The sequence below is a fragment of the Dipodomys merriami genome, unplaced genomic scaffold (assembly GCF_024711535.1).
Source record: "Dipodomys merriami isolate MVZ:Mamm:240054 unplaced genomic scaffold, mDipMer1.0.p SCAF_21, whole genome shotgun sequence".
In the NCBI taxonomy this organism is placed as follows: domain Eukaryota; kingdom Metazoa; phylum Chordata; class Mammalia; order Rodentia; family Heteromyidae; genus Dipodomys; species Dipodomys merriami.
This window is the reverse complement of record NW_027203493.1, coordinates 1,321,748-1,536,594: the sequence shown is the minus strand read 5'-3', so window position 1 is coordinate 1,536,594 and position 214,847 is coordinate 1,321,748. Positions and strand designations below refer to the sequence as shown.

At 48.2% G+C, this 214,847-nt stretch overlaps 10 protein-coding genes across 35 annotated transcripts; 6 read left to right on the top strand and 4 right to left on the bottom strand.

Moving 5' to 3' along the window:
- Nucleotides 1–10,200: 10,200 nt before the first annotated feature.
- On the top strand, nucleotides 10,201–18,091 carry LOC138833522 (pepsin F-like). The gene is made up of 9 exons (XM_070031791.1): nucleotides 10,201–10,253; nucleotides 11,399–11,567; nucleotides 12,330–12,447; nucleotides 12,548–12,666; nucleotides 13,434–13,633; nucleotides 15,861–15,977; nucleotides 17,283–17,424; nucleotides 17,510–17,608; nucleotides 17,911–18,091. The coding sequence occupies exons 1-9, from the start codon at nucleotides 10,201–10,203 to the stop codon at nucleotides 18,061–18,063; spliced, it is 1,170 nt and encodes a 389-aa protein (XP_069887892.1). The 3' UTR covers nucleotides 18,064–18,091.
- Nucleotides 18,092–36,817: 18,726 nt separating this feature from the next.
- Vwce (von Willebrand factor C and EGF domains) lies at nucleotides 36,818–63,709 on the bottom strand. Of its 3 annotated transcripts, XM_070031790.1 has the most exons (21): nucleotides 63,524–63,709; nucleotides 60,826–60,920; nucleotides 60,651–60,740; nucleotides 59,932–60,060; nucleotides 57,961–58,077; nucleotides 56,340–56,456; nucleotides 55,388–55,516; nucleotides 54,009–54,427; nucleotides 53,839–53,932; nucleotides 52,567–52,649; nucleotides 50,127–50,214; nucleotides 48,308–48,393; nucleotides 46,678–46,795; nucleotides 46,017–46,102; nucleotides 44,605–44,701; nucleotides 43,072–43,154; nucleotides 41,007–41,097; nucleotides 40,845–40,927; nucleotides 40,071–40,161; nucleotides 37,541–37,773; nucleotides 36,818–37,253 (listed from the first exon to the last, which is right to left on the bottom strand). In XM_070031790.1, exons 1-21 carry the CDS (start codon nucleotides 63,631–63,633, stop codon nucleotides 37,170–37,172), a joined length of 2,523 nt encoding a protein of 840 aa, XP_069887891.1. In that variant the 5' UTR covers nucleotides 63,634–63,709; the 3' UTR covers nucleotides 36,818–37,169. The 3 variants fall into 3 exon arrangements, with proteins under 3 accessions (XP_069887891.1, XP_069887889.1, XP_069887890.1); XM_070031788.1 differs by having other exon boundaries at nucleotides 36,818–37,773; XM_070031789.1 differs by having other exon boundaries at nucleotides 36,818–37,773; nucleotides 44,605–44,697; nucleotides 46,037–46,102.
- Nucleotides 63,710–67,772: 4,063 nt separating this feature from the next.
- Nucleotides 67,773–100,608, bottom strand: Ddb1 (damage specific DNA binding protein 1). The gene is made up of 27 exons (XM_070032209.1): nucleotides 100,405–100,608; nucleotides 98,981–99,129; nucleotides 97,458–97,574; nucleotides 96,924–97,145; nucleotides 94,891–95,005; nucleotides 93,006–93,103; nucleotides 91,480–91,638; nucleotides 90,694–90,777; nucleotides 90,036–90,152; nucleotides 89,428–89,530; nucleotides 85,139–85,214; nucleotides 84,934–85,042; nucleotides 82,351–82,529; nucleotides 82,071–82,234; nucleotides 81,886–81,993; nucleotides 81,524–81,731; nucleotides 80,006–80,101; nucleotides 79,802–79,913; nucleotides 78,870–78,993; nucleotides 78,401–78,565; nucleotides 75,614–75,708; nucleotides 71,928–72,098; nucleotides 71,479–71,588; nucleotides 71,133–71,302; nucleotides 70,823–70,925; nucleotides 69,076–69,199; nucleotides 67,773–68,678 (listed from the first exon to the last, which is right to left on the bottom strand). Exons 1-27 carry the CDS (start codon nucleotides 100,463–100,465, stop codon nucleotides 68,595–68,597), a joined length of 3,423 nt encoding a protein of 1,140 aa, XP_069888310.1. The 5' UTR covers nucleotides 100,466–100,608; the 3' UTR covers nucleotides 67,773–68,594.
- A 132-nt stretch (nucleotides 100,609–100,740) lies between these two features.
- Tkfc (triokinase and FMN cyclase) lies at nucleotides 100,741–113,976 on the top strand. Of its 5 annotated transcripts, XM_070032199.1 has the most exons (20): nucleotides 100,748–100,815; nucleotides 101,072–101,306; nucleotides 102,527–102,642; nucleotides 105,576–105,765; nucleotides 106,113–106,223; nucleotides 106,323–106,504; nucleotides 108,702–108,780; nucleotides 109,079–109,168; nucleotides 109,986–110,020; nucleotides 110,095–110,179; nucleotides 110,261–110,350; nucleotides 111,030–111,146; nucleotides 111,470–111,589; nucleotides 111,780–111,917; nucleotides 112,399–112,505; nucleotides 112,618–112,721; nucleotides 112,837–112,870; nucleotides 112,983–113,072; nucleotides 113,433–113,636; nucleotides 113,814–113,976. In XM_070032199.1, exons 3-19 carry the CDS (start codon nucleotides 102,640–102,642, stop codon nucleotides 113,592–113,594), a joined length of 1,737 nt encoding a protein of 578 aa, XP_069888300.1. In that variant the 5' UTR covers nucleotides 100,748–100,815; nucleotides 101,072–101,306; nucleotides 102,527–102,639; the 3' UTR covers nucleotides 113,595–113,636; nucleotides 113,814–113,976. The 5 variants fall into 5 exon arrangements, with proteins under 5 accessions (XP_069888298.1, XP_069888299.1, XP_069888300.1 ...); XM_070032197.1 differs by having other exon boundaries at nucleotides 100,741–100,815; nucleotides 101,150–101,306; nucleotides 113,433–113,976; XM_070032195.1 differs by having other exon boundaries at nucleotides 113,433–113,976.
- A 1,626-nt stretch (nucleotides 113,977–115,602) lies between these two features.
- On the bottom strand, nucleotides 115,603–125,383 carry Cyb561a3 (cytochrome b561 family member A3). Of its 6 annotated transcripts, XM_070032203.1 has the most exons (8): nucleotides 124,707–124,966; nucleotides 124,497–124,611; nucleotides 122,587–122,667; nucleotides 121,213–121,410; nucleotides 119,397–119,605; nucleotides 118,105–118,259; nucleotides 117,484–117,640; nucleotides 115,603–116,336 (listed from the first exon to the last, which is right to left on the bottom strand). In XM_070032203.1, exons 4-8 carry the CDS (start codon nucleotides 121,394–121,396, stop codon nucleotides 116,259–116,261), a joined length of 783 nt encoding a protein of 260 aa, XP_069888304.1. In that variant the 5' UTR covers nucleotides 121,397–121,410; nucleotides 122,587–122,667; nucleotides 124,497–124,611; nucleotides 124,707–124,966; the 3' UTR covers nucleotides 115,603–116,258. The 6 variants fall into 6 exon arrangements, with proteins under 6 accessions (XP_069888304.1, XP_069888305.1, XP_069888303.1 ...); XM_070032204.1 differs by lacking the exons at nucleotides 124,497–124,611; nucleotides 124,707–124,966 and adding an exon at nucleotides 125,314–125,383; XM_070032202.1 differs by lacking the exons at nucleotides 124,497–124,611; nucleotides 124,707–124,966 and adding an exon at nucleotides 124,975–125,139.
- Nucleotides 125,384–125,437: 54 nt separating this feature from the next.
- Tmem138 (transmembrane protein 138) lies at nucleotides 125,438–133,045 on the top strand. Of its 2 annotated transcripts, none has more exons than XM_070032207.1 (5): nucleotides 125,438–125,707; nucleotides 127,782–128,049; nucleotides 128,721–128,892; nucleotides 131,128–131,203; nucleotides 131,446–133,045. In XM_070032207.1, exons 2-5 carry the CDS (start codon nucleotides 127,922–127,924, stop codon nucleotides 131,556–131,558), a joined length of 489 nt encoding a protein of 162 aa, XP_069888308.1. In that variant the 5' UTR covers nucleotides 125,438–125,707; nucleotides 127,782–127,921; the 3' UTR covers nucleotides 131,559–133,045. The 2 variants fall into 2 exon arrangements, with proteins under 2 accessions (XP_069888308.1, XP_069888309.1); XM_070032208.1 differs by lacking the exon at nucleotides 125,438–125,707 and adding an exon at nucleotides 125,859–125,924.
- Nucleotides 133,046–138,796: 5,751 nt separating this feature from the next.
- Nucleotides 138,797–142,939, top strand: Tmem216 (transmembrane protein 216). Of its 3 annotated transcripts, none has more exons than XM_070032192.1 (5): nucleotides 138,797–138,859; nucleotides 139,419–139,520; nucleotides 140,210–140,302; nucleotides 141,969–142,170; nucleotides 142,424–142,939. In XM_070032192.1, exons 1-5 carry the CDS (start codon nucleotides 138,847–138,849, stop codon nucleotides 142,437–142,439), a joined length of 426 nt encoding a protein of 141 aa, XP_069888293.1. In that variant the 5' UTR covers nucleotides 138,797–138,846; the 3' UTR covers nucleotides 142,440–142,939. The 3 variants fall into 3 exon arrangements, with proteins under 3 accessions (XP_069888293.1, XP_069888294.1, XP_069888295.1); XM_070032193.1 differs by having other exon boundaries at nucleotides 138,836–138,873; XM_070032194.1 differs by lacking the exon at nucleotides 138,797–138,859 and adding an exon at nucleotides 138,880–139,114.
- Nucleotides 142,940–148,136: 5,197 nt separating this feature from the next.
- Cpsf7 (cleavage and polyadenylation specific factor 7) lies at nucleotides 148,137–173,488 on the bottom strand. 4 transcript variants are annotated; one of them, XM_070032184.1, is made up of 11 exons: nucleotides 173,414–173,488; nucleotides 172,653–172,762; nucleotides 166,395–166,613; nucleotides 165,494–165,597; nucleotides 164,952–165,124; nucleotides 161,908–162,322; nucleotides 161,321–161,439; nucleotides 159,351–159,519; nucleotides 157,553–157,720; nucleotides 152,456–152,496; nucleotides 148,137–150,161 (listed from the first exon to the last, which is right to left on the bottom strand). In XM_070032184.1, the coding sequence occupies exons 2-9, from the start codon at nucleotides 172,704–172,706 to the stop codon at nucleotides 157,558–157,560; spliced, it is 1,416 nt and encodes a 471-aa protein (XP_069888285.1). In that variant the 5' UTR covers nucleotides 172,707–172,762; nucleotides 173,414–173,488; the 3' UTR covers nucleotides 148,137–150,161; nucleotides 152,456–152,496; nucleotides 157,553–157,557. The 4 variants fall into 4 exon arrangements, with proteins under 4 accessions (XP_069888285.1, XP_069888283.1, XP_069888286.1 ...); XM_070032182.1 differs by lacking the exon at nucleotides 152,456–152,496; XM_070032185.1 differs by lacking the exon at nucleotides 152,456–152,496 and having other exon boundaries at nucleotides 164,979–165,124.
- A 46-nt stretch (nucleotides 173,489–173,534) lies between these two features.
- Nucleotides 173,535–193,059, top strand: Sdhaf2 (succinate dehydrogenase complex assembly factor 2). Of its 5 annotated transcripts, XM_070032187.1 has the most exons (5): nucleotides 173,535–173,680; nucleotides 179,072–179,289; nucleotides 179,367–179,476; nucleotides 187,754–187,916; nucleotides 189,381–193,059. In XM_070032187.1, exons 1-4 carry the CDS (start codon nucleotides 173,645–173,647, stop codon nucleotides 187,882–187,884), a joined length of 495 nt encoding a protein of 164 aa, XP_069888288.1. In that variant the 5' UTR covers nucleotides 173,535–173,644; the 3' UTR covers nucleotides 187,885–187,916; nucleotides 189,381–193,059. The 5 variants fall into 5 exon arrangements, with proteins under 5 accessions (XP_069888288.1, XP_069888287.1, XP_069888292.1 ...); XM_070032186.1 differs by having other exon boundaries at nucleotides 187,754–193,059; XM_070032191.1 differs by lacking the exon at nucleotides 173,535–173,680 and adding an exon at nucleotides 173,699–173,798 and having other exon boundaries at nucleotides 187,754–193,059.
- A 9,610-nt stretch (nucleotides 193,060–202,669) lies between these two features.
- Saxo4 (stabilizer of axonemal microtubules 4) lies at nucleotides 202,670–211,624 on the top strand. 5 transcript variants are annotated; one of them, XM_070031786.1, is made up of 14 exons: nucleotides 202,670–202,749; nucleotides 203,194–203,333; nucleotides 203,917–204,034; nucleotides 204,261–204,417; nucleotides 206,606–206,734; nucleotides 206,968–207,031; nucleotides 207,310–207,422; nucleotides 208,364–208,423; nucleotides 208,542–208,628; nucleotides 209,498–209,611; nucleotides 209,709–209,803; nucleotides 210,358–210,510; nucleotides 211,310–211,396; nucleotides 211,527–211,624. In XM_070031786.1, the coding sequence occupies exons 2-13, from the start codon at nucleotides 203,225–203,227 to the stop codon at nucleotides 211,377–211,379; spliced, it is 1,269 nt and encodes a 422-aa protein (XP_069887887.1). In that variant the 5' UTR covers nucleotides 202,670–202,749; nucleotides 203,194–203,224; the 3' UTR covers nucleotides 211,380–211,396; nucleotides 211,527–211,624. The 5 variants fall into 5 exon arrangements, with proteins under 5 accessions (XP_069887887.1, XP_069887884.1, XP_069887883.1 ...); XM_070031783.1 differs by lacking the exon at nucleotides 202,670–202,749 and adding an exon at nucleotides 202,812–203,018 and having other exon boundaries at nucleotides 206,633–206,734; XM_070031782.1 differs by lacking the exon at nucleotides 202,670–202,749 and adding an exon at nucleotides 202,813–203,018.
- Nucleotides 211,625–214,847: the final 3,223 nt, after the last annotated feature.

Below are 214,847 nucleotides of genomic sequence, written 5' to 3'. Positions count from 1 at the left end.
GCCACAGATGGAGTGTGTCCGCTGGCAAACAGAACCGATGCTCGGGACCCGACCAGGGGGCTCCTCAAACAGCTCTAGGTCGTTCCCCCGACGGTAACCCGTTCCCCAAAACCTTAGGTCGGACCTGGAGTCCACTCTATGTAGAAAGAGATGTATAACCCAAAGCCAGCCTACCTGTCGAGGGTGCGGCAGCGCTCAGGGGCTGATGCTGAGCCCTCTTCCCCATGCAGACATAACCAGGCCACTCGCTTTGGTCTCTCTGGGCGGTATCCTGTTATAATGAGGCCCCCAGGAGGTGAGCCTAAGGAAACCACCGCTACCTAACAGTAAAGCCTTGTGATAGGTTAAGACCATCATTGCCAGCTTCTGCAAAAGGTGAGTTACTGGGTCACACACAGGGACGACCAGGGGCAAACATGGCACCAGGGACCGCAGCATCCAAGGCCTCCCGTTAATTCCACTCTCAGTCCTTTCTCTTTGGTGTCGGCACACTTTCAGGAAATTCACATTTTTCATTTCAGATTCTACCACGAATAATTCTGATTGGCTAAAATAATCATGCTTGCCCTAATTGGGCCGGACTTCCTCGTCCTTGCCACCTCATTGGCTACCAGGAGACCTATGGATTCATGTCCTTCTCCAATGAGATGCCTCATGACTCTATAAAGATACCACGTTGCTGTTTTGGCAAAACATTTCACTTTGAACTTAATGTCAAAGTGACTACCCTTGACAACACTTACAGAAAGTTCTTTTGAAATTGTGTGTTGGGTATAGTAAGGGGCAGGGCAAATGACCTTAACTTTCAGTCATAATCCCTTGTGGCATGAGATTTTTAACTTTGCTTGTGTATCATTTTTGAGAGGAAAAAAAAAATAGAAAACACCACTGATGGATTAGCTTGTATTTATATCCGATCACCCTTTGACTTGTTGGTATCATAATAAAAGGTGGAACCTGAACTTGATGGCTGAAGCTAGAGCAATCACTTTGAACTATGGGGCAGCATAGAAAGCAAGGCTACAACTGGTGACATAATAAAAGGAGCCTGGATATTGACAGCACAGAGTATACAGAGCACATGACATTATTGGCCACTTGCATGAGAGAAAAATGGAGGGCCTGTGTGCAACACGCTGCTGTTTCCTGTTCTGTCGTTCCTGCCTTTCAGCTCTTAGACTCCACTTCTACAGAGTCCCTCTTGTACCCCCAAGGTTGGTAAGTGTCCCCTTGTATGTTACTCACACATCCCTACCTCCTCTCTTTCTTTGCATGAGCTATGCTTTTCTGTATCTAACCATCCATTGCCCTAGATTGCAACTCCTCTAACAACAGGCAAGGACTGCTCCTACATATTTTTCTTGATGCAGATGCTAGAAAACACTCACACTGAAACAGTCACAATCAGCCCCTGTGTGTGTGACAAACAGCATTAAGTGCTGAAGGGTGCATCCCAGATTATGGCCAAGTCAGGAGGTGGGAGGATGGGGTGGTGCATAACTAAACTTAAGAGAAATAGGGCAAAGGAGGGAGGGAGAGAAAGCGGCAGGAAATGGGTCAGGTAGCCCTGGGAAAGGCTTGCTCTTTCTATTTCCCTTCTGGCAGACCTCCACATTTGGGCCCTTTCTGGGATTTGAGAAGAAATGAGGAGGTTCCTCTATCTGGAGCTGTCCCCGTCCTTCAGTTGACCTGGACAGGATCTAAAGAGGTTCAAGTGGAAGTATTCATTATGCTCTCCCTCCCCTCATTCTACAACAAGTTCCCTTCATTGCTTTCCTTGTGCATTGAGCTGCTGGACACTGGACCTTGAGAGCAAGCAGGAATGTACGCAGGGTGGGGACATGAGACAGGAATGGGGATATCAGACAGGAACATTTTGGGGGCTGAGGAGATGTGGGGACTGAGCAGGAAGATGCCATTGTAAAAGCATGTTGCAATGTAATATATATATATATATATATATATATATGTGTGTGTGTGTGTGTGTGTGTGTGTGTGAATATATATATGTGTGTGAATATATATATATATGCAGCCCAATTTGATCTATCTTCACTGAAGGCTGTTTTTTAGTTGTCTAGCAGAAATGGGATTTGAACTCATAGCCTTGTGCTTGGCGGGCAGGTGCTCTACTACTGAACCATACATTCAGCCATTTTTGTGTTTTTTCCAGTGTTTGTGCTCTTGGGGCTTGAACTGAGGGCCTGGGCACTGTCCCTGAGCTTTTCAGCTCAAGGCTAGCACTCTACCACTTTTTGTTGGTGGTGGTAGATATGGAGCTTGAACTGTGGGCCTGGGTGCTGTCCCTGAGCTCTTCAGCTCAAGGCGAGCACTCTACTACTTGAGCCACAGCACACTTCTGGTTTTCTGGTGGTTAATTAGAGATAAGAGTCTCATAAATTTTCTTGCCCATACTGGCTTTGAACAAAGATTCTCACATCTCAGCCTCCTGAGTAGCTAAGATTATAGGTGTGAGCCACCAACGCCGAGCCTATGTTGATTTTTTTTGGGGGGGGGAGTCTGGTCGTGGGGCCTGAACTCTAGGCCTGGTGCTGTCCCTCAGCTCTTCAGCTCAAGGCTAGCAATCTCCCACTTGAGCCACAGCGCCACTTCCGGCTTTTTTTTTCCTTTTTGCTTATGTGGTGCTGAGGAATCGAACCCAGGGCCTCATGCATGCAAGGCAAGCACTCTACCACTGAGCCACCTTCCCAGCCCCCCTATGGTGATTATTTTTAAGATAAATTATTTTTCAGATGAAGTCTCCATTTTTTTGTCCAGGTGTGCCACTGGACCTTGATCTTCCTGTTTTTTGTTTCCTACCATAGCTGGGATGAGGTGCATGTACCACTACATCCACCTATTAGTTGAGATGGAGTCTTCTGAACTTTTTACCCAGAGCTAGCGTGGTTCCTACATTCTGCACAACAGATGGGCCCAGACAATCCAGAAAATCCACAGAACTGAACGGCACAGGATAGCAGCTGACTACAACTACCCACCCTCCATCTTCCCTTAAAAACAGAGTATAGCCGGGCACCAGTGGTTCACGCCTGTAATCCTAGCTACTCAGGAGGCTGAGATCTGAGGGTCATGGTTCAAAGCCAGCCCGAGCAGGAAAGTCTGTGAGACTCTTATCTCCAATTAACCACCAGAAAACCAGACATAGTGCTGTAGCTCAAATGGTAGAATGCTTTTCTTGAGCTGAAGAGCTCAGGGACAGCACCCAAGTCCAGAGTTCAAGCCCCACGACTGACCAAAAAAAAAAAAAAGAAAGGAGTATATTTTATTTTGGAATAGTTTTGTGCCCTATCAGCTAAAACATCACATTACATGTCCCAGCCTCCTTTGCTGTTATTTTGACCGGATGAGCTTGTGACATAAGCGGAAGTGTTGAGAGGAATTTCTTGGAAGGCCACTTTAGAGGAAAGCTAAGAGGTGATTCCATTTGTCTTCGGCTACCTTATTGACTGATGTCTAGGTTTCAGCTGTGGGAGCTGGAGCTCCTGCAGTTGTATTAGACTTTGAGATCAGCTTGAAAATGGAAACCAGCTTTGTCTAGCCATTTAGGAAGGTTCTAGAAACTTTAGGAGTTAACTGGAGGAAACCGGTCACTAAAGGTGTATACCTTGGGGAGTTGTCTCTTGTCCTGGATCTCTCTCTCTCTTGTTCACTCTGCTTCCTGGCCACCATGAGGTTGAACAGCTCTGTCCTTCCATGGCCTTCCGCCGTGAGGCTCTGCCCCACCGCAGACTCACGCCAGTGAAGTCAAGTGACCATGAACTGAAGCCTCTGAAAAGCCAAGGTAAACGTCTTCTCCTTTTAACCCATCTCCCTCAGGTTTTTCTCACAGTGACAAAAGCCACTCTCTCTGACCCAATGGCCGAGAAGATGTTCATCCCACGGTGGCCAGGAAGCACAGAGAAGTCACAGGAAAGAGTCACAGAGAAGAAATACCCCAGGGACCCACTTCCTCCGAGTAGACCCTGCCTCAGGTAGTTCCACACTCCTTATTCTCTAATCAAATTGTTTAATCTGTCTGTGGATGAAACCACTGAGTGGGTCGGAGCCCTTATGAGTTCATTGTCTCTGGAAAGCCCAGGCAGACACACCCAGAGCTAGGCTTTACTACACTTCTCAGAGTCTCTCAATCCAATCCTGTAGACAGTTGAGGTGAACGCAACTTTCTTTTGTAGTTTTAAGTTTATGCATAAAGCCACAAGATACATTATCTTGGGGAAATGCTAAGTTGTAATGGTTGCCATGATTATACTTGGAGATTGGATTTTCCTACTGCTTGACTCTACTGCTTGCTAATACCTAGAGTTTGTCTTCTCACATACACCCTTTCCAGCCACAGCAGCTAACCCGTTGTGAGGAAGAGCAACGTAGAAACCCATCCATGAAGGCCAAGACCATTGAGGCTGTCTTAAATTCTCTGTAGCAGGGCTGCTTCCTGGCCCCCCAACATTCTATTCTAGAGTTGGGCTTTGAACTCAGGGGGTCTTACTTGCTAATACAAGTACTCTACCACTTGAGCCATAGCCCCAAGCCCTTTTGTTGAATATGTATGCCCAGGCCAGCCTGGACTGTGATCCTCCCATTTATGTTTTCCACATCGTTTTCCACTACTCCCATCTTTCTAAGATGGAATTTGAGGCCTTTTTGTCCCAGCTGTTACTGAACCTTAAGCCTACTGATTTCTACCTCCTGAGAAACTATAATTACAGGCATGAGCAACCACAGCTGAGGGTTGCCTACCAATGTCTTCTGTCTCTGGGAAGGTCCACAGGAGTACCACCTCCGAGGACAGTTCTGGGGTCTCCTGCCAACCCCTCCCAGACTCTTCAGTTGGATCCTGACATCACCTCCCTATGACCAGCAGGTCTGCCCCTACCTGCAGTCCCAGCCATGCGTAGAACCTTCACTCCTCTATCCTTCCTCCTGCTTTCTCTCCTGGTACTACCTCTCTACCCACTTCCCCCACCTATGTGCATCTTCTTGTAGTATCATCTCCAAACCCTGGAAATGACAGTGTGGGTGACAGTCTCCTTCCCTGCTGTCCCCAAACACAACAAAGCGATGATCTGCCTCCCACCTCCTACCCGGAAAGTCCAGCCCTGGCCTGCAGCACCACCTCATTTCCCTCCTCTCCAACAGCAGTGAGAACAGGAACAAAACGCACATTGCAGAAGATCTCACACACACCCTGTTTGAACAAGGTGCTTGGCAGATCGTTCAAAAGCAATAACAGAAGTTGTTATCAAATTCATGCTAAATCTGTTTCTCTCTCCACCATTTCTAACCTTTGTTCTGATCCTAACCCGACAACTCTCCCAACAGCCTTTCTAGTTCCTTAATTGGGCGAGGAGGGAAATATATCAGTACTAGGGCTTGAACTCGGGGCTTTGCACTCTCCCCTAACTTTTTCATTCAAGATTGGTGATCCACCACTTGAGCCACACCTCTACCCTGGCTTTTTGCTGATTACTTAGAGATGAGAGTCTCACAGACTTTCCTGCTTGGGCTGGCTTCAAATCGTGATCCTCAGTGATCAGCCTCTTGGGTAGCTGGGATTACAGGCATGAGCCACCGGCGTCCAACTTTCAATATGAGTTTTGCTGGAGACGAATCACATTCAAACCATTTCAGGAAGAGCAGTCTAGAAAGGGAGATTGGCTGTGACAAAGTCCCCAGAAAGCCAAGTGCAAGATAGCCAAGCTCAGGAAGTGCCTACTCATCCATTACTCATCCATTTCTAGTCTTCCCTCCACATGTAGACATGTCGTTGCCAACTGGGAGATATGACAGCCACCAGTCACCGCCCCCCCCCGTCCCCCGGGACCTCATTGTATTTCTGATTCCAAGCCAGCGACTAGCAGTGACTTCTGCCTGAATGGCAGGTGCAGGGGTTGCGTGTGACCTGAGGCAGGAAAACCCAGGGCTGTCTGCAGAGCCAAGCTGACTGCCTCAGCCTCATGGATAAGCTGGTTATCACTAGCATACCAGCAGTTTAGGGACATGGTAGGTGTGGCTGCCTCTAACGATGGCCCTGGGCCTCTTGGGCGGCCTGCCCTCCTGGATCGAACCCACACACCCTAGTCAGGCCAGGAAGAAAGTAAACACACGTGTCTAATCTCCCACAGGGTGACCCGAGATGGCTTCCTCCATTCCCCCTGTGACATCAGCACTGGCACCCGGGCCCTGGGACACGCTGGTGTCCAGCTTGCTCAGCCATCTGCGTGGCCTGCCCTCCCCGCCCCACCTCACACACACACACCTCAGGGCCCCCTGAGCATGAATGGTTTCACCTCCCTAGGGCCCTTCAAAGGGCCAAGGTCTTTCCTGAGCCTCAGAAAGGCAAACTGCGGACTGGGGAGGTGGCTCAGTGGTAGAGTGCCTGCCTTGCATGCATCAGGCCCTGGGTTCGATTCTTCAGCACCATATAAGCAGAAAAAGCCAGAAGTGACGCTGTGGCTCAAGTGGTAGAGCGCTAGCCTTGAGCTGAAGAGCTGAGGGACAGCGCCCAGGCCCAGAGTTCAGGTCCCACGACTGTCAAAAAAAAAAAAAAAAAGGCAAAATGCCCTTGAACTTGACCCTGACTCCCAAGCCATCCCAGCATTCCCTGAAGAAATAAGACATTGGGTTTCCATTGGCGAAGTCCAGCCAGAAAGTGCCTGGTTCCTCAAACACAGGCCAGCACCACAGCCGCTTATGAGGGTCAGTGTCATGTGGACAGGGAGAAGGTGTGGGGCAGCCAAACTGGACGTCAACCACACACTGTTACCTCTGCTTCCTGCTGCCAGTCAGGCTGCAGCTGCTCCTACCATCTTCAGTACATGGGACAGCCAGCTCCCAACGTCCCTCTCCTGCTGGTACAAGATACTGGGTGTGGGAATGGATGAGACACTGGACTAGAGAAGGAAGGAGAAAGGAAGCCCAGCTTCAGGCACCTGAAACTCTGTGAGGACTGCATTGCACATGCTCTATCTTCCTTATCTCAAAACTCCTTCAGCCTCTTCCCTGTGGGAAGTGGGTGCACCCCCACACCTCACACTGACCCGACCTTACCCTGAAAATCGTGGGGAGCGGCACACCCTGCCCTCCGTTTCCCACCTCCACATTGAGGAGATTGGACTTGAGAACAGCAGCAGCTTTAGACCAAGTGCCAACACTGACACCTGCATTCTGCAGCCCCATTCATCCATCAGGGCTGGGATCGACTGGTGATGCCTGCTGAGCACGTGGCATGGAGGCAGAAGACCAGGCCACATGTACCTGGGACCAGGAACACCCCACTGCTATTCTGTGCATTGTGACTGGGCAGTGACAGGAGTTAGCAACGGGGAAACTGTGGGCTCTCCAGCAGAAGCCATAGTGAAGATGACGTGTGTCCTCTCCTTGAGGAACAGGGAACCAGAGAGAATTCTGGGACAGACATGCCAGGAAGAGTCAGGTGAGTTGGACAGTGTTTTAAGTCCAGAGATGTGCTCAGTGCCCTGCTTGTTTGCTGCTTGGCTTGAGATGACCCCAACAGCCAGAATCATCCAAGACCATGGGACGTCCCTGTCCCCCACCAACATGACCCAGCATGAGTGACCATCCAACATGGCGGCCAAGTCAAGAGCGGTTTTCCAGCAGAAAGGATGAAGCCTCCAGTATCAGTTAACCAGGAGGCCCACACAGGCCCACAGGGCCTGGACCCCTGGCAGGTTCTGCAGAGGCCCTAGCCCTCCTCCCAAAGCCAGCCATTCCCTGACTAAAATGGTCGTTGGCTCACAGCACATATTCGGTTGCCACAGGAGACACTTTCCTCTCCTTCCCCTCTGCAAACCGGGGTCTCTCCCATCCTGGCCTCTCTTGGGTCCGGCCCCAGATCTCTTCCTCTTGATATTTCACTGTGAGTCTTTCCTCCTTTCCCTTCAAAACATCCCATGGCTTCCACCCTTTCTTCCTGGTCACTCCAGGCCCCCAGCCCTTACCTGAAATGACCCAGTTGTGAAGCCTAAATTTCGCTTCACCTCCTGGCGTCTAGGCCGTGTCATGGCTTCTCAAAGTGTCAGGCTGGTCATACAATGACTTCAAGAGGCTCTGTGGGGAGTAAAAGAGGGGGGGACCACGGGGGGGGGGCCTGGGGGAGGTTGGGGTGGGAGCTCTGGGAACAACGCAGCCAGGGCTGGCTGATATCTATGAGTTCTCAGGATATCTCAAAACACACAGAGACTGCGAAATGGAAATGATTTCAACTTGTTACCCACTGATTCAGTGGATAAGTCAGAGACGGTTACCTACTAATTCATTGTATAGGTCAAAGACGAGTCATGAACCCAACATTTTGTGATTGGGCATCAGAAACTAGGTTAGGAGTTATGCAAACGATTTGCTTTATCTATACCCTCATTGTTAATGCTTTTTTTTTTTGGGGGGGGGGTCCGGTCATGGGGCCTGAACTCTGGGCCTGGGCGCTGTCCCTCAGCTCTTCAGCTCAAGGCTAGCGCTCTACCACTTGAGCCACAGCGCTCAAGTGGTATTTGAACCCAGGGCCTCAGGCATGCAAGGCAAACACTCTACACTGAGCCACCTTCCCAGCCCCAATGCAGTTTTCTTGATGGCAGGCGCCATATTTAGTGCACAAGACAATCCTTTGAGGTAGGCATTTAACAATCACTATTTTATTCATGAGGATAGAATATGGAGGTAATTAATTTACACAGCTAGTAAGAGACCAGCTGAGTGCCAGTGAGGATCTTGGTTCAAAGCCAGCCCAGGTAGACAAATCTGTGAGATTCTTATCTCCAATGAACCAGCAAAAACCCAGAAGTGAAGCTGTGGCTCAAGTGGTAGAGCACCAGCCTTGAGAGAAGGAAATCAAGCAAGAAAGGAAAACCTTAAACTCAAGTCCTAGTACTGGCATGCACACGCCTGCATGCACGCTCATGCACGTGCGCACGCACACACACACACACACACACACACACACACACACACACACACACACACACACACAATGTGATCACTCTGAAGATAGAAGCTCTCAGAACAGGAAACTGCAGGGGTCATGGGTGAAAAGATGCCCAGGGTGAATGTGGCAGAGGAGGCCTGGAGATTCTGTGCCTCCCTGTGTGCCCCTCTGGGACCTGCACCTGCACATTGGCCCAGAAGCTTCCCAAGGGCTGCCCTTTGCGTTTTGTGGAGACTGTTTTACATGGGTTTGCTTGAAGCATCAATGGTCAAAATGTGATTTGACAAGTATGAGCTGGTGTGCTCACAGATTGGGTGGGAAATCCAGCAAGACCCAGCCATTCAAATTCTGTGGGACCTCTCTGGCCCCAGTCTTCCCTCCAGGGTCTGTGGAGGGGTTTATGACCTGCTATTGGACAGGAACACCATCAGAACACTGTCAGCAGAGGAGAGGAGACAAATAGTTGAAGGGAAAATGGACATCCACTGATAAGTGCGCCAGGCTGTGGTGGCTCACGCCTATCATCCTAGCTATTCAGGAGGCTGAGATCTGAGGATCATGGTTTGAAGCCAGCCCAGGCAGAAAAGTCCCCAGAAGACTCATCTCCAGTTAACCACCAGAAAACCAGAAGTGGGGCTCTGGCTCAAAGTGGTAGAGAGCTAGCCTTGGGCCAAAGAGCTCAGAGACAGCACCCAGAGCCTGAGTTCAAACCGCACAACAGACAAAAATTAAAATGAAATCGTGCAACCCAGTGCTAGCCTGGGTCTTCGGAGCAGACCCCTCCAGCCCACTTGTGCCCTGTGCAATTGGGCCTCACTGCCTCCGCTTAATGAGGACAGAGGTCCACACCCCATGGGCTGCTGGGAACTGCAAGAAACTGGGAAAGTCAGACCTGGCACCTGGCACATGATCCACAATGCTTTTATCTCCGAGATAGCAAGGGTATCTCACTACTTTGTTAGATCAGGTGGTTTCATTATATTTTACTTTTAGCCAAGCCCAAGAAAGTAATTACTAGAAATCTCTACATTCTGAGAATTTTGAGGTCCCTTGCTCATGAACCCTTTGGGGGGGGATGTGGTGAGGCTCTTATCAGCAAGGTTTGTATCTCTTATCAGTTCCTTTGAGGCCTCCTGGGCTGTGGGACGCAGGTCACTGGGTATTTAACACACAGCTATTAGCCCCTCTGTATACCCAGAACTTATTTTCTTGGCTGAGTGTATTAAGCCCAGGAAGGAAGCATGAAATGGTTTGGGGTCCTGGGGCTGGTGGTCCTCTCCGACTGCTTGGTCACGTAAGTATGGGACAAGTGGTGACAACTCTCTTTTTCTGGACTCTTTTAAATCACCCTCCTCTTCTCCTGCCATCCCAGGTGTAAAGAAGAAAATGCAACTTCAGCCTTCATGAAGTTCAAGTCTCCATGGACGGATGAAGAACTTGCCATGTGGACTGGTGCAGGGAGAAGGGGTTGGGGGATTCCAGAGGTGCAAATGTCAAAGGGCCCAATTCACAATCATAGGCCTGGAATTGCTCAGTGCACAACCTGTGCAGCTGTACAGATTGGTCCCATCTAGGAGCCATGTATCTTCCATGTTTCTTTGTAGGTCTTTGGGTGTCTCTGTGTAGGCAAGGACTCTGTTTCTCTCTGCTTTGATTCTCTCTTCAATTTCCTGATTACCACATCCACCCACCCCATACCCCAGCAGTCCAGCTTCCTTCCCCTTAAGTAAAGGTCTCCCAGGCTGGGAATGTGGCTAAGTGGCAGAGTGTTTGCCTAGCATGCATGAGGTCCTGGGTTCGATTCCACAAAAACTACAACAACAACAACAAAGAACTTTAAATATATATATTTATTTATTTAAAATATAATATATGTCAGGCGCCAGTGGCTCACGCTTGTAATCCTAGCTACCCAGGAGGCTGAGATCTGAGGATCATGGTTCAAAGCCAGCCCAGGCAGGAAAGTTTGTGAGACTTCTCACCAATGAACCACCAGAAACAAGAAGTGGCACTGTGGCTCAAGTGGTAGAGAGTTTGCCTTGAGCTGAAGAGCTGAGGGACAGCGCCCAGGCCCAGAGTTCAAGCCCCATGACTGACCAAAAACAAGAAAAAGAAAAGGCCTTCCTCCCTCCTGGGGCAGCTGTGGGAAAGACACCATGCGCTTGTACGGCTGTGGTCATGGCTACTGGGTGGTAGGTGTATGGAATCCATCAGGTCAGTGACAGCCTCCACAAAATCCTCATCCCAGAACAGGAAAACAGAGGCTCAGAAAGGTCGTGCAGTTTACCTGAGCTTGCACAACAGAATCTGGATCTTTCCATCAGGTGGAGGGAGGGGGGTGGGGACTGTCCTCATAACACAATGCTTGAAAAACCCACGGTGCAGCAGTCCTGGTTGACCTACTGCAGGCAGCTGACTGCAGTCTCTGATCCTTTCCAGAATCCCTCTGATGAAGATCAAATCCATGCGGGAGAACCTACGGGAAGACAACAGGCTGAAGGAGTACCTGGACAAGTACCCATACAGGACACTCCTGGCCCACAGCCTTCTGGACCAGCATCTGTCCTACCCAGGAGTAGCCTATGAGCCCATGAGAAACTACCTGGATGTAAGTGTGGTGGAGGTAGAGCGCCAGTGCGCCCCCTAGTGTTCATGCCCGGCCCAGATGGTGAGGCAGAAAGATGGGAGGGAGAGTTTAGACATCTGTCCGCCCAAGGAGGAAGCAATCCTACCCCAGCTAGGGACTTTGGTGAATGGACCTCGCAGTGACCAGGTTGCCAGGCAAACGTCCTATTCTGTGCCAACAACATGTGACAGGCACCTGGGATCCACAGCGATTGGGTCGTTGTTGCTTCTAAACTAGGTGGATCCCATCTACTGCACTGTCTAACCTGGTGACAGCAAAGCCAATTGCAAGTCCAGGAAGTCCCACCCTCCAGCCCCAAAGCTTCCACCACTAAGAGCCCAGCGAACTACGCTGGATGCGAAGCAGACTGGATGTTTTTGCTACTACTAACCTAAGGCCTGTGCCTCTTGTGGCCCAGCCAGAGAAAAGAACAAAGAATAAACATTTAACACCTAAAAGGGCCCACTGCTTGGTACTGGTAGAAGTTTAACTTTAGAGAAAGGAAAGAGCCCAGGACCCTGGCGCAACCTAGGAGGGCTGCCTGGAGGAGGCATGCAAGCAAGGCCTTGAAGAGTTGAAAAGGGCTTGAGAGTTGAGGAAAGATGCAAATTGGGGAGGCTGTGGGGGTGGGGACGGTTGGGAAGAGGCTTCCTTGAGGACACCCCAGGGAAGACAGACACTCTGGCAGTTAGGGAACTGGCCAAAGAGCCAGGCCAATCCAAACCATGCCGTTTCCCCTGGCAGCTGAGCTACCTGGGCGTCATCGGCATCGGCTCCCCCCCTCAGGAGTTCAAGGTCGTCTTGGATACAGGTTCGGCAGCACTATGGGTGCCAAGCATCTACTGCTCCAGCCAGGCGTGCGGTGAGCCCCCTGCCCCGTTCCTACCCTGTGCCCTCCACCGGCCATTCTGGAAGGCCACCAGCTGCTCACTCCCTTTGTTCCCCCTCCCCCCCCCCCTCAGCTAAACACAAAGTCTTCAATCCACTGCTCTCCTCCACCTTCCTGGTCTCTGGCCGGCCCATTAACATCGCCTATGGTTCAGGGAAGATGTCGGGATTTCTGGCCTATGACACGGTTAAGGTAATGTGGAAACCAAAGGCTGAAGCAGGACCAGAGGCAGGGTCTCGCCCCCAGGGGGCGCTGTGTCCCTCCCACCCTCTCAACAGCGGGGGGGGAGGGGGGGGGCAAGGATCATCTACTGCTTGCACTCCATTCCTCAGGATGCTCACAAGGCTGGAGCTACCAGAAGCAGAGAAGGATGTGGGGCAAAAAAATCTCTTTTTTCATGCCAGGTTGTGCCAGGCTCCATGCCAGGCACAGTTTTCACTCACCTGAGGGCGCTGGATTTCCTAGATGAGGGAATAGAGACAGTGTGTGCTTTGCCCAAGGTCACACAGCTGGGGAGGCCCAGCAGGGCTGGGGATGAGTCTGGGGCCTCTGAGGGAAACAGGTTCTGGGCCTTGTGGTGGGTGAAAACTGGGTGCAGTTTGGGAAGAATCCTGCCCAAAAAGTGGGCTCTTGGGGGAAGTTGGAGGTCTTGAAGGATCATGTCTGATTCTTTTTTATTTTCCCCTGTGGTTGGGTATGGAGCTTGAACTTGGGGCCTGGGCGCTGTCCCTGAGCCTCTTTGTGCTCAAGGCTAGTGCTCTACCACTTGAGCCAAACAGCGCCACTTCCCCTTGAAGAATCCGAGACTTGTGGGGCGCCTCCCACGAGGTGCCTGAGCACCCACACAGAAACTGCATACCTGCCTCCACTTGGGATACGCAGCTGGGGCCCAACCAGGCCTCAATTTCCCCACCCTGTCCTGTGCCAGCCCAGCCCCACTGTCAGACCCTCTCCCACAGATCGGGGGCCTGGTGGATGTAGCCCAGGCCTTCGGCCTGAGCCTGGAGGAGCCTGGCAAGTTCATGGAGTATGCGGTCTTCGACGGCATCCTGGGGCTGAGCTACCCCAGCCTTGGCCTTCAGGCAACCACACCAGTCTTTGACAGCCTGTGGGAACAAGGCCTGCTCTCTCAGAACCTCTTTGCTTTCTACTTGAGCAGGTGAGTCTTAAGCTAGACAAGCCCTTGTACCAATTTGGCTGTAAGACACAATCGCATTTTTAAAAAAATGTAGCTCCTCTGATCCAGAAGATTCCTTAGGGGTAGTATAGAGCTGGCAAACTATGGCCTGAGGGGAGGCCAACTCTGGCCCACCAGTTGTTTTTTTAAATAAAGTTTTATTGGAACACAACCTTGATCGTTCGGTTACATACTGCCTGTGGCTTGCACTAGCCTTAAAATGGTGGCAGTGAGTGCTACAGAGATCCAGCAGCATGCAAGGCCTAGCATGCAAAGTACTAGTGGGTTTGCTGACACCTAGAGCCCATGCCCTTTGCCTGAGCAAGAAAGGAAAGCACAGAAAAGATACCTGGTCTGATACTGATAGAGGTAAGATATGAATTCAGCCCTCAGGACTCTGCCCTGTGGTGGTGGTCAGTCTGTGAAGGCTACAGCCCCTGGGCACAGTGAAGAAAAGCTGGAGTCTCCGTGTGAGCCAAGAGTCTAGTAGCAGATGGGGAAGAAGGAGACACAAAGGCCAGAGGAACCCCGGATGACAGATCATGTGTTTACCACCAAAGATAATGGTGGAACCCGCAGGAGAAAGGATTGTGTGGCAGGCAAGGGGGAGCCTGAGCCCCCCACCTTCAGCAAAATACCAGCTCTACAGTGGGACCGTAGGCAAGCTTTTCAACCTCCCCAGGCCTCAGGAACACAGAACACACGCACCTACTTAGAGGACATGAGTCATTCAAGAAATATTTACTGAGCACTCACCATGTGCTGTATCACACACCTGGTGACTGATCCTGTGAAAGCCGTAAATCAGGCAGAAGGAACAACAGAGGGAAGGGGGAGGGAGAGAAGGAGGATGGGTTTCTGAGCTGAGACCTCATTATGGAAAAGAGCCAGGATTGACCAGCAACGTTCCTGGTGGGGGGAAGAGGAGGGCAAAGGCTTCTGGGAAAAAGGGGTGTGTTGTTTCCAAGCACCATCGAGGGGGCGTGGCACATTCCAGGACCAGTGGCACCTTCTTCTACTTCTAGGACAGCTTGGGATGGGAGCAGCTAAAACTTGGAGCTTAGCTGAATTTGTTCTCATTGAATCGAGGATCGAGGGACTGGGTGGGGGACTCTCTGAGAGAGGGTGAAGCAAAGAAGAGACACGATCTGATTTATGTGTTTGTTTTGCCTGTTCTTAGTTTTACTTTTACTTGGCATGGGAATGGTACCCGTGTATGGGGTCCAGTGTGAAGGTCTGATACAGGAACGGGTTTTGTGCCTGATGATTAAATCTGAGAAGTTAGCACTCGATCTGCATTTTTGAAAGTTCACTCACTCTGGTTGAACACAGAGAGAATGAATGAAAGGAAGGGAGGCAGGGAGGCCAAGAGAGAGGCTGCCGCAGCCTCTTCAGGGGAGAGAGGAGGTGGCTTGGGGGAGGAAGAGGCTGATGGGTGGGATGAGACCCTTGCCATGAGCAAGGGTCTGGCCTGGTAATTTACAAACCAATCATGTGGGCCCTTGTTTCAGAAGTCTTAAGGAATCTAAGACAGCAGTAGTAGTGATACAAGACATTTCTGTGCTGGGGGAGGGAGAGAGAGGTTGTGACTACACAACCTACCCATCCTGTGCTCTCCTGTGCCTCAGTTTCCTGAAAAATGACAGGCTCTACAGGGAAGGTCATGTACCTGTGGACATTGATCGTCTAATGAAGCCTGAACGCCTGGGATTGCTGGAGAGCCTGTGTCCAGAGCAGACTCATCCCATTCAAACCCCAGCTTTGCCTCTTAAGAACCACATAGCTCATTGTCCTAGCTACTCAGAAGGCTGAGATGTAAGGATCACAGTATGAAGCCAGCTTGGGCAGGAAAATACATGGGACACATTTCCAATCAGCCATCAAAACACTGGCAGTGGACCTGTGGCTTAAGCAGTAGAGTACCACCCTTGAGCAGAAAAGCTCGGGGGACAGCACCCAGGCCCAGAGTTCAAGTCCCAGGACCAGCACACAAGAAAATAAAAAGGGGGGGGGATCCATAAACAACCTCAGGTGGGTGCTGCAGCCCTCTGTGACTCAACTTCTCTCTCCATCAAATGAAGCTCACATTAGGACCATGGAGCTGTGGGGTTGTGTGTTCCCGCACACCAATAAGCAGCCTCTAGCCAGGGATGGATGTATGCTGAGCAATGAATCTTCCTCTTCTTCTTCTTCTTCCTCCTCCCTCCAGCAAGGAAGAGAAGGACAGTGTGCTGATGCTGGGCGGGGTGGACCCCTCCTACTACTATGGAGACCTGAACTGGGTACCTGTGTCCAAGCCCAAGTACTGGCAGGTAGCCATGGACAGGTAAGCATCTGCCCAATTGCTACGGGAAGCGATGTACCCCGCCACGGCGCATGCGCATAGTCACACAGGCCCATGCACAGACATGCGCAGTAACCCAATAGCCGCATCCAGCCGCCAGCAGGGCAGTCATGACCCTCCGGGCCTTACCCAGAAAAGATGCATCAGGATGAATTCTTGGGCATTAAAAGGAGACGGGAATGGGGGGAGGGGAAGACAAGTCGGGTGCCAAGTCAGATGCCAGTGGCTCATGCCTGTATTCCTAACTACTCAGAAGGCTGAGTTCTGAGGATTGGGGTTCAAAGCCAAGCTGGCAGGAAAAATCCTTGAGACTTATCTCCAAAAGGAGAAGTGTGACTCAAGTGGTAGAGCACTGGGCCCGAGTGAAAAAGCTCAGAGATGGTGCTCAGACCCTGAATTCAATCCCCAGACCCAGCATACACACACACACACACACACACACACACACACACACACACACAAGCATGCTGAACATCTGTGTGGGGGCATTTGGGGGAGGCACTTACAGTGCTCACCAATTAGTAGGGAAGATATACAAAAGTCAATGAATTGCACAAATAAATAATGGCCACCCCACAACCTAAGGATCAGATGGTGGAAGAGACCAAGAGCAGGGTCTGAGGTAGTGTGCAGGTAGGCCCCCCTGAGAGGTGACTATCTGAAAGCTGGAGGATAAGGAACATCTAGCCAGACAAAGGGGGTGACACAGCTCCAGTAAGGAAGCATTGCACATGCAAAGAACCTGAGGCAAGAAAGAGCTTGGTGAATTCAAGAACTGAAAGTTGGGCATGGTGTCCTGCACCTGTAGTCCCAGCTACTCAAAAGGCTAAGGCAGAAGGACTGGTTGAATCCTATGAGATCAAGGTCAGCCAGGGAAATGTAGTGAGACGGGTTCTAAATAAATAAAAAGAGCTAAAAAGAAGTCCAAGAAGAGAGGTGTAGCCAGGCACCGATGGCACATAACCTGCAATCCTCAGTACTCAGGAGGCTGAGATCTGAGGATCAAATTTTCAAGCCAGCCCAGGCAGACAAACTGGAGAGACTGATCTCCAATTAACCAGCAAAAACCTAGCCGTGAAGCTGTGGCTCCAGTGGTAGAGCACCAGCCTTAATCAAAAAAGCCAATTAAGAGAGTACAAGGCCTAAGTTCAAGCCCCAACACCAAAACAGAAGGTATGACCAGGCATAGGGAAACACACAGGGAGCCTGAGCTGAAGGCCTGTCCTGGACATGGCGGCGAACAGGACTGCACAGGGTCCTTGTGTCTGCTTTGTCCCTGCCTCTCAGTATCTCCATGAACGGGGAGGCTGTTGCCTGTGCCAGTGGCTGCCAAGGCATTCTCGACACGGGCACCTCGTTGCTGACTGGCCCACGTGACTCTCTCCTCAACATCCACAAGATCATCAATGCCAAGCCCTACAGTGGGGAGGTAAAGCGTCCTGCCAGAGGGTCACTCTGTGCTGTCCACCCCCCTGAGGCCAGCCGTTGGCCAACCTGCCCCCTTTCTCTGACAGTATATCCTTGACTGTGATACCATCAACACCCTGCCTGACATTGTCTTCACCATCAACGGTATCAACTACCCAGTGCCAGCCAGCGCCTACATAAAGAAGGTGAGAGGCTTGGGACTTGCAGGAATCCTTGGGCTGCAGCTGGAAGGGAGCACCCCCTGGTGGTTAAACTATGTCATTACACAGTGGCACAAGGCTTAGGGACGAAGATGGGGGGGACACTGAGGCCGCCAGAGAGCTTCAGTTTAGTCAGGACATTGCAGTGGGTCAGCTGGGAAGGTCCGCTAGCTCCAAAACTGTCCTGGTTCGGATGATAGACTATATGGCCACCGGGCCTAAGCCCTACTTTGGAGGACAGGGTGCTCTTCCAAACAAGCACCCACCCGTGTTTCTGTCCTCTGTAGGCTCAGGAACACATCTGCTTCAGCAACTTTGAACAAGGCGTAAACAACCTGTCCGACACTGAGATCTGGGTCCTGGGAGACGTTTTCCTGAGACTGTATTTCTCCGTGTTCGATCGGGAGAACAACAGGGTTGGCCTGGCTCCTGCTGTCTAAGTGCTGAGGCTGGAGGCCTCCTCAAACGCAGACCCACACCGCATCAGGGCATTCATGTCCAGGGTTGCTGGCCCTGGGCCGTTTGGTGCTCTGGAAAGCCTTTTCTTCTTGGTGGAGAATAAAAGCTTTCATTTGCAGTGGTGCTGATGTTCATGGTGGCTTCTGTCTGGGTGGGAAGGTGTGCTGGAATGAAGGTGCTGATGTTCATGGTGGCTTCTGTCTGGGTGGGGAGGTGTGCTGGAATGAAGCAAGACTCCAAGATCTAGTGCCTATCGCAGTGAAAGAAGCTCCAACTGGCTAGAATGAAGAAAGACTGGAGGCAGGACCCTAGGGTGGGTGTAGAACCAAACAGGTCCAAAGAGCTCAGTGACTTGACCCAAGAACTCAAAAGATGCCCAGCTCCCTCTTTTCCTCCCTCCTTCTCTTCTCTCATCTTTAATCCTCCACCCTCTCAGGCATCTACTTAAGGTCAGAGACTTCTTTTCCCTTGCCTTCTCTAAGGTTGTCCATCCTTTAAGGATCTGAACAGGTAGAAAACAACTCAGAAAATACCAGGATACCAGAGAGCACTCTTATTGGTTCACTTTGAGTCATGTGTTTGGTCCTGGACCAACCACCACCATGGCCAGACAGTGTGGGATACTATGACTGGCTCTTCTTAGTCATATGGGGTTTGCCTGGGACCTGAAGGTTCTTGACAGTTTCCTCTAGACTCACATAACTGAACCCTGCCAAAGAAGTCCCCAAAAGAAGGCAGTCCATGAGACTCTTATCTCCTATTACTAGTAAAAAAAGCTGAAAGTGGAGCTGTGGTTCAAGTGATAGAGCACCAGCCCTAAGTAAAAAAAAAACTAAGGGACAGTGCCAAGGCCCTGAGTTCAAGCCCTAATGCACACACACACACACACACACACACACACACACACACACACAGAATTCTAAGTAGGGTGTACTGGTGCACCTGCCATCCCTGTGCTCAGCAGACTGAGGCAGGAAGATCTCCAGACCAGCCTGGAGCTCCGTAGTGAATTTGAGGCACTCCTGAACAACAAAACATTACACAATAGATTCTATTCTTCCCCACTTCAAAGTGGCCTTGTGCTCAGAGGGAGCGGTACTGAGGCCCTTTAAACCTGAATGTCCCCAGCCCCCTCAGCTCCTGTGATGGGGAGAGGTGGGGGAGATAAAGCAGTAAAGCACATCACCACCAGTGTTCTGCCACCCACATCTGCAGCAGGTCATGTGGGTACCAAGCCCTTCCCACCCCACGAATTCCCAGCATAGCCCTTCTGTGGGGCTGAGATCTGGAAGATTATGGTTCAAAGCCAGCGTGGACAGAACAATCTGAGAGACTCCATCTTCAGTCTTGAATCCAATACTGGATCAGAAATAAGCAATCTCAAAAAAGCGGGGGAGGGGATACTTTGGGGGCAGAGGAGAAAAGATACTTGGAGGCAGCCTGAGAAAGTTGAATATGTGCTGTATGTAACATAATGATATCGGCTAGGGGTGGTCACTCATGCCTGTAATCCTGGCTACCGAGGAAGCAGAGATAAGGAGGATTATGGCTCCAAGCAAAAAATTATTGAGATTCCATCTCAATGAATAAGTGGTAGAATACATCTGTGACATCAGTTCCACAAGATGAATAGGAGAGCAGTCCAAGGCACTGGAAAAAATGAGAGAATACTTGAAAAATAACTAAAGCAAAAAATAGCTGGAAGGGGGCATAACTCAAGTAAGAGAGCACCTGCCTGGCAAGTGCCAAGTCCTAAGTTCAACCTCCAGTGTTTCTACGAATGTTCAATTCTCTGAGTTCGTTCTCCGGAGACACAAAAATTCAGAAGGGTCATGACACAGAACTGAAGGGACGAAGGTGAACAAGTACAGCAGTGGTAACCACTAGATGCTATATTGAAAATGAACTATACAATTTGTGGGTAGAGACGGGAGGGAAAAACGGAGAGAGCGAGGGAAGAAGTGGTATTGTCCTAAAGAAATGTACTCTTTCACCCCTCTGTAGATCACCTTTAAAATAACAATAAAGAACAAAAGGAAGAAAAAGAAAAAAAAGAAGGGTCATGGTGCCTGCAACTGATTCTATCATTCACTCAAAACATTCATAATATGTATGCGCCAGGCACTGGTGGCTCACGCCTGTAATTCTAGCTACTTAGGAGGCTGAGCTCTGAAGACTATGGTTCAAAGCCAGCCTGGGCAGGAAAATCTGTGAAACTCTTACCTCCAATAAACCCCAGAAAACTGGAAGTGGCGCTGTGGCTCAAGTGGTAGAGCGCTAGCCTTGAAGAGGCTCAGGGACAGTGCTCAGGCCCAGAGTTCAAGCCCCATGACCAACAAAAAAAAAAAAGTGCGTATGTGTGCTGGGGTGTGATTTCAATCCCACGCTGCCATCATCATTGTAGAGTAATAAGTGTGTGTGTGTGTGTGTGTGTGTGTGTGTGTGTGTGTGTGTGTGTGTGTGTGTGTAGAGAGAAACCTCTCCCAGTCAGTTATAAATAATAAATGAATCTCAGGATGTAAACATGAAATTTGTTGTTTCATTCTTAGGATTTGCTTTCTATAGAACTTTAATATTTTCAAAATACAAAAACTTAAACTTAGCCAGGCACCAGTGGCTCACACCTGTTATCCTGGCTACTCAGGAGGCTGAGATCTGAGGATCAGGGTTCAAAGCCAGTCAGGCAGGTAACTGGTGAGACTCTTATCTCCAATAAGCCACCAGAAAACCAGAAGTGGCACTGTGGCTCAAGTGGTAGAGCGCTAGCCTTGAGCTGAAGAGCTCAGGGGCAGCGCCCAGGCCCAGAGTTCAGGCCCCATAACCAACAACAACAAAAAAAGTTAAACCTCAGTTAAGCCAGGTGCTCATGACAGTAATCCTAGGTATTCCAGAGGCTGAGTTCTTAGGATGGAAATTCAAAGACAGTCAGGGGCAGGGAAGTTCATGAGACTCTTATCTCCAATTAACTACCCCCCCCAAAAAAAAGCTAGAAGTGGAGCCTGTGGTTGAAAGTAGTAGAGTGCTTGCCTTGATCAAAAGAACTCAGGGACAGCATCCAGGTCCTGAGTTCAAGCCCCACTACTTACCAAAAAAAAAATAAAAAATAAAAAAATAACTTTAGTTAAGTGGCTTCATGCTAAGACAAATGAAAGGGACGTTTTTTTTTTTTTGTTTTTTTTTGTTTTTTTTTTTTTGTCGGTCATGGGGCTTGAACTCTGGGCTTGGGCGCTGTCCCTCAGCTCTTCAGCTCAAGGCGAGCGCTCTACCACTTGAGCTACAGCGCCACTTCCGGTTTTCTAGTGGTTTATTGGAGATAGGAGTCTCACGGTCTTTCCTGCCCGGGCTGGCTTTGAACCGCGATTCTCAGATCTCAGCCTCCTGAGTAGCTAGGATTACAGGCGTGAGCCACCGGCGCCCGGCTGAAAGGGACGTTTTAAAAGAAAGTGAAAACAGGGGTTATACCATTTTCACCGTATTGATGTTGGTATAATTTGGGGAGGGGAAGGGGAAAAAACAAATTGTTTAAACAGGGATACAGGTGGACCCATTGCAACAATGAGATGTACAAGATGCTATGTCGAAAAACGAACTTTACAACTGTGGCGGTGGGGGAGGGGGGAATGGGAGGGCAGGGATGGGAAAGGGAAACAAAGGAGGAGGCAATGATGCTTGATAAGAAATGTACTCTAACCCCATGCTGCTGATCACATGTATATGTGTACACTGTTATATGTTATAGACCGTGATAGACAATTTGCTCCACGAAAGTTAGAATGAGCTTGTGACTTTAAATGAGCATCATTATCCCACAATACTGTGAAATTTGGGAAATTATGTAATCACTTAATCACAATAAAAAAAACACACCAGAAAACTAGAAGTGGCGCTATGGCTCAAGTGGTAGAGTATGAGCCTTGAGCTGAATTGTTCAGGGACAGCTCCCAGGCCTAGAGCTCAAGCCCCACGACTGACAAAAAAGAGAGAGAGAGAGACAGAGAGAGAGAGATCTTTCATGCGATGTTTTCTAACATATTTATAAGAGTATGTCTTTGTTGCCTTGTATGTCCCTCCCCCATGGTACAACCCCTGCTTCACTATATATGATGTTGGTATAAGTGGAGGGGAAGGGAAAAAACAAATTGTTAAAACAGGGATACAGGAGGACCCATTGCAATAACGAGATGTTCAAGTTGTTATGTCGAAAAAACGAACTTTACAACTTTGGTGGGGGGGGGGGCAACGGGAGCGGGTGTGGGAGGATACAAAGGGATGGGAAGGGGAAACAAAGGAGGAGGCTACAATGCTTGATAAGAAATGTGCTCATTATCTTGCCCATGTAATTGTAATCCCTCTGTGCGGTATTTTCACAATAAAAATATATATATATATTAAAAAAAAGAAATGTACTCATTACCTTGCTCAGGTAATTGTAACCCCTCTGTACGGTATTTTCACAATAAAAAAAATCAACTCCAGTAAATAAAAATAAATAAATAAAAGTGAGGTTAGAAAGGAGACATTCTGAGCGACTCATTTCTCATCGCATGTTGCGGAGTTTTGACATGGAACCAGGTCAGCTCCTTTTCCTTCCCCAGTCAAAGCAAGCTGAGCTCATACCTGCAACTGGAGGTATGGTCCAAGGGATAGCGTGCCGACTATGAGCAAAAATGTGAGGCCCTGAGTTCAAGCCCTAGGGCTGGTGAAGGGAAAGAAAGAGAGAGGGAGGGAGGGGCAAGAGGAAAGGAGAAGAAAGAGAAGAGATCTGAGCAGAGAAGAGGAGAGGTCTAGAAGGCTCTTCAAAGTCACCCACTGTGGAGCAGGATTTGAACACAGCCCTGACTCCTGGTCATCTCTCTCCCAGTTGTTTTCACTCATGCTTTTTTCTGTGCCCAGAGGGAGGCTCAGGCAGGTGCCGTGGATAAGGCTGTGACCTGGGGCTCACCGTGTGCTGCACGTGCTCAGGTACTGGCTTAGGGGACAAGTAAGTCACAGGACACAGGGCAGGGCAGGGGAGCTGGCCCTGAAGGCTGGCAGGTGCCTCCTCCTTCCTCTCCCATCCAGAGTCCTTCTGTGGGGACCTGCCCTGCCTTGAGCCCTCTGTTCCTGTGCCCTGTGCCCTGTGCCCTGTGTCTACAGTCTGGACTCCTGCCCGATTCCGCCATGGTGTCCCCTCCCCTTGTCCCTCTAGGCTTCCTGCCCCGCTGACTCAATGTTCCCTCTGGGTCCTGCACCCCAGCCCATCCTTCCTTGCCCAGGCCCTGCACTGAGGCCTTCTGTCCAACCTAAGAGAGAAGCCCAGTAAGGGGGGCCCTGCACCCCAAAACAAGAGAGGGCTGCCCCACCAGACACTTCAAATGGCCAGGACAGCACGCTGCTCTACCCAGCTCGGCTGATGGCATTGAAGTCGGAATGGACCCCCTCCCTCTGTGACCGAGTCCACCCTCACGGGGCCCGCGGCAGGCCCCACCCCATCCCAGGGCTGAGGGGTGACAGGGCAGGCTGGGGGTCCCAGGCTCCTGCTGAGGCAGAGCAGCTCCCCCAGGCCCAGACACCTCCTCTGCCTGTCCTCAGATCAAAACCCTATTCAGGGTGGAAGTCAGTGCAGCCCGCGTTTCGCATGGTGAAGGACCCGGGTTCCATTCCTGGCCCCCAAACACAAACAAGTGAGAAAACCTCTCCCCCCCCCAGGTGTGAGGGGTGAACTATGGTTAACTACCCACTCCGAGTTGGCGCCATCCTAAGATCAGATGCTTATGAGAGGGAGTCTGGAAGGAACGAATCTGAGCCCAGGCAGGAACACGGTCCTGGGGTCATTGCACCTTCCAGGTATGGCCAAGGCAGCTCAGATGCCCGCTCCTCCTCCAGGATGGCCTCCCAGATGTCCTCCGAACACGAGCTCAAGTTGACCCCATCTCCCTCCATTTTCTGAGCTATGACACGAAGCCACAGAGTAAGTAACTTATCAATCACAGCCGTTGGTTCGGCTCTCCCCTCTGGAGTGTGGGAAGTCCAAGATTGAGGAGATGCGTCTAGAGAGACAGGCCAGACCATGCCAGAGCAGAAAAGGGGGCATGCACAAGACAGAGCGCAGGAAAGGAAGAGCCAAATCCATCCCTTTTATCAGAACCCACTCTCTAAGTAACTAACCCACTCCCCTGAGGGCAACATTAGTCCTTTCATCAGGATGAAGCTCTCTCACAGTCTGATCAGCACGCCAGTCTAAACACTTAAGATAAAATTAGTTGCATCATGACATTTAACCTGTCTCCTCTGTGTGAGTGTGTGTGTGTGGCATGCACATGCACACGTGTACACACACACACACACACACACACACACACACACACACACACACACACACACACCAGTAGTAAGGTTTAAATTCAAGGCCTGGGCGCTGTCCTTATCTTCTTCCCTCAAGGCTGGCACTCTACCACTTAAACCACATCTCTTTTTCCACTTTTTGCTGGTTAGATGGAGATCAGAACCTTAAGGACTTTTCTGCCTGGGCTGGCTTTGAACCACAATCCTCAGGTCTCAGCCTCCCGAGTAGCTGGGATTACAGGTGTGAGCCACTGGGACTCAACTCATCATGCTTTGTTCCTTGCTGTCCTTCGCAGCCGTTACTATCTTGCTCTGCTTTCCAGTGTGGGGCTGGGGCTGCCTCCATCCTCTCTCCCTTCTCCCGCCCACTCCCAACCTGACTTCTGTTGCTTCTACTACAGCTCCACTCTGTCTAGGACCACGGCCTGCCAGTGCCTCTCCAGCAGTGAGGGAGGTTGGCGTATCTGGGGTATTCACGTGCACATCTGAGGGAAGAGGGGAAGGCACACAATCATGGGACACGGGTGGAACAGTGCAGCAACGGAGCCACAGGCTGCCCTGGACATTGATGAAAGTGAACGGAGATGGGAGGGAGGGAATGGGAGAGAAGGAGGGAACAGATGATACTTAGCACAAGGAAAGAAATGTACTTGGGGTTGAGAAGGTGGATCAGTGGTAGAATGCTTGCCTCGCATGCATCAGGCCCTGAGTTCAATTCCTCAGCACCACATAAACAGAAAAAGCTGGAAGTGGCACTATGGCTCAAGTAGTAGAGCGCTTGCCTTGAGCTGAAGAGCTGAGGGACAGCACCCAGGCCCAGAGTTCAAGCCCCATGACCGGCAAAAAGAAAAAAGAAAGAAAGATATGTATGGAAAGGTAGCCCCACTGTAAATCACCTCTAAAAGAACAAAAAAGTAATTTAACATAAACCGTATAGATGGCAAGTCATTTAACCTGTTCTAGATTTTCATGTAAACAGTACCAGCGAGTATCTACTCTTATTTAACTCAGCGTGATTGTTTCTTGAGACTAATTTATGTCATGGATATGAGTAGTTGAGTCTTTTCTTTTAGTTGTGGGGCTTGAACTCTGGGCCTGGGCGCTGTCCCTGAGCTCTGCAGCTCAAGGCAAGGGCTCTACCAACGTGAGCCACAGTGTCACTTCCAGTTTTCTGGTGGTTAATTGGAGATAAGAGTCTCACAGACTTTCCTGCCTGGGCTGGCTTTGAACTGCGATCCTCAGATCTCAGCCTCCTGAGTAGCTAGGATTATAGGCATGAGCCACCACCACCTGGCTAGTTCAGTCTTTTCTTGCCAAACGTTATTCTTTGTGTGAAAATTCCAGTTGTTCCACGTTTTTACCATCATGTGGAATTACTATTATTAGTAGTAGTAGTATTTTACTTTATGCATCTGAATGCATATATAGTGGGTGACTTACAGGGGTTTTAATAGGCATTTCCTCATTTATTAAGGATCTGACCACTTTTCCATGTTATCCTTTGTCAAGTAGATATCCGAGCATTTTGCCCATATCTTATTATGTCATTTACTGTTTATAATAAAACAGTTTTATACATTAAAAAAATTAGGGAGGCTGGAGTCCAGGACACTGGTCACAGCTCACCACGTTGGGTCTTTGCATAAGCACATTCTTGTCCTCAGGACCCTCAGCCTTGGGGCCCCCCAACTGTCCCCAGAGGGCTGGGCCACTATCCCCAGCCTCCCTTCTCAAGTGCCTCCAGATTCAGCATTATCAGGGATTCAGCAGGCTTTTTGGGGAGGTGTGGGGGAGAGGTCTGGGTTTTCCAATTATTTTATCATGGTAAAACACATTGAACAGGGCTGGGAAGGTGGCTCAGTGGTAGAGCGCTTGCCTTGCATGCCTGAGGCCCTGGGTTCAATTCCTCAGCACCACATAAGCAAAAAGAAAAAAGCCAGAAGTGGCGCTGTGGCTCAAGTGGTAGAGCGCTAGCTTTGAGCTGAAGAGCTGAGGGACAGCGCCCAGACCCAGAGTTCAGGCCCCACAACCGGACCCCCCCCCAAAAAAAAAAACACACATTGAACATGCAATTGATTCATTGTAAGAGTACGACTCCAGGGGATGGAGGCTGCTGAGACACGAGGCCTTGCGATATGGGGATCAGAAACAATCTCTGGATTAAAAAGCACAATTCAAGAAGCTGAATGGAGCCTGGCACCGGTGGCTCATGCCTGTAGTCCTAGCTACTTAGGAGGCTGAGAGCTGAAAATGGCGGTTCAAAGCCAGCCCAGATAGAAAAGTCTGTGAGACTTTTCTCCAATGAACCAGCAAGAGAAAAGAAAAGAAAAGGCCAGATGTGGAGCTGTGGCTCAAGTAGTAGAGCCTTGAGTGAAAAAGCCAAAGGGCAGTGCCTTGGCCCTGAGCCCAAGCCCCAGTTCCAGCACAAAAACAAACAATAAAAACAAAAGGATCCTGATAGACTTTTTCTCCTCCCATCCCACATTCTAACATATACTGGGTAAACAACCCCCAGACTTAATCCAGACCATGGATATATTCTGAGAACTGAATAAAGATCTTTCTTTCTTTCTTTCTTTCTTTCTTTCTTTCTTTCTTTCTTTCTTTCTTTCTTTCTTTCTTTCTTTCTTTCTTTCTTTCTTTCTTTTTCTTTCCAAAACACTCTTTATTAGAAAACCCATCTGATCTAGTCCCCTCCCTTGGTATTCAAAAAAAAAACTCATTAAAAGTGACACAAAACAGAACTTATATTGCCAGGACCTTCCATACAAACACCTCCAGGCTGGATGGATAACATCTGGGTAACAGCACGATGGAGCAGGTGCAAGACCAAGCACAGCACCTGCTCATCTAACACCTTGTCCTACTTTCTCAGGCATAAATACTGGGATGGAAAAGCCACTTGCTGTGTCCTGCTCAGGCAGCCGCGGCTCACCTGAGACGTGTGTCTGCTCTTTTGCGCTGACCGACACTCAGTGAGTGCCTTACCTCACCTCGTGTCTCCACCTGACGTGTTTGGTGGCATCCGCCAACACGGTCTTGCAGGGTCTCGAGTTCAGGCCCGCTCCCTTTGGGGATTTCTCAGACCACCACCTGTGCCCGGACCACGATCTCAGCTTTGGATGATAAATGTGGATCTTGAGCTGATCTTTCTTCTCTCCCGAGGAAGATTTAAGGTAAGGGCCCACATATTGCTCCATCCCTATAGCTTACTGCTTTAACCTTCGTCTTCTGTGCATGCTACTCTGCTCGCACCTCATCTATCCATGTCTGCTTTGTTGTCTGAGTGTTTTCTCCTTTCTGAGATCAAAAGCCAAAACTGTTCTACCCCTTGGATACAAGTGTTTAAGGTTCATGAGAGGCTGAGTGTGGTAGCACATAGCTGTAAGTCCTAGCCACTTGTGAGACAGAAATAAGGAAGACTATATTTTGAGGCCAGCTTAGGCAAAAGGTTAGCAAGACTTCATCTCAAAAAAACAAGCTAAGCCAGGCACCAGTAGCTCACGCCTATAATCCTAGTTACTCAGGAGGCTGAGATCTGAGGATTGCGGTTTAAAGCCAGCCTGGGCAGGAAAGTCCATGAGACTCTTATCTCTAATTAACCACTAGAAAACCAGAAATGGTGCTGTGGCTCAAGTGATAGGGCATTGGCCTTAAGCTGCAGAGCTGAGGGACAGCACCCAGGCCCAGAGTTCAAGCCCCACAACTGACTCAAAAAAAAAAAAAAAAGCTAAGTGTGTGTACACCTCACCTACACAACAGGTATAAGTAAGAGGATCATGGTCCAAGGCTGACATGAGAAAAACAAACTATCTGATAATGACTAAAACAAAAAGAGTTAGAGAAATGGCTCAAGTGGTAAAGTGTTTGCTTAGCAAATGCAAGGCCCTGCGTTCAAACCTCTAGTACTTATCTCCAAATAATCAGAGAGATCTTGAATATATCACCAAATGATGTACCTCAAGGTCGTAGAAAAACAAGAACAAGCCAGTCAAGAAATTCATAGATAAAAGAAATAATAAAGGTAATAAAGACTGGAGTTAAAATTAATGAAACAAAAACTAAGAGAATAATACAACGGATCAATAAAACTAAGAGTTGGTTCTTTGACAGAATAGGCAAGAATGACAAGCTCTTAAATAACCAAATGAAAAAGTGGAAAGACTCAAATTATGCCAGGCACCAGTGGCTCACACCTGTAATCCTAGCTATTCAGGAGGCTGAGATCTGAGGATCAGAGTTCAGAGCCAGCTGGGGGAAGGAAAGTCTGTGAGCCTCTTCAATTAACCACCAAAGAGCTCTAAGTGGGGCTGTGGATCAAGTGGCAGAGCACTGTCCTTGAGCATCAAAATCTCAGGGACAGTGCCCAGGCCCTGTGTGTAAGCATCAGTATCAGCACAGAAACAAACACCTCCCAACAAAGAAAAGCCTAGGACCAAATGGATTAATGCCTGAGTCCTATAGGTCTTTAAAACAGGACTTCCACCAACATTCCTCAAAGTATTCCATAAAATACAAAGAGATGAAATGCTTCTAAACTGGATAAGGATACAGGAGGAAAGGGAAGCTACAGATCGACTTCCTTGACAAATATGGATGCAAATGTCCTCAACAAAATGCTTGCTAACTCAAGCTGGACATGGTGGCTCACACCTGTAATCCTAGCTTCTAAGGAGGCTGCAATCTGAAAATCTGTTTGGAGGCAGCACAGATAGACAAATCTATTAAACTCTTCTTCTCAATCAACTAGCAAAGAAGGCAGATGAAGGAGTCACTAAAATGATTTCAAGCTGTAATACGAGCACAAAACCCAAAAAGCAAACAACTTTGCAAAGCCCTGTTCATCCACTTGAGCCACGTCCCTAGTCCTTTAGCTATTTCTCTGTTTTTTGGATAGGGTCTCACACTAACTTCGCTCAGGCTGGCCTCAAACTTTGATCCTCCTCCTACCACTTCCCAAATAGCTGGGATTACAGGTGTGCACCACCACACCCAGCCCAAGGCCACGGTTTTTAGTATCCCACCAGAGGGCTCCTCAGGTTGTTACTGAGGTTGATGGAAAAAGGCCAATTTTACCAGTCCTCTAGCCTCATTCTGGGCTCTATTGCCCCCAAGTTGTCTATCTCTACCCTTACTTGTCATTCTACTCCCAGCTTCTCCTCCAGCTACTCAATCCCTTAACTCTTGTAAGGGAAAGAGTTAAGTCCCACTGCTGTGGCAACTCTCGGCACAGCCATCTACCATCCAAGCTCTAGTAATAACACATGCCTTTATGGGAAACAGCTGCAGCAGAGACAAACAATAAGTGTTGATCTGCCTGTCTCTCTGACAGACTTGGTATGAAGCAAAGCTAAACGAAGATGCTTCCGGGGATCCTGAAAACTTCATAGGTGAGTTTCAGTCTTTCACTCCTTCTTTGGCTCTAGCCAGAGCAGATTTACACGCTGTACTGTTATGCTAGGTAGGAGGTTGGTTGGTGGTGGTGGTGGTGACTCAAGCCTGTGGGCGGTGAGTGAAATCTATTGGACTGTTGCAGTACTAACTGTTGACCCCAGGTGGTGGTGTCAGCCTGAAACTACTCACTTGAGACTGAAGAAATAATATATATGTTGTATGAAGGGAATAAAAAATTAATGAGCAAGCTTGTCAGTTATGACAAGATTAATCATTCAGTCTAAAGATGATACCCCCATATGTGTTTTGGAACAGATTAACGGAGAACCTGAGGAAATAATATTAACTCCAGGGCCTTAACAAATATGCCTGGGAACTGCATTTATTAGCCAATCCACCACAAATATCCATCATGAGTTATGACCATAAATTCCAATTGATCTGTTACTCAATTTGGCCTTTGGGGTCTTCAACAATTGAGTCACAATGAAAGAATGACTAAGAGTTGGGAGACAGCAATTACTGGCCGAAGGGGAAGTCTGTCTCTTGACTTTAGGAGGAAAATTCCCTCCTAAAGAAATGCTCCTCATTGGACACCAGTGGCTCATGCCTGTAATCCCAGCTACTCAGGAAGCTGAGCTCTGAGGATCGTGGTTGGAAGCCAATCTGGGCAGGAAAGTCTGTGAGACTCTCCTCTCCAATTAAGCATCAGAAAACCGGAAGTGGAGCTGTGGCTCAAAGTAGTAGAGTGCTAGCCTTGAGAAAAAGAGCTCAGGGGCAGCGCCCTAAGTTCAAGCCCCACAAATGACAAAAAATAAAAAAAAAAGAGAGAAAAAGACAAGAAATACTCCTCAAGGAAAATTCTAAGAACACAGAGATTAAATGAAATGATTCTAAAGCACAGAAGGGAAATGTTATGACTGTAGCTAGCCAAACCACTGGAGTGCTGACTGCTCCACAAAGGGGTGGAAGAGACCAGGGTTATACCTCTCTGTAAAGAGAGAAGCCAACAGAGGAAGGCACCGCCTTCATTTTTCAGAGAGGAAAGTTCTCCTAATTAAGCCCCTACTAGTCAACTACCGAGAACATAGGAGGCACTTCAGGTAGTTCCCAAGCTAGCAGGTAAATTGGTAACTTTCCTTTAGATATTGGGGTTCACTGCTCTGCCCTGACTGAGTTCTCCAGATAACATGTGTGTGACGCGCATGTGCACATATGCGTATGTGAGTGTGCACACCAGTACTGGAGCTTGAACTTGGCTTTGAACCCTCACTTACCTTTTTTGCTTATGGCTTGAGCCATCCATGCCCCCAGTCTGTATTTTTGCTGGTTCGTTGGAGATGAGTCTGGTGGATTTGTGCTTCATGCCCCAGTGGCCATTTGGAAATAATGACGGTAACTGACAAGTAGTAGTTCTCTGGTAAAACGTGGGCCCAAAGTTGTATCTTTATTGTAAGTTGTCTGGATGCTTTGTAAGGGTGACCAAACATCAGGTTCCTAGCCAGACGCCAGGACTCATGTCTGAAATTCTAGATACTCAGGAGACTGGGATCTAAGGATGGATGATCAAAGCTAGCCCTGAGCAGACAAACCCAAGAAACTCTTATCTCCAACTAACTAGCAAAAAGCTGGAAGTGGAGGTATGGTTCAAGTGGTAGAGACCAGCCTTGAGTGAAAAGCCAAACAAGAGAGAGTGTAAGGTCCTAAGTTCAAGCCCCAGAACCAGCACACAGAAAGAAAGAAAATGACTGTTTAAAAAAAAAAAACAGTGAAAACAATGGAGGGGGTAACAATGTTCAAGAGGAAGTGTACTCATTACCCCACTCATGTAACTGTAACCCTCTGTATAGTATCTTTACAATAAAAAAATTAAAAAAATAAAATAAAATAAAAACAGTGTAAAAAAGACTCAAGTGGAAGAGCACCTGCTTAGTAATCATAGGAGTCATGAGTTCAAACCTCAGGACTACCAAAAAATAAAATAGGCACAACCAACAGATGAACTTTTATCTGGATGGAAAGGATAATATACAGTCCTTAGCACCCCTACACCTGTAAGTGTACCCAGCACATCCTCTTAGGTTCATACATCCAGAATCAAACCTTTGTCTCTCCACTTTCAATCTCAGCTTTCAGATTCACCCATACCTGAGAGATTCGGTAATTCAACACTTAACTAAACCTCTGGGAGATTTCTCAAGAGACAGAAGACAACATAACAAGATCACCCCGGTAGTTCGACAACAACTCTGGCCTTCTTGACACTTCTTACACTCATCATTTTCCTTGGGCGTTGACAAACTCAGCTGTGGGTTCGCCCATTCCCTTGACAGCTGTGTGCCATTTCCTGCTCACTGAGGTAGACGTGGCATTCTTAGTCTCATTCTGGTCACTTCCGTCAGGTCTGAACCCTCCCCTCAGCCCCAAGATGTCTAAACTGCTGGTTTGCCTCCTCTTACTCTTTATTCCTTCTGTCCATACGACATCCAATTCCTTTTTGGAATGGGCACAGAATTATGCAAGCCAGGTCAATAAGAGTAACTGCTGGATTTGTGGCATGTTACCCATTTCCAGCACATCTGGTTTGCCCTGGTGGGTATCCCCACTCCAGGGGTCTGACTGGGTCCGCCTGCAAGAGTTCATAGATCAGGCCAGAGTCAATAACAGTTTTCTCAATGGTGTAACTAGATACAATGTCTCAGAATGGCCCATTGCAGGAACTATGCACCAACCAGGGCACAACAAATCATTTGACTTATTAACCACCATTAAGGAAAGTTTAGAGTATATGCCTTCCCAGATGTCGGGAAGTCAAGAATCAGGACAAATACAGTCCAGAAATAAAGAAGAATCACTACAACCACCAGCCCCAAATGAAAAACATCATCGGTTCTATGAGGGGTTTTACCAGATTTGGGATCAGTATATGTGGGTGACTCCCATTATCGGCCAGTTAAATCAAAAGGCTCCACTGTGCTGGGAACAGCGCAATCACACGCTTGATAACTGGGAGAACGCCACTAGGAAAATGGGGTGGATCCCCGAGTCAGACTGTGAAAGAATAATTGTCCTCCAGGCCACTGACTGGTTCGCTTCCAACTGGATCGAACCATATAACACCTCTTTGGCGGTCCGTTGGGGGGCCCCTAATGGTACGAAATGGTTATGTGGGAACAATATGTGGCCATGGCTGCCCCCAGGCTGGATAGGCCGGTGCACCATTGGCTTTCCTTGGGTACAAGGACGATGGATACCAACTTTAGAAAAGCCTGCTAATTTGATGATCTTAAAACAGAGGTGGACTCGAGCTGTCTTTAAGTGGTACGACCATGTGGCAAGCATTATTCCCACTGTAGGGTTGGAGAATGTCATGTGGCATATAGAATCTTTGACCAAATTTACTCAAAAAGCCTTGAATGACACCGCCCACGGGATCTCTTTGCTCAACTCGGAAATGAAACTGATGAGGCAAGCGGTCCTCCAAAACCGAATGGCCTTGGACATTCTCACCGCCGCTGAGGGAGGTACCTGCGCCATCATCAAATCCGAATGTTGCGTCTACATCCCAGACTACTCAGCCAACGTCTCCGAAATCCTTCACGACCTTTCTTCCCAAATCAACTCGATGTCCGATTCCTCCCTGAGTCTTAACGATCTTCTGAAATCATGGGGTTTTGATGGTTCATGGTGGAAGAAGTTGCTGTTCGGTCTCGCAGTATTTGTATGTGGAGGAATAGTACTTTTCTGTGCATTCAACTGTGTCTGTGGGCTCTGTTCTTCTCTAATGTCTCAAATGGCTTCTTGTCCAATGAGGTGGCAAGGGACCTACTGGGTGTCACCTGATCGTGGTAAGGCACAAGCTGAGCACCCCAACTCATCCCTTAATCTGCCAGTATACAATTTACAGACATTTAGGCAAGACCAACGCCCAATGTCAGCTTGAAGAAGCTATAAGAAAACGGACCTGCGTCCCTCAGCATCCCTGCAGGTGAGAGATGAAAATAATTTGGAGAGAAAATAAGGCAGATTAGAGACTAAGGAACTTGAAGCATGGGAATGAGAAGCCTGTAATTAAAAAATAAATAAATAAACATTAGGTTATGGGACAGCGGGATTGGGAGCTCCTTTTTTCTGCCCCCCAGTCTCACTCCCCTATAATAGGTGCAACCTACCCTTGAAAATAATTCTACTGGCTTAATCCAGATTATTGTATTTTGTGATCTGAATAAATACATCATTTTTTAAATTAAAAAATGCTTGTCTTTAGAAAACTACCTTGTACAGTCTCTTCTTTTGGTACAAGAAATACACATTAAGTGAACTATGCAACTTTGTGGACAAGGATGGGAGGTGTAAACTGAGGGAAAGTGAAGGAAGGAATGACATTGGCCAAAAAGAAATGTACTCATGCCGGGCACATGGCTCATGCCTGTAATCCTAGCTACTCAGAAGACCGAGATCTGAGGATTGAGGTTCAAAGCCAGCCTGGGTAGGAAAGTCTGTGAGACTCTTATCTGCAATTAACTACCAGAGCTGTGGCTCAGATTGATAGAGTGCTAGCCTTGAGCAGAAAAGCTTAGGGACAGCGCCTAGGCCCTTCAAGCTCCACAACCAACAAAAAAAAAAAAAAAGAAAGAAAGAAAAAAGAACAGAAAAAGAAACAGAGAGACAGAGAGAAATGTACTCATTACCTTATTTATGAAATAGCAACCTCTCTTTACCACAATAGTGATAACAAAAATAATAACAATTTTTTAAAAATAGCTGGACAAACTGGTTGCTGTGGCTCACGCCTGTAATCCTAGCTACTCAGGAGGCTGAGATCTGAGGATCGAGGTTCAAAGCCAGCCCAGGTAGGAAAGTCCCCATCAGACTCTTATCTCCAATTAACCACCAGAAAACCAGAAGTGGCACTGTGGCTCAAGTGGCAGAGTGCTTGCCTTGAGCTGAAGAACATACCAACAGTGCCCAAGCCCAGAGTTCAAGCCCCATGACCAACAACAACAACAAAAATAACCCTGCTGGAAAAGTCACTTCGTGTGTCCTGCTCCTATACATGCATGCCTCAGCAATCTGGTGCATCTTTGGTCTTTCACTTTGCTAAATTAAACACTGTCAGTCTCTTACTCCATGTCTCAACCTGACATTCTTTTCTGTGTCACCTCAGGACTTGCAGGCCCATTCCCTCCGGGGACCTTCTCAGACCCACCTGGACTAGACCACAATGACAGGATTCATAATTTCCTACAACCATCTCCATTCATTGTATTTTGTAACACTGACTTTCCATTCCCTGTGCATACTTTTTCCCTTTACTCATTCCTGAATCAGGGTGTTTGCCCTTTAGTTGTTGTTGAGTTTTGGACATTATATATTCTGGGTATTGCTCCCTTATCAGATACATAATTTGGATGTGTGTGTGTGTGAGCACATGCCAGTACTGGGGCTTGAACTCAAGGCCTGAGCTTCATTGCTCAAGGCTAGAGCTCTACCACTTGAACCACAGCTCCACTTCCAGCTTTCAGTAGTTATTGGAAATAAAACTCTCATGGACTTTCCTGTCCTCATTGGCTTTGCGCCCTGATCCTCAGCTCTCAGCCTCCAGAGTAGCTGTGATGACAGGCGTGAGCTACTGGCACCCAGTCATTCTTTGGATACTGTTTGTGTATGTGTGGGCATGGTTTTTCAAAAATTTTCACCAAGTACAATTTATACTCATTTTTTTCCATTTGTCACCTGTGCTCTGCCCCTCCCCCAAGAAATCAATGTCAGGTTCCCCATGGAACAACAATGGGGACAATGGGAAGGAAGACTGGCCCCGGGGCTATGGTAAGAGCCATGCCCCAGATGCCAGGGCATCCCCACTCAGCCAGGAATGCAGGTGGAGGGGATAACACAGCAACCACATGTTGCTGTGACAATGACATATGGTCGCTTCTAGAAGTCCGAGTTTGTACTTGTGACCCTGGCCCCTAGCTCAGCACCTAGCAGGCATCTCCTGTCTTCCTTCTTACAGTGGGGCTGGAGCTCACTGGCTGGACACACCACCCTTGGGAATGGCTTGTGATGGGAGTAACTTTATATCCACATTATCCTGCATGTGAAGTTTTCAGAAAAATTCCCAGAAACAACTCGGTGCCAGTGTCTCCCACCTGTTATCCTAGCTACTCAAGAGGCTGAGATCTGAGGATACAGGTTTGAATCTAGCTTGGGCAAAGTCTGTGAGACTCTGTGTGTGTGTGTGTGTGTGTGTGTGTGTGTGTGTGTGTGTGTGTGTGTGTGTGTGTGTGTGACTGGCTGGACACACCACCCTTGGGAATGGCTTGTGATGGGAGTAACTTTATATCCACATTATCCTGCATGTGAAGTTTTCAGAAAAATTCCCAGAAACAACTCGGTGCCAGTGTCTCCCACCTGTTATCCTAGCTACTCAAGAGGCTGAGATCTGAGGATACAGGTTTGAATCTAGCTTGGGCAAAGTCTGTGAGACTCTGTGTGTGTGTGTGTGTGTGTGTGTGTGTGTGTGTGTGTGTGTGTGTGTGTGTGTGTGTGTGTGTGTGTGTGTGTGTGTGTGTGTGTGTGTGTGTGTGTGTGTGTGTGTGTGTGTGTGTGTGTGTGTGTGTGTGTGTGTGTGTGTGCGCGCGCGCGCGCGCACGTGCATGTGTACACCAGTTTGGGACTTGAACTCAGGGCCTGGACTTTTTCACTCAAGGCTAACTCTCTACCACTTGAGCCACTGCACTACTTTTGGCTCTTTGGTGGTTTATTGGAGATAGGAGTCAGATCATTCCCTAGGCAACTGTCCATCTATGTCTGCCGTATCCCAGTGTCACAGGTGATTGCCCAAGACATCTCCAAATCCAGTGCCAGTGTGGTGCAGGCTCCTTTCTCCAGAGGGTACTAAGGGAGGGAGGGGTCCTTTACCACCACCTGTCCGCCTGACCAATGTGTTCCCATCATTCTCTGGGGGCAACATGCAAATGAGCAGGGTGGAGATGCAAATGAGCAGGGCAAAGATGAAGGAAAACTGAGCCAACCTTTAATCAGGACACTTCAGGGAAGGATTCATGATGACTGGTGGAACAATTTAGTGGGATACCAGCCCCTAGTGGGTCTCCTCCAGGAGAGGCCGAGGCTCAGCAGCCCCAAACTTCTCGAAGGATGAGCCAGCCTGAGGTTCAGGGAGGACCCTGGTAGTCCCTCAGTTCTCAGCCCATTCCAAAAGCTTCCCAGGAACAAGGCCATATCGAGCCCAGGGGCTTCATTCCTATCAGAAGCCCCCCACCCCATCCAGCCCTGCACACCACCCACCCAAGTGTTTTCTTTCCCCATGCCCAGGTACCAGGAGCTGTTTCAGATGGTAGATTCTTCATCTTCTCTTGAGATCCCGGTGGTAGGCTGCTGGGGACCAAGATGGGTGGTGGCCACAAGGGCCACAGAGAGTCTGGAAGGCCTGAGGGAGATCGTGGGGGTTTCTGAGGAGCCATGGTCTATCATGGATTGTCCCAAAGTTTCAGTCAAGAGGTTGGCACGCAGAGGCCACCTGGATACCGTCTGGGACCCAGAGGCAGAGAAGGAGCTCTCTGGAGTGACAGGTGGCCCAAGAGTCCCTAGAGAGGTTGGAGGTAGAGTGGAAGGTCTTGCAGGGACAGAAGACCCTGAGGTGGACCAAGGGGGCCGGGAGGCCCCAGACTCCCCTGGAAAAGTGGCCCTTGGCCCCGGAGGGGAAGAAGCTGAGACCTGGGCTTCAGGAGGCCCCGTGGGTAACGTCTGTGCATTGGACAGATTTGTTCTCAAGAGCAGCTGGAGGAAGTGGAGTGCTGGCCTTGAAGGTGATGTTGGTGGGGGGCCCGGGCAGGAACTACAGTTGACAAGGACCTCAGTGTCTCCATGAAGGCTCTGAACAGCTTTGCTGTGCCCCAGGTCTCCCTGAGGGGAGAGCTCCTGCCTTTCTTCTGGAGGAAACAGGGCATCTAGAGGGAGGTGGGAAACAGAGGCACAAGGGTTCTCACAGGTGGCTGACAGGCTTTAGGACAGACCTCACACTCAGCTCCTGCCACCAGAGACAGATAACCAAGAAAGAACTATGAATAGAGAGAGGCATTCACAGTGTGATTTCTCCAAGGTACAGAATTCCTTCCATATTCTCATCAGCAAAAGGAGTATCACAGTATCACTGACTGACAACTGAAGGGAAGAGGCCTGAACTCCCACATCAAACTATGGGTTTTGCATGTTAATGGTGCATGAAAGAAAGGTAAAAATTTGGGGTTTCTTTCTTTTCCAAAAGGATGGGGCTTGAACTCAAGGCCTCACATTCCTGACTTGCTTATTCTGGTGCTCTACCACTTGAACCATGTCTTCAGTTCTAGTTTTTCATTGGTTATTTGGAGATAAGAGTCTCACTGATAGGGGCTGGGAAGGTGGCTCAGTGATAGAGTGCTTGCCTTGCATGCCTGAGGCCCTGGGCTCGATTCCTCAGCTCCACATATGCAAAAAGAAAAAAGCCGGAAGTGGCGCTGTGGCTCAAGTGGTAGAGCGCTAGCCTTGAGCTGAAGAACTGAGGGACAGTGCCCAGGCCCAGAGTTCAGGCCCCACAACCGGACCCCCCCCCCAAAAAAAAGTCTTACTGATTTGCCTATCTGGGTGTTATTTCTTACCTCGATCCTCAAGTCTCAGCCTTCTGAGTAACTAGGATTCCAGGCATGATCACTGGGGTCCAATGCAAGGTAATGATTAAAGTACAACTTTTAAGCAAATGGAAAGGCATTAAGTCTCTCTCTCTCTCTCTCTCTCTCTCTCTCTCTCTCTCTCTCTCTCTCTCTCTCTCTCTCTCTCTTTCTCTCTCATTGCTGTTGTTGGTCGTGGGGCCTGAGTTCTGGGCCTGGGTGCTGTCCCTCAGCTCTTCAGCTCAAGACTAGCACTTGAGCCAGTGTCACTTCTGGCTTTTTCTGCTTATGTGGTGCTGAGGAATCAAACCCAGGGTCTCATGCATGCAAGGTAAGCACTCTACCATTGAGCCCCCTTCTAGCCCCTGGCATTAAGTCTTAAGCAGAAGTATGATGACCACATTAGGGCCGGGGGGGGGGGGGGGAGGAGGAGCGGGGAGGTACAGTGCTGAGTGCTAGGCACCTGAGCATTTGCAGTGGTCCCTCAATGGCAGTTTGTAGAACCATCAGCCCATGGCTACCACGGGTCTAATGTACATGGCAACTCTACTTCAGACTCAATTTTGCTATGAATCTAAACTTACTTAAAAAAAAAATTCTATCCAGGGGCTGGAATGGTGGCTCAGTGATAGAGCGCTTGCCTTGCATGCCTGAGGCTGGAAGTGGTGCTGTGGCTCAAGTGGTAGAGCACTAACCTTGAGCTGAAGAGCTGAGGGACAGCGCCCAGGCCCAGAGTTCAGGCCCCACGACTGGACCCCAAAAAAAAAAAATTCTATCCAATGTCAGGTCTTGCCACCTTAAGCAAGTAAATAAATAAATTCTATTTTTTAAAACTTTTTTTTTGGACTTGGGGTGTAAGCCTGTAGTGGAGAGTTTTTCTAACAAGTGTAAAACCCTGAGTTCCACCCCCAGCACCACAAAAAATATAAATAAAATAAAAGTCTTAGCCTAGAGCTTAGCAGGAGAACATAAGAACTCAATACATGGGAGAAAAACAAGGGCAGGAAGAGGCAAAGCAAAAAAAGACAAAAAAGACAGGCTGAGGAAAAGCATGCTGTATCCCATGAAGCACACTTGTAAAAATGGAAGCGATTGTGTTTTTAAGATCATCCAGAAGATGGCTACACAACTCTGTGAATATGTAAACAGTATGTTCACTTTCTTCCCTCCCGCCCAGTACTAGGATTTGAACTCAGGTCTCACTCACACTTCTGGCCAGGGGTTGGCCTCTAGACTGAGACCTTTCTGGGATTACAGGCAGGCACCAGCCCACTCAGCTTGTACTATGAGGTGGGCTTTGTCTAACTTCTTTTTCTTCCTAGGCCATGCCTCCAGCCGTGATCCTCCCATTGTGACCTTCCCATCTCTGCCTCCCCAAGTAGCTGCTGGAATTTCAGGCAGGAGAACAACCAGAATCTAGGAGATCAAGGCCAGTTTGGCAACATAAAGGACAAGGGTCATTAACTGCCAACTATGAATGTGTGGTCTTGAATGAGCCATTCTCCCTCTCTGAGCCCAGATTTCTCCCCAAGTCCTGTGTCTCTGAGAGGAGCAAAGGAGAAAACAGAGATGATGAAATGCCAGGACACAGGGCCGCTTACCTGGGCAGGAGGAGCAGCAGTCCTCCGGGGGCAGGGTAGGGTCCATGCAGGCAGGGTGGCAGGGGACCTTCTCACAGCTCACCTCTCCCAGCTGGGGAAATCAGACACTTGTGAGGAAGGCAGAGCATCCCACCCACCCCAAAGCAGCAGCCCAACCCATAGGAAGTTGCCAGGGAAAGGGCAATGCCAACCATGGTTGGGTTCACTTCATCTGGACCTCCACAGAGACAGGAGAAATGTCCAGATGCAAAGGTGCTGTGGCAATTCATTAAAGATGAACAGAGGGCTGGGAAGGTTGCTCAGTGGTAGAGTGCTTGCCTAGCATGCATGAAGCCTTAGTAACACATAAACAGGAAAGGCTGGAAGTGGTGTTGTGGCTCAGGTGGTAGAGCACTAGCCTTGAGCACAGAAAGGCTGAGATCTGAGGATCGTGCTTCAAAGACAGTCCAGGCAGGAAAGTTCATGATACTCTTATCTCCAATTAACCACCCAAAAGCCAGAAGGAAGACTGTGGCTCAAGTGGTAGAGCAACAGCTTTGAGTCAAAAAGCCAAGCAAGAATGTAAGGCCCTGAGTTCAAGCCTCAGTACTGGCACACACACACACACACACACACACACACACACACACACACACACACACACACACACACACACACACACACACACACACACACACACACACACACACTGACATACAAAAGGTGAACTTAGGTCACCTCAGAGGGTGCTGTGTGTAGCAAGCAACAGTCCCCCAGGGCCTCGGGCCTGCTCACCTGACACGTGCACTGAGTACAGGGCTCATCATCCAAGGTGAACAGCTGGCCATTCATCACTTTCCTCCCCTCATAGTTGCAGTCTGCAGAGGCAGAGGAGACAGGCCATAAGAGCTGGGCTTGCCCGGGAGCCTCAGGTTCAGGGTGGCAGGGCCCACTCACCATGGCACACGGGGCAGCACTCGCCATCAGGATGGAAAGGGTAGGTGCAGGCAATGGGGCAGTCCACAGGTGAGCAGGCCACTGAACCCAGCTGCAGGACACAAAATGGACAAAGCCCTTTGCTGAACGCTGCCAGTGCAACCCTGGGGTGTTGGTACCAAGGCCTATTCTGAGCTGGCAATGTCACATCATGGGAGATGGCCCAGGTAGAATAGGACGCAGGGTGGTACAGGGGAGGGGAGCAGGGACTTGGGGGTGGCCATGGTGACACAGAATCAGTTAGACTCCTTCCTTCTTAGAAGATACCTCACAAGGCCTGGCTTTAACCACGAGTTCATCTGTCAACAAGTACCTGTTGAGTAAGCATATAAACTGTCTAGGAAGGTTAAGCCTCAAAACCCCGAGAGGACTGGGCTGTGGTTCAGTGGTCCAGTACTTGCTGAGCACAGGAGAGGACCTGGGTTCCATTCCAGGCACAATGAAAATACAAACAGAAACTAGGCAGGAAGAAAGAGCCTGTACTGGGCACTGGTGGCTTATACCTGTAATCCTAACTACTCAGGAGGCTGAGCTCTGAGGGTTGAAGCCAGCCCAGGTAGGAAAGTCCATGATACTCTTATCTCCCAATTAACCACCAAAAAGGTGAAAGTGGAAATGTGACTCAAAGTGGTACAGTGCTAGCCTTGAGCAAAAAACTCAAGGATAGTCCCCAGGCCCTGACTTCAAGCCCCAAGACCGGCACACCCAAAAAGGAGCCTGATTTGGGCCTCAGTGGCTCATGCTTGTAATCCTAGCTACTCAGGAGGCTGAGAACTGAAGACTGCAGTTCAAAGCCAGCCCAGGTAGGAAAGTACATGAGACTCATATCTCCAATTAACCACCAAGAAGCTGGAAGTAGAACTGTGGCTCAAGTGGTAGAGTGCCAGCCTGGAGCAAAAATGTTAAGGGACAGTGCCCAGGTCCTGAGTTCAAGCCCCAGGACTAGCACACATGTGAGCATGCACAACAGCAGCAGCAGCCTGAAACAAAGCTCCCTGAGTTACAGGGCTGTGAACTCACAGTAGCACTCAGAGGCCACAGCCATGTTCATGGTTTCTTAATCTTTCTGTAGACCGTGTCCTTTTGTGTGCATGTACACAGTGAAGGCAGACTGACAACCAGAGATGTGCCACCACCGCCAGCAGAGCAGTCCCATCTGACAATAAGTTTCAGCATGACAAGCAGTGGGACTTTCCAATTTCATTTTTCCAAATACTCAATCACACCTAACAGGATTTCTCACACTGAGACAGGATGGTTAAAGGGTACATGTGCAAATCCTGCAGTGAACCTGAAATGCCAGGGCTCAGTTCCAGGTACTGTGATTAATTTGTCTCTGCACCCTGGTTCTCTAACTTAGAAAGAATTTTCCAATGGATTCTCTAAGGGACTTAAAACAGGGGCTGGCACAGAGCAACATCTCAAGTACAGGCATTTTGGGTGGTTTTTCTCTATGTGTCAGTACTGGGGCTTGAACTCAGAACCTACATGCTGTCCTTTGGCTTTTGGTTCAAGGCTAGCACTCTACCAGTTGAGCCATACCTCCACTTCTGGCTTTTTGGTGGTTATTTGGAGATAAGAATCTCATGGACTTTCCTATCCAGCTGGCTTTGAACTTTGATCCTGAGATCTCAGCCTCCTGAGTAGCTAGAATTACAGGCATGACACCCCCCCCCCCAAGTCTGAGTGTGCTAAAATAAAAATAAAGGCCCAACCTAGAGCCATGGGTTTGCGCTCTTACCCTCCATCCTTAGCAAGAGTCCTAGAGGGCACATTTCATGCTAGAGGTCAGTCCCCTGATCACCCACAAACAGATGGCATCTGTCAGCCAGGATTTAAAATAAAATGGCTCACTGGCTCTGGAAAAGATTAACCCTGGGCAGGTTGGAGGGAGTTGACTTTCCCCAGGATGCAGCAGCCAGGCTTCTCTGGGGCTCTAGCTTTGTCCTCTGGCAGGGGGAGAGGGGGAGTTCACATAGGAGTTGGGGCGCTTCAAGGGCTGAGGTGAGATAGGAGCAGTACCTACCAGGCAGATGCAGCTTAAACATGGATCCAGCACGGACAGGAAGGTTTCATTGTTGTAGAAGATTCTGCCTGTGTAGGTGCAGCCTGCCAGACAGAACATGTAGTAAGCAGCTGCCAGTGGCCCTCAGGCTGATGACCAGAGCAAAGGTCAGAGCTTATCTGCTCAGGCCATGCCCTTCCCCCAAGAAGTTACCTGGAACTGTGATTGCTGTTTCTATACTGGAATCAGCCAGGGGATCCCAGTGACTTTTTTTTTTTTTCTTTCAATACAGGGGTTTAAACTTGGCTTCACACTTGCTAGGTAGGTGGCCTATCACTTAAGCCACACTCCTAGCCTTCTTTTGTTTTTACATATTTTTAGATAGGGTCTTGCATGTTTACCCAGGCCAGCCTTGATCCCCCCTACTTATGCTGTCCATGTAGCTGGGATCACAGATGTGCACCGTGCCCAGCTTGAGATGAGGGTCTTGCTAACTTTTTTCCCCCAGCCTAGACTCTTAACTGTAGTCCTCCCAATTTCCATTTCTCAAGTAGGTGGGATTACAGGTATGTACTTTCACATTGGGCTCCACAGAGTTTTGATCACCAGTGGCCTTGCCCCAAAGATGGGGAGAGGGATGTGGGGGAGTCAGGCAGAGGGACTGGGAGACACAGGGGGTGCTGCAGACACATGAGAGCTGCCCTTCTCCTCTCAGCCAACCTTATATTCTACCTTCCAGAATATTCCCCCACATCCTTCACATTCCTGATATCCCCAGAGGCTGGATCTGAACAAGGCCACTTTGCTATGATAAATCATCCATGGTTAAGTATAAAAGCAGATTAGTCGGGCACGGTGGTTCATGCCTATAAAACCTAGGTCCTCAGGGCTGAGATTTGGAAGATTCAAGGCCCATGTTTTCAATCAATTAAAAAAAAAAAAGCCAGTACCAGTGGCTCACACCTGTAATTCTAGCTACTTAGGAGGCTGAGATCTGAGGATCGTGGTTCAAAGTGAGCCCAGGCAAGAAAGTCCATAAGACTCCTATCTCCAATTAACCACCAGAAAAAAAAAAAAATGGAAGTGGCACTGTGGCTCAAGTGGTAGATGCTAGCCTTGAGCTGAAGAGCTCAGGGACAGCACCTAGGCCCAGAGTTCAAGCTCCACGACCAATTAAAAAAACATCAAAAAAAAAAAAGAAGCTGGGTATGGTGGCACATACCTATCATCTCAGCTTTGCCAAAAGTGTCAAAAGGAGGCTAATAGTATAGGCCAGTGACAGCAAAAACTGAGACCCAACTGGAAAAGTACTCAAAACTAGAATAGCTGGAGGCATGGCTCAAGTGGCATAGGGCCTGCCTAACAAGGCTAGACGCCCTGAGTTCAAACCCCAGTCGTGCCAAAAAATAAAGAGCAGGTGAAACAGTAGGAAATTTTATTTGACATTGTATTCTGAGCTACACTTAATCACGGCACCCGTCACTTGTCTCTGGACAGTGACTGCCATCAGCCAGCATCAGTTCTTAGAGGAGGGCCCTTGGTGGGGCCTGTTACCTGCTGAGCAGTCTGGGCAGCACTGTCCCGGGATCCGGATGGGGTGAGGACAGGAGTCCACACAGTCTGTCCTCTTGCAGCTCACGGAGCCATCTGCCTGAAGGAAGAAAACAAATTCACCAAGACCCCACCTGGGACACCAGTGCCTGCCTCCCCTCGGGAAAGAAAGGGCACTTGATGCTGCACATGGGCCGTGGCTTATCCTTTAGGATGCCTTGATGGAGCCGGAGGGGTGGCGGGTCTCACACCACCAGGACCAGCTGCTTGGGAAAGGCCTCCCCCGTGGATTTGTATCTTGGGGGAGGGAGATAGAGCAGGGATTCTGGTCTCCCCAGCTTCCTGTTCTTTTGCTGCAGCCGCCAAGGCTGCGCCATCGCCCCCTCCACATTCTTCTCTCATTTCCCTGGAACCCTAGCTCACCCCAAACCTATAGAGAACAATAAAATCCTATTTTTATAGAAAACTATTCTGCCGGAAATGCCTATTTCAGAAGACCAAAATGCCATACAAGGTTTCTTCTTTTTTTTTTTTTTTCTTTTCAGACTCAGGATGTTTATGGCTCTTTTATTCTTGTAAAATGAGAGCCTGAAATCAGCCCCAAAGGGGAGAAACAGGAGAAAATGGCTTCTTCTCCCACCTCAACTTCCAATGACCCATGCTTGGCTTTGTGGGACCCAAGGTATAAGGAAAGGCCATGAGAGGCGCCTGAGGGCGTTGCTTCTCACATCCTCAAGTGTACGACATGGCCTGAAGGTTAAAATGCAAGCTCTGAAGAAAAAACAAAAGCAAAAAACAGATGCCAGTGCCTCATGCCTATAGTTCCAGCTCCTTAAGAGTCTAAAATCTGAGGATCACAGTTCAAAGCCAGCCTGGACAGGAAAGTCTGTGAGACTCTTATCACCAATTAACTAGCAAAAAGCCAAAAGTGGAACTGAAGCTCAAATGCCAGCATTGAGCAGAAAAAGCTAAGGGACAGTATCCAGGCCATGAGTTCAAGCCCAGTGCCAACACAAAAATGAAAAGAAAAATTCAGGCTCTGAACCCCAAGATATGGGCCGGGCCTGAAAGACAGTATGAATGACTAACAAGGGCTCCCCAAAATGCTCCCCACTGTGGGTGCAAGAGCCTCATTCTGAGAACTAAACCTCCAGCTCCTCTACTTCGCCCCACATCCCCCTTTATGGCAGCCACCCCCTGTACAAGCCTAAACATGTGTGGCTCCCAATGCAGATCACCAGGCTCTGCTGTCCTCCACCAACTAGCAAGGACAGGAGACCATGAGCCCTAACCCTGTCTGAGAAAGAGACTAGCCCAGGCCAGAGATGGCCAGGCCTCCAGAGGCAGGGGTCCCCTGGGGCAAGCAGGTGGGGCAGCCGGGGAAAGCAGCTGAAGGCGAGCAGGCTGTCATTCACCTGGCAGATGCATAACTCACAGGGATCACCAGGCGACCAGATCTGTCCAATCGGAAACTCAACCCCATTGTCATCCAGAGAGCAGCCTGGCCAGGGGACAGTGAGGACAAGACAGTGGTCAGAGGACTGAGAGTGTGACCCCCAGGGTACAGTGCTGGCCTAGCATGCTTGAGGCCTTGGGTTCAAATCCCAGCACTAAATAAATAAAGCAGTGAAGCTGGGCACTGGTGACTCACACCTGTAATCCTAAGCTACTCAAGAGTTTGAGATCTGAGGATCACAGTTCAAAGCCAGCCAGCACAGGAAAGTCTGTGAGACTCTTACCTCCAATGAGTAGAAGTAGAGCTGTGGCTCATGTGGTAGAGGACCAGTCTTGAGCAAAAAAGCTCTGGGAGAGTACCCAGGCCCTGAGTTGGAGCCCCAATACCAGCACACACACACAAAAAAAGGCAGCAGCAGAATTGTCTGTCAGATATACAGCACAATGCCACCCCACGACACCTTGTGCTCAGACACTGGAGACACACAGACACACACACATACCACCACGCAAGCACATGCTAACACAAATGAGCATGCGCACTTACATAGATGCATGCTCACTAACATTGCCCAGCCTCCCCCCGGAGCCCGGCTCTGGTGCCTCCTGGCAAGGCCTCACCTGTAGCAGGTGTGGGCTTCTGGCAGGAGAAGCAGCACTGTCCAGGGCCCAGCCACCACTCCTCCCGGGGGCAGTTCAGCTCTGGACATGGTGTGAAGGAGCATTCTACCTCCCCGTTCTGCAAAAGAGCCAAGGGTGAGTTCAGTGAGGGCCGGAAGGGTCTGAAGAGGAGGCTGGAGGGCTGCCACCCTCCTCCCCTCTGCCTCAAGTCAACAGTGACAAAGAACTCTCCAGGGGAGTCTGGAGGCTGTTGCTCACGCTTATAATCCTAGCTACTGAGGAGGCTGTGCGATCTGAGGATCGCAGTTTGAAGCCATCCTAGGCAAACAAACCCAAAAGACTCTTATCTCCAGTTAACTAGCAAAAAGCTAGAAGTAGAGGTATGGCTCAAGTGGTAGAGCTTTGAGTAAACAAGCTAAGCAAGAGTGTGAGAAAAGTCAGGTGCTGGTGGCTCAGGCCTATGATCCTAGCCACTCAAGGAGGCTGAGATCTGAGAATTGTGGTTCAAAGCCAGCCAGGGCAGGAAAGCCCCTTGAGACTCTCTATCTCCAACTAACTCCTTAAGAACTGGAAGTAGAGCTGTAGCTTAAAGTGGGCAGAGTGCTACCCATGAGCTCAAAAGCTCAGTGACAATGCCCAGGCCCTGCATTCAAGCCCCACCACTGACAAAAACAAAAAAACAAGTGTGAAGAAAAAAAATCTCCAGGGAAAAGAGGAAGGAGAAGAGAAGGAGCAGTCCTTCTTGGGCTGGGAAGGGGTTGTGAGAACACTAGGAATACCCACTCCTGCCTGGGCCTCCATCTCTTGCTCTTCCTCATCTGAACATATCCATCAGCTCTTGCCTCCTGTCCTCCAGTCTGTGTCTGTGTCTGTATCTGTGTCTGTGTGTGCACACACACACACACACATACATGTACACACATGTACACATACCTGTGCTGGAGCTTGAACTCAAGGCCTCATACTCTTGCTTGACTTTTTGGTTCAAGGCAGGTGCTGCTCTACCACTTGAGCCACATCTCTACTTCCAGCCTTTTGCTGGTTAACTAGAGATAAGAATTTCACAGATTTGTCTGCCGTGGCTGGCTCTGAACTGCGATCCCTCTATCTCAGTCTCCTTATTGGCTAGTATTACAGGAATGAGCCACCAGCACCCTCCCTCACTCTGGTCCTTCCCAGGCATCAATTGGACCACATCACCCCCTTTTGTGGCAGCATCCCCAAATCCAGAGCCAAGGGCTGTCAACTCCAGCAGGAGCCCTCCCCTAAGAACTTGCCCCTGGCTGACTGCAGCCATCTTCCAGAGTTAACAGTGGGGAGGGGTCCTTTACCCCCATGTGCATAGAAATGCCTGAGGCAGCCCAGCCAGCCTCGTGACCCCATTCCTACTGTGGAGCTGCTCATGGGATGGGCCTGAGGCTGAGGCCGTCCTGTGCTGAGCTGTGCCTCCAGCAGGCACTCTATCAATAGCAAAACTTCAAGGCAGCTGCAGTGGTTTGGCAGTGAGTCTACCTCAATCTCCCTTTTGCTGTGTGACAGGCTGTCTTCTATCAGACAAGGAATCCTGGGTAAATTCCTGTGTTGCCCACCCCCTCCCCAGCACAAGCACCAGGACCTCAGCTCCCCCTACCTGGCAGATACATGTGGTACACTCATCACCACCCCGGCTGAAGACAGCCCCATCTGAGTACCATCGGCCGTGGAAATAGCATCTCACTGCAGAGGAGAAAGGGAGAAGGGGGCTCAGGGATTTGGGGCTGAGGCACCAAGAGGCCACGGTGACAAGTGGGTATAGGGGGTGAGGGGAGTGGCTCCCACACACCCAGAGCTCTCCTCCCCTCCAAACCCCAGGCACAAAACAAGTTACTGCTTAAAACTTAGGATGAGCCGGCACCAGGGACTCGCGCCTGTAATCCTCGCTACTCAGGAAGCTGAGATCTGAGGATTGCAATTCAAAGTTAGCCTAGGCAGGAAAGTCCATGACACCTTGTCTCCAATTAACTACCAGAAGAGCAGAAAGTGGAGCTATGGCTCAAGTGGTAGAGTGCTAGTCTTGAGCACAAAAGCTCAGGGACAGTACCCAGGCCTTGAGTCAAGCTTCAGAACCAGAACACACATTACCCACCCCCACCCCCCCACCCCCCACACAACCAGATCAAGTTCTGCTCTACTATTAACTGCTGTTTGTCTCTAAGCAATGACCTGACTTCTCTGGGCCAGTTTTCTTATCTATACAAGGGAGCAATGAACAGATCTCTCTCTCCCTGTGGCAATATAGTGCTGGCAGGTGCCACACGCAAAAAGGGGCATGGGACTGACAGGGAATTTCCATCATGGTGATAAGACATCTCAGAAAAGAGAACCACGCATTTATGTCATCAGTGGGTTAAGAAAGCTCCTTCTGGGCTGGGAAGGTGGCTCAGTGGTAGAGCGCTTGCCTTGCATGCATGAGGCCCTGGGTTCAATTCCTCAGCACCACATAAGCAGAAAAAGCCGGAAGTGACACTGTGGCTCAAGTGGTAGAGCACTAGCCTTGAGCTGAAGAGCTGAGGGACAGTGCCCAGGCCCAGAATTCAGGCCCACGACTGACAAAAAAAAAAAAAGAAAAAGAAAAGAAAGCTCCTTCTCCATCTAAAGACAGCAATTGCACAGGTGAACTCAAACCCAGTCCCGCCCATGTTCAAGGAGCATCCTGAGGTCAGGGGCAGGAGAGGCTCTAAGCAGTCTGGCATTCAAACCACATACGTGCTCAACAGAACAAGCACTCTCGCTGTCACTGGATCACAGAAGTCAAACTCACTCTCCCTACCCCATCAGGGAAAAGACACCTGACCCCTGGACACATGACAATCAAAATTCCCAGCCTAGTGTCAGTGGCTTGCATCTGTAATTCTAGCTACTTAGGAGGATGAGATCTGGAGGATCTAGATTCAAGGATAGCCCAGCCCCCTTCCCCCACCCCCACCCCAGAAAAGCTCACTAGATTCCATCTCCAAAAAAAAACAGAAAAAAAGATGGACTGGAGATGTGGCTCAAGTAGTAGAGCATCAGCCTAGCAAAGCAAACTGAGTAAGCTTGAAGCTGAGTTCAAACCCCAGAAATGGAAGGAAGGAAGGAAGGAAGGAAGGAAGGAAGGAAGGAAGGAAGGAAGGAAGGAAGGGAGGGAGGGAGGGAGGGAGGGTAGAGGGAGGGAGGGTAGAGGGAGATGGAGAGAGAGAAAAGAGAGGAGAAGGGACGAGAGGAGAGGAGAGTGGAGGAGAGGGGAGGGGAGGAGAGAAGAGGGAAGGGGAAGGGAGGAGAGGGGAGGGGAGGAGAAGGGAGGGGAGGAGAGAAGAAAGGAGAGAGGAAGGGAGGGGAGGAGAGAGGAGGGGAGGGGAAGGGAGGAGATGGGAGGGGAAGGAGGAGAGGAGAGGAGAGGACCAAATTCCCCAGTACAGTCAGTCACTTACCAGGGACACAAGCACAGCAATCTGACTGCAGGTGCGTGTCACAGGGGCCAGGAGGGCACTCAGGAGAGATACAGGACACATTTCCAGCCTTCAGAGACAAAAGAGGGTGGTGGGACAAGGGTAGGACAGCGTTCTTCTGACCTGCAAGGACACTGGCCCACCAGCGCATCACTTATTTTACACCAGGCCTTTCCAGAAGCACAGCTGCCTCAAGGACTTTATAGAACACTTGAAATGCCACGTGGTCACTGGAAACACTTCCCTGGTATTTAGTATGGTGAGGCTAGAGGACCACCACTTCTTTCCAAGATACACGGTTTCCTGGGCAAGATCAGACCACCATCCTTACACAAAAAGACATGTTGCAAAGCCAGGTGACTTCTGATAAAAAGGCTCCAGTACCCATTCATGAGCATCCAGGTCTTGACCCAAGTGGCTCTTATTCGGTAGTCAATGAACCAATTACACAAGTAAACTTTAATGCCAGAAGTGGTGCCTCATGTCTGTAGTCCTAGCTACTGAGGACGCTGAGATCTGGAGAATGAATCAGAATTCAAAAGCCAGCCTGGACAAAAAGTGCCTGGACAGAAAGTTCAAGAGACCCTCATCTCAGTCATTAAAAAACTAGCTATGGTGGTATACAACTGTCATCCCAGCGATACAGCTGTAGGAGGAAGTATAAATAGGAGGATCGCAATCCAGGGAGAGACTCTACCTGAAAAATAACTAAAGCCAAAAAGGGCTGAGGTGTGACTCTAGTGGTAAAGTCCTGCCTAGTAAGCACCAGGCCCTGAGTTCAAACTCTAGTACCCAAAATATAAAACAAGTAAATGTTACATTAATTTTTATTTTTTTAATTTTTTTGTCAGTCTTGAGGCTTAAACTTCAGGCCTAGACCTGAGTTCTTTTTGCTCAAGGCTAGCACTCTACCACTTTGAGCCACACCACCACTTCCAATTTTTTGGTGATTAATTGGTGGCTGGCTTTAAACCATGATCCTCAGATCTCAGCTTCCTGAGTAGCTAGGATTATAGGCATGAGCCACCAGTGCCCAGCTATGTTAAAATTTTGAAGTTAGGGGGGGAAAAAGCCAAAAACCTCTAACTTTGGAATCAGCAAGACCTGAGTTCTAATGTCCACTCCTCCCCTCATAAGAGCTTAGGCAAAAGGCTTTGCATCTCTGAGCCTCAGTATCTCCACTGGTGATGGATGCAAGGTACGAGGCTTGCTGGCTATATACCAGACATGCAGGAAGAGCTCTGGTAAAGGGTGTCAGCAGCTGCCTACATGCCCAGTCTTTTGCCATGTGTCTACCCTCATGCAGACCAGGAGTCAACTTTTAAAATGGTCAGATAAACAATGGAAAGGGTGACAGTGATCAAATGCACTGTACTCATTACCTGACTTCTGTAATCGAAACCCCTTCGTACAGCTACGTGATAATAAAAATTAAAAACATAAAAATAAAATGGTCAGAGGATGACTGTGAGATCTCAGCTCATTCCCAGCCCTGCCACCTCCCAGCCTCAGTCTTTGCAGTGTAAAACAGGGATAGTAATGCTGAGTCTGAGGCACTGCCTGGGCCTTGGGCACCAGCCTGTGCCTAGCATACAGCAGGTGTCCAGAATCAAATCCACATAGCAGCCTCGGGCACACAGTAGGTGCTTACGGTTTCTGGAAAAGTGCACTTCCCTAAAGCAAAACACTCTTGTTGGTTCTTTAGCAGTACTGAAGTGCTGAACTCAGGGCCTCATGCTTGCTTCTTAAGTGTTCTTCTACTTGCACCAGCCTTTTTTTTTTTGGCATTTATATGTGTCCCACAGGGTCTTCAACTTTTGCCTCAACTGGCCTATGATTATGATTTTTCCTTCCTTCACCTCCCATGTGGCTGGGATTATAGACATATACCATCACACCAAGCTTGTTCTTTAAGATAGGATCTCCCTAACTTTTTGCCTGAGTTGGCCTCAAACCTCAGTCCTATCTCTGCCTCCCAACAGCTCAGATTACAGGTGTGTGTGCCACCACACCCAGACTATACAGTATTCTTAATAAACCAAGTGTGTTAATTGACCTTCTCCCACCCAGATGTGGATACCTTTAGTGTGCTAGCAAATAGTTTGCTGGAGAAACAGGGGAGGGGGGTGGGGAGGGAACAGGGGGAGTTTCTAAAGGAGTTTCATCCATTCCCTTCCCAAACAGATGAACCCTGTTTGCCTTTGACTCTTTTCTGCAGACCAGAAGCCTTGCTGAGCCCACCAACCAACAGCTTTTCCTCCCTTCGAAATCCAACAAGTTCTGACTAAGCTCCACAACCTGAGAACCCTTCCTTTTATTCAAGACTACTCACCTTTAACATCCAGTCTCTTTCTTCCTTCTCTCAAACCCCCAAAGGTTAAGAAAACACCCATGAGGCTCTGGGGACTCTTAGGAAGCTTACCAGACAGACACAGACGGTGCAGTTCTCGTTGGGAGGTGAAAACACGGCCCCCTCAGCTCGAATGGCGCCACTGTGAAAGCAGCCTTTGAAAGACAAACCAGAGGCAGAGGCCTCAACCTCTTCAAAGAAGAGGAAACTCCAGGTCGCCTGACTTTTCCAGGCATAAAGTCCCTGGAGCTGCTTTTGCTGCCCTGGGTGTCCCCACAGTGGCGGATGCTGGCTGCCTGAACTGGGTGGTCCTAGGGAACCGCCCAGGAGACAACTTCAGGAGCCCACCCACAGGGGCCCCAGGGGGGGTCCCTGATGTCACATTAGAGCCACAACTGTCTTGAAAGGGTGCGTTACTCCCATCCCGTGGGACAGGCAGCCAGACAGCCTTGTGTTCAAAACCAGGCCTTGGAAAGAGTTCAAATACTCAGTACTTTCCATCTAAGGCTACAATACACAGTGAGAACACAATAAAAGATCACCATTCCCGTTAAGAAAAATCACAACGTACATGTCTGTAGGAAGTGCCTTGTTTTGTCTTTGCAGTGCTGGGATAGAACCTGGGACCTCTCTAATGTTAGGTTAGCACTCTACCAATCAAGCCCTACCTCCAACCCGTGGGAGGAAGATGAAATGGCTCCTCCAGCCACAGGGGAATTGGGGGCAGGGACAGGGGATGGCAGAGTGGATTAGGAGCACCTCACTGAATGAATGAAGCTCAGGAAGGAAGCACAAAGATGAGAGGGAGGTTCCCTATGAGGGCCTTGCAGAGTTGGGGATGGAACTCAGTGATAGAGAGTCTTTACCCAGCATGCACAAGGCCCTGGATTCTACCTCAGCACTTCATGAAACCAAAACAAGAGTATGGAAATGGTGAGGATCGCAGTTTGAGGCCAGTATCAGCAAACGCTAGCACAACCCTATCTCAAAAACTAGCTGAGTGTGGTAGTACATGTGTGACATCCCAGCAGTGAGGGAGGCAATGGCAGGAAGCTGGCTAAAGTTGACCTGGGCAAGAATTTAAAAAAAAACCTCTATCTGAAAACAAACTACAAGCAAAAATGGGCTGGGGATATGGCTCAAGTGAGTACAGTGCTTGTCTAGGTTTGGCCATGTGAGCAGCAGCACCAGGGAGCAGATTGGGAATGTATTCCCAGGCCCCGCCCCACACTTGACCAATCAGAATCTCCGGGGGAGAGGGGAGCTGGAGTGTAAGGTTTATTCAGTTAGCCAAGAGATTCCCAGAATGTGTGGGACAGTTCGGGCTGCAGAGAGGTGGTTCACCTGTGCAGGAGGGACAGCACTCTTGGTCTCCGGCGGGAATGGGGTGGGAACAGGTAGCGTCACACCTCAGCTTTTCACAGGTCATCTCCCCATCCTGGAAGCACAAAGATTTGCAGCCACCACCAGACCGGAGGCTACAAGCAGGGCAGCCCCTGGCCCCTCACACCCACCTCGCACCAGCACTGGGAACAGCCAGGCTGGGGCCAGTGACTCCCGGACGCATACGCGGTTCCCAGGTGCCAGCAAGGAGCTGGGCTTGTTTCTGGCCTTGGGTTCTCAGGACCCCTGGGTGAGGAAGGGGTCCCCACTGCCTCCCCCTGGAGGAATGAAGGAGGCCCCAGGGTCCCTAGCAGGGATGCACTGGGTACTGGGGTGAACAGCAGCCAGGTAGGGGAGGTGGTGGGTGGTACAGGGGTTGGGTTTGGTGGGTGGGTAGTCTTGATTCCTGCAGGGGGCTCTGAGACCCCTGGAGGAGCTCCATGTCCTGGTGATAGAGCAGGCCGGCCAGCCTCGGGGAGCAACAGAGACATCTTGGGGTGCTGTCGGGGCTGCAAGATGGCAGACGGGGCCAATATTGCCTTGGGGGAAGCTGAAAAGGAATCACAGGGTCTCCTGAGGGAGGCAGCAGAGCAGACAGGGGTGCTAGGGGGTCCTGGGCTCTGCTCCACCCCAGTAACTCACTGACTGTCTGGGCAGTTAGTGACTACATGGGAAGATGGCTGGGAAAGCCCCAATCCAGGGAGGGGTAACCAGCTAGAGATGTGGAGGTCTAGTGGCTTCAGACACTACCCAGCCAGTTCACCTGCTTTCCTCTCCTCCCTACCACAAAGGGGGTACACGTTCTTCTGAGCCCCATAGGCCTCTAATCCTCCAGGGGTGCATCCTGGGAATATCTGTCCTCAAGGCCTGTGTTACTCAGCTGTGGCTTCCCTAGTGGGACCTGAAGCTCTGAAGAGACATCCATAAAGGATGAGCCCCATTCTATGAGGAGGCTCCTGCCCCCCACCCCAACACACTCAGCAAGCACACTTGGGACTAGGAAGAGCTTTTTCCCTACAGATAGACACTAACTGTCCAGAGATCAGAAAGATGAGGAGGGGAGATAGAGGAAGAGGTTCAAGATCGAGGCAGATAGGAAAGAAAGCAAGGTGGAGAAAGAGGGGGAGAGAGACAGGCCAGCTCAATCATCAGAGCTGTGCTGCCCACAGCCAGCCACGGACTGAGTCAGTAGCTCTCTCCACGCTGAGATGGACTCACAGTGGAATGGAGTCCGTCTATGAGATGTGACAACTATCACAGGGTGAAAAAAGAGGAAAAAGGGATAAAGAAGGAAAGGAGAAGAAAGTGGGATGTTGGATTAACTGGGGGGAAAAAAATGAAGGGGATTTGGGAAGACAGCCAGGCCTTAGAGGGCTGAGTCTGGCCTTGAAGGGCCAAAGCTGGGCTGAAGGAGTGGGGCCAGCATCGAGAGGGTGGGGCCAGGGCCTGGAGGGCGGGGCCAGGGCCTCCTGAAAGGAACTGAGTGTAGAGGGCGGGGCCTGTAACTCACCTTCACAGGACACACGATCTGCTCGAAGCCTGAAGCCAGGTCTGCAGGTACACAGGAAGCTGCCCACAGTGTTATGGCAGGAATGGTGGCAGACTCGTCTCTCCTGGGGCCTCCGACACTCGTTGATATCTATGGAAAAGCCTCACTGCCTTGTTGGGTCTATGGAGGTCTTCTTCCTCCCATCCCTTAGTTTGTGGGAGTTCCTTGCCATGTTCTCAGAAGTTTGTCCCTGCTCCAGGATGCAGGGAGTGACGCATGTGGCTGGAAATGGGGCTGGAATCTAGTGACAGTCACCTTGGAAGGTTATACAGTCAGTTGTCATTCAGTGGGTGTCTCAGCCAGCAATGATTACATGCTGGTGGGTGCAACTAAGCCCTGCTTGAATCTCATCTAAACCTGCTATTAGCCTGGTGTTGCTTTCTAAAAAGCATCCCCAAACATCTCACGTTCCCCCCGCAAAAAACCACGGTGCAACTATATTGAGTTCCAGGTCGAATACCTAACTCAACTTGAACACGGTGTTTTTCAAGCTCCTGGGACCCCACCTTTTATCCATGAGCCAAGCATACTAATCCCTTTCTGGAAATTTCTGCTAATGGGCTGAGAAAACAGGGGTCCCCTTCTACACCAGAGGAACCAGGACATGAAGTGTTCTATTTACCCAGGGGAACTAAGGCAGCCAAGAAAATAGGTGAACAGAGAGGAAAGCTGGGGGAGGACCAGAAGAAAAAATGAACAGGATGAAAGCAACACAGTGGCCAGGGAATGAGCAGCCTGGAGTCTCCCATGCCGAGGCCATGACAACCAAAGGGTGGATGGTGGCAACGGCTCAAGCCCCTTCAGATTTCAGCAGATAGAACATGCAAATGATGGACTTCCTGGGTTCCAGTGTGGAACCTGTCCATCATCCTGATTGGCCGCCTAAGTATATAGAGTAAGGTCTCTGCCTTACCCACACAGGAGTGTCGGTTGCCATGGAGGTGGAAGCCACTGTGGCAGGAACACTTGTAGCTGCCGAAGCTGTTCTTACATCTCTGCTGACAGGGAGTTCCTAGGCATTCGTCGGTGTCTGCCAGGGGAAAGGACAAGGCTGGCACTCTTCCCCGTTTTAGAATTCTCTCGGGACTGTGAACCAGTGGCTCATGCCTATCATCCTAGCTACTCAAGAGGCTGAGATATAAGAATCCAGTTCAAAGCCACCTTAGGCAGAAAAGTCTGAATGTGAGACTATCTCCAATTAACCAGCATAAAACAGGAAGCAGAGCTGTGGTTCAAGAAGTAGAGCACAGCTGGGAGCTGGTGGCTCATGCCTGTAATACTAGCTACTCAAGAGGCTGAGTTCTGAAGATCATGGTTCAAAGCCAGCCTGGGCAGGAAACTCCATGAGACTCTTATCTCCAATAAACCACTAGAAAACCAGAAGTGGTGCTGTGGTTAAAGCGATAGAGTACTTGCCTTGAGCTGAAGAGTGCAGGGACAGCACCCTAGTTCAGAGTTCAAGACCCACGACAGAAGGAGGAGGAGGAGGAGGAGGAGGAGGAGGAGGAGGAGGAAGGAGGAGGAGGAGGAGGAGGAGGAAGGAGGAGGAGGTGGAGGAGGAAGAGGAGGAGGAGGAAGAGGAGGAGGAGGAGGAGGAGGAGGAGGAACACTAGCCAGGCACTGGTGGCTCACATGTGTAATCCTAGCTACTCAGTAGGCTGAGATCTGAGGATCATGGTTCAGAGCCAGCCTGGAAAGGAAAATTCATGAGACTCTTATCTCTAATTAAATGCCAGAAAACCTGGAGTGGCTCAAAGTGGTAGAGCACTAGCCCTGAGAAAAGTCAAAAGACAACACCCAATGTTGAGTTTGACCCCCAATACCAGCGCGCGCATGCGCGCGCGCGCACGCGCGCACACACACACACACACACACACGAAAGACAAGCAGAAAAATGATCAGCTGTAATAGGACTAATTGAATTATTCTCAAAAAAAGTAGAGACAAGCAGTAAAATTTCATAGGATAATTTTAAGGATGCAATAAGAATATTCACATAAAATCACTTAGTCTGATATCCATAACATGAGAGTAGGGCAAACTGAATACTTCCATCCCAATGCAAAGGCAGACAGGTAGACATCCCAATGCAACAGGAAGACAGGGTAAACTTACCAGGCTAATAACTAAGTACCTGTGCTCCCTCCCGTTCTGCCCTCACTAAAGTTCAGCATTCCTCCCAGTGTGATAGTATTTTGGAGGGAGGTAGGGCCTTTGGGGGATTATTAGGGCTAAAGGAAGTCATGAGGGTAGAGTTTTCATGATGGACTGAAGAGACACCAGATGTACCTCTCTTTCCATCCCTCTAACGGGAGTCTAGAGTCTTCTGGTTAACAGCAATGGCCCCAGATCTCACTCTACCACTTACTAAAGGCAGATCCCTGGGCCAGCCTGAGTTTCCCCATCTGTACACTAGGGATGATACAGTATGTCTGTCAGCATTGTGACATAGAAAAGACATGGTGTGGAGCCAGAAGGGCTGTGTATTCCATGTGGCATCCTCCCATGTGGCCGTCCTTCCTCTGTCTCCTTACCTTGACAGCTGTGGCGATCGGCAGACAGCTGCATGCCTGGCCCACACTCACACACAAAGCCACCTTCTGTGTTCACACACTGACCCTCACAGGAGGAGCTTAGACATTCATCAATATCTGGGAAGAAAACACCAATGTAAAGCCCCCTCTGAGAGTGGTGATGACTCCGAGTGGGAGACAACACCACCCAAACCCCAGAAAGAGCAGGCACCAGGAAAGTTCTCAGCCAGGAAAAGAGTCAGCAGAGGGTGGAAGTGGACAGGACCCACATTAACTCCCCACAGAGCAGGTGGGGAGAGGAGGCTGAATGTGCCTGAATGTGCCAGAGTAATCTCAAGGCTTTTAGCCAGAGACAGAGGACAGGAGGTATGGTTAAATTATCAACAGTTGTTGGATGCTAGGGGCTCATGCTTGCCTGGAGGATGGTAGATATCCAGCCTGGGCAGAAAAAGTTGTAAAACTCCATCTCTAAAATGAACCAGCAAATAGCCAAAGATTGAAAATATGATTCCAGTGGTGTCATTGGAGCAAGTGAGTGAAGAGAGCGTGAGGTCCTAAGTTCATATCCCAGTATGAACTATACAACTTGTGGGTGAGATGGAAGGAAAAAAAAACGGAGAGAGCGAGAGGAAGGGTGACATCGTCCAGAAAGAAATGTACTCTTTGCCTGACTTATGTGACTGTAACCCTTCTGTTTAATGAAGTTTTTGTTTGTTTTTTGTCGGTTGTAGGGCTTGAACTCTAGGCCTGAACACTGTCCCTGAGCTCTTCAGCTCAAGGAGAGGGCTCTACCACTTGAGCCACAGCACCACTTCCAGTTTTCTGATGATTTATTGGAGATAAGAGTCTCATGAACTTTCCTGCCCAGGCTGGCTTTGAACCACAATCCTGAGATCTCAGCCTCCTCAGTAGCTAGGATTATAGGTGTGAGCCACCAACACCTGTCATGAAGATTTTTTAAAATTAATCCCAGTATCATCCCCCAAAATGATCAATAATGTCATTCCTTAGATGTTGTTCATTGAGCACTAGTTATGGGTGGCAGATCCAGAGAGCAGTTTCTGAGGATACAAAAGTAACTCAAACAGAGCATGGATTCTCCAGACGTTTCTGACAACAGAGGGCAAGACACAGAGCCACATGAGGCTGGTGCACAGTGTGTGTGTGTGTGTGTGTGTGTGTGTGTGTGTGTGTGTGTGTGTGTGTGTGTGTGTGTGTGCGTGTGTGTGTGTGTGTGTGTGTGTGTGACTCATGCCCTTGGGAAGAACGGTCCCCACAACAGTTGGGCTCTAGTAGAGCTAAGCCAGATATCAGGAGGAGATGCAGGTTAAGGAACTGGGGATCCTGTTAAGGCAGGAAATAAGACTACAGAGGTGGCTTAAGAAAGACCAGCCAGGTGATGGTGGCTCATGCCTGTAATTCTAGCTGCTCAGGAGACTGAGATCTAAGGATTATGGTTTGAAGCAAGCCTGGGTAGGAAAGTTCAGAGATGTTTATCTCCAATTAATCATCAAAAAAGCCGGAAGCGGAGTGTTAGCCTTGAGCTAAGAAGCTCAGGGACAGCTCTTAGGCCCTAAATTCAAGCCCCATGATCACCAAAAAAGAAAAGAAAGACCAGGCTGTGGGGTGCAAAGGAGTTCTGTTCAAGAGGGGTTGGCTACTTGGGCAGTGCCTTAGGAAAGTTAGTTAACAAGACACCTCATGGCTCTGAAGCCTTCGGGAACCTGAGGCTCCACACTGTCTGACTCCCATTCCTCCTATTTATCTATTTACTCTCCTTCAGGCAAGTTATCAAGACTGTGCCCAAGCCATCTAGGCCCATTTGGACTCATCCCCTTCAGGTGTATATGTGGGGGTGTAGGGGTTTCGGGGTGTGTTGCTGTCCCAGCTTGTCCTAGTACAGCCTGGTTCCCAGCTCCCAGAAGAGAAGGAATCCCCATTCTGCCCTCCCCTATTCTCCCAGCCTCTCACCTGCACACCTGATGCCAACAGCTGTCTCTGTCATTGAGAAGCCCACAGGGCACACTCGGGCCACCTCCTGACAGCCGCCATGGTTACAGGCAAGGTCACAACCATATTCCCCACAGGATACGTGCGATTCTAAAACAGGCATTGCACAGGTGAACACAAAGTCAACACCACAGTGTACCAGGTAGCCTCGGCCTACCCCTGGCCCAGGCCATGTTGCTGCACCAAGGGTTTCTCCAGAATCTGTTGAGGGATGATTCTAGAAGCAAACAGGCCTGACTTGCAACCCAGCTCTTCCACTTACTGGTTAGGTAACCAAGGACAAGATCGTAACTTCCATGTCACATCTTCTCTTCTATAAAATGGACATGAGTAATCTGGTGTTGGTGGCCTATAATCTTAGCTAATCAGGAGGCTAAGATCTCAGGATCAATGTTCAAAGCCAGATCAGGCAGAAAAGTCTTTGAGGTGCCATCTCCAATTAGCCAGCAAAATGGTGGACTGGAGGCATGGCTCAAGTGCTAGAGTGCCAGCCATCAGTGAAAAAGTCAAATGAGAGCTCATGGCCCTGAGTTCGAAGCCACTCCTACCCCCCCTAAAAAAATGGGTATGAAAATGCCAACCTAACATGCCTAGCTAGAACACTTCTTGACTGTCCAGTGCCTGGCACAGATTCTCAATACTATTTCAATTGTTCCCATTAGCCATGGCCCATACGTTACCTGGGCAGGTGGCCCCATGCTCTCCACCCTGGCAGGAACAGACATTGGGAGCAATGCAGATGCCACTCCCACAGCCAAAGGAACAGAGAGCTGAAAGGAGAACTGCAAGTGAGGGCCTGGGACCAGTTAGTTCTCCACCTCCTTCCCAGCCCCAGGTGCAGGGATGGGAACTTACGCAGGGTGCAGTGCCCACTGCCAATGGAAGGGGCCCAGCCAGGGCAGCAGCCACTCCCAAAGCCTGAAAGGCAGACGTGGGGGCCTAGTCGGCGTCTGCAAGAGAGAAGAATGTTCTCCATACTGTATCAGGAGAGGATCCAGCAACAGGAAAGCCCCCCGTCTGGCTGTGAGTTAGTACATTTTTCCAAAGCGTCCTGGGAAGAACTAGAAGGTTCCAAAGAAAAATGACCCAGACAGTTCTGTCCTGGAGGTGGGACAAAGACAAAAGAGTGGGAGAACAAATACCAGCCTCCTATAGATCTGTCCTGTGATCACAGAACAAAGGGCAGCCAGGACAGAGGCTCAGTGCTAAGGGAAGACAACAGTGGATGGAGGGAGGAGAGGAGGGCTACTTCAGGACCTTTCATTTGCTATACCTTGTATTGAGAAGGTTCTTCCTGGTAGGGTATAGTAGTAAACATCTGTAATCCTAACCCTCACGACACTAAGATAGAAAGATGATGAGTTCAAGGACAGCCTAAGCTACATAGTGAAACCCTGTCTCTAAAACAAACAAATAAGGTTCTTGCCAGAAGTTTGTGGTTCACAGCTATAATCCTAGCTACTCAGGAAGCTGAGATCTGAGGATTACAGTTCAATGCCAGCCTGGTCAGATAAATCTGACTCTTGTCTCCAATCAACTAGCAAAAAGCCAGAAGTGGAGGTACAGCTCACGTGGTAGAGTTAGACTTGAACAAGAAAGCTAAATGAGAGCATGAGGCTCTGAGTTCAAATTCTAGCAGGCTCTCTTCACTGAGGCTTCTTTTTTTTTTTTTTTTCAGTCGTGGGGCTTGAACTCAGGCCTGGGCACTGTCCCTGAGCTTCTTTTTTCTCAAGGCTAGCGCTCTACCACTTGAGCCACACAGTCCCACTTCCAGCTTTTTCTGTTTATGTGGTAATGAGGAATCAAACGAGGGCTTCATGTATGCTAGGTGAGCACTCTACCACTAAGCCACCTTCCCAGCCCCCGCTGAGGCTTCTCTAGTGAGAATCTCCCCACAGAGACTTTCTTGCCCCACTCATACCTTGCTTTATGCTTCACATTAATGATTTATTAATTTGACAATTTGTTCCTTGTCTCCCTTGCAACTTCTTGAACACTATGACTTATTTGTTCATTGTAATAAATGGCTCTTGGGGAAAAAGGCTGAGAAGGGGGACCAGCAGAAGACACAGAGCGAGGGGCACCTGAGAGTATGACTAGCCAGGAACACTCTTTGGGGCTGGATGGGACAGGAGCTCAGGAGAAAGGACAGAAAGCCAGACAAAGCAGAAGACTGTGCTGGATGCTTCGACTAAAGCCAGCAATATGCCACTGTCCTCACCTCCAAGGGATGCTGGACAGACAGGAACCAGGTGACAAGAACACAGTGTGACAATGCCATGGGGAAGGGTCAAGGCAGTAGGTAAGCTGAGGAGGAAGGGGGAAATGGCACAGTCATAAATACAAGCCCAGAGAGGACAGAGATGGTGCGTAGATCCATTTCCTTCAAGGGCTGGACAGACGGCCATGAATCCTGGGGGTTTTGAACTGGAAAGCCCAGCACAAGAAAACTAGCAGGTGAGAGTGTCCTTCTGCCAGTTGGGCATGTTATAGAGAACACCTGGCCTGCACCAGTGGTGGGAACATGCCATCCAGATTTACCCTCTTCTTGAAGGACAATAATCTATGTCAAATGCCATGTACACTAGAAAGGGGAGTGGGTGGCAGACTGGGGCAGTAAAACCCAGGGCCCAAGGAGCCCCTTTCTTTCTGAGGGAAGCACGCTAGTAGGAGGGCTCAGCTTTTTAAACAGCTCAACAGCTGAGCCCCAGAAGGCTCCAAGAAGGACCAGCGGTGCCACCAAAGCAGCAGATGGCAGGGTACCTGGGGGAAAAATTACTGGTGGAGTGGCATCTTCAGGTGAGTGAGATCTGCGCGCCCACCAGAGTGGTCCCCAACAGCCAGGGAGCCAGGGCTGGTGGTGACAGGGAAAACAGGCGGCAGGTGGCTAGGGCCCCACAGAGCTGATTCTGAGCAGGAACTGGTGGCAGGGAGCTCGCAGAGGTGGTGGGAGCCCGGAGGGGCTGCCCCCGCCATGCGCTCCCTGAGGACCTGGCCCAGAGCCAGGACCGTGTTCCCTCTCTGGGAGATGAGCACAGAGTCACGCACACAGCCCGCCCCCCCCACCCCCACCCCGGGGCGCCCGGGGGAAGGAAACACGTGGGGAGGGCGGCCAGGGTCCGAAAGGGCAGCAAAGGGGTGCATTCCGCGCCCCCTCCCCGCGCACACAGAGAATCCACTACCCCAGGGCGGGGGGCGGGGGGCGCAGGGCAGTCACTGGCACGTTCCGGGAACGGAAGCCAATCAGCCGAGACCAGATGGCACGTCCCGGGGTCCCCGTGCAGGGGTCTGCGTCTCCCGGTGCACTCGGGCTCCCCCAGCGTCTGGATCTCCGTGTCCCTTAGGTCCTAGCCACGACAGTCGCAGACTGGGACGCAAAGCTGCCACCCACCCAGAGGCACAAGTTACTGTGTCTTTGTCTTGACCCCGTGGACAGCGCCCCGGAGGATGCCCCGACCTGCCCCCGACCCTCCGGCTCCGGGGGCTCCGGGGCGCGCCTCCCACTCCACGAGGGGTGTGCCCCCTGCGGGGCCGGGGAACCCGGGGCTCTCACCTCTCTGCCAGGAAGTGTCCGGATGACTTTCTCGCGGTGTAGCCTCGGGCCGGGGCTCCGGGCAGCAGGAGCGCAGTGCAGGCGGCCCAGAGGAACAGTCCGGCCCACATGACCAGCGGTGGTGGGTCCCCGGTCCCCCGCTGGGCTCGGGGCGCCGCGCACCGGGAGGGAGCCGCCGGCCCTCGCCCCTCCTCCTGGCGCGGAGGGGAGCAAACTAGCAGGCACCCGGAGCGGAGCGAGCCAGGGGGCTGAGGCCGCCGAGAGGAGGGGCCCGGGCCTCGGCAGGCAGACAGCTGGGGCGGGACTGGGGGTCCCCAGCACCCCCCCCCACAGCGGAACACACAAAAGGCAGCACCGCAGGCCCGCCGGCTCCTCTCCCCGCAGGCCAGGAACCTGGGGCGGGGGGCAAAGATCAGGGACCCCTGGGGGCGGGGCTTCACCCTCCAGCCCACACCCCCTGCACACTTTGGGAGTCGGCTTCCTGCGAAGAGCTGAGGGAGGCAGACTGACGCCCTGATTGGAAAGACATTTCGGGAACAAGGCCAGGGCTGAACGCTGCGCGCCCCGCACGCCGAGCCACTGCCAGCCCCGTGGATGGAGCCTGGAGCCCGAGGCACCCACCCGGATGTCACCAGGTGAGAATATCCCTGTCTACCATGGCTGAACGCATGGATAGGTGGGGTCCCTCCATCTCAGGCCAGGGGGCACTAGCTGGCCTAGAACTTGCAGGCCACTTAGGCACCATGGGCAGTCTCCTGCTTCCCCTGAGATGAGGAAACCGCTGGGTAGCTGGAGCAACTGGGCAGTGGAGCCACGGGGGCAGAACGGGAAGGCTCCCCACTGCCCCCTTTTATAAAGGGCTGCAGAAGGATTGAAGCAGGAGAGTGATGGATCCAGAATTTAGTTATCCTGCTGAGAAAAAGCTAAGGGGCAGGGGGTCAATTTTACCTTAGATGGGGAACAAGAATCTTTTCCCTACCTATCCAGACCCAGTTAGTCAAGTTTTTGTGTAAATAGTGCCCAGAAATAAATGCCTCATTACTTGTTAACAAGTCTCCAACATGGAAAGGCTCATCTTTCCTCCTCCACTGCCATTCACACACCTGTGTTCCTCCTTCCTTGCCCTAGAAGTTATCCAAATCTTACTTCACACAGGACATTTCCTTCACCTGGATGTCATGGTTCATGCCATTTATCAGCCTCCAACACACATGGGCTAATGTCCCCACCTTCATCCAGTAGAATTCACTCTGGTTTGTTCCATATCACCCCCACCCCTTCCCTGCCCCCGATGGCAGGTGGCAGGAGACGCAACTTGCACTTAAAATCCTCACCCAGTGGCCCAGTCTGTAATCCTAGCTACTAAGGGGACTGAGCTATAATTATAGAATCACTGTTGGAAGCTAGCTCAAGCTGGGTGCTGGTGGCTCATGCCTGTAATCCTAGCTACTCAGAAGGCTGAGATCTGAGGACCGTGGTTCAAAGCCAGCCTAGGCAGGAAAAGTTTGAGACTCTCTCCAATTAACCACCAGAAAACTGGAAGTGGTGCTGTGGTAGAGCACTAGCCTTGAGCTGAAGGGCTCAGGGACAGTGCCTAGGCCGAGTTTAAGCCCCACGACCAAAAAAGAAAAAAACAAAAATCAGAAGCCAGCCCAGGCAATAGTCTGTGAGACTCTTATCTCCAATTAGCCAGCAAAAAGCCAAAAAGGCTCCCAAAAAGGAGAAGGGGTAGGGGTGGGGTCCAAGGTTTTCAGCCCTCCTAAGGCACATTCTGGAGACAGACGAGGTAGGAAATTCCTGATGGGAATTTTGCACTGCTCTTGGCATTTCCTTCACTTTCCCTGTTTCCCAAACTTCTTGGAACCCACCTGGCCATTAACAGTTGGCTCCTTTGATTCCATTTTTGCTTTTTTTCCTTGCCTTCTTGTTTGGCCTGGGGATTTAGTTTGACTCTTGAGAATCTCTAGCTTAACCCTACTTCATCTTCAAGGACTAGTTTAGGGATATCCCTTACTGAAGTTGCTGTGTCCTCCTCTTGTCTCTGGTTTGTGGCTTCTTAGTGACAAAAGGACCCTCCACTGAGAGCAAAGGATCCAAGTTATTGTTGGCTGCAGGATGCTGGCCTCTGGCTTGAGATCCTTCCAAATGGCCGTGTGATGAGTCAGTGTTTCTATTCTCCCCAAGGTCCATTCATGCTGAGGCCTGGAGTGAGACTAGCTCATCAGCGCTTTCCTGTAGCACTGGCCAGCTGGCTGGAGCAAGGCTCCAAAGACCTTTTACCCCTAGGAGGTGATTAATGCTTTTCAGAAGGGATGTGGGAATGACAGAGGAATGTCAGCTTCTAAAGGGTTGCCAGAACTCAGCCCCCAGTCAATGTGCCCCAGATTACAGGAAACAACAACAAAACACTGCAAAACACTGCAAGGACTCTACAGCTTTAAGTAACAATATAGTAGGCCTCAGTAGCCAGAGGGTTTTACCACTGCAGAGCCCCTGAATGGCTGGACTTTGTGGTCTACACCTATAATGCAGCACTTCGAAGGCTGAAGCTGGGTCTTGAGCTCAAAGCCAACCTAGGCTAGTGAGATCCTGTCTCACTAGTTAAACAAAACACCATAATCATCACCCCTACCACATTCCTTTTGGTCTTGCTTGGCACCTTATAGTCAATACACTCTACTAGGATTACATTTTTTTTTTTTTTGGTCGGCCATGGGGCTTGAACTCTGGGCCTGGGTATTGTCCTCAGCTCTTCAGCTCAAGGCTAGCGTCTACCACTTCTTGAACCACAGCACCACTTTCTGGTTTTCTGGTGGTTTACTGGAGATGTCTCATGGTCTTTCCTGCCCCGGCTGGCTTTCAACCTCAATCCTCAGATCTCAATCTCCTGAGTAGCTAGGATTATAGGCTTAAGCCACCGATGCCTGGTTTACGATTATATTTTTTAAAGAATCATAAGCTGAGAGATGTTGCCTGCCTGCCTGCCTCATTAAGGCTGGTCTCTGGGGGCCAACCTCTTTCAAATCCAAGCCCTGACTCTTAAGAATTCAAATCAGGGGCTGGGAGGTGGCTCAGTGCTAGAGTGCTTGCCTTGCATGCACAAGGCCCTGGGTTCGATTCCTCACCACCACATAAGCAGAAAATTTAAAAAAAAAGCCAGAAGTGGTGCTATGGTTCAAGTGGTAAAGCGCTAGCCTTGAGCTGAAGAGCTGAGGGACAGCACCCAGGCCTAGAGTTCAGGCCCCACGATCGGACCCAAAAAAAAAAAAAAAAAAGAATTCAAATCAGTGTTGAGTTTCATATTTGAATGGTAGCTTTTCAATGTATTGATTTTTTTTCTCTGAAGATCCTTATCTGACACCCTTAGAAATCCAAAAACAGTAAAGGAGAAAAGGGCAATAATTCACAAATGTCTCTGAGGAAGTAAACTTACTTAGACCCATCAAAAAAGATGATTGATTCCTTGAGCTTTCCTTTACTTTAAGCTATAGTCTCTCACAACCTAACATCATAATTTTCCTGACACCCTATCAAAGGCTGGTCTTAAAGGAACCAACAAATATGCCCAGGATCAACCCTGCTGGGACAAAGCAGCCTTTATTCCTAATGTGCCCACCCTGCCCTGCTGACAGATGACATGCTTTGTTTGCTGGTCCAAATGGTGAGCCTCACAGAGGCCACTGGAGCCGGGCAGCAGTGGCTCACGCCTGTAATCCTAGCTACTCAGGAGGCTGAGAGCGGAGGATCACAGTTCAAAGCCAGTCCAGGCAGGAAAGTCCGTGAGAGTCTTAGCTCCAATAAATCAATAAAAAACAGGAAGTGGCGCCGTGGCTCAAGTGGTAGAGTGCTCGCCTTGAGCTACAGAGTACAGGTATAGCACCCAAGCCCCAGGACCAAAAAAAAAAAAAAAAAAAAAAAAGGCCACTTGACTTCACTTGAGCTTACCAAGGGAAATGAGATGCAAATGAATGTGGCAAAAGGAAGTAGTGAGGTACTGCTTAGTGGAGCTGCTTAGTGGTCCAGGAGCAATGCTGGCTGCAAATGGGGACAGAAAAGGCAGCTCACCAAGCCCCAGGACCAGTAGGTTACTAGCAGATGCTTTCAAAGAACCACTAGGAATATCACAAAAAATGACCTGGGCTGGAGGTGTGGCCCCTTGAAGCAGAGGACACCTGCTTTGTGCATGTGAGCACGGAACCCAGGATGCTGGAGAACTAGGCAGAGAACAGAAAGGCAGAACAAATGGGTCTTTCTTCTTAGATTCTACTTTATTTGGTAAAACTCAGAAACTACCAACCAATTCACAGCCCCCATCTTCTCTGTGAAGAAGGGAGTTCCCCGAGACAAAAGGGCTGTGGCTTGGGGATCATCCACCATCCCAGGTTCCCACTCAGGCAGCCCATGACCTGACAGGCATCCAGGCTGATGTTCTCAGAGGCAAGAGAAGAAAGCAAAAGGAAGCTCATTTCATGACAATGAAACCCTCCTGACACTTCCCTGTGCCTTCACCTCCCCACACCCACAACCTAAATAAAAAGAGGACAAAGCATGAGTGTGAGACACACATACGCTCAGACACACACACACACACGCTCAGACACACACACACGCTCAGACACACACACACGCTCAGACACACACACACACACACACACACACACACACACACACACACACACACACACACACACACACACACACACACACACACACACACACACACACAGCGCTTCCTTTCAGCCCAAGGGCTGCAGAATCCCTCCCCAGAAGGAGGACAACTGGCACACCAATCAAGACTTGGTGGTCCAAGGTGATGGCTGGAATCATATAAGACTGGTAAAAATCCAGGGAGAAAATACCCCACCTTCAGCCCATTCCCAAGTCTCCAGTGAACTGGTTTTAGTTCTAAGAAAGCCCCATTTCCACAAAGGTGAGCTGTGGCTTTCAGGGCAGCGGGCTTAAGGAAAAGCCTCCCATGGCCAAGAAGACAACGGTGGGAGAGGAGAGGGAGGGTGGAGGGCAGAACAGCAGAGCCTTCAGGGAGAGCAGGAAAGGAGCTCCCTGCCCTGGGCTAATGGATCCGAGTGAGCTCCTCCACAACCTTGATGAGGTCGTCAGCTGTGGCCTCTCGCTTCATACCACTGCCATCATCATACTGCAATGACAGGAAGGGAGGCCATGAGGGCAAGGGGGCACACGCCTTCGGTGGGATACAGAGATGCTCACTGCCCAGTACTACCAGAGAGAAAGGACTCACCAGAAACCCACTCTTGCCCCTTGGTACATATCCCTCCCCACGGAGCAATATCCCAACCTCCAGAACCACCCTACTTCCCACTTTTAGGTTTTACCAGAGATCTCTGAGATGTGCCTTTAGGGTAGAGTTCTGAGCACTATGCCTGAGACTTGGTACTGTGAGCCTAATGACACTGCCTTGCCTGTGCAGTAAGCACTGTGCAGGGCTGATGATGACTCAGATCCAAGGAGAGGTACTGGGACCAGGCAGGCTCTGACCTTTGACCCCATCGGAGTGGCCTAGCCCCTCTGCTCACCTGTAAGTTTGCCACGACCTCTTGCATCTTGGGACGGCTAATATCCAAGAAACTCTCAATCAGGTCACCATCAATGAAGCCCGTAGCTGGCTCTGTCTTTCGCTCAGTGTGAAAGGATCTCCAGGTGGGCAGATGAGTTAAGGAAGGTGGCCTATCTGGAAACACCCTTATTCTCAATCATCCCCACCCTGAGCAGGACCCTGGTCTGTGGGGACTATCAAGATGGGAGAAGGAGGGCTGGGAAGGTGGCTCAGTGGTAGAGCGCTTGCCTTGCATGCCTGAGGCCCTGGGTTCGATTCCTCAGCACCACATAAGCAAGAAGAAAAAAGCCGGAAGTGGCGCTGTGGCTCAAGTGTTAGAGCGCTAGCCTTGAGCTGAAGAGCTGAGGGACAGCGCCCAGGCCCAGAGTTCAGGCCCCACGACCGGACACCGCCCCCCCCCCCCAAAAAAAAGATGGGAGGAGGAAATGACAGCTTCTTGAAGCCACTATTACTTTTGTCATTTGGGGAATTAAAAAAAAATGTATTGACAACCCAATGGTTCTGAGCTAGGGTGATCTTTAAAATGTTTTTAAAATACAGGTCAAATTATCTATGTAAAGCTCAGATGGATAGAAACTTTTTTTTTTTTTGGTCGGTTGTAGGTCTTGAACTCAAGAGCCTGGGTGCTGTCCCTGAGCTTTTTCATTCAAGGATAACATTCTACCACTTATAGCCATAGTACCACTCCCAGTTTTTTGGTGGTTAATTGGAGTCTCACCCGCCAGGGCTGGCTCTGAATTGCAATCCTCAGGTCTCAGTCTCCTGAGTAACTAGGATTATAGGCACAAATCACTGGCACCCCGCAGATATAAACTTTTTTTTCGGTTGGTTGTGAGGCTTGAATTCTGGGCCTGGACATTGACCCTGAGCTTTTCAGCTCAAGGTGAGGGCTCTACCACTTGAGCCACAGAGCCACTTCCCATTTTCTGTTTTTTGTTTGTTTGTTTGTTTTTGGTCCGGTCATGGGGCCTGAACTCTGGGCCTGGGCGCTATCCCTCAGCTCGTCAGCTTAAGGCTATCGCTCTACCACTTGAGCCACAGCACCACTTCTGGCTTTTCTGCTTATGTGGTGCTGAGGAATCGAACCCAGGGCCTCATGCATGCAAGGCAAGCGTTCTACCACTGAGCCACCTTCCCAGCCCTTAAGTAGCTAATATTACAGGCATAAGCCACCAGTGCCCAGCTATAAACATTTTTTAAAAAGCACTTTTAGGTGAACCTGAAGAGAATCAGTCATCTAAGTCTTGCCCAAAAGATTCCTGGATGAGGACTTTCCAGCAGGACTTGGGACTCTTGTGTCCCTGGACAGCTGACCCTTAAGCTTCTGGAGTTGTACCTTCTACACAGTGCTCTCCCCTGTTGTGCCCTAGCAAGACCCAAGAAGCTGATCTCCCTCCTATACTGTAACCTGAGTTCCTGTCCAACATGCACCCAAGAAGCCAGAGGCAGAGCCAGCTCAGAAGTGGAAGGTATCCCAGGACAGACCAGCTGCCTGTATGGTCTACCAGTTGGGTACTAAGTATGTGAGCATTTATTCTCATCTCCCTCAACCATTGTGTATGTTTTAAAATCTTCCAAACAGAAAAATTTTAAAGGAAAAAAACAAACAAACCTGTTCTGTCCACAAATCTAATCAAGCATTTCTGAAGACGCTGTGCAGGTTTGGGGATGCTTCCCAGCAGGGAGGCTCTGGGCGGGAAGGATATAAGGAGTGTTCGATCTTGCCCACACTTTTGATGACTTTATTGAGTCGGTTCTGCATGTCCAACAGGAGGTTGTACCAACTCTCTGAGAGTGAGGTCACCAGCCCTGAAGAAGGAAGGGTGCAATGAGCTGCTGAATGCAGAGTGCTCCAGAGCTGCAGCAAGTCCACCAGGTAAGCACCACAAGGAGACAAGCTTGCTGCAGCCTGTGGCAAAGTCCTAGGTGTCTATCTCTTCTCCTTCCCCAACCCTCCAAATGGAAGTCTCAGAAAGAAGGCCTGTGTGGGAGCATGCTCTGCAGGTGTATCCTTACCAATCATGCCATTGACTGTGCCAAAGAGCACTGAGCCCTGTGTAGGGGTAGAAGTCTCGCCCAGATTCTGCATAACCAGAGAGCCGTGGCAGAAGACGTTGACAAATTCGCCCAGATGGAAGAGCCCAACCTCTTGTAGGTGCTGCCGTTCCTCATCAGTAGTAGCAGCACTGAAAGGTGGACACACAGCACAGATGTGAATAGCATGTGTGCTGGGCATCCTGGAGAGCCTGCCTATGGGCTTTTTGATTCTCATGAAAGAAATGCTACTAGTCAAAAAGCAACTGAGCTCCAGTCCTACACAACACAGGTCTGCCTCACCACTGTTCCTGTGGTGGTCACTCACCTGTCCTTCTGACAGACAAACAAGTTGAAGGCATTTTCAGCCCCCAGGAAATTGTCATCATCCAAGATTTCCACTGCACTCATCCAGTTGGGATTAAAATCTCGGGCAATCTTAAAAAGAGACAAGGTGTGGTTAAAAAAAACAAGTGAGCAGTTTGCATGAAATACAATTCTGGGACCTGTCTTTCTTTTATTAGAAGCCAAGTCCTATTCTGTCATTCTGTTAAACACAGGGTGACATCTAGAGATTCCTCCCTCCCAAATCTGACCAATGTAGGCCATCTGATTCCAATTTTCAGGACAAGATCTAATTGAGCTCAGGTTGAGGGTTCTTTAAAAAATACTTTACACAGAATGTGTCCCAAGGAAACATTTCTGCTCCCACTGGCCTTGATTATTCTTCCAATGAAATGCCTACAGGGTATTTAATCAGAAGCCTGTGTCCCCTACCTCTTCAAAGTTTCCCTCCATGGGCTTGTAGGCAAGCAGCAGCACTGAGCGCATGAGGTCACCTACAAGGATGAAGTCACCCTTGGTCTTCAGGTAGAGGGCCATGATGTTGTTGTAATGATTGCACTCGGTGCGGAGCTCCTTCTCTGTGGTCCACTCATACAGCCGTACCTGGAAGATGGGTTAAAGTCAGCAGAGGTCCCAGTCCTCCAAGAACGACTAGCCCACTCAATTCTCCACCAAAGCACTGTTACCCACAGGGTCTGATGGACGGGGTTATAAGTGGTCTATGTAGTACTGGGAGGGACATTCTTTTTCTCAGTATTAAATACTGATGATATAAGAAAACAGTAAGCACTAAATTGAGAATACAAAGTTCTCCTTTATATAAAAAAGGAGTCCAGGGCTAGGAAGGTAGCTCAGTGGTAAGAGTGCTTGCCTCACATGCATGAGGCCTTGGGTTTGATTTCTCAGCACCACATAAACAGAAAAAGCCAGAAGTGGCGCTGTGGCTCAAGTTGGTAGAGTACTAGCCTTGAGCTGAAGAGCTGAGGGACAGTGCCTAGGCCCAGAGTTTAAGACCCATGACCAAACAAAAAAAAAAGGAGTCCAGCCTATTGTCAGTGGTTCGTGCTTGTTATCCTAGCTACTCAGGAGGCTAAGATCTGTGGATCTGAGAATTGTAGTTGGAAGCTAGCCCTGGCTGACAAATCCCAAGAGACTATTATCTCCAATAAACTAGCAAAATGCCAGAAGTAGAGATAGAGCTCAAGCACCAAATCACCAGCTTTGAGCGAACAAGCTAAGGGAGAGCATAAGGCCAAAGAAATAATAATACAGGTATAAAACTTGTATTAGTATTGTAAGTATAATACATTGCAAGAGTCTTTTTTAAACTTACATTTGGTAAAAGACCTACAGAAAAATCTCTAGAAAGAGAAGATCCATCTCCAATTCCCTGGTCAGAAAGGAACAGATGAACTCCTAACAAACTGCCTTTTCTCAACCTTTCCCAAAACATGCACATCCCTGGAACTTTTTTATATGAACCTAGCAAGTAAACAACAGGAAAGTAACAGAAACGTTGCTGGGAACTAAAGGAATCTAAAGAACTAGCTTCTGTGGACACCCCACTGCCCTCAAGAGGATAAAAGAAACACTATCCCCCTTTTACTGCAATTCTTCTTGAATCAACCACATCTCTAAAAGAACAAAGAGGCCTTCCAACCAGTGGACAGGTGGAAGTATTCGGCACTGCCCACTGCTCAGGAAGACACACAATATGTATGACTAGACAGGCTGTCCAGGCCCAGGTCATTCAGCCATGGCCACTGCATATCTAAACTTGGAAGGCACAATGCAGTAAGCCAAGATTTCTCAAAGATATATTCAAGGAACGCCAGCTCCACACATTATTCACCAAGAGGGACTAATAATAATGTTTATAATCCTAGCTACTCAGCTACTCAGGAGTCTGAGACTTGAGTTTTAAAGCCAACCTGCACATGAAAGTTCATTTAGACCCGTATCTCTAATAAAATATCCAAAAAGCCAGAAGTGGAACTGTGGCTCAAGTGGTAGAGCATCAAACTTGGGCAAAGCAGTTCACGGGCAACACCCAGGCCCTGAGTTCAAGCCCCAGTACTGTCACCCCCCCCACACACACACACACAAAAGAATTAAGAATTAGGTCCACCACACCTCCATCAGCAGAGTTCCTTTTGAGCATCTGATCTTCAACCTTATCCCTTCTGTGCCTCTACTCCTCCAATGACTGGAGTAAAGAAACTACCTCAGCCATATGCTCCTGCCAACACCATCTCCCTCTCTATACTCTGTGTCCCATTCACCATCACCATGGAGACAGTCAAGATCAAGCTCACTATCACTAAATGTCCAACTCTCATTCTTTCCCATAAAGACTCCAGATCTAATTATTGCCACATGTGGCTACAAAACACCTGAAATGTGGCTACTCCAGGTTGAGAAGTGCTATGAGTGTAAAAATCACAGATTTTAATCTTAAGAAAAAAGTCTCATTAATAGTGTTTAAACTGATTGCACGGCTGGGTGCTGATGGCTCACAACCTGCAATCTAGCTGCTCAGGAGGTTGAGATCTGAGGATCATGGTTCAAAGCCAGACCAGATAAGAAAGTCCATGAAATTTTTATCTCCAGTTAACCACCAGAAAAGGTTCTATAGCTCAAAGTGGTAGAGTATCATCCTTGAGCAAAAGAACTCAGGAACAGCACCCAGGCCCTGAGTTCAAGCCACATGACTAAAAAAAATGTTTTTAAATTTCATGTTGAAATAATGTTTTAAATATCTCATGTTACGGGCTGGGAAGGTGGCTCAGTGGTAGAGCGCTTGCCTTGCATGCTTGAGGCCCTGGATTCGATTCCTCAGCACCACATAAGCAAAAAGAAAAAAAGCCGGAAGTGGTGCTGTGGCTCAAGTGGTAGAGCGCTAGCCCTGAGCTGAAGAGCTGAGAGATAACGCCCAGGCCCAGAGTTCAGGCTTCACAACCGGACCCCCCCCCCCCAATAACTAAATAAATAAATAAATATCTCATGTTAAAATGCATTATTAGGCTGGGAATGTGGCTTAGCTGGCAGAGTGCTTGCCTAGCATGCATGGAGCCCTGGGTTTGATTCCTCAGTACCACATAAGCAGAAAAGGCTGGAAGTGGCACTGTAGCTCAAGTGGTAGAGCGCTAGCCTTGAGCTAAAGAAGCTCAGGGACAGTGCTCAGACCCTGAGTTCAACCAGGACACACACACATACTCTCTCTCTCTTAAAATCAGGGACAGTGCTCAGACCGAGTTCAACCAGGACACACACACACACACACACACACACACACACACACACACACACACACACACACACACACACACACACACACACACACACACACACACACACACACACACACACACACACACACACACACACACACGGACAGTGCTCAGACCGAGTTCAACCAGGACACACACACACACACACACACACACACACACACACACACACACACACTCTCTCTCTCTCTCTCTCTCTCTCTCTCTCTCTCTCAATTTTATTTGTTTGGATTTGGGTGGTACTAAGATTTTAACTTGGGGTCTTGCACTTACCAGACAGGAGCCACACCTGAACTGGTTATTTTTGAGATAGGGGCTCCTATTCTGCATAGGTGAATGCCTGGCCCACAATTCACCTGGAAGGCAGGGATGCACCAGCACCTCGGGTTGAGAGGGAATCTCTTGGACTTTTGTCTGGTTGGCCTATAACTTTATCTTACCTCCTTACATAGCTGGGATATGTGTGCACTAAAAACACCCAAAAAGAAGTTGAGAAGGGGATTTGAAGACTTTTCTGCATCAACTGGCCTCAAACTTCAAACCTCCCTGGTAGTCTGGATTATAGATGAGCCACTAGTTAGGTCCACCTGCTTTTTAACATTAATGGGTGGCTACTGGGGGGAGGACAGAGAGTCAAACTATTATATTTAAGTATATATAGTCAAACTGGGGATTCAATCAAGGGTAGAGTGCTTCCCTAGAATAGAATATGCAAGGTTCTGGGCTTGATTCCCAACACTGAACACACACAGCTCCAGGAAACAAGAGAAATGCTCTGCAGACAGTGGTGTGCCACCTGAAGTACAATCCCACAAGGTGTGGCCTCACCGTGCTGTTGATGCTGGCAAGGAGCTTCCCGTTAAACTCCACCATAGAATACACAGCGCCTTTCACTTCCTTTTCAGCCACAGTCTGTAGTTTTCCTAGGAGAAGAGGAAGAGGGAAGAGATATTTTTCAGTTTTTTTCTATGAGCCCACATTTTATCTAGTCAAGAGTCCCCTGGTTGCCCTTATGGCTTTAATTCATGCCTCTGGAACTCTCATTTGAAAATCAAGAAATAGTCAGTATACACTGAGGTGAAGCACCACTCAGGGCTGGGGATGTCCAGCCCATGAGCTATTCAAGGCCCAAGAAATCATTTGGTACATGACAGGACAGATACGCATGTTTGTTTTGTACGCAGTCATGGGGCTTGAAATCAGGGCCTAGGGGCTGTCCTTTTGTACTTTTTTTCCCTTTGTGTTTATTTTCCATTCTCCCCCCCCCCCTCCTTTTGTACTTTTGCTCAAGGCTAGCACTGTACCACTTTGAGACACAGCTCCATTTCCAGTTTTTGAGTGGTTAATTAGAAGCAAGAGTCTCAGAGGGACTTTTCAACCCAGGCTGGCTTTGAACTGTGATCCTTTGATCTCAGCCTCCTAAGGTAGCTAGACGTGATCTACCAGTGCCTGGTGCCATACATGTTTTGGTTTTTTGTTTTTTGCCAGTCCTGGGGCTTGAATTCAGGGCCTGGGCACTGTCCCTGAGCTTCTTTTGCTCAAGGCTAGCGCTCTACCACTTGAGCCACAGCACCACTTGTGGCTTTTTCTGTGTATGTTATACTAAAGAATCGAACCCAGGGCTTCATGCATGCTAGGCAAGCATTCTACCACTAGCCACATTCCCAGCCTCAACCACACATATTTTTTGTATACTTCTTGCCAGGTGCCTGTAGTGGATACCTATACTAATTTTGTGTGTGTGCCAGACTTGGGGCTTTAACTTAGGGCCTGGGCACTGTCTCTGAGCTTCTTTTGTACAAAGCTAGCATTCTACCACCTGAGCCACAGTTCTACTCCTAGAGATAAGAGTCTCATAGACTTCCCTACCAGGGCTGGCTTTAAACCACAATCCTCAGATCTCAGCCTCCTAAGTAGCTAGTATTATAGGTGTGAGCCACCGGAGCCTGACTGGTACTAATTTTTTATGGTCCTTGGGAGTTATAAATATCCAAATGGCCCTTGGCAGTAAAAGGTTCCTCATCCCTGATACTAAAACATGAACCACAAACTATAAGACAATGTGAGGTGATTCCAGGAGGTAGCAAAACCTGTCTTTCCCCGGTCAGCTTCAGATCTATTCTTTTTTTTTTTTTTGTCGGTCGTGGGGCTTGAACTCTGGGCCTGGGCGCTGTCCCTCAGCTCTTCAGCTCAAGGCGAGGGCTCTACCACTTGAGCTACAGCGCCACTTCCGGTTTTCTGGTGGTTTATTGGAGATAGGAGTCTCACGGTCTCTCCTGCCCGGGCTGGCTTTGAACCGCGATCCTCAGATCTCAGCCTCCTGAGTAGCTAGGATTACAGGCGTGAGCCACCAGCGCCCGGCTTCAGATCTATTCTTTAAGGAGGACACCAAATCCCTTCTAAGACCTCTGATATGAGACCAGTGGATGACAACTAGTCTTTAGATCAGATCTTTTCTTGGGTGAGAAGAGAAAGAGTTCTAAGTGCTAAAGCTGTAAAAAGCCCAATGCCTGAGCAGTCCAGTAGAAACAAATGGAGAACTCATTTTGTTTTGGAGTACTGAGTTTGTTTTTTTGGTGGGTCATGGGGCTTGAACTCTGGGCCTGGGTGCTGTCCCTCAGTTCTTCAGTTCAAGGCTAGCAGTCTACCACTTGAGCCACAGTGCCAGTTCCGGTTTTCTGGTGGTTTATTGGAGATAAGAGTCTCACAGACTTTCCTGCCCCAGCCAGCTTTGAACTGTGATTCTCAGATCTCAGCCTCCTAAGTAACTAGGACTACAGGTGTGAGCCACCTGCGCCCAGCAGGAATACCAGGCTTTAACTCAGGGTCTCAAGCTTGCAGATGTTCTACCACTTGAGCCATACCCCCAACTCCTTTTTGCTTATTTTTTACGTATAGTCATTAATATTTTACATGAGGACAGCACTGCACTATGATCTTTCTACCTCTGCCTCCCACATAGCTGGAATGACAGGCATATAACACAGTTGGCTGGATTGCTGAGATGGGGGGGGTGTCTCAATTTTGGAGGTCCTCAAACCACAATCCTCTTCATCTGTGTCTCTCAATGGAGTGGTTTACAGGAATATGCCCCAAATACAAATCACAACCATATTCTGACTACTAGATTCTTTCACCCATTGTTCAACACTCTTTTCTTCTGCCTTTCAAAGAGAAAACAAAACAGCAACAACAACAAAAAAACCTGCTCATCTACTCCAAAACTCAACTAACAGATTAAAGGGAAGTATAGAATATCTTTTTTTTTTTTTTTTTTGGGGGGGGGGTCCGGTCGTGGGGCCTGAACTCTGGGCCTGGGTGCTGTCCCTCAGCTCTTCAGCTCAAGGCTAACACTCTACCACTTGAGCCACGGCGCCACTTCTGGCTTTTTTTTCTTTTTGCTTATGTGGTGCTGAGGAATCGAACCCAGGGCCTCATGCATGCAAGGCAAGCGCTCTACCACTGAGCCACCTTCCCAGCCCCAGAATATCTCTTTACAGCAATGAATTCAAGTTCTTCTATGCGGAATTAAGGCTGAGACTTCCCCCTTCTCCCTAGTGCGTTGCCTTTTCATCACTGTGTGTCCAGTGTCAGAAGTGAAGACTACTGACTTACCATCCGAATACTGGAAGACCACAATGCGACCCTGTTTGGGCTCTGCCTCTTCAGGATACACCATAGCTGTACCCACAATGAAGTAGGTATTGGGGTCTTTGCCCAACTTGCAAGAGACCAGGCTGAGAGCATATTCGTTCTGTAGAAACTGGTGTGCATGAAGCACTAGAAGGGGAGAAGACAACTAGTTACTTATGCCTTGCTCCTGGATCCACCCCATCCCTTCAGCCCACACATCCCATGCTGTGGTGAGGCCTATGGGTGAGGCAGTGAAAGGATAAAAGCTGTCCACTTCCGCTGCCTCTTCTGACTGCCCATCCACCCATCAGCCTATGCAAGGAAGAGAGTACACAACACTCCAGGCTCCCTGCAATTCATAGGTGTCCCCCCCACCCTTCTCTGTCAAGCTCTAGAACATTCCAGAGTTCAGAACAGCCCCATTCAAAAAGGACAGAAAGATCTTGAGCACCTTCAAAGGTATGCTGGTCAATGATGAGGAGGTTGTGCACCTCCACCTCTTCTCCAAAGGAGGTCTCATGAGGAGCGGTGCTGCTGGAGAACAGCTTGCTGGAACTGACACTACTGGACAGAGCCTGCAGACAGACAAGACAGTAAGTACATCACTCTAACCAAAGCCGAACAGGTGCTGGTATGAGGAGAGTTTGGCCAGAAGGCTGGTGGCTGGCAGAGCAACAGAGCCTGAAAAACAGAGTGTCTCAGAGAAGACACTAGAACCAAAGTAAGGAGCCAGGTTCCGAGTGCATTGACATGCTGGTCCAGTCTAATCCTCATCAAAGATAATGCAAACAGTGATGCTGTCAGTCAAGCAAGGCTAAAGAGAAACTCAAGCAATGTAATCCAGTGATGGACTCTACCATCAACATGAAGACCTTTTTTTTTTTGCCCTGGATTCAGGGAGAAGCTTCTATATTAGATGAAATTAGGAACAAGAAATACATAAGTTAGAAGCAAGAAAATAAACAGCTCATGTCTCCACTGAGCTTAAACTATCATATTAGAATCTCAAGTTACAAACAAAAAAACTCAAAGCTAGGCTTGCCCAACTAAGGTCACAGCACTAGGAATAAACCTCAAAATCAGCTGTCAGACGCTAATCCCATGTTCCTGTCTATTATATGCACAGTGACCAATTACAAATGTCCCATAGCATACTCAAACTGATCATGAGAGAAAAGGAATTGGTGACCTCACAAGGTCACCAAGTGGCAATTGCTTCCTATAAATAAAGCTTTACTGGAATCCAGCTATACCCACCTATTGTCTCTGGGGCAAAGATGGGTAGTCAGAACTAAGTCCAAATGGCTGCAAAGTAGGGACTCTTTCCTATCTAAGTAAGCTCACCAGCCCCCACTGCCACCATTCTTTGTCCACTGTCCTCACCTGGGTACTGGCGCTGGGCCTCAGAGCAGTTGTGCCTCCACTCGTGTCTTGGACTTCAATGCGGCTGGAGAGGACCCCGAAGCACTGGGACACCTCCTGATAACAGATCTTCCTGCAGAACAAGTTTGGGCCGACAGCATTGCTCACAATAAGTCACAGGCACCCTCTACCAGCTGCCCCTGGGCTCTCTGGCCTGGCACTCACCTCGGAGACTCATACAGGGGAACTGTTCGAATGTGCAGCTTCTGAATCTCATCAATGGTGCCAATGGTGAGGGTGCTATTGTTGGCCAGTGCCAGGCTGGAAAAAAGGTCTCAGCTTAGAGTGAGTTGACTGAGGAAAGGACTGGATTCTCAGAGGCACTCCACAGGGGAGAAGAAACCCAACAGGCAGAATTACCACCTTTTACTCCAGGGCAGGGTCTTCACACTGACTGCTAAAAATAATTTAGGGAGACCTATTTGAGATACATGGCTCTTCCCCCCACAAAATATTCTTATGGTCTGGCTAGGCCTAGGCGGGTGTGTGTGTGCGTGTGTGTGTGTGTGTGTGTGCGTGTGTGTGTGGTGTGTGTGTGGTGTGTGTGTGTGTGGTGTGTGTGTGTGTCCTGGTTGAACTCGGTCTGAGCAGTGTGTGTGTGTGTGTGTGTGCGTGTGTGTGCGTGTGTGTGTGCGCACGCGCGCGCGCTCAGGATCTGGGCTCTGTTCCTGAGTTTTTTTGCTTAAGGCTAGTACTCTACCTCTTATGTCAACAGCCCCACTTTCCTTTGTTGGTTAACTGGAGATATGAATGTAGTTAGTGGACTTTCCTGCCTGGGCAGCTTTGAATTGATGCTCAGATCTCAGCCTCCTAATTAGCTAAGATTACAGTTGTGAGCCACTGCTTATGCTGAAATTTTTAACAGCTTCACAAACTCATGTGCAATGACATTGAAAATCAAAGGTCTGGTCCTCTAAGCAGGATTGTGATTCTTGTTCCAGGTACTTCAGAGTCAGCGAGAATCATTGGCTGGGCACTGGCCCCACGCCCCTGCAGTGCTGGAGCTGCTGGCTGGAGCCACATTTTGAGAACCTCATTTCAGGGGAGCACATAACAACTAAGTCTGGGATTCTAAAGCTCAACTAATAATCCAAATCAGCTGAAGAGTTTTTAGAAATATGCATTTTACAGTCTAACCTCAGAGCTACAGAATTGGAATCTGAGGACTCAAAAAAAAAAAAAAAAAAAAAAAACCTTGTTGGTCGACAATCTGTTGATGCTACTGAGCTACACCTCCTACCCCAGATACTGGGTTTTTTTGTGTTTTTTTTTTTAACAGCTTCCAATATTCCTAATAGGCAGTCAGGTTTGAGAGTCTCTGCCCTACATTCTCATTGCTGCTAATTACTGATTTTGACACTGGGATAAGCAGGGGGAAGGTTTGAAAACCATGATACCCTCCATCAATGACTCTTGCTGAAAATGAAAATGAGCCAGGTACCAGTGGCTCATGCCTATAATCCTAGCTACTCAGGAGGCTGAGAACTGAGGATCACTGTTCACAGCCAGCCTGGGCAAGACTCTTATCTCCAATTAACCACCAGAAAACCAGAAGTGGTGCTGTGGCTCCAAGTAGTAGAGCACTAGCCTTGAGTGAAAAAGTTCAGAGACAGTACCCAGGCCCTGAGTTCAAGCCCCACGACTGTCAAAAAAAGAAAAGAAAAAAAAGAAAAGGAGGCTCACCTGTCAGGATAGCCATCTGAGTTGAGAGGACACATGTAGTTCACCTCCTTGAGGTTGACATTGGAGAAGACCAACTTGTGGTTGCTGCTATAGATGACAGTGGGGCGGTCAGAGCAAGCAAACACGTTGGTGGTAGAGAGAGAACGGAAAGTCCTCAATACTGTGGGCTGCGTGCCCAAAGTCACCTTCTTACGATCACTCAACAAGCCTACACAAAGAATGGTGTCAGGAGAAAGAAGGAAAAAAAAAAAAAAAAAACAGACCAACAGCTGGGTTATGAAGCAGCATACTGAGACTGAGAACTCACCTCAACTCAATACTATTTCAAAGAGTACTGCTTCTTACTTAAACGCTTTCCTCACCTGTGTCAATATTGAGCCCAAAGTAGAATAGGGCACCATCTCCCAAGGCACAAAGTAAGTAGTGGCTACTTTCAAAAGTGGTCATCAGGATGGAACGAGGAATGATCTCTGTGGGCAAGAGAGACATTAAGTTTGTGTTCTATGTTCAGACTCTGATCCTACCGCAGATGCCATATGATACATACCTCCACCCAGCATCTCCTTGTGCAGCAGTTCAAAAGATGGCAGCTTTAAGATACGGGCTGAGATGTCTGTCCAGAGGCCAATGGCACAAAGTGGGGATAAACCATTGCTATCTCCTAATGGAGTGATGTCTAGGCAGGCCACTTCATGTTCCATCTCTGTGTGGCTGAATTAGGAGGAAGAATATGGCAGAGGAAGAAGTCCAATCAAAATCCAATCCAATCCAATCAAAAAAGTCCCAGAGCAGGAAAGGACAACAAGTAGGCAGATAAGCACACACACCTGATCTGCCGTAGCTCCTGGGGATGGATCTGCAGGTAGTAGAGGGCTCTTCCTACAGCAACCACCACCTGACTGCTGTTGCAGGAGGCTACGCTAATGTTCTTGCCCTGGGGTTCTTTCCACTCACTGACCAGAGCTTTGGGCTCTTGAGAGACCAGCCTCACAGATGCTGATGTGATCTAGAGGAAGAGCAGATATTACCAAGCACCTCAAGAATCTATCTAGGAAGGGAAAGGTGCCCTCCTGGAGCCCTAATAAGCCATGTAAGTCCTCTTCTGCCAATACAGTCAGCACCCACCAGCTATAGGCAACTGGCTCCAGGATCCTCAAAGACCAAAATCCATGGATGCTCAAGCCCTCATATATAACAGTATATATTTACATATATAATCTACCCATATAAGTCTTCTCTTTACTACTTATAATACCTAAAACAATGTAAATGTTATGTAGGTATTTGTTATACTATTAACAGAAAAGAATGACAAGAAAAAGAGCTGTACATGTACAAAGCAGACAGATTTTTCCCCCAAAATATCTTCAATCAAACTTGAATTCACGAATGAGGAATCCATGTATATAAGGAGTCAACTACATACTTTTACCATGATTGTTAAAATAAGCATCATTTTTAACTGATGAAGATTACTGAAGCTTACTGCTTCCATACCTTTGTGAGTGGAGAAGGACTGTACAGAATTCTTATTTCCTTCTAATTGAGGCTGAGTGGGGCAATTCAAACTGTATCTTATGGAACCTATCAATAAGAGTATTAAGACCACCAATCCACCATGTTTTCTGAACCCCAAAAACACATCTCTTAAATAGATCTATGTTCTTTGCTATAAGCCATTAAGTTAAGTACTTACTAAAAGTGGCAAAACTGTGATGTTTTATTTTGGTGCTGAGGTTGGACCTTAGGGACTCATGCATGCTAAGCACACATAACCACTGAGTTACATCCGTACTTCCTGAAATATGTGCTAAAAGTTTATCACTAAAATAAAACAAAAAATTAGTTCATATCACTGCTACTGATTCACCTTACTCATCAGGACTGAGTTATGAAAGCTTTTTAATGACTGTGAGGTGACCTGGTGCCGCTGCTCAGAACAATGTTCAGATAACACTGACAAAGCAAGAACTCAGCATCTGGGCTCATCCCACAAACAGGACTTATCCTCTGGCTTTTTACCAATCTACCACTGTCAGGTGGTGGCTAAGAGATGGCCAGTGGATAAAAAAGATAGAAAAGCCCATTAATCCTGGTACCTGGCCCACCATTGGGAAGACTTTGGCTCTGGCCTCAGAGCAAAGAATAGCAGAGGAGGAAAGGAATGCAGAAAAACTGCAGGGCATCAGGTACTCCAACTTAGAAAGATCTATGGAGTGAAGAGAAGAGGACACATAGAAATCAAACTCTGTGGATCATAAAAGCCAAAGACTGCTCACACACCACAGAAAGATATCAAGTAAGGATTGTCACAGAGTAAGAGCTCTGATTATAGCTGCCAATACTCACAGCCTTATGACTAATTTTTTGTGCTCTTTAGTACTTTCAAATTTTTACAGATGGACATATATCAATGTTATACTGAGGAGGAAAACTTCAGAAGATTATAATTAGTGTGAAAATAAGACCAAAAACTGTTGGCTCATGCCTATAATTCTTAACTACTCAGGAGGCTGAGATCTAGGATCACCATTCAAAGCTAGCCCAAGCAGAAAAGCCTGTAAGACTCTTATCTCCAATTAACCACCAGAACAAGAAGTGGTGCCTTGGCTCCAAGTGGTAGAGTGCTAGCCTTGAGCAAAAGAGCCCAGGGACAGTATCCAGTCCCTGAGTTTAAACCCCACAACTGACCAATAAGGAGAAAAAAAAAAAGAAATTAAGATCCAAATTTTATATATATAATACCAGGTGTTGGTGACTCATGTCTGCAATCCTAGCTACTCAGGAGGCTGAGATCTGAGGATTGTGGTTCAAAGCTAGCCTGGGCAGGAAAGTCCGTGAAACTCTCATCTCCAATTAACTACCAGAAAACTGGAAGTAGCACTGTGGCTCCAGTGGTACAGTGTGTTGGCCTTGGGCTGAAGAGGTGAGGGAGAGCACCCAGGCCCAGAGTTCAAACTCCATGACTGACCAAAAAATAAACAAATTTTTTAAAACATATATGTAATATATGTAATTTATATTATGTAATACAGTATATATTTACATATAACAGTCCTAGTTATAAAAGAAAATGTGAATAAATATATTTGTATATTTATAGAGAAAAAGTAAAGTTAAAGGATCAACTGCAAAGTTATGAGTTGTTACCTATAAGAGGGTATCAGGTAATTTAATTTGTTTCCCTGGAGTGAAAGCCTGTCTCCAGTGGTACACCACATGCCTAGCAAGCACAAAGCCCTGAGCTCAAACCTCAGTTATGGCCTCTATGAATGAATTTTTTTTCACCCTAGAATTTCTAATCTCAGTGGCATAAAAACTGACTGGTTTAAAAATCCAGTAGCACTGTCTACTACATTCTAGGTCAAATTCAAGTAAATGGTCAAGTGTGCCTGGTTCTCATCCATTACCTGTATAAGTTGCTGATGAGCCACATTTCCACAGAAGAAAGTCTGCTGATCATCAACAAAACCCATCAGTTCAGTTTCCTCCACCTCCTCTCCATTTAGCATGAGGACTCTGAAGCAAGAGGAAGGCCTAAGTTAGCCTGGGGCCAGTTTCTCTACCCCTTCTCCTTCACCCCACACTTACAGCTGACACCTAATCCATTTTTACCTGGTCTGGCCCACAAAAGAGAGCACCAAAGTGTCATCCGTCTCACGGCTGGGGTCAGATCGCAGTGGCCATAAGCCTGGAACAAGGGACATTGATGAAGAGGCATCTGAGACACCAACACTAAGCATGTGCAGCCCAGGCCATTGAAAAACAAGAACTTTGGAGTTCAAGTCCTGAGCTAAATCCCTCCCTATCCCTTCCTGGCTTTAAAACTCTGAAGAAGCTAGAGATTTTAAGAATGCTTTAAACCTAATATTCTACACTGTTATTTTGATTTTCAATATACTTCCATGACTCAAACGTTAATTCTATTGGATGGGAGATGTAGCAGAGAACTTGACTAGAATATGGAAGGCTCTCGGTTCAATCTTATTTTTAAAAAGTACACAGGGGGGGCTGGGAAGTTGGCTCAGTGGTGGAGCACTTGCCTTGCATGCCTGAGGCCCTGGGTTTGATTCCTCAGCACCACATAAGCAAAAAGAAAAAAGCCGGAAGTGGTGCTGTGGCTCAAGACCCCTAATCTTAAGCTGAAGAGCTGAGAGACAGCGCTCAGGTCTAGAGTTCAGGCCCCACGACCGGACCCAAAAAAAAAAAAAAAGTACACGGGGGGGCTGGGAAGGTGGCTCAGTGGTACAGTGCTTGCCTTGCATGCATGAGGTCCTGGGTTCGATTCCTCAGCACCACATAAGCAAAAAGAAAAAAAGCCAGAAGTGGCACTGTGGCTCAAGTGGTAGAGCACTAGCCTTGAGCTGAAGAGCTGAGGGACAGCGCCCAGGCCCAGAGTTCAGGCCCCATGACCGACCCAAAATAAATAAATAAATAAATAAATAAATAGTTCGCAGAGAAGGAAGGTTAACATTGTCCAAAGAGCAATGTACTCATTACCTAAAACTCATTATGAAACAGTAACAACTCTATATAATCACCCTTACAATAACACTTTAAAAATTAAAAAGGCTGGGAAAGTGGCTTAATGGTAGAGTGCTTGCTTAGCATGCATGAAACCCTGGGTTCAATTCCTCAGCACCACACAAACAGAAAAAGCCAGAAGTGGCCCTGTGGCTCACGTGGTAGAGTTCTAGTGTTGACCAAAAAGAAGCTCATGAACAGGGCTCAGGCCCAGAGTTCGGGCTCATGACCGACCAAAACAAAAAAGGACAGAAAGGCCAGAGGTCGGTAGCTCATGTTGTAATCCTAGCTACTCAGGAGGCTGAGATCTTAGAATTATAGTACAAAGCCAGCCCAGGAAAGAAAATCCACGAGACTCTTATCTCTACTTAACTAACAAAAATCTGAAAATGGAGCTATGCTCAAGTGGTAGAGCACTTGTCTTGAAAACAAAAGCTCAGGGACAGTGCTCAGGCCCTGAATTCAAGCCCCAGGAATGACACACACACACACACACTACACACATGAGGCAAGTACCAGCAGCTCACATATGTAATCCTAGCTACTCAGGAGGCTGGAATCTAAGGATCACAGTTTTAAGTTAACCCAAACAGAAAAGTCCATGAGACTCTTATCTCCACTTAACCACTAAAAAGCCAGATGTGGAGCTGTGGCTCAAGTGAAAGAGTGCTAAATCGGGAGCAAAAAAGCTCAGGGGCTGTGCTTAAGCACTAATATCAAGCCCGATGATAGGTACCCCACCCCCCACCCCCCACCCCCCACCACACACACACACACACACACACACACACACACACACACACACACACACACACACACACACACACACACACACACACACACACACACACACACACACACACACACACACACACACACACACACTACACACAGAAATCTCAAGCCCCAACACTTCTACCTCCAACCCATCATCTAAATAATTAGTAAGTATTTTGTTCCACCATTTTGGGTTTTGTTTTGGGGGAGTAATTTAAGGAACTAAATATTGTATTACAAGCAAATAGCTAACAAACATCTATTATAATGACTGTTCTACACCTTACTTTTTCACTCAACAACTCATGTTGGACCCCTTATCAGAATATGACATTTCCTTGTCTGTACTTCATAGTACAATTATGCAGACTTATTAGGAAGCATCCTCCATCAATTTTTTACTATTTTTCTGTACACCCAATACTGGCAGGGATAAGCTTGTACTTCTATCTCTATCCATATGAAGGTCAAAGATGGAATAGACACCATGTAAGGCTGCTGGCCTTACATGGAAAGCAACATTTGATGTTGCCAAATTCCCTTCAACGAAGAGAGGGTACTTGTTAGCTCTCAACTTTGGGATCTGGATCAGCTAGTGAAGAATGGTATTTTTGCAAGTAAAGAATGGTATTACTGGGCTGGGAAGGTGGCTCAGTGGTAGAGCGCTTGCCTTGCATGCATGAGGCCCTAGATTCGATTCCTCAGCACCACATAAGCAAAAAGAAAAAAGCCAGAAGTGGCACTGTGGCTTAAGTGGTAGAGAGCTAGCCTTGAGCTGAAGAGCTGAGGGACAGCGCCCAGGCCCAGAGTTCAGGGCCCATGACCGGAACCCCCCCCCCCAAAAAAAAAGAATGGTATTACTAGCTGGGCACTGGTGGCTCACACCTGTAATCCTAGCTACTCAGGAGACAGATCTGAGGATCTCCATTCAAAGGCAGCCCAGGCAGAAAAAGTCCGTAAGATGCTTATCTCCAATTAACCACCAGAGTTCAAGCCCCATAACAACAACAACAAAAAAAGGTATTATTGCCAGCTGAGGATCATAGTTTGAAGCCATCCCAAGCAAGAAAGTCCTCAAGATTCTTATCTCCAACTAAATACCTAAAAATCAGAACTGGAGCTATGGCTCAAAGTGGTAGAGCACTAGCCTTGAGCAGTAGAGCTCAGTCATGTCCAGGCCCTAAGTTCAAGCCCCATGACTGACACCACTCCCCCCGCAAAAAAAAGGAATAGTATTATTATTTTTATTTTTTTTTGCCAGTCCTGATGCTTGAACTCAGGGCCTGGGCACTGTCCCTCACCTCTTTAATTTAAAGCTAGCGCTATACCACTTGAGCCACAGGACTACTTCTGGCTCTTTCTGTTTATGTGGTATGGAATAAAACCCAGGGCTTCATGTGTGTTATGCAAGCACTCTACCACTAAGCCACATTCTCAGTCTCAGTTTTTTTTTTTTGGGGGGGGGGTTCGGTTGTGGGGCCTGAACTCTGGGCCTGGGCGCTGTCCCTCAGCTCTTCAGCTCAAGGCTAGCACTCTACCACTTGAGCCACAGCGCCACTTCCGGCTTTTTTCTTTTTGCTTATGTGGTGCTGAGGAATCAAACCCAGGGCCTCAGGCATGCAAGGTAAGCGCTCTACCACTGAGCCATCTTCCCAGCCCAGTCCCAGTATTTTTTGATTTATACCTTTTTTTTATTATATGTGAGCACTGTTCCCTGCCTAGTCATATCCTTTGCCAATTTGGGAACCAAAATTTGGTGCTCTTCTAGATGTTTTATAAATTAAAAAATGAGTGCTTGGGCTGGATGCTGGTGGCTTACACCTATAATCCTAGCTACTCAGGAGGCTGAGATCTGAGGATTGTGGTTTGAAGCCAGCCCAGGCAGAAAAGCCTGACACTTATCTTCAATAAACTACTCAGAAAAAAGCAAGTGGAGGTGTGGCTCAAGTGGTAGAGCACCTGGCCAGGCCCAAGGTTCAAGTCCCAGGATTGGCCAAAAAAAAGGGTGCTTGGTATACCCATGTAAAAGTTCTGGGCTTTTGTCTGTAAGATGAATTGCAACTAGTTTATTCAGTCCATCATGTCTTCTGAATTGACTAACAGTGTTCCCTTATATAAACATTAAGCTTCTCCCACAATACTCAGGTGGTGGGGGATTGTTTTTTTTTTTTGGTCGGTTGGGGGCCTAGGCACTGTCCCTCAGCTCTTCAGCCCAAGGTGAGCATTCTACCACTTGAACCACAGCGCCACTTCCAGTTTTCTGGTTGTTAATTGGAGATAAGTTTCACAGCCTTTCCTGCCTTGGCTACCTTTGAATCGCAATCCTCAGATTTCAGTCTCCTGAGTAGTTAGGATTACAGGTGTGAGCCACCTTGCTCAGCTTCCAATATTCAGGTTTTATCAACAGTATTTTTTATGTTTTCTTTTGTACTATTTTAAAATATGCTTAAGTTTCTACATATAACCTATCATTATGAGTTATCCTGTTCTTCATTTATCTGTTTTCTACTAGCTCCTATCAACATGCCTTTACAACACGTAACAAAGTCAAAGGCCAAAGTCACAAAAGTGAAATCTGCATCTTTTGTCTACCAAAAGGCTACCTTTGATGCCTGGTAAGTCAATGCTGGCATGCTCATGGATTCCAATTCCATTCCGGATGATCCTCAAGGAACCTTCCTTGAAGGCCCCAGAACAAGTGACCAGCTGCAAGTAGAAAAAAGGTTTCTCAATACCCTGTTCAGGAAATTTAGGCAGCCCTAATTCCCCGTACCCTCACTGGAACTAAATTTGAGGATGCAGACGCAGCAGAGGTTGATTTCCAAAGGCCTTTGGCTTTACCAAGCAGATAGGATGTTCTAGTCAAGAAACAAAATCTCCTATCAGTGTTCCTAGTAAACTTACTTAGATACTGGAACCTCGTTTACTAGAAAAAACACAGGATCTGGCTATTTATTAGATTACTATGGGCAAATGACTTTAGTTCCCAGTTGGATAGTCAAGAATCATTCTAACAGTACTTGTGGGATTACAGATTGCGTGACTGTGATTGTGTGTATGTGTGTGTATGTCACAGTTCTCCTATATCACTAGGATTGGGGAACAAGGGTCTTAAAAGTACATTCAGTGTGTATTCCCCATTCTAGATAAGCCAGACAAGGCAGACAATTTGAACAGGTATCAATCAGGCATTTCCACATGACCCTCTTACCTGCCCCTGCCCCTGTCTCTCCAGATCCACCACACACATATCCACAATGGGTCCTAAATTGGTAAAGGTTTCCATGGCCACAACATAGGAGCCTTGCTCATTGCTATCAACATTGAGCTAAAAAGAAAGAACAATGTTAGTCCCACAATGCTCCTAAAAGACTAACCCTAAAGAGATGTATATCATTCTCAAGCAAATTTCCATCCTGCTAGCTCTGTCCCCTTCTTATGCTTCAAGATGCTTCTAAAAGGGAACTATTGACTAAGGAACATGATTATTCCACAATGGACCTACTAACCAGTCAGCCAAGTTCTAACCTAGAGTCCCATGCATGGGTTCAGAGAAACAGTAGCTTCTTAAAACCTAGTGTAAAATGTGTTTTTCTATACATAAAGTCCAGAGTTTTCATATTCTAAAGGGGAAAGTTCCATCACTTTAGACTATGATCTACCTGAGGGTGGAAGCTGGGTATTATTCATCATTAAATTCACAGCACCTCTCACCTTACCTTGCCTGGCACATTTGCTGAAGAACCATTAAGACAAAGAGCTGGTCAGGGATAAGATGCAAATAAACTGGAGATTATGAGGCATAAAACACAGAAGCAATCTGTGAAGAAACATGAGGAAAAGAAGCCAGAAACAAGATGTCTCCTCACCTTCACAAGCTGGGAGTCACCAAGGCGAGACCCAACAAAAACTACCCCATTATCCAGGTACGTCAGGCACTCGGCAATGGAGGTCTGGAAAAAAATTGGCACATAAGAGAAATCAAACTGGACCCTACATGGACTTTGACACACAGGGCAGACTCCAGAGGTGTACCACTAAGTGTCCATTTCCAGATGACCCCTTTCCTACCCCTGCCCTGCTTCTGCCACCTGCTGACAATCCTCTGCAGCCATTTTAAATCCTCAGGTCACACTAAGCAACTGTCCCTGAAGTTCATGATTCTCTGTGAACCATATTCCTTCAGTCAGAAAAATCTAAGACTTACCTTGCATGTGCCTCCTACAAACAACAACTTTAATCTCAATGTCAATACTTCCAGGCTACACAAAAATAATTAGAAATTTCTAAAGGTAACTGCATAAGTATTATTTGTTAGAAACAAACTTCAATTCCAAATTGTATTATTGTTTTCCTACCTCTCCTGCCTTTTCTTGGGTTCTTGAGTATCACACTATACAGCACAGGTTGACCTTAAGTTCCCTGGACTCAGCTCCCAAGTGCTGACATAACTGGCATACACCACCATTCCTAGCTGTTTCCCTTACTTTATATCCCCACAACCTATGGATTCTTACATCTAAGCCATTGAAAATTCAACCTCCATAAAATGATCAACAGCCAAACAACATAATTCCCAGAGTAGTAGTGTGGAACTACACACCTAAGATCACTAGACAGCTCAAATGAGGCACAGGAGCAGGGACAAGCCCTACCTCTCCGAGGAGTTCTACACGGAGATCCTTGAGTGTGACAGTGCCATCCATTTGCTCCTCCTTCTCCAACAGCAGCATGAAAAGCCGTCCTTCCATGTCTCCCAGCAGGTATCTGGAACCATTAGGGTCCACACGATTGTGGCACACAATTGTGCTTTGCTGCCAAGCATGAGGGCACAGTAATTATGGTCAGCATCTTCCAAATCAGAAAGTAAACCCTGGCAGCCATGCTCTTCACCAAACCCAGCTAATTCACAGGCAATGAATTCAATCATGTATGGACACGAGAGACAGTGGGCAGACTTTACTATGAAAGCAATTTTCAAAACAGCCTTAAAAAGAAAGCAATTTTCAAAATGCCTTAAGCATTATCTCACACATTATTCTATGGAAAACAAAAAACACGTAGAAATCTGGCAGCTGGGGAGAGAGCTCAGTGTCAGTTGCCTAGCAAGCACAAGGTCCTAGATGACGTATATACACCTATGTACACGCACGAGCACGCACACACATGCGTGCACACGCACGCACGCACGCGCACACGCACACACACACACACACACACACACACACACACACACACACACACACACACACACACACACAAGCAGGTACATGTACATGGGAGATGGGAAAAGAAGCACTTATAACTGTTCCATTAGAAATAGGTTTGCCAGTGGCTCAGGTCTATAATCTCATAATCAGGAGGCTGAGATCTGAGGACAGCAGTTTGATGCCAACCCAGGAAGGAAAGCCCATGAGGTTCTCATCTCCAATCAGCCAGCAAAAAGCAGGAAGTAGCGCTCAAGTAGTAGAGTGCTAGCTAAAGGACAACACCTAGGCCCTGAGTTCAAGCCCCAGGATTGATGTGTGTGTATATGTGTATACATATACACATGTGTGCACACACACAGCTACAACAAGCATCCACTAGACCATGAATGCCAGCACAGGTTTTGTTACTTATCCACACTATGACTCCTCATTTCCTACCACTAATGCTACCAGTTTTCCTCTTTATTCTCAATAAATACAAGTAAAATGAAGCTTTGGAGGCTTTTCATGACCCAAATTGAAGCTTGAAATTTTCATGACTAATTTTTAAATGTCTTTATAAAAGCTACATAATTTATCGCTATATTAGCTGTCTTGAGAGCATGAGAGAGTGCTAAAAACTATGTTTAATAAACTTTCCTCCTTTTTTGGTGCTGGGGACCAAACCTAGAGCCTCATGAATGCTAGGCAAAGTACTCTTACCATCAAGCTATATTCACACCCCAAATCTCCCCTTCGTTAAGTTGTCCCTAACAACGTTTCAAAAGGATCAATCTACTTTGACTGCAAGCAAGACATTGTACAGAAAACCAGGCTGATCTATGTGCCCCATAAAAAAGCAGTGTTTTTTGCACAATGTCTATATAGTGTGACAGACATCTGTGATTCTCCTAACAATTGGAGAGAAAGAGTGAAGTAAGATAAGATTAAGGAAAGAAAAGATAAATTAAAACATAAAGACTATTGCTCACCTTGATGATAGGAGGTGCAATCGCCAGGTATTTGTCACCATTATGATAGGTGATGGACTCCTGTCCAATAATGATGGCCCCTCCAAAGGGTTCTGGGACTGCAAGGGAGAGACAGCAACATTAGAAGGCTCAGCACTTTGGACATACCAAAACAGAGGCAGCAAGGACACTGATCCAATTAAGTTGGAGGCAAACTTTAAGGTAATCATTATTTTATAAAGGCTATCAAAGCCCAAGAGACTGATCTTAGAAATTTTAGAGTAGTTGAGGTGGGAAGGTGGCTCAGTGGTACAGTGCTTGCCTTGCATGCATGAGGCCCTGGGTTCGATTCCTCAGTACCATATAAGCAAAAAGAAAAAAGCCAGGGCACTGTGGCTCAAGTGGTAGAGTGCTAGCCTTGAGCTGAAGAGCTGAGGGACAGCGCCCAGGCCCAGAGTTCAGGCCCCACAACCAGACCCCCCCCAAAAAAAAGAAAAAACATTTTGACTATTAACTAATCCAGTAGATAGGTGTTTTGTTATTTTTTGTTTAATGGTACTAGAGATGAAAAGCAAGATCTTGTGAATGCTAAACAAGTACTCTACCAGTGATCTACAACCCTGACCCAACTAACTGGTCTTGCTATATTGTTGAGGCTGGTCTCAAACTAAACTCCAGCGATCCCCCTGCCTCAGCTTCCTAATTGCTGGACTACAGACACCTGGTAATTTTTTTTTTTTAACTCTCACTCTTTTGGTATACTGGCATTCACACAATGGGGAAGTATTTCATGTGCATTCTCCCCATTTTCTCTCCTAAACTGGCTTTTTCTAATGAAAGCTTTTATGCTTTTTTCTTTTTTGTGCAGGTACTGGGACTTGAACTCAGGGTCTCATACTCTCACTTAGCTTTCTCATGTAATGATGATCATCTGCTACTTGAGCCGTACCTCTACTTCTGAATTTTTGTTGGTTAACTGGAGGTTAAGAATCTCACAGACTTTCTTGCCCAGGCTGGCCTTGAAACATGATTCTCAGATCTCAGCCTCCTAAGTAGCTAGGATTACAGGAGTGAGCTATCAATGCCCAGCAGCTTTTATTTATTTGTATGTTGGATTTTTATTTTTATTTTTTGGTGGTAGGTACTCTCTACTGCTGAGCCACAAGCTTTTACTTTTTTCTCCATGTCTCAACTCTTTTTCTGTAACTTAATTTTCCCCATTATTAATAATATTACTTAAAAGAATCAATTTTCTCTTAGGAGCTTTAGAACTTCTCAACTGGGTAAGGGAGGTAGCATAGTATAGGGGAAATAGTATAAGAAAAGGACCAATGAGACCTTGAAGCTAGCCCAGGTTTTGCTATTTACAGGTAGGCATGGGCAAGTCCTACTGGCCTGTTTCCTCATCTGTGAAAGTCATCAGATGAGGTAAGCTATAATGAGCCCCTTCAGTTTTTGGGTTTTTTTTAATTGTGAAAATACCGACAGAGGGGTTACAATTACATGGGCAAGATAATGAGTACATTTCTTATCAAGCATTGTTGCCTCCTCCTTTGTTTCCCCTTCCCATCTCCCCCTGCCCCCCTTCAGTTTTTTTAAATGTTATACCTAATAATAAAATGACACTCATCTCCATATACCCCTTTACAAATCCATGTCAATGTCTTACAGTTGATCCTGGCACCTCAAGTAAAAGCAATATTATGCTTTTGGGAAAAGTAGCAAAAACAGAAATCCTAAGGCAAAAATGGAAAAGGCAAAAGCAAGCCATTTCTAGAGAGACAGAAAGAAAAATTGCACAAGCCTGACATTACCAAGCTCTGGGCACTGAAATGAAAGGCAGAGATGGTAAGAAAGGAAACTGGCTCAGACCTGAGGGAGGCAAATTCCCTAAAATCCAACTAACCTGCAATCACCATGGAAGCCTCAGCTTCTACATTTTCCTGTTTCCAAGGGCCTTTATTGAATTCCTTTTCTCGAAGAGACACCTCATAGGTTTTTACATGCCGCCCCTGAGGGTCCTGGAAGGAAAAAGTGGGATGGTTAGCCCTTAAGATGACTTAGGCTAAAGGAATCAGGAAAGGGACAAGCCACACCTCCCAGGATGACAGTCCTGTCAAGTCAATCTTTCTGCTCCTTATCTATCAGGATACTGACAGTCACCTGCTGAGCAAGGGATTAATTTCTAAGTAGACTGCCATCATCTGAGATCTACTGCCTCTAAGAATTCAACCAACCAGAAAGGTTTAAATAGAAAAATAAATCTGTCACACTGCACTACCCACTATAAGAAACACAGTGTGCATATGTGTTTGTTCCTCACCCTCAAGGAACTTTGAAAATAGCTAGAGAGAAAAACACACTGAGAAGTTAAATCTTAGAGATTTTTAAAAATTGTTGGACACAATTCTTAAAAGCATTCTGAAGGGGTAAAGGTAGGGAGAAGAGAACTTATCGCTCCTGTTACAGTAGTCAAAACCCTTCAGTCCTGCCACTGACACCACCATCTTCCTCTCCTTTTTCTGAATCGTGACTCTTCCCCTCCTTTTTTGGAACCATGACTCACGTCAGTCCTGGGGCTGCCAAAGTCACCTTTTAGAGGCTAAAGAACAGGCACAGGGAGAAGACTACATTCAGCGAATGGAAGATGGCTTCAACAAAGCCCAGATCAGAATCTACATAATGATGGAAGGAATTCAACAATGTGTTTCAGGGCAGTGACCACATCTCAATCACTGTGACAGCTCCTGATGCACTTAGCTTGAGTACCTTTCACATGGGAGGTAACTAAATGTTCATCTTATTGAAAGACAGTCACTTCACTTAAAGCTGATAAAAAGATATCACCACCAATGAGGAAAGACCCATCTTCACAAAAAGTTCAAGTGAAGGTAGATTTGGGCCTCCATTATACACTCACAGAAATGAAGAATGTTCATAACTAGCAGCCCTAAGCTGGGAACAGACAGTGCCTGCCTAGCCATTAGCAGTGTTTTCATGATCTAATAGTTAAACTGAAAAAAGGAGAGAAATCCAAAGTTTTTTTTCGGCTCTGATAGCTAACAAGATCTAATCTCCTAAATTAATTACAATTTCATTCAAATGACCCTTATTCCAACCAGCCTCAGGACTACAGCACTTGCGGTAACATGGAGAAACATACAAAGATTTCCAAAACCTTACACAGCGTGTAGAAGTGTTTATATGCCCACACGTTCTACCACTCTACAGAGAACCGGACCATTATTTCCTTCCATCATTTATTCAACCATGTGCAAGGGAGATGACTTCACGCTGCCCAACCTTTTGTTAGGATTTTACCAATTGTACAACTACTTAAAATTAAATTTTTAAAAAAAAGAAGATTCTACCAAGGTAGTGGCATGTCCTCAGCTCCATAGCCCCACCCCACACCCTTAGCAGATTTGGACCAGAGAACAGCTGCCCAGGATCAGCAATGCTAAAACTTCAGGCACAGACTAAAATAGAAGTCAAGAGCCAGCAAGTCACCAGAAAGTGAGTGCTAGACAAATTGCAAGCCTCACTTCTTTTTAGGAGAAACAAACAGAGCATTGCCAAGACATTTTCTCTTTGCTTGTAAAGGCAAGTTCTAGATCGTTTCTCTACAGCTAAGTGTTTATAATCCCAGAGCATGCTAGTGAGAGACTTAGACAAAGTATAAACTGGGTCACCTATATAAAATCTCCAGGGCCTGCAATCAGAGTGTAATCTCAGGATTAAAACCCGCTACAAATCCAAGCAAGCTTGTTGTCTCCACAATAACCACTACTGCGCTTGAGAGCAGCCAAAATCTGACCCAGATTAATTGTTGTTCAAAATGTTTTAGGACACACACATTCCTACTACCACACCATCAAATGAAAAAACCCACTCCCCCCATCCCAAATCATTCTTTCTCCTCTCCTCCAGATCCAGTACCTGGTAGACAAAGCATATGGTAGGTGCTTGACAACCATACAAGAACTTGACATCGATGACATGCAATTCCTCCAGGCGGATGTTAAATGCCTTAAGCTCTTTATTGTCACGGTCCAGTGGAATAACTTTGAAAAGACCATCATAGAGTCGCAGGCCAATCATCCGGCACTCAGGGTCAATGATGCCAATAATGCCAGTTTCTGAGGGGCGGCCAATACGATCCTAAGAAACAAAACTCAAATTAGGGAAGAACCTCAATCTCAACCAAGTAACAGAGGACAAGTGGCACCACTTTCTCAGGCCAATTCTGTAAGTAGTAAAACCTATAACCTCTACATGACAAGCCAGGAAACCCACTTGTCAGTACATTCTTTTTTTTTTGCTCTAACGATGGAATCGTAAGTATATCGCTTGCCTCTTGGACTATCTGAATGGCTCAGACCCTTAGTGTCAGACCCTGGCCCTTCAATATTCTTGGTTGAACCACAATAGTCCTACCTGGAAAACTCTGATCAGCCTGAAGTAACACCTCACCTGGACATTGCCATGGGCTCGTGTAATGATATCAATGCTCTCTCCACTCTGCTTATACTCCAAGATGCAGGCATTATACTTAGCTGTCAAGATAAACAGCAGGTCCTTGCTCTCCCCCTGAAATCAAAAGAGGTTCTTTCAAAAACAGGAACAACCTGTCCAGCCTTTAAACATCATTCTTTAAGCATGCAAAGCTCTTTAAGACTTTCCAAATTTCTCCCTAAAGAGAAATACATGGTTGCGTGTACTAGGTATATACCCTAAGGGTATGTACAAAAGGCCAGAACTGCAGCTGGAAAACATCTAGTCCTCATTATCATGATTCTCCATCTCTCTGCTGGATTTACTTTGTCTTCATCTGTGTTGATCCCAGGCTAATCTCAATCATTCCATTCAAATTCTGAAAAATGAATGCAATGTACCCACTAATCTCCAAGTACTTGAAAGAAAAAAAATATGGTAATTACAATGAAAGCTAAAATGAACCTGCAATTTCTCAACACTGACCTCAAAAACATGAGTGTTTTGGTCAAAGCATTGAACCCACTGTTTTCTGGTAAGATTCAGTTAAGATATAATGGAGCAATGTGGTGGATAAAAACAATTACAAAAAGGACTGAAATTTCACTCATATTAACACTTCTTGTTAATGTGCTAGCCCCTGTGTAGTTGAATCATTTCATCTTCTAGGTTATGCAGAGGATTGGTTTTTATTAGTTATTCCTACTCACAAACAGGAAATATTAGCCAGGCACCAATGGTTCATGCTTGTAATCCTAGCTACTCAGGAATCTGAGATCTGAGAATCACAATTTGAAGCCCTCTCTGGCTGGAAAGTCCAAGCCTCTTATCTCCAATTAACTACCAAAAAAGCCAGAAGATGTGGCTCAAGTGGTAGCACCCCAGCCTTGAGCTAAAAAGCTAAAGAACAGGGGCTGGGAAGGTGGCTCAGTGGTAGAATGCTTGCCTTGAATGCATGAGGCCCTGGGTTCAATCCCTTAGCACCACATAAGGAAAAAGAAAAAAGCCGGAAGTGGCGCTGTGGCTCAAGTGGTAGAGTGCTAGCCTTGAGCTGAAGAGCTGAGGGCAGCGCCCAGGCCCAGAGTTCAGGCCCCACGACCGGACCCAAAAAAAAGAAAGCTAAAGAACAGCACCGAGCCTTAAGCTTAAGCCCCAACACCAAAAAAAAAAAAAAAAACAAACAAACAAAAGCAAAAAACAAATGGGGAAGGGGAAATCAACAATTACAGTAACCCCTAAAGTGAGAATTAATAATGAAGCTAGGCTCACTCCACTTTACAGCCTACTCTCAATCATTAAGCAATAGACCCATATTACAAACTGCTTTAACTTCTCCTTTCCTAAAGAAACCAAACTTGATAAACTTTTCCCAATGAATCTGTCCTAGTTCTATGAAGCTTGTTTAATTAGCATGTGCACTGAAATTTGACATTTATAATATATGAAAACAGTTTACAACTCACACAGATCTTTCACTGCTTGTCTCCACTGGGAACACTTACCTTGGGCCTGAAAAGCTCCATGACTGCAATCTTCCCATACATGCCCACCTCTTTGACTGGCCGAAGCCCCTCTGCAGTGACCACATAGATCTCTAATCTTGTGTTTTTGGCAATCAACAGATTCAAGTCTTCTGCTGAAGTAAAATGTCCTGAAAGAGCAGATCCTCTAACTGTTGAAGCAGCAGAAAAGGCCTCCCAAGTCCTTCTCAATAATCTCATCACTGACTACCAAAATTCTCACTTATTTCACATATTTGACTAACCTCACTCCACCTTCTTGTCAAACCCAGCATCTCTAAGAATCCCACTTCACACATTCAACAAAACTGCTTTCCTCTGCAGAATGAGAAAACTGGGCCATACATGTAAGAAGAGTGTGTCCTTTGAAGGGATAGTGATTTCTTTTAGCCCTCCGGATGACTATTAAATTTTACTTTCCTATCAGGGTGGCAGACTAATTGAGGCTGCTGGAGTTCTCATCTAAAACCCTCACAAAACTTTCACGGAGGAGAATAGGTAAGATGAAGAAAATTCCCAACGCTTTCTGCATTTTTGCCACACCCCTTGTCCTTCCCAAGCAATCTATCAAAACCACTCGTAGCTCCTCTGGCAGCTCTCAGAACTTGTATTCTGGAATTAAAGTTATCTTTTATTATAAACATCCAACTATGAGATCTGCGTGTATAAATCTACACGTTCGAGAGTTCAAGATGAATATTCTCCAACTGGAGACCCTGATATCCTTGAGGATTGTTGCACACACAATAAACAAATCCAGCAGAGGGTAGAGTCAACCAATTCCCCTCCAACACTCTCTCTCTCTCTCTCTCTCTCTCTCTCTCTCTCTCTCTCTCTCTCTCTCTCTCTCTCTCAGCGCCCTCCAAGTAAACAACAGAGCCCCAGGCAAAAGGGTGGGTCTGAACAGTGCTCCACTTCCCTCCTTTTGGCGAGTGAGGAAAGGGCTCACAATATAACCAATACAACATCTCCCGAGCCCCCTAGATTCCCCACGGGAAATTTTTAACCTCAAAGTCGCCATCACTGCCGCCCTTCCCCCTGCTCCACCCCCGCCCCCCGCCTGACCACACGAGGACAGTCTAGAGACACAAACAACTCCAGACTTCGCTGTCCGTCCCCGTGGGCCCAGCCTCATCCTCGAAGACCAAGTGACCTCGGAGGACGAAAGGGGGCTCAGACCCTCAACAGCAGTTTCTTAGGCCCAAAGGGCGCGTGTTGAGTGAAACAGCAACTCGGAGGTCCGGAGAGGCCGAGAGAAGTTCCGCGGCCGCCAGCGCCTTCCATTCCCGGGGCCCGGTCCTGCCCGCTCACCCCCACCCTTAGCCCGGGGCCGCGGGCCTCCCTAGGCCTCGGTTCCCACAGGCTCCCTCCTCCAACAGGGTCGCCTCAGGCCCTGGCAGCCTCACCGGTCACGCAGCCGTTCACGGCGGTGGGTTTCTGTGCCGTTACCACATAGTTGTACGACATGTTGAGGTTTGGGGCGGCCCGTCAGGAGCGGAGCAGAGAGCGACAACAGAGACCGACACAAGCTGAGAGACGGCGAGCCCCCCACCCGCACGCAGCCAACTCCACTGCCGCTGCCTCCGCCCCAGAGACAGACACGTTGCAGGCCAGAGCGGCCGCGGTGCAGGGCATGATGGGACGCTCACTCTCCGCCTCTTGGAGGACTCACGGTGGCAGAGACAGCCAATCAAAGGAAGGATCCTCCCCCTGAGGTCCCGCCTCTGTATTTTACCGCCGGAACCTGGAATACCCGGATGAGGGCGAGCCGTTGGAGGGCTTCGTGCGAAGCCGCGAGTGTGGCGGAGTTGGCCGAGGTGTCTGAGGCGGGAAGGCGGGATGGTGACACCGACGTGCGCTACGCGCTCTCAGAGCTTTGGCCGGTGGCCCCCAAACCCTTCCTAACACCCAGTCCCCTTCCATTGTTCCTGTCGCCTTTGAGTCAGTTCCCTTTAGCGGGGCCGGGGTTGGGGGGGGGATGCCTGCAGAGGCCTACAGCGGGGTGGCCGGCCTCGGCGCCCCAGCCAGGCTGGAACCGCGCCCCCCTCCCCTCCCCTCTTCTTCCACATCCAGCCGGTGCCCTCACCTGGCGTTAGCATAAGCACCTCGCCTCACCTGCGGGCCGGGATGCCCACCTGCTTTATTCTGCAGATGTGGAGGGGCCCAGGAAATCGCTTGCCCGGCATTATCTATGCTCGCCTTGCCGGACAAATCCTGAACTTCAACAAAGCCGGAACTCTGCAGCAAGAACCTTAATGACCCAGGAAGGCATGGCCGTCAGATGTGCCACCTAGGCTGCTTCAGACAGGTTATCCCGGGGAGCAGGAGAGTGGCGGGGACTAGCCCAGATGAGAACTGAGTTTTACAGGAGAAATTGTTTATCTAAGACTCCCTCCAGTAAGTTGAGGTAGAGCTAAATACAAAGCCAGGGGGATTGGTGAGTGTGAGTATGAGTGTGCCATGCACATTCACACAGTGACCCCCAACACTCATTTGGTAGAACAGAGCAGTTTGACTTAAACCTCCGATTTCCCACTTTAGAGTCTCTGCTTACCTGGCTTTAGAGCTCTGAATTGCCATCGGTAGAAAGGATACAGGTGTTTTGCAGAGAGACTAGACATATTTTTTGCTGGGGCTGGGAAGGTGGTTCAGTGGTAGAGCGCTTGCCTTGCGTGCTTGAGGCCTTGGGTTCGATTCCTCAGCACCACATAAGCAGAAAAAAAAAGCCAAAGTGGTGCTGTGGCTCAAGTGGTAGAATGCTAGCCTTGAGCTGAAGAGCTGAGGGACGACGCCCAGGCCCCATGACCGGAACACCCCCCCTACAAAAAAAGACATTTTTTTGCTTTGTAGTGTGTGTGTGTGCTGGTACTGGGGCTTGAACTCAGCTCATGAACATAATCCTTCAGGGTTTTTTTTTGCTTTGTTTTGTTTTTCTCAGTGCTGGCCCTCTACCATTTGAGCCATAGCTCCACTTCTGACTGGCTTCAAACTGTAATCCTTAGATCTCAGCCTCCCGAGTAGCTAGGATTACAGGCCTGAGCCACTGACACCCAGTCATTGGTTTGGTTCCTGACATGGCATCCAGACAGGGGTTTAAGTCCTGACTTTGGACAAGTCACTAGACCTCTCTTTCCTACAAGTAAAATGAAGTCATAAATAGTTAACTCAATTCTGGTGAGGTGCCAAGGCCAACGGGAGAGGATATATAAAGATCTTTGCAAGTTTTCCACCCTAAAAGCTGATGTTACTTGCGTAACTTTGTTCCTTGATTATGAGGTGGGTGCTGCTCCTTGGCATAAAGACAGCTCTATGCCCACATGGATCGATCTATCATGTCGCAACCAAGTGTGAGGATGAACCTTGATCAGCCCCATGCTGGTCTCCATCCTAAACCCATGTACTAGAGTTTGGACTTGGATCAAAGTCTGAGGCAGCTCCTTAATGACTAAGGCACTGAAGGCATGATTGTGCCAGTTGGCTGTGGGTGTCAGTTGGCATTAGTAGTTCCTGTCTTTACTACCCCTGCAGGTGCTGCCACTATCTCCTCTGTGCTCACACCCTGGTAGCACCCCCAGGATTGTGCACCCTACAGCAGCTCAGTGCAGAAGTGTGAACTTGGCCTGCTTCAGAGGTTCCTCACCATGGTGAGTCCTAAGAGAACAGGAAAGAGGGAGGACTGTGGTCTTGAAGCGGTGGGGATCCCAGCCCTGGACACACTGGGCTTTCTTATGCCCTGACTGGGGAAATGCTGCCACCTCCTGAGGTTTAAAGACATCCTCTCTCAGGGACTGATCCCTGCTTCCCTCCCTTTCCTATAGGCCACAGATCCCACTCAGCATCCCTCTAAAACCCCTTTGCCTGGGTCTTGGTTATCCATTGAGATTAGAATATTCATAGTTATTTGCTTTTAAAGCCACTGTACCAGTTACAGAAGGAACCAGGAAGAACAATCTGTTCTTGAGACTGGGGCATGTGTGTGGTCTGAGACCACAGTAGAGCTGAGACCTACAGTAGGAGCTCACCATGTCCCTATGGCTTTGCTCCAAAACTGCTCTAAAACTGATCTGAACAAAAGCAAGCCTTGAACAGATCTAGATTCAGATTTCAGTGTGATATTCACCATCTATGTGGCCTTTTCAAGGAAGCATGACCTCTCTGAGCCTCTTTTCCTTCATCTGCAATGTGGTAGATGAAGGCGTATACCAAGTGTTTGTGAAGTGTTAGAACAGAATCCTAAGGCCCTCCCATAGTGCCTGATTTCCTTTCCTTTTCCATACCCTTAGGTTACTGGTTTCCAGGAATGGCATTAGTCCTCAAGCAAAGCCATCTCTGGCTCTGGTGGCTGAGAATCTTAGGCAAGACAGAATCTTAGAGGGTGGTAGTACTGGTGGATGGGCTTGGAGTTAACATAACTTGCAACCTCATTGTATGAGCCACCATGGTAGACTCTTAAGATCCACATTCTATGAATGCCCTGCTTAGATCAGTACTCTGCCATCCTGCAGCTCTCTTCAACTACTCAGAACATGAGGAGACTAGAACAGAATCAGGCAGACTCATACACTTGCTGGCTATGTGACTATGGGAACAGTCACTTAACTGTGCCTCCCTCTGCTCCTGGGACTAATATTTCTTCCATAGAGTTGTTGGAAAGTGAATTGAGACATACTTAAGAGTACTTAGAGGGGCTGGGAAGGTGGCTCAGTGGTAGAGCGCTTGCCTTGCATGCAAGAGGCCCTGGATTCGATTCCTCAGCACCACATAAGCAAAAAGAAAAAAGCCGGAAGTGGCGCTGTGGCTCAAGTGTTAGAGCGCTAGCCTTGAGCTGAAGAGCTGAGGGACAGCGCCCAGGCCTAGAGTTCAGACCCCAAAACCGGACCCCCAAAAAAAAAAAAAGCGTACTTAGAAACAGATCCAGCTCTGTGTGTCTGCCTGGCAAATGCAGCCAGTTTTCTTACTCTGCAAGATCTGGGATACTCTCCTTATCCGTAAGCAGATGTGTCCCTGTCCCCTACTGGGCAGAAGAAAGATTGTCAGAGAGACATCAGGGCTGCATTTTTCACAAAGGAGTCAAATTCACCTGCTCAGGAAAGCACTGAGGCAGACAGAAACTTGCTAGGACCTGGCTCAACTGCAGGCCACTAGGTGGCGCATGCCAAGACTTGGCTCAGCTGCAGGCCACTAGGTGGCGCTGGACCTCTTAATCAACAGATCTCACTGTCTCCTAGGACAAAGACAGGCTACATTCTTAGCCTTAGCACCCATGTTTATCTGGCTTCAACTTTCCAAAGCCTGTTTAAAAATGTAGGCTTTGTTTTTTTTAATGGAGTGGCTTTTATATTATAGGTACAAGCTCTACTGTTAAAATTCCCTGTTTTACAAAGCAAGAATTGACCTCAGAGCAGTAGTGTATCTTCAGTGAGTATCTTCAGCTTATGAGAGGCAGGAGTGGGTCTTGAACTCAAGTCAATGATTTATAGAGCTGAGCTCTCAACCACTCTAGCTTCTGTGCAGCTCCTCTCTACCTGCATCTCTGTATCATGTCTGAATGTAACAGGACTGCTCTAGTTCTCTGGCAGTCTGCTCTACTCTCTGTTCCATATTTCCTCCTGTAGCTAGTGAGGCCCTAGTTGACCTGCCAGCCCCTGGTTGCTCAGGTCATACTCACTTGTCCTCTAAACCCACCTTACTGCTTCAACCTCCAGTGGCTTAGGTTCCCTTCTGCCTAGAATGTCCTTATCCTGCTCCATAATCTGCTTGCTTAGCACCTACTCATACTTCACAAAAACTTTTAGGGTTCCTTCAGGAAGAAGAAATCACCTCCTCTGTACCTCCAAGGCACATATATGCTTCTCTCATGTAGTCCATGGAAATGATCTTTGTGTTTTCAGAGGGGGCAGGAATAGCATTCCTGTTTGTGTGTACACTAGGCCTGGCCATCAGGACCTTGTATTGGAGGCCCAGCTGCAGCATGGTGGGGGAGGGGGGGAGCAGGGCGGGGAAGGCCCTTTGCCTGGCTCAAGAACCTCAGCTGAGACACAGGTCCCAATTCCATTAGTATTTATACTGAGTACTCTAACTTCCCCCATGTTCTTTGTATTGAAACTATTTTGAGGGTTACACTAAAACCATGGGGTAAAAGGTTTATAAATTAAGCATTGAATTTAAAAAGTAACAAACTAAGTTCGGTGCTGGTGGCTCATACCTGGAATCTTATATACTCAGGAGGCTAAAATCCATGTTCAAAGCCAATCTGGGCAGACAAATCCAGCAGACTTATCTCCAATTTAACCTGCAAAAAGCTGGAAGTGGAGGTGTGGCTCAAGTGGTAAAGTGCCAGCCTTGAGCAATAAAACTAAGGGATGCCTTCTTGACTTTGAGATTAAGCCATAATCCTGGAACACACACAAAAAAGTAAAGTAGAAACATTCACAGGTAAATGTAGCCCAATGCAAGGCACTGCTTGTCTCTGAGGTTGCTGGGTGACTATGTAAAGGGACATTTACATTCACAGGCAGGACAGAATGTTTCTGCTGACTGACCACACTAAGACCTTTCTCTCTGTTCCTCCCCATAGACCTCCAAGAAGCTGGTGAACTCAGTGGTAGACTGTGCTGACGATGCCCTTGCTGGCCTGGTGGCCTGCAACCCCCACCTGCAGCTCCTACAGGGCCACCGGGTGGCTCTCCGCTCTGATCTGGACAGCCTCAAGGGACGGGTGGCACTGCTGTCAGGTGGAGGTTCTGGCCATGAGCCTGCCCATGCTGGTGAGTGCCCTTGGGTGGGGGTGCGGGGTAAAAGGTACTGAATGAAAAGACTGGGGCTCCTGAAGACTCTCAACACTACCTGGAGGTGCCAGCCAGCCAAAGTGTAGGCTAGAGTTAGGAATAGACTTGGTTCTCCCCCTGCTATAATCTGGGACTCAATATAGCCACTGAGTCTCTGGATCTTGGTTTATATGGCTCTAGAGGTAGAAGTGGGACCAGAGGAGTTGCCCACATGAAGATCTGGGGGACTTCAGCATAAGTACATACACAGGAGGACTAAGCCAGTCATAAACCCCATGCACACAGCCCCCAACCAGCATCATCACCTCTCCCTTCCTCATCTCCAGGTTTCATCGGGAAAGGCATGCTGACAGGGGTTGTTGCTGGAGCCGTGTTTGCCTCCCCAGCTGTGGGCAGTATCCTGGCAGCTATCAGAGCTGTGGCCCAGGCAGGCACAGGTCAGGCCAGCATGTGGGACGGGAGCTGGAGGGAGGGAGGCCACACTGGGAGTGGTTGAAGGCAAGCACTGACAGGGCTCTACTGGCGACTCCCCACAGCGGGGACCCTCCTCATCGTTAAGAACTACACTGGGGACCGCCTCAACTTCGGTTTGGCTCGAGAGCAGGCCCAGGCTGAGGGCATCCCTGTGGAGATGGTGGTCATTGGAGATGACAGTGCCTTCACTGTCCTGAAGAAGACAGGCCGGCGGGGCCTCTGCGGCACAGTGCTTATCCACAAAGTGAGCCTCCCTTGCTGCCCCAGACACTGAGGCTGGTTCAGATTCTCCCTAGGAGAACCCAGTAGTGAGCTTTCCAGCGGCTCCTTCACCCAGACCCAGCAAGGGCCCACCATCCCCTCAAGCCCCAAGTACAGCATTCTCCCAGACTCACCTCCTTCCCTTCCCTCTCCCAAGCCCATGCCCAGTCAGTTGCCCTGTGCAGGCATGTATCCCTCCATAACCGGATCCTCCTCGCATGCTGCCTTCTTGCCTTGCCATGGGGCAAGGCCCATCTGTAGCAGCCACCCACCACTGAGCTCCCCTCTCTGCCAGATGCCCTCCTGTCTGGCCAGTGTGCTCTTCCTGTCATGATACTGCTACTGCTTTTATTTTATTTTATTTTATATTTTGGAGGGGGGGTCCGGTCGTGGGCCTGAACTCTGGGCCTGGGCGCTGTCCCTCAGCTCTTCAGTTCAAGGCTAGCGCTCTACCACTTGAGCCACAGTGCCACTTCTGGCTTTTTTCTTTTTGCTTATGTGGTGCTGGGGAATCGAACCCAGGGCCTCATGCATACAAGGCAAGCACTCTTACCACTGAGCCACCTTCCCAGCCCTGCTGCTGCTTTTAAAAGTACACATCTACCTATACTGAAGAGGCTAAGGCAGGAGGATCATGAGTTCAAGGCTAATTTGATCCTGTCCCAAAAATTAAAAAACATATGTGTGGGAGGGTGTGTTTATAGAGAAGGCACACTGGAGTGGGTTGTACATACCCCTGCCTTGTGAAGTTAGGTTGGGCCAGGTGCCCACCATACTTATATTTTTTTGTCGGTCGTGGGGCTTGAACTCTGGGCCTGGGCACTATCCCTGGGCTCTTCAGCTCAAGGCTCTACCACTTGAGCCACAGTGCCACTTCCGGTTTTCTGGCAGTTACCTTGAGATAAGAGTCTCATGGACTTTCCTTTCCCAGGCTGGCTTTGAACTTTGATCCTCAGATCTCAGCCTCCTGAGTAGCTAGGATTACAGGTGTGAACCACCAGTGCCCAGTTCAACCACATTCTTGATCCACCTAGCTTCACCTCCCATGAATCCCAACTTTCTCTTCTGTTCCATTAACACCAGTCCCTGTGCCCACTGGGCCAGGGCTTTTCTCTTCAGCTTTGCTTATGTCCTGTATATTGCCTAGAAAATCTTTCCCTTGGCCAGCTACTTGTGGCCTGGCTAACTCCTGCCATTCTGTAGAAGCCCTACTCTGATGTCTCCCAGTGAGGCTCTTCCTGATTGCCCCAAGGCCCCAAGCTGGCTGGAATTCTCCCAGTGTTCCCTCAGGTTCCTGCTGTGGCCTCTGTGCTACTAGTACTTACCATGACATTCATTTTCAATGTGGTCTATCTGTTTTCCCTCCCAAATTGTTGAGTTCCTTGAAGGCAGGGCCATGGCTCAGCCATCTTTTTTTCTTTTAGCACATACTAGGTACTGTATCAAAGTTGAATGGGCTGGTAAGTGGGTGGATGAATGGATAGATGAACAGTAAAGTGAACCAGTGTATGTATGTATGTATGTATGTATGTATGTATGTATGTATGTATGTATGTATGTATGTGTGTGTGTATATATTCTAGGAAGAATTCTAGACAGAATTCAGGAAACTTAGCCGGGGCCAGCCCAGGCAAGAAAGTCCTTGAGACTCTTTATCTCCAATAAACCACCAGAAAACCAGAAGTGGTGCTATGGCTCAAGCGGTAGAGCGCTCGCCTTGAGCTGAAGAGTGCAGGGACAGTGCCCAAGCCCAGAGTTCAAGCCCCATGACCGACAAAAAAAAAGAAAGAAAGAAATCAGGAAAGTGCCCACCAACATTTTGTGTGACATTGGACAAGTCACATCTAGGATAGTTTCCCTATTGTAAAGTCCCTTCCAATTCCAATACATTAGAATCAGGTGGTGAAGTAGTTAGGACATTGAATCTAGGACCTTAAGTATGATAGGCAAACGCTCTACCACTAAGCCACATTTCCAGTTCCAGACTGGAATTCTTGAAGATTGCTAGTAAGTACATTGTGAATAAGAAGAGTACACCTTTCTGTCCTGACTGTGATGAGCCAGGTTGAGTGGTGATCCTGAAATTCTCCCTTCCCAACAAGAAATTCCTTGGCCCGCCTTCCTTGACCCTCAGTGGTTCAATGACTCCTTCCCTTGGGGACTTCTCTGTGTGGCTGCAGGTGGCAGGTGCCCTTGCTGAGGCAGGTATGGGACTGGAAGAGATCACAAAGCGGGTGAGCGTGGTGGCGAAGGCCATGGGTGAGTGACAGTCAATGGATGGGGGCTAGGACAAACCCAGGGGCTAGCAGCAGAGTCCTGTCTACTGTATGGGGGAAGTGGGAAGGGCTTCCCTAGGGGCTTGGGGAAGGTATCCTTGGGGGGATGGCCCAGGACCTAGTGACTAGTTTCCAGAACCTGGTTTTTCCTCTCCTAACTGAGATGAAGAGTCTAGCACATTTGCTCAGAGAAGAGGATGCCTGAGACCAGGGCTTCTGAGACTCATCCTGATGCCGGATACTAAGAACAAAGAAGCCATCCCATTTCTTACTTGTCCTAGGTACCCTGGGGGTGAGCTTATCCTCCTGCAGCGTCCCAGGCTCCAAACCCACCTTTGAGCTCGCAGCGGATGAGGTGGAGCTGGGCTTAGGTAAGTCTGTGGGCACTCTGGTCCCAGCATCGTGCTCCTCTGCTTTGGGTATTGCCAACCTCTAGTTTCTGGAGCCATCTACCCATACATCCTCTCTGCTGGTCTGGAGTTGTTCTGTAGGTGGTCTGAAGCCCCTAAGTAGGCATTTGAGGCAAGGATGGCCCTGATTGATTTTTACCTGCTTTGCTGTCCACATCCAGGGCTCTGGCTACATGGATCTCTGTGCACCACCCACTTCACCTTTACTCATACCATTCCAGGTCCTACAACATGTGCCCAGATGTAGCTGTTTTGGCAAAGGCCACCCATGCTGTAACTTCAAGGCTTTCCCTCTTCCTTTCACCCCCCCCCCCTTCTTTCTTGTCAGTACTAGGGCTTGAATTCAGGTTCTAAGCACTGTCCCTGACATTTTTCACTCAAGGCTAGCGCTCAACCACCTCTACTTTCAGCTTTTTGCTGGTTAATTGGAGCTAAAAGTCTCATGGACTTTACTACCTGGTCTGGCTTCAAACCACAATCTTCAGATCTCAGCCTTCTGAGTAGCTAGAATTGCAGGTGTGAGCTACCAAGTTTCTAAAATCATGCCCATTAGCCTCCCAGGCCTTGCTGTGACTGCCTCTAGTTAAAGCTACTTCAGTTCCTGGCAATCTTCACCACCATGCTATGAACTCCCAGAGAACAGAGACTATGTTATTCATTATTCTGTCCCTCATCACCCATATTCACAGTGCCTGGCTTAGTGCCAAGCACCTGGTAGGCCCATGACAGAAAAGCTCCAGACCCTGAGCTGGTAAGCAGTGACTGCATCTCTCCACAGGAATCCATGGGGAAGCTGGTGTGCGCCGGATAAAGGTAGGTGGACTCTGCCCAGCCTGGCCCAAGGCCAAGGCCTCCCAACGCAGCTCACCCCTGACTCACTTTGACAGATGGCACCTGCTGATGAGATTGTCACACTCATACTCAACCACATGACAGATACCTCCAGTGCATCCCATGTGTCAGTGCCACCAGGTGAGTAGCCACTATCCCCCTCGCTCAGCCTGTTGTATCCCTCTGGATAGAGAGCACCCAACATCTCCCATCTATCTACAGGATCCTCTGTGGTGCTAATGGTTAACAACCTGGGTGGCCTGTCTTTCCTGGAGCTGGGCATCATAGCTGATGCTGCTGTGCGTGCTCTGGGTGAGTCCATCCTGGGAGGGGACCCTCCAGCCCTTTACAACTGGACATAAGAAAGGCAGCTAAGGGGGTAGGGAAGGTGGCTCCGTGGTCGAGTGCTTGTCTTGCATGCATGAGGCCCTGGGTTCGATTCCTCAGCACCACATAAACAGAAAAAGCCAGAAGTGGCTCAAGTGGTAGAGTGCTAGCCTTGAGCTGAAGAGCTGAGGGACAGCGCCCAGGCCCAGAGTTCAAGCCCCACGACTGACCAAAAAAAAAAAAAAAAAAAGGCAGCTAAGGTGGGGTCTCATGATGGATCAGAACATGTGCTGTGTACTCACGCAGGCTTGAGTTAAATCACTGCTTTTGCCACTTAATTGCTGTTTTGTTGTCTATATTGGGAGTAATTATAGTACCTACTTTATCAGGTGGTTGGGATTCAATGAGATTAAATATACACAAGACATCTGAGACCTATAATTACTTACCTGTCCCTCAAGAGGGGACCGCTCCAGGGAATGTGGTGATTTGAGCTAGCACTGAAGGATATACTAAAGGAATCAGACCATCTCCCTACTGACCTCAGCCTCAGCCTCCAGGGCCCTTGTGCTTCTATTATTCTGTTTGCATGGGATGCTCTGGGATAGGGGTTGGGGAAGAGTACCCATCCCTCTTCCACAGACTCCCGTGCTTGACATTACAGAGGGCCGTGGGGTAAAGGTAGCCCGGGCCCTGGTGGGCACCTTCATGTCAGCACTGGAGATGCCTGGTGTTTCTCTCACACTCCTGCTGGTGGATGAGCCCCTCCTGAAACTGATAGGTGAGACGTGAGTCATCCACACCACAAGGCTCCTTGTCACAGGCCCCATCAGGCCTGACCATGACAACCAGGTTCTTGACCTGAGATGATGCCCCTTCTGGCTTCCTTAGCCCATCTCCAGCCTTCTCTTGACTGAAGGACCCTTCTTACATCTTCCAGATCCTTCCCTGGGGACTCCCCACAATCCCTTTCATGCAGTAGATAATCGGGTCCTACTTGTTGAGGTGAACTCCCTTCCCAGGGTCAGGTGGGGAGCCCAGGCTCTTCTTGGTCCCTGGCTAGCCAGCCATGTCTGAGAGAGTATCTGTGACACCTATGTCTAGATGCCGAAACCAATGCAGCAGCCTGGCCTAATATGGCCAAGATCTCCGTGACGGGGCGGAAGAGGAGCCGGGCAGCCCCCATTGAGCCCCAGGAGGCCCCTGATTCCACTGGGGCAAGAGGTACCAGGCCCTGATATTGCGGGAGGGGCAGGAAATCCTCAGTGGATTAGAGCTTTGGCTTGACCTCCATTGGGTATGGAGGTGAGCCATGGAGTATCTGGGAGCTTTGGCATCCATACACCTATCACAACAGTCGAGTGCAGCTGTGAGAAGGGCCAGGAAGACCCCTGCCCACATCCTGCTTTTCTAGGTGTAGCCTCAAAGCAGATGGAGCTTGTGTTGGAGCGAGTATGTACCACCCTCCTGGGCCTGGAGGAACACCTGAATGCCCTGGACCGGGCTGCCGGTGATGGGGACTGTGGCACCACCCACAGTCGAGCTGCCAAAGGTTGGTGTCTGGACCCCTGGAGTTCCAGGAGGGGCTAGGATGAAACACAGTTTTAGATTTGGGAATTTCATGGAATAATTTCCACAATACTTAGGGTGTTGCTATAGGGTCATCCCCTCTTCCTTTGCTAAGTGAGATCAATCACAGAACCCTTTCACCAGCTTAGCTAAAAGACATGTGCTTTTCACACTACATGTGAGAGAGATCTGAGAAGAAAATAGAACCTTCCACAGTGGACTACAATTTATGATCAGTCATCATTTTTCTCAGCTGGCCCATCCCAATGAAAAGCTCTTAATTGTCCAGAGCTGTTCATTCAAGACAAATGTATTTACTGACCATCTAAGCCAGACATTCGTCTCTGTGGTTACAGAGTGAGCAAAACAAGTGGGAATCACTGCCTTAGTGAATATGATTGATCAGTAAACCACATAGATGAAGCAGAATACCTTTGATGTCTGCTATTGTTCTCTACCTATAGCTATCCAGGGATGGCTAAAGGAGTGCCCTCCTCCTGCCAGCCCTGCCCAGCTCCTCTCCAAGTTGTCTGTTCTGCTGCTAGAGAAGATGGGAGGCTCGTCGGGGGCGGTAAGTGCCAACAGCCTCCAGGGAGGAAGGGCTGACAGGGAGACTGTCAGTTTGGCTGAAGCCCAGGCCAGCTCCTTGTACAAGTGCAGTTTTCTGGCCCTCTGCCTCTCAGCTCTATGGCCTGTTCCTGACCGCAGCTGCTCAGCCCCTCAAGACCAAGACTGACCTCCCAGCTTGGTCAGCTGCCATGGATGCCGGCCTGGAGGCCATGCAGAAGTAAGCCAGAGCCCTGAGCCTTAGATGGGGGTGTGCTGAGAGAGGTGGCTGGTGGATCTCATCTGTTCCCACATGTAGAGTCACCCCTTACACTGAGCCTGTCTTCCTTTGCCAGGTATGGAAAGGCTGCACCAGGGGACAGAACTATGGTGTGTATTCAGGCTGTGGCTGTCCCTTTCTCCTTTTGAGCCTGCAATCACTTGAAGGCCACTCTCAGAGGCAGGGCCTCTTCTCAACCACTCTTTCCCTCACCCTGTCTAGCTGGATTCTCTATGGGCAGCAGGACAGGAGCTCCAAGCTTGGAAGAGCCCAGGGGCTGATCTCCTCCCAGTTCTGACCAAAGCAGTCAAGGTGAGTAGGGATAGCCTGGCCACCCAGGCAGATAGCTTAGAGCCAGCAGGCTCCCATCTCCATGTAACCATGAGCAAGTTAATGGTCTTCCTACACCTCCCTTTTGTCTATAAAATAGATGTAAGTGCTTGTCTCAGCAGTGGTCATGCAGCTCAGGAGACACCTTGAGCCCAGCAGCGTGCTGAGACATAGCAGCAGCTCAGTAAATGTCTTTCCCTGCTGCAAGCAGCTGAGAGGTGATTTTCCACTCAGTGATGGTACAAAGGGATGCTTGCAGGGTGAGAAAAGGGGGTTCAGGTTCAGACCACGTGGCATGCAGCCTGGTGGCCTGTCTTTGAGACTTTACCTACATTACCTCAGAGTGCAGAAGCAGCAGCGGAGGCTACTAAGAACATGGAAGCTGGAGCTGGGAGAGCCAGTTACATCAGCTCGGCAAAGCTGGACCAGCCAGACCCTGGGGCAGTGGCTGCCGCTTCTATTCTCCGAGCCATCTTGGAGGTCTTACAGAATCGGGCAGCATGACTGCCTCCCTCAGTCTCAGCCCTCTCTCAGTGATGTGCAAAGGTATTTGTTATCACCTCTGCCTCTCAATGGTCACCTTCCCCCTCTCTCCCTCTCTTGTCCCTGGGCCTATCCTCTGAGTCCAGCAGGAAATCCTCAAAAGTTCAGAACTGGTTCCCACAGGCAGCACTGGACTGGCCTGGGCCACTTGCCTCCCAGCACTGTCTTCTCTTTCCTCAGGGAGGATGGAGTTCTAGGTCCCACCCAGCCCCAGCCAGCACTGGGCATTAGTGATAAGACATTTCCCCTGAAGACTCCAACCCTCCCTCTCTGCAAGGCCTTCTGTACTTCAACCCAAGTAAGCGTGGAAGGAAAGCTAATAAAATGTATTGAAGCCATAAAATTGCTGCTGCTCTGCGGGAACCTTTGCCCTGGCTCTGGGGATCAAGACCCAATCCTACCAGGTAGCTCCTCACCTGGGTCCGAGGCAGGCTCTGCTCAGCGAGGTTGGTTCACTGAACCCCTGTTCTTATCTTTCCAGACTTACACACTATCAGGTACATATGGGAATGCTAGAAAAGCTGCTCAGCACCAGAAGGAAAAGAAATCCCCACCTTCCAAGACAGCTTAGATCAGAACTAGCCACATAAGCCCCCCCCCCCCCCCCCCCCGTCTCTTTCTAGAAATCACTGACAGCCCTGGGCAAACAGGAGGGGCTACCTAGTAGAAACACCCAGCACACACCTGTCATGTCCTCAGCACAGAAATAGTTCAAGGCACTGGCCATCACTTGGAATCTGGTGTTTCTTTAAACCAGCTACAAGAGTTCAGGCCCCTATGTAGCCTCCTGAGATCTGTCAGTCAGCTTGATAACCATCTCTCAGGCATAGGAAAGGATTCAGATAAGCTGATGAAGGTAAGGACCAGTGGTCAGATTGCTCATCACTGGTGTCAGCATCTTTTCCCCTTGTGGGTGACCACCACCACATGAATCATAGCTGGTCACATTTGGAAAGTTACCCTCGCCACCTCTTTTGTCCAAATTTGGCTGTGGGCTCTGTGGGCTTCTCTGCCTAGGATTTATTGTTACTCTTTTACTTTTTAGTGCCCATACTGAGGCTTGAACTCAGAAGGAACCTGGATGCTGTCCCTTGCTTTTTTACTCAAGGCTGGTGCTCTACGACTTGAGCCACAGCTCCATTCCTTGCTTTTTTGCTGTTTAACTAGTAATACAAATCTCATAGACTTTTCCTGCCTAGGCTGACTTCAAAGTGTTATCTTCAGATCTCAGTCTCCTGAGTAGCTAGGATTATGGGCATGAGACAGTGGCACCAGGCTCTTCCCACAGTTTCTTGTCCATCAACTTCACCACAGGTCTCTGATGACAAACATAGTTGTCACTGTGCTCAGGGATATGTGTCCAAAACTGGGAAGCAGACTGGCTTCAGAGTGGCCAGAGATCCAAACTGGCTGGGTGACCTAAAGCCAGTCACTTGTCCTTTTTGAATCTTGTCTAGATTATAAAACATTTCTTTCCCCATGAGATGAACAAATGCCCCCAAAGTCAATAACCATTAAGGACACCCCCCCATACATGAATCACCTGCAGTTCCATGAAGACAATTGTGCATTCTTACAGTGCCCTCTACTTTGCTTTTACAAGTGGCCCCAAGCACTCTTTTAACCACTGTCATTTCATCCCAGGCTTTTGTTCTGCTTTGTGTCCTACTAAAATTTTGTGCTGAAATCCCCAACCCCAATATTGATGGTATTAGAAGGTGCGGCCTTTGGGAGATGCTGGGATAAGAGGGATTAGCACTGACACATGAAACCAGTAGCCTCATTTAGGAAAGGCCCAAGTGTGTGCCTGGTACTCTGCACCATGGGAGGTGACAGGAGACAGTCTGAGGAAGCTGTCCTCATCAGACACATCTGCTCATACCTGGATCCTAGACTTGGAGGCTCTAGAGCTATGGGAAATAAAGGTTTATGGTTGAAGCCATCTAACCCAAACAGACCAAGTCAACTCTGATTCTTAAAAACACGTTTAATGAAAATCAAGTGAAATGCCCACTCACATGTTAACAAGGGGCACTGGTCACAGACATGTCAGTCATTCAACTGAATGAATCAGGAAGTCTGGCCCAGTCCTCTTGCTACGCTCTTGCAGCTGGAGCTGGTGCAGTTAGCTGGGTCACTATCTGCCAGGGAGTGCTCATCTCTAAACCCTAGGTTATGTCCCAGCTATCTGCTAAGCACAGAAGCCTGGAATCAGGGACCTGGCAGTGCTTATTTGGAGAAGGCAGGAAGAGTCACAAGGCAGCACTTAGGAAAGAATCAAGAAGCAAGAAGTTTCTCCCTGGGAGAAGAGCAAAGCTGGTGTTCTGCAACAGCCGGGGAAGCAGGGTTTGGCCAGCCAAGCAGCTGTCATAGTGCAGGCAAAGCAGCCTACTTCTCAGCAAGAAAAGTCTCTGAAGGTGGTAGCAACTCCCAGGACTGCTGGGAACAATGCTTTGCGACAATGACCTTGGCTTTCATGGTAGACTGGAGAGGGAAGATAGGTTGGACCTGGCCAGGGGCTGGCAGGAAGACCCACACACAGCAAGAGATAAGAAAGGAAGGCCTCAGAAACCACTGCTACTCATCTCTTGGGACTCAAGGGACAGATTATTCTTGGAGAGCAAGTTACCATGGCTGCCTGACAGCAACAGGCATGTAAGTCACAGGGAGAGGGCAGGATCCAGGCCGCAGCTGAAGCAGCAGCTAGAAGAGGTAGAGCCACACAGTCACACACATACCATCTCAGAACACTTGGCCCTCGGCTTCTCTGCTCCACTGCCAACAATGTCCTTCCCCTTCAGTGAGTTACCTCTTGAGTCCTCTGCCCACCTGCACACCTAGGCAAGAGGCAGGCAGAGGGACAGAGCAGAGGAAATGCAATGCGCTCCTCCAAGGGGAAAGTTGTCTCCCTCTTACCACATGTTAAAGCATGGACTGCACTCAAGGGAGCTTTTCTGAGCTGTCAGGATTTTTCTCCCATGTCCCCACTAAGACTCTTAGGGGAGATTAGCCCAACCCCTGCAGACCAAGCAGACCCCACATGAGTGACCAGGGCAAGGAAGATCCTCAACAAATACAGGATCCGATAAGTCAATGCGGAGAAGCCAAAGCCACCAGGAACTGCAGGTGGGCAGGAAGTGGCTGGAGAGAGCAGGCTGCCACCGAGGTAAGGAGAAGTTGAGGCCAGGAGGAGCCCAAGTACAGCCGTTTCTGGGGAGGACAGACTGCACCGCTGACTTCCCGTAGCCCCTTCCTGCTTCACTCCCCATTATGCAACAGGGGCTGAAAGAAGGCAGACGCATAGAGGTTAAGACATGATGTCAAAATGCCTCCTGACCTGCAGGAGTCACACCAGGCCTGAGCTGCTCAGATAGATCCCCATCCTGCAGGTGATCTCCTGCCAAGCCACCAACCAGATTGGTCAAGGAAGCCCCAAAGTCCCAGAGCCTGGCACACACTCCATCTCCTTACATCTGAGAGATGTCTAAGTGGCTAAGGACAGGCACAACCTGCTCTTAAGTAGTCACCAAGCACTAGTCCCACACCAAAGCTGCAGTGCAGAAGTACCACACCCCTCACTCTGCTCAAGTCCTTTCTTGGCGAAGGGGAGGCTTCGTGTTCTCTCATGAAAATTGGGAAGGAAAGTTCAGGGAGCCCTATTTGCTCCATTTTCTGGGATGAGTCACTCATACCAGTGTCTCTGCAGGCCCCCCCTAATTTCACCATCAAGCTGTTTGCTTTCCCATCAGACTACATGATCAGTCTTCTTGGCAAGGCTCAAGTCTTTCTTGGGTAGTCTTCCTCTAGATCTGGCCTGCCCCACGCTGGAATGGGTGACACTCAGCCATACCTGTCTGTCAGTCAGGATCCCCGGCTCGGGACGTTTCCATGATGAAGCCAGAAGAACATAGAGAACCAGAAGCCCAAAGGCCACCACCAGCAGCCCGGTGGTGTTAGCGAAGACAGCCTCACTGGGCAGGCTGGAATATGGCCGAGTGACGTTCTTCCTGAACATGACAGAACAACAATGTGGGCCTTTGAGAAGCTTTTCACCTGTTTCTGTCCAGTGGGAGACTCAATGCCACTAAGAACAGCTGCATACCATCCACTCCCCACCCTCTTCCATTAGATAAAACCCTGAATTCCCATAGCTCCCACACAGTCCTTATCCAAGTGCCCACCTTGCCCACTCAAAGTATACTTTTGCTCTGCTAATCACTTCTTACTATCTTAAAAAGGAGAAAAAACATCTTCCTGGAACCATTGGGCACCTGGAATCTTAGAATACTTCCCAAGCCTCTGCTGCAGTAACAGGCTGGGGCTGCCCTGATACTTTTTACTCACAAGGAAACAGAAGCTGTAATTTTAACTTGTGCCAAATGGCACAACAAAGATCCATAGGCTGCACCTTCTGAAGAACATACTGCAGCACCCCCACCTGCCTCAGAATTAGAGATGACAGTGCACTCACAAACTGAAGAAAAGCTTCTCGTTAATGCCGGAAATGACAGATGCTATGGACAGAGAGAGGATGGAGGCTCCAAAGAAGACATGGATGGGTTTCAGGAAGCTGCGCAGCCACAACGATGCCCAGGGCAGGAGGAAGACAGCAAAGCCCAGGAACCACTGTGGACGTAAGAGAGGAAGCCCTGGACGGTGACCAAAGGTAGGCCAGGTCACTGGCCCACCAGTACCTCCTGTCTCATGCTGGCCCTTCTGTCCCAACTGCAGCACTCCCACCAGAGGTTGCCCCACTGCAGCTCACCCTCACTGTGGTCTGTCCATTGCTATTACACAAGAAATGAGAACAGTACATGAAGGTCTTAGCTATAATCCCACCTTCCAACAACCCAGCCATCCACTTGTCTCTTGCTTCCCGTCCTCACTCAGAATCTCTCTAGTACAGGACTAATGTGAGAAACCATTTGTAGAATTCTTTTTTTTTTTTTTTGTCGGTTGTGGGGCCTGAACTCTGGGCCTGGGCGCTATCCCCCAGCTCTTCAGCTGTAGACCAGCACTCTACCACTTGAGCCTCAGCCCCACTTCCAGCTTTTTCTGCTTATGTGGTGCTGAGGAATCGAACCCAGGGCCTCATGCATGCAAGGCAAGCGCTCTACCACTGAGCCACCTTCCCAGAGCCTAGAATTCTCCTATTTCATAGAAAGGAGTTAATGGGGAAAGTGGAAACAAGGTGGCAGGTCAGAGTAGCATGGTACAGGCTATGAGAAAGTCTTCCAGGGCTCTGGGTGACAGCTGGGCAGTATGATGGTATAAGAAATGGGGCAATGCCATGCGCCGGTGGCTCACGCCTGTATTCCTAGCTACTGAGGAGGCTGAGATCTGAGGATCACGGTTCAAAACCGGACCAGGCAGAAAAGTCTGTGAGACTCTTATCTCCAATAAACCACTAGAAAGCTGGAAGTGGCACTGTAGCTCAAGTGGTAGAGTGCTGGCCTTGAGCTGAAGAGAGCAGGGATAGCGCCCAAGCCCAGAGTTCAGGCTACACAACCGACCAAAAAAAAAAAAAAAGAAAGAAAGAAAGAAAGAAAGAAATGGGGCAAATGTGGTACTCCAACCTCCAATGGCTATGTCAGTGACTGAATCTATAGGACATGTGTGCAAGGCCCTTGACAAGCAATGGGCCTGTAATAAATGGGCTTTCAAATACAATGAATATTTGGAGCTGAAGCAATGTAACCCTGTCTACAGCTTGGGGTGCTAGATCTGGCAGCAGGAATCCAGAAGAGGGCAGAGGACACCCACCTGGCAGGCGAAGAGGACAACAGTGGTGATGCCCAGCCAGCTGTGCAGGGAGTAGAGATGGGCGATTTTTGAATGGCTGTGAAACTGGAAGACAGCAACCAGCCCCACCACAGTGAGGATGAAGGCCATCAGGTGCAGGGCTGCATGGAGGAGCTTCCAGGGCAGCTTGGGCCCCACCCAGGATGCAGGTAGGCGGTACACCAGTGATGCTGTAGGGGAGGGTAGTTTTGAGGCTCAGCCACATCCCCTCTTGCCCACCCCATCCCCAAATCAGAACACCCTGATGTGACCCCACACAGCATTCCAATGAAGGGAGAAGGAAATGCTAAGACGGAACCAACTTCTTGGCATCTTCCACCCTACTATTTGTGAGGGACCAGTCAGGAGAGAAGGGCAAACTATAGGGAGAGGAGACATGTCTTGAGCCTGTCCTATTGTCATTGCAATCATAAGTGCTATGTGAAGACAGGAAGCATTGTCTCACCCAAAGTTCCATCAAACTGAGTTCTCATAGCCAAGGTTGCCAAGAATTTGGGCACAGCCAGGTGCTGGTGTCTCATGCCTATAGTCCTACCTACTCAGGAGGCTTAGATTTGAGGATCATGGTTTGAAGTCAGCCTGGGCAGGAAAATCTATGAGACTTTTATCTCCAAAACCAGAAATGGAGCTGTGGCTCAAAGTGGTAGAATGCTAACCTTGAGCAAAAAGACTCAGGGACAATGCCCAGGCCCCAAGTTCAAGCCCCACAAATGATCCCTCCCCCCCCCAAAATGGTACAAAGGCCTAGAGATACAACTCAGGGGGAGAGTACTTTCTCAGCATACCCCAGCACCACACACCACACATACAAATGAAGGGTGCACATGGTAAGCTATCACCAATGTTATTATTATTCCCATTTTACTGGAGGAGAAAATGAGACTCACTGCCCTTTCACAGGGCAGAGTTCAATGCCTGGGGCAAAGGTGGATCCTGGAAGAACAAGAAAGCCCCTCTCTTGCGGGGAATTGACTATGTCATAACAGGCTCTTCTTCGCTATAACTCCCAAGCCAAATCCAGCCCACCACCTATTTTCATAAACAAGGTTTTATTGGAATAAATACAGCCACATTCATGTTTTGATGTATTTTCTGTGGCTGCTCTCAAGTACAATGGCAGCCAGGCACCAGTGGCTCACACCTGTAATCCTAGTTACTCAGGAGGCTGAGATCTGAGGATTGCGATTCAAAGCCAGCCCAGGCAGGAAATTCCCCATGAGACTCTTTTTTTTTTTTTTTTGTCGGTCATGGGTCTTGAACTCTGGCCTGTACGTTGTCCCTCAGCTCTTCAGCTCAAGGCAAGTACTCTACCACTTGAGCCACAGCGCCACTTTCAGTTTCCTGAGTGATTTATTGGAGGTAAGAGTCTCACGACTTTCCTGCCCGAGATCCTCAGATCTCAGCCTCCTGCGTAGGATTACAGGTGTGAGCCACTGGCACCCAGCCTCATGAGACTCTTCAACTATTCACCAGAAAATTGTAAGTGGCACTGTGGCTCAAGTGGTAGAGCGCTTGGCTTGAGCTAAAGAGTTCAAGGACAGTGCCCTCACAGAAAGTTTGCTGACCTTTCCCCCAGAGCATCTGTGAAGTTGCCCTTCTGAGATCAATACAGATCTGAGATCTCTACTCTTCCCATTTCATCCCCAATGACAGCTGAGCTTCGGGCCATCCCAACTCTCCCAACCCCATTAGCCCTAAACCCAACACTGGCAAAGGAGAGGGCAAGTGCTGCCCGCCAGACCCAGGCCCTGCCACGCCCTGCACACTTCTTACTCACCAGCTCCGTAGAGCACCACCAGGCCAGACACCATGAGCACAGGGTGCCAGTTGAACATGTGCAAGCTGCCATCCCAGGCAAAGCCACCACGCCAGTACTGCATCCAATAGGTGGTGAAGAGGATGCACATGGAGCCCAGGGAGCCCAGCACCAGGCAGGACAGGTAAAAGCATCCCGAAGCCATTCTGATCAGAATTCCTACAAGAGTCAGAAGTCATAGGTCACCACTAGCTGGGGGTGCAAGCTATGATGGCTAAAGGAAGTAGTGCTGATCTCCCTCTTGGCCCCTGAGATAGAATCTTCTTGTTTGTTTCCTGCCAGCAGCCTATACACCACTCCCAAGAGGCCTCAGTGGCACATGGGGGGGCGGGGTTTGAAATGAGTAAGGCCCCAGCCCAGCAACTGGCAGTGAGTAGCAAGGGTGGGGCTGTAACTGGATGACAAGGCCCAAGCCTGGAACACTGGGATTCATTTCCCTGCACAGAACCAGAAGGTTAAAAAAAACTCCCCTAACCCTGATCCAAGAAAGAAAAGAACAAAAATGTAGGCTACATCATAAACATCCAGGTCCCTGGGTTCTAGCACAAGAATGGCAAAACCACCATCAGAAAGGAGTAAGCAGGCAGAATTGTCCCAAAGAATTGGGGAATGTAGAAGATTTGTATCCTGTAGGTTTTGAGCATCCTGCTAGTAATTGATAAGTTTCAAATTTCAGAGCATGAGATTGTTGGTTAGGGATGCTCTATCTGCATTGTCAGACTCTCTGGGAAGAAGTCCTATGGGACACCATCTCTACAGTCAAGTCTTTTTCCTCCAAGAGGATGAATGCCATTGGGCCAAAGCCCATTAGCAGAAGCCACACACTCAACTCCTTGAAGGGAGTGACACAGCTCAGCGGTCTCCAAGCCTGAGACTTCTGCTTCTTTTCTCTGAGGGGAAAGTCCAGAAGAGAAAAGAGGAAGCAAGAACTCAAGATCTAGAGAGTAAGAGGTTTATTTTGAGATTTCCATGAGAAACCCAGAAACCAATTCTGGTTTCAGGCCTAGTGATCGCTTACACACTCAAGCCAGGCCTGTGGGGTGGGGAGTGAAGCTTGGTAATAGGCAGCTTTCTTCCTATGTGCAGGTCATGGGTTAAGATTCAAAGAGCAGGTGGCGAGGGTGGCAGGCGGGTGGGTAGGGGGAGGCACAAGACTGACCCTACTTCCAGTCAACGTGGGACGGTATGGGCCCACACCTCAAGGCAGTTACCCTGTCCTATGGGCTCACAGCAAGAGGACAATATGACTTCCTGAAATGATCAAGTCCCTTCCTCTGAACCAGCTACCAGAAGAAATGGGTGGTAACTCCCATGGGACAATACCTAATTCCTCACCTTTAGACCCAGATCACAGAAAGGTGGCCTGGGCTCTGATTCTCACAAACTGGGTATAACAGCTGCAGGACTTGTTCTCATCTGAAAGAAAGACACAGATTTTGAAGATCAGCTATGAGCACCGGAACCTTCTACACCATCTTGTTACTCCTTTTGACAACCTTGTGAGGGGTTTTATCCTCACTATCCCTCATCATATGCATGAGGAGACAAAGGCTCAGAATGATTAAGAAACTAATATCAGCTTCATTTAGTGCAGAGGAGTTTCTCACCTTTTGCCTGTTTGGATTTGAGGCCTGAAAACTGCACTTTTTCCTTGACCACAGGTTGTCATATCAAGAGGAAAAAAAATGCTATGTAAGGATACCATGAAAGCAGCAACTCTTCTTTCTTATGCTGCCATATGATTTTATCCTAACTGCTAAGGAACACTGAAAGCTACCTGGGCCTGGTGACACACACCTACAGTGCCAGCTATTTGGAAGCCTGAGGAAAGAGGATTGCTTGATCTAGGAATTCACAGTCAGCCAGACTAACACAGTGAAATTTTTGTCTTTAAAAAAAAAAAAAAAAGCTGGGCGCCAGTGGCTCACACCTGTAATCCTAGCTACTCAGGAGGCAGAGATCTGAGGATTGCGGTTCAAAGCCAGCCCAGGCAGGAAAGTCCGTGAGACTCTTATCTCCAAAAAACCACCAGAAAACAGGAAGTGGTGCTATGGCTCATGTGGTAGAGCGCTAGCTGTGAGCTGAAGTCCATGCCAGCTCTCCCTAAGCCAGATATCTAACAGACTAGCATTTGGTTCTTACAAGGTGATCTAAAATCTTGCAGCAAGGAAGGGCTATGTATTAAGGGAGAAGAAAACAAGCATCAGTGAGGAAGGCTGGAAGGAGAAAGTCATGTAACCAGCTTCATGACTCAGCTGAGCTTAGAGATTTGTTAGCCCGCCCTCAGAGTTGTCTCCTGCAAGGGCAAAGAAAGTTCCAATCACCAGGTGTTTGGCTAACACATCTTCCACTCCTCCAGTGAAGTGTTAAGTCAACATTAAGAAGCTCTTGGTCATTAAGAGGCTCCACTTAACTCAAATTATCTATTTCTACAATTTCTTTGACATTTGTAGAAAGACATACTATCATCTAAAAGGGATTGTATCCAAACCCCTAAGAAGTTGTGGAATAGTAAGATGCAGCAGGCTTAGACCAGATTTTTGAGACAGAGGGCAGGAAGTCACATTACTTTGTCCACAGTACAGACAAGCCCTCCCTTCCTCTTCCCAAAATAGCAAAATCTAGGAGAAAGGAAGAACACAGTGGAAATTCCTTGCAGATGCTGAGAATATGCTCTCCTCTGTTCTAAGAGAGTAGGTTGTGCTAGGACTTCAGTTTCCTCTTCTGCCCTCACTCTTCAGAGCCCCATTTTATCTGTCCCAACAATGTCATCAACCCTGCTGATGTACTTGTGCAAGAGCAGCCAGGGAAGGTATTGTAACAAATAAGCATGGATGTGTTCCAACAATACTTTATTTATGGACTCTGAAAGCCAACATTTTTACATGTCACATAGCCTTTTCATTTTCCCTCTCATTTTCTGGTGGGTCACATGTGGCCTGTAGGGAATAGTTGGTCATGTTGATCTTATTTAATACTTTCCTCAATTCCTTAACAACAAAAAAGGATTCTCCTAGGCTGAGCTAAACTAGCATCAGTCCCAGGATAAGAAATGGGTATTTCCTATTGAGCTCTTAGTCTTAGAAAAAGGCTCACTATTCCAAATTCTTCTCAGTCCTCTTACAACTTAGAAGTTCAAACAGATAAAGGGATGAAAAATCAATTTGCTGCTACCCTTCATGGATGTATGATAAATTTTTGGGGATACTAAGAATCAGACTTAGGGTTCAGGTCTTAACCCTTACCTTACAGATCAAAACCACTCTAACACTGGGGCCCAAAGGAGAGTCACTCGGCCAACGCAAGTGGCAGAGCTGGTTACAGGTATCCAGGTCCACTCCTCCTCAGTTCCCAGGACTCCTTATTTCCAAAGATAGCTTCAGTAATGGCCGGACTCAGGAGTGAGTGGCCCAATCTTTCCAGCCCAAGAAGTAAAAAAGGCCTCCCTCACGTACGAGAGATGCCAGATCCCTCCTTCGGCGGTGTCAGCTTGCAATCCAGGCACCCAGGGACACATCCCTTGACCCCCCTGCTGGGCGCGTGGTCCCAGATAATCGGGGGTTTAAAAAAACAAGCGCCTTCCCAAACCGTCTGTGCCTTCCATCCACCAACTGTGGAAGAAGGGCGCTGAGAACAGGTTCCTAACGGAGAAAACTGAGGTTGAGCGAGATCGGCACAGCGCAAAGCGAGGTAGTAATAGCAGTGAAAGCCAGGCTTCCTGACCTCCCAGCCCGGATTCTTTCTCACCCCTAACCACAGTGGGACACAGGGGACTGAAGTCTCCGGCGCCGGGCGACGAGAGGCGGGCCACTCCGGGGTCTCTTACAAGAAGCACGTAGCAGCCACCCTCGGACAACGCCACCCCGGCTTTTATAGCCCGGCGGCACTTCCAGTGGCGCGCGCACGGCCCCTTGGGAAATGTAGTTCAGGGGCTTGGATGTGGCCGCTGGTAATGCGCCAAGGTGTCGGTCTCCGACCCCGGTTCGTTTGCTGCTGGCGCTCCCTCCCTAAGCCTAAGGTCAGGGCCCGAGAGCGCTAAGACGTGGGTGCCCTGTCCCTCACCATCCCGCGTCCCGAAAAGGTCAGGTTGAGCCGGGCGGGTCTAAGAAAACACGGCCCAAACATGGCGGCGAGGCTGGCGGGAGAAGCAGGGAGGGAGCCTCCGCCATCTACTTCCGGAATTTAAAGCGGGCTTCCGGAAGCCTGGACGATATCTCCATGACAACCGACGTGGTTCCTTAGGGTGAGGGGTTTGAGAAGCGGTGGTGTTGACGCGAAATCAGAATTTCTGATACTGTTGCTTTTGGCTTGAGCTTGTTGTTGTTGTTGTTGTTTCCTGCCAAGACAGCACCCTTTTAAGCGAGTCGGGAAGGGTGAGGCAAGGGCAGGCGGCAGGGAGCGGACAGTGAAGCGCGCTGCTTTTCCTCGTCAGTCACCGGAGGCGGAGTCGGTCCAGGTAGGGAGCGCTGCGGGCGGGCGTGTGGCGGACCCCGGCCGCCCCCCGCCGCCACCGACCGGTGCGGACCTGCGGCGTGGTGGGACTGAGCCGGGGATCCCGGCGCCGCTCACTTGCCACTTAGCGAAGGTGCGGGGAGGCCTTCAACTCTGCCTGACCCGGTGGCCTTGCCTCGACTCGGGATAATTCTCTTCCTACCTTGTTGCGAGGATTAAAGGTGGTTGTCTTGGGTACCAAGCTTATCCTGGTGTTGGGGACCGGAAGGGATAAACTATGATTGTTTATGAGGGAAGAAACTCAGGTCGAGAGAAGCCACAATGATAAACCCAGCAAGGTGGGACTTGTCCATCAAGTGAAGTGGACCCAGGGCTTAAACTTCTCCGTGCCTTTATGCAAAAGAGGAATTACATGTATTAAAATGTCTACTTATTGTCATAGCCCTAGCATCAATTACTGAGCATGGAGGATTAATAAATTTGTAGCCAGGCGCCGGGCTCTACAGGCTCATGCTTGTAATCTTAACTACTCAGGAGGCTGAGATCTGAGGATCACAATTCGAATCTAGTTCATAAGATTCTTATCTCCCAAAAGGCTGTACGTGGTAGAGCACTAGCCTTGAGCACAAAAGCTCAGAGCCAGAACCAGGATCTAACTTTCAGCCTCAGGATGGACAAAGACACACACAGACACACACACACACACAGACACACACACACACACAATTGTAAAACATTTTACAGATAATATTTAATTGCTGGAGCACTTCAGAGCAGTTTGATAGTTGTTTATGAATTGGATCTTGCTTCAGGGTCATAGGACACTCCAGATTAATTAGTGAGCCTTGAAAATGTATGCAACCCTTTGTTAAAATAACTTTAAAGACTTTCAGAAGAGCATTGTGTCCTCTCTTATCCCACTTTTTTGTTTTTGTTTTTTGGGTCCGGTCGTGGGGCCTGTACTCTGGGCCTAGTCGCTGTCCCTCAGCTCTTCAGCTCAAGGCTAGCGCTCTACCACTTGAGCCACAGTGCCACTTTTGGCTTTTTTCTTTTTGTTTATATGGTGCTAAGGAATCGAACCCAGGGCCTCAGGCATGCAAGGCAAGCGCTCTACCACTGAGCCACCTTCCCAGCCCCTCTTATCCCACTTTTGCATGGGCATTTTCCCCATCTACTTATCAGTCTATGGGTTATGGAACAGCAGTGTAGGCCAATAATTACGAGTAGATTCCTGATCCAGGCTGCCAGGATCAAAATCCCAGCTCAGCTACTTACTACTAATAAGACCGTAGACAACTTATTTTACCTCTCCAGGCCTCAGTTTTCTCATCTGTAAAAAGGGAAAAGTAAGAATGTGCCTTTTACCTCATGAGGTTATTTCAAGCTTTAATATTGGTGTCTAACAGTCTCTGTCACACTGCAACTAATATGTTTGCTGCTGTAATTATTATTACTACCATATGAACGGGTGTCCACCCTTCTCTATAGATTCTCTTAGTACATTTAGAATTTGAGCCAGGTATAGAGAAAGGTTTGTGGCTGATGGTCCCTAGAAGAAATGACAAGTTGAGTTTTGGGGGAGTTGTTTTTGTTTGATTTTTGGAAACAGAAACACCATAGAGCCTAGATTGATCTGAAACTCTGTACAGCCCAGGTTGGCCTCGAACTTGAAATCCTCTACCTCAGCCTCCTGAATGCTAGGATTACAAGTGTGGATTATTTTAGTGATTCTTGGTTTTGTTCACTAACATATTCTACTCCCCTGGAACAGATGCTCAGCATTTTTTATTTTATTTATTTATTTTTTTTTGGTGCTGATTCTAGGGCTTGAACCCAGGATCTAGGCACTGTCCCTTATTTTTCATTCAAGGCTGGTCTCTCCTACTTGAACCACAGCTCCACTTCCACTTCTGGCTTTTTGCTGGTTAATTGGAGATAAGAATATCATGTCTGCCTGGGCTGGCTTCAAACTAGGATCCTTAGATCTCAGTCTCCTGAATAGCTAGGAGCCACTGGCACCCGGCTTCAATAAATGTTCCTTAGTGGATTTCTAACTTTGCCTCATTTTGACCCCACAGGTACTGATCTCAAAGCAAAGGAAATCGCTCTGAGTTGGAAGCAAATGACACTTTTCCCTCAGTGCTAGGCAAAGAACCAGGAGCTATTTTCTGGGAAACTGTGGAATGTGCCCTTGGGAGCCCAAAAAAGCCGGAGGAAGATGCTGCAGACGAGTAACTACAGCCTGGTGCTCTCCCTGCAGTTCCTGTTGCTGTGCTATGATCTCTTCGTCAATTCCTTCTCAGAGCTACTCAGAATGGCAGCTGTCGTCCAGCTGGTGCTCTTCATGTGAGTTCTCAGGTGGGCCTAGAAAGCTAAAGCCACATAATTTGAAGGCCCTATCCATCATGGCTTATCATTTTAAAGTTATTAGTAAATGGGCAGGGGTGTAGCTCAATGGTAGAGCACTTGCCTAGCATCCATAAGACCTGGGGTTCCATCCCCAAGGATGGAATTTTAATTTTATTTTATTGTAAAGATGCTGTACAGAGAGGTTACAGTTACATTTCTTTTAAAGAGAGAGGCCAGGTGCCAGTGACTCACACCTATAATCCTAGTTACTCAGGAGATCTAAGAGTTGCAATTTAAAGCCAGCCCTGGCAGAAAAGTCTGTAAGACTCATATTTCCAGTAAATTACCAAAAAGCTGGAAGTGGATATGAGGTTTAAGAGCTAGAATGCTATCCTTGAGCACAAAAACACAAGGTTAGTGTCCAGGCCCTGTGCTCAAGCCCTGAGATTGACACACAGACACATTAAAAAAAAAAAAAAAAAAAAAAGCCTAGTGTTTGGGCTACAAATCAATGGGTGGTATTAGTTATTTGTCATTTGGGTCGTAGCCCTGCTGCTTGTGGAGACTTGGGGTGACTGTATCACAGGGAAAGGCAGACCCAATAGAGCCAGCTCGTGGATTCTCACATGGGCATCTGTTTGGCTGTACTTTGTTTTATATGTCCACAGCATTCAAGACATTGCAATCCTCTTCAACATCATCATCATTTTCCTCATGTTCTTCAACACCTTCATCTTCCAGGCTGGCCTGGTCAACCTCCTATTCCATAAGTTCAAAGGAACCATCATCCTGACGACTGTGTACCTCGCCCTCAGCATCTCCCTTCATGTCTGGGTCATGGTAAGAGTGGAACTCTGGATTCTCAAGCGTGTGTGTGTGTGTGTGTGTGTGTGTGTGTGTGTGTGTGTGTGTGTGTGTGTGTGTGTGTGTGTGTGTGTGTGTGTGTGTGTGTGTGTGTGTGTGTGTGTGTGTGTGTGTGCATGGTAAGAGTGGAACTGGAACTCTGGATTCTCAAGTGTGTGTGTGTGTGTGCATGTGTGTGTGTGTGTATCTCCCTTCATGTCTGGGTCATGGTAAGACTGGAACTCTGGATTCTCAAGAGAGAGAGAGAGAGAGAGAGAGAGAGAGAGAGAGAGAGAGAGAGAGAGAGTGTGTGTGTGTGTGTGTGTGTGTGTGTGTGTGTGTGTGTGTGTGTGTGTACGTGCTGGTATTGGGGCTTGAACTCAGGGCCGATCCTCAGATCTCAGTCTCCTGAGTAGCTAGGATTACCAGTGTCCAGCTTAATTCTTGATTTTTTTTTTTTTTTTGACACTCATGCTTGAACTCTGGGCCTGGGTGCTGTCCCTCTGCTCTTCAGCTTAAGGCAAATGCTCTACCACTTGAGCCACAGCGCTACTTCCAGTTTTCTGGTGTTTATTGGAGATAAGAGTCTCACAGACTTTCCTGTCCAGGCTGGTTTTTTTTTTTTTTTTTTAATTGTGAAAATACAGAGGGGTTACAATTACATGGGAAAGATAATGAGTACATTTCTTATCAAGCATTGTAGCCTCCTCCTTTGTTTCCCCTTCCCATCCCTTCCCATCCTCCCCCTGCCCCCAAATCCTCCCCCCCTCTCCCCACCCCCCCCCCCCCCCCCCGCACCAAAGTTGTGAAGTTCATCAGGCTGGTTTTGAACAGTGATCCTTAGATCTCAGTCTTCTAAGTAGCTAATTCTTGAATTTTTAAAGAAGTAGGAACAGCATTCTTCTGGGAACCCCAAACCATTCTTTTACACAATAAAATTCCTTGATAGGAATGAGACAAAAGGAAAGCTAAAGTGCTAAGCAAGTAAAATTGTCACGGACACTTTTTCCCAAACTTCTTTGGAAGTTACTGGACTTTTAGATAAGGTCCAGTAACTCAGTCAAACTCAAGTGGCTTTTTGTCTGTAATCCCAGCTATAATATGAGGCTGAGGATCACAGGTTAGAGCCAGCCCAATCAGGAAAGTCTGTGAGACTCTTATCTCCAATTAGCTAACAAAAAGCTGGAAGCAGAGCTGTGGCTCAAGTGGTAGAGTGCTAGCAAAAATGCTCAGAGACAATGTCCAGGTCCTCTGTTCAAGCCCCATGACTGACAAAATAAAATAAAATAAAAAGTCCCATAACTCTGGAACATTGTTTACCATTGTCCCAAATAAGCAGTTCAGACCAGAAGTTGAATGGGTTTTCTCATGATATAGGGAATTCGTGGGCATCAAGGTCCTGTAGGCTGTGGTGTAGATAGTATCTGTTTCTGTTGCCACATAGGAATGCTGCCTGCATTTGGGTGCTTTATGCCCACTGCCATGTCCCTATTCTTACATTGGAAAACCAGACCCCTTTCAGCTTACAAGAGCTGTAGATCCAATCCAGTTATCATGGTTTTATCTTTCTTCCCTTTCACAGATTCTTCCTTCTCTTTGGTCATCTCATGGGTCTCATGCTTGCATTTTCATGGAGCACATTAAAACCTCAGGCTTTGGGGCTGGAGCTGGAACTCAGTCAGTGATAGTGTTTGCCTCACATATGCAAGGTCCTGGGCTAGATCTGCAGGCCCACAAACAAAGCAAAACCTCAGAATCTCTAGTTGCTTCTTTCCTAAAACTTCCTTCTTGGCTGGACCCTGTGCTCTGGAATCCCCTGGAGAGAATTGGAACTCCCATAAAAGACACAGAGCCATACTGAGGGCTCTGGGAGCTTCCTGCCTGGGGTTCTATTCTGCTTCCTGTTGATCTGCTTAAGCCCTGAGAGCACCAGAGCGTTTATCTGACAGGAGCTGAGGCTGACATTTTCCAGGCCAGACAGCTGGACTCCTAAAGATACTGCATGTCATTTCTCCTTGGCAAAGGCACTCAAGGGGAAGGGAGTAAATGCCTGGGTTCACGCTCCTCCCTGCGGGCTAAAGGATGTTGCCTGTATAGCAGACCAAACACTCCTTGGCCTTTTAAACTAGGAGGTGAGATTAGCAATGATTCTCAACCAACTGCTTTCACTGCAGCTCAGCCAGGGAGATGTTCAGGCCTTGTTTGGCCATTGACCTTTTATCTCTCCTTCAGAAGTTACGCTGGAAAAGCCCCAACAGCTTTGTTTGGACAGATGGACTTCAAACGCTGTTTGTGTTCCAGAGACTAGGTAAGGATCAGAGAGCCACCTGGGGCTCACTTGGGGTCCAGAAGGGTCTTTGGCAGTGAAAGCCTTGCTCCTGGCTTCCTGGCCTCATTATAGCTGGCCTGGGACGGTTGGGATGGTCATGTATGGATGGGAGAGAGCACTGCCCTCTGGTCAGAGACAGTGGGAACATGGGGCAGGTCTCAGACTTGTAAGGTTTCGTCCTCTCAGGGCCATTCTGAAGCTTCTTTCTACTTTTTTCTCAGTGGCAGTGCTGTACTGTTACTTCTACAAACGCACAGCTATGAGACTGGGCGACCCCCGCTTCTACCAGGACTCTCTATGGCTGCGCAGGGAGTTCCTGCAAATCCGAAGGTGACAGCCTCTTGTCACACTGCTAGGTGGATGCCTTTCCTTCCTGCTAAAAGCCACGGGTGCCACACTGCAGAGCTGGCCACAGATAGGCACAGGCTGATTGTGTTTATCATTCAAGAAAGAAGAGCATTCCTCATGCAAATTCAGTGTTCTCCACAGTCTTTAGTACGTAATGCTTTCCTGGGCTCCTTGCTGCAAAATTCAGGGCTCCCAACCTTGGAGCCTTGGTTCTGCCTGGGACAGCAGCCTTCTGGCTCCCACTCCCCCATGACATACTTGATTGACTAAAAACTGCAGAGTGATGCTATAGTGGTCCTGACTGAGCACCCTCAGACATTTAGATTTTTATACCCAAGGTACTTTTTTTACATTTATAAACAGGAAATAAACTTTTTTTTCATAAATGATGGCATCTCTAGCTAGTTCTCTGCATGGTTAAGAGGCATATAAAGTGACAAGCTCACAATCTATTTGATCAAGTGGGCAGAAGGAGCCATAGGTCAAATACAAGCTGGGCACTGGTGGCTCACCCCTGTAATCCTAGCTACTCAGGAAGCTGAGATCTAAGGATTGTGGTTCAAAGCCATCCTGTGCAGAAAAGTCCCCATGAGACTCTGATCTCCAATTAACCATTCAAAAAACTGGAAGTGAGGGCTGGGATGTAGCTCAGTGGCAAAGCGCTTGCCTAGCAAGTGCAACGTCCTGGGTTCGATCCCCAGTACCAAAAAAGAAAAGACAAAAAAAATACAGTAAAAAAAAAAAAAACTGGTGGGCTGGGAAGTTGGCTCAGTGGTAGAAGCGCTTGCCTTGCAAGCCTGAGGCCCTGGGTTCGATTCCTCAGCACCACATAAGCAAAAGGAAAAAAGCCGGAAGTGGTGCGGTGGCTCAAGTGGTAGAGCGCTAGCCTTGAGCTGAAGAGCTGAGGGACAGCGCCCAGGCCCAGAGTTCAGGCCCCACGACTGGACCCAAAAAAAAAAAAAAAAAAAAAAAAAAAACTGGAAATGAAGCTGTTGCTGAAAGTAGTAGAGTGCTAGCCTTGAGCAAAAGAGCTCAGGAACATCACTCAGGCCCCAAGTTCAAGCCTCACAACTGACCAAAAGAAAAAAAAGATATGTATTGAAGCCCATTTTGAGCCAAGGTACTTTTGTAGAAATTCAGTATGTGTTTGGGCTGGCTACTGGTAGCTAACACCTGATTTCCAAGCTACTCGAGAGATTGAGATTTTGAGGTTTGAAACTGGCGCATGCAGAAAAGTCTCTTAAGACTTTTATCTCCCAATTAACCACAAAAATAGCCACAGCTTAAGTGGTAGAGAAAAACAAAAAACAAGCAAGCTGGAGTTCAAGCCCCTTAACTGCACCAAAGAAGAAAGAAAAAGAAAATGTACTCTGATACCTAGCCATTTAGCCTATTTGGGCAAAGGAGATTTTTTTAAAATTCCTGTGCTACTTTCTATTGCCAGAGTATTGTATAATAAACCACGATGACGTATGACTACATCATTTGATTTTCAGATCACAGGGTTCAACAGACCATGCTGATCCTGGGTGATTTCAGCTGGGTCTGCTCCTTGTATTTGTGGGTAGCTGTGACCAGTGTGGTATCCTGGAAGTTTGGGCTTACCTAGGTAGAATGCCATCCCTGGATCCTATGACTTACCCTCCAGCAGGTAGACTGGGGTCTGTGAGGAGTAGAAGAGCACAAATCTCATTGGATATCCCCGTTTTAAGCCTCAGAGTCCCATGGGCTACAGACAAGTTGAGGCTGGTTGGCAGTGGCACAGTTGCATTAAGAATGGCACCTGCAGGCACAGGGCAGAACAATAGCACCCACACTGGGAGGAGTTCGGGAAGCATGCCACCAGGGGCCCAGCCCGTGGTGCAGATTCCATGAGGAGGGAGGCAAGAGTTCAAAGGTGCTTACTGTGCCTTGCCCTACCCAGATCTCACATGGAGGCCTTAGGAGCAGTCTTCTGGGCAGCAGAAGGCCTACATTGGTGGGCAGACATACTGAGGGACTTGGGAAGCTGCTGTAGGAGAATGGTGACCACAGCTGGAGAATTTTGGGAAAAAACATTGAAGATGTAGGTAACCAAAGCAGGCAGGGACTAGTGGGCAGAATTAGGAAGCTGCCTGAATGCAAAGTGTGCAAATCTATAACATTGTTGACAAGATGGCCACAACAAGGTGCCTAGACAATGTCTAACTGTCCAGGGCTTTGCCTCCTGGCACAAAGCTGGAGCAGAGCAGATGAGCAGATGAGCTCTTGCTGGAACCAGGGAGCAATGCTTTTCTTTCTGTCTCTCCGGTGCCCTCTACTGACAAAGATGCACATTGCACTTGCAGTTAGGGAGGAAGGTCCAGCCTTACACACAAAAGGTATTTATTAAGGATCACTGAGGGTCTGGTAACTGCTGTCTGTGCTAGGAAACCATGAAATGCTAGAAATTAAACAATGCCTTTGTAAACAATCAAAAGGCCAAAGAAGTTATAAAGGCAATTATAAAATACTTTAGACTGAATGATCATAAAAATTTAGTATATCTTAAAAAAATTACCGTGTGTGTGTGTGTGTGTGTGTGTGTGTGTGTGTGTGTGTGTGTGTGTGTGTGAGTTTTGTGGACTTTGAACCGCAATCCTCAGATCTCAGCCTTCTGAATAGCTAGGATTACAGGTGTGAACCACCAGCCTGGCTTAAAAGTTATCTTGGGACTTGGAATGTGGCTTAGTGGTAAAGTGTTTACCTAGCATGCATGAAACCTTGGGTTTGATTCCTCAGTACCATATAAACAGAAAAAGGCAGAAGTGGTACTGTGGCTCAAGTGGTAGAGTGCTAACCTTGAGCAAAAAAAAAAGCTCAGGGACAGTGCCCAGGCCCTGAGTTCAAGCCCCATGACTGGCAAAAAAGAAATAAAGAGTTACTTTTATGTAGTTATACAAAGGGGTTTCATTCACCATATCAATCCAGTATACCTTTTTATTTTCTTTCTTTTCTTCTTTTGGTAGCACTGGGAATCCAACCACAGGCCTCACACATGAAAGTATTACTAAGCTATATTCTCAATCTCTTGTTTCACTTTATGAGCGAATTTAACCTTGATACCCAGCTTCAAAGGTCCTTTCAAGAAACTATAATTACAGGCTAATCATAAATATAATTAGGAGGGCTGGGAAGGTGGCTCAGTGGTAGAGTGCTTGCCTTGCATGCCTGAGGCCCTGGGTTCGATTCCTCAGCACCACATAAGCAAAAAGAAAAAAGCTGGAAGTGGTGCTGTGGCTCAAGTGGTAGAGTGCTAACCTTGAGCTGAAGAGCTGAGGGACAGTGCCCAGGCCCAGAGTTCAGGCCCCACGACTGGACCCAAAAATAAGTAAATAAATAAATATAATTAGGAAAAACCTGAACAAAATACTAGCAAAGGAAATCCAGGATAAAAGATATATCTGCTGTCTGCTAATGGCTCATGCCCTAGCAGCTACTTGGGGAGGTTGAGGTCTAAAGACAGTGGTTCAAAGCAAGCCTAGGCAGTAAAGTCCATGAGACTTTTTTTTTTTTTTTGGTCTTGGGGCCTGAACTCTAGGCCTGGCGCTGTCCCTCAGCTCTTAAGCTCAAGGCTCTACCACTTGACTCACAGCGCCACTTCCAGGTTTTTCTGCGTATGTGGTGCTGAGGAATCAAACCCAGGGCATGCAAGGCAAGCAGTCTACCACTGAGCCACCTTCCCAGCCCCTCCATGAGATTTTTATCTCCACTTAATTACCAGAAAGCCAGAAGTAGAGCTGTGGCTCAAATGGTAGAGTGCTAGTGTTAAGCACAAAGAGGCTCAGGGACAGCACCTAGGCCCTGAGATCAAGCTTATGTTCAGGAAAAAGATATCTGTGTTGGGCCTAAGACCAAATCTGGTTGCAATGATTTCCTAGGACTCACAGGACTTGGTGTAGAGTTATATTCAAGGTTATAATTTTTCTTTAAAAAATTTTTTTTGTCAGTTGTAGGGCTTGAACTCAGGGCTAGGGGGCTGTCCCTGAGCTGTTTTGCTAAAGGCTGTGTTCAGAAACTGAGTCATGATTGTTAGGAAAGATCAAGTGGCCGAAAGCAGAGAAAAAGAAGGCAGAGACCTCAGCAGACCAGAACAGACTTTAATCATGGCTGCAGACGGAACATCTAGAAGTATGAAAAACAAAGAGCAGGGAAGGAAGGGTCTGAAGCTTAAGTACAATTTGTCAAGGGAACATGTTGAACTGAGTTAGGGTCCAAGTAGCAGTCACGTAGACATTACAATGAATGTTTGGGTCAAAAGGCCATACTGCCATCTAGTGTGACTGAAAAGAATTGTGTAAATTTAGGTGAGTGGGGGAAGATTCTGATAAGGGGCAGGTGCGGGGAGCTCAGTGGGCCATGGGAGCAATACTGGGTTATAAGAAAACAAGGCTTCCCATCAGCTAGAGAAAATATGCACACAATGAAGTCCAGAGGAAACCGGAAGCTTCCAAGATTCCTCTCCTGGAGGCATTGCCCAGGTTATGCTTACTTCCTCCAGCAACGTGTTTAGGCAACTTCTGTGGAATACTGTCTACAGAAGAAACTCAGAGATTCAAAGTTTTGGGGGTTTTAGGTCAGTCGTGGGGCTTGAACTCTGGGCCTGGGCACTGTCACTGAAATCTTCAGCTCAAGGCAAGTGCTCTACCAGTTGAGCTACAAACGCCACTTCCAATTTTCTGGTGACTAATTTGAGATAAGAGTCTCTCTGACTTCCCTGCCTGGGCTGGCTTTGAGCAGCAATCTTCAGATCTCAGCCTCCTTGAGTAGCTAGGATTACAGGCTTCAGCCACTGGTGCCTGGCTCAAAATTCAAAGTTGTGGAGCCTGGGTGCTGTCCCTGAGCTCTTCAGCTCAAGGCTAGTGCTCTACCACTTGGCCACAGTGCCACTTCTGGCTTCTTTCTGTTTATGTGGTACTTAGCAATTGAACCCAGGGCCTCATGCATGCGAGGCAAGCACTTTACCACTGAGCCACATTCCCAGCCCCAAGTACAAAGTTTTTATGAGACACTAACCACCCCATTCCTAGAATGTGCCCAAATCCCAGACTCCCTGAAGGAAAACAGGTGTTCAGCATGTCACTTTTTCAGTTCGATGGACTGGTGAAATCCTTTCAAAGTCAAGATCAGGAGCACCAACCATGGGCCAACCTTGAAAACACCTTTCTAGAGATTGCACTGTCAGATCATATATATTTATTTATTTATTTATTTTGGGGGGGTCAGTCTTGGGGCTTGAACTCTAGGCCTGGGCACTGTCCCTCAGCTCTTCAGTTCAAGGCTAGTGCTCTACCACTTGAGCCACAGTGCCACTTCTGGCTTTTTCTGTTGATGTGCTGAGGAATCAAACCCAGGGCCTCATGCATAAGAGGCAAGCACTCTACCACTGAGCCACCTTCCCAGCCCCTCAGGTTTGCTATTTTAACTCTTTCCTGAACAAGCTTATAACCAAATGGATGTTTCCAGAAAAGGAAGACAGGTGACACCCTTGGAAAATCAATATAATTCCTCATAGCAGAATAAGAGTGAAAACTGTCATCAAAATACTTACAGAAAAAGCACTTAACAAAGATAAGCCTTTCAGACAACTGGGAAAGGAAGATACTTTATTAGCTGGACAGTGAGTATCAACTGTGGTTTCAATATGAAATGTTCTTCACAGATTATGTATTGAATGCTTGGTTCCAAGCTAGTGGTGCTATTTTGGGAGGTTCTGGAAACATTAGGAGATGGGGCCTAGTTAGAGGAAGTAAGGTCACTAAGGAGATGCCTTAGAAGGTTACACAGATTCCAAAGACAGCAGCTTCCTCCCCATGATCTCAGGCAGCCATGCTATCTACCTCTCAGCATGAGGCAGAATTAATAGAGTTGAAGACTCTGGGCTGGAATCACTAAAATCATGAACAAGGATAATTTCTCTCTTTAAACTTACAACACTGTATCTAAAAAGATCGATAGCAAATGTGGGGTGTGACTCGAGTGGCAGAACTCTTGCCTTGCCAACATGAGGTCAAAATAAAAACCACCTCTCCTAACATAATGGCAAAAGATCAACCACTTCTTCCTGAGGTTAGGAATAAAACAGTTAAACTCCCAGCACGGGGGGGGGGGGGGGGGACACGACAACACAACACAAAGGAATAAAGCAATGTCTTGTTACCACAATTTTTTTTTGGGGGGGGGAGGGGTCTGAACTCTGGGCCTGGGCGCTGTCCCTCAGCTCTTCATCTCAAGGCTAGCGCTCTACCACTTGAGCCACAGCGCCACTTCCGGTTTTTTCTTCTTTTTGCTTATGTGGTGCTGAGGAATCGAACCCAGGGCCTCATGCATGCAAGGCAAGCGCTCTACCACTGAGCCACGTTCCCAGCCCTTGCTATCACAACTTCTATTCAACATTATACTGGAGGCTTCAGCCAGTGCAATGAGGCAAGGAAAAAATAAATGAAGGTGTGGGGAGTGACAAAAGACCAGGTAAAAACATTTTTGTGGATTACACGACACGTGCGTACATAGAACAAAACAGCTGGGGGCCACTGTCTCCCGCCTGGAACCTTAGCTACTCAGGAGGCAGAGAGGCGAGGATCGCGGTTCAAAGCCAGCCTGGGCAGGAAAGTCCGCGCGCCTCTTATCTCCGGCCGGCGTGGAGCTGTGGCTCCGGTGGTCGGGCCGGCGCCCAGGCGCTGGGCTCAGGTCCCGCGGCCCCTTGCCATGCCCCGCTGCGGCAGCAGCTGCTCTCAGGGCTCCGGCCGGGGGGTCGAAGCCCAGCTCACACACCACCTCCCGGGGCCGCCGTCCAGCTCCGCTCCTCGGCCGTGGGGTCCCGTGGCCTATCTGTGGCTTTCCCGCTCCATTTCCGGCCGATCTGGCGTCTTCCAGCAGGACCCCGGGCCTGAAGCCCGCCCCAGGGAGGAGGAGCGGCGCCACGCAGGCTCGTTCTGCAGAGCACAGTCGCGCACGCCGTTCCTCAACTGCCCACTTCACCCCAAAACCCTGCAACCTGCGTGTGGGGAGCCGCAGGCCGGCCCTCGTGCGGGGGACCCGCCGGGGAGAGCTTCGCGGGAAGGCTGACACCCCGCCCTGCGCAGGCGCGGTGGGCCCGCGATGTCCCCCCCCCTCCCCCAGACGGCCTGACCATAGAGTCCAGAGCGCAGCCAGAGAGGCCAGACACTCGGGCCGCTCTGTCCTCCGCTTCCGGCAGCGCCTCGCTGCCCCGGGAGGGGCCGCTGCCGCGTACGCAGTTTCCATGGGGACTGAAGATGGCGCCGCGAGGTGAGATTCTGGAGGTGTGTGAGTCGCTGGCTCCCGTCCCGTCTGTGCACTTTCAGTTTCCCCACCTCCCTGCTCCCAGAGCTCCAGCGACACCCCCATTCTCCAGGCGGGGACGTCGCCCCTCGCTTGTCCACACCGAGCCCCGCCCACCCAGGGTTCCCGGAGGTCTTGTGCCGTCGCGAATACTGTGCCCCTAAACCCTGGGCTGGGCCTGCCTCAGCCGTGGCTCAGCTGTGAACAGCTGTCCTCAGCCGGGTAGGTGATGCCCCCAGAGCCCCACAGGGCCAGATCCGCCGCGATGACCCCAGTTACCCCTTGACTGCCTTTCCCGAAGCCCAGGGTGGAGTTGGATTGTAAGTCCTGGTGGGGAAGAGGGGCTCGAAGGAGGCCTCGCCCCACCCAGCCAAACCCTGCACACACACACACACACACACCCCACTCGCTGCAGAATCAAGAGTGCCCACAAACGGCCCGCCCCGCTCCTCTCCCGTTAGAACAGCACAAGGAACTGATCTTGAGCCGTCCTACCGCCCATCCTACAAGTGCCTGTGTTTTTCAGGTAAACGATTATCCTCCACCCCTCTGGAGATCCTGTTCTTCCTCAACGGGTGGTATTATGCTACCTATTTCCTGCTGGAACTCTTCATATTCCTGTATAAAGGTAAGACTGGACTTTGCTTGCTCCTGCTCCAACCCCCCTTTCCCACTTTAGCCCAAAGCCGGCTTTCATCAAAAACCGTCTTATCTTCAAACCCTTCAGCAAGAATTTCTTTTTATTTTTTTGTGCTGGTACTAGGGCTTGAACTCAGAGCCTGATCGCCCTTCCTTAGCTTTTTCACTTAAGACTGTCACTCTACCGTTTGAGCCACAGCTCCCACTTCCAGCCTCTTGCTAATTAGTTGAAGAACCTCAAAACTTTTCTGCTTGAGCTGGCTTTAAACTGGGATCCTCAGATCTCAGCCTTCTGAGCAGCGAAGATTACAAATATGAGCTATGGGCATATGGCTAAGAATTTCTTGAGTTTGGAAAATAGGACCTTTCCCCCACCCCTCTCTACTGAACTCTTCCTTAAACCTATTGGTGACCCAAAGACGCTGTTCAGTGGTGTACACGTGTATGTCCAGTCAGTTGGGGAAATGGAGTCCTCACAGGCTCAGGAGTAAAAGCCTGCCTCTAGTAGTCAGAGTTGTGCCATGAGTTAACTACCCTGCAGCTGTAGTATTGCCGCTGCCTCATAGCTACTTCATGGAGCACTAAGACTGATGTTCTCACTGTTCCTAAGTGGTTGGCAGTTCTTGTGGATGTCATTCGTTCTTACAAGCTTGCAGACTCTGGCTCTTGTATTGACAGGTCTGCTGCTGCCATACCCAACAGCCAACCTTGTACTGGATATGGTGATGCTCCTCCTTTATCTGGGAATTGAAGTCATTCGACTGTTTTTCGGTGAGTTTTTATCCAGAGAATATTTCCATTCCTTATGGAACAAGCTGGTTCCTGTAACTTAATTACCAAGATCATGTCCATAACCTGGACTCGGTATCAGAGGTCAGATCTGGAAATGTCTCCCATTACTTCCTCTCTGAAGCTTCTAGCTGCTGTCTCCTATTTTGGGATAAGATATACTTCTGTTGCTCTGTAGGCTCAGAAGCAGACAGGTCTGTGCCTGGTTCCTCTTGCTGGTTTTGGTGGGAGAACAGATTCAGCTGTTCTCACAACACGAAGCTCCCCATTTCTCTGATTAAGGATCTCTTTTAACACACATTTCACATCCCCAGAAATAAAGAGTATTAGCTAGAAGAGTTCGGGTTTGAAACTAGAGTTAAAGTGTAAACTGAGAAGAAAAAATACTTGCAGCACTTATAAGAAAGGAAAATGGGGCTCACATATACCACTAAGGAAAAGATGAAGTAATGTGAAAAGTTGCTAAAGAACACACACACACACACACACACACACACACACACACACACACACACACACACACACACACACACACACACACACACACACACAGAGGTTTTTTTTGGCTGGTCCTGGGACTTGAACTCAGGGCCTGGGTGATGTCCCTGAGCCTTTTTGTGCTCAAGGCTGGCACTCTACCACTTAAGCCACAGCACTACTTCTGCCTTTTTCTGAGTAGTTTATTGGACTTTCTTTCCAGGTGGCTTGGAACCTTGATCCTCAGATCTCAGCCTCCTGAGTAACTAGGATTACAGGCATAAGCCACCAGCGCCTTGGCTGTTTATATATTTTCTACTATTATTTTCTGTAGAGAGACAGACAGATAGACTGAGTTTTGCTACCTAGCCCAGGCAAGCCTTGAATTCATAATCAGCCTGCCTCAGTCCTCCAAGTGCTTGGATTACAGGTGTGTGCCATCATGTTTTGCTTGATCATGTATTTATTATTTTCAGTACTAGGGTTTGAACTCAGGATGTTACATTTGTTAGGCAGGCCTTCTACCACTTGAGCCACACCTCTAGCCCTTTTTTGTCATCCATGGGGCTGGAACTCTGGGCCCGAGCACTGTCCCTCAGCTCTTAGCTCAAGGCTAGCACTCTACCACTTGAGTCACAGCGCCACTTCCAGCTTTTTCTGTTGATGTGGTGCTGAGGACCTCATGCATGCAAGGCAAGCACTCTACCACTGAGCCACCTTCCCAGCCCACCTCTAGCCCTTTTTGCTCTGGTTATTTTTAGGACAGGGTCTCATTTTTTGCTCAGGCCAACCTGCACAGCAATTCTGTTTAATCCTGTGATGACAGTTACACAACACGACACTCAGCTTTTTTGTGCCAGGGATGGTCTTAAACTATTAAATTCCCAATCTTCAACTCCCAAGTAGTTACAGTCATAGATGTGAACCACTTGTGCCTGGCCAGTGTTACTTGATTTTTTATTATTTGTCTGGTACTGAATAATCAAACCCAAGGACTCGTGCATGCTAAGCAAGCACTCCACCGGTAAGCCATATTCCCACTTTTAAAGGTACAACTTCCCATACAAATCATTTCCCTCTGCTCTCCAATCCATCATATTCCATCCGCCTTGCCCTTGGGGCCAGGGAAGGCAGGCCACTTGGAGGTGACTCCATGGGCTGTGTCTGACAGGTACAAAGGGAAACCTCTGCCAGCGGAAGATGCCCCTTGGCATTAGTGTGGCCTTGACCTTCCCATCTGCCATGCTGGCCTCCTACTACCTACTGCTGCAGACCTACGTGCTCCGCCTAGAGGCCATCATGAACAGCGTCTTGCTCCTCTTCTGTGGCTCAGAGCTGCTGCTTGAGGTGCTCACCCTGGCCACTTTCTCCAGGTACTGCTGCTGAGGGCTGGATCCCTACCCCAGGGAGGGATGTGCTGTTCTCCAGAGGCTCAAGCGGTCCAGGGTCCAAAGCACTAGATAGAAGGGGTTGTCTGGACCTGCGGTTCCTGTGTTCAGTTGGAGAAAGCATCTCTCTCAAGAAAGAGATTCTTGTTTTTCTGGGTCCAGGAGACTTAGAATGTGGAATAGCTCAGGCTAGTAGCTTTTGTTCCCAAGTCTTTTAACACTTTCTTTCTGTCATCAGTATGGACAGGATCTGAGGCCGACAGCACACATACTTCTGGTACTTTACACCTGTGCGAAGTGATATGTCAAGCTGGCCTGGGAAAGGTGGTCAGCTTTTCTCCAGTACACACACCATCAGGCAACAAGCCCACCAAAGGCCAGTGAGCACCATCTTCTAAACCAAGAGCACCAGCCACACTCCAGTACAGGCTGGGCAACGTGGTCCCCATCCGGGGCCGTCTCAGAACAGTTTCCTGCTCACCTCTCTCCTTTGGATGTCATGGCCAAAGCAGCTGGTGTGGACCATGTGTGCTCCTTGGGCTTTCGGCAGGCCTGACCCACATGCCGTCATGTATGCTGAGCCACATCTGTCTGGCATGCACGTGGAATGCCTCACGAAGGTGATGGGAAAGCCCCCTGCCCCACTGCTCAGGGACACTGAGCTCCAGAACCTTTTTTAGTAGCTCATAGTGTTATTTTTCTATTCTGATCATGAGGCGAACACTACTTTATAATAAATATGTATTTTCTGTTGTGGGGTGGTGGCCTTTTCCTTGACACCTATCCTTTTGGATTTCATCCTGTGCAAGAGAGCACAGACACCGTCCCAACAGCGTGTCCTCCTCAGGCTGTTTCGGTGTCCCACTGCCTTAGACTGTAGTTTAACTAATGTCAGAGGAGTTGCCACCTTTGTCTTCTTCAGGTCTCATGTGCAAAAGACTGGAATTCCTCTGTCTCTGCCACAAAGGCAGAGGCAACTCTCCCTCTCGCTCTCCCTCTCCCTCCCTCTCCCCCCCCCCTTTCGCTCTCGCGCTCTCTCCTCTCTTCTCTCTCTCTGCTGGTACTAGGGCTTGAATTCAAGGGTGCTGTCCCTTCACTTTTTTCAATCAGGGTTGGTGCACTACTATTTGAGCCACTGCTCCACTTCTGGCTTATTGGTGGTTAATTGGAAATAAGAATCTCAGACTTTCCTGCCTACGCTGGCTTTGAACTACAATCCTCAGATCTCAGCCTCTGGAGTAGCTAGGATTTTAGGTATGAGCTACTGGCACCCAGCCCGAAGTCAGCATCTTGTCTGTTGTTATTTCTTATAGATCCTTTTCAGGGAGAGCTATGTGGAATTGGAAGTAGCGGATTCTAAACTTACCAAAAAAATAAAATTGAGCCAGGCAAGCCAGGCATTGGTGGCTCACGCCTGTAATCCTAGCTACTCAGGAGGCTAAGGATTGAGGTTCAAAGCCAGCCGGGGCAAGAAAATCCGTGTGACTCTTATCTCTTATAAACCACTAGAAAACCAGAAGTGGTGCTGTGGCTCAAGTGGTAGAGCGCTTGCCTTGAGCTGAAGAGCGCAGGGACAGTGCCCAAGTCCAGAGTTCAAACCCCACAACCAACCAAAAAAAAAACAAACCCCAAACACTGGAACTAGAAGCATTACTCAAATAGCGCTCCAGACTTGAACAAAAAGGTGAGCAAAAACACACAAAGGTCCTGGATGCAAATCCTAGTAATGATACATATACAAAATACTGAATTAATGACAACACACAGACATTTAGTGCTAGAGAATAGGCCCTACACATGTGTCTTCTCTCTTTCCCGGAGTAGTCATGTTTAGAACTATCCCTGTCAACTTTCTAGATACTAGCTATGTTTTTCAGCCTCAAGAAGCCACCAGGAGCTAGGCACCAGTGGCTCACGCCAGTAATCCTAGCTAATCAGGAAGATGAGATCCAAGGATGGAGGTTTGAAGCTTAGACCAGGCAGACAAATCTAAGAGATCTTTATCTCCACTTACCCAGCAGGAAGGTAGAAATGGAGGTGTGGCTCAAGTGATAGAACACCAGCCTTGAGTGAAAAAGCTAAATGAGAGCACAAGACCCTGAGTCTAAGTCCCAGTTTTGCCCCCCCCCCCCCGCCCCCAAAGCCACCAGAAGCTATAAAAAGACAACATTCACTTTAGGAAACATTGAATGAGGCCCTCTAAGGAAAAGGTTATTGACCTTTAAGCTTAAGCTTTCTATGCTGGATTTGAACTGATTTTTTTCCCCCAGCTGTTAAAGCTTGTCACCTCCTGTCACTACTGATTTTGTTGATTCTTTTTTTTTTTTGGTCATGGGGCTTGAACTCTGGGCCTGGGCGCTATACCCCAGCGCTTCAGCTCAAAGCTAGTGCTCTACCACTTGAGCCTCAGTGCCATTTCCAATTTTCAAGGTGATTTGTTGGAGGTATTGTCTCATGACTTTCCTGCCTGGGCTGGCTTTGAACAATGATTCTCAGAGCTCAGCCTCCTCAGTAGCTCGGATTACAGGCGTGAGCCACCAGTGCCCGGCTATTTTTGTTGTTTCTTATACCGCTGAGCTCTTGGCCTTCCAACTGCCCTTGGGTCAACCTAAATACTATGCAGGACAGAAACAACTGAAAACAAAATCAAGGTAGTGAAGGACAGGAAGTCTTTTTTTTTTTTTTGAGGGGGGGGTCTGGTCGTGGGGCCTGAACGCTGTCCCTCAGCTCTTCAGCTCAAGGCTAGCGCTGCTCTACCACTTGAGCCACAGCGCCACTTCTGGCTTTTTTTTTTCTTTTTGCTTATGTGGTGCTGAGGAATCAAACCCAGGGCCTCATGCATGCAAGGCAAGCGCTCTACCACTGAGCCACCTTCCCAGCCCAGGAAGTCTTGTTTTTGAGACAAGGTTTTACTACTCAACCCAAGCTGGGCTCAAATTCTTCAGCCTCAGCCTCCTGAGGTTTTAAGTGTGTACCACTATTCCCAATGGAAGAGTCAATGTGGCTAGAGGATCTGCTTAGTGTGAAGCAAGTCACTTCACAGCTCTTACACACCTGGAGGCACTAGTGTTCTGGGACCAGCTGCTCGCACTCATGGCTAAAATTGGCGAGTAATTGCCATGCTCATTTCTGCAGGCTGTCTGCCCAGTGCAGAAGGTCCACACCATGGCAGCAAGCAGAATTCATCCAGTGTGGAGCAGGTATTTGATCCATATATGAGTGAGGCTGGGGATACTCAGGCATATATCCCTCTGAAATATACAGTTACATCCTATGAGGGAGAAGGAAGTTAAGAGCATTCTGTTTTAGAGACAGAATTGAAATTTGCAGTTAAATGTAAAGGATAGAATCTTTGCTTCCATGGTACCTCCTAGGTGAGAGTATATCGCCTCAGCAATCTTTACCTTTTTTTTTTTTTTTTTTGCCAGTCCTGGGGCTTGAACTCTGGGCCTGGGTGCTGTGCCAGAGCTGCTTTTGCTCAAGACTCTACCACTTAAGCCATAGCACCACTTCTGGCTTTTTCTGAGTCATTTATTGGAGATAAGAGTCTCACAGACTCTTGTTCTGTCTGGCTTCGATCCATGACCCTTAGATATGTCTCCCGAGTGGCTAGGTTTACAGGCATGAGCCACCAAGTGGCTGGCTCTTTATACTTTCCTACACAAGTCTTCTGGAGCATAAAAAGCCTAGGCCCTAAGTAGATTGGTGGAGTAGCACCAGACCCCTAGTAATTGTGGCAGAGAGACATGGAACCCAACTTGAAAACAGTTTCTTTGATGCTTCAGTACTAGGGTTTGAACTTGGTGTCTTGTACTTTCTAGAAAGGTATTATCACTTAGGCATGACTTCAGTTCCCTCAAAACTTTAAATTCTGATAATCTTTTTAAGTTTCCCATTATCCTGCCCCTTCTAGCCCCTTCACACTGGTCTTGCCTTTCCAGATAGCAGCTGGAATTATTGGCTCATTTGTGGAACTTTTTTGTCGGTCATGGGGCCTAAAATCTGAGCCTGGGCGCTGTCCCTCAGCTCTTCAGCTCAAGCTAGTGCTCTACCACTTGAGCCATAGCACCACTTCCGGCTTTTTCTGCTTATGTGGTGCTGAGGAATGTTCAATTCCTCAGGTTCACCAGGGCCTCATACATGCAAGGCAAGTGCTCTACCACTGAGCCACCTTCCCAGCCCCTGTGGGAGTTTTTTGTTTTTTGTTTTTTTTTAATCATCTAGCCCTCCTCTTTGTCAGCTTCATTTCTCTGGCTGCGGGGATAAAAGTAAGATTCTGGATCATAGATTCTATTATGAACCCATCCTGAGCTCCTTAAGATTCATTCCTCCACTTACATTTAGACATAAAGTGGGCTTTAGAGGCTTAGCCACATCCTTGAACAACAATGACACATTGGTACTTGAAACCACTGTGGATCTGTTGACTAGTCAAATCATTGAGAAATGGCCATTCTACCTCAGGTTCAGGCTACCAACTTCCTTCACTGCCTTTTTTATTTGGGGGGGTGGGGGCTGTTGTAGGGCCTGAACTCTGGGCCTTGGTGCTCTCCAGCCCAAGGCTAGCGCTCTACCACTTGAGCCACAGTGCCACTTCCGGCTTTTTTCTTTTTTGCTTATGTGGTGCTGAGGAATCGAACCCAGGGCCTCCTGCATGCAAGACAAAGCGCTCTACCACTGAGCCACCTTCCCAGCCCCACTTTGCTTTTCTTTGTCAGTCACAGGGCTTGAACTCTGGGCCTGGGTGCTGTCCCTCAGCTCTTCAGCTCAAGGCAAGTACTCTACCACTTGAGCCACAGCACCACTTCTGGTTTTCTGGTGGTTTATTGGAGATAAGAGTCTCATAAACTTTCCTGCCCCAGCTGACTGAAATGTGATCGATCCTCAGATCTCAGCCTCCGGAGTAGCTAAGATTTACAGGCATGAGCCACAAAGCACCCTGCTGGGCTTTTTTTTTTTTTTTTTTTGGGTCCGGTCGTAGGGCCTGAACTCTGGGCTTGGGCGCTGTCCCTCAGCTCTTCAGCTCAAGGCTAGCACTCTACCACTTGAGCCACAGCGCCACTTCCAGCTTTTTTCTTTTTGCTTATGTGGTGCTGAGGAATTGAACCCAGGGTCTCAGGCATGCAAGGCAAGCGCTCTACCACTGAGCCACCTTCCCAGCCCCTCGCTTTGCTTTTGAAAAACCAGTTCTCTACTAATATCTTGACTCTTATTCCTCTTATTTAAATGGCAGTTCTGCTCACAGAACATTCACATTATCTGATTCCTAAAACATCCCTGTGGGGGCTGGGAAGGTGGCTCAGTGGTAGAGCGCTTGCCTTGCATGCCTGAGGCCCTGGGTTTGATTCCTCAGCACCACATAAGCAAAAAGAAACAAGCTGGAAGTGGCGCTGTGGCTCAAGTGGTAGAGCGCTAGCCTTGAGCTGAAGAGCTGAGGGACAGTGCCCAGGCCCAGAGTTCAGGCCCCATGACTGGACCCCCCCAAAAAACAAACAAACAAATCTAAAACAACCCTGTGTGAAAGCAGAACAGTAATTATTTTCATCTTCCAGATCAGAGTGCCCAGGGATACACTGCTTGTCTATAGTTAAACAGATGGAGGACTGGATGCTGGCACTCAGATCTGATCCTTTCTGATCCTTCTGATCCTTCGGGAAGAACTGTACGATACAATGTGCTCTAAAATAAGTCTTAGGAATCATGAACAATACAGGATGATGTCCACATTTTTTTAAATCAGGCTAGTTAGCAGGCTAAGGAAAAAAAGCATCCCAGAGTTTCACCCTAGAGGTCGAGTGTCACCATGGGGTCATGGCCAGCCACCGCCATACAAGCTTATCCGTCATGCAGGTTCCAGCTAAAAACTCGGTTTTCTATTTTCCCAAGCATCTCTATCAGCCCACACCCACGCCCAACACCTCAACAAATCTATTCAATGCAGAATCCATGAAAACAGCTCACACCCCATTTATTATTTAAAAATATTTTGTTACAAAAGGAAAAAAATACAATGCAGTATAAAAGATTGACAGCGTCATCAAGTTTATTACACAATTTTCAACCTATCAGAAAGACAAACAAATCACCGACAACAGGGGGACGGGGCCTTGGCCTTTTGAGGGTTTTTTTTTTCTTTTTCCTTTTGCTATCAGGAAATAAAACTAAAAATTGTGTCATTGAGTAAAAACAAAACAAAAATGGGGAGAAAATAATTCTCCGGGTAAACAGTTTTTCTGATATTCTATATATTGTTTTCTTTAAACTGTCACCTTACTTGGTTTTCTCTACATTTTAAAAAGACACTGGAGCTGCTCTTGAGGATAAGCACATCACTTAACACTTGGCCAGTTGGGCGGGTGCCATGTTCTGGTGGAGGTGGGGGTGGGGCTGGGGGACAGGGGAAACACAGCTACAATCCTGTAGCCTCTGTCCCATGGGAATGTGACTCTCCAACCCTGGGGTATCCCCCTCAGTGACTGAGGGGCATATTAGAAACGTGCTGGAAACAGAGGAAGGGTTGTTCGGTCCATTTCAGTCTCTCCCCACTGAGCCAGCAGGGTCTCCAGTGGCCTATGCCTCACACTCCCATCTCCTCACCTTAGATGTCATATGCCCTACAGATACATGTAGAAGTCATGCTCCATGTGGGCACTGCAGGACCCTACTGCCACCTCCTTCACCAGCATCATCATCACAAATTGGATGTTATAGGGGCAAGCAATTCCTTTTGCCTGTGTAGAAAATGACCCTCAGATTGCTGGTCCTTAGAGCTCTGAGATGAATTCACTCAAGTCAGGCTCTATTTCTTCCTTGCTCTTTCCTTGTTAGAGGTAGGAAGTACCTCCAGGCAGAATGTGGAAGCTATTGAGTCAATAGTCAAAAGGTGGAAAGAAAACAAATTTGACTTGACCTGCATACTAGTGCCAGATTATCTGGTAATAAGCAAAGTGTGTACCTGGGAGATGCAAGCCCATGCTTACATCAAACCTGAAGACAGAAGAGCCTATGGAAGTAGGCCACATCCCGCCCAAGCTGCCTCCTTCCCCAGTCCTCCTGGTACTTCAGTAGGGCTCTTGATTGCTGAGGTCCCAGAATCCCCATCTCCCAATGGCAGTACCTTCCTCTAAAACAAGGAAGCAGCCTTCTTGGGGGAAGAGCCCTACGTGTTACATGGAAGAGCCCTAGGGAAAGGAATACTGAGGAGCTGGTTATTCCAAGAGGCAACCACCGCAGAGGGTGGTAACTGGCTTGCCAGTTTGCCCAGCTGAAAGCAACCTCCTGGGTTGCTCTATTTTAGAGGGGCAAGTCCATGGAGGAGCTTGGGCTGCACGGAGTCAAAAGGGTTAAGCAATCTGGGAGGGCAGTAAAATGAACCGTCAACATGTGAGAGGGCAAAACCAAGAACAGTAGCTTTTCAAAAGGTAGTTTCTGTTCTCATGGTCCCTCCTCAAAGGGCTGGGAAGATCAAGGAGTTAAAGAAATGGGATACTAGCAGAGGTTCAGACCCTCTTGGCCCCATCAAATCTAGTGCTGAGGGCAGGACCCTGGGCATATTTTGGCACACCCAGTCAATCTCTTGGATCCTACACGGAAGATCCAATTCCTTTGGGAATAAGTCTTCCATCAACCTTACCACTGCACTGCTGAAAACTTAAGAAACTCGTTTCCTCGGACAAAGCACCATTCTCTATGGGGACCAGGGGAGTGGACATGTTGCTTTTTTCCTGTCTGTACCCCCACCCCCCCACCACATGAAGTCTTTAAGGTTCTTTCCCCTGGCAAACAGGAAGTGTGGGATTGGGAGGGCTGCCAAGCCATCTTCAATCCTGTAGGGCAGAGTGTATTGCCTGGGTGCCTGGAGGGAGGAGTTAGGGGTTTGGAGGAGGGGAAGGGGTGGAGCGGCCTCCGTCCTTTAGTCCTGATCAAGGTGAGGAGATGCAAGTCCATTAAAAAAACATTTGCTTCCAACCAGTGTCCTGCAACAAGAACATCAGAAAAGAGAGAAAAAAAGAATACTAGTGAGAGGCTATTTTCTGACTGACAGGGCTTACATGAAATACACTAGCATTTTCTTAAATTATAACGTAACAATCAGGATGTAGGAAGAGAACACAAACCTAGCAAAATAGAACAAACTGTCTGATAGTAGTGAGGAATACTGAGCAGAGGGAATCTGTAGGGAAGCAACAGCAAATACATTTTTAAAAAGCAGTGTCATCTTAAGGTTGGGGAAAACCAACAGAATGAGATCTCAGAAATGAGTCTGAATAGATTTTGGCTGGAAAGAATGAAACTGTAAGTTTTCAAGAAAAGTTCCTGCAAAGGACATGGTAAGTTTAAATACCATTTCAGACAATCTCTTCAGAGCAACCCTTAAGAGGAAGAAAAAAAATCTGGAAATGGGACATTACAATGGTAATGGAATAGTAACAGTGGGTAAGCAAATCCATCAACTTCAACACCCCAGAAGCCCTAGCAAGGAGCTGTACTTCCATAGCAAAACCCTCAATTTCCGATTTCTTTTATAATAGCCCTGGTTAAAACAGATTCCAAACTGTAATTACACATAGGTGTGTATACACACAACACTAGAGCTTTTCCAAAGTTGTTCTAAAACTCCAAAGATTTTTCAACTTTTTTTCTACATCAGGTGTGTGAATATGAGGCTCACAGGCTTTACAAGGCTGGTGAAATCACTGGACATGTGATCAGATAAGACACATGCTTTCACTGGCTCTCGCTGCCTGCCTAATACCATTTACCTGTACTGACAATTTTGTATGGCCCTGGAGTATTGTCATAAATATCTAAATGGCCCTTGGCAGAAAAAAGGTTTCCTATCCTTACCCTAGGTGATAATTGTGGGGGTGACAGCAAAGGAACAAGAGGTACCAGCTGGGCACCAGTGGTTCACAACTATGAACCTGGCTACTCAGGAGGCTGAGATCTGAGGATCATGGCTCAAAGCCAGCACAAGCACATAAATCTGAGAGACTCCTATCTAATTAATCAGCAAAAAGCCAGAAGTAGAGGTATGGTTCAAATAGTAGAGCACCAGCCTTGAATGAAAAAGCCAAGCAAGAGCCTATGGCCCTGAGTTCAAGACTAAGTACAGCACAAAAAAAGTTTATGAACACCAAATAGGAATTACAAAAAACATCATGGGAAGGCTGAGAAGGTGGCTCAGTGGTAGAGCGCTTGCCTTGTATGCATGAGACCCTGGGTTTGATTCTCCAGCACCACATAAGCAAAAAGAAAAAACAAGCCGGAAGTGGCGCTGTGGCTCAAGTGGTAGAGCGCTGGCCTTGAGCTGAAGAGCTGAGGAACAGTGCCCAGGCCCAGAGTTCAAGCCCCACAACTGACCAAAAAAAAAAAAAAAAAAAATCATGGGAGGAAAGAAAATAACCAGCAGTAATAAACACCATCAAAGAAATTTCAGTGTAGTTAAGAATCTTTACCCAATAGTAAGGGTTTGTAATGCCACTTGTCATATCACTACCAAACTTGAGGTCCCTAGTACATACACCCACTGTTACAGTGCTTACAGTATCTGTGTATGGCAATATGGTTGGTCTGACCATATAAAAGACAACAGTCAAAAGGAAAGAGGAAAATTAAATTCAGCTTAATTTCTACTAATGCTTAAACTAGGAACACAGCCTTTGTAAAATCGCTTACCTTTATAGATACATATATTGTATATAACTGCTTACCTTTGATACATGTTTTATAAGGAAGCCTCATAAAACCTGGAGGAGATATTTGAAGGGGAAATAAAACATCGACATGGTGCCTGATCCTCTAACTATGAAATGGTACTACTTTCAGCTTGGATCCTTAGAACCAGTCTAGCTTCTCTGCCTAGTTGACTGTTCTAAACACCTAGGTAGGAAAGTATCTGTCTCATTTTCTTCCTTTTTTTTTTTTTTTTTGTGCCCATCCTAGGTGTTGAACTCAGGGCCTGGGTACTCAAGGCTAGTGCTCTATCACTTGAGCCACAGCACTACTACCAGCTTTTTGGTGAGTCTCAGACTTTCTACCCAGGCTGGCTTTGAACCATGATTCTCAGATCTCAGTAGCTAGAATTTCAGGTGAGCCACCAGTGTCCGCATACACCACCACACATGACTGAATCCCTGTGCTGGAGTTGAATGAAACATTCAAATTTTCACTGGATCAGAAGGATAGCACTGAGGTGAGAATGGCTCTACTTCAAGTAGGAAACATCCTAAAACAGTAAGACATTGACATAGTTGAAGCCACAAATTACCTAAGAACATCTTCAAACTCCAAAGTGCACACACACATGCCCTGGAAGAAAGGATATAATGGGTGTCAAAACCATATAGAGAGAAGTAAAAGATTCCTTCAACTGGTGCCTATAATCCTAGCTACTCTGGAGCCTGAGATCTGAGGATTGCCGTCTGAAGCCAGCCTGGACAGAAAAGCCCCTGTAAGACTCTTATTTCCAATTAACCACTCTAAAACCATTAAGTAGAGCTGTGACTCAAAGTAGCAGAGTGCTAGCCTTGAGCAAAAGAGCTCAGGGACAGTGCCCAGGCCCTCAGTTCAAACCCTACAACCAAACAAACAAACAAAAAAAAATTCCTTCAGTGGGCCACTCAGCCTTAGGTCCCAGAGTGAGGTAATATTCCAAGGAAGGACAGAAAAATAGCACAACAGAAAAGTTGCAGAACAGCAGCCTCTGCACAGAGCACACTATGAACCTCAGGGAATACTTGTTCAGAGAATACAACACCAGACTTTTTGAGCTAAAAGTTTTCTAAGTGAGGTCCACACACTACCTCCCCAACACAAACGGAACTATAACCTGGCAAATGCAGGTAGATTCAAATCTTTAAGGATGAGAATGGAAGAAACTGACCTTTTTGGGGTATCTAATTCAGTTCTTTTGGACTCATTTATTTTACAGACAGAATAAGCAACATACCTAAGGGTAAACAGGGAAGTATGGAATTAGAAAACTTGCCTAGGCATTACTTTTCTTCATCTTGGCACAGTACTAACACCAGTCATATGACTGTTCTGAGACAGGGTCTCACTATGTATACAGTCCAGGATGACCTTGAATTTTCAATCCTCCTTTCTTAGTCACCTGAGCACAGGGAGTACAGGTATGTGCTACAATGCCTGACTCTGGTGGTTCTAGATCTCAAGTAACACTGTAATTGTGCTAGCTCCAATGAAAAAAGTGAAATGCTGCTACTTACATAAGGGGAGGTGGTAGATTATGACAACTAATACCTTCTTGCTGACTCCAAGTCTGAACCAGGCCACATCTATTGGTGAGTTCCATCTTGCCTATGGGCACCTTCTAAAACTCAATCTGTTATGAAATCTGGAAAGAACTATCTGGAACACATAGCCTTACTTTTGGATTTATGTGGGCTCTTTTAGACCTTAGTGATAACAAGTACTCTGTTTTGTGGTTAGCCTACAATTCTAGCTACTAAGGAGGCTGAGATCTGAGTATCACAGTTCAAAGCCAGGTAGGGCAGAAAAATCTGTCAGACTCTTACTGCCGATAAACTACCCAAAAAAGCCCAAAGTGGAGATCTGGCTCAAGTGGTAGAGTGCTAGCTTGAGCAAAAGACATTCAGAGACAGTGTCCAGGCTCCAAGCCCCAGGACAGAACAGAAACACACACACACACACACACACACACACACACACACACACACACACACACACACACACACACACACACACACACACACACACACACACACACACACACACACACACACACACACGAGCTGAATGCAGGACAGAACAGAAACACACACACACACACACACACACACACACGAGCTGAATGCAGGACAGAACAGAAACACACACACACGAGCTGAATGCAGGACAGAACAGAAACACACACACACACACACACACACACACACACACACACACACACACACACGAGCTGAATGCAGGACAGAACAGAAACACACACACACACACACACACACACACACGAGCTGAATGCCAGTGGCTCACACCTGTAATTCTAGCTACTCAGAAGGCCAAGATCTGAGGATGACAGCTCAAAGCCAGGATAGGTAGGAAAGTCTGTGAGACTCTTATTCTCCAATTAACCACTCAAAAAACCCAAAGTAGAGTTATGGCTCAACTGGTAGACTACTAGCCTTGAGTACAAAAGAGGGACAGTGCCCAGGCCCTGAGTTCAGGCCCCAGAACTGGCAACAAAAAAAGAAAAAAAGAGAAAGGAGACAGACAAAATAGCAACTCTTCATGTTCCCATTGATTTGTCTTCTCCTATGGAAGAAGACAAACATAATGCTTAGCTTTAAATCTGTTTAATAGTAAAGCCAACTTAAATACCAAACACCAGAAGAATATTATTAGTAAACTGTTAATAGCCAAAATGCTGCAGAATTTTCCAACTGTTTCTGTCTGTTGCTCCTGAACTACACAGGTAGCATAGATTTTGTGTATATATGTGTGTGTTTATTTTTCCTAGTCATCCATTTATTCACTCCAAAGACAGGTCTGCTTTTTTCCTCTTTACCCTCCTCAAATACCTTCTTTCAGAACAAGCAAAGAGGAAAAGGACTAGTAACCACTAGTTACCACTGACAAGATTCTCCTAGCCTGCTTTACAATTTCCCACAGAACACACCAACAACTGCTCTACCTTCATTACATGCTTTGAATAATTCTTTTTAGCTTGCTTTCAGGTAAGATCACAAACTGGTAGAATTTCACCTGGAGATATAGGACTCTCTCCCAAGGCAAAGCCTTTCTGAGAATGAAAACCACAGAAAAGCAGAGACGAGATGCAGGGCAAGTAAATCTTTCTGGCAAAGCAGAGTCTACGGATCCTAACTGAACTTTACAATTATTTCCTCCTGCTTGTTTACTTAAAAATCTTACTGAAAACAAACACATCTTCCACAGTCAGCTTTCTCTTTCATAAAAACTCAATTTTAGGAACTTCCGGAACATAGTTCCAGAGTCACAACAAGTTAGAGAGAGACTTGACAAATGGGACTACCTTAAAATAAAGTTTCTGCACAGCTAAAGGCAGCGCAACCAAATTAGAAAGACAGCCAATTAATTGGGAAAATATATTTACCAACAATATATCAGACAAGAGGCTAATATCCAGTATATACAGGGAACTCAAGAAACTAATCCCTAACAAACCAATTACTAAATGGGCAAGGGAACTAAAGAGAGACTTCTCAGAAAAAGAGATAAAAATGGCAAAGAAACACATGAGGAAATGTTCACCATCTCTGGTTGTAAAGGAAATGCAAATAAAATCAACCCAGAGATATCACTTTACCACAGTCAGAATGGCCCACATCCTAAATTCAGCCAATGACAAATGCTGAAGGGGATGTGGAGAAAGAGGAAATCTATTGCACTGCTGGTGGGAATGTACACAAATACAACCACTTTGGAAAGCAGTCTGGAGGGTCCTCAGAAAGCTAAATATTGACCTCCCCTATGACCCAGCCATACCACTCCTAGGCATCTTTCCTGAACAACAGGAACCAGGATACAAGGACACCTGCACCTCCATGTTCACTGCAGCACTGTTCACAATAGCCAGGCTATGGAAACAACCCAGATGCCCCAGCACAGATGAATGGATCCAAAAATTGTGGTATCTATACACAATTAAATATTATGTAGCCATTAGAAAGGACAAAATAATGGCATTCGCAGGGAAATGGATGGAGCTAGAAGATATCATGTTGAGTGAGGTAAGCCAAGAGCAAAGAGACTTTAAACAGCACATGGTCTCCCTGATAAATGGATGTTAAATCCAAAACGTAAGGACATATGACAAAGTAAACAAGACTTGAGAAACAGAGGATCTCCACTCATCTGGTTGCATCATTACTAAATGACCACATGCTGCTGACCACATATATGGTATATATGTATATATGTGCACATCTAAGGGAAACTAGGAGGAAGACACAGAAACAGAGGGAAACAGGAAAACCTACTACAGCGGGACCCATCACTTGCACTTGTTATTGATCAAAATGAACTAAGCAACTCAATGGCAGCGATGGGACGGAAAGAATGATGGGAAAGAGGAAACAGATGACACTAAGCAAAAGGAAAGAAATGTACATCTCGCCCGATACAGAAGGAATAACTGTATTGTCAAAGCTCTAGAATTCATAAACTTTATAGACCATGAAAAAGACAATTTGCCCAATGTGTTTGTGACTTTAAGTATCACTAACTCACAATACTGTGAAATTTGTGAAATTTATGTAATCAATCACAATAAAAAAATTGCTATAACAAAACAAAACTCAATTTTCAAGCTGGGTGCCGGTGGCTCATGCCTATAATCCTAGCTAGTCAGGAGGCTGAGATCTGAGGATCACAGTTCAAAGCCAGCCTGGGCAAGGAAAGTCCATGAGACTCTTATCTCCAATTAACCACCAGAAAACCAGAAGTGGAGCTGCGTCTCAAGTGGTAGAGTGCTCACCTTGAGCTGAAGAGCTGAAGGACAACGCCCAGGCCCAGAGTTCAAGCCCCACGACTGACAAAAAATAAAAAACAAAACAAAAACACCAACTCAATTTTCAAAATCTTTTTTTCCCCAGCTGGTACTGGAGCTTGAACTCTAGGCCTTGCTCTCTTGCTTGATTTATTTGCTCACAGCTGGCATTCTACACCTTGAGCCATACTTTCAGCTATTGCTGGTTAATTGAAGAGTCTTTCAGATTTATCTGCCTTTGGCTGCCTCTAAACCAAGATTCTCAGATCTCAAGCCTCATGAATAGCTACAATCATTAGGCGTGAGCCAACCAGTACCCAGCTCAAAATTTCTTTTTAGTAGATACGAATGTTTGTGCCTTGAATAAAAAGCAGTCCTCTTTGAATAAGAAAGTCTTACTTGTCTTGGTCAATGTGCCTATGTTTTACTGAAAATTCTATGGGGTTAAAATGTAATGATCATTTATGGAGAACTTAGCTCTGTGACAGACAAAAAAAGAGAAAGAGGAAAAGAGAGAGAAAAAGAGAAAAAGAGAGAGGTTTTGCAATACTATCTTTCATAAAAGATTAGCCACAGTGCTGGGTGCCAGTGACTCACGCCTGTAATCCTAGCTACTCAGGAGGCTGAGATCTGAGGATTGCAGTTCAAAGCCAGACCAGGCAGGAAAGACTGTGAGACTCTTATCTCCAATAAGCCACCAGAAAAAGCTGGAAGTGGCGCTGTGGCTCAAGTGGTAGAGCACTTGCCTTGAGCTGAAGAGCTGAGGGACAGTGCCTAGGCCCAGAGTTCAAGCCCCACAACAGACCAAAAAAAAAAAAAAAAAGATTAGTCACAGCCAAGAACGAGGCTTCCCACCTTTCTCAGTGGTGGCGGTCCCGCTCTCTATCCCGGTGTCTTTCATGCTCCCGGTTCCTTTCTTGGAAATAATCATCATGCCGATCATCATTATGAAGCAGATCCCGGTGTCTTCTGCTGCTCTCCCGGGACCGGCTGGGTGACCTCTCTCTGGACCGATGTCTTTTCCTATCAGAAAAAAAATCCCACAGCCTCACCTAGAGTCTACCACAGATGTGTAATTTTGGTGTTTCCCAGTATTTGCCTCAAGTACTTGTCTATACCTCCACACCTCGACCATGGGCATGCTGAGGATCTAAAGCCCTTTGAGGATTTATTATTTTTATTTTTTATTTTTTTTTGGGTCTGGTCGTGGGGCCTGAACTCTGGGCCTGGGTACTATCCCTCAGCTCTTCAGCTCAAGGCTAGCACTCTACCACTTGAGCCACAGCGCCACTTCTGGCTTTTTTCTTATGTGGTGCTGAGGAATCAAACCCAGGGCCTCAGGCATGCAAGGCATGCCTACTCTACCACTGAGCCACCTTCCCAGCCCAAGGATTTATTTTTTGTAAAAAAAGAATGAAAGTTAAATTGGTTAAGATCTAAAATGTATCAAATATAGTGTTAAGAATTTTAGCCAAAAGACTATGTCTGAGTCAAGCAGAAAAGGTCAGATAAGTTAATGTTAGGGAAATGAACCCTAGGATATGTATTCAAATTTTTTTTCTTTCATGCAATTGTTTCTAACACATTTATAAGATTATTTCTTTGTTGCTTTGTATGTCCCTCCCCCACGATATAACCCCTGCTTTCACTGTATTTGATGTTGGTATAATTTGTGGAGGGGAAGGGAAAAAACAAATCGTTTAAATAGGGATACAGGTGGACCTCATTGCAACAATGAGATGTACAAGTCGTTATGTTGAAAACAAACTTTACAACTTTGGTGGGAGGGGGAGGATGGGAAGGGAAACAAAGGAGGAGGCTACAATGCTTGATTGATAAGAAATGTACTCATTATCTTGCCCATGTAATTGTAACCCCTCTGTACAGTATTTTCATAAAAAAAAAAAAAAAAAAAAAAAAGAATTTTAGCCAAGTGCTGATGGTGCCCATATGTATTCTTTTGTTTTGTTTTGTTTGCTTTTTACTTTTTTTTTGGTCGTGGGGCTTGAACTCTGGGCCTGGGCACTGTCCCTGAGCTCTTCAGCTCAAGGCTAGCGCTCTACCACTTGAGCCACATGCTCCACCTCCTGTTTTTTCTGCTTATGTTATGCTGAGGAATCAAACCCAGGGCCTCATGCATGTGAGGCAAGCACTCTATCACTGAACCATTTTCCTAGTCCCACATCTGTGTTCTTAGCTACTCAGAAAGCTGATATCTGCTGATGGTTTGAAATCATGTAGGAAAGTACAATAGACTGTTTTTGTTTGTTTTAGTGCTGGAACTGGGACTTGAACTCAGGCAGGGTTTAGGAGCCCTCCCTTAGCTTTTTTTTGCTCAAGGCTGGTGCTCTACCACTTGAGCCACAGCTACACTTCTGGCTTTTTGATAGTTAAATGCTATTTGGTGGTTAAAAAGCTATACTACTTTCCCCCTCCCATCCCTAAACAATTCCACTGCTTTACCCAACATATATTTCAGATATTATACCACTTAACAAAAATGTATTGTTAATTTTTTTCTTTAAAAATGTCAGAGTAAAGTCAGCTCTTTCGGCAGGTCGTTATCAGTTACTCTGGACTCCATTTTTTCCTAACCGATACCCAGAAGAATACTACTCAGAACTGGTCAGCTTTGAAGCCATCATCAACTCACCTGGAAGAGCTCCCACTGGCACCCACACTGTAGGACTTGGCCTCGATGCCATGAAGACAGTCCTTTAAGGAGGAGATGAGGACTCGGCAACGCTCATCATTGGAGACCCGGGACTGTTTAATAACTGCAATGGCTGTGAGCAGTGTCTCGATTGCGTCACTGTAATCCCCTGATGGGATGGATGGGAAAGGCCAAAGATGAGCAGAGGCAGTAAACTAACAGGGTCAAAAGGAGAATACAGGAGGACACAGACCAAAATTAAATAGCTGTTCCAAAGAACTGGGGCAATATGGATCAATCAAGCCCATATGGCAACTATAAAACTAGATGGCACCCATATTCCAGTGTTTTTCTTTTTTGTGTGTGTGTGTGTGTATGAGTACTGGTACTAAAATGGCACAATGGAAAACCAGGGTACTGCTCCTTAGCTTTTTTGCTCAAGGCGGACATTCTGCCACTTGAGCCACACCTTCACTCCTGGCTTTTGGTGGTTAATTAGAGATAAGAATCTCAAGGACTTTCCAGTAATACTTGGGCTGTCTTTGAACCTTGATCCTTAGATCTCAGCCTCCTGAGTCGCTAGGATTACAGATGTGATCCACTGATGCCTGGCAATGGTTTGGAATCTTGACAGAGATTGCCAGATGCTGTTAGTAGATGTATAAAACTGTATATCACTGCTCAAAGACTATTTGATATCTATTAAAATATATAATATGCAAACAATAAAATGCAACAATTCTAAAAATTTACTTCAACATGTTCTGTACGAACATGTTGAACAATGTTACAATTTGTTGTACTGCTTTTAATAAAGGCTGCCTGAGTAAAAAACAATAGTTATCCAGATTACTGGAAAAACTGTTAGATGCATGAGGTAAACCTATAGGTAAATAACCGCTCTAAAAAAACTGAAAAGCAAGTTAAAAAATATATTCCTTTGTGTGTGTGTGTGAGAGAGAGACACACACACACATACAGTGAGAGTGAGCAGGGGATCAGAGTGCTAACCTATCTATAGATATTTATATTCATGTGGGAAACTCACAGGAAGTTAGTAAATAGAACTGTCATGATGTGACTTCCTGTATCATGTCATTTTATTAGCCATATTTTTTCTTTCTTTCCCTAGAGCTGAGGACTGAACTCAGGGTCTTGCACTTGCCAGGCAAGTGCTCTTCCACTCAGTTAAATCCACAACCCCTTAGAAGCCAGGTTCTATATCCAGTGTTTTTGCAATCATGTCTACAGGAGAAAAACTAGCTGAAGGGCACAATATACTTAGGAAGACACTCAACAAAACTGCCTTCCCAGGATAAGCTATTCTTCTCAGACTCCCTAACATATAGATTCCTTATCAAACTACCATTTGAGATATCTTTTTTTTTTTTTAAATCAGTCTTGGAGCTTGAACTCTGGGCTTGGGCGCTGTCCCTGCGCTCTTCAGCTCAAGGCAAGCGCTTTACTGCTTGAGCCACAGAGCCACTTCTGGTTTCCTAGTGGTTTATTGGAGATAAGAGTCTCATGGACTTTCCTGCCTGGGCTGGCTTTGAACCATGATCCTCATATCTCAGCCTCGAGAGTAGCTAGGATTACAGGCGTGAGCCACCGGCACCCGGCTTCTATCTTATATATCTTTCCTAAAAATTCTGGCCTTTATATTTGGCATTGGCTCTCCTACACAGAAACACAGCCTAAAGATCTTCACTGAAATTAAAATCTCCCTAAGGCAGGAATACCGAAAGGAGATGGTATAAGTAACATACTGGGCAATAAGTTGGTTCTCTATAGGCAAGTTTAGATACTGGCTAAATGATACCATCAGAGACCCTCAAAAGCAAGAAATCAAGCTATGTACTGTCCTGTGAAGTGTGCCACAACTGGTATCTTTTACTTTGTTGAACTTTTTTCCAATGAAATGACAAACCAAGGGAGAAACTGAAGGCAAAGAAAAGGCAGGTAAAAGTTACCTGCACTCGCTCCAGATACGGCTTTGGAAATGGCACTGCTAGAAATTGCTCTGTTTCGTTTCATGATCTCTTCAAATTCAGCTTCACTCACTGTGGAGGGCGGGGGGCCCGAATCTCGGCTGCAGGGAGATAATACCATTCTTCACTGCTCACAGCTCTTAAGAATTTGACCATATTCTACAGCACTCTTACTTATATTTTACTGTATACCTTCAATGCTTATTATTTATTGTACTTTACACATTCAATTTATCTTTAAGGACAGGATTTATGTCATATGCTTTTGTAAATTTTCTCCTGACAATGCTAGACATAGTAGTTGTAGCAGCCATTCATGGCACTCAATATCAAGTTTCTTACGAGGAGAATGAAGGATATAGTTAGGTCAAGAGATGTGCATGCAAACCAAAACATTACGTAAAAAGCACTGATAGAAAAAAACAAAAACTGACAGAAAACTCTGCCTGAGTCTCAACACTGTGACACTCGTTTCCATGGGGGAAAGCTCAGGACTCTGCACTTTTTCCAGAACAGTTTGTGCCCAATTGTACCTGGCTCTGATCTAAAGGGAATAAGACAGTTCTTACCTGCCATGGTGGTTATAGGGTGTAGAGGCCTTCATGTAAGTATCTGGTGGAGGCCCCACTGTAGCATTTGGCGGGGGGAAGAAGGCTGGATTGAGGTGCAGGGCAGGTGGGACGGCCCCAGGGGGAGGTACGGCAAGATGAGGAGGTAATCGAGGAGGAGGGGGCATGAGATGCTGGTAGTGGATGCCAGGAGGAGGAGGAGGAACCCCAAAACTTGAGGAGAGAGGTGGTGGGGGTGGAATTGGGGGTGGAGGCAGACCCATCAGGGGAAGGGCTGAAGGAGGGCGATTGAAGTAAGGAAGCACGCTGGGGGGCTTATCCACACGAGCGGATGAGGGCACGAGGTTCTCAGAGGGTGTGGCTCGTCCATCGGCAGAATCACTAGAATCTCGGGAGTGGGCTCGTGGAGGTATGCCTACAAAAGAAACAGATCTGATGTTACTGCCAAGGTTTTAGACATACTGACTGGACCAGCTCATCCTTCGGCAAATCACCTGACACCTCTCCTGAGGAAGGCAATTGCAGTAGCTGAGACAGAAGGAAAAATCATAATATTGCCTTTTTCATTTTTTTGGTCTCAGAGAAAAAGGTCATCCCAGTTAAGACGAATCCAGAAAAGAACACTACCCTTAAGTTCTATATGTCAAAAGATGCTTTTCCACACACCCAAATGAAACTGGGATGGGGAAAAAGACACACTTTAAGAGTAGATGATGAGGTCAACTGAGAGGTACACAGAAAATGGGAGATAAACCAAAAAAGATCTGCCCATAGATTGAGCAGATGGCACCCAGCTGACACAGGAACACTTAGCAAAAGCTTGGTACAAAACATGCTTCAAATTTGTTCAAACAGTTAAATATGTATTTCATTTTTTTTCTTTTCTTTTTTTTTTTGTCAGTCGTGGGGCTTGAACTCTGGGCTTGGGCGCTGTCCCTCAGCTCTTCAGCTCAAGGCAAGCGCTCTACCACTTGAGCTACAGCGCCACTTCCAAATATGTATTTCATTAACAACATTTTTATGGCCTAAGTCTTCTACTGGGAATACCACCAGAAAATGTCAGGATGCTGCTGCATACCACAGGGGTGCAGAGCATGTTTGTATGCAGACGGAAGCATGGCTTCTGGTAAGTCACCTGGTTACACTTGTTTGTCCTCTCTAATTCCCAGGCTAAGTATTAATCATAGGGCTCCAACAGAACATGATCATATGGCTTTGGAAGTCTTAAAGGTAGAAAGATACTTAGCAAATGTATAGGGGGAAAGAAGAGTAAGGTATTATCCAAGCCTGAGGCAAGTCTAAGGTGGAATTAGGTACGCTGACACCACCTCAATTTCTCTACTTGAGAATACTGCCAGTGCCTGCCACAGCACTCTTGTTCTTCGTTTCTTAAACACATGGTAACTGTTCCTTTCTTGAGTTCTCTCAAATGGAATAAAGAGGAGGTTTTAAGCAAGTACAATCTTTTGACAACCAGCCACCCTCTCAGCTACTGTTCTCATATCTGCAAAAGTTGTTTTGTATCTATGGCTACAAGTCTCCAGAGCATTGGCTGTCTCTTATTTGGAGAGAGAGTAAGAGCAAGAAACAATACTGGGGTTGAACTCAGGGCCTCACACTTACTAGGCAGGTGCTTTACCTTTTGAGCCATGCTACCAGTCTGAGAAGTGGCCATCTTTAAGCCACTTAAATTTACTTAATGAGTCAATAAAACTCAACTCTATCATTGTGACAGAGCTGAAAAACAACAATCACACTTATCTTTTCAGAAAAGTAATAATACCAAAGGAGGAAATAGCTAAGTGGAGAGAGGTAGACATGTCACCCTCAATGCAGCTGTAAAATCATGTACCTTTGCAAAGTTAAAGAACTGAATTACAGAAGCGACAAACAGAAGTGACTTGAAAACACAAATTAAAGAAGAGAAGCATGTTCCTTTCATCATAACAATGAGAGCTCATTCATTCAGGCTCTGAATCTAGGTGAAATAGTTATTCTTTTGAAAGAGAGAAGTGGCAATATCCTGAAGAATACACTCATAACACAAGGCACTACTGTTTTTAGAGCTGGCCTAAGTAGTGAGAGAATGCAGCAGATACGTTGCCATCCCTCCCCACAGTAGTAAAAGGAAAGGTGGGTGACTCTTAGGCAAGGCCCTGCATGGGGGCCTGTGCCTTGTGGGGCCAGGACAACTCCAGGTCTGGTCTTCATGTTTCACAGATTCAGAAATTTGATATCAACAGTTCACCAAGGGGTAATTGGACCTTAGAGATGGATTCAAGATAATCGAGCTCACAAAAGACTGATTTATAAATCAGAATGCCAATTTAGTAATTTACAATGAGAACTGTAACTGCCAAGCAGACTGTAATACTGTGTCAGCTGGTCAGTGCATCTCCTGCCTTGTTGGGAAACCAGATGGTATTAGAAGGTGGCTTGGTGACTAGAGTCAGCCCAAAGGCTTAAGGGATGAACTTAAGGGACACTGTCATCAAGCTAAGGCAGAAGGATGCAATGTTAATTACAAATAGGATCCACTTGCCAAACAGACAACACATTCCATAACTAAAAGCTTGTTCTCTCCTCAGGACAATGCTAGAGAAATGCTGAAATTCCTATTCTCCAATATTTCTTTCAGTTGATTCTATACCCCCCTCCCAATATATTCTTGACAAGATTACAGCTAACTTTATGCACACCTTCAGGTGGCTGCTTCTTACAGTCCATTTATTGGTATGAAATTTTTTATAAGAAATATGGAAATTAGAGTGTTTGATATCCTGTATCCTGGTCAGATGAGGACACAGGCCCCAAGCAATGAAGTGACTTGCCCAAAGTCACACAGCTAGTCAGTGGCAGAGCTGAACTTACCTGGCTCCAATGTATGCTTTCATCTACACAAAAATCTCACTTTTTGGCTTACTACTAATCATGCCACCACTGACAGCCATCAGTACCCTCCCCCAGCTGTGCACACAGCAATTTGAGCCCACAGAAAACAAACCCACAACCCTCCCCCCTTCATACAGATGGTCTCCACGTACCCCCTCTTGGGACTCGGACGCACTCACGTTTCCGGGCCTGTGCCTCAAACTGTGATAGGTTCTGCCGGGTGGCCGGCCTCACATCTACTTTTTCTCCATTAAGAACTTTTCCTGGCAGGAGTTCCAATAACTTGTGGACAGAGTTTTCAGAGGCTACCACCACCTCAGCATACCTTGAGGAAAAGAAGTTAGAATGAGTAGAATGAGTGATATCTATTTACCCAACTGAGAATAAATAAATCTCTTCTACTTGGCAAAGCAAAGGATACCTTGCTTAAACTATCAACAAAAAAAGATACCATGCTATAATCTTCCTAATGTTCTTGGGAGGATTAAAAATCAGTCTTCTTTCCCCCTCAACAAATGGACATTCTACCACACTGCAGCTAGGACCTATTCTGAGTTAGTGTATCCAAACAAGAGAGTAAACTGGACAAGGGGTTGCAAGGGTTAGAATCCAGAGCCAAAAGGTAGTGTAAATATCTGTTACCTGCTATCCCAATAGTTACAAATCAATAGGGTTCCCCAAATCCAGACCTCACCCTTTGGATTGGCCATTTGCTCGATTCTCTGCAAATTTCAACTCCACCACATCATAGACTCCTATAGAGCGAATAACCTGGATCAGCTGCTGGTCTGTGGTCCACTGGGGCCGGCAAGATGGAAAGGGAAAAATGTCAAGAACTCTACCTACTCCACCAAACGTCCCAAACCCTAGGACTCTAGCCACGAGCATAACTTCCCATAGAAAACCCCAAAGCCCAGCAATATTTTAATTCATGTAAGCTTTTCTTTTGTCCTCACTCATTCGGAACTCAAAACCCATTCACCACCCCCCATGCCTATTTTTAGGGATTAAGATTGGCCCTATTTTAATTCTGATCATTTGGGCTGGTTGCTCATCAGTTCAAACACTGATTGCTAGCAACTTTTAATCACACATCTGTCAGGCTAGTTGCTTGACCACCACTAGAACTTTCCCCACAGTATGTGCACATACATACATGTGTATGTACACACATACACATATATGTATGTAAGCATATGTGTGTGTATACACACACATGTATTGGAGCTACCAAGAGATCTTTCATCCCCATCACCCACCATTATCACAGGACCATCTAATGACCACCAAGAATTCAAGGTGTTCACTCTGAAACGTCGTCCCACAGATGACCCTGCTAGACATAAAGCCCCAGGGTCAGGGGCAGTAGTAGAATGGCAGAAAAGGCAACTACCCACTTAATCATTCCTTTCTTCGGCACCAGTACGTCCTCAGGATAGTTCTCTTTCAGAGAGCAATCCAACCTGATCCCAGGGAAAAGAAATCCAACCCCATCAGAGCACAAAACAGGTGCAACAGTGTTTTCTGAAAATGCCATCACCTCCCAGTGCTCTCCCTCCAGTCCACCCATAAACCTTTTGGTTATCCTTGCTCACCCAAGAGAAGCTGCCTACATAGACAGCTGCTCGTCTATTCCTCAGACCACTGTAGGTATACAGAATTGCAGGCGCCTTGTTGTTGGGCTTGGGAGATGGCTCCTGGCGAACAGGAGGTGGTGGCTCAGCACTGCTGCTTCTGTCATCTGACGGCTGGGAGGTGGCTGTCAGCACATCATCATATAGGTCAATCTGATCTGTATTGTTGAACTCTGAGTCCTAAAAGATGAGGGGGTTGGCAAAGGTCCATTTGCAAACCTTTCATTTTGTTCCTATTTCACACCAGTTTACTTAGAGCCCACAAATACTTTCTAGTCCTACACAAAAAACTTCATTTGAAACTGCATCTTAGTTATTTTTTTTGTAGATTTCTCTCCCAAGACTTTGTTAGCAGTGTCAAATATCTCTGACTTTAGCCACCTAGGAGAATCAAAGGATACATTGTGAATGAACTGGGAAATAGAAATGAGACATATGTGCTGTTATTAGTAAGGTCAGCTCTGAAGACCACATCTCAGATACACTAACAAGTATTTGTCTTGAAAATCTTATGCTACTTCTCAAGTCCAGTATTACACAGTAGTATTTAATAAGAAATAAACTTATTTGGAAATATAGAGGAATAGTGGATACCAAAATGAAAAATACACTAAGTTAGGGAAGCTCTGAAGCTCACAGAACACAATCTCAGTATTCTAATAACTGTCGAAGAGACATGAAATACTGGGTTGAGTGGTAGAGTGCTTTTGATCCCCAGCACTGTTTACTATCCCGACTGTAGACCTTCCTAATTCACGTATTAGTTGTGGTGATTTCCCCTTGTGGTTTAAGGAAGAGCAAGGACCTAAAAGTCACTTGATTCTAATTCAATGATCTAATGCTTAGAGGGCACAGTAGTCTGCCTGCCTTATCTGTGGGGTCTATCTATATCCACAAATTTAACCAACTATGGACTGATATAGCCTTTAAAAAGTTAACTAATAATATAGGGCTGGGGATATAGCTTAGTAGTTAGTAGAGCACTTGCCTCAAAAGTGTGAGGCTGTGTTCAGTCCTCAGCACTGTCAAAATAAAATTAAATCAGCTAGAGACAAGTACATGAGAGGGATGTGGTTAAGTTATATGCAAACATTACACCATTTTTTATAAATGACTTAAGTACCTGAGGATTATGGTAATGGGGGCAAGGGGCCTGAGACCAATCACCTGAGGCCTGGGGCAACTGTACTTTGCATCAAGGTCTTAACAACACAAAAAAATTTAAGGATTTTTAATGGAAATTTAAAGGGAATAAGAAAAAGCACTATCTTGGATATTCAATACAACTGTATTGAGATTCCTTAGGTGAAGTTATGTGATTCAGAGATGTCTGAAAGTTGTAATATAAAAATTGTCAGCCAGGTGCTAGGGCTCATGCCTACAATCCTAGCTAACCAGGAGGCTGAGATCTGAGGATGGTGGTTCAAAGCCATCCGGGGAAGGAAAGTCAATGAGACACTTATTTCCAATTAACCACCAGAGAACTGGAAGTGGAGCTGTGGCTCAAAGTGGTAGAGCACTAACCTTGAGTAAAAATCGCTTAGGGACAGTACCCAGCCCGAGGTCAAGCCTTACAACTGACAAATAAATAGAACAAGACAGACTTTGAAGACCCTGGCTTATAGATTACCATTTAGAAACAAAAGTATTCAATGAATGTGAAACTGTTAAAAGATTCCAATGTCTTTCTGGGCATCTCAGTTCAAAGAGCTTGTGGGAACTGCACAGGAAATTCAAGTAGAAAGTTCTACTGAAGAAATGAAGCATCAGGTTGTGTCTAGCACAAATATGCTAGCATCATTTTACTTGCTTAACTGGTAAGAGAAAACCAGGTAAGGTCTTAAAATTTTCTGATTACTAAAGCCGATGATTTATCTAGCAACAGATTAGGTTAAAACAAAATGTAATCCTACATGTTAAGTGAAAAACCACATTTAACTTGCAGTAGTGTTCAAAAAGTTTAATTCTAGAAAAGTTGTAAATAAGAAATATGCATTTAATACTGAATAAGTACCTCAGGAAAAATTCTGTGCACAAAAAGCTGTGATGGCCACATGAAAGTCTTCTTGGTAAATAAGAAAACATGTAAGATTTTCCTCATCAGTATGCTCAATATTCCTACTTTTCAAGCCTTCTCCTAGGTATCTGATTTAAAAAAGCAACTAGCCTAGAACTGATTTTTCTCAAAGCAACCCATCTGATTCCTTTTATTGTACCAAGGTTGAATTAAAATTTGGGCTTCACATCATCTCCACAGTTCTCTTTGTACCTACCCTCCTCATCACAACTACCTGTTACTCTGCATTATTATTATCCATCACCATCGTTCTTGCCCCCCTGGACCAGAACCTGTTTTGAGCACCAAGATTCATCCCCATCCCAACATCTGACCTCACTAGTCTGGCATAATGCTTAGCACACAGAAGTAACTCAACAATACTTACAGATGGAATGAAGGGAGGAAGAGAACTAGGCATACTATGCAAAACCTATCTCACCGTGAAAAGGAACAGAGACAAAACACCTAGGAGAGCAGCAATTCTCAGACACCTTTCTAGTTTTACTCCCAGCCCAATAGAGAAGTTCTGCAAAAGAAGCTTTTGTAGCACATTCTGTAACAGATCAGAGTTTAAGCATAACAGGATTCCATCTAGGAACTCTATTAATGTTTCTCAGAGAGCCAAGTATACATGAGGGGAGGTTCTTATGCAATGGCCAGCTTGAGGCAAATCAGTAATATTCCTAAGACATTCCAAAACATAACTTGTACTTGCTTCCTCAGTCTACATCAACTTGTAATAATCTTACTACCTGCAGTTTTGTTTTTATTCTGACCAAATCCTTTTTAAAATTTCTAGTATTTTCCCAAGATCAAATATTACCTATTTGGTGTTAACATCTAATTGACACCACATACTAAAGATATGTTTTAGATCCATTAAAAAAAGTCCTCTTTGGGCTGGACACATGGTTCAAGTGGTAGAGTACAAGCTATGAGCAAAAAAGCCAAGTGGCCAAGCAAGCACAAGTACAAGCACAAGCACCCTTAAGCCTTGGTACCAGCAAAGAAAAAAAACAAAACAAAAAAACCCCTAAAATACTCCTCTATTAACTAGATGGAGAACTAATTGTTGAGGCCTATGTAGAAAAGGACAAATCAGTGGCCAGTCTAGACTACATACTAAGTTCCCATTTCAGCTAAGGTAGATAGCAAGACCTGTCTAAAAGAGAAAAAAACTGGGCACTGATGGCTTACACCTCTAAATCTCTGGAGGTTGAGATCTGAGAATCATGGCTCAAAGCCAGCACTGGCAGGAAAGCCTTGAGCAAAAAAAAAAAAAAAGCTCAAGGATAATGCCTAGACCATGTTTAAGCCTTAGGACAAACCCTAAGAAAAGAGAGAAACAATCATTTTCTTAAAGACCAATCATGGCCTAAAGTAAAAGGCCCCATTCCATTCTGCCTACTTCCCAAATTGGCAGCACTGTCAACCACACGGAGAGAAGACAAGAACTAAGGAAGTCTGTTTTTCTCATTAATAAAACTGTGATTTACAAAAAGTCATATTAAAACAAAGATATAAAATCCAGGAATAGTTTTATAATTTGTATACATAACCTTTTATCCATATATTGGCTCATCTGGCCACTTTAAACATCTTGCATGTATTTATAAGACAACTAGTAGTCATATATAGGGAACTCTAAAATTTAACAGAAAAGACACAGGGAAAATGCTATTACTACAAAGTAAATTAAGCCTGGCACCAGTAGCTCATGCCTGTAATCTTAGCTACTCAGCAGGCTGAGATCTGAGGATCGTGGTTCAAAGTCAGTTGGGGCAGGACAGTCTGTGAAAGTCTTATCTCCAATAAACCACCAGAAAACCAGAAATGGTGCTGTGGCTCAAACAGCCACCTTGAGCTGAAGAGCACAGGGACAGTGCCCAGGCCCAGAGTTCAAGCCCCAGGACCGACCAAAAAACAAAAAACAAAGTATAATTAAGCTAGATGTGGTAGTTAAGTGCATGTGATCCCAGCTATTGTGGAGTCTGGCAGGATAATTCAAGGCCAGTCCAGGTAGTTAGCACAGGACCCTTTCTGAAAAGCAAACAAAAGCAAATGGACTGGGGGTGTGGCTCAAATAACAGAAGAATACTTCCCAGCAAGGCTCTGAAGAGAAGTATAACTGGGGCCAGAGGTATCATCCAATGGAAAAGCTTATGTCTACCATGTACAAGGCTACTTATTTCAGTCCTCAGCAGCTCTCTCCCTTTGCCAAAAAAAAAAAAAGTGGGCTGAGAAGGTGGCTCAGTGGTAGAGCGCTTGCCTTGCATGCATGTAGCCCTGGGTTCGGTTCCTCAGTACCACGTAAGGAAAAAGGAAAAAGCCAGAAGTGGTGCTGTGGCTCAAGTGGTAGAGCGCTAGCCTTGAGCTGAAGAGCTGAGGGACAGTGCCCAGGACCAGAGTTCAGGCCCCACGACCAGACTCCCCCACCCCCCAAAAAAGTATAATCTGTACAACTGAATAATAGGTCTAATGTAGTCCAACCATTTCACCTTTGTGTATGCTTTAAAATCTTAACATTTAAAAGCCTTGATATGGACCTGGCAGTGGCACACAACTATAGTTCCCAGCTACTACTCAAGAGGCAGAAGTAGAAGAGAGGCAGAGGTAGAAGAATGGCAGTTTAAGACCAGCAAAAGTGTGAGACCCTATCTGAAAAACTAAAGCAAAAAAAGGGTGGAGGCATGGCTCAAGTAGTAGAGCACTTGCATTAGGCCGAATTAAAAAAACTATAGTATAGCCAAAATAATAAATGCCACAATGCATAAAATTTTTTAAAATAAATTTATGCCAATTAGGGCAAGGGGGAAAAATGGATGTATTAGCCTCTTTTGTTGCCTCATATCAAAGTCAGGGTCCAACCAGGGTATTCTTCTCTACTCCATTCTTTCCACGCTCTTTCCAGATCTTTATGTATACCCATTGGAAGACACCGATAAGAGCCAGCTTGCTCAAGGAGAATGGTGCTGAAAATAACCCAGGTAAGATATTAGTAAGTTTTAAATAAGGATTTTGGAATATTGTTGAAATCTGACCTCAAGGTCACAGAACTGAATTTGCACAATCATTTCAGGGAAAATCTTTTTTTCTTTTTTCTTTTTGGGGTCCTGTCGTGGGGCTTGAACTCTGGGCCTGGGCACTGTCCCTCAGCTCTTCAGCTCAAGGCTAGCGCTCTACCACTTGAGCTGTCACAGCACCACTTCCCGCTTTTTTCTTATGTGGTGCTGAGGAATCGAACCCACGGCCTCCGGCATGCAAGGCAAGCGCTCTACCACTGAGCCACCTTCTCAGCCCCAAAAATCTTTTTTTCTTGATACCATAAAAATATAAAGCTACTAACCAATCTAACAAAGGGTGAGTTAATTTATACTCACTTCCTAACTAGATTGTCACTCGTTTTTTTTTTTAAATCTAGTGCCAGTCTTGGAGCTTTTAACTCAGGGCCTGGGGACTGTCCCTGAGCTTTTTTGCTCAAGGCTAGCACTCTACCACTTAAGCCATAGTGCCACTTCAGGCTTTTGATGGCTTATTGGAGGTAAGAATCTCTTGGATTCCTTCCTGGGCTGACTTTGAACCAAGATCATCAGATCTCAGCTTCCTGACTGGCTAAGGCACAGGTGTGAGCCCCACTCTCTTTTAAAAGGTTCACTAATACAACTTATACCAAAATGCCTGTGGACTTCAAGACCAGCACAACTGGAATAGAGGGAACACACTAAATGATATAGAGTTCTTGGGAGTTTATGGGAGAAGGGGCTAACATTGTTGAGATGAAGTCTCAAAAAACATTAAAGAAACAGTTACCAACATTGAACTCAGGAACACTGTAACAAAAGCAGTTGATTTAAGTGTAGTCTGTGAGGAGACTGACACCCAAGTTTGAATTCCTGCGGAGGGAGATTCCACAGGTTGGTTCACTGTAACATCGGATTTTAATTTGCTCTTAAAGCAAATCCTTTAAAATTCAGCCTGGAGGTTGAAACTAACAAAAAGCGGAATGGAATGGTCAGTAGTCTTTAGTCTCCACTAGGGGGAAATTCTCAAGATGCTAAGGGGGAAATTTTCTTAAAGCTCCAACAGACTCCTGTTTTAAGTCCAGGCGAGTTGGCTGGAAGTAATTCCTCAGCTGATGGAGGAAAATCCCCACCCCTCACCTGGTTGAACTCCTCGTCAGCGTATATATCAATCAAGTCCACTCCTTCTGACATGGCTCCGCAAAGAAGATCTCGGGCCGGGAGAATGGACAAGAGTAGGAAATTTGCCACTGCGATATTCAGAAAAGGGCAGAGATTAGAAGGCAAGGAAAGGATCCCGGGCTGGGAGAGGAGGACGATGGTTGCCAACCTCCCGTCTCCAGAGACGCAGGAGCATCCCGGCAGCCCGAGCTCGGCCCCACCCGCTCCGCCCCGCCCCGCCCCCGGCCTCGCGCCGCCCCCAGCTCTCCCAGGCCTCCCGGGCTCGCGGGGCTCGCTGCCCATCACCCGCGGGCCCGACCCGACTTGCGCCGAACCAGCGCCGCAGCCGCTTGTGGCGCGATGAGAAAAGTCCAGGCCTCGGCTCTCAAGGGCCTTCAGGCCCGGCTGTGAGGAACGACCGCGGCGAAGCCCGCTACCTCAGCCCGCCGCACCTGTCTAGGCCCCGGAGCGGCTCCGGCCAAGCCCCGGCGGTTCCGGAAGCTCCCGCCACCTCCGCTTCCCACCCAGGCCCGGTCCTCGCCCCCCCCTCCGGCTAGGCCTCTCCCACTCCCTCCCCACCGGCCCGGCTCGGCGCCCTCAGCCTCCTCTCTCAAAGGCCCAAGCCTCCCTCCGCCCGCTGACTCCGGCCGTCCCAAGCTCAACCGACCCCCTCCCAGCCTCAGCGCCGGCCCCGATCCTTCTTCCGGCACAGCCGGCCCCCGTCCGCGCGCCCCCGTTACCGGGAATATGGCGGCGGCGGCGGCGAGTCCGGACTAGGCCCGAAGCGCGCGAACCGCTCTCCGCCCCAGGTCCCGCCCCCCCTTCGCTGGCGGCGTCACACGCACCGCCACTTCCGCCATACGCAGGGACGCACCTTCCGGCTCAGGTCCTCGGCGGCCAAGTCCGCTAGGCCGATGGACAGCGTTTCCCGGAAGTTGCCAAGTTGCCGGCTTCCGGTGCAGTAGGGAAAAATGGCTGTGGTCCCTGTGATCCCGACTCTGGCGCGGGTGAGAGAGCTGTGTGTTTTAGGGTCCCGGGAGGGCGGCAGCGAGGATTGAATTCCGTCTTTCTCTGTGGTCCTGGAAACTGTGAGGAACATTCAACTGCCCGTAGCCGCAGGGCAAGGTCAGGTCAAGGCGAGGCTGACCCTGGGAGATTGAGGTCATTCCCCATCCTTCGGGGAGCCACTGTGTGTTCGACTGGTGATGCCTGGAAATGTGCGGTTGGATGGTCGGTCATCGTGAGGGAGCCAGTTCACTTCTCATCTACTTCCCCAGGCCGACTGAGCCCAGACACCTGGGTGGGTGCCCCTCTCTCCATACCACTTCGTAACTCTCCAGTACCTGTCGTGATTTTATAGTATCTGGAGCTTCTCTTCTCTTTTGAGACGATCTCATCCTGTGCCCAGGCTGTCCTCGAACTCCTGATCCTCAGCCTTCAGAGTAGTTGGGATCCACAGCTGTGCATTATCATGCTGGGATTCTTTTCTTCTTCTTCTTCTTTTTCTTTTTTTAATGTAAGCATTTGCCTCTGTAAATTCTTGGTCCTGTTTTCCCTTTTTGTCACATCTCTTAATTTTTTGTGGACTTTTTTTTTTGTTTGTCTAGAGATACTTTAATTTTTTTTTCCTTTTGAGGCTAGACACCAGTGGCTCCAATCTTAGTTACTCAGGAGGCTGAGACCTGAGGATGCCCATTGGAATCCACCCAAAGTGGTAGAGTCCCAGCCTTGAGCACAAAAAGAGTGTGCTGGGTGGATTTTCCAGTTTTTTCTTTTGCTATTGTTGATTTCTAGTTTTATTTCAGTGTGGTTGAAAGACATGTCATCTTGAATTTACTAAGATTTGTTCTCTAACAAAGACAATTCATCATCTTAAATTTGTCATCATCACTTGTTTTTAGTAACACAATGTGCAGTCTGGCAGGGGCATTGTTTTTGTGTGCACTGTACAGAAAAGTCTGTTGTTGAGTGGAATACTCTGTGTCAGCTAGCTATTAAGTTTTATTGTGTCATTCAAGTTCTTTTATTTCCTTTTTTTTTTTTTGTCAGTTGTAGGGCTTGAACTCAGGTCCTGGGCACTGTCCCAGAGCTTTTTCGCCCAAGGCTAGCATTCTACCACTTTGAGCCACAGCTCTACTTCCCAGATTCTGATGGTTAATTGGAGATAACAGTGTCATGGACTTTCCTGCCCAGGCTGGCTTTCAACTACAGTCCTCAGTTCTCAGCCTCCCGAATATCTAGGATTACAGGCGTCAGACACTGGTACCCTACTTATTTTCTTCTTGATCCACCATCTGTTTATTCTGTTATTACAAGTGGAGTCTTGAAATCAACTGTTGCTATTTTTCTTCCTTCAAGACAGTCAATGTTTGCTTTATAGATCTGGATGCTCTGATGTTGAATACATATGTAATTGTTCTATGTGACAGGATCATGGTTCAGAGCCAGCCCATGCAGAAAAATACATGAGACTCTTATCTCCAATTAACCATCAAAAAGCTGGAAGTGAAACTAACTCAAAAGTGGTAGAACACTAGCCTTAAACAATCAGTGACAGTGCTCAGGGTCTGAATTCAAGCCTCCTGGATTGGCAAACCCCCCCCCCAAAAAAAAAAAAGTACTTCTAGATCCTGATCCCAGAGATTCTGATGTAAAATGTTTAGAGTACAGCTTAGGAAACTGCATTTTTTACTACATGCTACATTCATTTGGTTGGGCTACCATAACAAAACACCACAGAGTGGTATAAACATCAAAAGTTTATTTTCTCATGGTTTTGGAGGCTTAAGGTCCAAGGTAAAAATGTTAACAAGTTTTGTTTTTCTAAGCCTCTTTCCTTGGCTAAAGATGCCAGGAATAGAACTCAGGGCCTTGACCATTGTTCAGCATTCTTGCTCATGGCTAGTGCTCTACTACTTGAGGCATAGCTCCAATCTAGCATTTTGCTAGATTATTGGACATAGAGTGAAACTTTTCTGCTCTGGTTGGCTTTGGACTACAATCCTATAGGTTTCAGCCTCCTGAGTAGCTAGGATTTTAATTATGTCCTCACATTGTCTTGTAGGTATACATGCCTAGTGCTTTTCTGACCTGACAATGTGTCTGGATGTGACTTACTTCTCTAGGTTCATGCCAGTCCAGGTTTTGGGCTTCTTGAGCTTAGATGGTTATCTCTCCAAATTGTAGAAGTTTTAACCACTGTTTATCTAATGAAGAGTTCTGCTCCCTTTTTGTTCTCTTCTGAAACTTTCATAATCTACCCATTGATCTCCTTGATGCTCACCTACAAGTGTTAGGTTTTCTTCATTTTTCATTCTTTTTGGCTCTGTTTCTCTGATTGAGTAGTTCCAAATTACCTGCCTTTGAGTTTACTGCTTGCTTCTTCTGCTTGATCAGGCTTTCTATTGGATCTCTCTAGTGAGATATTTTTTGTTTTGTTTTTGTTTTTTTAATTCAGTTGTTGTACGTTCCAGCTACAAATTTTCCATTTTTTATACTTTCTATGTCTTTGTTGACACTCTCATTTTGTTCATGCATTATTTTATGAGTTCCTTGAGCATCTTTGTGATGGCTATTTGGCATTTTTTTCATTGGTAGTTCTTTTTCTTTTTTTCCAATATGGCAGTTTGAGAACTCAGGTTCTCAGCCCTCGCTCAGCTCCTTGCTTTGTGTTGGTTATTTCAAAGATGAAGTGGATTGTTCTGCCTGGGCTGGCTTCACTCTACAGTCCTCTGAATCTCAGCTTGTTGAGTAGCTAGGACTACAAACATGAGCCATTGGCTCTCAGCTACTTCTGTTTTGTTTTGTTTTCTTGAAATTTATTCTGTCTTTGGCCATATTTTACCTCACAACTTCACATTAGGATTTGTGCGTTTGAAAGAAGTTTTTTTATGGACTGGCTTCACACCAGGAAAGACCTTTAACTGTCAGTAGTGCCGCAAGCCTTTTCTGTAGGTGTATGGTCTCAGGACTTCATGGACATTTCCATTTGTCCATTTTCTCTTCTGGGAGCTAATACTCTGTAGTTCTTTACGGTGCCTGTGTGAGATACTGTGTCCCCTTGGAACTGCTGCAAGTGGCTCAGCTCCCTTATTCCCAGTGGGCCTTAGGCTCCTAAAATACACCAGCTCTGTCAGTGTTCTAGGTTGGACAAAACAGAAACCAGTCCATCAGCCAGCACCCAAAAGGGCCACCGGCTTTTTTATTCTCAGTGGCCTTTAGGTATTTGGCGTAAGCTGCATCCTGGCAGTGTTCTGACAAAGGCCAGACAGAAGCTAGTCTTCCAAGCAGTCTCCCCCCCCCGACCCCCCCCCCCTGACCCCCCCCACTCCCTCTTGAAAAGCTAGGTTTAGCTGTCTAGGTTTAGCTCTTTCCCTCCCTGGGATTTTTTTGGAACTGGCAAGTGAGTGTTGGCTAGTCCAAACCATTGCCTTTGTTTTCCTGGGCCCCAGCTGATAGCACTTACATTCAGGCAAGGCAGAAATCAGCCCCTTGAGCAACGGCCCAGCAGTCAGAACATAGGACATTGTTTTAGTCTTTTTCCTCCCCAGGTAGAAGCCAGGAGCTGCAAGTTTTCAACCAACTCCCTATTGTGGGGGAAGGGGTACTGTGATTTGTGAGGGTCACAGATTTGCCCCTGCTCTTGTACTCTGCCAACTTGCCACTGTGTCTCTGCTCTTCTCTGGATTGGGAGCCTTTGGGCATTTAGGGGCCAGACCATATAGCTTCAATGTTTAACACAGATGAATGACTAGAATACAAACCATACTGTGAGACTTTTCAAGGAATACAAAGAAGGTGAGAATATTTTGCTGGGATAGTATCCAGAAAGATCGGTTAGAAAGTGAGTCTGCAGTATTCTTTGGCTGATTGTCTTTTCTGAGACTCACACTTCCCACTTGGGGCAGTAAAGTGGGGACAGCATCAGCATAACTTCTTTTTTCTTTCTTCAGTCATGGGGCTTCAACTCAGGGCCTGGACGATGTCCCTGAGCTCTTTTGCTCAAAGCTAGTACTCTACTACTTTGAGCCACAGCTCCACTTCTGGGTTTCAGGTGGTTAACTGGAGATAAGAATCTCAAAGACTGGAAGTGGCGCTGTAGCTCAAGTGGTAGAGCGCTTGCCTTGAGCTGAAGAGTTGAGGGACAGCGCCCAAGCCCAGAGTTCAAGCCCCACGACCGACAAAAAAAAAAAAAAGAATCTCAAAGACTTTCCTGCCTGGGCTGGCTTCAAACCAGGATCCTCAGATCTCAGCCTCCTGAGTAACTAGCTACTCAGCACCTGACTATAACTTTCTGTGTATGTGTATGTGCCAGTACTAGGGCTTGAACTCAGGGCCTGAACACTGTCTTACAGCCTCTTTGTCCAAACACTGATGCTCTACCATTTGAGCCACAGCTCTGTTGTTTTTGCCAGTCCCAAGCCTTGAACTCAGGGACTAGGCTCTGACCCAGAGCCTCTCTGTGCCCAAGGCTAGCACTCCACCACCTGAGCCACAGCGCCACTTCCGGCTTCATGCATGCTAGGCAAGCACTCTACCGATAAGCTACATTCCAGGCCCCTGTAGCTCCATTTTTGGCTTCTTGTTGTTAATTGGAGATAAAAGAGTTTCATAGATTTTCCTGCCCAGGCTAGCCTCAAACCACGATCCTCAAATCTCACCCTCCTGAGTAGCTAGAATTACAGGCATGTCACAAGCTCCTGACTTGCATAACTGCTTTTTTAAATTTGGGGGCTGGGAAGGTGGCTCAGTGTTAGAGTGCTTGCCTCCCATGTAAGAGGCCCTGGGTTTGATTCCTCAGCACCACATAAGCAGAAAAAGCCAAAAGTGGCACTGTGGCTCAAGTGATAGAGCACTGGCCTTGAGCTGAAGAGCTGAGGGACAGCACCCAGGCCCAAAGTTCAAGCCCCATGACAGACAAAAAAAAAAATAAAAAAAATAAAAAAATAAAAATATATATATATATTATAATTTTAATTGTTATTATTAAGGTGCAGTACAGAGGGGTTACCATTTCATAAGTCAGGTAGTAAGTACATTTCTTTTTGGACATCCCTTAGCATAACTTTCTTTCTTACTTTTTTTTTTTTTTTGCCAGTCCTGAGACTGAACTCAGGGCCTGGGCCCTGTCCCTGAGCTTCTTTTGCTCAAGGCTAGCACTCTACCACTTGAGCCATAGCACCACTTCCAGTTTTTTTTCTGCTTATGTGGTACTGAGGAATCACTCAGGACTTCATGCATGCTAGTCAAGCACTCTACCACTAAGCCACATTCCCAGCCTTAACATAACTTCTTAGTGACTAAATGAGGTCTGTTGCATTTAATGCCTCCTAAGTGTTGAGTAAATGACGGATGGTAGTCATGGTTATTATAAAGATGCTGTGGTTGGTTTGTTTCAGATGCTGTCAAGGCACAGCCTGTTGTCTCCTTTGCTCAGTGGGACATCATTCAGACGCTTCTATAGAGGTGATAGCCCATCAGATTCCCAAAAGGACATGATCGAAATCCCTTTGCCTCCATGGCAGGAGAGAGCAGATGAATCCATAGAAACCAAAAGAGCCCGGCTGCTGTATGAGAGCCGGAAGAGAGGGATGTTGGAAAACTGCATCCTCCTCAGGTAGAGAATGGGTCTGGGTGGCACTCCTCTTGGATCGGAAACAGCCTTTGCAGCCTCTTTTTCCTTTGTGTTTTCAGTCTCTTTGCTAAAGAACATCTGCATAACATGACTGAGCAACAGCTGAACCTCTATGATCGCCTGATTAATGAGCCTAGTAACGACTGGGATATTTACTACTGGGCCACAGGTACGGGGCTTATTACATGAAAGGCTGATCTAAGTCTGAAGTTATATCCCAGGTAGTGACCTCCTTTAGTTCATGTAATGAACACAACCCAGAAGGCTAGTGTTTACCAAAATGTGCAAAATTCGTTGTCAGTTAAGATTCTTTGGGGTTTTTTTTTGTTTGTTTGTTTGTTTTGCCAGTCCTGGGCTTAAATTCTGGGCCTAGATGCTGTCTCTGCGCTACTCTACCACTTAAGCCACAGCACCACTTCTGTTTTTTTCTGATTAGTTAATTGGAGGTAGCTGAGCACCAGTGGCTCACGCCTATAATCCTAGCTACTCGGGAGGCTGAGATCTGAGGATCGAGGTTCAAAGCCAGCCCGGGCAGCAAAGTGTGAATAAACCTCCAGAAAACCGTAAGTGGTGCTGTGGCTCAAGTGGTAGAGTGCTAACCTTGAGCTGAAGAGCTAAGGGACAGTGCTCAGGCCCAGAGTTCAAGCCTCATGACCAACAACAACAACAAAAAAGTTTAATTGGAGGTAAGAGTCTCACAGACTTTGCTGCCCATTCTGGCTTCAAACCACAATCCTCAAATCTCTGCCTCCAGAGTAGCTAGTATTTCAGGCGTTAGCCACCAGTGCCCAGCAGGTTCTTTGTTTTTAAGACAGAGTTGAAACTCACTCTAACTTAAGCAAAAAGGGAACTTAGTGGGAAAATAGGTGAAATTCACCAGATGAAATGGAGTGAAATTTACCAGGTCCAAGTCATGCTTGCTAGACAACAGATCAATGAAGTCAGTGTGAAGATCAGTTAAGTCAATGTGACTTGATGTGTCATTCTTTCCTTTCCCTTGCTGTTCTTTTGCGCTTTCACTACTGACTGATGGTTGAGTAATACTTGATAAAAACAAGTATTCCCAATTCCTAAAAGGACTGTTTAACTCTACTGTTACAGTTATGCGTTTGTCTGTTATTCCTTTCACTTTCCTCAGTCGCTTTGCCTCACATTTTGAAGCTCTGATGTTTTTGTTTTTGTTTTTGTTTTTGTTTTGGGTCCGGTTGTGGGGCCTGAACTCTGGGCCTGGGCGCTGTCCCTCAGCTCTTAAAGCTCAAGGCTAGCGCTCTACCACTTGAGCCACAGCGCCACTTCTGGCTTTTTTCTTTTTGCTTATGTGGTGCTGAGGAATCGAACTCAGGGCCTCAGGCATGCAAGGCAAGCGTCTACCTCTGAGCCACCTTCCCAGCCCCTGAAGCTCTGATGTTAATATGCAAACATTTAGGATTATTGTATCTTTCAGGTGAATTGTTTCCTTTAGCAATGCATCTGTCAATCTTTACAACTGACCATGGCTCTTGTTCTGAGGTGGCTGGTAGTAATCTAGATACTTCAACTTTCTTTAATTAATTTTTGCATGGTATCTGGCTTTCCATCTGAATTAGTTTCCTCTTGCAATCAACATAAACTTTAAATAACATCCATTTATTAGCTCATTATTTTTTGGTTTGGGGTCTTTTTGGTCAGTTGTGGGGCCTGAACTGTTCCTGAGCTCTTCAGCTCAAGGCTAGCCACTTGAGCCACAGTGCCACTTCCGGCTTTTTCTGGTTATGTGGTGCTAAGGAATCAAATGCAGGGCCTCGTGCATGCAAGGCAAGCACTCTACCACTGAGCCACTTTCCCAGCCCCTCATTTTTTTTTTTTTTGTCAGAAACTGTGTCCTTTGAACCATGATCCTCAAATCTCAGCCTCCTGAGTAACTAGGATTTCAGGCATGAGCCACTCTCTGAAATCAGTATATCAGGGGGTTCTCCATTCCCTTTGGAAACTCTAGGGTAGATTTTATTTGCAAGTTCATGCAGGTTCAAGATTCATTTCCTTGTCCTGATAACTGAGATTCCCATTGTCATGCCATCAGCTGATCTCCTTTAGCTTGAGTCCTTGCTACACGGCCCCTTCCCTTCAGCTATGATGAGTCTCTCTCTCCCTCCCGTTGAGTCTCATGCATCATGTCTCTGACTTTCTCCCTGCTTGCTACCTGGAGAGAGCTCTGTTTTTAAGGAGCTCATGTGATTTTGTCAGCTCTCTCTAGTCATTTTTGCCACATAATACAAACTAGTTACAGGAGAAAAGTCTCATATCCAGAGCCTATACTAGAATAGTAAGGAATATTGGAGGCCATACTGTAAGTCTACCTCACATGCCATTCTTTTACCTCATTGGGAAAAGCCCAGGTGTCTTTTTTTCCCTTACTCTCACACCACAGTCAACATAACATTGAATTGAATTCTGTCAGTGTCAGATCACATGGATTGAGAGCTCAATCCTCAAGATTGGCCCCCATTGTAGATACCAGGTGCAAACTCCAGGTGGTTTTATCTGAGCCTCTAACCAGCTGGCTATAAATTGGGGTTTTCACAACCCCTCGCCTCTTGATTAATTTCCTCCAGCAATTCACAGAACTCATGTAAATACCTTCTTATATTATCTTAAAGGAACTTTAAAAAAGACAATGAAGGGAAGTGTGGGGTGAGGTAGGGGAGAAGGGGTGGGGAGTTCCGAGGCTCTTCTGTGCCCTCTCTTGGTGAGCCGTCCTCCAGGATCCTTCGTGTGTTCAGCTGTCTGGAAGCTCATAAATCCTGTCTTTTGGGACTTTTGTGGAGACTTCATTGCATAGGGATGATTGCTAAGAGACCCAGTGGGAAACACAGGAAGAAGTGTCAGTTCAGATCCTTGTTGCAGCATTCCTTCCTCAAGGTGTGAGAAGGCACTTCTGGGATGAGGTGGGTCTTATGGCCAGGGCAGAGAATTTCTTCACAGGCAGCTCCAGGACACTTTCTGCTTTGAGCAGAGAGTTATAAGCCAGGAAACATGGCTGGAAATGAAAGTACCTGTAAGGAGAAATTGAAAAGAGAAACACTTCTGCTTTCTCTGTTTTTTTAAAAACATTTAAAAATTTTTCATCTTACATCCACCACTTCTTTAATATGTCCCTGTGACTTTTCTTTGTTTGGTCATGGGGCTTGAACTCAGGGCCTGGACACTGTCCCTGAGCTTTTCTACTCAAAGCTAGCATTCTACCACTTTGAGCCATCACACCACTTCCAGTTTTCTGGTAGTTAATTGGAGATAAAGAGTTTCACAGGGACTTTCCTGCCCAGGCTGGCTTCAAACTGCACTCCGCAGAACTCAGCCTTCTGAGTAGCTAGTATTACAGCTGTGCACCATCAGTGCCTGGCGTGCGTGCGTGCGTGCGTGCGTGCGTGCGTGTGTGTGTGTGTATGTGTGTGTGTGTGTGTGTTTTGTTTTAGTTTTAGTATTTCCATTTGACATTCCTTCTAACTCCCTGCTGGAATTCCTCATCTTTCCAAATGCCTTGTCTTTAGAGTCTTGAGGTAGTTCTAATGTCTGAGTCATCCCTGAATCCATGTTTGTATTCAACAGTGTGAGGTTTCCTTTTCCTTTTTTTTTTTTGTTTGCCGGTCCTGGGACTTGAACTCAGAGCCTGGGCACTGTCTCTACGCTTGTTTTTGCTCAAGGCTAGAATGCTACCACTTGAGCCCTAGTGCCACTTCTGGGTTTTTCTGTTTATGTGGTACTAAGGAATCCAGCCCAGGGCTTCATGCATGCTAGGCAAGCACTCTACTACTAAGCTAACTTCCCAGCCTTTTTTTCTTTCCTTTTTTTTTTTTTTTTTTTTGTCATAGGCTTGAACTCTGGGCCTAAAGAGCTCAAGGACAGTGCTCTACCACTTGAGCCACAGCACCACTTCCCTTTTTTTTTTTCTGGTGGTTAATTGGAGATAAAGAGTCTCACAGACTTCCCTACCTGGGCTGACTTTGAACCATGATCCTTAGATCTCAGTCTCCTGAATAGTTAGGATTACAGGCATGAACCACTGACACCCAGCTCTTTTTCTGTGTGTGTGTGTGTGTGTGTGTGTGTGTGTGTGTGTGTGTGTGTGTGTGTGTGTGTGTGTGTGTGTGTGTGTGTGTGTGTGTGTGTGTGTGTGTGTGTGTGTGTGTGTGTGTGTGTGTGTGTGTGATATCATTTTTGTTGTTTGTTTCTTTGAGATAGGATTTTCTTATGCAGCCCAGTGTGTGTGTGTGTGTGTGTGTGTGTGTGTGTGTGTGTGTGTGTGTGTGTGTGTGTGTGTGTGTGTGTGTGTGTGTGTGTGTGTGTGTGTGATATCATTTTTGTTGTTTGTTTCTTTGAGATAGGATTTTCTTATGCAGCCCAGCCTGGCCTCCAACTTAAAATCCTCCTTGCCTTAGTCTCCCCAGTGCTAGGGATTACAGGTATGTGCCACCATCTCTAGCTGCATTGTGTAATTTCTCTTGAATGTTAGACATCACGAGGAAGACATTAAAAGACTGAGATACGAGATAATTTTGGCTTGAAGTGGGTGTACTCCTCCTAGGTTGTTGTGTTGGGGATTGAGTCAGTTGGGTTAAGAGTTAAGCTCAATTTGCATTTTGTTTTTGCTATGTTTACCTTCAGGGCATCATGAGCTTCTTCTGTTACCGTTACCTTATGCTGAAAGCAGAACCTGTTTTCAAAGATATTTTCGGTGTTCCTGTTTTACCCTTATCTGTTGGCCTTCCTTTATTTCTGTGCCTCAGAGGGAATTTCCCCACGTTCTTAACTGCCCCTAACAGAAGATGGCTGCTGGTGAGTTTAGGGAAGGAGAGGTTGGCATTCTCTTGTGTGCTCTGGAGCTGCTGCCCCTTATCTCAGGATTAAAGGGTGTCTTGTTTGTCTGATTTTAAAGACTTTTTTTGTTAGCGTGTATTAATTATATAAGAGAGTGTCAGTATTTTTTTCATGCATAAGAGATACCCCAATCAAACTCCCCTCCCTCCATCTCTTTCCCCCATCCTTCCTCTCTTCTTCTTCTCCTTCTTGTCAGTCATGGAGCTTGAACTCAAGGCCTGGGTGCTGTCCCTGAGCTTTTTCACTTAAGGCTAGCACTCTACCATTTTGAGCCACAGTACCATTTCTAGTTTTCTGGTGATTAATTGGAGATAAGAGTCTCACAGACTTTCTGCCTCGGCTGACTTCAAACCATAGTCCTCAATTCTCAACCTTCTGAGTAGCTAGGATAATAGCTGTGAGCCACCAGCACCTCCTTTCCTCTTCCTTTTTTTTTTTTTTTTTTTTGGTTGGTCATGGGGCTTGAATTCTGGGTCTAGGTGCTGTCCCTGAGCTCTTCAGCTCAAGGCTAGAGCTCTACCACAGCCACAGCGCCACTTCCGGTTTTCTGAGTGGTTTATCAGAGATAAGAGTCTCACAGACTTGACTTTCTTCCCCGGGATGGCTTTGAACCTCAGATCTCAGCCTCCTGAGTAGCTAGGATTACAGGCGTGAGCTTCCGGCGCCCGGCAGCCTTTCCTCTTCTTAAAGCAGCTTCAACAGGCTTTATTGTTCTGTTTTCATATACATTTATGAATTGCTTAGACTACGTTCACCCTCATTCACCATCTGTTCTTCCCCACACTGGAACCTGATTCCCAATAGCCTGTTTTACTTTCCTGTAGTTTTTTTTCCAGTGTATATTAGTTGTACAAAGGGTTTTCACCACAATGATTCATATATATACACATTATATTTAGACAGATTAACTCTTCCTCTTTCCTGGTCCCCCTACTTCCCTGTGTCCAACAGCTTTCAGTGAGTTTCCTGTGCCCTCCTTTACTTTTCTGCTCTTCTTCCGGTCTACATCAGTTCTCACCTGAAAGCTGAGAGAGACAGGAATTTTGTACCTGCTCTCAGACAGTAGAGGGTTTCATTATGTAGAGAGGAAGCGCCACCTGGGCCTCTTGTTCCTTTACATGGGAGCTGCTCTCCTCCTGGCCTGCACCGCTGAGGCAGGTTTTCTCCAGCCTCCTGCTCTGCACCTAGTCTCTACCAGGAGCACACCCAGTGTGGGGTGCCAGTCTACTTGTGTCTGTGGCCTCCAGGGCTGGCTCACACTTGGCTCTAAACAGTAAACTGTTTTAGCTGAATTCTTCTTACCTGTTCTTCCTCCTCCTCTTCCTCTTCTTTTCTTTTGGAAACACTGGGGCTTTAACTCAGGGCCTCACACTTAATGGGCACAAGCTCTACCACTTGAACCACACCCCCAGCCCTGTCTCTTTTTTACGCATATCTGCCACCTGTGAGCAAGTAACCTCTTTGAAGGACTTCTCTTTTCTTACCCATTGTATTTCATTGCCCTAGAACTCAGTTCTTTGACAGCTTCAAGAAAAATCATGCTGGGCACTGGTGGTCCATGCCTGTAGTCCTAGCTAATCAGGAGACTAAGATCTGAGGATTCTGGTTCAAAGCAACCTTGTGCAGTAAAGTCTGTGAGACTCATCTCCAGTTTACTACCAAAAAACTGGAAGTGGCACTGTGGCTAAAAGTGGTAGAGCACTAGCCCTGAGCAAAATAGCTCAGGGACAGCGCCTAGATCCTGAGTTCAAGCTCAATAAAAATCTTGATAATTGTTTTCTGGCTTTTTCCTGTTGTTAAAGCAGGTATAATACTTATTCCAATTTCTACGTCATAAAGAGAAGTCGGACACCCCTTCCTCTGGGTTGTCAGAACTTCCCCCCCCTTCCCGAAATTCATTGTTGCCAGGTCCTCTGTTGAATAGAGGGGAATCCGACTTAAGTTTCAAAGGTTCCCTCTCCTGCTATTGTATTAGTCATGACAGCGCAGATCCAGTGCACACTGCCTAATCTTTGCCAACAGGAGGCTTTGTGTGGAATTTGTAGGCTTAGCAAGTATCTCAAGGGTGAAAGAAACTTTGGAAGTGACAGCAGCTGCCACACTCCTGTGGCCATCCTCATTTCTTTACTCCGTGCCTTTGTTGCTTGTCCACTTATATCAGGCTCTTGCAGTTTTGTGTGCCTCTACTATCTTTCCAGTAAAAGCCCTTGTTGCTTAAGTTAATACTAGAATATTCATTTCTGTCACTTATCACTGAGGACCTTCAACAAAGAAAGTAGAGCCTTTGTCTCACAAAATTTATAAATTAGAAGGGAAGGGCTGGGATGTAGCTCAGTGGCAGACTTCTTGTCTAGCATGCATAAGTCTTGAGTTCTATCTCCAGTATCATGGAGGATTGTGGAGGGAGGAAGAGAAGAGAGAGGAGGAGGAGGAGGAAAGAAGAAAAAACAGTGGCAGTATGGCTAAGTGGTAGAGTACCAGCCCTAAGTGAAAAAAGAGAGAAGGAAGGAAGGGAAAGAGAGAGAGAAGAAAGGAAAAGGAAGGAAAGAGGGAGGGAAGGAGGGAGGGAGGGAAGGGAGCAAATGATGGAGGGAGGGAACACAATAGAGTGATCTCCCCATATCTTAAAGTAATTAATTCCAAGACCCCTAGTGGATACCTGAAACTGTGGATAACCCTGAGCCCCATACATAGCCTATATCACACACCACAGTGTCAGCACATTGTACTGGAGTTAACCTGTGCTTCCGTGTTCTGTGCCCTGCGCCTCTTTGCCTCACTACCCTTGTGCTTTGGACCATTACTAAGGAAAGAGCAGTTACTTGGATGCAAGAGCTCATAATACCTTGATTGTCAAGGCCAAACACTGAGATGACTAAAAGTACTGATAGCAGGTGGTGTACTGATAGCAGGTGGTGTGTGTGTGTGTGTGTGTGTGTGTGTGTGTGTGTGTGTGTGTGCGCGCGCGCGTGTGTGTGTGTGTGTGCGCGCGCGTGTGTGTGTGTGTGTGTGTGTAGTGCAACACTAAGCAGGACAGTGTAAAATTTCATTATGCTGGTCAGAATAGCATGCAACTTAAGACTTACTATTTCTAGAATTTTCCATTTAATATTTCCAGACTGTGTTTGACTCCCAGGTAAATGAAACTCTGTGGCTCAGATAGGGAGGAATAACTGCACCCAGAAAACAACGGAAAGGCCAAGTGCAGAGCAAAGTGGTTAAGCCCAAGATTGCTCAGGGCAGGCATCAAGCAGATTTGGGCATAAAGGATCAGATAGTAAATATGGAATCTTGCTGTCATACGATCTCAGTCACGGTTACCCAGTTCTGCCATTGTAACACAAAAGGAACTGTAGATCTTGTGCAAACAATGTGAGCAGCTGTTCCAACAAAACTGTTTACAAATAGAGGCCATCAGCTTGCTGCCAAGCCCTGCTGAGCCTAATGTCCCATCTATTGAGAGGGAGGATGGAGAGGGTCCATTAATACATCTGTGGTTCTTGGCCAGAGCCGGAGTTTCCACTTTTAGGGCCTATACCTGAGCCTTGACTGATGGTGACATAACACTTTTCTGCCCATTCTTCTCTTGTAGAAGCAAAACCAGCCCCAGAAATATTTGAAAACGAAATCATGGCCATGCTGAAAGAATTTGCAAAAAACAAAAACAAAGAGCAGAGACTGCGCGCCCCAGATCTTGAGTATCTCTTTGAGAAGTCGCATTGAGCTAGCTGCGTGCCACTCCCCTTCCTGGCTCGGTATGTGGACGGTAACTGCTTATGACACTGGCTTTGACCTGCTGCTTCTCCCCCTTCAAGTGATGGTCACCCCTGTCTCCTGGAACTGACATGTAAATGTTCAGTGCTTCTCTTAACATGCTTTTTTTTGGTCCTGAGCCTCCAATGTTGTTGGTCAGCATCTAGCATGGGAGGCAGCTGGCCTTGTGTGGCTGCTGGGGAGCAGGTCTGCCACAAGAGGGCACTGTAGCAGAAGCCATTGTGCAAGGCACAGTCTCAACCCCAGGGTAGGCAATGAAAAGAGGCAGCCAGCGCCAAGTGCTGTGTGAAAAGCCACCATCCCACCCCCGCCCCTAACGGCCCCCGGCTTTGTCAAAATAGAATTCCCTCCTTGAACCTGGTAGGATCCTTTCTGCCAAGGAAAACTGATCCAAGCCCCCTGAGCAGACCCCTTCAAAGGCACAGCAGGTAGAGGAAGGGCAGCAGGCAGGGCAGCGTGGGCATACTGCATAAGGGTAAACCTCCTCATGTGACCATGAGGAGGTTTCTCTAAAACGTGCACTTTTGTCATGGGAGGATAATTGAGTATTAAAGAACACCAAGAAAGGGAAATCAACAGTTCCCCCATCGTCACAATGACTTCCTTTGTCTACTCTCACATAACCCATAGTCCTATTTCTAAGCGTTTTACAAGGTCACAGACAGAGGTTTGCTTTCCATGTGGCCTCCTCATGAACTTGTCCCTTGTTCCTGCTACCTGCATAACCGTTACCTCACCAAATAGCAATACATAAGAAGTAACACATTAGAACAAAAGTATCAGAGAGCTTAGGTCTGGGACCAGTTCTGCATGGTTAGAGACGGTCCTCTGAAAGGGGCTTTGCCTGTGATTTATTAGAAATCAGCAGGGAGAATCCTGAAGTGTTTGCTAGAGGAAGGCCAGCTGGAATTGATGAACACGTGGTTGGTGATCACAGAGCTACAGGCAGGGAGGAAGTAGGTTCTTGGGACTGTTGTGGGGAAGGGGTGTCAGCCTCACCACGAGTCCAGCCTGCCCCTTGGAGTCCCTGGCTAAGGAGGGAAGAGAGCCAGCTTTTCCTTACATAGTGTCTCAGAGCTCAGTGCCCTCACAGGCCTATTTCATAGACCAAAAGTTGGCTCAGAGGGAGGAAGTCAGCTGTCCAAGGTCAGGTAGTTACTGCGTCACAAATCCAGAACTTGGGATGGCTCCGTCTGCCTCAAAGCTCAAAGCAGATGCTGCTTTACTGCAGGAAGCAGAAAATCCATGCCTCTGAGGATCTTTCTGGGAAAATTAAGGCAAACAAACTACAGTTCTGACTCGTGACCTCCTCCACAGAGGTAGAGGGCTACCAGGTGCTACTGAGAATGCAGCATAGTACACTGGCTACAAGTTCAATTCCTGGCTCTGTTGTTGATATACTGGGTTAATTTATTGGCTCCAGCCTTCGTTTCCCCATCTATTAGGTGGCAATGACTTCTCCCTGCCTGGAAGAGCCGAGGACAGGAAACCCGTGATGCTCTTACATGGAGTTCACTAAGAGACCATTTCAGGAGCCTATGGTCTTCTGAAACAAATCATCCAGCACATCAGCACGGTCATTATCACTACATGCAGGGCAAGTTCATCTGCAAGCCAGAGAGGCAGCCTATTAAAGTAGCCACAGCAGAGGGTGTCTCTTCAGCCTGGGAAAACTGGGATGAAAACAGAGCCTGGTGACAAGTCCTTTGATGGAAAAGTCTAGCACGCTCACATAGAGCAAGAAGCAGGAGCGAGGCTTAGAAGGCAGGAGCAGGAGCTTACAGGAGACTCTGGCCATTCTCTCCAGCCTCTTCTGATGTCTCGTGGGGAGAATGTTAAGCAGGCAGTTTATATATAGAAACCTATCTGGACTGGGAGATGTGCACACGAATCGGGCGGTGACTTTACCCATTTATCCTGGGCCTGTTACACAACAAGCTCCCGAAGCCAAGTGTGCGGAGTGGGCTTCACCCCCACGGTGGAGCTGAGCCCTCCTCACCCCAATTTTGCCTCGTGTCACATCATGCTCGGCCTCTACCACTGCCACCTGGGAATGGCACACTTGTAAAGGAACTGGCTTGTGTCATCTGGGAAAAGGAAGGACCTTGCTAATCTCAGCTGCTTAGTGTGAGGCCCAAGGGTGCTATGTAAACAGTTTTCCCCTTTATTAGGCATTAAGTAAAACTAGGCCGGCCACAGCACATTTAAACAAAATTAATAAACATATAGAAAAGGCCAGCAGCCCCTGAGGATGCCTGGGAAGAGCAGCCAGACGCATTCCTCTGATACCTGGCTCCTCGCTGACCTCTTTCTGAGCCTGCGCCGGCACAGGAGCGTCTGGCCTGCCCCGAACAGTGCGAGGTGGTCTCCAGGGTCCTCTTGGAAGGGCTTCTGCATGACACATCAAAGTGGGTCAAGGCTGTTCCCTTCTCACCATTTCCTCTCTTCCTCATTTTAAGTCTTCAGAAATCCATTTGCTAACTACCTTGTACTCAGGCTTTCTGTGCCTCAGGTAGAGTGTGTCTTTGGGGTGTGGGGGGGGACATTGGATTTTGCACAGTAGGTGGAGGTCCACTGGTCAGTCTCTTCATATAGGGCAGCACTAATCTATAACCCAGTTTATATTTTTAAACCAAACAGGAAGGATTGCTGTGAGATAGGCGAGAGTCTCACATTTATCCTTCACTCCCCCAGCTGCTCTGTGGAGAGAGGGAGGCTAGCAAGCATTTGACTTTGGGGTTGACAGCTCACCCTTCAGAACCTAGGACACTGGACACCTTACCCCAAGTTGTTGGTGTGGATACTGGTAAGGCCGAGGCGGCCACCCTGTGCACTCACTTGGAATGAGCCCTCCCTCTGGGAATGACGAGCAGCATGAGCATCTTCTCCCGTGTGGTAAAACGGGATGGGTGGGATACTCCGTGGCTCTGAGAATAAAACCTCCAGTCTAGTTCTGTGGCTCATATCTATAGGCCTAGCTATTTGAGAAGCTGAGGCAAGATCATTTGAGACTAGGAGTTGAGAGCCAGCTACCTAACAAGACCCCATCTCAAAAAAAAAAAAAAAAAAAGGTCTATTGGAAGGATTTGTGGGAAAGATGAAGTCATCCAAGATAGTATCCATGTTCAGAAAGGAGGTGTAGAGAACTCCTCTGCTTTATAACTCAGGATGATGACAGGAAAGCTCAAGCCCTATATCTCCAGATACTCTAGCAAAGAAGGGCCAAGTAGACACGTGATTGTATGCAACTTCTGCCACAGCAGGTGGCTTTGAACAGCACATGATGTTACCCTGTGCATTTTGTGTCACAGTGGGTTTCAGTTTAGTTAGGTTTTGTTTTTGTGTTTGGCTTGCTTTCTTTTGACACAGGGTGTCACTGGTTACCTAGGCTGGCCTCGAACCTGCTATCTTTGTGCCTCAGCCTTCGCAGTGCTAGGATTACAGGCTGTGCTGTCACACCTGGCTAGTCAGCTAGGATTTAAGATATTTGTTCATATCTTGTGGTGCTCCTAGAACAAATGTTCAGGGGAAGAGAGCACAGTTCTTAAGAGTGGGAGTTTGAGTCTAGCTCAGTGGTAGATTGCTTGCCTAGCATGTGTGAAGTCCTGGGTTCAGTCCCCAGCATTGCTAGAAAATTGTAAAATAAATAAATAAATAAAAAGAGCAGCTGTTTGGGAATCACACCTCAGAACTGTGGCAATACCATCTATTAGTCAGTGACCCTGGTCATATGATTTGACCTCTCCAGACTCCTGTTCCTAGGTGGAAAGGAAGGGATTGGAAGGACAGGGGAAAGAAGGGAAGGGAAGGAGGGGGCATTGTTCTTGGTGGAAATGAAGTGTGGTTTCATTAGGATCTTGCTCAGTCTCAGGAGGGAAGTGAAGGCAGCACTAATCTGAAGGCAGCCGGTGGCCCACGTGCTCCACTCTCCCCCTTTGTCCTCTTGGGCCAGGGCCTTCCTATCCTGGGTCTTGTCTCGCTCATGCTGACAGGCCACCCTCTTGTGGTCAGAGCCAGAGATAAGGTCACACTTGAGCCAAGTACTCGACCTAAGTACGGAACTCTCCAAGGAGGACACACGCAGCCAAGTGAGCCTCCCTGAGTCATGTTTGGAGCTCAGATTTCCTTTGGGTTTGGGTGACATCAATGGAAGGGTTCAAGTACTGGCCTGCACCAAGATTTCCTCCTCACCCTGGGCCTCAGAAATGAGGTGTGAACTCTCAGAGCCTTTGCGTCACTAGGAGGCTGGCTCAGAATTGAATGTATCTGTCAGCAAGCGCATGAGAACCGTATCCAGGTGATCCTAAAAGTTGCTTCATTCCTCCAGCTCCAAGGCTTTTGCTGACAAGCCATGCTGGAGGCTCTGGGGCCAGCCCTCCTGGGAGCAGGGTCATCCCCTGGCTCACCAGCTTCTCCAGCTCCCATCCCTCAGGGTTTTAGTGGATGCTGCAAAAGAGACTCCAGCCTAAGTAGAAACAGACAAGGGATGCTCAGAAATCTAATTTGAAAGATATAGTGTAATGGTTTTCACTAGATCCTGGGGATGGAAGAAGAATGTGTTTGGTTTGTCCTTGAGGCACGCAGTGTTTATTCTTCTACAGTTTATTTCATTGATTGTCGAGCAATGTGCTACACCCTGTGCCAGACACAGAGACAGATCAATGAGATATAGCTCATGCCCCGGGGACCTCTGGAGGAGGAGGGACAAATGAGTGGACAGCAGAGAAGATGGCCACGGCTCTTGGGCACTGGCCCTGACAGCAGGCAGTCCAGAAAGGATCTAGTCAGTTTGAAGATCATGTGGAAGACTCTTCGCCCTGCCATGTCCCTGCCCTTTGCCAGCTGTGGGCCTTTCACTGGCCAGTGGGACATCAGTGATTGGGAAATAAACAGCTGCATTCTTTTCTTTGACTGTATTAGGGTTTGAACTCATGATCTTGCATGTATTAGGCAAAAAGTGGTAAGATGTTTCTGATGGTGCTGTGCAGTGTACATGTTGGTGACCCATTTACTCTTCACTCCCATCCTATCACACAACTTTACTGTATCCAGGTTCATCTCCTATGGATGGATACTCGAGCTGTTTCTAATTTCGGACCATTAATAAAGATAACTACAAACCTTCTTGTGAATCTATGTTTTCATTTTTCTTGGTCCTATATAGTTTGGATCTTAAACGTTCCCCAATACTCAGTGTGTTAAAGGTTTAGTCACCAGTAGGAGATGCTGGGACCCTGAGGAGGTGAATCCTAGTGGGAGGATGTTAGGTAATTGGGGGCGTGCCCATGAATCAGTATTGGGACTTCACCTGCTTCTAGTCTCCCTGCTTCCTGGCTGCCATGAGAAGCACAGGCTTCCTCTGTCCTTTGCTCCCACAGTGATATACCGTGCAGCCCACAGGACCAACTAATGGGCCAAGTGACTGTGGGCTGAAAACTCTGAAACTAGGGCAAGACCAGCCTGGTCAGGGGTTGAACTATCTCAGATATTGGTTATAGCAACTGAAAGTTGGCTAACACATGAGCGAATACCTAGGAGTTGAATTGCAGGGTTATAAAGTAGGTCTGTATTAGTTTAAAGAAACTTCTAAAGCTTCGAGAGTAGTGGTACCATCTTCTATTCCTATCAACAAAGTATGGGAGACTCATTTGCCCACTGGCTTGTGTGTGTGTGTGTGTGTGTGTGTGTGTGTGTGTGTGTGTGTGCACAGATCACAGTTTCTGGGCACAGTCAAGACCTGGGAACAGTCTCTGAGCTGCTTTTTTTTTTTTTTTTTTTTTTTTTTTTAACTGAGGTTAGCATTCTACCATTTGACCCATGGGGGGATGACTTTGACCATGAGCCTTAGATCTCAGCCTCCCTCTGAGTAGCTAAGATTATAGGTGTGAGCCACCACCACACCTAGCCTACTTACTATTATTTCTATCTAAATTGAAGATGAAATTCTCCATCAAAATGCAGTTCTTTTTTTAAATCTTCATATTAGCCAGTATTACAGATAGCCAAACTACATGGATATAGGTATAAAAGTTTGTGAGACATCATCTCAACCAATGGCTGGGTATGGTGGTGTTATCCCAGCTACAAGAGAAACATGCCAACCCTGGAAATAAAGTGAGACCCTATGTGGAAAACCAGTGGAAAAAGGAGGCATGGCTCAAGTGGTAGAATCCCTGCCTAGCAAGTGCAAGACCCTGAGTTCAACCCGCAGCACCATCAAAACAGGAAAAGGAAAAAAAAAGCCAGATTGATGGACCCTGACCTCCAGCCTAGGATCTCCTGGGCTCCTGGAGCTCTCGTAAGAGAGGGCTCCTGGAGCTCCGAGATCTCTCGACATGACCCCTTGAATCCGAAAGTACACAAACTTCAAAGATGTGTGAACTGCTCTCTCTTCATGCCAGCATCCCAGGGCAGAGGTGGGGCAGGGCAGCCCCAGGGAAAATGCCCATGAGAAGAGGATGCTGATTAGGGCCCAGATGCACTGATCTGGATCCTGTGGGATACACATTTTGTAGGCTAAGGAGAATCCTCTGCCCTGGATGCTATGCCTGTCATCTGGAGGTGCATCCTTTCCTACTACCCTCCTTTGGCACACCTGAAGCAAGGTGCCCTGATTCCTTGGCAGTTTTAGGTCTTAAAGGGTCTCAGGCTTTAAAAGACCAGAATCATGATTTCTTTGGCATTGTTGTTCACAAGTTTTCAGCAGGCTCACCTGTATATTCCATGTGACTTCTATGTCTCAGAGCACCATGGTGCCCTTTACGTGACAACTTGACTGGGATATTGGGTGCCCAGATGTTTGAGAGTGTTTCAGGATGAGACAAACATTGAAATCAGGCCAAATAAAGCGGGTTTCCCTCCCTACTGTGGATGAGCCCTGACTCATCAGGAGGCCTAAGTAGAACAGAAAGTCTAACCTTCCTCTGAGTAGGAGGAAATTCCTCCTACGGATTGCCTTCAGAGTGGGACATTGACTTATCTTCTGCCTTCACACTCAACCTGAAATAAGGGCTCTTGCTGGATTCCAAGATCCCTGGCCTTCAGACAGAGGCTGTATGTATCTTGAGCTCACTTGATTCTAGGACTTTGGCCTTAGAATAGAGCTAAGCTACCTACTTGCTGCTCTGGGTTTGCAGCTTACCAACTAACTGGACTTGGATCTTGGGACTTGCCAGGCTTTGAATGAGTCAGTTCCTTACAATAAATCAACACGTGTGTGTGAGAGAGACAGACGGACAGAGACAGAGACAGAGGCCTGTGTGTGTATGTGTGTATACAAAACACTATCAGTTCTGTTTCTCTGAAGAACTTGACTAGTACACAGAACACACCTTAATTTCTTTCCCAAGACATTTCTTTCCCAAATCCTCTTTGCTTTTCTTATTTCGCAGCAACGCTTCCACAGCTTATTCTCCAATACTCAGGAGCATAAACCAGTCTTCCATGGAGTAGCTTGGCGATCCAGCCATCTTTTGTTTAGTTTTGTTTTTTTTCCCAACCACGTGTGGAGAAAACCCTCTCCCTTCAGATACAGCATTCCACAGTTCCTCCACCAACCTCCTCAGCCCCCCCCCACTAACTGCAAGGGAGTCTGGGAAATGTAGTAATTACCATTGGTGTCTACCAAGAGCTTTCTGCTTGATGGCTGCCTGCTAAGCACTTGAATGCTGTCTGTTCAGAGACCTAGCTCTATAGCTATGTTCTCCCAGGACGAAATCATCCACAGGCTGAGAGAGGTTGAGGAGGTGAGCCAAGGCCACGACCTTCCTCAAGGCTAGGCTTGAGATCTGAACCCAGATCCCTGCGCACATTGGCACGTCCTCGGAACCCCTCCCTCCCTCATCACTGTACAAGAAGCTCACTGGGCCTGGGGCAGGTTGGGACTGGTTCTTGTTTTCTGCTTCATCGTGCTTGTCTTCTGCAGGAGTCATGAATTTTTAAAACTTGTGCAAGATCAACAAGTTCACCCAGAGGAGACAGCGAAAGAACAGAACAGGCAGAGACAGAACAGTCATAAATAAGCCCGGCAGAGCTCTTCCGGGCAACGTGCGCAGCAGCGGGGAGCCATCCTGCCCACCCCACAGGAACACTGGAAGTTAGATGTGCTGAGGGGATGTACCTAACACACCGTGGCTATGTAGGAGGCAGGAAGGGGGCCGCTGCCCCCCCCACCCCTTTCCTTCTAAAAACGAGAAGTGGGAGGGGGTGTTGGGGTACTAGGGCTGCAGCAGCTCCCGTGGTGAGGGTGCTTACTGAAGGCAGCCCCCACAGCGCTTTTTAAAGATGGGCTCAATCAGGTGCCAGTAACTCACACCTGTAACCCTAGTTACTCAAGAGTCTGAGATCTGGGGATAATGGTTCAAAGCCAGCCTGGGCAGTCTGTGAGACTCTTCAATTAACCACCAAAAGGACCGAAGTGGAGCTGTGGCTCAAGTGGTAGAGCACCAGCTTTGAGCAAAAACAAAGCTCAAGGAGCTGGGTGCTGGTGGCTCACGCCTGTAATCCTAGCTACTCAGGAGGCTGAGATCTGAGGATTGCGGTTCAAAGCCAGCCTGGGCAGGAAACTCCATGAGACTTATTTCCAATAACCATTCAGAAAACTGCAAGTGGCTCTGAGGCTCAAGAGCTGAGGGACAGCACCCAGGCCCAGAGCTCAAGCCCCAATACTGGCACAAAAACAAGCAAAACATTTCTCCAGGAGGGGCCTCTGTGCCATTGGGGCGGGGGTGAGGGTGAGGGGGGGCTGGTGTTCACACACAGTGTATATGTGGGAGGGGGTGGACCTGGGTGGGGTTCATCAGATGTCTGTTCCCATGGCAGAATGGGAGGGCTGAGTCCTCTGATCCACATTGGGTTCTGGACTAGGAGGAATGGCCGGTGCTGGTCCAGCTAGTAGCGGTGCTAAGCATGGTCTAGAATGAGCGGACTTCCCTCCATTCAGCCCCGAAGCAAGCAGGCAGGGTGGCAGGCTGGGAGAATGGCCCTGTGGTCTCTCAGCTCTTTCAGGATGGGCAGAGGGGACATGAAGCGAAGCGTCATTTCAGTATCACTTTGAAGGACTGCCAAGGCCAAACAAACAACACATCACAGACTAAAAGCAAAGGAGCCAAACCCCCTGTTCTGGCTCAACATCTTCTTCATAAGCAGAGGGACCAGAGAGGGGCCATCTATTAAGAAAAGTCACACACAAAATAATGGCATTCGCAGGGAAATGGATGGAACTAGAAGAAATCATGTTGAGTGAGGAAAGCCAAGAGCAAAGAGACAAACGGCACATGGTCTCCCTGATAAGTGGATGTTAAACCCAAAACGTAAGGTGATACGACAAAGTTAACAAGACTCAAGAAACAAAGGACCTCCATTCATCTGGTTGAATCATTACTAAACACCCCATGCTGTTGATCACATATATGGTATATATGTGCACGTCTGAGGGAAACTAGGAGGAGGACACAGAAACCAGCGGGAAACGGGAAAACATACAACAGTGGGACCCATCAGCTGCACTGGACATTGATCAAAATGAACTAAGCAACTCAATGGCAGCGATGGGAGGGAGGGAATGAGTGGGAAAGAGGGAACAGCTGACTCTATGCAAAAGGAAAGGAATGTACATATCACCCGATGTGGAAGAAAGAACCATATAGTCAAAGCCCATAGAACTCATACACTTTATAGACCACAATGGACAATTTGTCCCGTGAAGGTTAGAATGTGTTTGTGACTTTAACTAAGCATCACTATCCCACAATACTGTGAAATTCGTGAAATTGTATAATCACTTAATCACAATAAAGAATTTGCAACAAAAAGAACAAAGAAAGAAAAGTCACACAGCATTATCTGTGCCAGGGCCAGAGCCCTTCTTCCTGCCACCACAGCCTCCCAAACACACTATGGAGCTAGATGTGGAGAGACCACCAGAAGGACAGGTTTTTTCCCCCTAAAGGATTAAAACAGTCACTGAAGGCTTGATTTTGAAAACAGCCTGGAAAAGCTGTAGCTTCATGTATGAGGTGACGTCAACTTGATCACGGCATGGTCTTGGGAACCAGGCTGCCCAGGTTCCAGTAGCTGGCTCTGCCTTCCTAGCTGTGTGACCCCAGACTAGATTTGCAGCCTCTCTGTGCCTTCATGTTAGCTGTGCTGATGGGAGGTACCTAACCCACTCTGGGTGACTTGCTGTCATTGCCCTCCTACAATGCACCTGCTTGCATGCCTCCCAGGATGGAAAACTCACTCCCCCAGGTCTGCCTGTTCTGCTGGATGGTTTCTGTGTCTGGAAGCTTTTCCATTAAACTAAAGTCTGCTGATTTGTCTCTTCACAGCAAGAGCTCAGCCCTCTGAGGCCAGTCTTAAAGACGTACCAACCAAGGCCAGATGACGCATGCTCCGTTGTGCGGTGTCCTTTGCCCCGCTGAAGCCTCCTTTGGGGAGCTGCAGCCCCCATTCGGCTCAGAACACAGAGTGCAACGTCTGTTTCCCCTCAGGAATCAGCAGGGTCAGGTGGTATGCCTTGCGGCCTACTATAAGGTCTGGATGCCATTGAGCTCCTGGCCAAGGAACTCACTGACCCTGAGCTCCGAAGATGCTCTCTTTATAAGTGCTTAAACCCCAACTTACCATGACTCAGAGAGGAAGCAGGGCTTGCATTGAGGGCAGAAGCCCCTGGAGCGGCCATAGGCCATGATATCTGCCTTCAGTGAATCGTAGCTGGCAGGTTTGTGCACACCTGTAATCCCAGCACGTCCAGCCTATGCTACAAAGTGAGATTCTAGCTTAAAAAAATAGGCTGGGTGCCAGTGCCTGTAATCCTAGCTTCTCAGGAGGCTGAGATCTGAGGATTGTGGTTCAAATCCAGCCTGGACAGAAAAGTCCATGAGACTCTTATCTCCAATAAACCACTCACAAAACCAGAAGTGGCGCTGTGGCTCAAGTGGTAGAGGGCTAGCCTTGAGCTGAAGAGCTGAGAGACAGCGCCCAGGCCCAGAGTTCAAGCCCCATGACCGACCAAAAAAAAAAAAAAAGAATGAAACTGATGCCAGGGGCTCACATCTGTAATCCTAGCTACTCAGAAGACTGAGATTTGAGGATTATAATTCAAAGCCAGCCTGGGCTCAAAGTGGTAGAGTGCTAGCCGTGAGCAAACAAAACAAAAGCAAAAGGCTGAGGGACAGCACCTAAGCCATGAGTTCAAAAGCTCCAAGCTCCATGACTGAAAAATAAAAACCACAGAATAACAGCATACTTCCTGCCTTGTAGGGTGAAATAAACAGTGATGAGAGACATGGCTGCAAACTCAGTTCCCAGCACAGAGGAAGCGCTTAATAAATTAACCTAAGGACGAGCGGAAGGTGGAGTGAGGTGAGCTGATCCTTCTGTCCCTTCACTGTACAAACCGAACTGAGGCCCACAGGTCAGAGGCCCAAAACTCAAGCAGCAATTTGGTCACCACTAAGAGCTGCATCCAAGCGGGCAGACCCTAGGCCAGTACCCTGTGTGGGAACCAAGCCTTCTGTTCTGGGGAGTCCAGAGCCATCTGACTGCTCTGCCTCTTCCTGGAGCACCTCCAGGAGTCTGTTAACAACATATTGTGGCACATCCTGCAGTTCTGCATGACAACCACTGGGTGTCGCTACAAAGCAAAAAGAAAGCCAGGCCTGAGGGATACAACAGCCAGATCTATGGGAATGGAGACAAGAAAAGCTACCACCTTCCAGAACTCCTGCCCCAAGCCCTTTGTCAGCTTCAGCCACCCAAGGTCCCCCGGGAACCATTTCAAGCCATGTTTCCATCCTTCTGCCCTGATAGAAAGAGACCTGGCCACTGCTTTCTTAGGGGCTGCTTTCCCTGCTTAGAAGTACAGAATGGGCTCAGGGAAGGAGCCATGTGCCTTGGGTCTTGCAGCCAAAGCAGGTCTTGAACTCAGATTCAGGCGTTATGCTTTGTATCACATCATCACCTGGCTGTGCTTGATATTTCTCCTAGACTTCTGGCTCCCCAAGGGCAGTTCCCTGTGGAACCCTGTCTCCCTGGGGCCCAAGCCCCAGTGAACACTTCAAAGGCATCTCTCTCTCTCTCTCTAGGGCCTTTTCCTGTCCAGTAGACAGTGCTATGTGCGAGGTGCTAGGCTAAGTCCTACCTTTGAGCCATAACCTTCAGGCAGATGCCAAAGAGGAAACAGAAGCATAAGTCTCATCTTACTCATTCAGGGGCAGAACCTAGGGCTCCTGCTATCTGAGCGGTGGCTGAGAGGGAGAGTCTGCCCTGTCCAAGGACTTTGTCCTGTGTGTCCCCCACCAGTTGTTGGTCTTTCTCTCCTGTGTATTTATTTATTTATTTTTCGCAGAGCTGGGGCCTACTGTCCAGGCAAGCACTCTTCCATTGAGCTAAATCCCCACCTCTTTCTTGTTTTATTGTGTTTGTTTTTGTTTTTGTTTTTTTTTCTTTTTTAGGGGGAGGAGTACTGGTGCTTGAACTCAGGGCCTGGGTGCTGTCCCTTAGCTTTTTCACTCCAGGCTAACACTGTACCTCTTGAGCATTAGCTCCATCCATTTCCAGCTTTTTCCTGGTTCGTTGAAAATAGGAGTCTCATGAACTTTCTGCCTGGCTGGCTTTGAATCCTGATCTTCAGCTCTCAGCCTCCTGTATGGCTAGGATGACAGGTGTGAAGCCAGCTGCACAGTTTTCTCTCTGTGTTTTTGAGCCTCTGTCAGCTGACTGGTAGCTACTCACTGGTAAACAGGGCCATAAGCATTCACTTAGGAGGCTGGGAGCCCTGCCTATCTGTTTGCCCCCCACCCCCGAGTCCTGTTACGGCCTTGGCCAATTGAGACCAGAGTTTCTCTGTGAGAGAGGCTGGCACAAGCCCCTTGCTGGTAGGGCTAGTTGGGCCAGAGCGTTTCCTGGGTGGGGCAGCCTTTTCCTTCTACCTCGCCATTCACTGACACCTCACTTTCTCAGGGGGGCAGGGGGGCACTGGAACCAGCTCACATACTTCCACAAGATGAAGAGAAACTTCCAGGGTACCTCTAAGTTGCCTACTAAACTCTGTCACTTCAACTCTGTCAATTAAATTACTTGACTCAGGTGCCAATGGCTCACTTCTGTAAGCCTAGATACGTGGGAGGCCAAGAGCAGGAGGATCACAGGGGGAGGCCAGTTCTGGCAGAAAAGTTAGTGAGAGTCCTCCTTCTCAATCCATAGGTGTGTGCCAATGGCGTGCCCCAGCTATGTGGGAGGCTGAGATTCGGAGGATTACAGTTCCAGACCACCCTGGAGGAGAAAAGTCTGTCAGCTGCCACCTTCTCAGAGGGAGGCTGGATGTACTGTTGCACCCATCATCCCAGAAACACTCAAAAGCCTGAAATAAAATAATGAGAGGCACGTGGGGGAGTCTTGGTCCAGGTGCATACATACCCAGGCAGAATGCAAGACCCTACCATAAAAATAGCTAGAAAACAAATTTAAAAACCAGGGCAGAAGCCGGGTGCTGGTGGCTCACATCTGTATGCTAGCTACTCAGGAGGCTGAGATCTGAGGATGGAGGTTCGAAGCCAGCCCAGGCAGAAGAGTCCCTAAGACTCTTATCTCCAGTTAACCAGCAAAAAGCTAGACATGGAAGTGTGGCTCAAGTGGTAGAGCACCAGCCTTGAGTGAAAAAGCTAAAAGACAGGCTCTGAGTTCAAACCCCAGTATAGACACAAAACAAAACAAAACACAGGACTGGAGGTGTGGTTCAATGGGACAGTGTTCACCTAGCAAATGGCCTTGAATTCAAGGCCCAAGGCTATCGCTCCCCTACCCTTTGGTGTTGATACCTTGGAAGCTGCTTCCTATCTTTGGGATCAGTATAGTAGAAATACTATACAGCCCCGAGCTTGCCTCCCAAGGCTCTGTTTGGGTGATTTTGTGTTAGTAATTTGAAAGTAACTGTGGTGGGATTATTTACAACCCAGAAATTGACAAATGCAACAAACCAGAACCTTCTCCTGGGGGAGGAGGGGATCTAGTTGTCTCATGGACAAGCTGCCTGTGACATGGGCTGTAGAACCATCCGAGGGCCTCGTTTGAATCACAGCCTGAGGGAAGGGAGCCTGGCCCCCTACCAGACCCACACGCTGGTTACATCTGGCAGAAGGTTTGGTATACCCTATTCCTGGGGAAATGGGGGGCATTGCAGGGAACGAGAAGGTACCAGAAAATGTGTGTCAAAGGGTTTAGTGCAGACTTGCCAGGAGCAGAGCATAGTAAATATTAATTTACCGAGAGGCCTAAGAGTGGGATCCAATATTCACCATGTCTGAATCTCAAACTGGCTTGTTTTCTGATTGCCAGATCTCCGGCCTGCCAAGCTGCTGTTGATGCGTCTAAATCTCATGTTCCCCTTGTGAAATAGAGATAATAATAGCTACCTCGAAGAGCCGCTCCGAAGATGGAGATGAAAGATGTAAAGTGTCTGGTGAGAAGTGGATATTCAATAAACAGGAGTGATTGCTCAGGATTATCTTTTATTTTCTGTTACTCAGGCAGAAACGCTGCCCGACTTTGTGCAGGCAGCCGGATACGAGCTAGGAGCTGTGGAGACAGGGCCTGATCTCCGCAGCTCCAGTCCTGGCCTTCCTCTTTCTGGCTGGGTCACAAGCCCCTTTCAGTGAGGCCTGAGCCCTTAAGGGCTTCAGAGTTGTGAGGACGCTGTTGCTAGGCACTGGTTGCTAGGCAACTCTCTGTTGCTTCTGGCTTGGCCACTGGTTTCTCTGAGCTGCTCCTGCCTCCTCTGGTCTCTGCGGACCACGCAGCTACTCAGGAGGGCAGGTGAGGGTGGGGCTCGCTGCGTGGGGCCCTGGGAGAGCCTAGCCAGCGTCCAGTGGGATGTGGGCAAGGCCAGGGAGCCAGAGAGACTCATGGGTGCGGCTGGGCATGAGCAGTAGAGCTAGGATGGTCCAGAAGTTCCAAGAAACACCCAGATCAGGGGCCTGGGAGCGAATCGGCTCTCTCGGCCCTGGGAACTTCACTTTCCCAGCTGTCCAATGGTGTCAGGTTAATAGGAAGTTGGGAAGAGGACAGGAGACTCAAGTAGCCAGGTGATGACAATTGAAGAGTAGTTCTATTATTTTTCTTTTCCATTTGGGGGTGTGGGTGTCCAGGATGGGGATGGACACCTAGAAAAAGAACCTGGCCAGGTGGGGGTCGACTGCACCCAGGGGGACATGGAAGCCAGGGCTGGGGACTGATGAGGCTCCCCACGTTCCTTCTCAGGCCCTCAGGGCCCTGCCCCAGGTACAGCACCATGATAGGGAAACTTCCCATGGGTGTTGCCTCCCCTTATGTGAAGATGAGCTCAGGGGGCTGCTCAGACCCCCTGAAATTCTACGCCACCAGCTACAGCACAGCCTATGGTGAGAAACCACCCCTATCCCCTACCCCCCCCCCCCGTGGAGAGCCGTCTCTGGGACACTTGGGCGGGATAGAGGGGCCCTGGAGAAGAGGGGGGGATCTGCCCCTCCCCTCCCCTCCTGCAGGACCACCGCTGCCCCACGCACGGGTGCCGCCGACATCTGTCACTGGCCACACGACCTGTGCCCTCACCATCCTGCTGTTCACAGCCCCATGTGCCAGGCCTCCCCAACACCCACCTCACAGCGGCCCCTGAGCCCCAGGGCATGGCAGCTGTGTCCAGCTGCCTTTTTTGTCAGTTGTGGGGCTTGAACTCTGGGCCTGGGCGTTGTCCCTCAGCTTAAGGCGAGCGCTCTACTACTTGAGCCACAGCACCACTTCCGGTTTTCTAGTGGTTTATTGGAGATAAGAGTCTCACAGACTTTCCTGCCTAGGCTGGCTTTGAACCTCGATCCTCAGATCTCAGCCTCCTGAGTAGCTAGGATTACAGGCGCGAGCCCCCGGCGCCCGGTTGCAAGTCCCCTTCTTCCTCCTCACCTCTGCTGACCCCAACTCTTGCCCCTTCCCCACTGTTGCCCTCCGCAGGACGAGGTGAGTTCAAGCCCCACCTGGGCAGCCATGAAGGCACAGGTTACAAGTCAAACTACCGTCCTCTGGCCACCTACCAGCCCAACATGGATAAGATGGACAATCCAGCCATGAGGTATGGGCTGCGCACCCCCTCCCTTCGTCCTGCTGGGCCTCCGCGCTCCTCGCCACAACTTGGGATTTTAGGGGGCTCTGGGTGTGAGGCCCAGGGACCCCTGAGTTCCCTGGGAGAGGAGAAGGAAGTGGGGAGCCCCTAGGAATAAACCACAGCTGCTCAGGGCAAGGGCAGGTGGCCAGGTGGTGCTGATCGTCCCAGCCCCCACTCTGCCTGCCTTCTCCAGAGAACAGGTCCGAGACAGCCTCCACTCAGTGGCCAGCCAGAGTTACTGCCCTCCAGAGAAGCCCGATGCCAAAGGCCCGCTGCCCTGGAACATGCACCAGTCTCCCTCAGGCTACGGGCGGGAGCGGCTCCACACGGGGCCCATCACCACCAAGGAGGTCAGCGTGGAGCTCTGGAGGGGAGGCAGGAGGAGGCTGAGAGGTTGGAGTCCTTCAGGGACAGCGCTGCTAACTGTGCTCGAGACGGAAATGGCTTCGTGGAGGAGCCACCCTGAGGAATGAGGGACTTGCTTACCTTTACTCCTGCTCCAGCTCTGCCCCCCCCACCCCTGCTCCAGCTCTGCCCCCACCCCTGCTCCAGCTCTGCCCCCCACCCCTGCTCCAGCTCTGCCCCCCTTCCCTGCTCCAGCGCTGCCCCCCTTCCCTGCTCCAGCGCTGCCCCCCTTCCCTGCTCCAGCTCTGCCCCCCCACCCCTGCTCCAGCTCTGCCCCCCCCACCCCTGCTCCAGCTCTGCCCTCCTTCCCTGCTCCAGCGCTGCCCCCCCTTCCCTGCTCCAGCGCTGCCCCCCCACCCCTGCTCCAGCTCTGCCCCCCCCACCCCTGCTCCAGCTCTGCCCTCCTTCCCTGCTCCAGCGCTGCCCCCCTTCCCTGCTCCAGCTCTGCCCCCCTTCCCTGCTCCAGCTCTGCCCTCCACCCCTTCTCCAGCTCTGCCCCCCATCCCTGCTCCAGCTCTGCCCCCCTTCCCTGCTCCAGCTCTGCCCCCCTTCCCTTCTCCAGCTCTGCCCCCCTTCCCTGCTCCAGCGCTGCCCCCCCTTCCCTGCTCCAGCGCTGCCCCCCTTCCCTGCTCCAGCGCTGCCCCCCTTCCCTGCTCCAGCGCTGCCCCCCTTCCCTGCTCCAGCTCTGCCCCCCCACCCCTGCTCCAGCTCTGCCCCCCACCCCTGCTCCAGCTCTGCCCCCCTTCCCTTCTCCAGCTCTGCCCCCCTTCCCTGCTCCAGCTCTGCCCCCCTTCCCTTCTCCAGCTCTGCCCCCCTTCCCTGCTCCAGCGCTGCCCCCCTTCCCTGCTCCAGCTCTGCCCCCCTTCCCTGCTCCAGCTCTGCCCCCCTTCCCTGCTCCAGCGCTGCCCTCCACCCCTTCTCCAGCTCTGCCCCCCATCCCTGCTCCAGCTCTGCCCCCCCCACCCCTGCTCCAGCTCTGCCCCCCTTCCCTGCTCCAGCGCTGCCCCCCTTCCCTGCTCCAGCGCTGCCCCCCACCCCTGCTCCAGCTCTGCCCCCCATCCCTGCTCCAGCTCTGCCCCCCTTCCCTGCTCCAGCTCTGCCCCCCTTCCCTGCTCCAGCTCTGCCCCCCCACCCCTGCTCCAGCGCTGCCCCCCTTCCCTGCTCCAGCTCTGCCCCCCTTCCCTGCTCCAGCTCTGCCCCCCCACCCCTGCTCCAGCGCTGCCCCCCTTCCCTGCTCCAGCTCTGCCCCCCCACCCCTGCTCCAGCTCTGCCCCCCATCCCTGCTCCAGCGCAGCCCCCCCCTTCCCAGCTCTCTCCAGGTCCCTCCACACCCGTCACCACCCCCAACCCGACTCCTCCCAGTCTCCAGCAACCCATCCCACATCCAAGCTCTTTGTCACCCCCATTGTCACGATCATCCCATCCATCTTCTTTGTGGAACAAAGATAGAGAGATGGAGAGGCAGAGAGAGTGTGTGTGTCCTGGGACTTGAACTCAAGGCCTGGACACTGTCCCTGAGCTGCTTAAGTCTAGTGCTCTGCCATTTTGAGCCGCAGCTCCACTTACAGCTTTTTGGTGGCTCTTTGGAGATAAGAGTCTCACATACTTTTTTTCTCCAGGCTGTCTTTGAACCGCAATCCTCAGATCTCAGCCTCCTGAGTAGCTAGGATTACAGGTGTGAGCCACTGGCACCCAGCTCCATCTTCTTTGTTTCTCTCATTATTAGCATCATTCATTTTTATCATCACCATGGTCTCCAGGACACACCTCTGTCCATCCATTCATTCATCCATCCATCCATCCATTCAAATTCATCCAATCAATGTATTTGGAACGTCTTTCACAGTTGGAGGAGATGGGAGCAGGGGAGAAGTAGGGATAAGGATGAGAGCTGGGAAAACTCTTACTGTCGGGATAAAGCCTTGAAGGAAGGTAGCATCCTCTACTTGCAGCCATTTGAGAGATGAGAGTTCTAGGCACTGCCAGTGGCAGGGGCCGAGGCACTGCAGAAGGCGTGGGGGGTGGGGGGAAGAGGAGGAAACGCTGCACCATCCCTGCCCCAGAGCATCATGGGACCCCACCAAGGAGAGTGAGGAGGTGTGCGTAGAGGGCCATTGGTACTTCCTCCTCCAGATCAGGAAGGTTCATTTCGACACGCAGGATCACGGGCCCCAGACCATCACAGGGCTGGAGCCCAAGCAGGTGCCTCTGCTCCACCAGCACCTCGACAAGGGCTCCCTGGAGCTGGAGAACATGCGCCATGTGAGCGGAAGCCTGAGGCTGGGGGCTGGGAGGCAGGCCCGAGTCTGGCTCCATAGTCCGATGCTGCATGTCAGCCCTTGCCGACTCGCCCAGGGAGAACTTGGAGGGGGACTGGGGCACCAAGAAACTCAAGAGCCAGGGATTTGTGATCGGATTATTTCCCAAACAGCATTAAGGTGACCCCCATGGACACCCTTCTGTCCCCGCTTAGCCTCCCTCTTTTTGTGTTCTAGGGGCCTCGATACATGACTACAGAGTACAACGCCAAGTACCTCAAAGATCCTCCCCACCAGGCAGGTAAGCCCACCTGTGAGCTCAGGCCACCCTGCCCAGTGGCCGCCTCCATGGGTCCCCGTGGGTGGAGCGGCCCGTATGCCCAGGACCCGCTGTGTCCCAGAGCCATGGCTGAGCAGAGCTGCTCCCGGCCTTTCCCTGGCCCTTACATCTGCCCGCCTCTGTTCTGGAGTCTCCATCCTGAGACCAGCATCCTCAGCTCCACTGAGCTGCACGGATCCTGGCCGGCTGTGTCCCAGCCTCTGTTGTCCTGGGCAGCACAGGAGATCTGTCTTTTACAGAGTTCTTGCACAAAAAATCCATTGGCGCCAAGGAGGACACTGGCTTCACCAAAGATTCCAACGAGAATCCTATCATCTTCCAGCCACCGTCCCAGGCTCCTCCTGGAGACCCCGTAAGTTCCTGGGGCCCTAGCTAGACTTTCAATGTCTCTGAAGCCCTCTGGTCTACAGATTTCAAGCTTTATTCAAAGCCCCACGTTGAAGACAGGCACTGGTGGCTCACACCTGTAATACTAGCTATTTAGGAGGTTGAGACCTAAGGATCCCCAACCAAAGTCAGCACAGGCAGAAAAGTCTGTGAGACTCTTAGCTCCAATTATAACCAGAAGAAAGCCAGAAGAAAAGTTATGGATCAAGGAGTCGAGGGCTAGCCTTGAGTAAAAAAGCTAAGGGGAGATCAGGAGGCCCTGAGTTCAATCCCCAGTACTGGTGTGTGTGCGTGTACACTTGCACACACACACACACACACAGAGCGCCCATGTTCAAACACAAGATGAAAGAGCTTAGTAAAAAACACTGCTTTGAGGTCAGGTGCTGGTGGCTCATGCTTGTAATCCTAGCTACTTAGGAGGCTGAGATCTGAGGATCGCGGTTCAAAGCCAACCTGGGCAATAAAGTCTGTGACTCTTATCTCCAATAAACCACTAGAAAACTGGAAGTGGCGCTGTAGCTCAAGTGGTAGAACACTTGTCTTGAGCTGAAGAGCACAGGGACAACGCCCAGGCCCAGAGTTCAAGCCCCACGACCAACCAAAAAAAAAAGAAAAAGAAAAAGAAAAGAAAGAAAGAAAAGGAAAAGAAAACCACTGCTTTGGTGCATTTCCCCCACCACAGAGAGGAGAGTCTTGAGGTGTGGGGAGATGAAGGTGCTCCCAGCCATGGCCCTGGGATTGGCCTTCCTCCCCCAGCTTCTTCCTTTCCTCAGTCACCCAGCGAGGCCCAGCTGTGAGCCCCGGCCCTCCTGAGAACTCAGCACAGTGAGGGGCATCTCCAAGCAGAGAGGGCATCTGGGAACAGGTGCCAAGCTGAGGCTCCCTTGTGGACCCCTTTTTCAGGTCCTCCTCCCAAGCCAGAGTGTCACCAAGTCCGACTTCATGCCAGTGACTCACCCACAAGTAAGCAGCTGCCCTGGGGTGCAGGAGGGGGGCTCCTGGGGAAGAGGGAGGACAGGGGCGGGGCCTGGAGGTGTGGCCACACCCAGAGGTGAAGGCATGATTGCTTTGCTTCTCTCAGGGAAGTGACCACCTCCCCGTGTTGGCCAGAGGCTCTGAGCGGGAGACGGGCTACAGCCGAGTGAATGAGAGGATCCTGAACCCCAGAGTGAGTGATGGGGTCTCAGGCGAGAGGACTGGATAGCTGGACCCGTGGGGACCGGGGCCTCCCAGGAGGAGGGGAAGGAGTGTGCTCAGAAACAGCCAATTACACTTAGGAGGCTGAGCCCGGAGGATCGAGGTTCAAAGCCACCCCAGGCAGGAAAGTCTGTGAGACTCTTATCTCCAATTAACCACCAGAAAACCAGAAGTGGCACTGTAGCTCAAGTGGTAGAGCACTTGAGGCCTTGAGCTGAAGAGCTGAGGGACAGCACCCAGGCCCAGAGTTCAAGTCCCACTACTGACCAAAAAACAAAAACAAACAGCAACAACAACAAAGAACAGCAATTATACTCAGCAGGAAGGTGGTGTGCATCTGCCTGGCCTCCACTCTTTTTTTTTTTTTGTCAGTTGTAGGATTTGAACTCAGGTCTTGGGCACTGTCCCTGAACTCCAAGGCTAGCACTCTAGCACCGTTTTACTTCCGGTTTCTGGTGATTAATTGGAGATCAGAGTTCTCACAGACTTTCCTGCAGGGGCTTCAGATCTCAGCCTCCCGAGTAGCTAGGATTACAGGCAGGAGCTACCAGAGCCAAGCTTGGCCTCCATTCTTTTCCTGTGTGTTTGCCAGTACAGGGCTTGAATTCAGGGCCTCCGGCTCTTGCTTGGCTTTTTCTGCTCAAGGTTGGTGCTCTACCACTTGAGCCACACTGCCACTTGTAGTTTAACTCATTGGAGTTAAGGGTTTTATGGACTTTCCTACCCAGGCTGGCTTTGAACCGTCATCCTCAGAATTCATCCTCGAGAGTAGCTAGGATTCCAGGACTCCTGCCCCTCCCTGCCTGGGGTGGTTCCATCTTGTGGCTCTGACCCCTCCAGGTACCCCCACCAAGTCTAGAATCCAGAAGCCTGGGCTCCCGGCAGTACCAGGCACCCCAACGAGTACAACAGTCAAACGTGGCCATGCTTGGCAGAGACACTGTAGGAAGAAAGGTGAGGCCTGCCCGGCCCGGCCCGGCCCAGCCCTCCACCCCCAGCCCCCACCCTGCTCCGCCCCACCTGATGATCTCCCTGTCTTCCCCTGGGACAGGAGCTCTCGGGGTTCAGTCTTAACAACCCCACCTACTTCCGGAGCTCCTGTGACCCCAACAGGGATCAGCAGTACCTGACCACCTACAACCAAGGGTGAGAGTCCGCCATTGAGACCCATTTCACAGACTGGAAGAACGAGGCAGGGATGTAGAAGCTGCTCATAGCTTTGGGGAGATGACCCACGTTGAACTCTCTAGTGTGGTGTTCCCCTGAACCAAACTTTCAAGTCAGGTTCTTCTTGGGGGCCTGTGGGGGCTTGCGGGGGAAATATGGAGGGTGGAGGGGAGGCAGCCAGGAAATGGGGGAGGGAGGAAGTGGGGGTGTTAGGAGGCCAGCTGTTCCCACAATAGAAACTGTACAAAACAGTGTAGGACACACCATTCAGAATCATCCCAGCCACCGGGTGAGAGAGTGGGTGCTCACCCCTACTCCCATCAGTCTCTGGGATGATATGAAGTCCCTGGGCCTCCTTGATCCTAAGATACTAAGTGTAGTCCATGGCGGGTGGGCTCTGGACTTGGAGGAAGGGCTCAGGCAGGGCCGCCAGCGCGCGCACGCTCCCTAGTGGACAAGGGCTTGGGGTGCCCCGGAGGAAGACCAGGTAAGACCAGCACAGGGCTGGCTGGTCCACCCCTCCTCTGTTCCAGGTACATGGACAACATCCCCAGAGGCCGAGACTGGGAAGGCTGGACTCGAGGCGGCGTCCAGCCCCAGATGGCAGGAAGCTATGCCCTCAACATGGAGGGGGCCCCAAGCCCTACAGAGTGCCAACGGCGCCCGAACCCCCCCAACATGGCAAGGTTAGCAGACCCAGGGTTCTCTCCCTTCTCACGCCCCTCAGCCAGCTCCAGGTCCTTCTCCTGCCTCCGTCTGTCTGCGCCTCTGCGAGGCCATTTCCTCTGGTTGGCCTTGTGTGTGTGTGTGTGTGTGTGTCTGTGTGTCTGTGTGTCTGTGTGTCTGTGTCTGTGTCTGTGTCTGTGTCTGTGTCTGTGTGTGTGTTGGTCCTGGGGCTTGAACTCAGGGCCTCAGTGCTGTCCCTGAGGCATTTTTTTGCTCAAGAATAGCACTCTGTCACTTGAGCCACAGCTCTACTTCTGACCATTTTTAGTGGTAAATAGGAGATAAAGAGTCTCACAGACTTTGCTGTCCAGGCTGGCTTTGAACTTTGATCCTCAGATCTCAGCCTCCGGAGTAGCCGGCATTACAGGCGTGAGCCACGCATGCCAAGCCTCTTGGTTGGCTTTTCTGCCTCTGTCTGTCCAGTGATTCCTCCCTCTGGGCCCCCATCCCCCCTTCCTACTCCCCCCCTCCAGCTCCCTTCTGCACAGGGGCAGTGTGGGAGGGGGTACAAAGATGAATGGCCGGTGGATCTGCCTCTCTCCTGATTCCTTTCTACTCAGCTCTTCAAAACCTGTGCTCACGTGACACGCGGCCCAAGTTGGCAGGCACCGAGGTTTTGTGGCTTGGCTGCTTTGGCTCAGGCTTGGACTATTCTCTGGCTGTCAAGGAGGAGCTGGCAGAAGAGAGGGTCCAGACCCCTGCTGCTCCCTCTCTCCCCCTCCCTCCTTCCTTCCCTCCCATCTTCTCTCTCCTCTGCAGAACTATGACCTCAGCTGACCCCTTTTCCCGAAATCCAGCTCATGGCACCTACCACCTGGCCTCCAGCTGAGCCTGAGGCCCCCCCAGGTAAGGGACCTGAACCCCCTCCCAGGCTGCTCCCTGGAGCAGCAGCCCTGGTGTGGGGGTGGACTCTCAGAGGGACTGTCTTTGACAGTTGGCAGAACCACTTTGCCCTTGCTTCCGTCCCTCTTCCCAGGCTGCACTGCCTCCCAGCGACAGGAGCGGAGCCCAGCCTTCCCTCCAGCTCCCACGGAGAGCCCCTCAGCTACTTTCCTAAGGAAATAAAGAGCATAGCATCAGAGGACTGTGCCCGCCATTGTCAGGGGACTGGGGAAAAAAGGGGGTGATCTGGGCCCTGAGTGCTGGGGTAGAGAGGCCAGGGTGGGGTTGAATCTGGGACTCACTGGAGAAGGAATCCCTGTGGCTGTAGGACAAGGCTCCTGCCCTTCACTACCCTAGGCCTTCATTACTTGGTCTATAAGATGGAGGTGGGGTTAGGGCAAGGACGTGTGTGCCTTCTGTGACTATGCTGGATGGGTTGAGGAGGAAGGGTTTAAGTGGAGGAGAGCAGAGACCAGAGACCAGCTTCCAGAAAGATGGAGGTGAGTCCATGATGGCTGGAGAGCTGGACATCCAACATGGGGGAGGGAGGCTGATTGCAGAGGTTGGTGCTAGGCAGCCTCTTTGTGAGAATGAGAACACACCGGTGGGTGCTGCACCTTAGCGCAAGTCCTCACAGGCAAACATCAGTGGGAAGAGGTGCTGCAGCCTGGCATCAGAAGGCCCCGGCCTGCAACCTAGACTGGTTCTCAGCATCCTTTGCCACACAGCCAGGTGCATTTGTGCAGTACACAGCCCACCAACTGTGTAGCACGTCCCCGCCAGCACCAGCCAGGACCCAGAGGGGCGAGGATCTAGATGAGGCTCTGCTGGTCCCTGCTGTACCCAGTGCAGTCCCGCCTGACGGGCCCAGGGCCTGTCCACAGCCTGGGTGGGGCTCCATGTGGGCTGTGGGTGGCTCCAGCTGGTTCCGCATTCGAGGAGGTGGAGCTGAGGACACAGAGTCTCTCGGCTAGAAACCCAGCCAAGCTGGGGGCCCAGGGACAGCCAACAGGCTGTGGGTGGGGACCTGCTGCTCCATGACCCCCCCAAATGAGAGACGAGACCCCGTCCAAGAGATGGAGCTCTACCCCAACCCTGCCCTGACCGCAGCGTGGTCACACACACACGCACACACGTGCGCACACACACACACACACGCGCGCACACGCACACGCGCACACACACGCACACACACACACACACACACACACACAGACACACACACACAGACACACACACACGTCCTCCCTCTGTGACTCCTTCCCACAAGAGAGTGCTTTTTTTTTTTTTTTTTGTCAGTCAGGGGGCTTGAACTTAGGGCCTAGGCGCTGTCCCTCAGCTCTTTAGCTCTAGGCTAGCGCCCCAGCACTTAAGCCACAGCACCACTGTGAGGAATCGAACCCAGGGCCTCATGCATGAGAGGCAAGCGCTCTACCACTGAGCCAGCTTCCCAGCCCTCTTCCAAGTTTCGGAGTAGTTTATTGGAGATGAGTCTCCCGGACTTTGCTGCCTAGCTTGGTTTGAACTGCAGTTCTCAGATTGCAACTTCCTGAGTAGCTAGGATGACAGGTATGAGCCACCGCCCCCGGCCCAAGAGTTCTTTTCCACCTCACAGCTCGAGTTTCCCACTCACCCTACTTCTACCTGGATGTGGTGTCAGAGACAGGGACACTGGAGCCCGATTACTTTCTCTTTCTCTCCCCTCCCCCTTCTTCCCCCCTCCCCCAGTCAGTGTCCTGGATCTACCAGTGGAACAACCCCCCGCAATGACTCCTCCCCCGCCCCTTGCCCCTGGTCCAAAGGGGGGCTACATGAGGACATCGGATGGCAGGAGGAGGGGCTGGGAGGGGCTGGGTACAAGCCTGGGTGGGTTTTGGCACCCTGGTCTGGTACACATGGCCTGTCGCAGGTCACACAGCCATGGACATGCGTGGGGCCCCTGGGGAGGGCAGAAGTCTGGGAGGGGCTGCGTGAGGCTCAAGCCACACCCCTTCCTTGGGCTCCGCAGCAGCAGGCCTGTGTGGGAGGGGCAGGGAGAGCACACGCACGCCTGGACAGCAAGGGCGAGCGGCTGGGGGAGGTCCCAAGAGGACAGGCTGGCATGGCCAGCAGGACCCGGAAGGGAAGTGTGCGCACAGGGCAGTCTTGAGGTCCTAGCTAAGGAGCCTTCAACACGGGCAGGAACGACGTCTGTCTGACAGCTGAAAGTCCAAAGCCTGGGTCAGCTCCTGGCTTGTTTGGAAGGGCTTGCTAAATACTACATGAATGAATGAATGAATGAATGAGTGAATAAATACGCAAAGGAGTGAATCAGTTCATGCAAGAATGAATGAGTGAATGAGAGTGAGTAACAAAGGGAAAGAATGAATGAGGAAGGAGCAAGGGAGCGAATGAATAAAAGAGTTAGTGAATGAGTGAACAAATAACGGAGTGAATGAATGCGTGAGAGTGAATGACTGACTGAACAAATGAGAGAATTGTGAACAAATGAGCACCTTAGGGAATGAGTGAATGAGAGCGTGAGAATAAGTGAGTAAAGGAATGATTAAATGAGCGAATGACCGACTGAATGAATGAATGCGGGAGAGAATGAGTTCATGAGTGAATGAATGAATGAGTGAAGAACGGCGTGACCATGCCTGTCAGTGGGCGCAGCAGATGGCATCCCTGTCAACAGGATGTCAGCCGCCCAGGCTCTCCACATCTGGGCAGCTGGCCGCGGAGCCCCGCGGCTGGGCTCGGCCGCCCCTTCCAGGGGCCGCAGCTGTGCCTGTCAGGCTGGGCCTTTTCTCACAGTGTCCCCTTGGCCTCCCAGCCTCTCACCAAGCCCACCAACTCCCCGATGGTGGCCTAAGACCCAGCTTGGGGCCCCACAGGCCCCAAGCCCTGGAAGTCCTCTCCCCTCAACTGCTCGCTGCAGTTGAAGGGACTATCTGGCTACCTGGACTTTGCTATCACCTGTGTGATGTCCAGTCAGTCACCGAACCACTCTGAGCTGCAGCTAACAGCACCTACTCAGCAGACAAAACGAGCTGCTGTGCAAAGAGCACTTAGCACCAAAAGGGTAGCGGCGCTGAACCTGGTGCAGAAAGAACCGAAACCAAGAGGGAAGAGGGAAGAGCTAGATCAAGGCCACACGGCCTCCTGCAGACCTTTCTCTGGGTGACCGCTGGTGACTCACACCTGTAACCCCAGCTACTCAGGAGACTTGAGATCTCAGGATCTCACTTGGAAGTCAGCCTGAGACTCCCATCTCTAATTTACCACCCCAAAGCCGGAAGTAGAGTTGTGGTTCAAGTGGCAGAGCACCAGCATTGAGCAAATAAAAAAAGCACTAGATGACTACGCAGGCCCTGAGTTCAAGCCCCAGGGTTGGGACTGAGTTTCAAGAGGACTTGGAGGTCCCCTAAGGCCA

Bases quoted from the DNA above. Each gene is read 5' to 3' on its own strand.
- LOC138833522 (XM_070031791.1), top strand. From the start codon at position 10,201: ATGAAATGGTTTGGGGTCCTGGGGCTGGTGGTCCTCTCCGACTGCTTG. The intron at 11,568-12,329 runs GTAAGTGTGGTG...TTCCCCTGGCAG, and splicing joins CCATGAGAAACTACCTGGAT to CTGAGCTACCTGGGCGTCAT. The intron at 15,978-17,282 runs GTAAGCATCTGC...CCTGCCTCTCAG, and splicing joins TGGCAGGTAGCCATGGACAG to TATCTCCATGAACGGGGAGG.
- Vwce (XM_070031788.1), bottom strand. From the start codon at position 63,633: ATGTGGGCCGGACTGTTCCTCTGGGCCGCCTGCACTGCGCTCCTGCTG. The intron at 58,078-59,931 runs GTGAGAGGCTGG...TTTTCTTCCCAG, and splicing joins TGTTGGCATCAGGTGTGCAG to ATATTGATGAATGTCTAAGC. The intron at 46,796-48,307 runs GTAGGGGGAGCT...GCTCTTTTGCAG, and splicing joins GTACCACATGTATCTGCCAG to AACGGGGAGGTAGAATGCTC.
- Ddb1 (XM_070032209.1), bottom strand. From the start codon at position 100,465: ATGTCGTACAACTATGTGGTAACGGCACAGAAACCCACCGCCGTGAAC. The intron at 91,639-93,005 runs GTGAGCAATAGT...CATGCTTGGCAG, and splicing joins TTGCACCTCCTATCATCAAG to CAAAGCACAATTGTGTGCCA. The intron at 79,914-80,005 runs GTGAGTGCCAGG...CTTGTTCTGCAG, and splicing joins CCCCTGTATGAGTCTCCGAG to GAAGATCTGTTATCAGGAGG.
- Tkfc (XM_070032198.1), top strand. The intron at 110,021-110,094 runs GTAGGTGGACTC...TCACTTTGACAG, and splicing joins CTGGTGTGCGCCGGATAAAG to ATGGCACCTGCTGATGAGAT. The intron at 110,351-111,029 runs GTGAGTCCATCC...TTGACATTACAG, and splicing joins TGCTGCTGTGCGTGCTCTGG to AGGGCCGTGGGGTAAAGGTA.
- Cyb561a3 (XM_070032204.1), bottom strand. From the start codon at position 121,396: ATGGCTTCGGGATGCTTTTACCTGTCCTGCCTGGTGCTGGGCTCCCTG. The intron at 117,641-118,104 runs GTGAGTGCACTG...TGTCATGTTCAG, and splicing joins GAGAAGCTTTTCTTCAGTTT to GAAGAACGTCACTCGGCCAT. The intron at 116,337-117,483 runs GTATGGCTGAGT...TACCTCTTCTAG, and splicing joins GGATCCTGACTGACAGACAG to CTGCTGCTTCAGCTGCGGCC.
- Tmem138 (XM_070032207.1), top strand. From the start codon at position 127,922: ATGCTGCAGACGAGTAACTACAGCCTGGTGCTCTCCCTGCAGTTCCTG. The intron at 128,893-131,127 runs GTAAGAGTGGAA...TCTCTCCTTCAG, and splicing joins CCCTTCATGTCTGGGTCATG to AAGTTACGCTGGAAAAGCCC. The intron at 131,204-131,445 runs GTAAGGATCAGA...CTTTTTTCTCAG, and splicing joins GTTTGTGTTCCAGAGACTAG to TGGCAGTGCTGTACTGTTAC.
- Tmem216 (XM_070032192.1), top strand. The intron at 139,521-140,209 runs GTAAGACTGGAC...TTGTATTGACAG, and splicing joins CTTCATATTCCTGTATAAAG to GTCTGCTGCTGCCATACCCA. The intron at 140,303-141,968 runs GTGAGTTTTTAT...TGTGTCTGACAG, and splicing joins AGTCATTCGACTGTTTTTCG to GTACAAAGGGAAACCTCTGC.
- Cpsf7 (XM_070032184.1), bottom strand. From the start codon at position 172,706: ATGTCAGAAGGAGTGGACTTGATTGATATATACGCTGACGAGGAGTTC. The intron at 165,598-166,394 runs GTGAGCAAGGAT...TGCCGGCCCCAG, and splicing joins ATGTAGGCAGCTTCTCTTGG to TGGACCACAGACCAGCAGCT. The intron at 159,520-161,320 runs GTAACTTTTACC...CCATCCCATCAG, and splicing joins CGTATCTGGAGCGAGTGCAG to GGGATTACAGTGACGCAATC.
- Sdhaf2 (XM_070032187.1), top strand. From the start codon at position 173,645: ATGGCTGTGGTCCCTGTGATCCCGACTCTGGCGCGG. The intron at 173,681-179,071 runs GTGAGAGAGCTG...GGTTTGTTTCAG, and splicing joins TGATCCCGACTCTGGCGCGG to ATGCTGTCAAGGCACAGCCT. The intron at 179,477-187,753 runs GTACGGGGCTTA...CTTCTCTTGTAG, and splicing joins TATTTACTACTGGGCCACAG to AAGCAAAACCAGCCCCAGAA.
- Saxo4 (XM_070031782.1), top strand. From the start codon at position 202,855: ATGAGCAGTAGAGCTAGGATGGTCCAGAAGTTCCAAGAAACACCCAGA. The intron at 203,334-203,916 runs GTGAGAAACCAC...TGCCCTCCGCAG, and splicing joins CAGCTACAGCACAGCCTATG to GACGAGGTGAGTTCAAGCCC. The intron at 209,804-210,357 runs GTGAGAGTCCGC...CCTCTGTTCCAG, and splicing joins CTGACCACCTACAACCAAGG to GTACATGGACAACATCCCCA.